This window comes from Leucopleurus acutus (assembly GCF_964270905.1).
Source record: "Leucopleurus acutus genome assembly, chromosome: 4".
Taxonomy (NCBI): domain Eukaryota; kingdom Metazoa; phylum Chordata; class Mammalia; order Artiodactyla; family Delphinidae; genus Leucopleurus; species Leucopleurus acutus.
Window position 1 is genome coordinate 33,733,033 of NC_139146.1, and position 286,058 is coordinate 34,019,090.

Sequence of the window (286,058 nt, forward strand, 5' to 3'; positions counted from 1 at the left end):
AGAGTACAAACTTTATTTTATTCACTGCTATGCTAAAACAGGACCTGCTATATGTATATGTGTGTGTGTATATATATATACATACACACACACACACACACATATATATGTATATATGCGTATATGTATATATATGTGTGTGTGTATGTATATATATATATATATATATATAGTCAAGAAATATTGAGTGAATGCATGGACGAATAGACATGTTGGTTATTTTAAAGATGCAAACGTACACAACCTTGTGGTCAAATTATTGATGGGTGTTTTCAAGTCACAATCCTTAAGACTTTTGTCAATTATGACTTTTTGTTTGATTTCTACATTTCCTGGGTCTAAAATTCCCCATGTTCTAATACATAAATCAAAATTCCAAAACTGACACTAGATGGCACTCTTTAAAAGCATTCACCATGTAACAGGAAAATGGTATATTGGAGAAAAAATTATTTTAAATTATTTAAAAATTATATTAAAAGCCTTTAAAAAGTACACATGCAACTCTTTCTTTTAAGTGTATTTGAAATATTAGTGCACCTGAATTTTAGGGTGCTAAAATTTACTAAATTTCCTTTATATTCTAAATTCCTTAGATTTCTTTTTTTATTCAAAAGCAAAATAGTTAAGTACTCTTTAATCATCTTGGTCCTCAACTTTTTTATTAAAGGGCTAATAATCCATTATAACAAAGGGATATTGTTAGTAAAGTACTGTCGTGGAAAACTTCTTGATAATGCAAGTGATCACCAGTGTTTTATACTTCTTTTGTTAAAACATAACAGATCTGCACCATGGTTTGTTACTTATTTAAAAGATTATCTAAGGGCAATTTATTTCATGTAATTTAAAAGCAACAACACTTTAACCCGTGGAAACCATTTTCTCCCTGAGCTAACTTAATTACCTTTTGGATTATTTTTTCCTCCACCTAGAGCTGATATTAAAACAAAATATTAAAGGGCATTTGTTAAAGCTCACAGGCAAAAGAAACCAACATTTTGTAGAAAATCGATAGTCTCTTTGAAGAGTTTATCCCTATATATCTATTGCTGATTAATTTACCAATCCTCTTAACTCCCTTTGTTGACAGTGAGATGCTATAAAGATCCCTAAATGTTTCCCCAATAAGCAGATTTGAAAGAAAACATAATCGATTTCCTCATTTGCCCAGCAGGCTAGGAAATAGTAATTAGAGACTAGTCCTGCTAACATTTAAAAAAAAAAAACACACACAAACAAAAAACTAAAAACAACATCATACTATTTTACAGCTTTTGATTTAGGATATGCAGAAACATTTTTTTAAAAATTAGAGTACGTGTATATTTGCCACTTCCCAAGGCACATAAGTACCTTGAGAATTAACTTTTACACATTCTAGAAACTTTTTTTGCTGTGAGCACTTAATAAATGCTAAATGTCAACAAAATAGAATAGCAATAATCTGCCCTTGGAGATATCTAAAAATTAATGAGATGCCTAAGAGAAAATGCAACGTACTGCTGATTCTTTTTAAAGTTTTTTTTTTTTTTGATGCGGACCATTTTTAAAGTCTTTATTGGATTTGTTACAATATTGCTTCTGTTTTAAGTTTTGGTTTTTTGGTTGCAAGGCATGTGGAATCTTAGCTCCCCGACCGGGGATCGAACCGGCACTCCCTGCATTGGAAGGTGAAGTCTTAACCACTGGCCCGACAGGGAAGTCCCAGTACTGTTGATTCTTAACATAATTTATTTTTTTAAATATAGATTTTTTTTCTTCCCCTTGAAGATTAAAAATGTTACTTAATGATCTTAGAGTTAAAAAAAAATTACTCTCCCTGGGCAATTTCTCCACATTAAATACTACTGTAATTTCAAAAATAAATATTAAGTATTAGCAAACCTGTACAAATTTGATATCTGGTTTTGGCTTGTACTATGTCTTTAATTTTTCAAGAAAGTAGAACACAGTTTTTGCTTAAAGTCTGCAAATACCCTCAAAAGAAACCTTCTTTTTTCTTCTTCTTCTTCTCCATTTCTACCTAGAGAATTCCTTATTTTATTACTTTTATGTCATGAGCTTTAAAAAAGGTAGGTGCTGTAGAATCATCCCCTGGGTCTCCAACACACAGAGCTGGGGGCATAGCTCTTGTTAGTCCAGACTACATTCCTGCCAAGCACAGAAGTGCTGTATGTGATTTGCTTTCTCAGCTTTGACAGGTGCCACACTGCAACTGTTCCTGTGATGGACTGAGAAAGCAGCAGACAACACCACAAACGTGAGATACTGAACAGAGCTGATGGAGTGTGCATCTCCTTCCTGGAAAGGCCAGCCTGCTTGGGAATGTTGCAGAGGGAATAAAAACAGGTAAAAAGAAAATACTTAAGCCTTGGTTTCATTATTTGGGAATCTTTAAAGATATTTTTAAACAAACGAAGTAGTCACAGGTTTAATTAGGAATTTAATCTTTTTTTCATTCTCATTCCAATTAATATATCTTGGTGTTGATAAAATGAAACATTTCACACATGAAAGGGGAAATGAGTTTTATAGGTGTTTTCTTATCTAAAACCATTTTACTACTTTACTCCTTGCATATGTATATAGAGAGAGAAAGAAAAAAATACCATAAATAAGTATGAAAATAAGCATACTTCTCTGGAAACTGGAAAAATAGTTTAAAACTTTTGTGCTCAAAATTCAAGTCTGGATCTACGGCAACTAAATATTACATAATAGATAAATAAGTTATATATTATATATAAAGACCAAAAAGTGTACAACTGCAACTAAATATTAACCAGTTGATTTTTTTTAAATAAGAAATTATCACTGGGCCTGGGATTTGATAGGAGCTTAATAAATGTTAAATGAACAAAGAATACAACTCTAAATAATATTATGTACATTTTATTGTCCACCAGCTATGTGCTAAGCACACAGAACTTTTGTGCACTACTTCAATCCTAATAATCTTTAAAAGTACATTTTACTCCCACTACATAGATAAGAACTGTACTTCAATCCGAAAGCATTATTTGAATCTATAAAGGGATCTTATTGGAAAACATTAAGGAATAGGTATTTTTCTAACATAAATAGCATTACTTTATAAACTTCATAAATTGAAGCATATTGCAATTTTTTTACAGCAACAATTTCACCAGAGTGAAAACCATCAGAAATTATGTTATTCTAAGCAACTGTCCTTGATAAAAACCTCCATGCTAAAGGCAGAGTTATTTGACAATTCTTAGCACTGCATTAAGTTTTTTGATAGTTCCTTCCTAATTCCCTTTATTGGATCTTCCTCAGACCTCTTAGTGACCTGTAGCTCAGTACTTTACCCTATTCTCAACTTACACTCACCCCTTTGATTACTGGCCTTCAAAATTTGATCATGCCACTCAGTAAGAAATAAACCTTATAATGAAAGTCATTATACACTGAATAATACCGAAACAAAAGAATCACCAAGAAATATCCTACCACATGAGATATAACTGACAGTTCAACCTGCTTTTTCTTTCTTCTTCTCCTCCAGGGTTGTGTCATTGTTTTAATGTTGGTTAGTACTCACTAAAGTGATTCCATGACCTATGGGCCACAACTTACAACGGCACTACCCGAGGTGATTTACAGTGTCATAGGGTTAAATATCATCTAAGACTCCTATACATGTATCCTACTTGACATCTTCACTTGGACATTTTTCTAAACCTGTTCCTCTTTCCTCAAGAAGCCCCCATTCTTGATAAAACAGCAATACCATTTACTTAGATGCTTGGGCCCATAATTCTGAAGTCTCACTCAACTTCTTTTTTTCTCTCTCTTACCCTATTTCTACCTTTGAAATACATGCTAAATCTAACTTCTTAGCACCCCTACCAATAACTTTAATCTAAGTCATCACTAGCTCTTACAAAGACTACTGCAAAAGCTCATTTAACTATTTTCCTCCACTCAATACAACTGTCCATTCTGCAACTACAGTCAGGGTGATCCTTTAAAAACATAAATCAGTCCATGTCCTCTGTTCACAACCATCCAATGGCTCCCCAGAGCATTTAAAATAAAATCCAAATTTCCTATCATGGTCTCTAGGGCCTGATGTGACCCTAGCTGTGTTTCTTTTTTGACCTGATCTTCTACCCCTCTTCCCTCTTGTTCACTTCCCTCCAGCCAGTTCTCCTTGCTGTTCTGGGAAGAAGCCAGCAATGTCCCCGCGCTTGAGAATTTTGGTACTTGCTATTCCCTCTGCCTAGAATGTTCTTCTCCAAGATATTCACATGGCTTGCTCCTTCATTTCACTGAGGTCTCTGAATATTAACTCAGAGCAGTCTATCCTGAGAAAAAGGACTCCCATCACTTCCTAGCCCCTTATTCTGCTTTCTTTTTCTTTACATCACTTTTTTTTTCAGCTGTTATTCTAGACGTTTATTGGAATTATTAGGTCAATTATTTGAGAAACCCATACACTCATTCAACAAATATTTACTGAGTTTGCTACTATGTGCGAGGAATATAGCACTTATTACCTCACATATCTCCAGTGCTGAAGAGTACTCAAATTTTAGTTCAAGGAATGTTTAGTTCAAGCCTTAAATTATGCTTTATACTTCCAAACTTCTCAGGGAAAATAAGGGATCTGTGTTGAATTGAAAAGATTTTCTCCAACCAAATATTCAAAAAATCTGTTTGTTACTGAGGCTGAAAGCTGGGGAGTCACAAAATGTTGGAATATAAATGTGACACCCTAAGTCCACTTGAATATTAACTGCTTATATTGTACAGAATAAATAGTTCAAAGCAGTTTACAAATACGAAAAAAATCACAAACTCCTATTTTTCTTAAAGATTCAAATTTAAATTTGAACCCATTAAAATTCCCCACTACAATCAAATGTTCAACATTATGAATATTAGAACTTAGCTTGTGTTTTATACATAACAATATTTGGTTGTAAATCTCACTACTTTCTTTCAATAATATAGATAAACAAAGAAAAGCCTGCCTCTACAGAGTCAGATAGCAGCTTATTACCTTAGATAGTAAAGTTTAAAAAAGGAAAGAAAAAACTGAGCCATTTCAGTGCTCACTACATTATGTAATGTGAGGACACATATCGTTAAGTCCTAGAGGACAAAATCCTATGATTAAAATTAGCTGCTTATCTGGGCAAGAAGTGAAAAAAAAAAAAAAAAACAGTTTAAAAAAGCGTACTGTAACCTTAGCCATAAGGGAAGTGTGTCCTCTCTGGAGAATCAGGGAATCATCTGTTGCCATAGAATCATAATGCTTGCAGCTAAGCCTGACCTCAAAATTAACAGGGATCCACAGCATGAAATGCTAACATGTTAGAAACATGGGCAAGCCTGAAATAAAATTACTGAATACCCACAGCAACCAATACCCGTGCTTATTATGAACTAAATGGTTTAAATCCTTGCTTTCCAAGTACTAATCATAACAGAATTCAGTAGGCTACTTTAAAAACTTGAAGATAAAAACAACATATGCTAAGGAACTGTGTATACTACAGATATTTTAGTTGACTGGCCTCAAAATTTGTTAAGTTTCAAAAAAAATTTTGTTAAGTTTCAAGGTCTGTTAAATTGCTGCTGTTACCCACTTGCATACTCAGTCTTTATTCTTATTTCAAATCACAGGTGATATAAAAGCTACAAAGTAAACACAGGTTAAAACAAAACTAAAAACAAACCCCCCAAGACCCTTATGGGCCTTCTACTACAGAAGTTAAAGTTTGAGCTTTGTTTAAAGCAGGCAAACATGTAACAGAAGTGTAAAAAAATAAAAGAATTGATAAAATAAATGTCAAATCTCACTGAGTTTTTCAGATTTATTTTTGAAGTTAGGACTCTTAAAACAATGCCTTCAGGTATAACTCAAACATAATTTCAATTATGTTTCAATTTCAATTTCAATCCTTTCAGTAGTGTATATTCCCCACCAGGCAGCTGAAAAGTCACATAGCTTAATGTTTGATTTATTAAATATGATAGCAAATCACTCAGTTGTATTTATAACAAAGTACTTATTTTCACAATATTTAAGTGACCATGGTTAAAGTTTAAATTGTCACCACTAGTTTTTGCCAGCTTTTGCACTTTCTCCTTTAAACAGTTTCTAGATAAGCTTAGAAAAAAGTAGTACTCTATCTTCTCTTATCAATAATTTAACAGAAGACATATTATTAAATGCTGGCATCTTCTTGATATTCAAGAACTTATGACAAGGAATGGGATCACGGCATTAGGGGATCATGACGTTAAGAATAAAGAGGGGGAGTGGGGGAATAAGTCACCTAATCCCAAACCAGGTAGAGAAAGTACTCGTATCAGTAAACGTTTTGGAAGTCAAAGCAATTTTCATGTAAGTTAAACTCTAACTTTCTATAGAAGTTTAAAACCAAAGTGAAACACTGCTTTGATGGTGTAACAGAAGCAAATGGCCCCAAATGAAGCAAGTTCATTAGAGTAACTGTTAGGTAGTATTCACATACAACTGCTTTCTCCAGTGAGGAAGGGCTGGAATAAAAAACTAAGTGGAAAAAAAAAAGTTAAAGCGCGATCCAAGAGGTCTTAAAACCACACCTAGCAGCAAATGACAAACGACCCCACAGACTGCTGCAACTGGAAGCTGCTCCATGCCCCCATCAATAGAGGAAGCCACGGGGACTGGTCCTGGAAAAACTGAGAAGGGGCCCGGACCCCTCGACCCTTCCCGCCATTCCCCACATCCTCAACCCTGTTTCCCCAGATGCTAAGAGGCGGCTTTACGGCGTCTCAGGGACTGCGGAGCCGGCGGCCCGAGCGCCCTCCTTACCTGGTCGCAGAGGCGCGGCCAGGCAGGGAGGGTGCGTGAGCGTGTGGGTGACACGGACCGCTAGCTCATTCCCGCCCCGCCCGAGCCGGGTTTCCCGAGGCCGTTTCAGAAAGTCTTCGCCCGCGGGCCACACGCAGCCAACGAAGCCGGGAAAGAAACAACGAAGATCGCGCCAGGGAAGCAGCGGCCCCCGCAATCATTCATAATCCGGCGGACCGGAAGGAGTAGGTTACGTCACTTCCTACCGTCGCACAGCCAATACGTTCCCCGGTCGACCCTGCTGCGGGAACCTTTGTTTTTCCGCTCTCGGAGCCGGCTGCTGCCGGGAGCGGTTCGTGAGGCCACCGGGAACTGACGGGGCAGCGGGGCGGAGCGGTGAGTTGTTACCAGCTCACCGGCTCCCAGTCGACTCTGGGAGGCTCAAGACTTTTGCGAGGGGCGAGGTGGGAGAGTAGTTCCGTGCGGTCTTAGTTTCCTCGCTCCCTGTGGGGACACCTCGTAATTTGCAGGCGGTCGAGTGCCCAGGATGACTGCTCACCCCTTAAGTGAGGGTAGTGCTTCCTCGGAGGTTGTGGCGGGCTGGGGCACGCGGACCGGGGGCACAGCCCCAGGGACTAGGTCCTTGGAACCCTGTCTCCGACCTTCCTCGGAAGGTTTTGGCGACTTCTCTCGACGGCTCCCTCTGTCGGCCTCTCACCTTCTCTCGAGCTCACTTGTCAAGGACCTTCCCCTGTGCTAGGCCTTGGGTGTGTTATGACTTTGATCAAAAAAGATTGGCAGTCCTTGTCTGAGTGTCTCTGGTCGCTCTTCAGATTCACTATCACTTGGTTGGTTTGGAATCAGGGTCTTTCCGCTTCCCTTATGTTTCCGGACGTATGCCTAAGGTTTCAGTGTAATCCAGGGCCAAGAACTCAGTGAGGGAATGAAAAGGGCAGCATCTTTAAAAGGTTGTTTATTAGAATGGGTTGCAAGAGCTTGCAAAGACATAAAGAGAAAAGCTTTCTAGAGCCGTTATGTGATGGCAACCCTAATATTGCACTCTGCGTGAACAGGGTCGATTTCCTTCATTTCGTTCACATGCAGATGATCAACTTTAGACTTCTTTTAAGATTCGCATATAAGGTGGGAAATGAGATCTAGAGGAAAGAATATATTTATATATGAGTACCCAATTTGGGTTGGAGAAATCACAGAAGCCCTAGAAAGTGACATTTAAACGAAACCTAGTTCATTCACTCTACAAATACTTTTGAGAATCTGTGAAGTTCCAAGCACTAGGTATATAACTGAATAAAACAAGTCCCTGCTTGCGTGGAGTTTACAGTCTAGTGGGATTAATGAATTTAAATCGGATGAAGGATTGGGAAGAGAGTATTGCAGATAGGGACATTGTACCAGTCCCCAGTCATGAAAGAGGTGTTTTTGTTTTGTATTGCTTTTCTTTTTTTGATGTTTGAGGGTTTGTGGGGCGGGGCAGTTAGGTGGGGATGGCTTAGAATTTCTTTTTTATTGCTTTTTGTGAAGAGATTTTGGACATGATTAGAGTTGTGTAGAAGAAGAGGAAAGACCTTTATACTTTGATCTCTATTAATTCCAAAGCCATTATTTTGTGGTACTTTGCAAAATAGCGAAGGGGTAGGCAAAAAAGAGAGCCTCTCCCCTTAAAGTACTCAGAGTGTTATAGAGAATATACAAATGTACAAAAAAAGAGTGTGGTTCAAGGTAGAAAGTTCCAGTACCATGAGAATGCATTTTGAGATATCCTAGGAGGACAAGATTAGTTGTATAGGGTGTAGAGAGGAACACAGTAGCTGTGAGTAAAGTTCTCATGAGAAGGAGTATTTGAACTGGGACTTGATAGCATTTGGAAATATAAAAATGGGTTATAAGCTTGTCAGAAAAAATGAGTAGAATTAGCAAGCCCAGCTAATGGCTCTGCACTACAGAAGGTCTGGGGATGAAGAATTAAAGTTTTTGTGCCAGTTACTGAATCTTTTTAAATGGTAGGCCAAGAAATTCGGCTTTATTTTAAAGGCAGTGGGAAGCCTTAATTTTTGAGGAAAAAAAATGAAAAAAGGAAGAAAGGAAAGAAGGAAGAAAAAAATGTGTTGCAGCAACATTAATATGGCAGCAGTGTTGAAGTCAAGAATAACTAGATTGTTGCTATAGTACAAAAGGCAAATAACGACCTGAATCTGAATAGTAACTGTGGAAATGAAAAACAGGAATAGATGTGAGAAACGTTGCAGAGTCAGAATTCACAGGAAAGGCCTGCAGATTGTTTAGATATAAGGAATTGGGGAGGACTCAGTGAGGCAGAGATTTAGGCCTCAGACCCGATTAATGGAGAGTGTGTCATTTATTGAAAGAAAGTGCAGGACAGGGAACTTTTGGGGGAAGATATTCATAATCTCAATTTCAATCATAACCGAATTTGACATACCATTAAGGCAACCAGGTACACATGTTTACTAAGCAGTTGGAATTGTGGGGTTTGAGCTTAATAGAGATTGGAATGGGGATAAACATGTGAAATCAAGTTGAAAACATGATATATATAAGATTACCACGGAAGAAATTGGTAGCAGAACTAAAGAAAATAGACAAGAATAGATACTTGGGCAATACCAAGAGCAATGGGGATGAAAAGATGACCCAGAGAAAGAGTAGCCAGAGATAGAAAAAGAAAACCAGGAAAGCTGAGTATTACTCGTGGAGGAGGAAGATTTTTGAAAGAGAAAGTGAATAACATGTATTCACTTGGCCAGCATTTACTGAGTGCCTGCTATCTGCCAGGCACTCTGCTACAAACAGGGATTACAGCAGTAGGTAAGGTCAGTGCTGGCCCTCATGGAACCTACGTTCTAGTGAGAAAGACAAACCCTGTTTACACAATTAACAGTGTAATAGCTATGACTTGTAAATACAGGATGTTTTAGGACCATATAACAGTAAGACTCCTTATTTTGTTAGGGGAATGTACAGAAAAAAATTGAGACGAGAAGGGTGAATAAGATGAGGCAAGGGACGCCTTCTACTAAAGAGCTGGGATAAGAAAGAGTATATGTTGAAAGATTTGAAATAAGTCATGTGGTTACAACAGAAAGTGGGAATAGCTTGAGATACTAAGTAACATTTAATGAGCAATTGTACTCTGTGCTAGATACTGTTGTAACTGCTTTACATGTATTACCAGATCATGTAGGGCATTAGAGACCTTTTTAAGAATCTTGTTCTTTAACCTTTGGACAGTAAGAAGTGAAAAGGAGTATTTTAAGCAAGTGGATGATATAAAAATATTTGGAAAGGCGCAAGAGTGATTTTGAATTTTTTCTTTTTTTTTTTCTTTGGCTGCATTGGGTCTTTGTTGTTGGCGCGGGCTTTCTCTAGTTGCAGCGAGCAGGGGCTACTCTTTGCAGTGCACGGGCTTCGCATTGCAGTGGCTTCTCTTGTTGCAGAGCGCGGGCTTCAGTAGTTGTGACACGTGGGCTCAGTAGTTGTGGCTCACGGGCTCTAGAGTGCAGGCTCGTGAGCTGTGGTGCAGGGGCTTAGTTGCTCCATGGCATGTGGGATCTTCCTGGACCAGGGCTCGAACTCATGTCCCTGCATTGGCAGGTGGATTCTTAACCAGTATGCCTCCAGGGAAGTCCCAATTGTGGGGTTCTGATTAAGCTCTTACAGTGGGCCAGATAATAGCTGCATGATGGTAGCTTGGTCTAGGGTGTGGTAATAAGGATTGAAAAAGTTAGATGAATTTGAAATATATATAAGAGGTTTGGTGATTGAATGGGAGGCAGGAGTTGAAGTGGAAGGAGTTAAAGCTGATTCTCAGGTTTCTGGCTGGAGCAATGGGATAAGTATCATTTGAGAAAGGGAAGATTAGGGGAAGAACTGCTTGAGAGAAGAGTTTATGAGTGGCTCTGTTAGGGGCATGTTGAATAGGCGGCACCAGTGAGATATCCAAGTCAAGCTGGCAGTCGAATCTTGGAAGAGATGCATGGGCTGGAGAGATAAATATATAATTACTGGCAAAAGGGTATAGGTCAAATTGTCTAGGGCAGTAATTCTGAAACGTTTAGAGTAGATCAGAACCATCTGGAAGATTTAATGCAAATTTCTGGGCCTCACTCCCAGAGTGTTTTCATTAGTAGCTATGGTTGTGGAGACCGAGAGTTTGAATTCCTAACAGGTTTCCAGATGATGCCTGTTGCTGCTGATCCAAAGGGGACATTTTGAGAAGAAGGTGTAGAGTGAAAGAAGAGACCCAGAACCTAATCTTGAGCAACTCATTTTTGATTCCTCAAGATTTTTGAGGAATCTACAAAGAAGACCAAGAAAGAAGTAGGAGGAAAAAATAGTATTTATTATACTTACCTGACTAAGGCTGTGAATACTTTGGTGAAAATATTTCCATGGTATGGTGGCACAAAGGCCAAATTGCAGGAAATGCTATATAAGCAGAAGGAGTGAAGAAAAAGTATAAAATGTAGGAGAAGTTTTGCTATAAAATGAAGAAGATAGGATAGAAGATATTTAAAGGTCAATGAAAAGATGCCAGTAGAAAGAAAGAGGCCGGGGGAGGGAGGTTTGTGAGTGGCGGAGAAGACAGAGGAATAGTTCATAGCTCAAGGTTTCAGGGGGGAGGAAAAAGATAGGTTCCAGGCATAGGTGGCATTACATGGAGAGCCACCCTCTTATTTGAAAGGTGGGAAAGAGGAAAGGATTGGAGCAGGTATATTTGTAGATGTGTCATAAAGTTGATTTAGTTCCTCTCTGACAGTTTCTGTTTTCTCTGTGAAGTAGATGAGGACATCTACTAAGATAGAGAAGCAGTTTCAAGGAAAATGGAGAAAATGTGACTGGTCTTTGCAGAAAGTGGGGAAATGAGTTGACCAGAGAAACATGATAGGATTGCTAAGTTGTGTTGAGTGCCTAGGTGGGATTAGTGACTCTGAAGATACAGAGTGTATGTATTCCTCTCAGCTGCACTTAGATTTTGGGTGCAGGCAGGGAGAAGGTAAATAGGATGGATGACTATAAAGTAGAAGAAACTGTAGAACTATGGGACAAGGATGCTTAGAGTGCTAAAAGAGAGTCTTTGAAAGGCTGGACCATAAAGGATAAAAAGGATGGAGAAAAAAGATGATTATTTAGAAGTAGGAATTTCTGTGTTACTTATATACATTTACTGTATATAACTAAGTTATATAAGCCTTAACTCCTAATGTGAGCTAAGACTTTGTTCCCACCAACACCACTATTGCCACCTTCCTAGGCCATTGACATTTTTAAAAGTGGTGATTATTATTAGTTTTCTGCATTCTTCTTTTTTTAAAGCAACATCTAGATTTGAAATTAAATCTACATTTAAAGCATTAAATTTCTGTATATATTTGTATCTATATCTACACACACCTAGGACTTTGTTTTCTAGAATTCTAATCCACAATAAGAAAGCTCTTTTACAATCTATTTTGATCATGAGTTTTAGAATATACAGGAAAGAACTATATAGAAGTAACATGATTTGGTGTAACTCCTGGAAAATATTCTTGGAAATAATAAAGGAGATAAAGTGACAAATTTACACAGTTGCTGACCTCTTTAGGACTTCAGTAGCAGGAAATAAATTTCTTTCACTATTCAGTAGTCCCCCCTTATCCATGTGGGATATGTTCCAAGACTCCCAGTGGATGCCTGAAACCATGGATAGTACCAAACCCTATATATACTGGGTTTTTTCCTATACATACATACCTGTGATAAAGTTTTATGAATAAATTAGGCACAGTAAGAGATTAACAACAATAACTAATAATAAAGTAGAATGATTATAACAACATATTATAATAAAAGTTATGTGAACATGGTCTCTCTCCTCAGGTTCTTCAACTCTGCCAGAAATGTGGCAGTGGCTTCTTCGTTGGCAGACACAGCCTCTCCAGTAATTTTTATATTTTTCAGTCTAAACCTATTCCTGAATCTGTGTAACCATCCTTTACTTGCAGTAAATGGCGTGGTGTCACTCATTTCAGGGGATCTCTTGCTGAAGTTTTTGTAGATGTTCAATGTTTTCTGGCCCAACATATTGCTGTCAGTTGGAACATATACTGTTCATGTCCTCCATCCACAAATTTAATGCCTTTTCCATTCTAACTAAGCACTTATGCACTGTGGCTATAACTTTTGCACTCTGAGGTACGACAGCAAAACTAGCACAAATTTTCCTTCTTCACAATTTCACAGATAGAAGACTCGTTCTTACCATAAATTTTAGCAACCTCAGCATATGAGCATACAGTTTTTTTCTTATTAAGTTTAAAACTTTCACTTTTTCACTTAGAGGAAGCACTTTGCAACTTCTTTGGCATATCTGAATAGCACGCATCACTACTCTGGCTCTTTGGGAGCATTAAATAAATAATAATAAGGTGACCTGAACACAAGCACTGCAATACCATGACAGTCAATCTGATAACTGAGCTGGCTAGTGACTAACAGACGGGATTCACTGGACAAATGGATGATTCACATCCCAAGCAGGATGGACTGAGCTAAGGAGCTGGCATGAGATTTCATCATAGTACTCAAAATGGCATGCAATTTAAAACTTATGAATTGTTTATTTCTGGAATTTTCTATTCAGTATTTTCCAACTGCAGGTAACTAAAATATCAGAAAGTGAAACCACAGGTAATAGGGGGACTGCTGTATGTGCGTTTGCTGGTAAGAAAGGAGAAGTAGTAGAAACTGGAGAAGGCAATAGAAAAGGGAGAGGGAAAGGAAGATAGAAAACTAAAATATAAAGGATAAAACACATAACCATGAGTGTTTTATTTTAGGCCCAACTCCTGTTTCTTCTGTTGGACAAGGAAAAGATGTTCTGTCAAGAAGGTGCCAGTAAGGAGAAAGAAGAGGGACCAAGAAAGTGGAGGTCTCTATAAATTCAAAGGATAGACGAATGGGAGTAAATCAATTTTTAAAAGAAAGAAAGATTGACTTGGTACCCTGAGGAGGCTCCTGGGTCAAAGCAGTAAAAGAGATAGAGTGATGGAAGATTGTAGTTAAAAAGGAGAATTGACTGTAGTCAAGCAGAATACTTGTGTCAAGTTTCAGGTTTCAGTGGCTGAAGATGAAGCTCCTTGAGGTTGAAGATCTAAATAAAACTAGTGCAGGATGTTGGAGAAGAACATCAATATATATGCTAAAATTACCAAAGATGATGGCAGGGGGAGAGGAAAAGATGAGCTTGGTGCAAATGTTCTGTACATAGCAGCAATGAAGATGCAGGTGTGGATTTCAAGAGAAGATGTTGATAAATGGTAATCGTGGAATATTTTTCCAAAAGCAGCGATATGGAGTATTGCTCTTTGCTCTTTGAGTAGGAACAACTCATTACTTGGGAGAAGGCTGTAAAACAGGGGATGTCTGTGTGGATGAGTGGGGATAGTAAAGGTAAAGCGATAAAAGGACTGCTCGAGAAAAAAATGGAAAATATAGGGGAATATGTTGGTAATGAGTAGGGGCTAGAAGACGACGGGCAACTAGCAATGAAGTTAATGTGGAGAGGGGGAAGGGCTGAGCTGAATGAGTGCTGGAGGGATTTTCAAGGGGAAGGTAAGTTTGTACCTTAAAGCAGCCACTATGTATATATAATAGGGAAAGGGAAACTGGAAGTTGCTAGAAAGGCTAAAGTATTGGTCTACAAAGTATTCTCATCATTCATTCCATGAGTAAAAAAATTGAGCTCACTTCCTTATATGTGTATTTAGTTGCCAATTATATGCATATACTGCTATCACTATGTATATTAATAGCTTTTTTAATAAAAGATTAAAAATAAAAAAGAAATTCTAACATTTTTTTTCTCTGTATTCCACTGTGGAGACCACTGGCTAGAGGAATATGTTAGTAATTTAGGGCAGGGGTATAAAGTCTGTTCAGTTTTATAATTGCAGGATCATATAAAAAGAACTGACTCCAAATTGGTGTTGATGACGTGATCTGTGGTCTGGTCTCCTAATCTAGGTGCTGACTCTTCTCACCTAATCTGTAATGTAAACCTTTTATCTGTGATTATGGAAATACATAACCATAAATACTTGGCTTCTAATTTTCAGCATAGAAATTTCAAGTAACGGTTTTTCTAGTATATTAAAAGGATTCTTCTAAGTTTCATTTTCAGTACCTCATAATACAGATTGTTAGCTCTCTAGCTAACCAAAAAAGTTAGGTCAGTAGAAAGACTAGGTTGTGTTCCCTTGTGCACTCAGGAGTGGCAGCTTTACTCCTTTTCATCATGGACATTTTAATGAGGAACTCTTCTCCTCAGAATGTATATGATGACCAGCCTCATGAGTAAATTTAAAACAAAAAAACCCCCACCTTTCTGTACCTATCATTATATATAGATGATGTATGTAATAATACAATCTTAGGAAGTGAGAGAGGTTGCTTCTCAATTTTTATTAAATTTTTACCAATTTATAACTGTTTGAGGTAGATTATTTTTCTTTTAGTATTGGCCTTTAGACCGCTTCTCATGGGTGATTGAGTAGAGCACAGAATTTGAGAATAATTTTGTGGCTATCAGATAAATATCTAATACCTTGTTTAAAACTTAAAAAAAAAAAAGGCTAGTGAGGTGTGTGTGTGTGTGTGTGTGTGTGTGTGTGTGTGTGTTTCCTGTGAGAGTTGGAGAAATATTAGGGGGGAAGTGGATGGGGAAGGAACAAACAAAATCTACTTTCAGGCTGAACTTTCATATGCCAAGATTCAATCTACGGCAAGTTTTTTTTTTTTTTTTTTTTGCGGTACGCCGGCCTCTCACTGCTGTGGCCTCTCCCGTTGCAGAGCACAGGCTCCGGACGCGCAGGCTCAGCGGCAATGGCTCACGGGCCCAGCCGCTCCGCGGCATGTGGGATCTTCCCGGACCGGGGCACGAACCTGTGTCCCCTGCATCGGCAGGCGGACTCTAAACCACTGCGCCACCAGGGAAGCCCTACAGCAAGTTTTAATGGCTTTATAACCCCCTGAAAATGAGAGATTACTGTGGAATTGCTGACAGATCCTTAACTCTAGCAAGTTTGTTGCATTATTATATTAACCTCCGGGATAGAAGACAATTTCAAGCCCTAGAATGTTGATCAAAGGATTGAACACAAAGTATACATTTTTATTTTAATAATTCCTTGCCTGGAGAAATATTTGAAAAGTAACACCGGAAGTAGAACAACATGATGATAGCATTGGTATTAGCTGAAAACAAAACGTTTTAATGTTTTAGAATTTCTAAGTCTTTGACGTATATCTTCACTATTTTTTCAGTTCCTTAGGACACAGAGAATATCATAGGCCCTATGGGAGATCCATATATATATATATATATATATATGGTTTGGCACTATTTCTTAGACACCTTGCTTCTCAAAAACAGGTTAATGCATGAGATACCACAATCTAAATGTGATGCAATAAGATTATCATTAGTATGTTTTCTGAGGCACTCAGAATTGGGGCTGAGGACTAAGGAGGCAAAAAAAAGATAGTTGAGGTAAAAGTTTCAGCACGGACCTTTAAAGCTTATTGCTTAATACGTCCTCTAACCATTGTCCTCCAGTGACACCCTTCCCCCAATCTTTTTCTTTTCTTTTTTTTTTTTTTTTTTTTGTGAAAATAAGGTTTGCGGGCTTCCCTGGTGGCGCAGTGGTTGAGAGTCCGCCTGCCGATGCAGGGGACACAGGTTCGTGCCCCGGTCCGGGAAGATCCCACATGCCGCGGAGCGGATGGGCCCGTGAGCCATGGCCGCTGAGCCTGCGCGTCCGGAGCCTGTGCTCCGCAACGGGAGAGGCCACAGCAGTGAAAGGCCCGCCTACCGCAAAAAAAAAAAAATAAAATAAGGTTTGAGAAGAAGAAATTTTGACATATACTAAACTTGACCTAAACACATCAAGTTCCTGTGTACTGAATTATGTGTATTATTTTAAAATGGTGTTAGGGGACTTCCCTGGTGGCGCAGTGGTTAAGAATCCGCCTGCCAATGCAGGGGTTACGGGTTCGAGCCCCCTGGTCTGGGAAGATCCCTACATGCCGCAGAGCAACTAAGCCAGCGAGCCACAACTACTGAGCCTGCAAGCCACAACTACTGAAGCCCTCGCGCCTACAGCCCATGCTCTGCAACAAAAGAAGCCACCACAATGAGAAGCCCGCGCACCACAAGGAAGAGTAGCCCCTGCTCAATGCAACTAGAGAAAGCCCGTGCGCAGCAACAAAGACCCAAGGCAGCCAGGTGTTAGGAAGGGGCTCTGTGGCAGGGAGGAGCTTATCTGGATTTAAAATTTTGCCAAGGATATGGATACAGAGAAAACTGGTAACATTCTTGCTTCAGGAGAAAAGAACTAGATAATGCCAGTTAGAGAAAGGAAGAAAATTTACTTTTATCCGTAATAACCTTTTGGACAGTTTGAATTTTGTATCAGGTGCACAGTATTACCTATTATAAACAAAAGAACAAGAAAAACTTTGACAGATAATTACCCGTTGTCTGTAAATTACTTTCCTCTTTTTTTACTTCAGGTGTTTGCAATGGCTGCTACTGTGAACTTGGAACTTGATCCCATTTTTTTGAAAGCACTAGGCTTCTTACATTCAAAGAGTAAGGATTCTGCTGAAAAGCTAAAAGCACTACTTGATGAATCTTTGGCTCGGGGCATTGATTCAAGTTACCGTCCATCTCAAAAGGTACCTACCTGGATAAAAAGCTTGGAGGAAGTTTTGTAAAGCCTGTAGTAGAACAGTGTTAACATTTAGAACGTCTCGAAACAATCTCTCTGCCAAATAATCTTTTCTTGTGGAATGAAGAAATTTATAGTGTTCTTTTCTTCCTTCAAGCTTTCAGAGAACTGTTACACTATATAGAGAAGTTAGCTGGGAGTGGGGGATATTCAGTTCTACTACTTTATTCCTATAGAAACCCACTTAAGATATATTTCAGTTTCTAATTCCTTATGATCAGAGTATTTTTTTAAGCTGTTGAATGAAACCGTAACCTGTGTTATAATTATTCTCTAATGTTTTAGGGGCGAAAAATAAAAGGACAGGGATTTTGCAATGAAGTGAATTAAATATGTATAGGATAATGTAAGGAATAAAGGAGGTATAGATGAAATGTGAGAACTGTGTAGCTCCCATAATAATAACAAAGTGACCAAGCAGCTTTATGTGAAAAGAATATACATTTTGGAACCAGACAAACCAGTTTTAAATCCCAGCTTACCTCTTACTAGTGTGGTGATAGATAACATATCTTGAACATTTACTGTGTCCTAGGTACTTTTCTCAGTGGTATATGTTTATCATTAATTTTAATTGTGGTAATTATCCTTTGAGATAGGTATTATTTATTTTTATTTTACAGTAAGGAAATTGAGGTACATAGTAACTTCATTTCACCCAGCCTCTGTTTCTTTATTATTAAAATGAGGATAATAAGAACTACCTTACAAAGTTGTGAAAATTAAAAGAGATAAAGTATGTCAGCCACCTAGTGCAGTGTCTACCTGGTACATAATAGACTTTTAGTGAATGATAGCTCTTATTAGATCTCTAATACCTAAGACATTCTTTCAAACCATTCTAAAGCTCTAGCCTTGAAACTTCGTGTCACCCAGGTCTATGAACACCTAGATACCAAACTGAGAAGGAGAGGACAGAACTACACGGCTAGCTCAGTCTAATCCAGAATCTCAAACTCAAGACAGGGCCAAGTCCCAGACTCAGTGTCCAAGTGATCAGTGATATTTTGCTCCCAGCCTTCTTTGAAAGCTACCTCTAGTATTCTCAAACCTTTTTATTGTCTTTTGAGTAGTAAAGCCATTGTGACTTCATTTCTTTCACCATTCTCATTCTGGTAGGTTCAAAGAGCTCAAGCCAACCAAATTAATAAAACTCAACAAAATATACTAACAAATTCATTCTGCTCTGAGTATGGATATAGGCCAAACAGGAAATTCCTGTTATTACTAAAGAAGCAGTATTTTGAGATTCTAAAACAGGAGGAATTTCATCTGTTAAAGTACATAAGAAGTTTGTTACAATTAAAAAGCCTCCTGCCCTTAGGTTTCTAACTGGAAATGACTTCTCATGGTCAGTTTAGAGAAAATACTCTGTTAGGGGTTTTTAAAACACAGATTCATTTAATTTTAGTCTTTAACTGGACATTTCCATCTCTAGAATTGTGTGAGAATCACCTAGAAGCAGTGGTGTGCTTATAAACATTATCAACTGGGGATAATTCCAAGGAGCTACTATATGCATAAGCTTTCTTTTAACAGCAACAGATAACAAATATATATACATATCAAAGAGTAAAAATAACAAAGATTGCAAGTTTAAAACAGAAGGGAAAGATAAGCCACAGACTGAGAGAAAAGGTTTGCAAATGATGTATCTGATAAAGGACTTGTATCCAGAATCTATGAAGATCTCTTTATACTCAATAATTTAACAAATGCTTTAGCAAAGAAGATAAATGTGTGGCAAATAAGCACTTGAAAAAAATGTTTAACACCATTAGCCATTAGGGAAATGGAAATTAAATCTACAGTGATATGCCACTACATACCTATTAAAATGTCTAAAATTAAAAAGATTAGCCATACCAAGCATTGGTGAGGATATGAGGATGTGAAGGAACTGGGACTCTCATATACTCCTGATGGAAATGTAAAATGGTATACCACTTTGGAACATGGTTTGGCAGTTTCATAAAAAGTTAAGCATAAACCTACCATGTGATCCAGACATTCCACTCCTACGTGTTTATTCTAGAGAAATGGAAGTGTATGTCCATATAAAGATTTGTACCTGAATGTTCATAATATCTGTATTCGTAATAGGCCAAACTGGAAACAACCCAAATGTCCATTAATAGGTAAATGAATAAACAAATCATGGTGTATTTGTTCAATGAGTACTATTCAGCAACAAAAGAAATGAACTTTTGCTACACTCAACAACATTGATGAATCTCAAAATAAATATTGCTGAGTGAAAGAAGCCAGAAAAAAAGAGTATATACTGCATGATTCCATTTATGAAAATTTCTAGGAAATGCAAACTAATCTATAGTTGCAGAAAGCAGATATGTGGTTGCCTGAGACTGGGTGGCTTAGTTTTTCTAGGATGTCTACCTCTAAGAGTGAAGTTTTTCTAGGATGTCTACCTCTAAGAGTGATTACAAAGGGCAACCAGGACACTTTGTGAGATGATGGATATGTTCCTTATATTGATTGTCGTGAAACCATAGAGCGAAACATATCCAGTTTTACACTTTAACTAGGTGCAGTTTGTATATCAGTTATTCCTCAATAAAGTTGTTTAAAGAAGAAGGCAACACATTGGTCGCTACATGATGTCTTAATTTTTAACTGATAGTTGTTTAGATTTATGATGTTTTTTAATAGTATATTAGATAGTCTGAATATTTAATCATGGGTATCTTTTTAATTTCACCTATAGGATGTGGAACCACCCAAAATTTCAAGCACAAAAACTGTTTCCATTAAGCAAGAGCCCAAAACATCATCCACTCTTCCTTCTGGCAATAATAATGGCAAGGTCCTAACAACTGAAAAGGTAAAGAAGGAAGGTGAAAAGAGACCTGCTGATAAAGTAAGATTTTATTTTACTCTAGTAAATCAGTCAATGAATCAATCAGTTTATAGGCCAGAAAACGTTCTGTGCTTACTTTTTGTATATAATAGTGGGTAAAAGTACATAATAACCACTCAGTAAATATATTTTGATAATTATGGATATTGGTTTTTTGAAATTAAAATTTAGAAATATTTTAAAACCATTTACTGAAGTCGTTGTCAATAAATATTTGAGCGCTAGAAGATGTACTAATTTCATGTATAACTCAAGTATTCTAGATGGAACTGTTGTTGAAAAGAAAAGATGGCGAGGAAAGAATAAAGATGTAAATGACTAAACATGAAATTTGTTACAGAATGGTGTACCTTAACAGGGTTACAGATAACAGATACAGATAACTCTTGGATTGTCTATTTTGAATGATTTCTGCACATAATTATTAGGATTTTAGCACTTAGTAAAAAATACATTTAAAAAAACTTTTACTACCCCTGCCCTTAAGGTGGGGTGTTTTCATACTTTTTTCTAAATATTGGCTATTCATAAACTATATTGCATTGTTTTTATATAAATTTAAAAGCACAGAAAACAATATAATATAGTTTATGAATAGCCAATATTTAGAAAATATATCTCTATTTTCCATATATATATCTCATATATATCTTTTAGCAACTTTTTCCACTCAGCAATGTGCTTTTGAAATTTACCTATGTTGATACATGTAGATTTGAACATTTCTTTCAGCTAACATGTGGAATATTAATTCTATAAATAAACCAGTTAATCCATTCCCCCGCTGATGAGCAGTTAGCTTATTTCTCCTTTTCCTCTATTACAGTGGGGTTTCAGTGAGCTGCTTTATACATATGTCTTTGCCCACATGGTGGTAGTTTCTATAGGATGTATACCTATAAGTGGATGTAATAGGATGGGTACATCTTCAACATTATTAGACATAGTGGATGTTTGAAGCAAGTATGGCAATGTGTTAAGCCTGAACGACTGGTAGAAGTTCATTATTTACTTCTTTTCAATATACATTAACTATCACTACTTCATTATTTAAAATTTTAAAATAGCCTTAAAAATAGCCTTAGTAGTACTATGGTTTCTCAATTCAAAGCATCCAATGGGGGGTTGGGAGGGCACTGTAAGTAAATCCACTGAACTTCCAGGATTCTTTAATGGATAAAAGCGTACAAAGAGAAATACAGATGCATGCTAAACTGTTCTGATTTATTTATTTCTACCTTGTTGGAGTCTTTTTAACATACTGATTATGAATTTATTATAAATGTTCTCCAGGTCTTTAGTGTGTACATCTCTCCCTAACTGTGTGAAAATATCTGTTGAGTGGACTTGGTCATTGCACACTGTCTATCTTATCTTGTGATAGATGTGATAGATGTCTATCACATCTCTCAGTGATTTAAAGTTTATTCTAATGTGTTACTTTCTGATTGGGTGCTTTTTATAGATGAAATCAGACATCACTGAAGGAGTTGATATTCCAAAGAAACCTAGATTGGAGAAACCAGAGACACGGTCCTCTCCCATTACTGTCCAAACCAGCAAGGATTTAGCTATGACTGACCTTTCCAGCTTTGAGGAGACCAGTGCTGATGATTTTGCCATGGAGATGGGATTGGCCTGTGTTGTTTGTAGGTTAGTTGTACCTTGCCACAGATTCTTTTGTGTCTTTGTAAAGAGCAAACAACTTAAAAAAAAAAGACCAATTGTTGGGTGTTTTTTTTATTTTGTTTTTATAATTTGGAGGTGGGTAGGAGATAAGTAGATCGATAAGTAGATGAACCTCCCATATGGCAATTTAGTGTCTTAAAAATTGTCAAAATTTTATATTCTTGACAGGCATCTTTAATCAGTTATGTTGTAGTAATATTTTCTGCGTTCTTGGCTTCTAGAGGGAAAGCAATTATTGCTTTATTTTTTAGTGAGAAAGAGTCTGTTCAGCAGACTTAATTATTTTCACCTTTCTTTTTTTTTTTTTTTTTTTTTTTTTGCGGTATGCGGGCCTCTCACTGTGTGGCCTCTCCCGTTGTGGAGCACAGGCTCCGGACGCGCAGGCTGAGCGGCCATGGCTCACGGGCCCAGCTGCTCCGCAGCATGTGGGATCTTCCCTGACCGGGGCACGAACCCGTGTCCCCTGCATTGGCAGGCGGACTCTCAACCACTGCGCCACCAGGGAAGCTCCTCATCTTTCTGTTTAAGAAGACTATGTTGCTTTTTTTTTCCTGAAGTGTTGATAGTATTTATAAAGTAAATGGTTATATATCATTTTCTAAAATACCATTAAATCTTTTCCTAAGGATAATGGAAATGAAATTAATGGATCATGTAGGTTATTCTGAGTGTTGTTTTGAAACATGGATTCATAATTATAAAAACATAGATAATTCTGCTTAGTAGAAGATGCATCTTAAAAATCAGAATAATTAGATTTTGAACTCCTTGATGTCAGGAGCTATGTCTTTAATTGTTAATGACTTTCATTGCCTAGCACAACAGAAAAAATTACCACCTTTGTTGCTGTTTTCTTCATGAAAATGTTAAATTCTGGTGCATTGGGACTGAGTGCATACCTATAAACTTTTGTGAACCTTATAGAGAATCAGTTAATGTACTTCTGAATAGGATCATTTCGTTAGAGCTTCATTGTTTTAACATATATTTGTTTATTTCAACTTTTATCTACTATAAGAGTTATCATTTTTATATAAAGAAGTAAATGGTAAAGTAATAAGGGGGAAAGGACTAGTAATTGTAACCCTCCGTAAGGAGACTTGTTATGATCAAGTCTAAGGCTGTTGCTGTTGGAATTTATACTTTTTTGATACACATATTACTGCATTCTATTTAGTTAAGACATTTATTTATTGAACACCCTATGTCTGCGCAGTAATGTGCTAGGCCCTATAGTTAATTAGGTCCAGTTTCTAACTTTAGGCAACTCAAATGTTAATGAAGAAGATAGAACAATATGTAGGCAGCAAATATAAAGGAATTTAATAGAGGTACAAAGAAGATGTTATGAGACTGTTGGAGGACTAGCCAAAGTCTACTGTGTACCTTCTGGGAGAAAGAAAAAAATTGCAATGAGAAATGACAAGGAGAATATAGCCAAATTTAGTCTTTAAGTCATCTTATACATTTCTTAATGGCTGAGCATAACCTTTAAAAGAAATGAATTGTTTGTGCAGGCTACAATGTTGGGATTCATTACTTTGCTCTTTGGCTTTTCTGGGGTTTTTACCCTCTTTAATTTATCAGACTTTACCAGAACAACCCTAAAATGGCTTTAAATTGTTGCATTCAAATAAATGTAATATTTAATGGTATACTTTCTTAGGCAAATGACAGTGGCATCTGGTAATCAATTAGTAGAATGTCAGGAATGCCATAATCTCTACCACCAAGATTGCCATAAGCCGCAGGTGACAGACAAGGAAGTGAATGACCCTCGCCTTGTGTGGTATTGTGCCCGGTGTACCAGACAAATGAAAAGAATGGTAGGAATCATTTTTCTCTATTTTAAACAATCTCTGTCAATTTTTTTGTTGATATGTGCTTTTTAAGATAAAAATTTGAACATTTATGTTATTGAAAAAAAATCTTATAAGCTGATGATTTAAATGTTTGTGTATATGTGCGATTTTTGTGTCTATGCCTAAATGGACCAGACCATGTATATGCATTTTTCTCTGCTCAGCTTTTAACTTGTTCTATTATAAAAATCAGAATTGGAGACCCACAAAATACAAATATTCCTTACTGGTATGTCAGTGTATTTATAAACATTTAGAAATACTACAAAGCACTGTGGAAAGTGGTGAGATACAAAGCCCCAGACTCTGCTGAGTCTGGTAAGGAAATATTAGAAATATCTATTCCTGAGTGAGTGTAAACCACCAAACTTACAAACTGTGTACAGAGGCAGTATTTGTATGTGCATCTCTGTCTTTCCTCCTGTGTTTCTCTCTCTGTTCCTCAGTCTTTCTTTCTCATTGTCTTCAAGTGACCATTTATCCTATATTCCCCAGTACTTTCTCAGTTTACTGCTCACAAACATAACTGTCTTTAATTTCGTACTGAAACATGTTTTCATTTGTTATATTGGATAGTTTTCTAATTTATTTAAATAGTAGATGGATGAATGTTATCATCTTCCTTTTAAAGAAATCAAGTTGTTATTTACTTCAGTGACTTGTTTGCTTCCCCCATCCTCCCTCCCCTGCCTTAGATTAGGGACTCTCTTTTTGTTTTTTTTTTTTAATTTTATTTTTTATTGAAGTATAGTTGATTTATGTTATGTTAGTTGCTGGTATACAACAAAGTGATTCAGGATATTGAATATCCCTGTGCTATACAGTAGGACCTTGTTTACTCATTCTGTATATAATAGTTTCCATATGCTAATTCCAAACTTCCAATCCATCCCTCCCCCACCTCTCCCACCTCCTTGGTAACCACAAGTCGGTTTTCTGTGAGTCTGTTTCTGTTTCATAAATAAGTTCAATTGTGTCACATTTTAGATTCCACATATGATATCATATTGTATTTGTCTTTTTCTTTCACTTAGTATGATAATCTCTAGGTCCATCCGTGTTGCCACAGATGGCATTATTTCATTCTTTTTATGGCTGAGGAATATTCCATTGTATAAATATACCACATCTTCTTTATCCATTCGTCTGTCAGTGGACATTTAGGTTGCTTCCATGTCTTGGCTATTGTAAATAGTGCTGCTGTGAACATAGTGAGTGCATGTATCATTTCAAATTGTAGTTTTCTCCAGAAGATTAGGGACTCTTGATAGAAGAGTTCTCATATTGTTAACCAAGTGAGTTTCTACATAAATTTTTCTGACCAAATATATCTTTTTAAAGTTAGAAGTACTTAGTTAAAAGTAAGAAAAAAAAAATCAAGATACCTACTTTACTTTTTAATCACTCAAATCAGAAATAGATTATGTTTTATTCCTATGAAAAGTAGTAACATTTCAGTAGCATTTATACTTTCTGTTTGTAATGGGAAATTTCTTTGACATGATACAATTGTTCTCTGCTCAGTCTGATTTTTATTTAGTTTATTACTTAAACTAGCCCCCCAGGACCTCAACCGAAGTAATTACGGGTGAGCACAACAGTGCATTCCAGTGCCTTGACACAAGTAGTCACTAAGAATTGGTAGTCAAAATAAATAATTTGTGACAGTAATCTTTCTTTAGTATAGCTTCAAAGTTTATTATTATTTTATTGTAAGTCTCTTAATAAAGTAAGTACCGTTCTCTCCTAAGTTTTTACTCCCTTATATTTTGTGACTTAGTTTACACCAGGTCTATATTTATAGTTCTAACCCTCTTCCTGGAATGAATTTTGGCAGCTGACCAGATATCCTACAGTTACTTTAAGTTCAATGTTATTAAAATTAAAATTGTTTTCTTCTCCACTCAATTTTTCCTCAGTTGCCTGAACTAGAAAACATTATCCTTGATGCCTCTCTTAATTCCACATCCCTTTGTTTACCAAAGTTGTTAATTCTACCTCTTATGTATTTCACAAATCTGTTCATTTCACTTTTGTTACCCTGTCCCACGGACCCCCTCATTTCTTGTCTATTGCTTTAGCTCCTTCAGTCCACTTTACACACTGCAGTTAGAATATTCTTCTAAAGTAATTATCTAACTTTATCTGTTTAAGTGTGCCCAGTGGCTCTCAATTACCTATATGATGAAGTTTTCCTTGTTAGGGTGGATGTATGGACCTTCTCTCTTTGACCCAACTCTACCTTTGTATCCTTCTCTCCCACCACTTCATCATATACACCCACATACTGTGGCCATGCCAGACCAAATGGTTCATTCCCTGAGTATGTGGTGAACTTTTCGTGTTCCCATATGTCCTGCTTCTCAGCTTCTCCTCATCTGGGAAACCTTTTATTCTTTATCAACTTTGCAAATTAAATGTCTAATTAATTTGTCATTAAGACCTAGTCTCATTCACTGGCAAAGCACCAGAGCAAAGCTCAGGACTGGACACATCCCACATTCTGTTGTTCTCATTTTAAGATACATAAATGGAGGAAATATAGATTTGCACCAGAAATCTGCAGTCAGTAAGTTCAGTCTGTATGTCCAAGAGTCAAGTGCTGAATAAGAGGCCATGACTAATGTCAGAACATGATTAGATACACCAAGAGTGGACCTGGAGAAATACCAAAAGATGTGATCTGAAGTGAGCCTGAAGATTAGGATCTGGTAAACACAATGTTTAGTGAGAGAAAGAAATTTGGAAATGGTGGGGATGCTAAATCCAGTCATTCTTACTATAATTGCTTTCAGTGATGTTCTCATATATATTTGCATTGGTTATTGGTCCAAGATATCTCAAGGATACCATAAATAACATCTTATATCCCCTTTCTCCTTGCACTAATTTCTTAACTAGGGCAGGTTCTGCAGTACACATTATTATAGGAAGACGGGAAGACAAGAGTTAAGAATGGTGGGTGGCAGGGTCCAAGATTATTCTTTTGTTTTGTAATTTTCTGTCTACCAGGTAATGGGTTTTGCCCCAGCACTAGGTGAAAGACTCATGACTTACTGCAGTGGTTCTCAATCTAAGGTGGTAACACACTCCTACTCAGCAGTAATAGAAATACACGGTAATTTTGATTGCTGCCATACTGGCAACTATCGCCTTGAGTGGTGAATGTCATATATTCTGCACTATGTGAGTCAGTCACCCAATGAAAAATTATAGTGCCTTTGTTGAGCAACACTGAGTCAGTGATAATATCCTAGTTCCCTAAACTAGTATTACCAGCGAAGGACAAAGGGTTTTGGGTATTTCTTACTCAGCTTCTAAGATGGCTAGGTGAAATAGAGGAAGCAGAAAAAGATCCAAACATGATCTCCTAGGCAGAGGTTCTTTCTGGGCTTCACTGTAATGAATCTTCATCTGCTAAAGCATACAAGTTAGGTGGGTCTTCAGAGTCTCACCACATCTACTGATGTGCATAGAGGGAAGTATCAGATTGAAAGCCATGGGTATGGAACCATGTATTTCTGATTTACTCTGAAGGCTACATTTCATAACGTGGTTTGCAGTAGAGGGTAAGATAATCTTTCTTGGTCGTAAGAGATATTTTTATCATAGATATCTAACAGCATCCTTAATAATACTCTTGATCTGAGTGTTGCTTTATAAGTGATGTCTGAAATTAGGTGTACTTTCATGTGGAAAGTATGTAATATAAAAAATGGGATGAATTGAGACTTAAGGCTGAAAATTATATTGTATGGCAAACCACAGCACAAGAAAGTCTAAACAGAGATAAAACAGCTGCATTCAAATTTCCAGAAATGAGAACACATTATTAATAAATTTTCTGGTATTGTCTTGCATGGCCTTATTAGGATTGTCAAGGACGATGGAATGGCAGGGAGCATCTTTACCCATCCCGTAGAGATGGGTTCTTTCAGATTCAGTTTTCTTACCTTTTGTAAATAATGATAATGAATAAATAGTAACTATTATTGTCTGCACTTAATATGTGCCAGACACTATGTAAAGGCTTACGTAATCACAATTCATTCTCATAACCCACCTTTGAAACAAGATATTATCCCCATTTTGCAAATGAAAATGAAACTTCTAGAGATTTACATATTTTACTTGAGGTAACATAGCTAGGGAAGTAGTTGAGCTGGGTTTTGATTCTAGTTCTGTTTGACTCCAAAGACTGTCCTCTCAAACACTGCACTATACTGTTTATATAGTTAATATTATCTAGCTGGAGAACACTAAAGAACAAACTGAAAAATGATTAGAGTTCACAAGAGAGTTTAGTAAAGTACCTAATATAAAATAAAGGAAAAGTCAATTTTTGGTCAAAATAAAACTGAAAATGCTTATGTGATTTTTTTTTTCTTTTTCTTTTTATCAATTTGGTTTTGTCAAAATGACATTTGATTAACCCTAATCTGGATAATTTTTAAAGTTTTGTATTATCTTTACTGTTTAGAAACTAATAAAATCTATAAAACCATTAATTAATATGATGATACAAATAATTTGTCGAAGTATCTATATTTTCAGTGTCATCACAATATTTTTTTAATGTTCATCTGTATTTCAATTCAATGAGGAGTCCTGTGATAGATTTTATTGTCTTTCTGTGCATTTAACTAAGATTTTGTAGCTAATTTAATCTTAACACTGATTTTTGCAGGCTCAAAAAACTCAGAAACCACCACAGAAACCAGCCCCCACAGTTGTTTCTGTAGCTCCTGCTGTTAAAGATCCATTGGTTAAGAAACCAGAAACTAAACTCAAGCAAGAGTTAACTTTTCTAGCATTTAAGAGATCAGAAGTCAAGGTATAGTATATTCCATTTTTATCTAAGATTGGATTTAAATTTAGTTGACTTAATAGTTACTTGGGAAAAAAAATAATGTGAAACTTTGTATACTAAATGGCCATATGTTGGAAATTAAGACCACATTAAGACTACATTACTATTAACATTAAGTAGAAAGAGAACATTTATGTAATTATTTAATCTTGAGCTCTGCTGTTTCTCTTTTTATGGTGATTAGGAGCTGTTTGTGAGCATTCCAAGATAACATTCTTTACCATTCCTATGTAGTCAGCCACTTCTCTCCAATTGGGAATTTGGTTTAAATCCTAAATACCTTTGTCCTCAGTAGCAGTAGTTTTGCTCCTCACATTACTTGTGCTGATTGGCCCCATAGCTTTCTTCTTCCTGCTTATTGGCTATTGAAGTTTTCTTCTTTGTCTTATTTTTTTCTATTATTATCATGAATTTTCCCCATGAATCGGCCCTCTCTTATACTAAGGAGCCAGATTATCTAGTGAGAGTATCACCTTTCTCATTCCTAGATTTTCATCCTTGATATCATGCTACATTATTATTAATATTCTGGCATTTTGATATCATGGAATAAAATATTTTTCTAATCTAATTTTATAACAAAAAGAATGCTTTTATTGAGTTTCACATTCCAATTTTAAGCAGAAGATGGAATTTTAAAGATGGAAGAAAAAAATGTTAGCCCCAAATTCTCAAAGGTTAACCCCAGAAAATTCTAAAGCTGTTACCTTGTCCAAGTGGCTGTAAGTAGCAAAGATCAAGAACATTGGTTTGATGATAAAGAATATGAGTATAAAATACTCTGAGAAGGATACTGATAATTTTATTTGCAGATCATTTTTAATTTAATTTACCAGGGAAGAGCTGATATCCAAGGGATATCCATTATTGATTTGTCACATAGAAACTTGGTGAGCTAGAATAGAAGTAAGAATAACTTATTGAAAGTAATTAGAGTTGCTATATTCTATACTTAAATCACTTTTAGGTAGCTTTTTATACTAACCTGTTACTACTAAAGTTTATTTTTAGGAAACCAATATGAAATTATTTTACAGCAAATAAATTAAGGCCTTGGCTGTCATGTTTGTTCTGATTAAGAAGAGGTTTTGACGTTTTTATGATAAAATATAATAAATTTTTACTATGAAAAAAATTGTTCCCATTTATATATAAAAAGCAATTTAAAAATAGCTTTCTAACTAGGATAATAGGCAAGAAAATATTTTTAGTTGAGAACAATTGTGAAATTTATTTTCTGCACTGGAATAGTAAGAAATTACTTGGTCTCCGTTGTTTGTGTTATTTTACTTTTGTGCATCCTGATAGTATTATAAGCCATCTGTCATTCAGTTGAAAAGCAATACCAGTAACAGCAAACCATTCAAATAAAATGCCATACACACAGAACTTGCTTTGTACTTCATAAGTGTTGGTCTTTTTGATTACTTCAGATGGGTTTTCTTTTGTGAAGTTTGTTGAAAGATCATTTAGCCCTATAGCAGGCAGTTTTATGTTTAATATAAAGAAAAGGAAAAAATCAGATCTTTCATCACTGAAAATTAAAAGTTTGCTACACCTGTGTCCTTTTGCTTCCTTGACTAACTTTTTTTCATTACCTATATGCATATCTCTAGGAACTTGTAATTGATGTAAAGTTTATCTTCTTTGCATAACCTTATGAGATAGTCATTGTATGATGTTACTGTAAAAATTCCTATCGGGGCTTCCCTGGTGGCACAGTGGTTGAGAGTCCGCCTACCAATGCAGGGGTCACGGGTTCGTGCTCCGGTCTGGGAAGATCCCACATGCCGTGGAGCGGCTGGGCCCGTGAGCCATGGCCGCTGAGCCTGTGCATCGGGAGCCTGTGCTCTGCAACGGGAGAGGCTGCCAACAGTGAGAGGCCCAAGTATGGCAAAAAAAAAAAAAAAAAAATCCTATCGTTTTTTGGAGTATGTGAACAATAATCTGGACCCTCCTCTGATAAAGACCTCAGAGAACTCTGTTTACATTATTTTTCACATTGGTTTAAAATGTTTAATGCAGACAGTATTGACGGCTACTTTGTAAGAACTAAAAACGTTTTTCTCAACTCATTCAGAGTTCAATTCTAAAATATAACTGAGTATATTTTAAGCACGATAACTACCATATTTTAAAGTAAGATACTATTTGTAAGACTTTACCTTTTACGTATTTAACACTTTTGTGAATCTCAAGAATATGAAGGTAGAAAAAGTGCCAATGAGAAATTCAGTCCATAATTAATTTGAACAAAGTGCATTTTTCCCTAAACGTTAAGGTGAAAAAAATTGTTCTCATATGAATAAGAACAATATTTATGTAGCGACATTGGTATCACTGTTAGCTTTTGACTGGCCAAGGAAGTTAATTAGAGAAATTGAAGTGTTATACCTTTAAGAAATACATCTGGGAGTGAGTCAGGCATACCCAAAATGTCACTATGCAGCTTATGAGGCAGTTGATTAAAAATGTTATACAGAAGCAGGGATCTCTTTGTGATAGTTTCAGTGGAAACATGGACAAATTGTGAAAATAAAGTCATGAGACCTTCTTAGTATATTTCGACCTTTAGAGTTGTACAATTCCAAGTAGTTAACATGGTGTATCTGTATATATTTTGCAATGCAGTAGCTATTTGCTCAAAATTTGCGGGGGAGTTTTAAAAATAGGTTCAAAATCTTATGTATTCACTCAATATTTATTGAGTGAATCTCTTCATCTCAGACATCTCCTACATATCCTGGGCGTGAGCATTTTTGTCCATTAAGAGTGGATTCTGTTTTTGAAATGATCCACAAGTCATTTGGAGCAAAGCCTAAAGAATTAGATGTTTTACTGAGCTAAATAGTAACCTTTCTGGGTGAAAAACAAGTTAAAGCATTAAATCTGATTTTCTGATATGGTTTGTAACCAAATCTAGGAGCAGTCCTCAAAAAGGAATTCCCATATATTTTTTTCCGCAGTGATTAGAAGAAGAATATGACATCCCATAATTTCTGCTTTATAAATGGTAGCACCCATTAGCTATGGATAGGTTTTCTTGTATGTGTTTTTTCAGATCAGTTTAGCAGAACTTAATTTTGGTGCTATGCTTTAAATTTCCCAGATCATTTTTGTATAAAACGTCTTAACCATTAAACTTGTTATATATTTAAGAATATTATATTAGGTGTTAATTACACTTGGCTCTAATATTTATATTATGTTTTTTAGGCATCCACGGTTGTTTCAGGAAATTCTTCTAGTACCAGTGTTTCCTCTTCAGCAACTAGTGGCCTAACTGGATGGGCAGCTTTTGCAGCCAAAACTTCTTCTGCTGGTCCATCCACAGCAAAATTGAGTTCAACAACCCAAAACAATAGCGGGAAACCTGCTACCTCATCAGCTAACCAGAAGCCCGTGGGTTTGACTGGTCTGGCAACATCATCCAAAGGTGGAATAGGTTCCAAAATAGGTTCCAGTAACAGCACTTCACCCACTGTACCACTGAAACCACCTCCACCTCTAACTTTGGGCAAAACTGGCCTTAGTCGCTCAGTTAGTTGTGACAATGTTAGCAAAGTAGGTCTTCCCAGTCCAAGTAGTTTGGTTCCAGGAAGCAGCAGCCAACTAAGTGGGAATGGAAATAGTGGGACATCAGGGCCTAGTGGAAGTACCACTAACAAAACCACTTCAGAATCAAGCAGCTCTCCCTCAGCATCCCTTAAAGGTCCAACTTCACAAGAATCACAACTCAATGCCATGAAGCGATTACAGATGGTCAAGAAGAAGGCTGCCCAAAAGAAACTCAAGAAGTAATGTGGCCAAGTAGGTTTTTATATCATATTACCCTAAAGATTAAAATCTTATTATTAAGACATAAACTGTAGTATACTATAATTTAATAAAAATCTTCATAATGAAATTTATTATTTCTTACCTTAAAATGCTAATTAGTAGTTAATGAAACTTGGAAATGTTTATTTTAAATCTGTTTAGCATTTTTATTTTGACAGTTTTCATAGTATGTGAAAACAATGATTAGAATGACTAATTCTCGATGAAAACTTCTGGAATCCCAGAAGACTGATAGCATATGTGAATTTTTTCTAAAAATTCATCTTCTGGCAAAGTCCCAGTAATTGATCCTGCTGAATAAGATGCCTTACAAAGAGCCAGGGATGACCCAAGTTTTCTACTCCCCGCCCTGCCATAGTCTGGATATTCATTGGCAGTCCCAGCCTCATTTCAATTGATTCTCCCTCTCCCCCCAAATATTTCATCTCCCCATTTTCAAAATTAATTTTTCATAATTGATTTCTCATATCCCTGTATTATGTTTTTACCTATTTGTCACCTCATATCAGTTATTTAGGGATTTATCTCTTCCAATAGATTGTGAACCCCCATGCCCTTTGAGTGCAATAGTTTTCTCACATTTCCCAGTTTCATCACATTGCCAGTGTAACATATGCACATAGTATATGCTTAATAAATGTTGACTTTTGATTTTTCCTGGTTACACACATTCCTGAGAATTCTTGAGGAAAACACCCATTCCAAGAGTCTTTATGGATGGATAATTTCTGATTTGTTTACATACTGATAGCATCTTCCTATACCATGAAAAAAAAAGGCGATTTTATTTTTACTGCCCAAAATATTACAGCAATTTACCTAATTTTAGTTAACTTTGTATAAAAGAAGCTCCCATATAATGATTAATTCTTGAGATTCTTTTGAAGTGTGTGTGTGTACATTAAGTCAGAAAGTATGAAGGGTCTGAGTTGTTGACTTTTTGCAAGCTAGCAAATTATCCTGCTCTTGTTTTACATACATACTCTGACAGAAGACATGAGGCTTTCTGGATCAGAGCAATAGCAAAATGTAGCAGCCATTTTTATATATTTTATACTTCATGAATACCTCATTTCATCCAGAAACTAGAAGTCCAGCAAATTCCTACATTCACTAGACTGAGCAGCCTTTTTCTTTCAGCTTTGATGTATGCAACTAACACTTCACTATAAACCTCTAATCTCAAACCCTTTCCCTTAATTCCTATATTTTCCTCATGTTATTATTCTAAAATATATTGATAAATGATTTCTGTGAATTTAAAGCTTTTTAAAGTAAACTTGGTCTTTTTTAAGGAAAGATATTTTAAACTGCTTTGTTAAATAATGGCACTAAATTATTCATGGTAAATTACGATTCGGTATTGAAATAATCCATTGCTTACAAAGTGGAGTAAACATCTATTTACATGTTTAAAATCTGCCTGCAGATGTTTTCGTTTTGAGAAACTCAGATTTCTGTGGAATAAATATCAATTTGGCATCAACTCCAAGTCCCCTTTAGTGTCAAAAGACCAAAAAAAAAATGTATATTCATCATTATTTTCTTATAGTTCAGGGCCAGTTTGGACTAAACTGGATAAAACGACAGTGTGACACAAGTTCATCTCAACAACTATAACAGTTAATATAACCTCAGTACCTACAAGAAATTGAAGCAATAATGCAGACAGTTGTACATTGGCAATTGTCACCTGTAATGGAAAATTTTATCCCATCATAGTCAAAACATCTGCTGAATAGAGTTGAAAAGAGAAGCAATTATTTTACTTTCTATAGTATTTCAGAGAAGACTTTAGAAAACTTTAGGAAGTAATTTAACTTTTATTGAGCATGGCTCTTTGTATAGATTATGTGTATAAATACATATTTAGAATCTTCACGTATGTGTAGGATGCATACATCTAGTAATGTATAACTCACTCAGTTTGGTATTTTATAGAGGTATATTTGGTATTAGAGTTTATCCTCAAGTAGCTCTTAGACCTTGATTTTACCATATCATTAAGTGAGCTACAAGGCTTTTTAACTGAGCATGTGATGAAAGGGGCCAGCTTTATATTAATAATATTTATCACTTCTTTTATTCTGTTATGTATCGTTTGTTTTTCCCATTGGATTTAAATTGTGTGACGGCAAGGATTTTGTTTGTCTTGCACACCATGGTACTCCCACTGCAGCTTTTGGCTCAGTGAATGAATAGACAGATACATAGCTGAGCCAAAAAGCAAGCTTTTAGCATTGTAAGTTCAAATCCCATTTTAGTAGAAATTTGGTCAATATCACTTCTCTGTTTTGTATATCGTGCTTTCCATTAGATTATTTAATCAGATAATTCAGTGACTTAAAGAAAACGTTAAAAGAACACTGGCTTAAAGTCAGAAGACCTGTTTTTGAATCCCAGTCCCTCCATGTATTAGCTGTGTAATCTTGGTTTCCTCCTGTATGATGATAATGAATGAGATCAAATGAAAGACCTCTAATATTCAAAGGTTAGGTGATTCTGACTCTTAACAAGGATGTGGTAGTACTGTTTATTAGTAACAGATTATAAACTGTGATGACCATAGGTTATATAGGAAATACATCATTTTATAGAAATACACTTGGTGCAATAATTATAAAAATTATATAAGCAAGTAGAGAAAGCCATACATTTTACATACCATAATATTATTTCTTTAAAGTAAGATAAGCTGTATTTAATTAACTAAGAATACATTCCCTAGATTTTTGAACAAGAACATCTTATTCTGGTATATACTAAAATGACTTATTTTCCTGAAAAATTAAAGCAAATTTTATCTGTATCTAGAGTGTAATATTGTGTGTGCAGTAACTGGCTTACAGAGACTCAGCTTGAATTCCTGGAGTAAAGATTTTTATATTGGAATAATCTTGTAGATCACAGAGAATTTAATGACTGGCTTTTTATATATGTACTATTTAGTATATATAAGAGGAGGGAGATAATTAAAAAAATTTTTTTAAATAGACTTTAAAAATAGTATCATTCCATAAGTAGTAGGATATCTCGAGAGTATAAAGTCTAGTGTCCTTCCAATCAATCAAATTTAATTCCTTCCTCATCAACTATAATGTAAACTTATATGCCTAATTTAGCTTAAATTTTGTGAGGTTTCTAGATGTATTCAGTATTGAAGGGTGCACTGAGTGCCTTAAGAAACTAGTTATGACAAACAGGATTTAAGTAAAGTGGTTTTGCCATCTTAGAATATGAAGATTTCCTCTCTTTACTCACAGAACTTTGAGAGGTTTTTGCAATTGACAAAAGTCCAAGAAGTTTATGGAAAAGTGAAGAGTTTTTAATTCCATGTTTACTAATTTTTGTAAATCATCTAAATATTCATCACAAATAGTGACAAGCATCTCTAAAAGTCCAAGTTATAGTTTAGGGAAGATATGGAATATACCAGCACTTAAAAGTATTCCATGCAATGCTGCATTTATATGATTAACAATGTGCATTTTATCTCTTCTGCACAATTCCTCCTTCATAGAATTTTTGTACTAAGACCAGATATTTTTCTAAAATATAAGGAATGTTCATATAGTGGCCTTGTGACTTTTTCACATGACTTAAGCACCCATGGTAACTTTGTATTACTGTTTTTTTTATAATTTCTAAACTTTATTATGTGTATAGTTTAAGGCATCTGTATTTAAAAATAAATACTAAATAAAACGTATATATACACCTGTTTATTTGTTTTGTGAAGAAAACTAGCCACAAAAATTTCCCCTTCATTCTTGGTAAAAATACCTATTTCAGAGAATTCTATACTATAAAATAACATTTAATTTTAAAGATATAAAGAAAGAATATATAATTATATTAGCATACCTTGCCTAAATTGTAATGATGGCACCAACAGTTTTATCTTTTTAAACTTCTTGAAGACTTATATACATCATAACTGTCTTGGGATTTTATTTCCCTTAGACCCAACAAAATAATTCCTGACCTCAAAATTACAATTACTTGATTTGAAATAACATACTTAGAAAACAAATGTATCGCATAATGTTTAAAAAAAAAAAAGCCTAAATGGCATATGAAATGTAGGTTGTATTTTTAAAATAGCAACAATGTAATGGATGTTCTGCACAATGGTGGGGGACTGCAGAAGGTGGCTTCATTACAACTCTTGCTCAGCAACTAACGGCAGCTATGATTTTAGTGGTGTGGTGTCTTGTAAGGTCAGACTGGAAGCATCAATCCTAAGACCACACAGGTAGACAAAACTTCTCATATACATCTAGTCACTTATATCAGCCAGAAAAGCAGATATGTGTTACTTTTATAATGCTTCATTTTGGGGGTGGTGGGGGGAGTTTTTAGGTCACAACTAATTTAAATTATATAAAAAATTCCCCACGGGTTGGGTATATTCATAGTTGGCACAAGTTAAAAGACAAAAAGTCCCTGTATATCCAGTCTTCTTTTGGAATCCAACTCAAAAAAATATTTTATGTATAAAACAACTATACCCCAATAAAAAAAAGTTTTAAAAATAAAAGAAATATGCCTCCTTCTGTAGTGAAGACAGCCACTGGACATTTTGCTGGCTCCAATATGGGACCTTTCCATGGGTGATATTCAAAATACTTAACAATAAGCATGGTAACATAAATTAATATATAAATCCAATATTTACATTTTTTTCTATTTTCTAAATCAATTAAATGATGTAGCATACAACTCACTAAGCAAAATAAATTGTGCAAATTATTCATCAAAAAAAATTTTATGCAGAAACAACTTATAAGTAGAACTTTATAAGTCCAGGTTTAAATTAAGAATTTTAGAAACAGTATCATAAAATATAAATTTTTCTGTCATGTAAAGCCTTATCATGAATTTCTGTGGTTATACATGTCATATGTATGCTAAAGTCAACAGCTCTCTGAGAAGCAGCATTCTTCATTTGTTTTTCGTATTCCTCAGTAATATATGTAACGATATATATTATAGAGATCAAATCTTTGAAAGTAATTTTAATCTTAAAATTTAGTGTATTAACACATTTTATATGGACAATGAAAATCCACCTTATTTTGGTGTTTAAAGGAAACCACCAAGTCAAATTTAATCTTTTTTCTGTTTCAAAGAAGCATCTTTAGTTCAATAAAATGTCTTGGGACAAAATATGCCTGAAATCTTAGGGGACAGTTCTGAGCTATTCCTAAATTAAAGTTCAGTGTTCCGGGACATTGTGTTACAGCAGATGTTATCCTCAATGCCTACCTGGTCTAAGTACTAATCAGCAACTAAAACTATTTACATCTTAGCTCAGAACATGGAACACACATTCCCCATTCATCGTCTACATGATTGAGTGATCCAAAAATATTTTCTCATTAAAGTATCATTAGTGATCACGTAGGATAGTTTTTAAACAATTATACTTTCAAAAATGTTTAAGCAAAAAATAAAAATAATAAACCTAGGTGCTTCCTTTTCTCTAGGCTTATCATGGAAGTTCCTATAGCCCTTGATTTTGAAAAACTTCTCAATACTTAAATATGGACCTAAGAGGAAAATGGTCCTCATCAATGTTCATTACTTTTATCACTATGTTCTTTGCTCATAGTAAATGTATACCATGTAGTGGTTAGGGGTGTGGACCGCAGAACCAGACCTGGGTTTGAGTTTCAGCCCTACCACTTACTAGCAGTGTGACTTGGGCTAAATAGATTACTTCACCTCTTTAGGCAACAGTTTCCTCATAATGTTGTGAGTATCAAATAAGTTACCACATATAAAGTGTTTATAACAATGTCCGGCACGTGGTATGCATTCAGTAAATGTTATCACTATTATGTTATTCAAGTTTCTTTTTTTAAGTTCGAAACTTACATTAAAGAGAGGGTCCAGGGACTTCCCTGGCGGTCCAGTGGTTAAGACTCCACGCTTCCAATGCAGGAGCGCGGGTTTGATCCCTGGTTGGGGAGCTAAGATCCCACATGCCCTGTGGTGTGCCGTGTGGCCAAAAAAAGAAAATAGAGGGTCCATATCAGACTTCTAGTTGACTGTTAATTAAGTGTACAATTTCTATTCTTGTGTCTCTTTAGTACACTCCCTGGTTCATGCATATGTGTATATAATCTATACCATATAGTACACATATATGTGTGTAAACCATGTAATGTATATGGTATATATTTGTGTGTATGTATATATGTGCATGCGTGTGCAAAAGAGAGAATATGAAAAACAAAAACATTGAAGGCAAAATATATAATACAGAAAAATAAAATACAGTAAATTGAAAAAACCTTGTCCTTAAATCCAACCTTTCATGACGATAAAGAATATATTTACCCTTTCAGAAGATCACTTTTACATAGTTGATAGTTGGAGCTTTGACTGTTTTGCTATTTGTTTGTTGTGTTTCCTTCAACATGTATTCTTCATAATACATTTTGAAATAATCTTGTTTGGAAGTACAGTCTTCCTTAAAACCTGGTATGGTATCAGTTCATGTAGTTTGGAGGTTTCTTGATTTCTAGGTCAACATTTTGTAATGTCGGTTTTATGAGGTAGTCAGTCAACAACTTGCCAGAAGATAAAAGTCAAAGGCTTATTTTCTTAAGCATAAGTCATCTTCCCAAGGTAGTTAGCTGGAACATAGCCCTTCTGCCCTTGAACTTCAGCTAACCACCACTCTTTGTTGCCACTTAGGTCACAAAATCTAAGTATATGAACTCTTTGGTATTCCTGAAGGCTGAGTTCATGGTCACTCCGTGCCTGAAAGGCATGAACTGCATAGAAAATCTAGACACAGAAGCAAATGACATTATTAGAAGCAGAGCCTAAAAATTTAGACAAACATAATAAAGACTTCCAAGCTTTTAGAAGAAATGCTGAAGTTTTCTTATTTTTCCAAAGTCACTCCCCAACTCCTTTGTTGGATTTATTTTGCTAAAGTATGGCCCAAGATGAAAATAGAGTGAAATTTCCATTCTTATTGTTCTGTTGGGAGGAGTCTAAACTGTCCATTCTTGAAGGCAATTTGGCACTTTCTATTAGATTTTTTAAATGTTAACTCTTTTTGATTCAGAAATAGCTCTAAGAGTCTCTTCTATGAAATAGAAACATTGGCACAGATTATTGCATAATAATGTTACTGCAATACCGACTTACTTATAAGGTGAAAAGTGGGAGGGAAGTTGGAATAGCACTAAAGGTTCAGCAAAAATTAAATTCTAGATACTTACATTAAGGAAATTTGTAGTCATAAAAATAGTGTTTTCTGAGACTAATAACACAGGAAAATTCTTATGATAAAGTGCTCAGCGCCCCCCCCAAAAGATACAGAATCAGATGTGCAATATGTGTCTAATATTGTTAGATGGTTTTCTTTGAGTAGTAGAATTAGAGGTGATTTTCATTTTTATTTGTTGACTCATTTTATAAACTTTTATAATGACAATGTATTAAATTTATAATTTTAAATTATTTGAGTGACCTAGAGAGACTAATAAAATATATTTCAGTCAAAAGAATTTTTCTTTAACCTCAAAAGAGTACTTCATAATTATTAGATGCATAGGAAGCCTCTAAATAAGTGATTAGTCCCTCCTCCACTAAAATCATAAGACTTAATAAAAATGTTCAGTTATGGTATAAAATTTAGCAATCAACTAACAACATTTATTCATTCATTTATTTAATTAGAAGTTATTAAGTATCTATTAATAACCAGATATTATGTTATCAGAGAACTTATAACCCAGCTAGGAAAAACAAATGCCAATAAAAAGGAGCACATGCAAAAACAAAACAAAAAACGCCCTACAAATGCAGGTGATATATATATCAGCTAATTGTGAGCTGTGTTTTGGAAGAAGTAACCTTTTACAGGTGACGAAGTTGTTAAAGGGGTGGATATGTCTTATTCAAAGGTACAGAGATGAATACATGGAAACAGTATATGGGAAAGGCAAGCAGATTAACTTTCTCAAAATTGAAGGTCAATATAAAAAGGAAATTATGAGAAATAAGGTGACTCCATTGAGCAGGAAAGAGACTGGGTAATGTGGAGGGGGGACTACAGTTGACCCCTGGACAACACCCAACTGAGTGGGTCCACTTATATGCAGATTTTTTTCAGTAAATTATTGGAAAAATCTGGGGAGATTTGCAACTATTTGAAAAAACTCACAGACGAACCACATAGTTTAGAAATATCAAAAAAATTAAGAAAAAGTAAGGTATGTCATGAATGCTTAAAATATATATAGTAACTAGTCTACCCTTACTTGCATAGGCATAAGATGAGTGATATTTAACATAAAAAATGTGTTCGTTTTCTTACTGTTTTATAACTTTGCTTTCAAAGAATTATATTACTGTTCAGTATGCCTCTTCTTCATAATTGGAGAGACTGCGTATCAGCCTATCATCACAGGTAAGTGTTTTTTTTAAAAGTAAACAATGTTTCCAATATTGTACTATGAATATGGCTATAATACTGTATGCCATAAAAATTTGATAATGATTCAGTCATTAGTGTATAGACTAGCCTACCATGAAGCAATCATATTGATTACACTAGGCTACCATAAAGCAATCCTATTGCTGCTGCTTTGTTTTCAATGCATGAATCATTATACCTGTAAATAAATATGAATTGCTTTTTCATATTATTTTTTCATTTCTGATGTCTAGTGTTAGCAATACATTTAACATCTACAGTGTCTTGTATCACATAATACAATATTGAAGTGGGTATTAAATGATTCATTTTGTAAACAGATGACATAAACTTATAGTATCTATAAATATAGTACAGTACTGTAAATGTATCCTTATGATTTTCTTAATCTTTTTTTCTAGCTTACTTTCTTGTATGTATATATAATACATAAACATACAATATATATGTTAATCAAGAATTTATATTATCAGTAAGGCTTCTGGTCAACAGTAGGCTATTAGTAGTTAGGTTTTGGAGGAGTCAAAATTTTTTGTAGATTTTCAGCTGCCCAGGGGGTCAGCACACCTCACCCCCGAGTTGTTCAAGGGTCAACTGTATAGGTACAGTGTAAGCTATTCTTTAGATCTTGAACTGTTTAGCTTTTGATGGTATTCTGATACCACTGACTTATATATCATCTCATCAACTCTAGCATGAGCTCCACCTCAGAGAGAGGAACCACATTTCAACTTTCATTGACCACATCTGGTATACAGTAGGAATTCAAATATATGTTGATTTGATTTGAAACTAAGGCTGAAGGGCTTGGATATCATACAAAAACATTCAAGAGATAATCTTGTGTCATACAAGATACATACAAGACAGATTGGTGGACATGGGTTATTTTGTAATTTTAAAACGTAAAGAGAAAACAAAAAGGGAGATGCCATAAATTCTTGAGCAATGGAGTGGTAGCAATAATGACCACCTTTTATAACTCTCATAACAGTTTACATGTCAAATGTGCTTTATCCTCAACAACCCTGTGAGCTGTGACTTAAAGAAGTAACAAGCTCATAATCATAGAGCTAGTTGGTACTGCTAGGACCATATCTTCTAACTCCAAATCCTGTGCTTGGTCCATTTCTCATAGTACTTTAGGAACCAAACTCTTGTTCTAGCAAGGATGTGCAGAGTGTATTCTTGTGGAAAGGGACTGGAATCTCTAATATGTTTTGTTGTTTAGAAAGTGAAGACATTGAATATATCCACAAGAACAGAGTGGAGGATTTGGTTTGCAAAAGCTTTCAGGAATATCATGTATCATAACACAGCTTCTGAAATAATCTTAAGAGCCCACATTAGCAGTTGCTAGCCATCTTTTGCAATTTTTATACATAATGTATATACTTTATCAGTGCAGCTATAGATTTTTTAGCAGGTCAAATTACCTGCTAATATATGATTCCTAAATATTTGTGGTGGTCTTTCAATTTGGCATATATACTCTCAAGGGCAATATAAAATCTTCCACCTACATCTATTTGGTATGAAATTATGGCAAAGCTTATATTTTAAACGCTCAATATAGATTCTCATAAAATTGTAAACTTAAAGTACAAAATTATAATATATACCTTCAATATTTTAGATGGTCATAGTCCAAAATTAATTTAGGATGAGGATTTTTCAGTTTTTATATATGTTTGTGCTTCCACTTAAGATAGATACTCAAAATGGAAGTAAGTCTGCTTTTAAAGAGACGGTAGTCGATCACGTTTGACTACAGGTTAGAAGTATTCAATCTGTTATGGATTTAAGAGCTAAAGGTTTTCTCTCTTTTTTAAAAAAATATTTTAATTGTTCTAGGCTGTTGGACTTTCAGTGTTATTATGTTTTGGTCCAGACACATTAAAATTTTGTAAATTTAAGACATAATCATCTAATCCTTTTTTTCCAAACCTTGGCATTTATGAAAATATATTTTATTAGTTGCTTCTTTGCAATCTGTAAAGCTCTGACGCATTTTATGGACAATATTTTATGACTACAACCCAGTTCTCCACAGCATTTACTCTTTTTAAATAACACTCTGTATTACTGTATTATTGACTCATACCCAATTTATTACCTACTGTTCATAACCACCAGCTCTTTCCTTGTGGTACCATTGCCAGTTCAGCATTTCCTTATGCTATATTTGTGCATTTAATTATCCTCCCTTAGTGAGCCACATTACCTATCTTCACTGAATTTCATTTTATTGATTTCATCCCAGCTCTCCAGTTAGCAACAACAAAAATCATAATGTATTTTAATCTTTCTTTCCAAAACTAAAAAGCTACAAAACCAGCATTTACAGTATTATATCATATTAGCTCAGGAAGCCAAGATAGTTATATGGCATGAAAAATGCTCATTCTTCTCTCTTACCCACCAGGAGCAAACTTTCTTGTTCTTTAGTTAACAATTCATAATTGTTATTACACAAGTAATTTTTGTAAAAAACAATTTTAAATAAAGGTAAACACAAAGAAATTTACTAATTTTTATTAATACCTTGTTTTTCTTTTATCCTTTCTTCCTTTTCTTCTTCCACTTTTCTTTCTATCTACCTACCTACCTAAAGTGGTAATAAACATGTAATTATTGTACACATAATTTTTGCAACCTGCTTTTTCACTTCAAAATATATTTTAAAATCTTTTCATGTCAATAAATAGCTCTCTAAAGCATCATTTAATGACTACTTAAATATGTTACAGCCTGCTGACTTTTGAAGCACTTTAAAAATAATGACACACTAGATATATAGCATTATCATCATAGGCAGCTGAAAAAATGTATAGAGGGACCGGACAATGAATCTAGAATTAGTGCAAAACAACTTTTTTGATGTCAAAAATTATGTTCTCAGTATTATTTATGTGAAAAAAGAAAAGAGCACTGATTCTCAGCCATTACTTCCCTCTAAAACTTGGTTTTAGCCATTATTAAACTTGGTCCTCTTCAAGAAGTACCAAAGATTATCACATTAGTCCAACATCCTGCTTGCCAAACAAGGCATCTTACATACTGTGGTAGGCAGAATTCTAAGGAGAACCCCAAAATTACCACCTCCTGCTGAACTTGTTCTGTATAATCCCCTCTGTGAATATGATGGGATTTCACTCTTGTGATTAGGGTACATTACATGGTAAAGGTAAAGGGATCTTACAACGGTGCCTAATAAGGTCCCTAATAAGTTGACTTTGAGTTAGATGAACACTATCCTAGTGGGCCTGACATAATCAGGTGAGTCCTTTAAAAGAGAGTCCAGTCACCTCTGAAGGGAAAGATTTGAAGTCAGAGAGATGCTCTCCTGCTGGCCTTGAGCAAGCCAACAGCCATGTCATGAACTGCCTATAGGGACAGCCACGTGGCAAGGATCTGAGCACAGCCTCTGAGTGTTGACAGTGGTCCTTGGTTGATAGCCAGCAAGAAAATGGAGACCTTGTTCCTACTGGAACAAGGAACTAAGTTTTGCCAACAACCATGAGCTTGGAAGACAGCCCTGGTTTTCAGAAAGAGGCACAGCCAAGCAAACGTCTAGATTTCAGTTCTCTGAGATTCCAAGCAGAGCACCCAGCTAAGCTGTTGCCTGTACTTCTGACCATGGAAACGGTGAGATAATAAATTTATGTTGTTTTAAGCTACTTAGTTTGTGACAATTTGTTATGCAGCATAGAAAACTAATACAGATCATGCCATTATTATTTGATCAGAAGAGACCTGCAATTTGGGTTGCGTTATTTCAACTCAAAGCAAAGGTATAGGGGATTCTATGTGACCGCAGATCCAAGCTGCATTTTCTAATCCAGCTATATTTGTAATAATGTTTAGATTTATATCCCTGACACCAGGGTCTGTTTTGAATTGGTTCGAAACTCAGAGGAGAAAGAAAACAAGTAGCACTTTATGGAGAGATATCATTAATATACTTTCTGTTTTGGGCAAAAGAAAATTATCTCATTACTTTTCCTCTCAGCAATGGAAACTTCTAATGGATCTAATTCTCATGATACATAATAGGTTTACTCAAAGACAGTTACTCTGCAGTAGCAACTAGTAGGCACTAGATGCAATTTTAGACTATACAGTTCATGCTGAAAGAGCCTAAGTGAGGTGCTTAATCTAAAAGTCCCTGTAAAGCCAAGTAAAAACTAGAACTCAACATCAAGGCAGCTTTAGGTCATCTTCACAAATTTGGTCCTCCAGTGTCTGTCCTAGGTCATTAAGATAACTTAGAAAGTTATCTTAGTAACCTAGAAGTTATTAAAAGCCAGCCAGGACATTTAATCAAGTATATAGATTTCACTGATAAAAATTCATTTATCAGTTGGTATTATAACATTATATTGTCTTATAGAAACTCTGCATAAACTAAGAGAGTGAATGAGTAATAGAAAAACAGGGTTTTTGAAACTTCAAGACAGAAAAGTGGTAAGAACACATAGTAATGTATAAATGAGTTTAGAATCAGTAGTGACTGGGACAAAGTACTTGCAAATTATATATCTGATAAAGAACTCTATGCAGAGTATATAAAGAATTCTTAAAACTGTATAATAAGAAGGGAAATGACCCAATTTTTTAAATGGGCAAATATTTGAAAAGACCTTTCACCAAAGGAGATGCAGGAATGGCCAATAAGAACATGAAAGATACTCAATAGCATTAGTCATTAGGGAAATGTAAATCAAAACTACAATGAGACACCACTTCCATTAAGATAGATGGCTGTGATAAAAAAGACAGACAATAAGGCAAGGATGTGGAGAAACTGCAATTCACAATCCTCATACATTGCTGTTGGGTACATACAACGGGGCAGTCACTTTGAAAAACAGCTTAGCAGTTTTTTTAAAAACTTAATCTTACCAATAAGCAGTTCCACTCCTAGGGATCTACTCAAGAAAATGAAATTCACACAAAGACAAAATGTTCATAGCAGCATTATTCATAACAGAAATTACCCCAGATGTCCATCAGTTGGTGAATGGATAAACCAAATATGCTATATTCATAGAGTAAAATACCGTTAGGCAATGAAAAGCAACAAAATACATATACATACTACAACACGGATGAATCTCAAAAAACATGCTAAGTGAAGGAAGTTGGCTGTAAAACACCACATATTGTATGATTCCATTAATACAAAAAATACAAAGAAGGCAAATCTATGGAGGAAAAAAGTGATTAAAGATTTCTTGGGGCTAAAAGTGAGAAAGAGGAGGAGTGCAAATGGGTTCAAAGGATCTTTTAGGGTGAAGGAAATGTTCTAAAGTTGGATTCAGGTAATGATTGCAAAACCCTGTCAATATACTAAAAGTCAGTGCAGTGTATACTTAAATTGCATAAATTGTATGGTATGTAAATAAGAACTTAATAAAACTTTTTTAATGTATCAGTCATGAATTGGACAGCAATCAATGTATTGTTGAAAGAAGTTGAATAAAAATAGTTTTGAAGAGCAGTATGGCAATGTATATCAAGACTTTACATATCCTTTGACACTCCAGTATTTTCAGGAACTTACCCTACAGATATACTCATATATAAGTGTATAAAAATAGATGAACAAGGATCTGGCCTGAAATATTGTTTGAAATTTTAAAAACCTCAAAATATTCTGAATGTCTATTATTATGGTAATAGTTACATAAATTATGATGTATCCAGATAATGAAATACTATGCAGAATTTTTAAGGAAGAAGGTAGATATTTAGGTACTGTTTTATCTAAGATATATTGTTAACTGAAAAAAATTATGTACCACGTATATGTTCCCACTCGTCTAAGTATAAATTCACTCATGTAAATACAATATCTGAAAAGATATACCTGCATGTTGTCTCTGAAAAGTAGGACTGAGGAGAGAATAAAGACCTTTACTATTAATTTACATATATCTTTCTACTGTTTTAACTTTCCACAAAGAACATGTATTAACCTTATTTTTAAAAAAGAAGTTAAAATTAATTAATAAAAAGCCACTAGGGGCTTCCCTGGTGGCTCAGTGGTTAAGAATCCGCCTACCAATGCAGGGGACACGGGTTCAAGCCCTGGAAGATCCCACAAGCCCATGCACCACAACTACTGAGCCTGTGCTCTAGAGTCTGCGAGGCACAACTACTGAGTCCATGTGCCATAACTACTGAAGCCCATGTGCCTAGAGCCTGTGCTCCGCAACAAGCCCCCGCAATAAGAAGCCTGCACACCACAACGAAGAGTAGCCCCTGCTCGCCACAACTAGAGAAAACCCACAGGCAGCAACGAAGACCCAATACAGATTTTTAAAAAAGGCCACTAAGGAAAAAAAAACAAGTTTAAAAAAGGAACCAGTTAGTTCGTCACCACTTGGGGATTAACATTTCTGAGGTAGCAAAAAGGAACCCTATATTATAGTTAACTTACCATTTTGGGAAAGGGTTATGCCAATAGCTTTTGCACTGGTTAAGTGAGAGAAAGGTAGCTTTTAAAAGTTTCAGTAAAAAAAAAAAAAGAAAAAAAAGTTTCAGTATATGTCAATAGTATATGTCATTATGCAAGAGATTAAAAATGACTGATTCATAGATAGCGCAATGAAGATACTGCTCTCAGAGAAACTACGGTCAGTTTTCCACATGCTGCTGATGGCGGTGATCTGTTCAGTATTGAGCTGTTTTCCTCTCATGGGGGAAGTATAAAGAGACCATCTTCACTTCACTTTAAGTAGTAACAGCTACTATTTATTCAGTGCCTACTCTGTGCTGGGTACTTTACATATAAAATTATCTCTAATATCTCTAATATCTAATATCTCTAATATCCACACATCAACTCTGCAAAGTAGGAATTATTGTCCTCTTTTCTTCATTTGAGGAAACAGGCTCAGAGAATTAAATTCCTTGCAAAAAGGTGCACAGAGAGGAAGTGCTAGAGAGAAGTGCTACAGAGAAGCTGACACTTCCACCAAGTCTCACAGTAAGATAGAACATCTTTCATGATTCCAACAGCCAAGCGTCTTTACATCAGGTTCAAATTCTTACCTGTTCATCTACCTCTTGAAAACTGTCAACATCAGTACCGTTTGTTTCAGACTTCCCACATGTTCCACTAAGAGATGAGCTACTATCACTTATGCTACCTTCTGGGGTGCCTGTGACACTGTCACTGGCTGGTCGTGAAGACACAAAGAGGCTGATGTTATCAAAATCATCATCACAGAACCTGTTCTCGGCGTCCACCTTCTGCACTTTTGCTGGATTGTAGGGTTTTAGGAAGGAGGAATACACATATCCTTTTATAACTGGATAGGAAATAGAAAGAAGAAACATGGTTATTTATAACTCTTTCCAAACAGTTGCATTTAGAGAAGGACACAGAGGCCCCCTGGGAAAATCTCAACTAGAAGAGAGGTGGAAGTTCTTTGCTTCTTATGAAAAAAACTTACTTCCTGTGTCAACAAGCCACCTGCTGGTACTCCCCAACGGATCCTTCTGTTCCATCACAGCCACCAACTCCCCTTCCAGAAGATTGATGTCATATTCTTGTGTAGCGTTGCACTTGCGCTTAGCTTGGTAGAGTTCCTCTGTACTGTACGTGGATAGAAGTTTGCAGCGGTGAGTGTCATTCTGACGTGGCACTTCCGGCTGGGAGAAGTAAGGAGAGCTTTTGGTTCAGATAGATGTATAATAAAATCCGCACAGATAAATATTGGTAGATATTTCTTCTCTGGAGATTTTTTAACTATTGAAGCCATACATTGATTAAGGATTATTTCAATGTTGAGGCAGAGATCAAGTTATTATGTGAAAGTATTTAGCTGAGTTATGCGGGGAAAGATTCTCTAGTTAGCACATGAGGGCAGTGTTGTAGAGAAAAAAGAAAATTCAGCTGAGAATACGAAGGCAGAGGTTCTAATCCTTCTTTGATGTTGAACAATTTTTTAATTCTTTGCCATGCTGTAGGCAATCACTTGTGTATTAAGCACTTGATAAATAATATTTAATTAAGTAAATTGTACATGTGCATGTATTTTTCCAGGAAATAATATCAGTAAATTAGGCAGGAGTCAAGAGGCCTGGCCCCTGTCCCAGCTCTGCCACTAAGTGACTTTGAGAAAGCCACTTCATCTCTGCAAAGTGGGATTCCTTATCGAGAAAAATGAAATGTTCGAACTGTAATGATTTTGCTCTATAAAATTCTGTTCATTCATCCAACAGATATTTATAGAGTGCCTACTTTGTGTCAGGCACGATTTAGGCACTTGTTTTGTATACATCATGTACAAAACAGGTAAAAAATCTATGACCTTATGGAGTTCATAGTATAGAGGCTAGAAATAGACAAGAAATTCTACATATAATAAGTAGGTAAACTGTAGGATATTAGAATGACATAAGTGATATGGAAAATAATATATTATGATTTGATCAAGGCAAAAAAGTGATAGTCATCATTGTTACTGAATGCTACCAAACTCACCAGAATTTGCACAGTCTTCTTCCTTTCAAAACTAAGTTTCCTCTCAATAAATGTAGCACTGTTATCCTTCGCAAAATTCAGATTTTGAACCTCTTCTAGTACTCGATTCTGAATTTCAGAGATGCTTGAAGCCAACAGTGGTACCTGTAGGTAGAAATACGACGTTCCCAGACAAATACTTAACCATATTAGGTATTGAATTTAGTAGATCTGTGATGAACAGTGAAAAATTATACCATATTCCACAGTGAAAAATTAGGGCAACATTAAAACTCCTATATCAAAACCATCTAATTTGTTGTCTCCAGAAATCCCACAAAAATGACAAGGATTTTTTTAAGTTCAAGCTTAAATAAAAGGAAACAGCAGAGAAAAAATTACAATAGCAATAAAATTTTGGGAAGAAAGACTCAGTAATTGATGGCAATAGTGCTCTCCAGTGTGGTGGGGTGGTACAGTAGGAAGGAGAAAAAGGCTAAAACAAGAAACATTGGTTAAGATCCTGTGGTGGTTAAAACAAATAAGCAAATTCTTTGATATGTTTCCCATCAAGAGGTGGAGTCAATGTTCCCTTCCCTCAAAATTGGGTGGGAATTTATGATTGCCTCAATGACTAGAATGTTGAAATAAATAGAATAAAGGAAGTGATGCTGTTTGACTTTCAAGATTAGGCTAAAAATGATCATGCAGTTTCTGCTGGTTTCTCTTGGGACACTCACCTTAGGGAGACTTTAGTTGCTATGGAAGAAGTCCAGTTGCACTGTGTCCACCATATCAGAAGACCATGTTGAAAGATGGAATGGGGAGTGGTGGGGGTGGTGGTGGGATGGGTGGGTGTCTGTGGGGCTCCAGCTATGCCAGTCCCCAGCTGTTTGAGTCTTCTGTCGTCTTCCCACCACCAATCTTAAGAGGCCTGAGAAAGTCTTTGTGACCACTTCAGCCCCAGCTATTATCTGCCTGAGACACTGAGAATGATTACCTGATCCCAGTGAACCCCAGAACTATGAGAAACAATAGTAAGAAATGACTATTGGTTGTTTCGTACCACCATGGTTGGTGTAATTTGTTATGCAGATATAGACAACTGAAATTGTTTTGAAGCAGTTGTATCCCCAGATTCTTTCTCCATTTCAGTGAATCTTGGTGATTGCTTCTTCCCTACCTTAGCAGAAGATGAAGTTTTCTTTTCTGCAAATGGTAAATCAGAGAGTATCTAGACTGGGGACAATAATGGCACAAATAATGGTGGGGGACCCATGTTAGAAAGAGGGTAGTTAAGTGAGTGGATATAGACTGGACCCAGAGACCCTGCCAACCAGGCCTAGCAGTCAACCATTACCCTTTAGGCAGAAAACTTGAAGGGACATCTCCAGAGACTCTGACCAGCCTAAGAGGAAAGACCTAATGGTGCTATCATCAGGAGTTCCCAAATGAAATTGCAGTCAAATTGCTCTACACAGTAGTGGATGCTTAGAGTTTTCAATGCCTATCTAGGTGCTCAATGCTGCCAATTCATCCTCAACTCTTTACCAGTGGTGAATGATAAAGTATATCAGACATCTAAGTCATAACTATAACAAGAAAGAAAGAACCTTATAAAAATAAAAGCAACCTGTTTTCATCTTAAGAAAGCCAAAAAGAACTTACAAAAATTACAATCATGGGAACAGAAATAAGAATAAATCAAAAGATGGGTTTGAAGATTAAGTAGGAAATTTTCTTAGGAAGTAGAGCAAAGCAATAAAGAGACAGAAAATAAGTGGAAAAAGATACAAGATTAGAGGAACAACCCAGGAATTTCAGAAAGAAAAGAGAAAGGGAAGAGAGAAAAATCATCAATGAAATGTTCAAAGTTTCTAGAAGCGGAAGACATAAATTTTCAGGTTGAAAGGATCCCACAAAGCATCTGACACACCAAGGTTCATCATCATTAAATTTTAGACTGATGAAGACAATAAGAAAATTCCATAAACTTTTAGAATGGGATAGGGTGGGGAAAGTGCATACAAAGAATCAAGAACCAAAATGCACCCAGAGTTCTCAACAGAAACAGTGGAAGCTAGAAGACAATGGAACAATGGAATGCTTTCAAATTCAGGAAGAACAACTTAAAATTTTACACCCAGACACACTATCAATTAAATATGATGATAGTATAAAGACATTTTCTGATATTTGAGGTGTCAAAATATTAACCTCCCAATTTTCCTTTCTTAAGAAACTACTCAAAAATTTGCTCCCTCAAATAAAGGCAGAAAGCAAGAAAGAAGGTCAACATGGGATAAGGAAATGTGAGATCCCACACAGAAGAGAGGTAAAGGGATTCCCCAGAATGATGATGAAGTAATCCCAGGATTACAGTTAATTATGAGATAAAAAAGATAACCAGTTCTCTGAGAGATTTCTGCAAGAAGACACAATTAATAGAATATATCACACATCTGAATGTCTTAAGAAGTGATCCAGTCAAGCTGGCAAATAAAGTTAGGCAAATGAAAATTAAGCTGATAAAAGACAAACACAATTATTAACTTTAAGGAAAACAAAAAAGCTATACATAAAAGAAAAAGTAATCATAGTGTGGTATTGCTGAACCCTAACCAGCATTCACTTTGTGTGCTGAATATCTTTTGTTTGTCTTTTCAAATTTATTCTTTTTCCATTTCCATCCTGCTCTGTGCTCTGGAAGGCTGACCAGTATAGAGTGTATCAACAGCTTCCTTGCACTCTGGTTTCCAGATGGGTTCTTGCAATGAGAAGCACCCACAGGAAATCAGAATAAGGGAGGAAAGTGAGATAAGGAAATTTATTTCCCAATAAATTTCTTTAGTATTTATTGCTTTCTGTAGTATTGACTGATAGTTACAGATCCTGTCAGGTAAACCTTTCCACTTAGCTCTCTCTGCACATTCCTATAGCTACTCCTTCCCCTTGTCCCTTTGAAGACTGGGTGTTTTAAGGCTCCTTCTTTTATTTTACTGTATATAATCTTTTAAATTACACTTCAACTTTAAAAGTTTAAAAATAGGGGACTGATAAGAGAAATGCAAATCAAAACCACATGAGATATCACTTCATACCCACTAAGATAGCCATAATAAAAAAGACAGATGTGAGGAAATTGGAACCCTCAATCATTGCTGTTGAGAATGTAAAATAGTGCAGCCACTTTGAAAAACAGACTGGCATTTATTCAAAAGGTTAACATAAAGTTACCATATGATCCAGCAATTCCACTCCTAGGTATATACCCAAGAGAAATGGAAACATACATCCACTAAGAACTTGAATGTTCATAGCAGCATTGTTCATAATAGCCAAAAAGTGGAAATAACCTAAATGTTCATCAACTGATGAATGGACAAATAAAATGTGACATATCCATACAATGTAATATTATTTGGCAATAAAAGGAATTAAGTTCTGAAACACACTGCAACATGGATGAAACTTGAAAACATTAGGCTAAGTGAAAGAAGACACTCACAAAGAACCACATGTTGTATAATTCTATTTATGCCACATGTCCAGAATAAGCATATATGTAGAGACAGAAAGTAGATTGGTGGTTGTCTGGGACTGGGGAGGTTAGGGGGAAATGTGGAGTCACTGCTAGTGGTACAGAGTTTCTTTTGGGGGTGATGACAATATTCTAAAAATTTACTGTGGTGATGGGTTTCACAACTCTTACGAATATACAAAAACCATTGAGTTGTACATTTTAAATGGGTGGAGTGTATAGTATGTGAATTATATCTCAATAAAGTTGTTACCAAAAAAATAGGAGGCTGATTACACACTATTGTACAACTATTGCAGTGGACTAATATACAGCTGTAAAAGAAATGAGGAAGCTCTCTATGTACTAACATGGATGTTAAAAGCAAGTTGCAGAATGTACTATAGTTTGCTAGTTTGTGTAGGAAATAAAAATATATATTTGCATTTACTTTTAATGGCACAAAGAAACTCTAAGTATATAAAAATGAACTAATATCAGTCGGGGTGAGAGCAGGAGTTGGAGGGGTTTGGGCACAGAATGAGTGTGGGACTGCTTACTTATTTTTAAATAGTTCTTCCTTTTGAGCCAAGTAAATGTAGCACCTCTTTATTCAACTTAATTTAATTCAGATGATAAGTTAAAAGTTAATTAAATATACAATAAAAAGTAAAGTAGGGACAATTAATTTTCCTCGAAATGTCCATTAAATATCACACGAGCTGAATGATAAGTAATACACTTGAAATGAAGGGCCAAGAAACGAAGCTGATTTTTTTAAAATTGATATTAGGTTGTATATATCTTTCTTCCTCTTCAGAAAATAATTATAAGGACTTCCCTGGTGGTCCAGTGTAAAGAATCTGCTTTACAATGCAGGGGATGTGGGTTCAATCCCTGATCAGGGAACTAAAATCCCACATGCTGCAGGGCAACTAAGCCCGCGCGCCACAACTACTGAGCTCTGCGTGCTTCAGCGAGAGAGCCCACGTGCCGCAAACTACAGACCCCACGTGCCACAACTACAGAAGAGAAAACCCGCATGCCACAAGCTAGAGAGAAGCCCATGCACCACAACAAAGAGCCCGCGCGCTGCAGCAAAAATCCTGTATGCCTCAGCGAAGATCCCGTGTGCTGCAACTAAGACCCAAGGCAGCCAAAAAATAAATAAATAAATCTTTAAAAAAAAGAAAATAGTTCTAAAATCATACCCTAACGGAAAGCTAAGATATATACATATATTTATACATATATATATATATATATATATTTTTTTTTTTTTCCACACACACATCAGGCTTCTCTTCTTTGGAGGAAAACAAAAGCAAAACAAAGACTGGTTTGACTGATATCCTATTTCTGTCTTTACGGTGAGATGGACTTATTTTTGGATCCATGTCTCAGTCATGGTTAACATTTAAAAACGGTTGAATGGGAAGAGAATACAAAATATAAGTTGATAAGCTTCAACATAGCATCAGGCAGATGGAGCTACATTGGTTCCATCGATGAGGGGAGCAAAGTGGAAAGATGTTTGGTGTTTGAAAAGGAATTTCCAAAAAGAGCTCCAAGGGTATAAGTCACAGCAAACCAGCACTAGGAAAATTGATTTTACCTTCCTGTGCAGAAGAGCGATAAGGAGCAGAATATTCTCTGACTGGCTTCAGCTAAAATAGAAGCCACACCATACACTACACTCAGGCACGCTATGAGCAGGCTGCTTTGCATGCTGTACTTTCTGACAGATTCCGTAGGCCAAGGTAGCCAAGTGCTGGTGCTGTGCTTACCGGCACCACCGTGGAATAAACCCTCTGGGCCACGAGCATCAGGTCCCTGAGGAGGGTGATGAAACTGCACAGGCAGTTCAACAGAATCTTCCGCGCGGCCTGGTTGAACACCTGGAGCTCTTCCACAAGCTGGGCATTGAGGGCCTCATATTCCCTTTTGGCCAAGTCTGACTCATCCGCCACCACCCGCTGCAGGTAGCTGTTGTAGTCCAGCAGTTTGTCATAGCGTTTCTGGATTAGCTTCTGGGGCCCTGGGAATAGGGACCGCAGGGCTGACAGGGGCGTCAGGACAAGCTTCTGCAAATGAGCTGCCTGCCAAAAGAGCAAAACAATCCCATCACAGAAGGAGGAACACCCAATACCATGTCTGGAGTTGTTATCAGTAGGCTTACCTCCTTCCTGCAGCAGCACAGAGGAAGGCAGGAAAGTATCTAGACAAGTTGAAAGAGCATGGGATCATTTTTTTTGTCTAGCTAAACCTGTTCAAGGACTTAAAACAGCAACTCTAGACTCTAACGTTGAACCTGAAGAGTGAACAGGAAGAAGAATACAAAAGTTGAAACCTGCACACCCAAACTATGCTCCACCCTTCTCTCTGCAGCCATTGGTTTTGTCAGTGGGGTCACCTCCCACAACACTTTCGCCTTCCCCTTCTTTCTAATCCCAGAGCCAACTGGAGCTTCTCCAGAACATGGGCTAGGGGGTAATCTCCACCTTTGACTACCAAGACTGCATAATTTATTCACATATCATTCCCTTTCTTTGCTACTAATAAAAGGAAGACAATTGGTCTTAGGAGAGGCTGTATCTTACTCCTCCCACATCCAATTCCCTGACTACCCTGGTGGCTGATTTTGGCAGTGGAATCCTATCCCCTATACAGATAGTCCCCCCTTATTACAGGTATTTTGTTCCTGTTATAGAAATGACCAGAGAGTTATTGCTTCCTCTTTAAATACTTTGAAGGATTAAGCTGATGCTGATTCTGTGTCCTAAATTGTTATATTTTTAGGTCTGAGTCATTGAAAATGAACATTGTATTAATGCCTAACTCCATGCCAGCAACTGAGCACCCTAGATTTAATTTCTTCTATTTCTCTTTCCTCCCCTCTATTCTGAAGTACACCAGTATCCTATGTTTGCTGACTGCCCAAATTTATCATATATGCTTGGGTGTCATGATTATGTTATGGCAATTTGGAAGTAGTTTTCTCTTTTGTACCCTGAAAGATGTTCTAGGGAATCAGCATCTGAGCAGCAGCTTGTATTAATTGAGTGACCTGTAGTAACTTTGTCTGAACTCATGGGAAATCTAGAAGAGGAGGGAAACCAGTCTCTTACTGGCACCAGCAATAGCCAACACAGATTAAATTTGATGTCTATCTTATAAAATAATCATTATATACCTGCAGACTATTTAATGAGTCCTTCAACTAAGCAAAGAATCTGTTTACTGTTCTGGGATAAATTACTGTGTTTGTGACATACTTGAATTCTACAGGTAATCTAATTACAAAATTACAATATAATTACGATATATAAGTCCTATGACCCACAGACATGAACCAGTTCATCTGTACCTGGGAATTATGGTTGGAACGAATAAGAATCAGATTTTATTCTAATATTCTGTGCTATACAAAATGTGTAGATAGGTACCTCTCATGATTAGATAAAAACAATTGCTCTGCCTTTAGATAGATTCGAGCTCTTAATATTTGACTTTTAAAAAGAGTTCAGGGGCTTCCCTGGTGGCTGCCTGCCGATGCAGGGGATACAGGTTCGTGCTCTGGTCCGAGAAGATCCCGCTTGCCGCGGAGCAGCTGGGCCCGTGAGCCATGGCCGCTGATCCTGCGCGTCCGGAGCCTGTCCTCCGCAACGGGAGAGGCCACAACAGTGAGAGGCCCGAGTACCGCAAAAAAAAAAAAAGTTCAATATACCTTACCATTAAAAGGTACTTTTATATTGAGCTTTCTGATAATTATTTTAATTTAGCATACTTTATCATCCTGTGGTTTTATGCAAGGTAGGGAAGGACACCTTCTTTTTCATTCTGTCAAGTTCTGGGGCATGCTTGATGAAGGAGAACTTATATACCATGCTCTTCCTGTGTTCAATAAATAGTTATTACCTTAACTAATGTCAGCATTAAGCTAGAGAGCAAACCCTTAAGGACTTTTCTAAAATGTGCTTACTGTAATTAAGCCCAGAAAACATATAAAGAACTAGGCACACTTCTTCTATTTAACATGTTGTAGAAACTGACTTTCTCCTTTCTCTCCCTCTCCCTCTCTCTCTCTCTCCCTCCCTCCCTCTCATCCATCTAATCTACCATTTTAGTTCAGATGTAATCATGACTTTCCATTCCTCAGTGCCAGGAACGCTAGATGCTTCTGGGTATTTTTCTATTGGAGTGGGCACTATCGCAGTATCCCTTCCCAGGATTCGGAAATACGAGATGGGGGATGTTACTGGGATTTAGAGCCTGGTAGGAAAGCTAAACATCCTCCAACACAAGGGTAACTCAATGAAGATTTGTCTGACCCCAAATGCCTATAATAACATTACAAAAAAGGCAGTTTCAAGGATCTTCAAGATGATGGAGTCTATTATATCTTTTAATAATCCTTGAAATACTACTATGAAATAATAATACCTATGGAACACAAGATACTAAATTTAAATTAGTATTACTCAGACTGGTTTGCCACCCAAATACTTTCTTGGCTCAACCTTTTTTTTTTTTTTTTTACATCTTTATTGGAGTATAATTGCTTTACATTGGTGTGTTAGTTTCTGCTTTATAACAAAGTGAATCAGTTATACATATACATATGTTCCCATATCTCTTCCCTCTTGTGTCTCCCTCCCTCCCACCTTCCCTATCCCACCCCTCTAGGTGGTCACAAAGCACCGAGCTGATCTCCCTGTGCTATGTGGCTGCTTCCCAATAGCTATCTACTTTACGTTTGGTAGTGTATATATGTCCATGCCATTCTCTCACTTTGTCACAGCTTACCCTTCCCCCTCCCCATATCCTCAAGTCCATTCTCTAGTAGGTCTGTGTCTTTATTCCTGTCTTACCACTAGGTTCTTCATGACATTTTTTTTTCTTAGATTCCATATATATGTGTTACCATACGGTATTTGTCTTTCTCTTTCTGACTTACTTGACTCTGTATGACAGACTCTAGGTCCATCCACCTCACTACAAATAACTCAATTTCATTTCTCTTTATGGCTGAGTAATATTCCATTGTATATACGTGCCACATATTCTTTATCCATTCATCTGATGATGGACACTTAGGTTGTTTCCATCTTCTGGCTATTGTAAATAGAGCTGCAATGAACATTTTGGTACATGACTCTTTTTGAATTATGGTTTTCTCAGGGTATATGCCCAGTAGTGGGATTGCTGGGTCATATAGTAGTTCTATTTGTAGTTTCTTAAGGATCCTCCATACTGTTCTCCATAGTGGCTGTACCAATTCACATTACGACCAGCAGTGCAAGAGTGTTCCCTTTTCTCCACACCATCTCCAGCACTTATTGTTTCTAGATTATTTGATGAAGGCCATTCTGACTGGTGTGAGATGATACCTCATTGTAGTTTTGATATGCATTTCTCTAATGATTAATGATGTTGAGTATTCTTTCATGTGTTTGTTGGCACTCTGTATATCTTCTTTGGAGAAATGTCTATTTAGGTCTTCTGCCCATTTTTGGATTGGGTTGTTTATTCTTTGTTATTGAGCTGCATGAGCTGCTTGTAAATTTTGGAGATTAATCCTTTGTCAGTTGCCTCATTTGCAAATATTTTCTACCATTCTGAGGGATGTCTTTTGGTCTTGTTTATAGTTTCCTTTGCTGTGCAAAAGCTTTGAAGTTTCATTAGGTCCCATTTGTTTATTTTTGTTTTTATTTCCATTTCTCTAGGAGGTGGGTCAAAAAGGATCTTGCTGTGGTTTATGTCATAGAGTGTTCTGCCTATGTTTTCCTCTAAGAGTTTGATAGTTTCTGGCCTTACATTTAGGTCTTTAATCCATTTTGGGCTTATTTTTCTGTATGGTGTTAGGGAGTGTTCTAATCTCATACTTTGACAAATACCTGTCCAGTTTTCCCAGCAACACTTATTGAAGAGGCTGTCCTTTCTCCACTGTACATTCCTGCCTCCTTTATCAAAGATAAGGTGACCATATGTGCATGGGTTTATCTCTGGGCTTTCTATCCTGTTCCATTGATCTATCTTTCTGTTTTTGTGCCAGTACCATACTGTCTTGATTACTGTAGCTTTGTAGTATAGTCTGAAGTCAGGAAACCTGATTCCTCCAGCTCCGTTTCTCTTTCTCAAGATTTCTTTGGCTATTCGGGGTCTTTTGTGTTTCCATAGAAATTGTGAAATTTTTTGTTCTAGTTCTGTGAAAAAATGCCAGTGGTAGTTTGATAGGGATTGCATTGAATCTGTAGATTGCTTTGGGTAGTAGAGTCATTTTCACAATGTTGATTCTTCCAATCCAAGAACATGGTATATCTCTCCATCTATTTGTAACATCTTTAATTTCTTTCATCAGTGTCTTATAATTTTCTGCATACAGGTCTTTTGTCTCCCTAGGTAGGTTTATTCCTAGGTATTTTATTCTTTTTGTTGCAGTGGTAAATGGGAGTGTTTTCTTGATTTCACTTTCAGATTTTTCATCATTAGTGTATAGGAATGCCAGAGATTTCTGTGCATTAATTTTGTATCCTGCTACTTTATCAAATTCATTGATTAGCTCTAGTAGTTTTCTGGTAGCATCTTTAGGATTCTCTATGTATAGTATCATGTCATCTGCAAACAGTGACAGCTTTACTTCTTCTTATCCGATTTGGATTCTTTTATTTCCTTTTCCTCTCTGATTGCTGTGGCTAAAACTTCCAAAACTATGTTGAATAAGAGTGGTGAGAGTGGGCAACCTTGTCTTGTTCCTGATCTTAGTGGAAATGCTTTCAGTTTTTCACCATTGAGGATGATGTTGGCTGTGGGTTTGTCATATATGGCCTTTATTATGTTGAGGAAAGTTCCCTCTATGCCTACTTTCTGGAGGGTTTTTATCATAAATAGGTGTTGAATTTTGTCAAAAGCTGTCTCTGCATCTACTGAGATGACCATATGGTTTTTCTCCTGCAATTTTTTAATAGGGTGTATCACATTGATTGATTTGCATATATTGAAGAATCCTTGCATTCCTGAAATAAACCCCACTTGATCATGGTGTATGATACTCTTAATGTGCTGTTGGATTCTGTTTGCTAGTATTTTGTTGAGGATTTTTGCATCCATGTTCATCAGTAATATTGGCCTGTAGTTTTCTTTCTTTGTGATATTCTTGTCTGGTTTTGTTATCAGGGTGATGGTGGCCTCGTAGAATGAGTTTGGAGTGTTCCCTCTTCTATATTGTGGAAGAGTTTGAGAAGGATACATGTTAGCTCTTCTTTAAATGTTTGATAGAATTCGCCTGTGAAGCCATCTGGTTCTGGGCTTTTGTTTGTTGGAAGATTTTTTTTTTTTTTTTTTTGCAGTACGTGGGCTGCTCACTGCTGTGGCCTCTCCCATTGCAGAGCACAGGCTCCAGACGCGCAGGATCAGTGGCCATGGCTCACAGGCCCAGCCGCTCGTGGCATGTGGGATCTTCCCGGACCGGGGCATGAACCTGCGTCCGCTGCATCGGCAGGCGGACTCTCAACCACTGTGCCACCAGGGAAGCCCCTGTTGGAAGATTTTTAATAACAGTTTCAATTTCAGTGCTTGTGATTGGTCTGTTCATATTTTCTATTTCTTCCTGATTCAGTCTTGGCAGGTTGTGCATTTCTAAGAATTTGTCCATTTCTTCCAGGTTGTTCATTTTATTGGCATAGAGTTGCTTGTAGTAATCTCTCATGATCTTCTGTATTTCTGCAGTGTCAGTTGTTACTTATCCTTTTTCATTTCTAATTCTATTGATCTGAGTCTTCTCCCTTTTTTCTTGATGAGTCTGGCTAATGGTTTATCAATTTTGTTTATCTTCTCAAAGAACCAACTTTTAGTTTTATTGATCTTTGCTATCATTTCCTTCATTTCTTTTTCATTTATTTCTGATCTGATCTTTGTGATTTCTTTCCTTCTGCTAACTTTGGGGGTTTTTTGTTCTTCTTTCTCTAATTGCTTTAGGTGCAAGGTTAGGTTGTTTATTCGAGGTGTTTCCTCTTTCTTAAGGTAGGGTTGTATTGCTATAAACTTCCCTCTTACAACTGCTTTTGTGGAATCCCATAGGTTTTGGGTTGTTGTGTCTCCACTGTCATTTGTTTCTAGGTATTTTTTGATTTCCTCTTTGATTTCTTCAGTGATCACTTTGTTTTAAATAGTGTATTGTTTAGCCTCCTTGTGTTCGTATTTTTTACAGATCTTTTCCTGTATATCTAGTCTCATAGCGTTGTGTTCAGAACAGATACTTGATACAATTTCAATTTTCTTAAATTTACCAAGGCTTGTTTTGTGACCCAAGATATGATCTATCCTGGAGAATGTTCCATGAGTACTTGAGAAAAATGTGTATTCTGTTGTCTTTGGATGGAATGTCCTATAAATATCAATTAAGTCCATCTTGTTTAATGTATCATTTAAAGCTTGTGTTTCCTTATTTATTTTCATTTTGGATAATCTGTCCAATGGTGAAAATGGGGTGTTACCGTACCCTACTATGAATTTGTTACTGTCGATTTCCCCTTTTATGGCTGTTAGTATTTGCCTTATGTATTGAGGTGCTCCTATGTTGGGTGCATAAATATTTACAATTGTTATATTTTCTTCTTGGATTGATCCCTTGATCATTATGTAGTGTCCTTCTTTGTCTCTTCTAATAGTCTTTATTTTAAAGTCTATTTTGTCTGATATGAGAATTGCTACCCCAGCTTTCTTTTGGTTTCCATTGCATGGAATATCTTTTTCCATCCCCTCAGTTTCAGTCTGTATGTGTCTCTAGGTCTGAAGTGGGTCTCTTGTAGACAGCATATATATGGGTCGTCTTTTCGTATCCATTCAGCCAGTCTGTGTCTTTTGGTGGGATCATTTAATCCTTTTACATTTAAGGTAATTATCGATATGTATGTTCCTATTACCATTTTCTTAATTGTTTTGGGTTTGTTATTGTAGGTCTTTTCCTTCTCTTGTGTTTCTTGCCTAGAGAAGATCCTTTAGCATTTGTTGTAAAGCTGGTTTGGTGGTGCTGAACTCTCTCAGCTTTTGCTTGTCTGTAAAGGTTTTAATTTCTCTATCAAATCTGAATGAGATCCTTGCTGGGTAGAATAATCTTGGTTGTAGGTTTTTCTCCTTCATCACTTTAAATATGTCCTGCTACTCCCTTCTGGCTTGCAGAGTTTCTGCTGAAAGATCAGCTGCTAACCTTATGGGGATTCCCTTGTGTGTTATTTGTTGTTTTTCCCTTGCTGCTTTTAATATGTTTTCTTTGTATTTAATTTTTGACAGTTTGATTAATATGTGTCTTGGCATGTTTCTCCTTGGATTTATCCTGTAAGGGACTCTCTGTGCTTCCTGGACTTGACTAACTATTTCCTTTCCCATATTAGGGAATTTTCAACTATAATCTCTTCAAATATTTTCTCAGTCCCTTTCTTTTTCTCTTCTTCTTCTGGAACCCCTATAATTCGAATGTTGGTTCATTTAATGTTGTCTCAGAGGTCTCTGAGACTGTCCTCAGTTCTTTTCATTCTTTTTTCTTTATTCTGCTCTGCAGTAGTTATTTCCACTATTTTATCTTCAAGGTCACTTATCCGTTCTTCTGCCTCAGTTACTCTGCTATTGACCCCTTCTAGAGTATTTTTAATTTCATTTATTGTGTTGTTCATCATTGCTTGTTTCATCTTTAGTTCTTCTAGGTTCTTGTTAAATGTTTCTTGCTTTTTCTCTATTCTATTTCTAAGATTTTGGATCATCTTTACTATCATTTTTCTGAATTCTTTTTCAGGTAGACTGCCTACTTCCTCTTCATTTATTAGGTCTGGTGGGTTTTTATCTTGCTTCTTCATTTGCTGTGTGTTTTTCTGTCTTGTCATTTGGCTTACCTTACTGTGTTTGGGGTCTACTTTTTGCAGGCTGCAGGTTTGTAGTTCCCGTTGTTTTTGGTGTTTGTCCCCAGTGGCTAAAGTTGGTTCAGTGGGTTGTGTAGGCTCCCTGGTGGAGGGGACTAGTGCCTGTGTTCTGATGTATGAGGCTGGATCTTGTCTTTCTGGTGGGCAGGTCCACGTCTGGTGGTGTGTTTTTGGGTGTCTGTGGACTTATTATGATTTTAGGCAGCCTGTCTGCTAATGGGTGGGGTTGTGTTCCTGTCTTGCTCGTTGTTTGGCATAGGGTGCACAGCACTGTAGGTTGCTGGTCGTTGAGTGAATTTGGGTGTTGATGTTGAGATGGAGATCTCTGGGAGATTTTCACCGTTTGATATTACGTGGAGCTGGGAGGTCTCTTGTGGACTAGTGTCCTGAAGTTGGCTCTCCCACCTCAGAGGCACAGCCCTGATGCCTGGCTGCAGCACCAAGAGCCTTTCATCCACATGGCTCCTCAATTTGGGATGATTTGTTGTCTCTTCAGGTATTCCACAGATACAGGTACATCAAGTAGATTGTGGAGATTTAATCTGCTGTTCATGAGGCTGCTGGGAGAGATTTCCCTTTCTCTTCTTTGTTTGCACAGTTCCCGGGGCTCAGCTTTGGATTTGAACCTATGTTTCTTCATCTCCCTTGAAGGTCTTGTTTTCTTTTTCCATAGACAGTGGCCCTTTCTCCCATCCTCATGTGTGCAGAATTTTATCTACTGAACAGAAGGAACAGCTTATCCAGAGATCCAGGCAACTTCTGGGAAATAAGACTGCCATAAATCCCCTCTTTGGGGCATGTCTATTTGTGTGTTAAGAACTTTCAGACTTTGAGCATTTTTTCCCCCGACCTGGGTTCTGAAACTGGCTGGAGTTGGAATGCAGCCCAAGCATGTTTTTAATGATTCCCAATATATGTTTTATGATTCTGTATATTTTACAGAACTCTTAGAAAACAAATATTTTACCACAGAACAGAAGATATATGACTCAAATAAAGCACTTTCTGAATAGGAAGGCCTTAATTTCCAGTGTATAATATGTTAATAAAAGTCACACCCTCAGAAAGTATCTTTGCTTCTCATGTAAAAACTCCAGAGACTCCTCTAAGAAAATCACATCTTTCTAACTTAATAAATCCCTGATACACCATATGCAGACTTAAACTAAATATTGATTTTAAAAGCTGCACAGACACTGACTACCCTAGAAACACAGTCTGCAGCCCTCTTAAATTTTGATTATAGTAAAAGCCTCACTAATCCACTTCAAAATATTTAGTGATAAAAAAATCTCCTGTTTAAATCTACTAATTTTAACATTAGTATTTGCTTTAGTGCATGTTTTATTTTTAACTGTAAAAAAGTAAATGAAAAGCAGCTTTTCTCTTAACCTTACTATTTCATTTGTATTCATCTGCGGGTATAAATAACTTACAAAGTCATCAGAGGGATTTGGGGCATTACTTGGAGCCTCTGAATAGCCCCTCTCATCCTCATCTTTGTTGTGTGAAATCTCTTGGAGCTCCATTACACTCTGCAGAGCTAAAGGCATGGCATCCTGAAACCCAAGAACAAAGTTACCAAAGGGCAATGTTCTGAAGTCAGTACAATTAAATGTATCCTAAAAGTGCACTTCATCAACGTAACTATTACCACTGAGAGAAAAAGAAAAAAAGGAAGGAAAAAATTTTATGAACACTTTGTACAATCAGGTTACCTATAACAATCTATTTCCTTACTTTTCCCCCATGTCACTTTCTCATACTGCTCCGTAGTTATGACACCCTTTTTTTTTTTTAACATCTTTATTGGAGTATAATTGCTTTACAATGGTGTGTTATTTTCTGCTGTATAACAAAGTGAATCAGCTATATGTATACATATATCCCCATATCCCCTCCCTCTTGCGTCTCCTTCCCACCCTCCCTATCCCACCCCTCTAGGTGGTCACAAAACACAGAGCTGATCTCCCCGTGCGATGCAGCTGCTTCCCACTTGCTATCTATTTCACATTTGGTAGTGTATATATGTCAATGATACCCTCTTACTTCGTCCCAGCTTACCCTTCTCCCTCCCCGTGTCCTCAAGTCTATTCTCTACGTCTGCATCTTTATTCCTGTCCTGTCCCTTGACACCCTCTTTTATTATGTGAAGTCCATCTTAAATTCCCTCTTTAGCCATTCTTCATCATTCAATTCTTACAGATCTCTTATTTTAAAAATCACTCTTGTTTTATGTCTTTAGTTTTCCTTAGTGAATTTAATCTTCTCTTTAAGAGAACATGCTCGTACTTTTTCTGAATCAATTAGTGGAAATGGAAGACTTTTCTGTAGATATTCCCAAGAGGCACTGACTCCTTGAAAAGTATATCAAGGACAGGGTTCTCACTGCCCTCTGGATGTTATAGCTATGTTTTTGTTTTCCTTTCACAGAAGGCAGTGCTTTAAGAAGAGATTAGCAAACCTGACTGCAAAATCAGGCTTTGCATCAGTTAATGAATAAGAAAAGAATGTGGCTTGTTGGTTATGTGACATAGAACCTTGTCTCCAAATCACTATGCCTGTCAACTTAATCTTCTGTTGGTGTGATAGTCTATCAAAGAATGCAAACATCTTCCAGAACAGACATCCAAAAGAAAAACTGGAAAATAGAAAGGAACAATTTTTAAACTAACTTACATGTAATTCTACTAACTTTCTATGTCTCATAGTCATGACCATTGTCAGGATGTTGTTAAGGACACTATGTCCCCTTTATGAGATCCATCAGAAGAAACTCCTGACTGGTCTTTCTACTGAATATAATTATACTGTACTCCAGCTGGTTTGTCTAAGTCAGTGATTCTCAACAAGGGCAGGAAAACCTAGGGGACTGGAAATTTGTGGAGGTGTTTTTGTCTTCTACTCTGATTGCGTGGGGATATTTGCATACTGTGTTCATAATATTTTGTTAGAACATGTTTTCCTTTATATTGATTCTTTTATGTATACCTACATACCCAAGGTTAAATTATCTATGAATTTCATTCAGAACTGTAAAGGGGGCATTACAAAACACTGGTTATAAAATAAATAGAGGTGTTTGGTTTGTCTTAGAATTGTGTGATCATATACCCCTTTTTGGGTTGGCTGCTAGGTAGCCTACAGCTAAATTTAAGATGCACATGTGGGTTTTAGGGCATTTATATTATGCACTTTTTACTTTTTAACTCCTCTAATTTTATGTTATGTCTCCTTTTGATTTTCTTTTTTCCTTCAGTGCTACTCTTAAATTTGTAAATACGTGTTTCAGGTACTGGAAAGAGATATGTTAGTATAATCAAACAAATCACATTTCTGCCTTGTCTGCCATTTTGCATTAATTAACTTATCCCTTTTATAGAGAAAACATGCTGATGGTCCAGCCCTACGTGGCAATCATATGAACAAACGTCCCACCATATGGCAATTTGGATTGGGGGAAGGATGGAAGAGGTAAGGGAACAAAGAGCAAAACACAAGTCTTTATATTAGCTTCCTTCACCAGCAGCTTGCAGCCTCCCAAATTTGATACAATAAGCATCATCATATAAATGATGAACAGTCACATTTACTCTTCATAATAACCAGAGACATCAAGACCTTTCTGTGGAAACATTGAAAACAGTTGTGTCTTACCCACCTGTACATGTTGAAGACAGAATGAAATGTTCTTCACACAGTGCCTCACAGTCTTTTCTAAAGATCTAAATAGTTTTTCTTCTCTATTAAAGGTATTGTCTTTCACCTAAAATATAGATGAAATTATTTATTTTTATAACTCAAAGGAATCTGGTATTTAAAAATATTACAAACTGTATTGGCCTAGCACATTACAAAAAACTCCTTGTTGAGATGAAAACTTTTCATGCTACGCTCTTTTTTTTTAACGTCTTTATTGGAGTATAATTGCTTTACAATGGTGTGTTAAGTTTCTGCTTTATAACAAAGTGAATCAGCTATACATATACATATATCCCCATATCTCCTCCCTCTTGAGTCTCCCTCTCACCCTCCCTATCCCACCCCTCTAGGTGGTCACAAAGCACCCAGCTGATCTCCCTGTGCTCTGCAGCTGCTTCCCACTAGCTAGCTATTTTACATTTGGTAGTGTATATATGTCCATGCCACTCTCTCACTTCATCCCAGCTTCCCCTTCCCCCTCCCCGTGTCCTCGAGTTCATTCTCTACATCTTACGCTGACTGTCTTAACACAGAACTTTCTGTGTCCAGCACGTGGCACAACTGATGTTCAAATAGTGTAACAAAACCGCATGGTGCCGCTTAATTTGCTGTTCAGTTTTCACATTGCTTCACCTATGTCACGGTAGCTGTGGGATGTAAAATTTTTCTCTGCAGTTTTTAATAGCATGTATTATGTGTGTACTCAAATGACACTGCATTTGTGGCTCTATAAAATAATTAATAAAATTAAAAATTAAATAAAAATATTTGATCTATTGATTAGAATTTATTGTTTTGCTGATATGACTCATCCCAATTTATTTCACAGTGGTTATTTAGAAAATACTCTTAGGGTCTTGGCTAAAGAAATATGATAATTCTTTAGCAACTCAAATTTGAAAGATGATGAAAAATCTTAACAAAAACCGTTCTTCTGTTAGGAAAACTGCAGAGTTAAGATAGTGATCACATGTGTTCAGTTATTTTTTTGTTATCTTACATGTATACCTACTAGCATTCAGAAAAATATGCTTTTTTATATGCTTGTGGCAATTTCTAGGAAGACACATTATTCTATCAATGATGAGAAGTATTTCTTGGTGTTCAAAAAGGCTGCAAGATATCAGAACCAGCTTTGTGTTGGCAAAATCTGTGTGAACACACACCTGTTTTGTGGAATATGTTGTGTATTCTTCAGTTTGGTACTGGCTAATAACCGTAGCTGTTCTCAGTTCCTACATTTGTTAATTTAAGGTGGTTGACCTTAGAACGGAATGCATAGAAAATGGTGACATTTTATTTTAGTAGTTTAAAACCACTTATTATTTATCTAGAAAGCTTTTCATTAAATAGGCAGCATAGTTCTTTGTAATCCACACAAAATTCATCACCCTCTGCCTTAGCATCTCTATGCTCTGACCCAGTTTGAGGCATATAACAATATGCTGGGCAGAGTTTTTAAAAAGCAGTTTTCAAGGACCAGCTATTTTACTTTGTATATCTTGGCCAAGACCCACATGATGCTAAAGTAAGAGGTTCATGATGAAAAATACCGCCTAGTTCTACTTCTTTATTGCCAAGCCTTCTCTTGTTTCTTTATTTTGTTGGAATGTGCTGCTGCCCTGCAAAATCCTGTTTATTTTTTTTTAAGGACTTGCTCAACTGTCACCCCTGCTAAAAATCCTTCCTCTAGTTCCTATTCTTTCCACTCCATAAAATTAATTGTACCCTCCTATGTGCTCTTACAACACTAATGATTTAAGTAATTTTCTCCACTGATGGATTGCAAACATTGGAGATGAAGTATTTTTTCTTAATATAATAATCACTAACATTTATTAAACACTAACTATGTTCTGGACACTTGTGCTAAAACTTGTCTTCCACTTTCTCATTTTAATTCTTATACAACCCTATGGGTTAGATGCTATGATAAATCCCATTTTAGAGATAAAGAAACAGAAGTTCCAGGAGGTGTGGCAGAGATTGTGAACATTCCTGCTATTGACCTTCTACCAATGGTGCCTGCACCTCTAGTTTAAGATGGACATGGCTGCCCTGCTAGAGACAACCCTTTCCAGACTCCCTTGCAGCTGGCTCTGCCTTTGTAACTGGGTTTGGGCAAATAAGTTGTGAGTGAAAGTGATATGTTTCATCTCTGAATCTTGGCCTTAGAACATTTCCCTTGGGACTTTGAATGAAGACATGGCAGTGACCCAGCTTCAGTGAGGCAGATGAAGACCATATATTTAGGGAACATCGCAGTGCAAAACTAGGAAAAACTGGGTTCCTGAAAGATCTTGTGCAGCACAGCCCATCTGCACTATTTTAAGAGAGAGAAATAAATGACTGTCTGACTTAAGCTGCTATGTTTTGGAATCTCTTTGTGACAGAAGCATGGCCTTTACCCTAACTAATACAGAAAGTTAAAGAAACTTACCCATGTTAATAGTTAGGTCCAGGATTCCAACCCAAACCATCTGAATTTAGAACCTCTCTGCATTTGCAATCTCTAACAGTGTCGAGTAAGAGTTCAATACATGTGTGATGAATGGAATAGAATCTTCCTCTTGGGTAATAGTTTTATACCCTAACTCCACCAAATATTTCACTTGAGCTGCTGACAAGTGCAAAATTGACTGATTTGAGATTTATCTTTTCTACAGTCCAGCCTATGCAGCTGATTTTCTGATTAACAGTGAAATGCTTCATTGCTGACAGGACATCCTCTCGAAAGATTAAGGGGAAAAATCTAATTAATATCCCTTCAGGCTACTTTAACTACAATTCACTTTTAGTTCACAATTGAAAAATATCAGAAGCTGATGATAAATACATTAAAGAAGGTAACAGCTCCTACAAGAGCCTGCCCAGAATTAAGACCTGCCTGTTGTTCCTCAGTAGTATTGTCTTGGGTCAGAAGCAACATCCCAAAGAGTAGGGGAGAATTGTCTAGACTACATTTACACATGCCCATGGAGGCTACAGTCTCTTCTTCGAATGAATTCCCAGTTCAATTTTATTACTGTAGTCTTTAGTTGAAACGTCTGGATTTTCCTTTTCCTGATCTATGGCCACACAGCATAAATGTCCCAAGCTTCCCACATTACAGTTCTACATGGAGAAGAGGAGCCTGGAGTTACCTCCTCTATGCAGTAGGCTAGTGAGCCCCTAGAAGTATATCAACAAGTAAGTACAAGAATCATACAAGCCGTGTGTTCTAAGAATAGCCATGCTGGGTATGGTATGGTACAGACAGTACAGCCACAGGAGGGAAAAGAGAGAAGCTTGGAAGCATGTATTATTCTCACAGGTCATTGCATGTCATGCAGGGCACAGGGGAATCACTAAGTTCTGGTCGTTTGGCAGAAAGTAGCAAGGGAAGAGTCAAGGCCAGAGCCTTTATTGGAGTTTCTGTGAGAAATCCCATAGAAAAGAGCTGGGGCAGGGTAAAATGTTTAGGACGTTTGAATAATTCCAGCAGGCTTTGGGCTATGGAGGTAGTCTCTGGTTGCCTGGTACCCTGGCCTTGGCAGGATTTAGGGCAGGAATATTTGGCTTCCATGTGAGAGTTAGATAAGGAGTTGGTTGGCGCTATAGACCCAGGATCGGTTGGTTTGCAAAATGAAAGAAGTGATTCCAGCTGAGTCCTTTGCCCTCTATAAGAGTGGGCTAGCCCACTCAAAGAAAGCGGCGTCTTTCTTTGGCCAGCAAGCTTTTTTAAGATGTCAAAACATCATAAAATACAGAAAGTAGAAGATACGATTAACACACCATGCATAAAGAAGTTTTTATCCATGTGGGAAGTAAGAAGTCTGCACATTAAGAGGTAAATAACAATATTTTATATACAATATAAAATAATGATGATGATGATAGCCAGTATACTGAATGCTTACACTGTGTTAAGTCCTTTCTTTATAAGCATCATTTCATTGAATCCTCACAACCACTTCATGTGTTAGGTCCTACTATATATCCCAATTTACAGATGATTACATTGAATTTAAGTTATGTGCCCAAAGACAAATATTTGTTAAGTGGCAGAAGTGAGATTCAAACCCATATCTGAATGAATTCAGAAACTTTGCTCTTAATTTCTGTGATGACTCCTGCAAATATTAACAGTGCCAAGACTGAGATACACTAAGTGTGTTAGGCATTCAGAGGAGGAAGAGGCCACTTCTAGATTAGTGGTCCGAAAGCAGCAAAGACTTAATGAAAAGCAAAAAGACCACAGCAGCCAAAGGGTAAGGTAGATAGGAAGAGCTATCTAAAAGCAGAGCTGAACCAGTTGCCTCTAGTTCAAAGTAAAAACCTTTGTTAGAGATGCTAACATAACAAAGGATGAAATCACACACGAGAAGGGGGGCAAAAGTACTATATAGTATCTTAAGAATTGTTCTGCTTACTTTTGGTTAGAAGCCCACTGTATTACCACCTCTGGGCCATGAATTACTAATTAATTAATTACTAATTAATTAATTTGAGAATTACTATCTTGTGATTCTCAAAGTGTGTTCCATTGATCACTTATTTCCAGATCAATTAGCTTAAAAATACCTGTAGTCTTTGTAAAAATACAGACGTCTAGGTTGCACCTTTGAACCAGGTAGAACCCTGGAATCTGTCTTTTAACAAGCTCCTCAGGTGATTCTTATACACATTAAAGTTGGAGAGCCTTTGTTAATCCATTCACTGTTTATTAGGGCTGAGATGAAAATGGTTCAAGCTAGACTAAACAGCTGACACCAAAGAGTTACCCAGTAATATAATGTGCACCTGGGGGTAGGGGACGAGGAAAGTGGTAACAGGTAGGAAAAGTCATGCTAAGGTATGCACCTAAACATTATTTTCATACGTGAAATAAATATAAGATGACCATCAAGGGAACTAAAAGAAATGAGGCTTTTAAGAAGGCAGAAATAAGACAGGGATGAAAGGAGGGCATTGCCTTGGGTGAGAGTATGTGCTAATTGATGGTGTCAGAACTCCTGGGGCATCCCTTGTTGATCCCTGTCCTTATGTCTTTACCTCTCCTTTGTCCTCTTCCTGAATGGAAGCACCACAGCTAAGACAGTGTCAGAACAACCCCCACTCAATATCCTGCAAAACGGAGGGGGAGAGAGAGAGGAGAGAGGGAGAAAGGAACAGCATCGAGGGCAATTACTTCGATTCTCAGTGCGTTCTAGAAACAGCTCTGATAACGATAAAACAAAATCTCACAAAAATGTCAGCAGTCGTGTTCCCCAGGAAAATGTATGTGGCCCAAGAAGAAAAATTACCTGTGATTCTCCTCTGGTCAGAATCTTTAGATGATTTGTCACTCTTTTTGATTTCTTGCTAATTGAATGAATATTTAGTTTAGACAATTTATCTTTAAGTGATTCATCCTCATCGTTCTTCTTGTATTTTAGAACTGAAACGGAAGAATGCAATAACATATCTGCACATGTGAGGCATAGAAAGTGTGTGTTCCATCCAAAGTATTCAAGATTAATATTTATATTTAAGATAACACTCTGTATGATTTTCGGACCTCTGGTACCGATGCAATGTGCTCCAGCCCCTCTGCCCAGTCACAGCTCCAGACGCCCACCCCACTGACCTTCAGAAACTGTTCTAGGACTTGAGCTCCTCAGAGCCCAAGGTTCATTTACCTCGCACATTAAAGAAATTCCTGATACTGGAAAAAACTCTTTCTTCTCAGACCATACACTTGTTACCTGGGGTCTCTAGAATGAAGCATCGAGACCTAACTAATGGAAAGACAACTGCAGCCAACATAAGAAGACCTCAGATCCATCCCAGGGTGGTCTCTCCACTAGCTGAGAGATTTGGGGTAAGCTGAGTGACCTCTCTGAGGTGTACGTTTTTATCTTTAACATGATTTTCACCTCTCATATTGTTCAAAATGTTAAATATTCTGAACATTCTGTTTTGGTAATGGTGTGGAGACAGGAGCATTCTTATACGCTGTGGACATGGATTAAATCAATATAGTTTTTGTAGAGAACAATTTGGCAGAGTCTTGTAAATGTGAAAATATTTATAGTCTATGACCAGGAAGTCTGTGTAGAAAATCTGCTTTCCATAATGAGGCATACAAACGTTTGTTTGCTATAACATTTTTTTCTAAGAACAGAATGTTGGAAACAATCTAAAAGTTTACTCATAGAGGTATGGTTTAATAAATTATGATATACTCATGAATGGGATACTGTGGAACCATGAAAAAGAAGACCATATTAACCTGAAGAATGTTCATGATATAAAATTAAGTTTTTAAAAAGCCCCAGCAAACTGTAGTACCATTTGCAAAAGGAAGGAAAGAAGGAAAAAGAAGAAAAAAATAGAAAAAAAGACATAGAAATCCTGAAGAGAACTTACTAAAATGTTAGCTATGCAAACTGGAATCATGAGAGTAGAAAAATTTTCCTCTTTAAAACTTTGAAATTTTGAGTTTAAGCAAACAGAAAAGTTAAAACATTATTACAGCTATTGTCCATCTCCCAGCTTTGTCAAATCTTAACATTTTGCCTTGTTTCCAATCTTTTTATTTAAAACAATCACATAACAATTGAAACTTCTCTGAGCCCCATCTTTGATCCCTAAAGGGATCTGTGATCCAAAGTTATGGGGTTTATTATATCCGTATCTATTTTCACGCCTTTACTTTGTAGGTATGTAGTCATAATGTGTATAGTATTATTTTCAATCCTTATTAAAATGATACCATATTGCATTCATTCTTCTGTCACTTGCTAATTTACTTTTTAAAAAACTCAACATTGTGTTTTTGAGATCCGTCTAATTGATACATGTACTTTAATTAATTTTATGTTTTCTTGGTATCATAGTATATAAAACACAGTGTATCCATTATCTGGATTAATATGCAAACCACTGTCTATTTCTTTGTTTTCTTGTTTCTTTTTTTGTTTTCCTTTTTTATCTTTTGCTATTACGAACAATGCTAGTTACTAGTATACCTCTCCACGAGCATATGAGCCAGTTTCTCAAATATCTAGAATCTGATTTTCTGTATCTTGGGTATGTGTACCTTCAATTTAATAGGTATTTTCAAATTGTTCTCCAAAGTGGTGATTCTAATTTACATTCTCACCTGCAAACTGAGATTCAGCACTTAACATTATCCACTAAAAATCTTATTGCCAATCTAGTAGGCTGGGAACACTTTGTCATTGTGATTTTAATTTGCATTTCCCTGATTATTAGTGAATCTTAGCATTTAAAAACTTACTCTTTCTGTGAATCGCTCATTTTTATTATTAAGCTTTTTTGTATTAGAATGTTTTTACTGATTTAATATCAATAATTATATATTCTAGATAGTAATCCTTTGTCTACGGGCTATCTTTTCATTTTGTTTACAGTGTCTTTCACTCTACAACTTTCACTTTTCTTTATAGTTACACTTTATTAATGCAAATATATACAATTTTTAAAATAAAACATTAGAAAATACAAACAATAAAAATAAATGAAGTGGTTGGTTCAATTAGCTCCACAGTCCTACCATTGCTTTTACTGTTTAATTGAGATTTAATGTTAGAAGTACAAAGCCAATCAAGAACTTATGGACACAAATCACACTGAGAGAGGACCCATGGTCTATCCCAATGCACTACTACATCTGAGATGATAGGAACCATCTAATTGTGCCTCCTATTTTGAAACCTACATTCTACTTTAGAGGTGAACTTTACACCTTAGCTAACAAATAGTTAACAATAATTTGTTAATTTGCGAAAGAAATATACTTTCTCCCTTCAGTGGAGCAATTAATTGCCAAAAAAATACCCATTCTTTGTGTTTCAGAACCAAATAAGCCTGATGTGTTAGCTGGGCCATCTTACCTGTATCTGCCCTTCTCACCACCCCTTTTCAGCTCTAGCTTTTCACTGCTCCCAGCTACCAGGCCATGCCTCCTTCTTACCATGCATAACGCCAAGAACAGAAGGATCATATGCTATGGGTGTCTTCAGCCCACAGTATGTCATCGGGCATGCAGTGGTCAAAAGAGGTTGACTATAGGGCTGTTCAATAAAAAGTTGTCAATCTTTTGCCTCATGATCTTATCCTGAAGCTAGCTGGCAAGGCAAAACCATCCTCTCCTCCCTAGCCTCTAACTTTAAATATCAAATGATCATTATCACTGCAACTGCTGTAACTACTGAGACATTCTGATTCTCCAAAACATGAACAGAATATTCCAACACTGGAAAACCCCCAATTGATCATATCTCCTCTTACCTAAATCCTTCCGTCTTTTAAGTTCATTGATGTTTACATTAATATCTTTCACTGCAGCAAAGGCATCCTCCAGTGCTCTAAAGTCTGGGTGAGAGGGAGGGGTGGAATTCCGGAGTTCACAGAGTAATAGGGGGTACTTCATCACTCTCTGAATTGGTTTGATCATCAAAGAGCCCATGTCCAGTAAGTTTGGTTTGCCTCTGCAATAGAGATAAATTAATACCTGTTTCACAAACATTTGTCTTATTATCTCCTTTTTATTTTTGTGATTTTAATTTTTTTTTATTATTAATCCTGAAACTGTTTTTCACCCTTTTCCCCTTCCATTTGGCTATGTTCAGTTTCTAAATGAAAGCAAGGACAATGGATGGCAAAAAGAAGCAAGGCTGAAAGATCCTACTACTAAACAAAATTTAAAAGAAAATAAGTATATTTGTTCACCTGAAAGAACGCAAAGCATGATTTCCAACCATGTTCCACTTAGTTTTTTTAATAACAGGTTTTATAATAATAGTGGGAAACAATTCTAGACTGCATTTCCCATGACAATGAATAAAAATACATTTTCCTGATGGTATTTTTGTGATTATTAAGTGAGGAGAATAAGTTCATCATTTAAAAATCTAAACATAATTTGTCCTCTTTCTTCTAGCAAATTAAGAAGTTCTATCACACTCCCCCAAAGAGATTTATAATAAATGCAACATTCTCTAGATATTGTTAATATCATCACTATCACTAATCATTGCTATTACGCAATGACTTTCCATGTGGAATTCTTCTTAGCCCACCGATCTTCAAATGGCTACAAAAAAGTGAGCAGTCACCACTGACTCTTCCTTTCGGAGCTTCTGAGATGAGACTAGAGCCATTCCAACTGGCCAAGTAGTTCACAGGAAATGAAAAAGCTACCAGCTTGGTCATGCTGTTGTCCAACCCCCTGTATTCAATTCATTCAGCCAGAAAGCAGTGATGTCTAATAGCCTCTTTATGCAAGAGGCAAATAAAGAGATACTGTAAATGGAACATGGATGAAAATTGTGTTTTGAGTCCCTTCTGATACACGGATACACTCATTTGTTTTCCTTTAGGTTTTTATCTAGAAGAGAGAGAATATAGACACTGTTTTCAAATCCTGATGGGTGGATTTTTCATTCTTCAATTACTAAGTTTCAAGTACTGTATGGGCGGACAACAGACCACATAATTGAAATGGTGAAACGGATCTAAAAAGCATTGAACAACATTAGAAAAGTTGCATCATTAGAAAAGATCTGAAGGCACCCTAGAGAGCATCTGTTTGAACTTTTCATTTGATAAGTGAGAAACTAAGGAACTTTGATTATCACATGTAAGTGCACACATGCAGACACACACACACACACCCCAGTCACTCTGTCACATGTCCCCATTTTATTTTCATTATAGCACTTAATCACTATCTGGAATCATCCTTTTCCTTTTTACCAGTTTATGTTCAATTTCTCTGTCACCACTATATCTCCAGCATGACAAATAGTATTCCCTCAATGAATATTTGTAAACCGAAGTGACAGATTTCTCATATTTTCTGTAATTTTACATTCCACATTTTTGTTTTTTTAAATTGCACAATGGGCTTCCCTGTTGGCGCAGTGGTTGAGAGTCCGTCTGCCGATGCAGGGGACACAGGTTCGTGCCCCAGTCCGGGAAGATCCCACATGCCGCGGAGCGGCTGGGCCCGTGAGCCATGGCCGCTGAGCCTGTGCATCCGGAGCCTGTGATCTGCAACGGGAGAGGCCACAACGGTGAGAGGCCCACGCATACAGCAAAAAAAAAAAAAAAAAAAAAAAAAAAAATTGCACAGTAGTCCTGAATTTTATTCATATGTTGAGAAAATGATTATACTGTAATAGAGACAAAGACTGAATCAAACCAAAAGGCAACATTTTTCAAAGGAAAATCAAAATAAATGATAAAGGCTTGTGAGGGAGTAAAGAGTTGCTTTTTTTTTTAAGTTAAAAAAATTTATTGAAGAATAGTTGATTTAGTGTTGTGCTAATTTCTGCTGTACAGCAAAGTGACTCAGTTATACATATTCTTTTCCATTATGGTTTATCACAGGACATTGAATATAGTTCCCTGTGCTAAAAAGTAGGACCTTGTTATTTATCCATCCTATATATAATAGTTTGCCTCTGCTAATCTCAAACTCCCAATCCTTCCCTTTCCCTACTCTCCTCCCCCTTGATAACCACAAGTCTGTTCTCTATGTCTGTGAGTCTGTTTCTCTTTCATAGATATGTTCATTTGTGCCGTATTTTAGATTCCACATATAAGTGATATCATATGGTAATTGTCTTTGAATTTCTGACTTACTTCACTTAGTATGATAATCTGTAATTGCATCCATGTTGCTGCAAATGGCATTATTTCGTTCTTTTTTATGGCTGAGTAATATTCCATTATATTCCATATATACCGTTTATACCATATATATTCCATGTATACCATATCTTCTTTATCTATTCGTATATTGATGGACATTTATGTTGTTTCCATGTCTTCATTATTGTAAATAGTGCTGCTATGAACATAGGGGTGCATGTATCTTTTCAAATTATAGTTTTGTCTGGATATATGCCCAGGAATGAGATTGCTGGATCACATAGTAGTTCTATTTTTAGCTTTTTGAGGAACGTCCATACTGTTTTCCATAGTGGCTGCACCAATTTACATCCTCAGTAACAGTGTAAGAGGGTTCCCTTTTCTCCACACCCTCTCCAGCATTTATTATTAGTAGACTTTTTAATGATGGCCATTCTGACTGGTGTGAGGTGGTACCTCATTGTAGTTTTGATTTGCATTTCTCTAATGATTAGTGATGTTGAGCATCTTTTCATATGTCTATGGGCCATCTGTATGTCTTCTTTGGAGAAATGTCTATTTAGGTCTTTTGCCTATTTTTTGATTGGGTTGTTTGTTTGTTGTTTTCTCTTATTGAATTGTGTGAGCTGTTTGTATATTTTAGAAATTAATCCTTTGTCAGTTGCATAATTTGTAAATATTTTCTCCCAGTCCATAGGTTGTCTTTTTGTTTTGTTTATGATTTCCTTTGCTGTGCAAAAGCTTTTAAGTTTCATTAGGTCCCATTTGTTTATTTTTGCTTTTATTTCTATTGCATTGGGAAATTGACCTAAGAAAACATTGGTATTATTTATGTCAGAGAACGTTTTGCCTATGTTCTCTTATAGGAGTTCTATGGTGTCATGTCTTATATGTAAGTCTTTAAGCCATTTTGAGTTTATTTTTGTGTATGGCATGAGGGTGTGTTCTAACTTCATTGATTTACATGCAGCTGTCCAACTTTCCCAACACCACTTGCTGAAGAGACTCTCTTTTCTCCATTGTATATTCTTGCCTCCTTTGTCAAAAAAGAGTTGCTTTGATAGACTTTATCTTGTACTTCCTACCCATTTGCACCAAATCTACTAAGGAAGGAGGAAGGGAAATAAGGAGACAGGGTGACAAAGAGGAAATGAGGGAGAGAGAGAGACAGATATTACTGGTTTCCAAGAAGACTGGGTGAAGTGATTGGGAAAAAATGTAAATCTACCATGAATACTGAAAAAATAATGACTAAAAACTGATTTTCTCACCAATGGTATATCAGTAGCCAAACCTCTGAATACGACAGACAACATCTTTCTATATCTTAAACATAAATTCTTCAACAATTTAGACACTTAAGTAGAAATAATTCCTTAAATAAGAACAAGTCAGGAATATGGAAGGTATTAACTTGATTAGAAGAAATCATTATCCTTATGAATAAGATCAGATTCCTTCTGAGTTTTCCTTTTTACTATCACCAAATATCAGTTTATTTAGTCTTATAAAAATCACTGAAAATACCATCAAAATATAGATGTAATCACACAATTCAATCAAACAAAACTCAATTTTAATAAGATAGCTTATCCGTGTGGCCTATTGTTACATACATATTGAAAAACTTCTAATTACAAAAAAAAATGCCCAGATATATTAAAGAATATACTTGTGTCTTTGAGCTGCTCTCCTTTCTTGCTTATCAGGATCCGTCAAAAAACCAACCTAGAAAACATAGGCAGAACACTCTATGACATAAATCACAGCAAGATCCTTTTTGACCCACCTCCTAGAGAAATGGAAATAAAAACAAAAATAAACAAATGGGACCTAATGAAACTTAAAAGCTTTTGCACAACAAAGGAAACCATAAACAAGACCAAAAGACAACCCTCAGAATGGGAGAAAATATTTGCAAATGAAGCAACTGACAAAGGATTAATCTTCAAAATATACAAGTAGCTCATACAGCTCAATATCAAAAAAACAACCCAATCCAAAAATGGGCAGAAGACCTAAACAGACATTTCTTCAAAGAAGATATACAGATTGCCAACAAACACATGAAAGGATACTCAACATCACTAATTATTAGAGAAATGCAAATCAAAACTACAATGAGGTATCAGCTCACACCGGTCAGAATGGCCATCATCAAAAAATCTACAAACAATAAATGCTAGAGAGGGTGTGGAGAAAAGGGAACCCTCTTGCACTGTTGGTTGGAATGTAAATTGATACAACCACTATGGAGAACAATATGGAGGTTCCTTAAAAAACTAAAAATAGAATTACCATATGACCCAGCAATCCCACTACTGTGCATATACCTTGAGAAAACCATAATTCAAAAAGAGTCAGGTACCACAATGTTCATTGCATCACAATTTACAATAGCCAGGACAGGGAAGCAACCTAAGTGTCCATCGACAGATGAATGGATAAAGAAGATGTGGCATGTATATACAATAGAATAGTACTCAGCCATAAAAAGAAATGAAATTGAGTTATTTGTAGTGAGGTGGATGGACCTAGAGTCTGTCATACAGAGTGAAGTAAGTCTGAAACAGAAAAATAAATACCGTATGCTAACACATATAAATGGAATCTAAAAAAAAAGAAAGTTCTGATGAACCTAGGGACAGGACAGGAAAAAAGACACAGACATAGAGAATGGACTTGAGGATATGGGGAGGGGGAAGGGTAAGCTGGGACAAAGTGAGAGAGTGGCATGGACATATATACACTACCGAATGTGAAATAGATAGCTAGTGGGAAGCACCTGCATGGTACAGGGAGATCAGCTCGGTGCTTTGCGACCACCTAGAGGGGTGGGATAGGGAGGGTGGGAGGGAGATGCAAGAGGCAGGGGATATGGGGATATACATATGTATATAGCTGATTCACTTTGTCATACAGCAGAAACTATCACAACACTGTAAAGCAATTATACTCCAATAAAGATATTTAAAATAAAAACAACAACAACCTAGGCCTTTTAGTTCTGTCCAGATCTTATAATCACTTCTTTTTCTATCACTCTTTGGCATCAAAGTTCTATTCTCTCCCTTTTATGTTTCAAATGACAATAATAACAATAATAAATGATGACTATTTCTCTTAAAAGCATCACAGATGCGAATATTAAAAAAGCTTTTCTCAAAAATGAGAAATCTCCCGGACACCTTTGTCTTCAGATAAGCACGGTGGACAGTTGCCCAAGTGATGAGCAATGATGTTCTGACATCTACATCACACAGACAAGCAATATGGTAGAAAAGATAGAGGGTGTGTTCCTAGATAATGACACTCCAGGCATTCAGTGCTGCAACGCTCACCCCATCCAATCCCTCCCAGTAAGAATGAGTTCTGACCACTGTGCCAGGCAGATGAATCTTATGTGTGATATAACCCAGTTCATCCAAGCAGCCAATTATCACATGCCTCCCCCGCAAAAAGTAACCAAATGCATAACAATTCCCCATACATATTGTGCTGAAAACTAAGGTAGTTATTAATTTGTAATTCTGTTTCATATTCCTCTATCTTATCATGAATACTTTGGCAAATATTTAGTACCGAAAGTAGCTACACTAATCTCATTACAAATTAGTATTGGAACATTACAAAGTTAAGTAAACACAGCTGGCTTTGTTTTAGCAGGATCCAGTTTTGCTATAAAGAGCTTTGCATCAAGTACAAGAAAACAGTTGCACAATGAAAATTAAAATGATATTTAAGCAATGTAAAAACTGATGAAAACAGAAAAAATCAGATATACTTCAACATTGAGGTATATCTATATTTCTTAATTTGAGGGAGAAAATGAAGGAAAACTAATCATGTAACTATTGATCATATTACTTTGAATTTCCTCTATTTTATGGCCACAATATCTTAAATTTAATATTTAGTTTATAGAAGCCACAAACCATCTATACTGTTATTGAATTTTTTTTCAATTTACTCTCCTTTTAAAACATCACAAGTCAACTTTAGAGGAAACTGCATATTGCTATGCAAATAATAAGCAAATAACACTTGTCATAATTTTAAAATTGCTTTGAAAACAAATATAGAACTACTAACAAATTTTAGAAACTGTAAAGGAGATGAGCAAATGGTAATTGATATAGCAGACTGGAAAGAACCAGTAATATGGAGAAGCAATTATTTAATCACTCCTCCAAAGGTTCATTAACTAGAGTCCTTGAGACCTATGGAAGTGAAGGGAGAGGGGCATGGGAATTAGAATACGAAGGACTAGTTAAAAACCTGGTTAAGAAACAGCATAATTCTTAAGGTGATACACAAATGGCACCTTGAGATCATTTGGAAGACTAAGGAAGAGCTCTTGGAAATTAAAAGGATAATAGCAGAAATAAAAACTCACAAGTATTGGAGAAAATGTTCAGGAACTTTCCAGAGAGAAGAGCAAAAATACAAAAATGGAAGAAAGTATAAGAAAATTAGAAGACCAGTCTAGGAGTTCCAATATCAAAATAATAAGAGTCCCAGAAAGAGAGAACAGAACACATGGGGAGGAAATCATCTATGAAATAATTCAAGGAACATGTGTTAGCAGGTTGAAAGAACTCACTGAGTACACAGCACAATGGATGAAACGACTCACCCTTGGAATCCAAAAAATTGCAAATTATCGGGGACAGAGTAAAGCCTACAATCCTTCAGGGAAACATACAAACTAAACAGTTAAAAACAAACAATTAGGAATCATTTTCATTTCTTGTAGCAATACTGAAAGAAACAATGGCGAATTACCTTTATATTCTGAAGATGAATGATTTTCAATTTAGAATTCTATACGAAATCAAACTATATAAATCAAGTGTGAGGGTAAAATAAAGACATTTTTGATATAAAAGTTCTTAAAATTTTCCTTCCCATGCATTCTTTGATGAATAGGGGAAACTATTGCAGGATGTCCTCTACTAAAAACAGGAAAGAGGCAAAGAGAAAGTCTAGATGATGGGAGGGGAGTTCCTAAAGGACAGTAATGCCCAGTGTCATCAGTCCAAACTCAAAAGGTCAGAAGGCTCTGGGAGAGGCTTTTACAGGGAGATGAAATTGATAGCATACAAAATTCACCTGGCTGTCTTCAAGATGACTGGCTGTGAGTTCAGCATTAATGATTAGTACAAAGAAAATTAAGGGGGGAAAAAAGGCAATAAGTAACTCCCAGAAAAACAAGTAATCCATTTATTCCAAGGTTTAGCTCTGAAATTTATTCACGTATAATAATTCAAGCACTGATTATTGTTCTAATTCAAATTACAATGTAACTCCATAGGGAGAATGGTGTGATGGGATGTGTGTGTGTGTGTGTGTGTGTGTGTGTGTGTGTGTGTAGTAGAGATCAGGTAGGGAAGAGAGAGAGATTCTTGTCTTCCATAGCGGGAAGTCAATACACAATACCTAAAAAGGAAAAGCCAAATTTTTTCGGAGTCATGAAGATAAATACCAAAATAGTCAACTAAAATGTGTGAAAATATTGTGTACGGTGAGGAGCACTTAGGGGCAGGTAGAAGAGGAGACTACTATTTTTCTTTTCTTTCTAATTAAAAGAAAATTTTTATTGGAGGATAGTTGATTTACAGTGTTGTGTTAATGTCTGCTGTACAGCAAAGTGACTCAGTTATACACATATATACATTCTTTGTTATATTATTTTCCATTATGCTTTATCCCAGAATATTGAATATAGTTCCCTGTGCTATACAGTAGACTACTGTTTTTCTTAAATCCTGTAGAACTATTTGGCTTTTTAAACAATGGGTAGATATAATTTTAACAAAAGAGGAAGTTTTTAAAGAAGGAAACATTCAAGAATATTCAAGAAAATTCTGAAAAGGAATAATACTGAGCTGAGATTAGTTATACCTGATATTAAAATATAAAGCTGCAAAAATGAAAGCAGTTTGATATGGGTACATATATGGGCAAATGGAAATCAAGCACAAAATAGAAAATAAGGAAATAAATACAAATATGTATGGAAATTATGTGGTAAATATGACATTCCTACTCAGTGGAAAAAAGGACCCATTCAATATCAGGTATTGTGATAATTAGCTTGTCATATAAAAAATAATAAAAATGGATTCTTTACACCAAAATAATTTCTAGATAGATCAAAGGTTTAAATGTTAAAAATGAAATTATACAAGATCTTGGTGAAAACACGGGATTACGGTTTAAAAACAAACTCAGGGTTTCTAAGTAAGATACAAAATCCAAAAGCTACAATAGAAAAAAGTGATAAATCTATTTTAAAATTTAGCTCTGTAAAACTGAATGGATAAAAATGAAAACAGAAGCAACTATGCGCTATGTTACAAGCCAAATGATAATCTGGAAAAATTATTCATAGTACATAAGATAGAAAAAGGATAATACACTTGCTAATTAAAGAGCCATCATCAATCTTTTAGAAAAAGATAAACATCTCGGTAAAAGTGAACAATCAATAGAAAAGATAATTCATTAGAGGTGAAATACAAATGGTTAAACACAAGATTATTTTTAGGTATAATGAAAACAATACAATGCTACTTTTGGCCTATTACATTGCCATAAGTTGTAAGGATGCAAACATTAATTTTATCTAGTGCTAGCAAGTAGTAGATAAATGGACAACTCATATATGGTAGTGGGACTATAAATTAGTTCAACTTTTCTTAAATTATCTGGCAATAAGTATCAAAAGCCCTTTGATCTAGCAATTCCACTTTTAGAAATCCATCCAAAGAAAATAATTAAACTATTATTCAAAGATCATGTATAAGAATGAACACGTAAAGTCAACCTTTGCAAGACAGACACACTTCAAGTATCTGTAAGGGTTTGGTAAACTAAATTATGGTATATACATCAGATAGAATAGTATGCAGTCATAAAGCAATGTGGATTTATGTTTACTGACATAGAGAGATACTCATGATGTATTGATAAAGAGGTAGCAAGTTGACATACAGGAAATATATAGCCGTCCTATTTTAGTCAACATGTGTCTGTGTAGAGAAAACAATTGCAGGGAAGTAAGGGACTCATGTGATGTTAAAATACTTCACTCTGGAATGTGACTACCAATTGTCTTCTGTGTCCTCATTTTGATTTTCTATGTTTTCAGTGTTTCTTCAATAATTTTAAAAATACAAAACTTAAGAAAAAATAACATAACATTTTGAGATTGATTGAAACCCTGAGATCCAAAGGTGGAAATGAAACCCTGAGATCCAAAGGTGGAAATAACTGGTCAGGCAGAGAAGCATATAGAGAAGTATAAATATTGAATATAAAACAGTGTATTTCTGGAGGTACATTCAGAATAGGTATATTTTTCTTGCTTTAGAACATGGGACTTGTATCCCATGCTTTGGGGGAGACCCTTTGGTGGAAGATTCTATGACTCTTGTCACTTTGATACTGTTTTGATGTTTTCATAAGATTATATTTCAAAGTAAACATTTTAGAAATTTTAAATGTCTTTGCCTTTCTCTGTACTTTTTAAAATGCAGATTGTGAAAAAAAGACAGTTTTCAGCTTCCATAAGTAAGACATTTTTTTGAAGCCATTTTAAAACCCACATCTCATAAATGCACGACTCTGGTTGCAACATTCTTGGCCTTAGCTACTAAAGAGCCCAACAATTACATAGCATTTGACATTGCCCTTTGCTCTTTTAGGTAGCAGTGTCTGTGCCTCCTTTCCTGAATGAGAGAAACAGGAAGGAAAATAACTCATGGCAAACGTGGGTTTGATGTTCATGCAGCCACACGCTATGACTCTTCTTCCTATTTTTGAGTTCTTGATGTATAGAATGGGTTAGAGGGGGGCATAAGCAGCCTGCTAACACCCACACAACAGGACTGCCGCAGAAGCCACTGCAATTTTTTAAGCAAGCATTTCAATACAAGGTGCTGTTTGTTTCAAGTATTCTGTATGTAGGACCCTGTGCATGCTAATGTATTAAAAGATTTGCTCACTTTCCTTCTCTGAATCTCTCTTTCTGTCTGTCTCTGTCTCTCAATCTTTGGTTATAAAGACCTAAGCTCTAGGAAAAGAAATCTAAGTATTGGGTTGGCCACAACGTTGGTTTGGGTTTCTCCGTAGCATCGTTATGTGTAGCATACATCATATGTGTAGCATACATCGTATGTGTAGAATAGACGTGTAGCATATGAAGTTCTTCTCTCATCCCCCAGCTCTGTGAATCTCCAGTCCTAGGCACAATGCCAGGGCCACAGGCTTTATAATGAGACAGCAAACCCCACCCCTCCAATACCATCAACTGTCATTGAAGAGAAGCCAGGAAAGCTCTGGTGTGTGAAAGGACCAAAAGGCCCTATTCTATTATACTCCTCTTCAAATTCAAATGGTCTTGAACAAATCTAATCATATCTGTTTATACTATAGGATATTTTTTTCCTTTTGAAAGAAAAGGCTTATAAAGTGAGAGAACTGGGTGCTTGTTTGGTATGCCAAAAACTAACTTCTCAGCTTGGCTGGGTATAAAACCTTAGTCTACAGGTCTCCTGTAGGATGCCTGATTCTTCCACCTCACCCTGGAATTCTGTCTTTCCTCAAGGTTGCTCTGCACCAAAGCATGAATGGCAGATATGTACAGCTTAAATTAATATAATTTTTATCTTGTAAATTTTGTATTTCTTGTAAAGTTTCAGGAGTTTAGAATGTACACACACACACACACACACACACACACACACACACACACACACGCACAAGCAGACTAGGAACTCAGGACTTTAGGTAGCTCCTGACCATGCTAAGGCAAACACGTGCTTTTTTAAGTCCTGGTAAATTTGACTTCATATTCAAATCAATATCATCTTTTCAATATTAGTCAGACTGGACATGCTGTTCTTCTATAAAAATGGACATCTTGCAAAGTATGTGTATGTGTGTGTTGCTTTTATAAGATAATTTCTATATTGTCCTAGTAACCAATTATTTCATCTTAATATTTCATTTTCATGCTATGTATGTGTGTGTATGATTTTTTCTCTGTAAATCAGAGTCCAAATCAGAAGAAACAGAATATTTTACTGTAATGCATAAGGAAGCTTTTCTTTTACACATTAATCTATGTAACCTTCAAAAACATTATGGTATCAATCTGAGACTTTTTAGACTAATGTTGTCCTTAGGAAGAAATATTTTGGGACACATTAAAGTGATTCCTAAACATATGTGTGATAAGCAGTTCCCAAAGAGTTCCTGGCACCAACAAACTTGTGACTTAAGTAAATTATATCCCAAGATTCTTCTAAAAAGTTTAATAAGGTACACAAAATAATAATTTAATATGTAAGATCATCTCAGACAAATTGGAAATAAATGCACCAATAATATCTAGGGTAAATGTCTTTGCAATCTTGACTTATTAAAAGCGATGAATATCATTGTAAAAACTAAAAATTCTGATTTGCACAGAAATATCCATCAGCTTTTCCCCATGATTTTAACATTTGATATCTATTATTTAAACAAAAGTACTTACTCTTGCATGTATATTTTCCTGTAAGAAAAGGAAAAAAAAAGTAAATTCATGTAAATCGAGATATTTGAGGTAATAAGCAAACATTATGTGAGTTTTAAAATTTTATTATGTAAAATAATGTAATAAGTCATTTTCATGAAGATTTTATAGAATTAGTTTTATAACATCCCTAAAACTTTATTTTAGTATGTATCCACCATATTTGTTTCACACTTTGTATAAGGTTTAAAAACTGTTGATTCAGATTATAGTTAGTAAATTTTAGTCATTTGAAAATGGATTTAAATGTTAATCTTTGTTTATATTATGAAATAAAAATCTATTAAACATAGTAATTAGGAGAAATTGAGATAAGATTACAAAGGAAAGTGTTACTGACTTGCAGAAAACTACTATCAAGTGCTTTATAATATCTGTCTATAGTGTTTTTTATATATATAGATAGCTAGATAGATGATAAACAATTCACCTATTCAATTAGATAATTCCCGTAAAAACTTTCACTCGGCATTGCTAGCTTTTGTGGCTTCCATTTTGCTCAAGCAAAACTAAAGTCCTTCCAAGGCAACGCGATCTGCCTCTACTTCCACGTCTTCTCTACCTCATTTCCCATAGTTCAGCTACTCTCCCCATCTGTGGCCACTGCGTGCCTCCTTGCTCTTTTCAAAGCGCAGGCTCCTGCCTCGAGGTCCTTGCACTTGCCTGACTGCCCTTCCTCCAGATATCTATATGGCTCCTTCCTTGTCTCCCTCAGGTCTTTGTTCAAATGCCTCTGCCCAGTGATGCTTTCCCTGACCAGCCTCTTAAACATTGTACCTGCCTCCCACTGTACTCTTGATTCTCATTCCCTGCTTTATTTCTCCCCATAACGCTTTGTCACTTTCTAACATACTATATGTTTACTTGGTTTCTTGTCTCTCTCTCCGCTCCCCGATGCCAAGGAGGGCAAGGATTTATCCTTGCTTTGTTCTCCGTTGTAGCCCCAGTACCTGAAAAACGGACTGGCACACAGTAGCACAAAACGTATTTGTCAAATTAATTAATTTAACAATAAAAAAGTGGGAATCTTTCAAGTTAAATTTCAAGAATAAAGGAGATAGGAACTTCTCTCTGAAAGTCTCATGTGGCTATAGAGAAATAAAGTAATAACCTGTATTAATAAACTGATCACCTTGACCTCTGGTTTCCAGTTTTCTGGAACACAATGAATGTTTTCAATACAAAAAAAATGTCGTGATCCCATCACATCATAGTAGATGGTCTTTTCATATTCAATGATTGAGAAAAAATTCAATAACTACCTATGCTGAATTTCATAAATTTTCATGGGTTTAATTAAAAAAAATTAATCCCAGTACTTTATATATGTGGAAAACAATGGTATACATATATGTATAGCAAGTATCCCTTCGCTCTCCAGACAGTGTATGAATGGATCCCTAGACATCTTGAAATAACTAGGTTTTGCTGAATCCAAGACCTCCCAGTTGGGAATCCAACAGAGGATTATAAATTTTTAAAAATCAGCAGGTGCTACAATTTCAAACAATTATTAACTGTTGTTTGAAGAACTCTTCTATCTCAATGAAAGAAAGTACACCACCACTACCCTCCTGCCCAGTATTTCTTTCCATTCATTTTCTTTAAGCTCACATTCTTTCCCCAATTTCTATCCCCTTCTATTAAGGAATTTCCTTTTCTTATTTTGCTCTGCAAGTCATAGATCAGAAAATTTGGGATGGAAGTTGAATAAAAATAAGAATGCAGTTTTCTATGAAAACAAACAAGTGAAAGATGCAATCACTTTGGAACCAAAACACATACTTTGAAGTTGAAAGAAAAGATTGTTCTTCTAACTCCTAGAGAAGACTATGGAAAAATTTTTTTTTCTATTCCATTTACTTCAACCAAATAAAACCTCCATATTATAACATATATTAAACACTGTGTTTAATGTAAATATAACATTTTATGAAAAGGAACCTGAGGTTTTCCAACAGTGGAATAGTGGCATTATGTTATAACATCTCCTTTTTATTTGCTTATCATTTTAAAAAATCTCCCTTTTAGGCTAAAACTTTCCAGAAGTTAACCCCAGCCAAGGACATTTCAGGAAGGACAAAGTTAACTTGGGTCCATTTACCCCTTTGGGGGGTAAAGTAATAATATATCCACCACCCCACCTTACACCCTCGTGGGGTCATTATAATTTGACTCAAAGTTAACAATAGTTTTTTCGTGACTATTCCGTTAAGGATTATCGTCTTTGTTCAAACATGATGTCATGTAATAAAGAACTGAAAGAGTTTCCAAAAGTGATTTTAATTTTTACTTGGAACACCCCACTAGAATAATATTAAGAAATATAAACTGTGGTGGACAAATTGAAATCTATTCCTTTGATGTCATGTTGCATGAGCTTTTAGCTTCCCTGCATGGAAAAGCTATAGCAGTAATATAAGCAGCCAAAGCACCCAGATGACTAGAAGTTAGAAGTTTTCCTCCTGAGGATGGTGGCCTCAGCTAGGAAGAAGAAAAATGTAGATAGATTTATAACAGCTAGACATGAAGTTAGAAATGCATCTTCCGGTTACCTACCAAAAAACTTGGAAAAGCCTCTTCATTCTTTTTCTATTACAAATAAACAAATCTTTAGGGCCTCTGAAAGGCATCAGGGATTTGGTGGTATTTATAACTAGGAAAACAGATAAAGGAGGCTGCAGACAGACTATTCTAATTATAGCTACACTTGCATTCACAGCTATTCTATTTTTCACTTTCCTCATGCAGAGCAGAAACCTTAAATAACCCCAAAGAGGCTAAGTAACTAGGCATTAGCAAATAATTTCCATAAGTTTAGAAACTGTATTAAATCAGTATTTCATGTAATCTTACAGGTCACTAATGTGACACTGTAAATACTCCTTGTTGAATAAATAAAAAACTTGCAGACTTCCAATTTATAAGCTGTAGATGCAGATGTGGGATTGTGCTTCTAGATTGTTTTAGTCTTTTCTTTCTTAAGGTTTCTAAACCCTGAAATTACTGCTTAGATTGTATCTATAGTCATGAAAACAGCCTGTGTGCTTCAGGGAAAGCAGTGAGTGGGTACCATGGGCATGATTTCTCCTTCTAAAGTAGATCTTCACTGGAGTGTGTGTCCATGATCACCCAAGGGTGCTTGTTAAAGTGCAGATTCATGGAGTGGACCCCCAGAGATCCGAATTTTTTTTGGTCTGGAGCAGAGCATAGGCAGTTGCACTTTTATTACACATCCCTGGTGGGTCCAAAGTAGGGAAACTCACACACAAAGAAACATTGCCCAAACGTTTCAAAGGGATTCAAAATTATTTTCTGGATACCAATATTATTTGCTCTTTTGAAAGATAATGGGCTTCAAAGAATAGCCAAATGTTATGAGCTCAAGTCTCTTGGTTACAGAACCAGGAAATCTCTCTACTCTCCTTTTGCAAGTTAGTCTTGAACCTCACCGTGACAGCTTCTGGTGTGTTATTTAAATTAACTCTTGTATTATTATTAAGCTTTCCAGATGGTTTTGTTTATCTGCCAACTAGAAGGTATGTTCCCAGGAGGCAAGAACTATGTTTATATATTTGAAAAAAAAAAGATATTTTCAACATTATCTAGTACCTATAATAAATATTTATTAGGCCCTCAATAAACATTTTAATTTTGGATAAAATGCAACTTCTGTTGCTTTAAAATCTGCTTTACCGTCTGAGGCACGGAGCCACTTTCTTCATGGGTACTGCTTCAAATCCAGTTGTTCCAATACCCCCCAGCAGGGTAGAAAATGGAGGCCACACCTAATATTCATTAAAAATTGGCAACTGTGCTTGGGCTCTGTTATTTAGCCACAAGGAAAAGGCAGAGCCCCAGTAATCGCTTTGACTGATTACTTGGCAAGGGAAACCAAGCCCTTGGGGTGTTCCAGACGCTCTTTGGCCTATAAACCTGTTTGAAAACCTGTTTCTCAGAATTTAAAGCTTAACTCAATTGAGGTCAGTATCATAGTAATGTCAATAATTCTCCTGCTTTCAGTTATCAGGCAGACCAGTACAATTCATCATTAACTTTATTTTCATGGAAAGGCAACTTTGGGAAAAATAGCTCTAATTAAAACTATTTTATTTTGACTTTCTTTCCCTTAAGAAATAGTCCTGTCAATATTACTTCCTTTGGATTTTGTGTTTTCCTAAAGCTTAGCACCTTCCAATGCCTGAAATGATTCCCTAATAGCAGAACAGGGCGGGATATACAATATTGGGGACACCACCAGGACAAGAATTTAAGGCTTTCAGAAAAAGATCAAATAAGCCTTTGGGTCTGAAAGTAATTTTCAGTAATTGGGATTTTATGAAGTTTCCAAATTACTTCTGCTTTAGCTGTTGTAGCGGGGTATGGTACTGAGCTACACTGCCTGATGGAATATTCTGGCACGGTTAATTTCTTTCTCTTAGGAGTCAACAGCTTAATGAATAATAAACTATTGTTCATCTCCCTCTGAACAGACAGCTCCACTTCTGGGCAGCTGTCAGAAGCATTTGCCCAAATAAATTAACTACATCCTCTCCCTGTGTGGACCTCTAGACCTGGGGCTGGGGTTAGAGTGATGATTCAAGGTTCTACTTGTTCACTTGCTATAAGATTTCTCTCTTTTATTTCTGGAAACTGAAGAAGGAAAATGGCTCAAGATAGACATTAATTAGATTAGATCTTGCCACTAGTTTAAGGTAGGAAAGGTGTTCATTCACACCCAGGATAACACTATTATTTCTTCCTTGGATAAAGCACCTGTAAATTTAGAAGATGTTACTTCTAATATATGAAACTTTATGGTTTATCTAAATTGATTTGTTAACATTGAACTAAACAGCAATAATGGAGAAATAGTGAACTGGAACTACTCATCACATATTATCTTTAAGAATCACCTGATCATATTGAGCTGCTTGTGCGCACAGTTTAAGTATGATTTATTTTTGTATTTTCAGGACCCAGATCTATGCTCATTACAGCACAGGTGCTAAATAAATGCTTGCGATTTAGTGACTTGAAATTGTTACTTTTCCGCAGCATGAAAATGGTTAAAGAACTGCAATAACTTAATGGCCAGTAGAGGGCGATAAAGTTAATTTAAAGAAATTTGTAGGGTCCAGTTTAAACCCATCTTCAGTCCCAGTTCTAGCCTGGAAAGGCTTTTCTCCAGAGTAGTCTCATTTAGCCTCCTGTTTCACTTTAATTCAGTTGTACCACATTAGACCCCCCTTTCTGCCCCCCCCCCCCCCGCAATAGAGTATATAAAAGGGAAGGATCAGACTGGTTGGTGTGTGTTGATTTATACACCATAGCTCTCTCTCTCTGCTTGGTTAATTCTTAGCTTAATCAAGACCATTTGACAATGGATAACCTTTAGAGGTGAAAAACCACAATAGAACCACTGGGTAAGATGTGGAGTAGGGAGGACATTTTGGCTTTCAGCTTCATTCGGTAGAAAACTGGAGATACAGTAAGATACTAATTCCATTTAAAAGAACTGAAATACATGTTCATATTTATGTGTATAAATAAGATCAGAAAAAAATGCAAACTATGGTTTTTAATTCATGGTTAGCAAGGAATTAATACATGGAATAGTAAGGGTTTTTATATTATTCATGCTTTCTTATATTTTTTTTCAGATTTTTTTTTTTTGGCTGTACACACAGCTTGCGGGATCTCAGTTCTCCGACCAGGGATTGAACCCGGGCCACAGGGCTGAAAGCCCGGAACCCTAACCAGTAGGCCACCAGGGAACTCCCTTTTTCAGATTTTTATAGTGAATAGATGTTTCTCCCAGATTAAAAACAATTACATTAGGTAGCACTTCCCACCAACAATTTAGAGATGAGGAAGGAAGGCATGACTAACTTTCCTGAAACTAACTTTAACAGGGCCTGACTTGTCTTTGCCAATCTGTCCTCCTTCCCCACAGCGAGTTTGGGGGATGGCAAGGGCCATTCAGAGGGTCATGGGACATCCCACTAACTTTATTATTCCTCGTGCTCCTGTGACCATGGTGACACAGGCTGTTTCACATATTACTTGACCTAGGTGGGAGCAGGCAAGTAACAACAGCTTTCAGAGGGGCTTTTCTTCTACATTTCATTTTTTGATATTGCATTTTTCTATCTCTACAGAGCCCCGTATCTTTCCCATGTTATTTTTAGTCATCCTTGCAGGGAAAAAAACCAAGTCAATCAGGGTTTCTGGCATGTCAGCTTTTCATGAAGAGAACACAAAGTAGAGCTCCCAGCAAGCCTCATAAAACATAGGATTTATGGGAGACCTTTCATCTACATCCAGTTAAAATGTTCCCTGCTAGGTGACTGAGAGTGCATGGAAATCATTTGAAAGGCCTTACTTTTTTTTTTTTTTTTTTTTTGCGGTACGCAGGCCTCTCACTGTTGTGGCCTCTCCCGTTGCGGAGCACAGGCTCCGGACGCGCAGGCTCAGCGGCCATGGCTCACGGGCCCAGCTGCTCCGCGGCATGTGGGATCTTCCCGGACCGGGGCACGAACCCGTGTCCCCTGCATTGGCAGGCAGACTCTCAACCACTGCGCCCCCAGGGAAGCCCGAAAAGGCCTTACTTTAAGGACTGAATACAGAGGCTCAAATGTTGCTTCAGCTCCTCTTCCTTTTCATAGGACTCCAGTACACTGTGCGCTTCATCGTGGTGATAGCAGTAGATTTTATAAATATCTTCCAGTGGCCCTTTAATCTGCAAGAATACTTTTCCTGATAAATGCAAAACAAAGGCAAGATGACATCAAGTCAGACCAAACTGGCACTTCACATATTTATTTTGTGACAACAGTGATTAGCGTTAAAAAGTTGGATGAGCCCCATTTTATACCTAGATTGTTGAGGGGGGACAACAACCTAGTGGATGACGCTGAGGGACCTTCTTTCCTCCCTTTTCTTCCTTTTTTTCTTTCCACCCTCCTCCTTCCCTTCTCCCTTTTTCATTCCTTCCCTCCTGTCTTTTATAAAACAAAGGATAATGAGCTTAATGGAGGTGGGCAAGAAAAGAAAGCTGGTTTTCTTAGATTATGCCCTTGGTTAGTATGCAGTGTTCTGGAGTAAACAAAGATAAACAAAGAAAAACAAAGGGCATTGCTCACTACCTGGTTCTATGCGGGTAAGTCATCACCCACTGCAATTGCCCACCCTGAGAGGAATTCAGGATGAAAAACAGGATGAGGCACTCGTCGCTTTGGATAAACAGACCCTCAGATGGTTGGGTGTATATCTCAGGAAGCCTTTCACTCACCCCAGATTCTTACATCTTCCCATACAGAGAAAAGCACTAAAATCATTAACTTGGGATATCTGTTCTTTGTGACTAGCAGTAATCCTTCAGCAAGATGTATGTTTGATTGCGTGTATTTCCTAGCCCAAAAAGTCATATATAAACTGGCTTCTCCCCCACCTCTTTGGAGTCGTTTCCTCAGAGCCACTGAGAGGTCGTCTCCTTATAGCCCTCAGTAAGTCCCTGAATAAAACTTAAACTCACAAATCTTACACTGTGGGTTTTTCTTTGACACCAGTTAAAGGCTATACTTTAGAATCAGTCTGTCTGGGTTCAGGTCAGGCTGTGCTACAGACTTGGACAGATTATGACTTGGACAAGTTAGTTTTTGCTCTCTGAGCCTGTTTCCTCATCTATAAAATGTGGACAGTAATAGATCCAATTGCACAGCGTCATCATAATATTAAAGAGGTAGGGTATGTAAAGTTCAGATTATAGTACATACGTAGTAAATGCTCAAAATGGAGCAGTTATTGTCAATTTGTTAGAGGCATGAAGAATGAAATTTTGGGTTCTAGGTAAATTATTTTTCGCTATTTATTTTACTAACATTTCCTGAGTTAGTCTGAAAGGCAAGCAGTGGATTTGAGGGAAATAAAATATTTTCTTTTATGTGATAATAGAAAGAACTGGTCATTATTCCTTTTAAAAATCAATTGCATAATACTATGAACCAGTGTTATGACCGTTCATAAAGCAACCTGGGCTAATTATGTCCAGGTATTTAAGGAATCCTTTTTGATATATGATAAAATTGGGTCTATAACTGATGACTCAAGTACATATTGGAGAATAGTTTGATTTAATCACCACTTCATCACATAAAAATGCATCCACTATCCAACCCAGAACGTGTTAAGATGATTTGGGAGACACAGAAGAAATATGTGGTAGATCTGCTCCCAAAAACATTGCCAGTTTGGGGTTGATAATGATTTGGGACTGAGCTGATTGGAAGTGATAATGGACCTGCTAATCTGGGTCTCTTATAGTAACAAGTCATTCTTCCTACAGATATAGAAGTGCACTTTATATTTTCAACAAGTTTTGCATATATTAACTGTTTAACTCCTGATACATATGAGGAGATAAGAGGTTATTTATCCATATTAAATAAGGATGGACAAATCTGACTTTAAAACAAAGAAATGATTTTTCCAAAGTCCTGTCAGGAGATGGAGAGCCAGGATTAGAGGCCATATTCTCCTCATTTTTCCCTTAGATTTTAGCCCTCCCCACATCAGAGTTCTGCTGGACCCTGGACACAGTGATGCAGTTGCCTGGAACACTGGACTCAGAATCAGAAATCACTGTCATTTAGGATTTGTGAAGTAACTTCTGGAATGACTTTTTTTTTTTAGGAGTTGTAATAAATTTGGAGATCTTTAAAGGTAGAAATTATATTTTAATTTCGCTTTCAATGAGTGATCTTTTTGCGGTACGTGGGCCTCTCACTGCTGTGGCCTCTCCCGTTGCAGAGCACAGGCTCCGGACGCGCAGGCTCAGCGGCCATGGCTCACGGGCCCAGCCGCTCCGCAGCATGTGGGATCTTCCCGGACCGGGGCACGAACCCGCGCCCCCTGCCTCGGCAGTCGGACTCCCAACCTCTGCGCCACCAGGGAAGTCCCGGGAATGACTTTTAAAAAAAATTCTTTGAGCCTCAAATCTCTCATTTGTAAAATGGAAGTAATAGTTACATTTGAGATGAATTTGAGAATTAAATGAAATGTGGACGTTAAATCTCCTGGCACTGACAAGTTCCTCTATAAATGTCACTTACTTTCTAATGCTGCTCTACTATCTCCAGAATTGTAACACTAGTACTTTTATTTTTTATTTTCTTTTGCTGTACGTGGGCCTCTCACTGTTGTGGCCTCTCCCGTTGCGGAGCACAGGCTCCGGGTGCACAGGCTCAGCGGCCATGGCTCACGGGCACAGCCGCTCCGTGGCATGTGGGATCCTCCCGGACCAGGGAACGAACCCGCGTCCCCTGCACCGGCAGGCGGACTCCCAACCACTGCGCCACCAGGGAAGCCCCTAATTTTTCATTTTTTAAAATTTATTTTTAAAGATTTTTTTTATGTGGACCATTTTTAAAGTTTTTATTGAATTTGTTACAATATTGCTTCTGTTTGGCTTTTCAGCCACAAGGCATGTGGGATCCTAGCTCCCCGACAAGGGATTGAACCCACAACCCCACATTGGAAGGCGAAGTCTTAACCACTGGACTGCCAGGGAAGCCCCATTAAATTTTTATTGGAGTATAGTTGATTTACAGTGTTGTGTAATTTTCAGGTGTACAGCTAAGTGAATCAGTTATATATATATATATATATATATATATATATCCATCCATTATTTTTCAGATTCTTTTCCCATATAGGTTATTACAGAATATTGAGTATAGTTCCCTGTGTTATACAGTAGGTCCTTGTTAGTCATCTATTTTATATATAGCAGTGTGTATGTGTTAATCCCAATCTCCTAATTTATCACTTCCCCCCACATTTCCCTTTGGTAACCATAAATTTCATTTCGCCATCTGTGAGTCTGTTTCTGTTTTGTAAGTAAGTTCATTAGTATCATTTTTTATTAGATTCCACATATAAGTGATATCATATGATATTTGTCTTTCTCTGTCTGACTTACTTCATTTAGTATGATAATCTCTAGGTCTATCCATGTTGCTGCAAATGGCATTATTTCATTCTTTTTTAAGGCTGAATAATATTCCTTTGTATATATGTACCACATCTTCTTTATCCATTCATACATTGATGGACATTTGGGTTGTTTCCATGTCTTGGCTATTGTAAGTAGTGCCACAGTGAACATTGGGGTGCATGTATCTTTTCTAATTATAGTTTTCTCTGGATATATCCCCAGGAGTGGGATTGCTAGAGCATATGGTAGTTCTATATTTAGTTTTTTAAGAAATCGTCATACTGTTCTCCATAGTGGCTGCACCAATTTACATTTCCACCAGTAGTGTATGAGAGTCCCCTTTTCTCCACACCCTCTCCAGCATTTACTGTTTGTAGACTTTTTGATGATGGCCATCCTGACCAGTGTGAGGTGATACCTCACTGTAGTTTTGATTTGCATTTCTCTAATAATTAGTGAAGTTGAGCATCTTTCATGTGCTTTTTGGCCATCTGTCTTCTTTGGAGAAATGTCTACTTACATCTTCTGCCCATTTTTTGATTGGGTTGTTTGTTTTTATGATATTGAACTCCCTGAGCTGTTTGTATATTTTGGAGATTAATCCCTTGTCAGTTGCTTCATTTGCAAATATTTTCTCCCATTCCGTGGGTTGTCTTTTTTGTTTATGGTTTCCTTTGCTGTGCAAAATCTTTTCAGTTAAATTAGGTTCCATTTGTTTATTTTTGTTTTTATTTTCATTAAAACACTGGTGTTGGGCTTCCCTGGTGGCGCAGTGGTTGAGAGTCCGCCTGCCAATGCAGGGGACGTGGGTTCATGCCCCGATCCGGGAGGATCCCACGTGCCGCGGAGTGGCTGGTCCCGTGAGCCATGGCCGCTGGGCCTGCGTGTCCGGAGCCTGTGCTCCACAACGGGAGAGGCCATGGCAGTGAGAGGCCCGCGTACTGCAAAAAAACCAACCAAACAAAAAAAACACTAGTATTTTTAAAGTATTACATTATTTTCTAATTTCCATCCAGCCAATAAAAGATGTTTCTTTCCTTTCATTTATGGGATTTCTCTGTGATTAAAGTTAGACTCTGTGTGTGTGTGTGTGTGTGTGTGTGTGTGTGTGTGTGTGTTTTGCTTGGTTGGTTTTTGTTTTAGTGCTTTTTTGGACTTGTAAGGAAACGCAGTGACTGTGAAAATTTTTGGAACTGAAGGGATAAGGGATTCTTGTTAGGTTCCTGGAATTTTACTGAATTGATCCTTCTGCCAGTGGAGGTCTTACAGATTCACTCTTCACGACAGTTAGCAACACAAATAGTAAGAAGGAGAGTAGTTACAAGAGGAGAAAATAAAATAGGACAGTGGCTAAATTTAGGGTTGGGCGTAAGAGGAGGTGAGCCTCCCAGTCACAGAGGCAGGTAGCAAACAGGAGCGAGGGCTTTGGCTGGGCAAGGGAGTCAAGGCTCAGATGAGTTCAGCAGCAAGTCAGGAAGAGAGGATCTGAATACCCGCAGCCCAACATGGGATGAAATTGTAAATATGTGTGTTCACTACAAAGCAGCTCAGAGTAGAGACAAAGGATGAAAGAGGTCTGGACAACCTCATAAATCCACAGTAGGATCAAGTCAGATAGTCAAAACACAAAGGACAAAGGCATTTATTTTGCATACAATGAAAACATTAATTGTAAATTCCCTTATATTTTCTTTAACAGAAGTGGTCTAGTTTGAAAGAATTTATAGCTCTCTCCTGAACCACAGAGTTGAATTTTTTACTCTTTTCCAAGTAAAATTCTGTTGGGCCTCTAATAACAATGATTAAAGTTAAAAGATATTTAAGCACTCTAATTGAAAGTCATTTATTCACCCAGAGGCCAAGTATAATACTGGGGGGCAGAATATTTGATTCCCCTCCCAGCCCTACCAATGTATGCTGCTTCATAATAGTGCAGATGAAGCGATACGTCTTGCAGCAAAAAAAAAAAAAAAAATTATTCTGTTTCCACGGTAACGTAACTCTCGGCTGCATTTCTTCAGTGGTGAAGGACAACTGTTCTGTCTACTGTATGTGGGTTTGAAAGAATGATTAGGATTGGAGAAGGGACTGAGCCAAGACCAGCTAAGGTAATTTCCCTTCTGGCTGCCTGTCACAAAATCACCAGAATCCTCTGAAATAAATCTAACTATCGTGTGCTTCTTTTTCAAAATTCTACAACCCAAGACTTTCTGCATTGGCTTCCCCCCAGGATAACTGCCATACAAAAGGAGGGGAAAAAAAGTGCACCTTTTCAAATGCCCTCAGTTACGTCCTTTAAAAACAGCTTCCAGGGATATTGAACACATTTTATGTCCTGGCATCTAATGTAAACTGTCACTAATATAAACATATGTGTGTTCCTCTTCTTGGCCCACCTCTACTTTACTTGCAGACCCTCATGTCCCATCCCCAAGGTGTACCATACCAAGTGATAGGCTTCTATATTATTCTGACCCAACTACAAGATGAACTTCCCCTACAGGTAAGTAAGCCAGAGTGAAACCAACAATATCCAAGGGATCTCCCTGCAGTAGGCCTTGTTTAGGAAAATGGCATAAAAGGGAGTGAAGAAATTATAGTCTTTATTTAGTTCAGCCTTATTTGATAACTATTTAATGAGTGACTATTATGCACTGAGTACTTTGGTAAGTACTGCAGACACAAAGAACCAACACTTACCTCAGGTGACTTATGGAGGCCAGTAAGGGAGAGAGAAGAGTAAATTCTCATTTCCCATGCTATGTGAAAAGTATGACAGTAGCTATAAAACACAGAGGGTGATCCATTCTGCTCTTGAGAAACTTTGAGCTCTTTCCATAACAGTCTGCCCTTGAAATAGGAGTTATGAGTGAGTGCAAAAGTACAGAGATGCATGGAGGGAGCAGGTTCTGCTCAAAAACTGCAAGTGGTCTCCGATGGCTGGCTGGTGCCACACCTGGGGGGAGGTTTCAGAAGAGGCTATATAGGTGAGTAGGGGCCAGATCATGAAAGACCTTGTGTATAATTAAGAAGCCGGAACTTTAGCCTGAAGGTGATGGAGAAGCGCTGATGGATTTTAGGCAGCAGATTAATATGATTAGATTGTATTTTAGAAAGTTTACTCTGGGGTTAATCATATGAATGATGGAATTTGGGGGAGGAGTTAGGGAGACTGGAAAAGAGAAACCAGTTGAAAGGCTTCTATAATAATGTAAGAAATAAATAATGAGGACTAAAACAGAAAGTTACGGCAGTCAAGAGAGAGTACTCTAAAATCAACTGCCTGGTTTCAGATTCTGGTTTTACCGTTTGCTGTTGTGACATTTGGGAAAATTACCTGATTTCTCTTTTCCTTAATTTCTTCATCCAAAATATGGAATAATCATAATGGTAGGGTTGTTTGCAGATTAAATGAGTTAAAATATGTAATGTAGTTATATCAGAAGGTGGCATGTGCAAATTCTCATTAGATGTTAGTTTTAACCACTAAAGCAAAAGCAGGGAGGAAGGAGAAGAGAGAGAGAAAAAAAATAAGGACATTGAACATGTGAAAGATGAAGAGGATAACTCCAGGTATATCTCAGGAATTCAGTTTCAGTAAACATGTGGATAGACAATGAGGACAAAATAGAGTGTTTTAGTGGGAAGACAAAGAGTTTAATTTTAGATGTACTGAGTTTGTCACCCATAGTATATTCGAGTGGAGGGCCCTTCATGAAATTGGATATATGAGTCTGGAATTCAGGAAAAAAAAAAGATCTGGAAGAGAGATGTAGGTATGTAAAACCTGAGTAGTAGAAACCATGAATTTGATATGGTCATGCAAGAAAGTCCATGGAGTGAGAAGAGAAGAGGGCATGAGGAACAAACGCTGGGAATACTAACACTCAGGGGAGCCTAGCAGAAAAAGAGTCTGCAGAAAAGTTTGAGAAGTTACAGCCAGAGAGAAAGGAGAAAAAACTAGGGTGGGTGTCAGCAAAGCCAAGGATAAAATAGTGAGAAATACTGCAGAGAGAGTGAACAAGTTTGTGAGTGACAGAGCCTGTTATTGTCCCCCAGTATCAGTACTCCCCCTTTTCTATAACGATGAATTTTGGGCTGCCCCAAATAAAAACTACATTTCCCAGCCTCCCTTGTAATAGTAGTGGCCATGCAATTAAAGTCCACCAATGTGATATATGGAGAAGTGTCCTATGACGATATCCAGGAAATTTCTTTATGACGTAGCTAGCTCATCCTTTACCACTTCTTCTCCATACTTTCATTTGTTCTGCTACCTGGAACTTGAATACTACCTTGTCCATGAAGGTAAGGCTGAGTGGAGCTGTGAGCCAGAAGAAGCTTATATCCCAGAGAACTTTGTGGAGCAGAGTTGCCATTCAGGCCTAAAATACATGCCTTTATTTACTTTTTTATTTTTTAAATGCCAAATCTATTTATTGAAAACCACAACAATAGAACAGAATAATTTCTAGCTAAAGGAAAGGGAAAAAAGCAAAGATGCCTGTTCTTAAGTATTAAATCTTATCTTCATGAGTTATTTATGTTGGTTTGCTTGTTTTTTAAAAATTTTATTGAAGTATAGTTGATTTACAATTTTGTTTAATTTCTGTTGTACAGAAAAGTGACTCAGTTATACATATATATTCTTTTTCATATTTTTTTCATTATGGTTTATCACAGGATATTGAATATAGTTCCCTGTGCTATACAGTAGGACTTTGTTTTTTACCCATCCTGTATATAATAGTTTGCATTTGCTAATCCCAAAGCCTTTAGACTTTTACATAATAGAGAAATAAATATCTATATTATTTAAGGTAGTAAAGTTTTGTTTTGTTTCCTGTTTATCCCAGCTGAACTTTATTCTAATCAATAGTTTTTCTCTTCTCCTGTAAAAAAAATAATATATATATATATATATTTTTTTGAGAGATACCAGTTGAAGGCCCTCCTCTTTACCATAAAATTTTATTCAAAAATTCTATGAAAATATTAAATGAACTGTTGCATATGAAGAGTATTATGAACTGAATGTTTGTTTCCCCCATAAAATTCATATGTTGAAGCTTTAACCCCAAATGTGATGGTATTTGGAGGTGGAGACTTTGGGAGGTAATTAGATATATATGGGGTCATGGGAGGGGGACCCTATGATGGGATTAGTGCAGTTTTAAGAAGAGGGAGCTTTCTGTATCTGCCATATGAGGATACAGTGAGAAGGCAACTAGCAAGAGAGCTCTCATCAGGAAACACATCTGCTGCCATCTTGATCTTGGACTTCCAGACTCCAGAACTGTAAGAAATAAATGTCTGTTGTCTATAAGCTACTCAGTCTTTGGTAATTTTTAATGGCAGTCCAAACTGACTAAGACAAAGGGTTTAAAGTAAGAAGTTACTTGTTTTAGCAAGAAAAAATATGTAATAAATTCAACTCTAAAAACCAACTACAACGATGGTAAAAGAGAATTTTAGTTAAAATCTTAAGCAGTCAAAGGGTACAAACTTCCAGTTATAAATAAGCACTAGGGATGTAATGTACAACATGATAAATATGATTAACACTGTTGTATGTTATATATAAAAGTTGTTAAGAAAGTCCTGTCAGGAATAAAGACGCAGACATAGAGAACGGACTTGAGGACACGAGGAAGGGGGAAGGGTAAGCTGGGATGAAGTGAGAGAGTGGCATGGTCATGTATACACTATCAAATGTAAAACAGATAGCTAGTGGGAAGCAGCCACATAGCACGGGGAGATCAACTCTGTGCTTTGTGACCACCTAGAGGTGTTGGATAGGGAGGGTGGGAGGGAGACGCAAGAGGGAGGAAATATGGGGATATATGTATATGTATAGCTGATTCACTTTGTTATACAGCAGAAACTAACACACCATTGTAAAGTAATTATATGCCAATAAAGATGTTAAAAAAAAAAGTCCTGAGTTCTCATCACAAGGAAAAATTTTTTTCTATTTCTTTAATTTTATATTTATATAAGATGATGGATGTTCTCTAAACCTATTGTGATACTTCACGATGTAAGTAAATCAAATCAGTATGCAGTACACCTTAAACTTATACTGTGCTATATACCAATTATGTCTCAATAAAACTGGAAGAAAATATTCTCAAGCATCAATTATGATCTAAGATCTATCCCAAAGAAACTTCTGTAGTTCTAAGTAAAACTTGATTGTCAAGACAGAGCATTCAGAACACAGAGAAGGGGGTGGGATGACTCTGAGGACAGAGGGTAGGTATGACCCACTCTGGGGAAAGAGGGTCTGAGATCTGGGCAGTGAGCCTCTGGCTGTCACCTCCCTGAGTGAGGGAATATGCCATCCCCAAGTGAAAGAGCTTTCCTGGCAGCTTTCACCCAGACTGACTAGGAGAGCTCCCCATGGTCTGCCTCTCCTCCTTGGATGGGAGCCCAGCCTTCTTGGATGGGACTAAACAAGGCAGCAGCTCAGCCAGCCAAAATGCCAGATCATGTACATGTTTTCTTCCTTTCATTCTTAGCCTCCTTCTGTTCTCCAGGGGAGGGCAACATGAGGAGGGATGTGAGAAGAAAGAGGTTGGAAGAGTAAATGCTGCTTACAGAAGCCACTATCCTTTGCCTTTAGTCTCATTTAGTTCCTGCCTCACTTGGGGATAACACTGGCTACTAAGGGGTACTCAAGGGACCCTGGTTAGGGTTATGAAATTCAAACCAAACCCAGGTGCCAAGTGGAACATGCTGCCATGGGATTAAAACAAGCATGTCTCCTGAGTATCAATTTTATGAAGATATTTGAAGAAAAATTATTTTCATGTGAAAAAATAGAATGGAAAATTTATGTGAATTCTTAAGACAAAACAAGACTCCAAATTATTTCATGCCTGTGGCTGGGGCTTTGGGTCACAACTCCACGTTCCCTGAGGCTCTCTTTTGGCTTCAGGAATCTTTCGGTAAAAAATTTTCAGACGTACTGCAGTAAGATAAATTCAGAACAATGTGTTCATTGGATTTGACATTTCTGAGGTCTCTGATGACATGCTAACAGCAATTTCAGAGAAGTGGTTTTAGGAGGGAATGGTATGAGACCAATAAGGGTAGCTTGACCATAAAAAAAAAGAGAGAGAAAGGAAGGGAGCCAAAGTGAACTGTGGGGTCCTGTCCCATGACCACTGCTGTGTCTAGTGCCAGGGAGGAAAAAGTCATAACTGTGGTGGGGTCTCTCAAAGGAGAGGCCATTCCATCACTGAGGCACTACCCACCCAGCACATTGGGAGTAGCGGGTGGCCTGGCAGCTGGGCAGGACAAACTGGGGAGCATTAGTGGGTGGTAGAGATGGACAGTGTAAAATACGTAATAAGACCTGTATTAGGAAGAGCTGGGGTCCCCTTCTGTGTCCAGAATTAGTGATGCTATTTGGAGAAAATCAGGCTCTTACCTTTTTCATCTGAACAATGAGGTGGTTGGATTGGTTGCTCTTTAAATACTAGTCCGGTGCTAACATTCAAGAGTAAAGCTGTTTATCTTGATGGTAACTCGTGGTCTCTTCAGGAACGTTTTTGAGTTCCTGGATACTTTAACTTCAGGTGGGAACCTTTATAACAACCAGCACATTAAGAAAGCATTCGGGGCTTCCCTGGTGGCACAGGCTGGGAACCCGTCTGCCAATGCAGGAGACACGGGTTCGAGCCCTGGTCCGGGAAGATCCCACATGCCGTGGAGCGGCTAGGTCCGTGCGCCACAACTACTGAGCCTGCGCTCTGGAGCCCGCGAGCCGCAACTACTGAAGCCCACGCTCCGTAACAAGAGAAGCAACCACAAAGAAGAGTGGCCCCTGCTCGCCGCAACTAGAGAAAGCCCGCGCACAGCAACCGACCCAATGCAACCAAAAATAAATAATAAATTAATAATTAAAAAAAAAGAAAGCATTGGTTCTCTGAGAGTTGAAAGTTAAAAGGTTTCCGCTGGCTAGATTGGAAAAAGGTGCAATAACTTTTCACTCCCCAAGATTTAAAACGCCGAGGACCCCGTTCTTAGGCCAACTCATGACACCCCATTTATCCACCTTAGTAAGAACATCTCTTAAGAATGCTTGCCTCTACCAGTTGCTCTACACCACCTACCAGCCTCTGGAAATGGCACGGGAAAAACCACAGGCAGACCCGGTAACAACAAGAACAACGACAATTTCTGCGATCCCTCGGCATGCCAGCCAGTGTCCTGGATACATATCACTGTCTCTGTCATTCATTTCATTCATTCAGGAAGTACTATTCTAGATGCTGGTGATACAACAGTAACAAAACTATTCTAGATGCTGGTGATACAACAGTAACAAAACAGACAAGAATACCCCCCTGCCATTGGAGCTTGTGTCTTAGAGGTGTACACCCTCTGTCTCACCCTTCTGTCATGGAGGGCTGACCATCCCCACTGGAAAAATGAACAAATGAATCAGCCTTCTGTTGCCAGTTGCTTATCCATTCTTCCATCTTCCAAACTAATACAATTTGGACCAGCAATGCACCCATTTAAAACTACTGACCTTTCCCCCAGTCTCTGGCAGTTAGAGGTGGTCGAATGTGTGTGTGTGTGTGAGAGAGAGAGAGAGAGAGAGAGAGAGAAATGGAATAATGTGTGTGTCAAATGAAATCATGAGATATAGGTAGAAGTCACTGGGAAAGATTTCTATTCCCCCAAAATGAAAAAAGCCTCAGGAGGAGGTGGTTTTGCTCTCACTACCAGCAGGAAGCACGCTTGGCAGTGGACTAACCGTCTTGAGGCCATGAAGCCAAACACCACAAGTTAAGTACTAGGAAGGAAGAAGCTGGAAGAAACTAGTAAGCAGCTGTCTCAGTCCTGGACTATTGAGTGATGGATTTCTTGTTATGTGAGAGAAAAAGTCCTCTTTTGGTTAAGTCCTTTTGGTGAAGTTCCTATTCCAGGCAGGCAAGGGCAATCCTCACAGATCCAAGTGACCTGCCCCAGCCACGGAGGTAGCGGTGGCAGAGCCAGCGTTAGGGCGCAGATCAGTCTCCCTCCAAAGGCCGAGCTCTTGCTGGGCTCTTGTGCACCCTGAAGTTCTGCATTCCTGCTAACGACTTCTCCTTCTGGCTTCCTAGCAATTGGGAAAAATGTTCAGGGAGTCGCAGGACTCTTACACTCACAAGGTTTCTTTCTTTCTTTTTATTTCTGGTCTTTACGTGTATTCTGTGCAGTGTCTGACTTTTCCCAGCTCCATTCAAATCTGACTGCACAGCTCAGCCACTGACCCCGAGGAGCCAGCTCCACATCCTAGAACTTCACTTCCTCCTCAGAGAACAGCACTATAGAACTTGTTACTAAGCCACCCTGGTTTTCTTTTTATCACAAGAAATCAGTCCTAGGAGTGCTGGGACCCAACTTGACCTCTCTCAGGAGACTGGAAGTCCAACCTTCAAATTGTATCCTGGTGACTTCCTTCTGCTGAATTTTCCTTTCCTGTGTGGATTTGTGTATACTTGACCTTGAACCCCTCACCTTTCTTTCTATCATGTTTTCTAAAGCTGACAGCTTTCCTGTTACTGCCAATATTTGGAATAAAATGCCCTGACCTTTCACTGCTGTGTCTGAGTCTCCCCGCTGCTGGCCTCATCCATTCCAGTGAGCAGGTGTGAAGCTTCCACCCCGCCCTCGCTGGTCAGCATGAAGGAGGCCAAGCCAATCGGTGTCCTGTGTAAAACACACACACACACACACACACACACACACACACGTGTGTACAATATAACAATACTAGAACAGTGATTCAGGTGAGCTACTTTGTGGCATCTCCCACATGGCATAATTGTCAGTGACTAATCTCTTTTCACAATCTCTTTTCACAAAATCACCGCTAAAGGCACAGATTCCTGCTTCAGGGACATACAAGAGACACTGCTTTAGGAGAACAAAGGACTGCCACGGAACAACAGTGCATCACCCACTCCACCTTCAAGGAACAGAAAGCTCTAAATTGTCTTTGTCTCCAAGGATAAACTCACCCTGAGGAAAAAGCATGTGAGAAACTAATTTCTGTACCTTAAGCTTCTTCCTGTTCTGGTTCTCTTCACGGTGTGTGTGAGGTAAGCAGGTAAAGTAGACTTAAACATATTCATAACTCAGTCTTTTTAAAATACTTTGAAACATTGTAACATTGTTGCAAATGCCTAGAGGAGGACACAAGCCCCATTTTATTTCTCTATCACTATGTAACAAACCACCCTAAAATTTAGTGCGTTATAACAACAACCATTTTGATTTTCTCTCATGATTCGGTGGGTTGGCTGGTATCACCTCAGTGGTTCTGCTGTGCTTGATGTTTGCTGGGGCTGCAGTCATTCAGGGCTTAACTGGCTGAACGGTCTGAGATGGCTCATTCCCTAGTCTGGTACCTTGGAAGGGACAGCTAGAAGGCTGGCTCAGCTCGTAGGCTGGGACAGAGGGACCACTTTCTCACTAGGTGGTCTCAGGTCTAATCTCTTTCCATGTGATATTCCAGCAGAGTAGCTGGATTTCTTAAATGGCAGGCTCCCCAAATCAAAAAAAGTAAAAATGTCCGGCTTTCTTAAAGCTTAGGCCCAGTCACTGGCACAGTGTTTCTTCCGCTACGTTGTATTATTTGGTGAGTGTCAGGGCCAGTCCAGAGTCATTATGGGACTAGACTACGTGGCAGCATGAATGCCAGGAGGCAGGGTCCATTGAGGGCCGTCTACTGCAATTGCTGTTCACTTTGTCAAATGTGGAGATGATACTTGGTATCTCAAATCACCCTCCGTAAGAGAAAACATGTCCCCATATTAGATAGATGAATCATCAAGATGCACACACATCGGGAACACCTAGAAACCACACATGTCCGTGAACCTGATTTGTTTGAAAAACATGATCAGGACCTCTAAAAAAATTCACATGTTATTCAATTATTACATACATAAGAAATCAAAGTTTGATAATGGATGGGTACATTTAATATTATCAGGATACTAAGTTAGTAATACCATGTGTTGGATACTAGGGGTGGGCACTGGCTATCATCATTTATACATGATTTTATTTAATCTTCATAAATGCTCTGTGGGGTACGTATTATTGCCTCAGATTTCAAGATGAGGAACTGAAGTTCAGTGAGGCTTTGTAACTTGCCTAAGATCACACGTTTAACAACCGATGAGCCAGGATGTACACTAAATCAACCTGAGACTGAAGCCTGTGAGCTCGTAGACTCTACAGTGTCATCTTACTTGTTTTGTTCTTTCTCACTATTCTATTGTTACAAAATGATCTTCAGTTTAAGTGGAAACAAGAGCCACTTCTCACACTCCCATCTCTAAAGACTTAAAACCCATTTCCTATCTAGGCAGCCTGCCTAAATCAAGATTTTAAAATCCAGTTTCTATCTTGGCATGATAGTCTAGACAATTCCCCAGAGCTCTCAGACATATGCCTCTGTGCTTAAACTTGAGCCTCGACCAAACCCCAAGGTTTTTATTGAGTAAAATTCTCCTCCTGGCTGATCTAGGTATCAGGAAAGTTTCCCCATTGGCACTAGAACTGTGAATCACAAACTCATTCGTGCCATCTAAGGACGAAAAAATGGAACACCTGTGCTTTTCATTTTGTGGCAACATGATTTTGGCAATCTTACCCCAAATCAGTTTACCTTATGAAATGTAAGATGAACGATTTAGTGATGGAAAATTGCCAGTGAACTCCATTGATACGGCTACCCTGTATGGGTCATGGATATACCTCCTTGTCACTATGCTCCAGCCACATTGAATTGCTTTCCTTTGTAAGAGCTTCCCACACTCTCCTGTCTTGAGGCCTCTGTGCCATTTGTCATTTGGGAAGTCTTTTGCTCAAATCTCCACCTTTTAAAATCTTTCAAGTCCAAGTTCAAAAGTCACCTTCCAAATCAGGTTTTTCTTCATCATCTGAGTTGAAGTAATTAATCTCTTCTCTGTGAATCCGTATTAGTTAGCTATTGCTACAGAAAAAAAAAAAAAAAATCCCCCCTCCAAAAAAACCTTAAAGGCTTAAAACAACACTGTTTATTTGCTCACGATTCTCCAGGTTGATAATTTGAGTAGAGCACAGCTGGGATGCCTTGTCTCCATGTGGTGTTAAAGGGGTTTTATTGATACGTTTGTAGTCTGTAGCATGAGGCCAGCTGGCTGAGGAGGGCCTTACTCGCGTGTCCAAGGCCTTGACTGTGTTGTTTGGGATGACTGGGTAGTTTGAGCTTTCTCTCTCCCTGAGCAGAGAGTGTCTGTCACAAGGCTGTTGTAGAACAACATTTTGCCACATTTTATTGGTCAAAGCAAGTCATGAGGCTAGGCCAGATATAAAGGGTAGGGAAATTTAAATATGCCTCCAACTTTTTCAAATACGGCCTTACTGGCTTAATTTTTTCCATAAATTTCCTACAGTCTTCCTCAATATTGCAATTTATAATTAGAAACTTGAAATTGTGAGCACCTTCAATTGCGTTTTCTCTGCAAGCCGTAATAATTTAAATGTTTTAGATTAATTTTTGCTTATAAGAAAGTTGCAAAAATAGCACCAATAGTTTCCAAATATCCTTCACTCGTCTTCCCCAGTGTTAACATCTTACATCACCATAGGACAATTGTCAGCAAAAGGAAATGAACTTGCTGTAATACTACTAACTAAACTGAACACCTTGCTTGCATTTTGACACTAATGTTCTTTTACTGTTCTAGAATCTACTCAGGCTCCCACTTGCATTTATTTGTTACTCCTCCTTAGTCTTCTGCAGTCGTTAAGAGTTCCTCAGTATTGCCTTGTCTTTAATGACCTTGGCATTTTAGAACAGTGTTGGTCAGTTATTTTGTTGAGTGTCCCTCACGTGAGTTTGCTGCTGTCTAAGGTTTTCTCATGACTGGACACAAGAGCACATATTTTGGACAAAAGTACCACAGGTATGATGTGCCCCTCTCAGTGCATTGTATCACAAGGTTCATGATGTTAATGTGTGTTATTTCCTGATACTACTGATCTTCATCACTCACTTGGTTAAGGTAGTCTTTGCCTGGTTTCTCACTGAAAAGTTACCATCTTTCCCTTTGAGGTTAAAACTTACTTAGGAGACACTTTGAAACTATGAAAATAAATTTCTCATCAAACTTTCACCCACTAAATCTAGCATCGATCAGTGGATTCTTCTGTAACAATTATGACTATATTGTTTACCTAATGGTAATTTTCTATTTTCTTCTATATTTATTCATTGAAATTTACTGTAAGGAAGAGCTTTCCTTTCTCCTCATTTATTTATATCTGTATGGACTCTCTCTTATTCTATGGGCTAAAATCCAATACTAGCATTATTTATTTGGCTGCTCAAATATATAAACCATAATACTTTTAATTGTGAAAATACTCTCCTACTAGGACAGAGACACCTAATAAGCTCAGAGAAAATTCTACTAAATGGAAGATATTACAATTCTGATTATATATCTCTCTATAGTAAAATGTATAAATATTTGAGCTTAAATATTTTCAAAGCTATTGTCTTCTTGCCTCCACTTTGATTTTTCCTTTCTTTCTTTTTACAAAATAAAGCTCATCAAATAAGTTGTTTCTATTTATGATTTTTGAATATTTTTCCAAATATTGTAAAATCTGGTACAGGATATAACTTTATCCTATTAAACAGGAGCTCTGTCTAAAGCGTCCTTACATAAGTCAAGTCTTCCAAAATACAATTTAAAAATTTCAAAATTAAATCTTTTACACAATATGAACTCTCATTGTTTAATTATTTTTTAGCAAATTCCTTGTTTTCATAGGGATAAATTTCAGTGTCTTCCCATCTGCAGTTTTGTTTTCAATAATTGCAATTATAAAGACTAAAAAGCTGAAGTTACTTTTCTGTCTGTTTGTTGAATATCTTAACTAAAGACTTCTAGCTGATTTTGAGCAAAATGCAATTTCTAAAAGCTGATTAGTGACCAACACCAAAAAAAGTGTGCATATCCTCTAAATATGATATACAGTTCACTCTAAGTTTTGTATATGTAAAACTATGTGTGGATTTTGACTACATTTGAATTAATAGAATATCACGGTGTTATTACATATGTACCACAGTCAATCCCAAGCACATTTCTGCTCCATAGATTTATCACTTTAGTAAAAGCATTCTTTTACTGTGATGCTCCACGAAAAGATGTATTCATATTATAATTTGCATTCATAAATTTAATTTTTAAAGTTATAGTAGCATTTACAATACAGTCAGAAAATTCACCTTTGACACAATAAACTTCCAAAAGCTTTTCTTTGATTCTGTGAATTGGATTAAACATTTTGACTCAGAATTGGAATTAATTGATTTTCTGTTTAATTCATCTGCTCACACTATTTTAAAACTGTCATAATTTAACTGTTTGCAAACTCTTCTGCTAATGGTGTCAACTCATTAATAGCCATTGCTCACAGGCCCAAGGAAACTTGGAATTAAAAATGAGAGAAATTAACTTAGGTTAACTGTCATTTGACACAAGTGAAGCCATGCTGCATGGAATGATATGTACTTGGGCTTAAAGATATAGGTCAGATTTCAACAAGTAGGTTCATGTTGGGAAGAAGGTTCCAAGTGGAAGTAGCAGCATGAACAAAAGCATGGACAGCAAATGCCAAATGCCAAGTACAATCGGTCCTCCATATCCACAGGTTTCCAATCCATGGATTCAACCAACCTCAGATAGAAAATATTCAGGAAAAAATATCCAGAAAGTTCCAAAAGGCAAAACTTGAATTTTCAGGCACCAGCAACTATTTATATAGCATTTACATTGTGTTAGGTACTATAAGTAATCTATAGATGATTTAAAGTATACGGGAGGTTTGCATAGATTATATGCAAATACCTCACCATTTTATATAAGGGACTTGAGTATCCGAGGATTTTGGTACCCAAGAAGGTCCTAGAACCAATCCCTGTGGATACAGAGGGACTACTGTATGTTTTAAAATAATGAGCATGGTTTTTTAAGAATAATGACTAACTTTTGATGTAGATGTTGCTACTTCTTCCACAGATTTCTGTCTTCTGATTGTCTTATGGGTCAATGATAGCATTAATGACCCCCTTGTGAATGGTATTTTGTGTGTTATATGTTGACCAACTTTCTTGAGAAATAAAAAATCAATACTTAATTTTTATTAAATGTGCATACATTAAACCCTTACTTTTGAAAGAGTTTATTGCAAAATAAGATAAGCATAACCAGACAATAAAAAGGTGATAGAGTTATATCATACAATAAATAACCAAACTGCTGTAGCAACAGCATCCACATACTCTGTAGCAGGACAGTTCAGCCTCCACTTCCCACACGTATTTCACTTGCACTTAATCTTTAATTCCCTACATGTCCCACTAAACCCATTGACTGTCACCCTTGTGGCTTCCTGCCTCCCACTGGTCATGGCATGGGCCACCCAGCATGGGTCATGACATAACTAGCTGCTGTACTGTGGACAGCAGGATTTGTAGCATCAAATACATCTCCCACCACCATCAAAACAGGAAGCAGCTAGCTGTTGCTACCTGCTCAAGCCCAAAGTCATCATTTTATCAGCCAGTACCCTGTATGCCGTACTTCTAAGGAAGATGTAAGTACTGTTGAGACTAGAAAGGTTGGGAAAGGAGAGATGGGCTCTCTTTCAGAGGTTACCATGTGAGAACTCTGGCAAATGAACCTGCCTCTTACTCTCTGCTAAGAGAGGCCATGTCAGAAATTGAAGTACGATATAGAGGTCTTACCAAATCTCTTGTGATGCAACTATTAATAATGATCCTCCTCTAAAAAGGAGAAAATCCAGGACAAATGCTAAACTGGACTGAATGCTTGAGTAGGCTAAAACCTGAATGTTCTAGGCAAATCAGGATACGTGACTCCTTAAACCTGGAATTGCTTTTGACTCCAGCAAATACAACCAACCCCTACATTTTGTTTGTGCTTTTTTCCACGTTTCTCTTGAGTCTGACCCCATTTTTTATTCTCATTTTATCCACCTCAGCCTAGATGCTTGTTATCACATGGCTAAATTATCTATAATAACATATTTACTCATTTTCTCCTTCCACCCATTCTCTTCATACCTACCATAGTTTCCTTTCTCCAAAAACTTTTGTGTCTCATTACATCCTTGCTGAAAAAATTTTTAATGGCTTCTCATTACCTGCAGAGTAATTTCCAAACTTGGATTCCAGGTATGGTCTGTCCCTATTCTATGCTTACAGATTCATTTCTCACTCCTCCCTTACATGAGTCCTTCACTCCAGCTTGACTTGGTCACTCACCATTTCTTAAACGCTTGGCACTTCCTGTCCATGGTTTTGTTCATGCTGTTACTTCTACTTAGTCTTCCCAATCTGGACCTCACTTGCTGAAATCTGACCTACACTTTAAGCCCAAGTAACACCTTTAAGAATTCTTCTCTGATTCCCCATCTAGAAGTAGTCTCTTTATCCCCTGAAGTTCTGCAGTAGTGTAGAAAATACTCTGATGATGTATTAAACAAGTGTCTTCAATTCAAGAGGCTATTTGCAAACTTTTGGAGGGAACGTGATCTCTTTCATCTTTTAATTCCTAGTAATGTCACACAACACCTTAATTATTGCACACGCTGCTGCTTGATAACTATTCACTGAGTGAATAAATAAATGAATGGCCAATGAATCCACACTAGAGTGATAATGAAGAGTCCTTCCTTTAGAAATTATTTTTGCAATTTTTTGGAAACTATATAAGTCAGCTTGGGCTATCATAACAAAATAACATAGATTGAGTGGCTTAAGCAACAGACATTTACTTATCACAGTTCTGGAGACTGGGAAGTCCAAGATCAAGGTGCCAGCAGATTCAGTTCCTGGTGAGGACTTCCTTCCGGGCTTGCAGACAGCTGCCTTCCTGAGTCCTTACATGGTGGAGAGGGAACTCTGGTATCTCTTTCTCTCTTTATAAGGACACTAATTCCATCATGGATCAACCCCCTCATGACTTCATCTAAATAAAAAGTACCTCCCTAAGGTCTCACCTCCTAATACTATCATGTCAGGTGTTAGAGCTTTAACATATGAATTTGAGGGGAACACAAACATTTAGTACATAATCATAAGAAGTGACTGAACTTAAACCTGTCAGTGGGAGAATCTTTTTGAGTGGGCTGGCCTTTGGGCATGTAAAATACTACAAATAACCAGGTTGTTTCACCTTTGTATAAGATCAGCTTTGCTTATTAAACGTTGGGTCTTCCTTAAAAATGAAACAAAATCAATTTCATGCCATTTTTATACTCTGATTCCCATTAACAAACAAATACGTAATGAGGATGAATAAAGATATAAGGTGTAAATGTGTGTTTGTGTCTCTGTGCGTCTCAAAGAAAGGATCCACATCAAACCGATAACAGTGGTTATTTAAGGGGATGTTAGTCACATTGGAGGGGTGAATTAGATGCTGTGTACTCCAGAACTGTTTTAATACTTTGTAATGAGCATATATTGAGTATTATGTGTGAAATAGAAAAATGATGACAACACATTTGAAAGAATTCTTAACCTCCGTGGCACTGTGTCTGTGATATCTTAGTTGCGGCAGCTGCCTTCAAGTTCACAACACAGTATTCCTTTTGAAACTCCCAAGAATCATCGCACATACCCAGCTATTCACTGGGTGAATAAATAAATAAATGGCCAATGAATGGAGAAAATGGAGAGAACAAAAGTTTGACCCAACACTTTTCCAGTAATTTCTTTATATTTTTTTCAAAATCTTATCAGAGTGAGAAAATACTCTATGACTGTCTAGAAACATATTTGGAAAGCAAATAATACAGAGAAAAAAGGAAAAGCATGGAAAAAGTAGTTGTTAAGTGTTTGAACGATCGTATAAACTTTCCATGCAAAAAAAATTACAATCCAAAAATCAATGGATTCCTAATCATAAGATGAATAAGAGACATTGTGACTAAAATCAGTAAAGCTATTAAAGTATTTAAATGTTTAATTCTTTAAGAATCAAGTGTTAGCCATAAAAGCAAATGAGAGAACATCTGGAAGGCCAACAGCTTGAAAGATTGAAAATTAAAAAGCAAATGGTGTGCTTAGTGCTACTGAGGGACTTCAGCAAATGGATATAAACTCATCTGAAAATAAATACAGAGTTTGTATAATTACAATGAGCCTGAAGATGGGGTTTAGCATTTATATATCTCCTGGGAAGCTTGGTGAGTCAGAAACATAAAACCAAAGCAACGGGAGGCTATTAAAATATTATTTCCTATCGTATTGGAGAACTCAAGAAGAGAATAAACATACCGATTACTTGCATGGCCGGTTCCACGTCTGTCGTGGCCTCTTCCAACAATGACAGCAGCTTGGCTGATATCTGATGAACCGATTCCATGTTGCTAAACAAGCTATCCACGTCCAGCTGATCAATCTGAAGAAACACAAACACTGAGCACCAGCTGATGGAGAGAGATGCACAGTATTTAGGATGTTTTCTCCTGCTAAACCGTAAGCGTTTTATATGCCAGCCCATGCTGTTTCCATCAACCATTTCTGTAAACATCCTTATTTGGAATTTCCAGAGGAAATGTGCAGTTTTTCATGCAAGAAGTTGGATGGTGCATCTGTTGTTACCTCCCTCTTTTTCTTTATTTTGACTAAGTTTTAATGAGTTGAGTGTACATCTACATATTCCTGTAAGAACCACAGTGTGAAGAAGATTTGGGCTCCCTAATCGGTATTTTATTAACTGCCCTCTATGAGGGTATGTACTAGTGCATATGCATTTAGAACGCCTTACTGCTTATACAGCAGAAGTCAGAACTTACTCTATGTAAGTGACTATTTTCAAAGCTGTTTTAAAACCACAGATGTTCTCAAAGTGATGACAAGTAGATTTGCTGAGTTGTTTCCTGCTTTGTTTTTTTCTGAAAGAAATGTGAATGGAAATCTTCACCAAACGTATTCTACTAATTAAAGATACATCATATTTGATAACTTGATGCATACCCTCAAAAACCAGTGTAATCATTCCTAGATCTTATAGCTGGTGTTCATAATAACTTATTCATTCACCCATCTTCACTAAATAATTCCTGAAGTCCTTCTAGGTACCAGGAATTGTAGTAGAGACCAAACCTGTCACAGGCATTGGATGATTCGTAGAGGGTTGGCCAATGATCCGAAGCCATCCAAGAAGAGTATGACGAGCTATGTGCCCAGATTTTGCTGGATCTCACTCAAAATCTTCCTCCTGAGTATAAGTCAGATCTCCTTTCATAATCAAACAGTGTCTAGTGGGTCATGAACAGCTTGGTCCAGGCTCCACTGGGTTGCCACAGGGGATATGAGCAGGTGCCTTTTATTCATGACTTATTGTGCATGAGGTCGTAGGTGGGTAACCACGTCATCAATAATCGTCATGGAGAAGCTTCAGAGATGAAAAGCAGAGGTACTGGTCCAAAACGAGGTTGGCAAAATTAGGGGTGAGAGAGAGACAGGGAGTTCAGCTAAAGATCAGAAAAAAGGAGCCAAGAAATTAAGGGAAGTTGGGCACAAGGTCTATAGGATAAGAGACAGACCTGGAAGAATTCTAGAGCTGAAGGCCAACAACTGCAGCTTCTTCTTTTTAGGCTCTCAGCTCGGTCTGTTTAGGAGTGGGGGAGTGTTGTGGTCCGAATGCTTGGAAAAGAATTTCCACACATAAGGCAAAATGCAAAGAAGATAGAATTTATTAGAGGGAAGGGTCGCTGCTGGAACAGCGGGCCGACTTCCTAGTAGTCTGGGAGAGTCCAGCCCGAACATGTGCTATTGATCACTTTTCATAGCCCGAAAACAGAAGAATGGTCCGAGGTGAAAATTTCGACTGATTGGTCGAGGCACATATACCTTCCTTCTATAGGGTTGGAGTGGGACAGGACATATGCCTTTCCTTATTTGGGACAGGTCCCGTTGCCCAGGTGGGCGTCGCCCAGGCGGGCACAGGGATTTCGTAACCATCGTCCTTTGTCCTTGAAGCACCATTGTCCTTGGAGCACCACAGGGCGGAGGCAGGCTGCTCGTTATTTTTTTATCCCGTCCTTTTTTGACATTGACCCCATTCTTGACGTCGTTCCCAATACTGGACATGGCTATCATTTTTATCGGGGTGTTCTGTTATTCAACATGGAAGCAATATGTCACATTGTACCTTGTTTAAAATTTTGTGACTGTGTCAGTTGTTTCCTATGCAATATAGTCTGGCTGGATATATGTCCTTCAACCATCTTGGGAAATTCCTCACCTTCCTGTCATCAGTCTGGTTCTCAAGAAAACTCCGAACTTTATTTGTAATCAAATTCTGTGTGATTGTATGTAGTGGGTTTATTAATAGGACTACGCAACTTTTTTGTTCAGTTTTTTAAATGTATTCTGAAATTATCTTTATATTCATACTTCATTAGTAATAATGAAATCATTATTAGCTCTTAGGGTCTTTAACCCAGTATCTCACAAAATGTTTCTTTGTTAAGCACTCATTCGAACAGGATAGGGCACACATGGCTCTTCTGCCTAAAGTCTATGGATTTTCAAGACTTCTAATTTCTGTATTAGTAAGTATGTTTAGTATTATACATACAAAATATCTAAAAGGCAGATAATAGTTATATGGCTCTTTTTGTTTATCATAATTTTAAATGGCTCAAATGCCACATATCTCTGAACACCACTGATTTAACACATTATTTTCTTTATGTATTGGGTATTAATTAAATCACAAAGGCATAACTTTGCATAGTGCAAAATAGGTTTTACAAAAGTTTTGTATGAGTCAAATTTTTCTAGATTGATTTATTTTAGATGTGCTAGTTTGATATTTTTTTAAAATCATATTTTGAAATGAATCCTTCTAAAGTATAAAATTTCATCCCTAATTTACTGGCTTTGTAAGCGAGTAGTTCATATAGTATACCCTATTATTATTTCATTTTGTTGTGGAATCTTCATTCTGAGGAACTTACAGTGCTTCATATTTATTATATCATATACAATTCCATCTTCTCTGTAAAATATGAACCAGTTTGAAGATAGGGAAACTCATGCAGAGTGAAGAGAGGTACCATGCCCCAAATTATGAAGGTCAAGACAGAGCTGGAGCTGAAAACTGACCGTTTAGTCCTGTGTCATAGTCCATTACCAGCAATAACTAATAATAGAATACTTTGCCATCTTTGTTTGGATTTTTTAGTGTGTTCCTGAGTTTTTCGCTAGGTTGTCAGTTCTACGATTTATTTCTCAAGGTCAGAATACTGTATAGTTGTCTAATTTATATTTTAAATTCATTTAGCAAGGATCTAATTCTGTATTCTATCTATAATCTTAGCGCAATGCAACAAATACTAAATAACAAAAACATAGGTTTTGATTTCTTTTCTTTCTGAAGGACAGAAAGGATTAAAACATCAGTTGGCCTGGTTTCAATCACCCGTATCACCACAGGCCCATGGGGATTCTGTGAATCATGAACTGAATTCACATTTAGTCACTGATATGCCAAGGAACAAATGTCTCATCCAAATAGGATTTTAAAACTGATAGATGATATTCTAACTATTGATGTAAATTCAAGGAAGACTTTACATACATTTATTAATTATTTACTAGAAATGGGCAATACTCAGCTTAGGTTGAGTTATATTTTAAATGAAAATAAATTCATATTTTGTAAAAAGATTTCTTTTAAGTATACATTATTCTAAGCAAAGTCAATATATAATAATTTGAAAGTACAAAACAGAAAAATTAAAGGTCAGTATTTTGGGTGACAATTTAATTCTTTGCTTCACAAAAGTATTCACAGGATATACTTCAAATCGCAAGTTCCCATTGCATTTAAATAATTGCTGATCTTACAGTTGTAGGTATACAAAACTCCCAAGGCACAAATGTCTAAGTAAAAGAAAACACACCTATAAAATTTTATCAATTCAGAGACTGTAATCATTGGTATCGAATTACTCTGTTACCACTAGCACCTTATACTCACTGTTTTCAAAAGCTTTTGTTGCATTTTCTTGCATTCACATTCCAGCCCAAGCTCTTCCCTTTGCTTACAAATGCTTTGCCCCCAAATAACTTAAAACATTCTACCTATCTGAAATGGAAAATGGTAGTTGTAGTATCTGTCCAGTAGTTTTGTCCATCTTTCTGTCCTTTCTGTTGCTTTTTTGGGAGAAGCCACAGCTCCCCACCTCTACCTGATCTGGTGGAATTGTCACTCATGGTGCCTGACCCCTCCCTACTCCCTCCAGTGGTGGGCATGTGACCTGCTGGTCACAGCAATTGGTCTAGGATGACAGGTGCCAAAGCATAGCAAATGAGAAGCTTCACTGATTTTTAAAAATGGTTGTTGGGAAACAAAAGGGCCTGGATTGTCAGCCCTAAATATGTAAATTTCTGTCTTCAACAGTCATCTTTGTAGAGAGCTTGACTGTAGTAAGGTCAACACAGAGAGGAAAGCTAAGTCTGACATCATGTGAGCTCCTGGGTCTACCTTGCCTAAAGCAAGACATCCTTATTACAGAAGGTAATAAACGGCCTTTTCTTTTTCTTTTCTTTTTTTTTTTTTTACCATAATGTATTTTATTTTATTTTATAGATCTTTATTGGAGTATAACTGCTTCACAATACTGTGCTAACCTCTGTCTCACAACAAAGGGAATCAGCCACATGCACACACAAATCCCCATATCCCCTCCCCCTTGAGCCTCCCTCCCACCCTCCCTAACCCACTCCTCTAGGTCCTCGCAAAGCACCGCGCTGATCTCCCTGTGATATGCAGCTGCTTACCACTAGCTATATATTTTACATTTGATAGTATATATATGTCAATGCTACTCTCACTTTGCCCCAGCTTCCCCCTCCCCTCCGTGTCATCAGGTTCATTCTCTATGTCTACGTCTTTATTCCTGCCCTGCCACTAGGTTCATCAGTACCTTTTTTTTTTTTTTTTTGGATTCCATATATATGTGTGAGCGTACGGTATTCATTTTTCTCCTTCTGACTTACTTCACTCTGTATGACAGACTCTAGGTCTATCCACCTCACTACAAATAACTCAGTTTCATTTCTTTTTATGGCTGAGTAATATTCCATTGTATATATGTGCCACATCTTCTTTATCCATTCATCTGTTGATGGACATTTAGGTTGCTTCCATGACCTGGCTATTGTAAATAGTGCTGCAATGAACATTGTGGTACATGTCACTTTTTGAATTATGGTTTTCTCAGGGTATATGCCCAGTAGTGGGATTGCTGGGTCATATGCTAGTTCTATTTTTAGTTTTTTAAGGAACCTCCATACTGTTCTCCATAGTGGTTGTATCAATTTACATTCCCACCAACAGTGCAGGAGGGTTCCCTTTTCACCACACCCTTTCTAGCATTTATTGTTTCTAGATTTTTTGATAATGGCCATTCTGACCGGTGTGAGGTGATACCTCATTGTAGTTTTGATTTGCATTTCTCTAATAATTAGTGATGTTAAGCATCTCTTCATGTGCCTCTTGGCCCTCTGTATGTCTTCTTTTTTTTTTTTAACATCTTTATTGGAGTATAACTGTTTTACAATGCTGTGTTAGTTTCTGCTTCATAACAAAGTGAATCAGCTCTACATATACATATATCTCCATATCTCCTCCCTCTTGCATCTCCCTCCACCCTCCCTATCCCACGCCTCTAGGTGGACACAAAGCACTGAGCTGATCTCACTGTGCTGTGTGGCTGCTTCCCACTACCTATCTATTTTACATTTGGTAGTGTATATATGTCCATGCTACTCTCTCACTTTGTCCCAGCTTATCCTCCCCCCTCCCTGTGTCCTCAAGTCCATTCTCTACGTCTGCATCTTTATTCCTGTCCTGCCCCTAGGTTCTACAGAACCATTTTTTTTTTTTTAGATTCCATATATATGTGTTAGCATATGGATTTGTCTTTCTCTCTCTGACTTACTTCACTCTGTATGACTGTCTCTAGGTCCATCCACCTCACTACAAATAACTCAATTCCATTTATTTTTATGGCTGGGTAGTATTCCATTGTATATATGTGCCACATCTTCTTTATCCATTCATCTGTCAATGGACACTTAGGTTGCTTCCATGTCCTGGCTATTGTAAATAGAACTGCAGTGAACATTGTGGTACATGACTCTTCTTGAATTATGGTTTTCTCAGGGTATATGCCCAGTAGTGGGATTGCTGGTTCGTATGGTAATTCTATTTGTAGATTTTTAAGGAACCTCCATACTGTTCTCCATATCGACTGTATCAATTTACATTCCCACTAAAAGTGCAGGAGGGTTCCCTTTTCTCCACACCCTCTCCAGCATTTATTGTGTGTAGATTTTTTGATGATAGCCATTCTGGGGCTTCCCTGGTGGTGCAGTGGTTGAGAGTCCACCTGCCGATGCAGGAGACACAGGTTTGTGCCCCAGTCTGGGAAGATCCCACATGTCACGGAGCAGCTGGGCCCGTGAGCCATGGCCACTGAGCCTCCACGTCCACAGCCTGTGCTGTGCAATGGGAGAGGCCACAACAGTGAGAGGCCCGCATACCACCAAAAAAAAAAAAAAAAAAAAAAAGCCATTCTGACTGGTGTGAGGTAATACCTCATTGTGGTTTTGATTTGCATTTCTCAAATGATTAATGATGTTGAGCATCCTCTCATGTGTTTGTTGGCAATCTGTATATCTTCTTTGGAGAAATGTCTATTTAGGTCTTCTGCCCATTTTTGGATTGGGTAGTTTGTTTTTTTCATATTGAGCTGCATGAGCTGCTTATAAATTTTTGAGATTAATCCTTTGTCAGTTGCTTCATTTGCAAATATTTTCTCCCATTCTGAGGGTTGTCTTTTTGTCTGCTTTACGGTTTCCTTTGCTGTGCAAAAGCTTTGAAGTTTCATGAGGTCCCATTTGTTTATTTTTGTTTTTATTTCCATTTCTCTAGGAGGTGGGTCAAAAAGGATCTTGCTGTGATTTATGTCATAGAGTGTTCTGTCTATATTTTCCTCCAAGAGTTTTATAGTGTCTGGCCTTACATTTAGGTCTTTAATCCATTTTGAGTTTATTTTTGTGTATGGTGTTAGGGAGTGTTCTAATTTCATTCTTTTACATGTAGCTGTCCAGTTTTCTCAGCACCACTTATTGAAGAGGCTCTCTTTTCTCCAATGTATATTTTTACCTCCTTTATCAAAAATAAGGTGACCATATGTGTGTGGGTTTATCTCTGGTATTCCTGTGCTGTTCCATTGATCTATGTTTCTGTTTTTGTGCCAGTACCATACTGTCTTGATTATTGTAACTTTGTAGTATAGTCTGAAGTCAGGGAGCCTGATTCCTCCAGCTCTGTTTTTCTTTCTCAAGATGTCCTTGGCTATTTGGGGTCTTTTGTGCTTCCATACAAATTGTGAAATTTTTTGTTCTAGTTCTGTGAAGAATGACGTTGGTGATTTGATTGGGATTGCATTGAATCTGTAGATTGCTTTGGGTAAAATTCAAGCTACTTGGAATTTTACTTGTTACCTCTAACCAACAGGGGACTAATACACTTCTCTTTATTTCTAGCCAAAATCTCATTTCCTCTAAGAAAACTTTCTTACTCCCTTGGTTGGAATGAACCTCTCCCTCTGCTATGCTTCCATGACTCTTTCTTTGATTACCCAATGCTTACATTGAAGCCTATTTTATACATATGAGTTATTTATTAATTTATCTCTCTTTATGTAAAAACTGTGAGTCCCTCCAGGACATTGTCTTTGTGAGTTATTTGAATACCCCCCTGTGTCTAATACAGTGCAAGGCTCACACGTAGCACTCAATAAAAGTTTGACAGTTTGAATTGAATTGAATCATTATAATTCAAATGATCTATTTTGTCTGTGGGAGCCATCAATAAACGTTCTTGTTCTTTACTGGGCTCTGAATAACAAATATGAGAGATCAAAAGTGGTTTAAAGAAAAAAATCAAAATCACCTAATTTCATTGTTCAGAATATCACATTAAGTGGATATTTGATAGTCTTCTGCTTAATTTTATCCACAAAAACAAACTGTTGTTCTCAGTTTGGCTGTTAGTATACCAAAGATTTGCTGACAAAGGCTCCACTTCCCCTTTTGTTTACACTTGGGAAACCCCTGTTTACTGTGTTCTGCTTAATGAGCCTTGGGACACTCATCCTAAACCTAGTCACAGACAGGAATCACCAAACATTCTTAGGTATCGCGCAGACCCCAACCACAAACACCTTTAAAAGTGGACATTGAAAATAAATTGAGAAACAAACTGTTAATAAAAAATAAGCTATTGGGCTTCCCTGGTGGTGCAGTGGTTGAGAGTCCGCCTGCCAATGCAGGGGACACGGGTTCATGCCCTGGTCTGGGAAGATCCCACATGCCGCAGAGTGGCTGGGTCCGTGAGCCATGGCCACTGAGCCTACATGTCCGGAGCCTGTGCTCCGCAGCAGGAGAGGCTACAACAGTGAGAGGCCCACGTACCACAAAAAAAAAAAAAAATCTATTTTCATAAAAGTAGTTCATGTTTATTGTACAAAATTAAAGATAGGTAGCTAAGTAAAAGAAAGAAAATACAATTGCATATTATTCTACCACACAGAAATAACCATTGATATTGTGAGGTATGTCCTCCTTAATTGTTGTTCTCTGTGTGTGTGTGTGCATCTGTACAACAGATTTATATACTTCAAATAATGTTTTAAAATTTTCATTTTTTTAACTTAGCATAACATGAACATCTTTTCATGTAATTAAATTTCCACAGTTGCAACATTTTAAATGTCAATATTATGTGGAAATACCGTAGTCTAATTAACCAGTCATTCAATATTTGAAATCTAGATAAATTGCCATTTTCACTGTTATAAGCAGCTCTCCTGGCTAAAACCTGTTCACACCTATGATTATTTACTTATGAAATTAGGAACTAAGTGTAATAGTTGAGCTAAAGTTATTAATGTTTCTTAAGGCTTTTAACAAGTCTTGGTAAATTATAGCAGTAATTGCAAAGATTTTCTTTGAATAGCCAATGGATTAAAAACCCTCAGCTGGATGTTACTACCCTGACCTCAATTTGGAAATATATTTTTAAGCTTCTAATTTGATGATCAAAATCACAGAACTTTAATGTTCCAGACATATATACAACAACTGTAGAAGAAAGAAGAAAATAAATAGCATTGCTTTTGAGGACCATGGTGATTCCCACCAACCAAACTCTTCTCTGGAAATTGTTTCTAGAAAAGACTTCAGTATTTCTATTTGGTGTGTTTTGGCAGTAAGTCTAAACTCAATTTTGGACACTTTATTAGAATTCATATAGAGGAAATCCACCTTGGATATCATCTGACTCATTCGAACAAAACCTGGGTCCCATCTATCCTTTCTATATGGCACTTGCATGCACAGCATTGTGGTGAGACCTGGATGTATTCACTAAATTAGTTTGCTCCATTATTAATGTTGAAACCTAAAAGAGCAATGATATTAAGATTTTAACTGTAACAAGTAAGGTGAGAGTGGAGGAAAGGTGAAAATGTATTAAAAAGAAAAACAAAAAAAACCAACCCCGGGCTTCCCTGGTGACGCAGTGGTTGAGAGTCTGCCTGCCGATGCAGGGGATGCGGGTTCGTGCCCCAGTCCGGGAAGATCCCACATGCCGCGGAGCAGCTAGGCCTGTGAGCCATGGCTGCTGAGCCTGCGCGTCCGGAGCCTGTGCTCCGCAACGGGAGAGGCCACAACAGTGAGAGGCCCGTGTACCACAAAAACAACAAAAACAACAACAACAAAAACAACCCTAAGAAGTGGGGACCCAATGGGTATGTTATGAGAGCGAAGAACCAGTTCTAGTTTTATTTTTTAGTGAGGCAACTGAGGAGAGGATGGCTTGTGAGACAGAAATTGCAGCAAGTGGGAAAAGAGGATGTTGGCAGAAGGCCCTGGCACCCACAGGGCTAGGATAATTATCTAATTACGATGGCATTCACTCAGACAGTTGGCTTCTAGATTACAAAGCTTTTCAGGGTAAACTAGCCATTATTTCATCAGTTTTCTCTAAACTACTGATTTGTCTGTGTGAAATTTCCTGCTGTGAAACTAGATTCTAAACTGGCTAATTGAGTCAAACTGCAAGTTGTATCAATATCACAGCTAGACAGCAAGTCTTTTAACCAATCATGCAGCTAAATGCCCAAGTAGGGGGAACCGTCAAGATGGTGGAGGAGTAAGACGTGGAGATCACCTTCCTCCCCACAAATACATCAAAAATACATCTACGTATGGAACAACTCCTACAGAACACCTACTGAACGCTGGCAGAAGACCTCAGACTTCCCAAAAGGCAAGAAACTCCCCATGTACCTGAGTAGGGCAAAAGAAAAAAGAAAGAACAGAGACAAAAGAATAGGGATGGGACCTGCACCTCTGGGAGGGAGCTGTGAAGGAGGAAAAGTTTCCACACACTAGGAAGCCCCTTCACTGGCAGAGACGGGCAGCGGGCGGCAGAGGGGAAGCTTCGGAGCCACAGAGGAGAGCACAATAACAGGGGTGTAGGGGTCAAAGCAGAGAGATTCCCGCGAAGAGGATAGGTGCCGACCAGCACTCACCAGCCTGAGGCTTGTCTGCTCACCCACCGGGGAGGGTGGAGGCTGGGAGCTGAGGCTCGGTCTTCAGAGGTCAGATCCCAGGGAGTGGACTGGGGTTGGCGGTGTGAACACAGCCTGAAGGGGGCTAGTGTGCCACAGCTAGCTGGGAGGGAGTCCGGAAAAAAGACTGGACCTGCCTAACAGGTAAGAGGCCATTGTTTCAGTGTGTGCAAAGAAAGGGGATTCCTTCCCCATCTGCCCATAGAAGGCAGAGCACTGCCTACATGAGCTCCAGAGACAGGTGTGAGCCACGGCTATCAGCTCAGACCCCAGAGACGGGCATGATACACTAACGCTGCTGCTGCAGCCACCAAGAATCCTGTGTGCAAGCACAGGTCACTATCCACACCACCCTTCCCGGGAGCCTGTGCAGCCTGCCAGTGCCACGGTCCCATGATCCAGGGACAAGTTGCCCCGGGGAACACATGGTGCACCTCAGGCTGTTGCAATGTCACATCGGCCTCTGCTGCCACAGGCTCGCCCTGCATTCCAACTATAGCTACATTACCCCTCCCTCCCTCCAGCATGAGTGATCCAGAGCTCCCTAATCATCCATTGCTTTAACCCCAGCCTGTCTGGGTGGGAACAGATGCCTGAGGGTGACCTACACGCAGAGGTGCGGTCATAGCCAAATATGAAACCCAAGAGCTGTGCGAACAAAGAAGAGAAAGGGAAATTTCTCCATGCACCCTCAGGAGCAGCGGATTAAATCCTCACAATCAACTTGGTGTACCCTGCATCTGTGGAATACCTGGATAGAAAACAAATCATCCCAAAATTAAAGTGGTGGATTTTGGGAGCAACTGTAGACTTGGGGTTTTCTGTCTGCGACTGATTGGTTTTTGATTTTTATGTTTATCTTAGTATAGTTTTAAGCGCTTGTTATCATTGGTGGATTTATTTATTGGTTTGGTTGCTCTCTTCTTATTTTTTATTATACATTAAAATTTTTAATTTATTTATTTTATTATTATTATATTTTTCTTTCTTTTTTCTTCCTTTTCTTCTGAGCCATGTGGCTCACAGGGTCTTGGTGCTCTGGCCTGGTGTCAGGCCTGAGCCTCTGAGGCAGGAGAGCCGACTTCAGGACACTGGTCCACCAGAGAACTACGGCTCAACATAATATCAGTCAGTAAGACCTCTCCCAGAGATCTCCGTCTCAACGCTAAGACCCAGCTCCACTCAACAGCCAGCAACCTACAGTGATGGACACCCTATGCCAAACAACTAGCAAGACAGGAACACAACCACACCCATTAGCAGAGAGGCTGCCTAAAATCATAATAATGTCACAGACACCCTAAAACACACCACAGGATGCAGTCTTGACCACCAGAAAGACAAGATCCAGCCTCATCCACCAGAACACAGGCACCAGTCCCCTCCACCAGAAAGCCTACACAACCCACTGAACAAACCTTATCCCCTGGGGGCAGACACACAGAACAGCCGGAACTACAAACCTGCAGCCTGTGAAAAGGAGACTCCAAACAGTAAGTTAAGCAAAATGAGAAGACAGAGAAACACACAGCAAATGAAGGAGCAAGGTAAAACCCCACCAGACCAAACAAATAAAGAGGAAATATGCAGTCTACCTGAAAAAGAATTCAGAGTAATGATAATAAAGATGACCCAAAATCTTAGAAGAAGAATGGAGAAGATACAAGAAACTTTTAACAAGGACCTAGAAGAACTAAAGAGCAAACAAACAATGATGAACAACACAATAAATTAAACGAAAAATTCCTTAGAAGGAATCAATAGAAGAATAACTGAGGCAAAAGAACAGGTAAGTGACATGGAAGATAAAATAGTGGAAATAACTGTTGCAGAGCAGAATAAAGAAAAAAGAATGAAAAGAACTGAGGACAGCCACAGAGACCTCTGGGGCAACATTAAATGCAGCAACATTCGAATTATAGGGGTCCCAGAAGAAGAAGAGAAAAAGAAAGGGACTAAGAAAATATTTGAAGAGATTATACTTGAAAACTTCCATAACATGGGAAATGAAATAGTCAATCAAGTCCACGAAGCACAGAGAGTCCCATACAGGACAAATCCAAGGAGAAACATGCAAGACACATATTAATTAAACTATCAAAAGTTAAATACAAGGAAAAAATATTAAAAGCAGTAAGGGAAAAGCAACAAATAACATGCAAGGGAATCACCATAAGGTTAACAGCTGAGTTTTCAGCAGAAACTCTGCAGGCCAGAAGGGAGTGGCAGGACATATTTAAAGCGATGAAAGGGAAAAACCTACAACCAATATTACTCTACCCAGCAAGGATCTCATTCAGATTCGACAGAGAAATTGAAACCTTTACAGACAAGCAAAAGCTAAGAGAATTCAGCACCATCAAACCAGCTTTACAGCAAATGCTAAAGGACCTTCTCTATGTAGGAAACACAAGAGAAGGAAAAGACCTACAAAAACAAACCCAAAACAATTAAGAAAATGGAGATAGGATCATACATATCGATAATTACCTTAAATGTACATGGATTAAATGTTCCAACCAAAAGACATAGACTGGTTGAATGGATACAAAAACAAGACCTGTGGCTTCCCTGGTGGCGCAGTGGTTGAGAGTCCGCCTGCTGATGCAGGGGACACGGGTTTGTGCCCCAGTCTGGGAAGATCCCACATGCCGTGGAGCGGCTAGGTCCGTGAGCCATGGCCGCTGAGCCTGCACATCTGGAGCCTGTGCTCTGCAATGGGAGAGGCCCATGTACCGCAAAAAAAAAAAAAAAAAAAAAAAAAGACCCATATATATGCTGTCTACAAGAGAGCCACTTTGACGTAGGGACACACACAGACTGAGAGTGAGGGCATGGAAAAAGATATTCCATGCAAAAGGTAATAAGATAAAGCTGGAGTAGCAATTCTCATATCAGACAAAATAGATTTAAAATAAACACTATTACAAGAGGCAAAAATGGACACTACATAATGATCAAGGGACCAGTCCAGGAAGAAGATATAAGAATTGTAAATATTTATGCACCCAACATAGGAGCACCTCAATACATAAGGCAAATGCTAACAGCCATAAAACGGGAAATCCACAATAACACAATCATAGTAGGGGACTTTAGCACCCCACTTTCACCAATGGACAGATCATCCAAAATGAAAATAAATAAGGAAACACAAGCTTTAAATGATATATTAAACAAGATGGACTTAATTGATATTTATAGGACATTCCATCCAAAAACAACAGAATACACTTTCTTCTCAAGTGCTCATGGAACATTCTCCAGGATAGATGATGTCTTGGGTCACAAATCAAGCCCTGGTAAATTTGAGAAAATTGAAATCGTATCAAGTATGTTTTCCGGCCACAATGCTGTGAGACTATATATCAATTACAGGAAAACTCTGTAAAAAATACAAACACATGGAGGCTAAACAATACACTACTAAGTAACTAAGAGATCACTGAAGAAATCAAAGAGGAAATCAAAAAATATCTAGAAACAAATGACAATGAAAACACAATGATCCAAAGCCTATGGGATGCAGCAAAAACAGTTCTAAGAGGGAAGTTTATAGCAATACAATCCTACATCATGAAACAAGAAAAATCTGAAATAAACAATCTAACTTTACATCTAAAACAATTAGAGAAAGAAGAACAAAATACCCAAAGTTAGCAGAAGGAAAGAAATCAAAAAGGTCAATCAGAAATAAATGAGAAAGAAATGAAGAAAACAATAGCAAAGATCAGTAAAACTAAAAGCTGGTCTATGAGAAAATAAATAAAATTGCTAAACCACTAGCCAGACTAGTGGTTTAGCAAGGTGAAGTAACAACTGACACTGCAGAAATACAAAGGATCATAAGAGATTACTACAAGCAACTATATTCCAACAAAATGGACAACCTGGAAGAAATGGACAAATTCTTACACAAGCACAACCTTCCAAGTCTGAACCAGGAAGAAACAGAAAATAAAAACAGACCAATCACAAGAACTGAAATTGAAACTATGATTAAAAATCTTCCAACAAACAAAAGCCCAGGACCAGATGTCTTCACAGGCTAATTCTATCAAACATTTAGAGAAGAGCGAACACCCATCCTTCTCAAACTCTTCCAAAATATAGCAGAGGGAGGAGCACTCCCAAACTCATTCTACAAGGCCACCATCACCCTGATACCAAAACCACACAAAGATGTCACAAAAAAAGAATACTACAGGCCAATAACACTGATGAACATAGATGCAAAATTCCTCAACAAAATACCAGCAAACAGAATCCAACAGCACATAAAATGGATCATACACCATGATCAAGTGGGGTTTATCCCAGGAATACAAGGATTCTTCAATATACATAAATCAATCAATGTGATACACCATATTAACAAGGATAGGATAAAAACCTAAACCTATCCTGAACGATAAAAACCACATGATAATCTCAATAGATGCAGAAAAATCTTTTGACAAAATTCAGTACGCATTTATGATAAAATCTCTCCAGAAACTTACTTATGATAAACTTATGATAAAAACTTATGATAAACATGATAAAAACTCTGAGGGAACTTATCTCAACATAATAAAGGCCATATATGACACACCCACAGGCAACATCATTCTCAATGGTGAAAAACTGAAACCATTTCCTGTAAAATCAGGAACAAGACAAGGTTGCCCCACTCTCACCACTGTTATTCAACACAGTTTTGGAAGTTTTAGCCACAGCAGTTAGAGAAGAAAAAGAAATAAAAGAAATCCAAATCAGAAAAGAAGAAGTAAAACTGTCACTGTTTGCAGATGACATGATACTATACATAGAGAATCCTAAAGATTCTACCAGCATACTACTAGAGCTAATCAATGTATTTGGTAAAGTAGCAGGATACAAAATTAATGCACAGAAATCTCTTCCATTCCTATACACTAATGATGAAAAAGCTGAAAGAGAAATTAAGGAAACTCTCCTATTTACCATTGCAACAAATAGAATAAAATATCTAGGAATAAACCTACCTAAGGACACAAAAGACCTGTATGCAGAAAATTATAAGACACTGATGAAAGAAATTAAAGATGATTGAAACAGATGGAGAGATACACCATGTTCTTGGATTGGAAGAATCAACATTGTGAAAATGATACTACCCAGAGCAATCTACAGATATAATGCAATCCCTATCAAACTACCAATGGCATTTTTCACAGAACTAGAACAAGAAATTTCACAGTACGTATGGAAACACAAAAGACCCTGAATAGCCTAAGCAATCTTGAGAAAGAAAAATGGAGCTGGAGGAATCAGGCTCCCTGACTTGAGACTATACTACAAAGTTACAGTAATTAAAACAGTATGGTACTGGCATAAAAACAGAAATATAGATCAATGGAACAGGATAGAAAGCCCAGAGATAAACCCATGCCCATTTGGTCACCTTATCTGTGATAAAGGAGGCAAGAATATACATTGGAGAAAAGAGAGCCTCTTCAATAAGTGGTGCTGAGGAAACTGGACAGCTACATGTAAAAGAATGAAATTAGAACACTCCCTACCATACACAAAAATAAACTCAAGATGGATTAAAGACCTAAATGTAAGGCCAGACACTATAAAGCTCTTGGAGGAAAATATAGGCAGAACACTCTATGACATAAATCACAGCCAGATCCTTTTTGACCCACCTCCTAGAGAAATGGAAATAAAAACAAAAATAAACAAATGGCACCTAATAAACTTAAAAGCTTTTGCGCATCAAAGGAAACCATAAATAAGATGAAAAGACAACCCTCAGAATGGGAGAAAATATTTCCATATGAAACAACTGACAAAGGATTAATCTCAAAAATTTACAAGCAGCTCATGCAACTCAATAAGAAAAAAAATGAAAAACCCAATCCAAAAATGGGCAGAAGACCTAAATGGAAATTTCTCCAAAGAAGAGATACAGATTTCCAACAAACACATGAAAGGATACTCAACATCACTAATCATTAGAGAAATGCAAATCAAAACTACAATGAGGTATCACCTCACACCAGTCAGAATGGCCATCATTCAAAAATCTATAAACAATAAATGCTGGAGAAGGTTTGGAGAAAAGTGAACCCTCTTGCACTCTTGGTGGGAATTTAAATTGATACAGCCACTATGGAGAACAGTATGGAGGTTCCTTTAAAAACTAAAAATAGAACTACCATATGACCCAGCAATCCCACTACTGGGCATATTCCCTGAGAAAACAATAATTCAAAAAGAGACATGTACCACAATGTTTATTGCAGCACTGTTTACTATAGCCAGGACATGGAAGCAACCTAAATGTCCATTGACAGATGAATGGATAAAGAAGATATGGCACATTTATACAATGGAACATTACTCAGCCATAAAAGGAAATGAAATTGATTTATTTGTATTTTGGTGGATGGACCTAGAGTCTGTCATACAGAGTAAAGTAAGTCAGACAGAGAGAATCAAATACTGTATGCTAACACATATATATGGAATCTCAAAAAAAATGGTATGTGATGAATCTAGGAGCAGGACAGGAATAAAGATGCACACATAGAGAATGGACTTGAGAACATGGGGCGGGGGAAGGGTAAGCTGGGACGAAGTGAGAGAGTGGCATGGATATATATACACTACCAATTGTAAAATAGCTAGTGGGAAGCAGCTGCATAGCACAGGGAGATTAGCTCAGTGCTTTGTGACCACCTAGAAGGGGTGGGATAGGGAGGATGGGAGGGAGACAAAAGAGTGAGGGGATATGGGGATATATGTGTATATATAGGTGATTCACTTTGTTATACAGCAGAAACTAACACAACATTGTAAAGCAATTATATTAACATTTTTTAGTAAAGATGTTAAAAAAAAAAAGGAAGGCAAGCTAACAACAACAAACAATTCCCAAGTTACCTGATACCTGCCTGGAAACGTTCCAGGCCAGAAGACATTTATGTGGACAGGCCTGTATCAGTGCAGGGATGTCCATCCCTTTACAGAAAGTAAGGCTGGGACCCTGGGACAGACTTCTCATCATGAGAAAGAGGAGGAACAGAGCCAAGAGAGGTGAGTGAAGGCCAGACCAGAGACTGTGGTCAAATCTGATAACTTCCGGAGGCCTCTTGAAAGGAAGAGGATTGAGAAGTTCATCCCAAACTTTCTTTTGACTAATAATAGAAAAGGAAGGTGCTTATATTGATATCCTTGGATAAAAGGTAGAGAGTAGACCAAGGGTCCCTGCTTTGTTTTTCTTATCTGCCTTAACTCGCAGACAGGCAGGAAAGAGTTCCTTGGTGGTGGTTGGAGGTGGTTTTCGGGCTCCCTGTCCTTTCCTACTTAGAATTTTATATGAAATTCTCAGCAGACAAATAGTACTGGTAAGAATAGCCCATCTGAATTGAAGATTCAGTAGGTTTTGTGACCCTTTAGAAATTCTTTTAGAATAAACCCTGAGTTACATTGTGGAAACACAGGAAAAAATAATTTGGAAACTGAAACAACCAATGAGATTATAAGTAAAATATGTAAATTTTTTATGCACCCAAGTCAGCCACAATATTGTATTTAAGGGCTCTGGCTGAGCACAATAACTGGGGTAAACATTTTTGTGCTTTGATCACTTGAGTATTTATTGTGTGTGTGTATTACTCATGTGTGCTTATCCTTTTTCTCCCTGCATCCTCAGACTCAGAGCTTATGAGGTATAAGAACAGACCAGCCCAAACCAACCAACAAACCAAACAAAACTGTTATCGTTTTCAACAGAACATCTATTTCCTTCACATATAATATCTGAAAAAAAAATAGTGATATTGGAAAGAACTGGCTCAACATTTACCAATTATTTTCTTTTACAATTTTATTTATTTATTTTATTTTTGGCTGCACTGGTTCTTCGTTGCTGCTCATGGGCTTTCTCTAGTTACAGTGATCAGGGGCTACTGTTTGTTGCGGTGTGCAGTCCTCTCATTGTGGTGGTTTCTCTTGTTGTGGAGCCCGGGCTCTAGGCACATGGGCTTCAGTAATTGTAGCATGTGGGCTCAGTAGTTGCAGCTCATGGGCTCCAGAGCGCAGGCTTAGCAGCTGTGGTGCACGGGCACAGCTGCTCTGCAGCATGTGGGATCTTTCCGGACCAGGGCTCGAACCCACATCCCCTGCATTGGCAGGTGGGCTCTCAACCACTGCATCACCAGGGAAGCCCTGGACTGAATTAAAAAAAAATTTGTTTTCCTCATTTACTAGTTTGGAAAATGTGTATTCTCTTTCTTTTCCTTTCTTTTTCTTTTAGTAGTAGTTTTTTTTTTATTTTAATTTTTGAGTTTTATATATTTTTTAAATACAGCAGGTTCTTATTAGTCATCAGTTTTATACACATCAGTGTATACATGTCAATCCCAATCGCCCAATTCATCACACCACCATCCCCGCCCCCCTGCAGCTTCCCCCCCTTGGTGTCCATACGTTTGTTCTCTACATCTGTGTCTCAACTTCTGCCCTGCACACTGGTTCATCTGTACTATTTTTCTAGGTTCCACATACATGCATTAATATACAATATTTGTTTTTCTCTTTCTGACTTACTTCACTCTGTATGACAGTCTCTAGAGCCATCCACGTCTCAACAAATGCCCCATTTTCGTTCCTTTTTATGGCTGAGTAATATTCCATTGTATATATGTACTACATCTTCTTTATCCATTCATCTGTCGATGGGCATTTAGGTTGCTTGCATGACCTGGCTATTGTAAATAGTGCTGCAATGAACATTGGGGTGCATGTGTATTTTTGAATTGTGGTTTTCTCTGGGTATATGCCCAGTAGTGGGATTGCTGGATCATATGGTAATTCTACTTTTAGTTTTTTAAGGAACCTCAATACTGTTCTCCATAGTGGCTGTATCAGTTTACACTCCCACCAACAGTGCAAGAGGGTTCCCTTTTCTCCACACCCTCTATAGCATTTGTTGTTTGTAGATTTTCTGATGATGCCCATTCTAACTGGTGTGAGGTGATACCTCATTGTAGTTTTGATTTGCATTTCTCTAATAATTAGTGATGTTGAGCAGCTTTTCATGTACTTCTTGGAGTGTCTTCTTTGGAGAAATATCTATTTAGGTCTTCTGCCCATCTTTGGATTGGGTTGTTCATTTTTTTAATATTGAGCTGCATGAGCTGTTTATATATTTTGGAGATTAATCCTTTGTCCATTGATTCATTTGCAAATATATTCTACCATTCTGAGGGTTGTCTATTCGTCTTGTTTATGGTTTCCTTTGCTGTGCAAAAGCTTTGAAGTTTCATTAGGTCCCATTTGTTTGTTTTTATTTCCATTACTCTAGGAGGTGGATCAAAAAAGATCTTGCTGTGATTTATGTCAAAGAGTGTTCTTCCTATGTTTTCTCTAAGAGTTTTATAGTGTCCGGCCTTAAATTTAATTCTTGAATCCATTTTGAGTTTATTTTTGTGTATGGTGTTAGGGAGTGTTCTAATTTCATTCTTTTACATGTAGCTGTCCAGTTTTTCCAGCATCACTTATGGAAGAGACTGTTTTTTCTCCATTGTATATCCTTGCCTCCTTTGTCATAGATTAGTTGACCATAGGTGCATGGGTTTATCTCTGGTTGACCATAGGTGCATGGGTTTATCTCTGGGATTTCTATCTTGTTCCATTGATCTATGTTTCTGTTTTTGTGCCAGTACCATATTGTCTTAATTAGTGTAGCTTTGTACTATAGTCTGAAGCCAGGGGGTCTGATTTCTCCAGCTCCGTTTTTTCCCTCAAGACTGCTTTGGCTATTCGGGGTCTTTTGTGTCTCCATACAAATTTTAAGATTTTTTGTTCTAGTTCTGTAAAAAATGCCATTGGTAATTTGATAGGGATTGCACTGAATCTGTAGACTGCTTTGGGTAGTATAGACATTTTCACAATATTGATTTTTCCAATCCAAGAACATGGTATATCTCTCCATCTGTTGGTATTATCTTTAACTTCTTTCATCAGTGTCTTATAGTTTTCTCCATACAGGTCTTTTGTCTCCCTAGGTAGGTTTATTCCTAGGTACTTTATTGTTTTTGTTGCAGTGGTAAATGGGAGTGTTTCCTTAAATCTCTTTCAGATTCTTCATCATTAGTGTATAGGAATGCAAGAGATTACTGTGCATTAATTTTGTATCCTGCAACTTTACCAAATTCATTGATTAGTTCTAGTAGTATTCTGGTGGCATTTTTAGGATTCTGTATTTATAGTATCATGTCATCTGCAAACAGTGATAGTTTTACTTCTTGTTTTCCAATTTTTATTCATTTTATTTCTTTCTCTTCTCTGATTGTCGTGGATAGGACTTCCAAAATTATGTTGAAAAATAGTGGTGAGAGTGGACCTCCTTGTCTTGTTCCTGATCTTAGAGGAAATGCTTTCAGTTTTTCACCATTGAGAATGATGTTTGCTGTGGGTTTCTCGTAGATGGCCTTTATTATGTTGAGGTTGGTTCCCTCTATGCCCACTTTCTGGAGAGTTTTTATCATAAATTGGTGTTGAATTTTGTCGAAAGCTGTTTCTGCATCTATTGAGATGATCATATGGTTTTTATTCTTCAAGTTGTTAATATGGTGTACAACATTGATTGATTTGCATATATTGGAGAATCCTTGCATCCCTGGAATAAATCCCACTTGATCGTGGTGTATGATCCTTTTAATGTATTGTTGGATTCTGTTTGCTAGTATTTTCTTGAGGATTGTTGCATCTATATTCATCAGTGATATTGGTCTGTAGTTTAATTTTTTTTATTATCTTTGTCTGGTTTTGGTAGCAGGGTGATGGTGGCCTCATAGATTGAGTTTGGCCATGTTCCTTCCTCTGCAATTTTTGGAAGAGTTTGAGAAGGATGGCTGTTAGCTCTTCTTTAAATGTTTGATAGAATTCACCTCTGAAGCCATCTGGTCCTGGATTTTTGTTTGTTGAAATATATATATATATATATATATATTTGCCATACGTGGGCCTCTCACTGTTGTGGCCTCTCCCATTGTGGAGCACAGGCTCCAAACATGCTGGCTCAGTGGCCATGGCTCATGGGCCCAGCCACTTCGCGGCATGTGGGATCCTCCTGTCCCGGGGCACGAACCCATGTCCCCTGCATCGGCAGGTGGACTCTCAACAACTGCGCCACCAGGGAAGCCCTGTTGGAAGATTTTTAATCACAGTTTCAATTTCATTACTTGTGATTGGTCTGTTCATGTTTTCTGTTTCTTCCTGGTTCAGTCTTGGAAGGTTATACCTTTCTAAGAATTTGTCCATTTCTTCCAGGTTGTCCATTTTATTAGTGTAGAGTTGCTTGTAGTAGTCTCTTAGGATACTTTGTATTTCTGTGGTGTCTGTTGTAACTTCTCCTTTTTCCTTTCTAATTTTATTGATTTGAGTCCTCTCCCTCTTTTTCTTGATGAGTCTGGCTAAAGGTTTATCAATTTTGTTTATCTTCTGAAAGAACTAGCTTTTAGTTTTATTGATCTTGGCTATTGTTTTCTTTGTTTCTATTTCATTTATTTCTGCTCTGATCTTTATGATTTCTTTCCTTCTACTAACTTTGGCTTTTGTTTGTTCTTCTTTCTCTAGTTTCTTTAGGCATAAGGTTAGATTGTTTATTTGAGATCTTTCTTGTTTCTTGAGGTAAGATTTTATTGTTACAAACTTCCTTCTTAGAGCTGCTTTTGCTGCATCCCATAGGTTTTGGTTCATCATGTTTTTGTTGTCATTTGTCTCTGGGTATTTTTTGATTTCCTCCTTGATTTCTTAAGATCTCTTGGTTATTTAGTAATGTATAGTTTAGCCTCCATGTGTTTGTGGTTTTTATCCCTGTAATTGATTTTTAATCTCATAGCATTGTGGTCGGAAAAGATGCTTGATATAATTTTAGTTTTCTTAAATTTACCAACGTTTGATTTATTACCCAAGATGTGATCTATCCTGGAGAAAGTTCTGTGCGCACTTGAGAAGAAAGTGTAATCTGTTGTTTTTGGATGGAATGTCCTATAAATATCAATTCAATCTATCTGTCATTTAAAGCTTTTGTTTCCTTACTTATTTTCATTTTGGATCATCTGTCCATTGGTGTAAGTGAGGTGTTAACGTTCCCCACTATTACTGTGTTACTGTCTATTTCCTCTTTCACAGCTGTTAGCAGTAGCCTTATGTATTGTGGTGTTTCTATGTTGGGTGCATATATATTTATAATTGTTATTTCTCCTTGTTGGATTGATCCCTTGATCATTATGTAGTGTCCTTCCTTGTCTCTTGTAACATTCTTTATTATAAAGTCTATTTTATCTGATATGAGTATTGCTACTCCAGCTTTCTTTTGATTTCCATTTGCATGGAATAGCTTTTTCCATCCCCTCACTTTCAGTCTGTATGTGTCCCTAGGTCTGAAGTGGGTCTCTTTTAGACAGCATATATATGGGTCTTGTTTTTGTATCCATTCAGCAAGCCTGTGTCTTTTGGTTGGAGCATTTAATCCATTCACGTTTAAGGTAATTATCAATATGTATGTTCCTATGACCATTTTCTTAATTGTTTTAGGTTTGTTTTTGTAGGTCCTTTTCTTCTCTTGTATTTCCCACTTAGAGAAGTTCCTTTAGCATTTGTTGTAGAGCTGGTTTGGTGGTGCTGAATTCTTTTAGCTTTTGCTTGTCTGTAAAGCTTTTGATTTCTCCATCGAATCTGAATGAGATCCTTACCAGGTAGAGTAATCTTGGTTGTACGTTCTTCCCTTTCATCACTTTAAGTATATCATGCCACTCCCTTGTGGCTTGTAGAGTTTCTGCTGAGAAATCAGCTGTTAACCTTATGGGAGTTCCCTTGTATGTCATTTGTCATTTTTCCCTTGCTGCTTTCAATAATTTTTCTTTGTCTTTAATTTTTGCCAATTTGATTACTATGTGTCTCAGTGTGCTTCTCCTTGGGTTTATCCTGTATGGGACTCGCTGCACTTCCTAGATTTGGGTGGCTATTTCCTTTCCCATGTTAGGGTAGTTTTTGACTATAATCTCTTCACATATTTTCTCTGGCCCTTTCTCTGTCTCTCCTCCTTCTGGGACCCCTATAATGTGAATGTTGTTGCGTTTAATGTTGTCCCAGAGGTCTCTTAGGCTGTCTTCATTTCTTTTCATTCTTTTTTATTTATTCTGTTCCACAGCAGTGAATTCCTCCATTCTGTCTTCCAGGTCACTTATTCGTTCTTCTGCCTCAGTTATTCTGCTATTGATTCCTTCTAGTGTAGCTTTCATTTCAGTTATTGTATTGCTCATCTCTGTTCATTTGTTCTTTAATTCTTCTAGGTCTTTGTTAAACATTTTTTGCATCTTCTCGATCTTTGCCTCCAGCCTTTTGCCGAGGTCCTGGATCATCTTCACTAGCATTATTCTGAATTCTTTTTCTGGCAGGTTGCCTATCTCCACTTCATTTAGTTGTTTTCCTGGGGTTTTATCTTGTTCCTTCATCTGGTACATAGCCCTCTTCCTTTTCATCTTGTCTATCTTTCTGTGAATGTGGTTTTTGTTCCACAGGCTGCAGGATTGTAGTTCTTCTTGCTTCTGCTGTCTGCCCTCTTGTGGATGAGGCTATCTAAGGGGATTGTGTAAGTTTTTCAACATTTACCAATTATTTTTCCACTTAATAACACAGTTGCAAAGTTCTAATTTTCAATAGCACAACCAAAGACTAGGAGTGCCCCCTCAAGCAGTGTCTAACAGGAATTGGTAGATGAATACCCTGCACATGGGACAACCCTCAGGTGTGTTCTGTATAGCATCCTCCACCTCCCAGTGGGTTATGAGCCCCAGGTGGCCACAAAGGTAATCTGCTCACAAATATACCCTATCTTGTCTTCCTTTCCTTCTTTGTCCCATTTCCCCATTCCTTTAATGCTGTTCCAGGGGTCATCTCCCCAATAAATGACTTGCTCTAAAATCCTTCTATCTGGATCTTTTTCTGAGGGAACCCAATGTAAGACAGAGTGAGGTAGCCAAGGAATATTTTCCTGAGTAAAGGCTTGAAGGAGGTGAAGGAGCAAGCCATGACATAACCTTGGGGAAGAACACTCAAGTCAAAAAAAAAAAAAAAAGAAAAAAAACCCAGCAAGAGCACAGGCTTGAAACAGTTGGTGCTCCTGGTTTGTTTAAGGTACACTGAGAAGGCCAGAATGTGGAAAAGGGTGAGGTCAGAGAGAATGAGGGACCAGCTCATGTAGGACCACACAGGTCACATAAAAATGTTAGGTTTTGATCAGAGTGAGATGAGAAGCAATTTTGGTTGATTTTGAGTAGAAGAGGGATGTTATCTGACGGACATTTTAAAAAGAATCACTCTGGAGGCTTGGTTGTGACAAGGATGGAGAAGAGAGATGGGTCAGGAGGCAGGTATAATAATCTAGGTGGTTATTGATGGGTTTTTGAATCAGAATGGAAGTAAAGGAAGAGGTGAGAAGTGTCCTGATTCTGGATAAATTTTGAAGGCAGAGCTAATAGAATATGCTGACAGATTCGATAGAGGGGTTGAGAGAAAAAGTCAAGAATGACTCCAGAGTTTTTCCCAAGCAACTGTAAGAATGGAGCTGAAACATAAGTGTCCATGACAGATGAATGGATAAAGAAGATGTGGCACATATATACAATGGAATATTACTCAGTCATAAAAAGAAATGAAATTGAGTTATTTGTAGTGAGGTGGATGGACCTAGTGAAGGTAGGTGTAGGAAGTCAAAAAGAGAAAAAAAAATACTGTATGCTAACACATATATATGGAATCTAAAAAAAAAATGGTCATGGAGAACCTAGGGGCAAGATGGGAATAAAGACACAGACCTACTAGAGAATGGACTTGAGGACATGGGGAGTGGGAGGGGTAAGCTGGGACGAAGTGAGAGAGTGGCATGGACATATATATACTACCAAATGTGGAATGGATGGCTGGTGGGAAGAAGCTGCATAGCACAGGGAGATCAGCTCAGTGCTTTGTGACCACCTGGAGGGGTGGGATAGGGAGAGTGGTAGGGAGGGAGATGCCAGAGGGAGGAAATATGGGGATATATGTATATATATAACTGATTCACTTTGTTATAAAGCAGAGACTAACACACCATTGTAAAGCAATTATACTCCAATAAAGATGTTAAAAAAAAAATAGAGCTGAGGTGAGAAAGCCTGCAAGGGGAACAAATTTTAAAGGGAAAAGTAGGAACTCTGTTTTAACATGTTAAATTTGAGATGCCTTGTAGACAATTACATAGAGGTTTGAGTGGGGAGCTGGATACAAGCAAAGAAAGCCTTCAGGGAAAATGTCCAGGCTGGAGGTACAAATTTGTCAACCATCAGCATGTAGATGGGATTTAAAGGCATGAAACCAGATCAGACCTTCAACAGAGTGAAGGGAGACAAAAGAAAGAAGAGGACCACAGACTGAGCCCTGAGCTATTTCAGTGTTTACAGGTTAGGATCAACGAGCAAAGAGATGGAGGAGGAGCCATTTGAATACTAGGGGCCAAACTGGGTTTATGTGCAGTTCCAGGACACAGAAAGAGAAAGCTTTTCTGTCAAATGCTGGTAACAGGTCTGAGAAAGGAGAGCCTCCTTCTGCTAATGTCTACAGCAATTATTTGCTGCATAAGTAATTAGCATAACTAATCACAAACTCCCTTCTGTCGTGATCATTTCTAGCAACACCTTGAAATGTATCTTTGATTGTTACTCGGCTTTCTATGTGTTTATGAGTCATTTTCTTGACCATATTATAAACTCTTCTAGGGCAGGACCATGATATAAATTTCTATGATTTCCATGCAGAATTTAATAAAGGGCCTTGCACTTGACAAACATTTAATCTTTTAATTTGCATATTCAACTAAAATATTACATTCTCCATGAAATATTGCGTACTTAATCTATCTGGAAGTGATTTGTCCCTTCTGTGAACTCCAACCGCATTTATTGTCTGTACTTAATCAATTGTTGCTTTGCATTACAAGTTATCTTTTCATAGCTATGGGTCTTGTCACCTCTAACTAGGGATTTTTAGTCTTTTAAGGGCAAAGGATGAGTCCCACATGTCTTTGTGTACACCAAATGGCATATAATTAATTATTAATTAACTCATGTAATCAATGACTTCTCTGTATCTAAAGAGCCCTAAATAAGTGCTTATTAATAAATATGTGTTTCCCCGATATATGCTTCCTTTCTTACCTAGTATTTATTCTTTGGAGTCCAGGATTCATGGCCCTGTACTGAAATGCACAGCAATGTTCATCTATGCTTAGTTCATCTATGTGTAAAGTTGCCCCACATCTCTGGCATTTCATTAGAGAGGTTTATAGCACCATTATAATAATCACAGCTACTGAAATTTTGTTGCTTATTTTTACAGATAAAGGCAGACTAAAATAGTGGTTTATGCATCTCAGTTCTGAGAAGTGAGATGATGAGCACCATCTTGTTACCCAGGCTAAAGGGATGACTTTCCTAGATATTAAAACAGATTTGTGTATCACATCTCTCTTTTTCAATTTTGAGCTTTCCAACCCCTGCACTGAAATGGAAAATGCATTCATTTATCTCCTAACTTGGCCCAGCATTTTTTGACCTGGACTATAGATTATAAAAATTAAAGAAAAATAGAGTCGTCCTGAAATGGAGATTATAAGGTGCTTACAAATGTAACAACATGGGGGAGAGTTTCCATCATAAAATTGTAATTCAAGGATTTTTAAAAATCCCTTATTTTTTGAGCTGAGGCCTTCTGAACAAGCAAAGATAAGAGATTTTCTTACCTATAAAAAGAAGCTTCACATACTAGAATATTGATGTATCACTTCCATACCCAACTTAATCTCAATCCAATCTGATAGCAAACTGTCTTCCAAGATGACAAAGCAGAAAGGTCCCTCCCAGGGAAAATCAGAACATGAACAGTGATGACTCAATGTCAGTTACATCTTGTATATTAACACAGTGACATTGTGCTTGGCAGCACCATTTACTGATGTGATTTTTATTTTTAAACTTAATGTTCCACAACTATAGACTTTTCCAACCTGATTGACAAACTTTTTAAAAAGTAAGGAAAATTTCATTGAGTTTGCTTTTTTTTTTACTTTTCTAATGTAACATCAATTATTTGACCTTATAATGGAGGAACAATGGCTCAGACTATGTAATAAATGTAGAGATTCCACGAAGAAAGTGAAAATGAAGTCTTTGATCTTAAAAAACATGGAGTTCTAACCTGGCCGTATAGATCATGGGATTCTTCATTGTGATGTGATCATAGTAACCATGAAATTCAGTATTTTTAGAGGATTGAAGAATATATGTATCAATGTTTCAAGAAGATTTCCAGCAAGAGTATAGTATTTTAAAGTCAGCACATTAGCTCAGAAAAGTCAGTACAAAGCAGAATCAGAAATTCAAGTGCATTTTTGAGTCATTACTCCCAGCATCTCAATTATACTTAGCAGGAATTGCTTTGATTTTTTCCAGACTTTTATTTAATATAGCAACTAAAATAAAGTGCTGTGCTTTCTGACTTTCTGGGCAGCATTTGTTTTCATATTATCAGCCTGGCTTTTATCTCTGCACTCATTCTGTGAAGTCCTGTTACTGAGAAGTTTGACCACAGGAGCTACTGGACTCTGCAGGGGAAAGGGCTAGATTGAGAAGGAGGTGGAAGTGGAGAGAGGGACTTAGTTGGTTTTTTCCTCCATTTGTTTTACGATCCAGAAAGATTTCTGGTATTCTAAGCATAGCACGAGAAAGAGCCAAGATACTTGGGAGATTATTTTATACTACAAAGTTTCTTGTAAACAACTTAATGTGTATCCTTATACTAAAAATGTAGTCTCTTCCTCCCTGAAATCACAATAAAAAGATAATTAATTGGAAAGTTTGGCAGAATAAAAAAGGTAGAGTCATAGGAAATGTTTTCATTCTTGCATATAAAATTTTACATGTATATTTAAAAGTTAAATATAGTTAAGGAGAGAAAGGAAGAGAGAAAGAAAAAATAAGGGCATTATAATTTTAAATTAAAATTTTTATTTTGAAATAATTGTAAATTCACATGCAGTTGTAAAAAATAAAAATTAGAGGGATCCTATGTTCCCTTTACAAGTTCCTCCAACTGTAATATCTTGCAAGACTATGTGTGCATTGAATTTTGATATGATATTATAGAACATATTATGAATGGAGTATGGTGATTGCTTGCATAAATAAGACATGTCTGTGAGAAATCAACATCTTGATTCCACTTAGTTCACAGCAATTTCATGGAGGAGACAGAGTTGATTTTAAGAAGTTATGCTTAGTGAACTAAGGTGGAATATATTTGAGGCCTAGAATACAATCTGAAAATTTTGGAAGTTAACAGAGACAAAAAGAGTAGCTGGGTGAGTCTATGAGACGAGAACTATCCTAATACCAAAACCAGGCAATGACATTACAAGAAAAGAAAACTATGGACCAGTATCTCTAATGAATAGAGATGCAAAAATCATCAACAAAATATTAGCATATTAAATTTAAAAATGTATAAAAAGAATTATACACTATGACCAAGTGGGATTTATCCCAGGTATGCAGTGACAGGTCAACATTCAAAAAACAATTAATGTAATCCATCACATCAGATTAAAAAAAGAAAAAAATCACATGATCATATGATAGATACAGAAAAAGCATTTGACAAAATCCAACGCCTATTCATGATAAAAAATATTCTCAATAAACTAGGAATAGAGAGGTATTTCCTCAACTTGACAAAGAATATCTACAAAAAACCTACAGCTAACTTAAGGGTGAGAAACCTGAAGCATATTTGCTAAGGTCAGGTACAGGGCAAGGCTGTTCCCTCTCATCACTCATTTTCAACATTGTACTGGAAGTTCTAGCTAATGCAATAAGACAAAGGAAATAAAAGGTATACAGATTAGGAAGAAAGACATAAAACTGTCTTTGCTCATAGATGACACTATTTTCTATGTAGAAAATACAAAACTATCAACAAAAAAACTCCTGGAACTACTAAGTGATTATTGCAAGGTCGCAGTTTACAGGGTTAATAGAAAAAAGTTAATTGCTTTCCATACCAGCAATGAACAAGTGGAATTTGAAATTACTAACACAACACCATTTACATTAGCATCCCCCAAAATGAAATATTTAGATATAAATCTAGCAAAATATGTACAAGACCTATCTAAGGAAAGCTCAAAACTCTAATGAGCAAAATCAAAGAAGAACTAAATAAATGGAAAGATATTCCATGTCCATGGATAGCAAGACTCGATATTGTCAAGATGTCAGTTCCTCCCAACTTGATCTATAGATTCAATGCAATCCTAATCAAAATCCCAGCAGTTCTTTTGTGGATATTGATAAACTGATTCTAAAGTTTATATAGTTTATATGAAGAGACAAAAGACCCAGAATAGCCAACACAATATTGAAAGAGAAGAACAAAGTTGGAATACTGATAATACCTGACTTCAAGCCTTACCATTAAGCTACAGTAATCAAGACAGTATGGTATTGGGAAAGGGACAAATAGATTAATAGAAGAGCTCAGAAGTAGATCCACACAAGTATAGTTAACTTACCTTTAACAGTGGAATAAAGGAAGTACAATGGAGCAAAGATAGTTTTCTCAACAAATGGTGCTGGGACAACTGGACATCCATGTGTAAAAAAATGGATCTAGATACAGACTTTACACCCTTCACAAAATTAACTCAAAACGGATCACAGAACTAAATGTAAAATTATTAAGAAAAAAACCTAGAAGATAACATAGGAAAAAACCTAGATGACCTTGAGTATGGCAATGACTTTTTAGGTACATCAACAAAAGCATGATCCATGAAAGAAATAATTGATAAGTTGGACTTCATTAAAATGAAAACTTCTGCTCCATGCAAGACAATATCAAGAGAAAGAGAAGACAAGCCACAGAATGGGAAAAATATTCTCAAAGACACATCTGGCAAAAGATTGTTAAATATACAAAGAACTCTTAAAACTCAATAATAGAAAAACAAACGACCCAATTAAAAAATAGGCCAAAGATATTAATGGACATCTCACCAGAGAAGATATATGGATGACAAATAAACATATGAAAAGATGCTCCACATCATATGTCACTGGGGAAATGCAAATTAAAGCAATGAGACACCATTACACACCTATCAGAATGGCCAAAATCCAGAACACTGACAACACCAAATGCTGGTGAGGATGTGATGCAACAGAAACTCTCATTCATTGCTGGCAGGAATGCAAAATATTACAGCCACTTTGGAAGACAATTTGGTGGTTTCTTACAAAGCTAAACATATTACCATATGATCCAGCAATCATGCTTCTTGGTTTTCACCCAAGTGGAATGAAAACTTATGTCCACACAAAACCTGCACATTGTTGTTTGTAGCAGCTTTATTCATAATTGTGAAAGCTTGGGAGCAACCATGATGCCCTTCAGTAGGTGAATGGATAAATAAACTGTGGTCCATCCAGACAATGGAATACTGTTCAGCCCTAAAAGGAAATGAGCTATCAAGCCATAAAAAGACAAGAAAGAACCATAAATGCACATTACTAAGTGAAAGAAGTCAATCTGAAAAGACTACATACTGTGTGATTCCAACTATATGACATTCTGGGAATAAGAGAGGATTTTTAGGGCAGTAAAAATACCCTCCACGATACCATAATGACGTGTCATTATACATTTGTCAAAACCTATAGACAACACAAAAATGAACCATCGTGTGAACTCTGGACTTTGGGTGATAACAATGTGTCAATGTAGGTTCATCAGTTGTAACGAAACTAACACTCTGGTGGGGGATGTTGATAATGGGGGAGGTTATACCTGTGTGAGGCCAAGGAGTATATGGAACATCTCCCCTCAACTTTGCTGTGAATCTAAAAGTGCTCTAAGTCTTAAAAAAAAAAGAGTAGCTGGGTACAGTAATAGAAAAAACAGGAGGGCAAAAATTGCATGGTTGCCTATTAAGCAAAAGTGAATGACTATTATTTCTGACAACAGTAAAAGTCTTTTAGTGAAGGTGACAGCTAGAGAAGACAATTTTGACAGGAGTCCTATGACACTTAAAGATTTATGACAATAGATATTTGCTCACCTAGGATTTCCTCTATTTGTTATGCAGGCAAAGTTTTAGTAAATAGCTTTGAGAAACCTAATTTATCTACCTATCTATCTATAAATGAAAGCTGGGTATATTTTAATAATTACTAGATAAAATACTTCTGCCTTGGTTCTTTTATCTTGTATTTCAGTGAATTATCATGACTGTAATTCTGTTCTTTGTTCAGTGAGATTGGCAAAGTTTCATTTCACTTCATTATCTGAATTCCTCTTTTGGAGAAGTGGGTGTCTGAGAGCTGGGCTGGGGAGGGGATTAAGGTGGCGATTCAGACAGCACTAAGAGTAATCTCAGAGAGTGCATCCAAGGAGCAAAACTAAAATTGTGAGACAAGCAGGCTGTCCAAAGGGTCTGCTGCCCAGCCTCTGTGCTTTGTATAACTCCTGGGAGCAGCTTTCAGGTAGAAAGGCAGCCAGGCCCTGGATATTGAGGTAGAACCCAGATTTGAGGGGTCAAGACAGACACCAGGAATGTCCAACCAGGAACCTCAGATGAAAAGGCAGAAAATGGAAGCCTGAGAAATTCCCAGAACATGTGCTGAAGCTAGAGTCCCCTTTATATAAGACAGCAATGGACTCATTCTGGTGAGTAGGGAGCCGTTTAAAATACAGCAAACTCCTAAGGAAAATAAAAATCATTCACTAAACTAAAATGTAGTAACTGTAGCTTAAAATTCATAGGACATCAATTGGGCCATGGCCATCTTTCTGTTATATACAGATTTTCATGACATTATTTGAACAGTATTTTTATTATCATTATGTACTTACATCCTCCTTCTCCCTGTCCCCCTTCAGAGATACTTTGATCTGCTCCATGTTCTCTCCTCACACATAAGCTTCTCTATCAGGGTTGATATCATAGTTTAAGCTATAGCAACTTCACTCAAGTAGGGGACAGGAGCAGGAAACTGATTCCCTGGGCCCTGTGGTCCCTTCCCTCCCTTGCCCCTTTGAAAAAAAAAAAAAGGACAAGTTAAAGTTTTGTCCTCTCTAATTCCCTGTCTTTCATGTTCTCCTATTCCAGGCCTCCCCTCACCCACTTTGGACACTGAGGGAGAGGGTTTTGGTAGGATGTCAATACGGTGTACTATAGGTCACATATATCACACAGAACAGTTGCCATCATGACACATAGACTTGCATGATAATACTTGTGGGCACCATTTTCCATCAAGGGGCTCTGCATACAGAGAGAACTTGATATTGTTCTCCTCAAATTTATGGGCCCTCAATAAAGAAAATAAAGTATTTTCCATTTAAATTACTTTTTGTTATTTATGGCTTAAAATAAAACATGTAAATATATTTCTCAGGGGGAAGAGGTTCCATAAGGGTATTTATGGTATGATTACAATTTCACAAAATATTTGGGTATATCTGTATATACCTAGACAATAAACCAAAATATTTATAGTGCTTATTTCTAAGTGGTAAAGCTATAGGTGATTATTTTCTTCTATATATTTTTTCTAATGAAAATTACTTACAAAATTGCTGCCGTAAAGGGTATCCAATTTTTTTTTTTTTTTTTTTTTTTTTTTTTTGCGGTACGCGGGACTCTCACTGTTGTGGTGTCTCCCGTTGCGGAGCACAGGCTCCGGACGCGCAGGCTCAGCGGCCATGGCTCGCCTAGCCGCTCTGCGGCATGTGGGATCTTCCCGGACCGGGGCACAAACCCGTGTTCCCTGCATCGGCAGGCGGACTCTCAACCACTGCGCCACCAGGGAAGCCCAAGGGTATCCAAATTTTAACAGAAAATTCCAATTGAGCTCTTGTCAGTACAAAATTATTTGCCCTTTTTTCAGAAAACACAAAATGTCAAGTATAATTCACACAATTAGATCAAATATGAGTGAATCCAAAATAAATACATATAACTTTCTTATTACATAGATGAAAATTGACTAAATGTGTATTCAAATATATATACATAAATAGAATACCCTTAGAGGGGTAAAAAGAAGCTGGTAATGGTGTTTGCCTCTAGAAAAGGAAACTAAATAGCTATAAGATGTTATCGTGTCCTTGAGATCTTTGGTATTTTTGTATTATGTGAATTTTACAAATAAAACAATAATTAAAAACTAAGAAAAGTAAAAACATGTATTTAAATTTCTCTATTATTTTCAATCACTTTTTGGTCCTTTCCTTACACATAAAATCATTTTCCATGGTTAGGTTAATTTACTCTGGTTTTGATTTAGTTTGACTTACTGCCGAAAATGTAGAGTCTCTTCTATAGCCCTATTTGGATAATAAATAATAGGACCAGTTTCCCACCAAATGTCTCAACACTGAATGTTGTGGATAATTTTTGCCTTCTTTGCAAAACCTCTCACAATGCTGTCACTAAAGAAGATGTAACTGCTGGATTTGACCTTGCTTTCAGTTAGGTGAAGTTTTGTTTATAGAAAAGCCTTGAAATTAAGATCAAGTTTTATAACTACAATTATCACAAAACAGGTGTTGGTCAAGCGCTGGGTCCAGACATTCATTTGTACCCTGATTCATTCATGCAAGTTCACTCAGAGCAGTGCTTTTCTCAGTTTTCAACTTCCTTCTTCCTGTATTCACTTTTGTAAACTGACTTGTTTCTTCTGGGACTGAAAAGACATGGATCAGTTGCGTAGAAAGAAGACATGGAGGAAATACAACGCAGAAAAGACAGTCTTCTCAACAAGAGAAAAGACATCCATCAGATGACATCCCAAAGTCCCTTCCAGCCTAGCCTGTACATGTAAAATATTTAATTATGTTGCCTTTGGTTTAGCTAAGCACGGTTTGCAGACCATTTCCATGGTAACATGAAAACTGTATGTGTTAATTTCTAAATTTTGACACTAACTGATGACAGGTGGCTTGTGTGCAAAGCCCATGGTACTGAAATGCTTAGGAGGGAAGGAGGACATGAAAAACCTAATGAACAATGAAAAGGTGGTAAAGTTAATGAACTGGTGGCATAAATTAACTACCTCAGCACGCATATAAATGTTTATAAGAATCATCTGAATTCCTGAGCATTTATTTACTTAACCAAAGCTTCAAAGCATTAAGAAGTGGGGAAAAGGTTGATCAGACATGAGACCTTAGAAACCTCCCACTGACTGCTATTACAACATTAGTGGAGAGGACATACAGATTACTGAACTGAAGTTAAATTCCACAAGGAAGGCAGAGAGCACTGAAAGATAACTACACAAAGGGAAGTGCCAGATGTGAAAAATCAAGAAGCTATAAGCAATCTCAATAGCATAATAAAGGAAATCTGAGTTAGAGTTACGAGAACGGTAATTCAAAGTATTGAGAGCCAAAGTTACACATGCCCAATAAATAAACGACATGTCACCATAATGGAAACATTTTATTTTACATGGTCTGAAACACCAATTCTTAGAATTGCTCCTAAGAGTTACATAGGAAGCAAAAATTAAGAAAGACAACAAAAGTGAAAACACAAAAAAATTGGAGAGCATACACGAGAGTATAGCTCAGCAACGGCATGTATATTGGTGAGACCAGTTTAACGCACCAGTGTAGTAGATGGTGTAAAATTGAGAACCTTTTCATTCTGAATAAACATCTTATTCCATTTGGTACAAAAATGGATTATGAATTCAAAGGGAGGTATTTTCTTATATATGTAGTCTTTTTTATATTGATCATTAACTCATCACAGGGACACAATTTTGGTAAATTGTGCTTATTTTGAAACATGTCTTAATCACCTTTGCTTTTATACATATTAAACACTTCATATTCAACTTAGAAAGAAATAAAGATAGAGAATATAGATGACTCTTTTAGGATCAAGAGAGAGTTTGTGTTTTTGTTTTTTAAGATAGACAATGATGAGAAAGATCCAATAGGGAGAGTAGAATCAATTATGCAGGACAGAAAAAGGACACTGTCAGGACTAAAATTCTGGAGTAAGCTTGAGGGGGTAGAATCCTGCATTAGTAGAGAAGTTTTCTGGCCAGGTTATATGGGTAGAGATGCAGGTAGTTTGGTAGACTTGCTGATGGAAGTGTGTGAACCTTCTTACTGTGTCTATTTTCTCAATGAAATGATGGAAAAGTGTGTTAGCTGAGAGTTCAAAGAAAAGAGGGAGTGTTTGAGATGCGAGGAGCAAGAAAAAGATGTGAAAGAATACTTTCAGAGACATTACTGGGGGGCCCACTTGAAGGAAATGGTCATGAATTTTAAGAGATTGGTTTAGCTGCATGGATAAAGGTAGAAAGTAGGCAGAAAATGGAACTTCATGGAGGGCAGGTGTTTTCAGGCAAGTAAATGGAAAGAGAGCGAAAAGGGAATTGAGTTCATCTGCAAGGAGTGATTTTTAAAATGAAGGACCCATGGGAACTAAACCAGGTGTGGGCTTGATGAACATGTGAAAAGGCAGTGATGAGCTCAGTAGGGTGGAAGTCCTGGCGGCATCAGGAAATTGTCGGCTATAGCAGCGGGAGTGAGCTGAAAGAGAGGACATGGGGGCTAGAGAACGGTAAGCCTGGAATTCTGATTCTGAGGGTGTGAAGTTATTGATAATGACGGTTGTAGGATGTGGCCCTGGAACAAGTGGCTGAGTTGGGGTTGAGGAAAGATCGCTGGATATAAACCAGTCAAATAACTGAGTGAGAGGCTAGGAGGCTGCGTGGATCGTTTCCCTGAATGTTGAAATTACCAAAAATGGATGGCAAAATTAGGTAGAGAGAGAGAGAAGTTATGGAGACATGGAGCTAGGTTTAAATTTTTTCAAAGATAGGAGTGTCTGGTTAGGACTGTACGGTAAGGGAGGGTAGATAGTGGTAGAGTCTAAAGCCACGTGCATTTAAAATCAATATTTGAATAATTATGAATAATAATTATTCAAATAATTCTAGATCTCTATTCTGGATATCTGCCAGAATAGAGGTTGCATCAGTGCAGCTAGTTTATATTAAATGAAAAACACACCAAAAATATTTTTATATATTTAGCAATGAAACTTGAGAGCAAATTGTTATCATGACCATGAATGTTATTCCTACTTTTACAGAATTACTAAGAAATTTCCAGATTCAGAAAGTTGCCTTCTAACTTGAGAACTGCAAGAGGATTAAATCAGAATACTAATGAAGTGTTTGGAACAGGACCCAACAAATAGTAAGTACCTAATAAAAAGTCATGAGGGAAGAAAACTAAAGATGACTCCCTAGGAGGAAATATGCCAAGCCTGCTTTGCCACTTTTCTTTATACATTGTCCTAAACCAAACAAAGAAAAAAAAACCTTTTATATCAAAGGTCACCTTGATCTACACTGGTTTTCCCTGATTTGTAGACCAGACACTTTTTCTATTATTTCTGAGAAGAGTCTTGTGCTAAGAAATATAAACTTTGCTTCTGGATGTTGTAAGTACTGGGGGAAAGATTGAATAATTGATGCTGGAACTATTGACTCACCATATTTTTATAATCATGGGGTACATGTCACGATGCCAAACCCAGAATCCACAAAGTTGGATATATCCGACCACTTAAACATGGCAAAAACAAACGAATAAACCATAGAGAAGGTTTTGACTTTTTAACCTTAATCAAGGTTAGAAGGCAAAGGACAAACTGAGAAAATTAGCTTCAACATGCGGGGTTGAAAAAGAATATCCCTAATGTAAAAAGAGGTTTTATAAAACAATAAGAAAAAGACAAGCCATAACTTTTTTAAAGGGCAGACATGGATATGAATAGGGATTAAATGAATAGAAATGGCTGATGAATATATAAGAAGATATTTGTCAGAAGAAATCGAAGGCACCTGGTCTTCATTGTTGTTTGTAAAACCAATAATGCTCAGCTTTAAAGAGGCTGCAGAGAAGCACCCTCTCAAGCAATATTAATGGGAATGAAAATTAGAACAGTATCAAGTTTTTGGTTGTCAGTTGGCAATCTTTATCAAAATCCTAAATATGCATATCCTTTGACCTAGCAATTCCACTTCTAAGAATTTATTCTATGCAGATAAGGTGACGGTACCCAAAATATGTGTGTCTCTGCATCAGTAACAGTAGAAAACCATTGCAAAGTGTTAGAGGCCATGAAAAGATACAACCAAGAGACTGCTGAATGAAACAAGTATGTTACAAAGTAGCATGTGTGGTTCTGATTACATTTATGTAAAAATATATATGTGTGTGTTGATATGTAAGTATCCAAACTGATGTCTGAAAGGATGTTCCCAACCATGTGAATAGCGATTATCTTTGAGTAGTGGAATTTCTGATCATTTTTACTTTATGTTTTTGTTTATGGTTTATGGTTTTTTATATTGTTTGAATTGTATATGAGGACCACTTACCGCTCTAGTGACCATATATATATACACACACAAACATCCTTGTATCTTTACTCTAATTGCCTGAAAGAAATTCCCTGAAAAGGCCTTGATTAAAAAGGAGGAGATTAACTTACAAACACCTCAAGTTTTGTCTGAGGACAGTCCTATCAAAGAGAAATTCTTTATCTTACATTCAGGTTAATTTCTGTGTTGAATTTTACTTAGTTAATAGTCATAAGTTTAATTGAGCTCTCAATGTAGGGGAGAAAAAAAACCCCACATTTTTCTCTTCTGAAACCTTGACTTCTTTGGATCAAATTAAGTGCGTTGTTCCTAAACTGCTAAAAACGCATTGCTCACATTTTGTTAGCAGTTCCACAGGAATCCAAGAAAGAACACATTGAAATTTCAAAATGGCAAAAACTGAGTTTCCTTTCCCCCATAGTTCAGAATACAGTTTCCTTGACTCTGGGTGTCCCTGTGTTGACAGAAGTCTGAGTCTGAGGATGCCTCTGCTAGCTCACACCCAGGGCCTCAGGGGAGGAGGCCCATCACTCCACCGTCGCTGTGGCAGAGGGTACCCTGATGCACTTGAGTGCTGATTTCATGGTGCTGGTGATCCTGTTTAGGATATGGGTGGCGGCACGGGGGACCCTCAAAGTTGCATTTACCTGTTTGTTTCTCAAGGGCTGAACCACTTCTCGAATGCACAGGTCTAGATCATTGAGATAGTCTTTTTCTGTCTGTATCAGCTCCTTGATGATTTTTGAACGCTTTGCCATCATTCCCTGATGTTCCTTCTCCTGAGTTAGGGTCTCAGCCGTGGAACACCCAGCCTGTGAGGTCATCTTTTCTGTTAAATGAAAACATGTACGTGTGAGGCATTCTGTTGAGATTTCTGGTTCCTTCATTACAAACAACGCCACTGCAGGATTATGGTTAGCAAGGGAAAAGGCTTAGAGTGTCTTCACGTGTGTTCTTGGGAAGTGATGTGTGGAAGTTTCCCTTAAGGTTGGAATCCTATGAAACTATGAGAAGGAAGAGGTGTGAGAATGAATACTTCTAACAGGTCAGTTAAAAAATATTTGACATAGGGCTTTCCTGGTGGCGCAGTGGTTGAGTGTCCACCTGCCGATGCAGGGGACGCGGGTTCGTGCCCCAGTCTGGGAAGATCCCACATGCCGCAGAGCGGCTGGGCCCGTGAGCCATGGCCGCTGAGCCTGCGCGTCCGGAGCCTGTGCTCCGCAACGGGAGAGGCCACAACAGTGAGAGGCCCGCGTACCGCAAAAAAAAAAAGTGACATGTCTAGTCTTTAAAATATCCCATTGCTACTATATTAGGTTATAAACCTGGTCTTCAGCTAGAGATAAAATGCATAAAATCATAGTTCAGAATTTCTTTTGGACACATTTAAGTCAAGGGAAGATTTTTAATTAGTAAGTGGAACACCTTCCAATTTTGTCTCTATTATTAAAAATAATTGCCCCTAAAAAAAAAAATAATAATAATTGCCCCTCATTCTCAGTGGGTGGTACACAAATCTCCATGAAAACAATTGTACATGATTGAGATTCGTCTTTCAGTTCACAGTTAGAATCTCTGATGAGTGAGGCAGTGGTAGGTTAAACAAATTTCAACTAAGATTTTTCACAGCTCATCTTCAATGGGATGCATATCTTGTTATTTCAGAATACTTGAGCTGCCAAACGGAAATTTCTAATTAAAAAAATCACAGTGCTGAGGAGATGTTGAGATAAATGGGAAGCCTCACATGTAGCCAAGGTTTTATATAAAGTAAAATGTAAGAAAACTAAATATCTTCAAGGATGAGCTTCCCCATGGTGATGTAAAATTTTGGAAGCCACAACTAGGTCACAGGATGAAATCAGAGCAGTGACAGATAGTGGGGCAGTGTGTATGTGTGTGTGTAAATAGATTTGCTTCAAGCCTGATGTCATCACAAACTTAATTTTCATTGTAGTCTCTAGTTGCAGAAGTAATTTTATTTCCTTTAAAACTAATATGATTCTAGTAACTGATGTGTAAGACATCTCTAATGCTGACACTACTTCCTAAGGATGTAGAGCTTTACAAAAGGGCTTAGAAAGACTCTGTATGGGGGAAAAAGTGCACAGATCACACTTATGGAAGTGGAAAGAAAGAGAGGATGTTCTCTTGGCTGACCCCAGAGCTAAGACAACTGGAGAAATACTATCATAGCAGAGTTAATGGTTCAATGTAAAGAGACTGCCCCTAGAATGTGAAGAGACACTAAGAATAGTGAGCATTCCTCTGTCCCTGGCCCAGTCATTTCAGGAGTCCCGACAGAGGCTTCATAATCAAACCTCGGGAAGCATACTGTGGTGGTAATTCCAGCATTAGTTTGGAAGGTGCACTAGATTGGCCTTTGGACAATCCTGACTTGCAGGTGAATATGCTTCTGAGTCATTTGCCTGGAAACTATTCTTCCTTCATCAGGAAAGAAGAAGGATTTGACCAATAGCACTTAACAGCACATGGTTTTACAAGGCTTAGGCCATTCAGTGCCAGAGAAATAATCTACATAAGTTATTGAAGAAGAGAATCATGTAAGGAGCCTTCATATCCTGATCTGTGTTATGAGAATTTGGGGGTTCTTCCTAATTTATGATACTTTTATTGGAAGGTATAAGAAGCCTGTCTCTCAGCACCCCAAATTCGACAGGAAGAGTTACAATTAGGCGTCACTATTATGAACTCTTCTGGATATAAAAGAGAAAGGCAGGTCACTGGAGAGGAGAGATGCAGTGAACAGGTTGTATTCACAAGTGGACCTTGTGACCTTTGGGAGCCTACCTTTGTCTGCTCCTTCTAAAAGGTTGGGGGCTGGAAGTCAGAGGGCAGAGAGGGGAGTGACGGGGCTTCTCTTCTCCTGGGATATATAAAACAGCTCACAGACAGAAACTTCAAACCAGTATGGATAGTATTCAATTATTATTTAATATTACCTCAAAAATAAAAGGGGCACTGCTGAAAAAATGTTCTAACCGATGTCTGCTTTTCCAAGTTCTAAACATTTTGTGCCTTACAAATAAGGGGGGCCTAGCAAGGAGAAGGGAGTCTTTCCTGATCTTTGGCCAAGAAATATTCCAAAAATACATTCTCAGGTTCTTTTTAGTTCTCAATTCCAGGACTCAATTACTACATCAATTTAACTTATTTTACAGATTTCTCCAGTTGCTGCACTTTAAATGTACAATATCCGATTTTATTAATTAAAAATTAGATTTTCCAATCCTGCTCAATATCTTGTTAGGAATCAAGTTAGGGGGTCAGAGGGGTGGAAATAAAATGTCAGTCAAGATATTCAACTTCAGAAACTTCTCCCTTCAGGGATAAAAACCTGCTTAGAGAATTCAGAGTGGAGCAATCTTGAGAGCTACCTTTGTTTGTTCTTTTGACTCAAATTTATTGTGGGAACAAAGACTTCCGGTCATTTTCCGATTGTTTCCGGAAAACAGTCATTTTCCCATCCCGTCTCTAAACACGGGTTCTGTTCGCATTTCTTAAACCAACAAACTCTCTGCAATGCATTGTGGGCACAAGCTTTGTTTTTATAAGATCCTTCTCAACCTTTAAAACGTTTACATTTCAGTTATACTACGTTTTTACACATAAAACTACTTGTAACACACGAATATGACCAATATAGATCACCCAAATCAGCAGTCAGCCATAATAATCTTTTATTTCTAGATAAAGCAACAGAGGAGCTAAGTATTTGGAAAAAAGGAAAAATAAATCTTTAGGAATGACTATTTTCCAGTAGTTAGCATAAACTAAAAGACTGTTCAAAACTAAAGGGAAATGGAGGCTAAAAGGACATTTAGATACTTTTAACTGAAATATGCTACTGTGAATGAAAACGGTACCACGTAAGTGACCTCCCCTTGCCCAACCTCTTTCTTTTACCCTCGAGCTTTATTTTTCCAGCAGTGATGATAAATTTTCACTATTCTAGCTACAGATTTCATGAGTAACATATGTGGAAATTCCTGGCCAAGAAAGTTTATGTAAAAGGAGTTTGCTGCAGTTTGGGGAAAGGATAACCAGACTTAAGATCACCTCTGCCACTGTTCACAGAGAGAACTTGGTGGATTAAAAAAAAAAAGTACTTATTCTCACAGAGCCTCAGTTTCCTCATCTGTAAACTAGGAATGAAAACCATCACAGGGTTATCATAAAGACTGAATTAGATGAGCAACGGTATGTGGAAGCTCCTTAAGGTCTTTAAAACCACATAAATGTTAGTTATTTCTACAGACATGGGAATGACAGGGTTCTTTCTCTCAGCTCTTGAACTTTTCCGCCCCTTAGGGCAAACAGTTATCTCATTATTTTATAGTTATCAACTTGTCAAGAAAATTGCATGACTCCAAAGTGGGTGGACAGCTATGTTCAGATAGGAGAGGAAGAGAAGGAAAAATAGGGGCATCGCCCATGGAGGAAATTCAGAATAGAGCTGGTGATTGGAATCCTGGGTAGCTCTCCTGGGCTGGGAGTATGTGTGGGGAGAACCCTGGTCTTCTAGAGAGATGAAAAAGCACCTGAAGGTAAGGGCATGGCTGGGGAGGACTGATGACAATCTTCACTGACAGCCCACGTTTTGCTTAGAGTTGATGTGCACTCTTTCTGCTTTGCTGTTGTTGCTAGTGCTGCTGCTGTTTTGGGGTGGGTTTTAAGGAGAGGTAATTGATTTAATTCTATCAAGTTATAAAATTATATATATATTTCAAGGTTAAGTGCCTAGACTTTGCACCACACTTCCTGGATTCAAACTCCACCTCTAACATTAGGTATGTGACCTTGAACAAGGTATTTAACTCTTTGTGCATCCATTTCCTCATCTGTAAATTAAGGGTAATATTAGTAAAACCTTATAAAGTGATTGTGAAGATAAAATTAGTTAATGTTTGTTAAACACAACAGTGCTTGGAAGAATAGTAGATATTGTGTAAATGTTTGCTATTATTATTAGATGCAATTCCTGTTTATTAGCTGTAATATAATTTTCACTGTATTTTTAGCTGCATTCCAGTTTAGTGTATAACCTTCCCAAAATATTTTCATGCACATATATATATACATATAGCAGTTAATTGTTTTTCTTTTTAACAACATATACTCATATACACGTTCCTCTACAACTTGCTTTTTCAACTTTAGCATTATATGGTGGTAATTTTGTTTGGTAAGCGTGTATATATATACATATATCTTTATTCTTTACAATAGCAATATAGTTGTCAGACACTGCTATTTGCCTGTCCAATATCTATTCTCCCATTTGTCTTTTATAAATTGAACCCTGAATAGATAAAAATGCTTACTTCTTAGATTCTTTTTAAAACTATGTCTCATTTATGGCAAAAGAGAGATGTAAGCAAAAATCTGAGAGGGGTTTCAGGAGTCTGTAAAAAGGCAAACTTGGTTGGGATGCCCCTCCTTCCATCCTTCACCCCTTATGTTTCTTGCCTCTTTTTTATTGCCCGGAATGTGGATGTGAATCCTGAAGGTGCAGCAGCCATGCTGGAAACATGAAGTACTAACCACAAAGATTAAGACCTATACACAATGGATGGCAGTATATGGAAAGATGTAAAGAGCCTCCTTACTCCTAGACTTCTTGAATGAGACACATAAATTTCCATGTGTTAAGCCACATTTTTCTGTTGTTTTTAGGAAAGTTTATTAGTATATGACAGAGATTTTGGTATGTAGAAATTTAAGTGCTGCAAATAATGCAAGCTGTAATGTGAAAGTGGCCTAGTGGGGGAGGAAGGATACCAGGAAGACATTTGTAGTCTGGAGAGTTGGTGATCATTACCATCCAGTGGCAAAATATTTGGTAAATCTATATTACCGCATACTAAGGCATATAATTAGAGGAAATGGTAGAAAAAATCAAAATGTTGGCATGCTCTGATTCTTCCTTGGCACGTTCAGCAAAAGCATACAAATGAGATATGAACTCAGACCATGGCTAGGCAACCTATAAGGAGAGATAAAAGAAAACACCTAAAAAAGATATTCTGCTGGTGGCCTGTAATTTAAACAGGCTGAAAGCCCCAAAATTGGATTGAAAATGCCAACCTCAAAGGGAAGCCCAAGAGATAGCTTTAGCAGGAGATAAGACTGGTGCCTCAGGGCTTCCTCTTCCTTGAAGAGTTTTCTGTCATTCCGGAGAGGGAAAGCACACCAGCCTGGATAAATTTGAGTGGTGTCTGAAAGACTACCAGTGGCCATCAGGCTAAGGGCTTTCTATTAACATCAAATCCCACCTTGCTTGAGCCTCAGCTGTGAGTCTGATTCATGGATATCTGCTAATGTCCTGTTGCCTGTCTTCATGGAGAAACTTCTGGGCTTCAGAAAATATCTCTGGATATCAGTCGCCTTCATACCTAGACGTTACTGGTCCTGACTTCCCTTTCCACTATTGATACACTTTCTCCTGGTTTCTATAATCTGGATTCTTGCTCACTGTAGTAGGCAGAAAATGGACCCCCAAGGATGTCTACACCTTAATCCTTGCAACCTGTGACTATGTGGCCTCACACGGCAAAGGAGACTTTGCTGATGTGATTAAGGTCACAGACTTTGGGATGGGGAGATTATCCTGATGGACCCAATCTAATCACATTAGCCCTTAAAAGCAGAAGAGAACACAAGGAGAGGTGAAGACTGAGAGGGACCTGACCCACCAGTGCTGGTTTTGTAGATGGAGGAAGAGGGGCTAAGGGCTAAGGAATGCGGGTGGCCCTTAGAAGCTGAGAACACCCTTTGGTTGATGGCCAGCAAGGAAATAGGTACCAACAACCTAAAGAGTGAGGAAAGGCTTCCCCCCTCAAACCTCCAGAAAGGAGCACAGCTCTACTGACCCCTTACTTTCAGCTGTGAGACTCTAAGCAGAGACTCGGCCACTCTGGACTTCCGACCGACAGAAACTGAGATAATACATATGTGTTAGTTTAAACAACTAAATTTGTGGTGATTTGTTACACAGGCAATAGGAAACCAATATCCCCACATAATCTAATCCCTGAAAGATCACGGTCATTGTTCAGACTGGTCGTCTTAAGAACTTGAACTACATGTAAGTTTCCTCCCACCTTTCAGTGTTCCTTAAGGAATCTTCCCAAGCTACTAGTCCAAGATTGCCTGTGCCACAATAGTTTGAGTTTCAGTAGTGAAATAAACATGAGATTGTCAGTTAGACTTTTTCTTTCAATATAGTTTTTTTCATCTTTGTCTAACATCTTGGTTTCCAGTACAGGCCAGAAGAATCACACTTGGAGGATAGGTACAAGATTGTACAAAATTTTCAGTTAGAGAGACATCAATAATAAACCAGATAGTCCTTGTGTTCTAATGCATTATTGTCTTGAATTCAGTTTAATAGTTTCCCTAAGCAGCCACACAATAGCTCAAGTGGTAGTTCCAGCTGTGGCAGTGGCTCTGAAGGTCATGGAAGTGACAACAGCAAAGAGAAGAAATAAATGACTATAGAAGAAAGGCACAGGTATATTTCACCTGTGAAAGGCACAGGTATATTTCACCAGTCAAGCTGGGATTCATTTTTCAATATTTGTGTATATTTCACAAATCATGAAAAATGAATCCCAGCTTGACTGGTAGAGATTCAGAGACATTTAAAAATACCAGATAAAACATTTAAAAATATTTTAAATGAATGAATAAGGCTTCAAAAATGTGTAAAAAATTCTCTGAGGGCTGGAGTAAACTTTAAGTGCAGTCCAAGGAATTAAGTGAAGTTAAAACCACCAAATACCCTGGAGACATCTACAGACACTGGTGTCCTAAGAGGATGAGAACTTCGTGTGTCCACAACGAGGAGACAGGACACGGTGGAGATGAGATCTGGGCTAGGTTTCTGAGCAGTGGGGAACCTGATTAGAGAAATAGCATAAAGCCAGGAACAGAAAGGAAACACACTCAGGAAAAGGTGAACTAGTTCAGTACAAATAATGCTCCAAAGGGAGAGACATCAGTAAAAATTGTCTCAGCCATACCTCTGGGTGATGATAAAAGAAAAAAAAGGGGGCAGGAGCGAAGGTTCCCTAATAATTCAGGGACAATAATTGGCTCTCATATGGGTTTGGGGCCTGGATTCATTGAACATTTCACAAATGATTATTAAGGGCCTACTATGAGCCTGAAAGTGTTCTAGGAGCTGAGGATACAGCAGTTTAAAAAATATTGAAAAAAAATCCCTTTTCTCATGGAGATTAAATTTTAGTGGGGAAAGAAGAATATAAATAAGTTATTTAGTATACTAAAGGTAATAATTGGTATGGTAAAAAAAACACAGCAATGAGGGCCTCTAGGAAATGCCCAAAAGGTATGCAATTTTAAATAAGATGGTGGGGAAATTTTCTAATTAAGCAAACACTTGAAAGGAGACAGAGAGTCATGCAGGTGTCTGGGGTACATAGTTTTCCTCAGAGGAACAAGCCAGTGGAAAGCTTTAAGGTGAGAGTGTGCATGCCCTGTTCAAGGATCAGGAAGGAGGCTGGTGTGACTGAGGTGGGTAGATAGCTGGGAGGGAGTAGGAGAGATTAGAGGAGAGGGCAGCTTTGCAAGTATTTTAAACATTTAAACATCTTTGTAGTGATGCAGAAAAGGTAAAGGCATTGGAGTAATTTAGATGTTTTTCAATTAAGATTGCATGTTAACATTTCAAGAACAATCATCACAATAATAGAAATAGTATGTAAATTTTCAAAACCAGTAGAGGCAAAAATGTAATGAGGAAAAAAGTAATTCAAAAGAAGAAAAGAGAAAGACAAATATAAGGTACATCCATATATATGAGCAATTATAATAAATCAAATAGCCAGATTATCAAGCTGGATTTAAAATTAAGAAAACCAGCTACAGCTATGCGCTGTTTACAAGACAGAAAACATAAGCACATAGAAAGTTTGAACGTAAAAAGTAAAAAATAATACTGAGCAAATACTAATGAAGAGAAAGATGGTAAAGCTATCTTTATACCAGACAAAATAAACTTGAAGACAAAATAAACTTGGAGGCACTCCATAATGATTAAATGTTCATCAGAATGATATGAAAATTTTAATTTTGTGTGTACTGAATAATGTGGTTTCAAAACATATGATATAAAAAGTGAGAGTTGTAAGCAGAATTTGACAAACTTTCCATAATCATGGTATTATAAACATAGTTCAATGACAGGCCAGTGAGGATGGAAAAATGTGTGCTCAAGAATTGGAGATTTCACATTCTTTTTAAGGACAAACATAACCTTTATGAAAATACACCATATTGTAGACCATAAAATTTCAAAGAATCAGTACATAAGAATCACAACTACAACACAATTAATTTACAAGTAAACAACAAAAATAAAACTTAAGCTCATTTGTTTAGGAATGTTAAAAAAAACCCTGCTAAATAACTAGTGGAAAATAGAAGAAATCACAAAAGCAAGTAGAAGATATTTATTCTGAAAGATAAGAAAAATATTACATGTGGAATGTCAGTTAAACATTGCTTATGGAAAATGTATAGCTTTAAGTTTATATATAAGAAAGGAAACAAGACTGAAAATTAATGATTTAAGTAAAGAAGTAAAACAAGGGAAAATATATAAGCTAAAAGAGAACAAAAGAAAGGAAATTAAGAACAAACTTTTCATGAAATTGAATAGTTCTTCAACTCAGGCTTCAAAAAATTCCCACAGATATATTGCAAGGAACATGAGATCACAAAAAAAAATTCCTAAAATATACAAGGAAACGAGGTATCATGAGTCAGATACAGGAAAAAAGACACAATTTTACCCAGAAAGCCTTAAAATATTGGAATTATTAGAGATACTTAAAAAGTGTATTTAGTAGGTCTATAAAAACAGAGTGGTTTGAACTTATAATCAAGAAACAAGAGAAAAACTATGGAGAACAGTATGGAGGTTCCTTAAAAAACTAAAAATAGAACTACCATATGACTCAGCAATCCCACTACTGGGCCTATACCCTGAGAAAACCATAATTCAAAAAGAGTCATGTACCACAATGTTCATTGCAGCTCTATTTACAATAGCCAGGACATGGAACCAACCTAAGTGTCCATGGACAGATGAATGGATAAAGAAGGTGTGGCACATATGTACGATGGAATATTACTCAGCCATAAAAAGAAACAAAATTGAGATATTTGTAGTGAGGTGGATGGACCTAGAGTCTGTCATACAGAGTGAAGTAAGTCAGAAAGAGAATAACAAATACCGTATGCTAACACATATATATGGAATCTAAAAAAAAAAAAAAGGTTCTGAAGAGCCTATGGGCAGGACAGGAATAAAGACGCAGACGTAGAGAATGGACTTGAGGATACAGGGAGGGGGAAGGGTAAGCTGGGACAAAGTGAGAGAGTGGCATGGACATATATACACTACCAAATGTGAAATAGATAGCTAGTGGGAAGCAGCTGCATAGCACGGGGAGATCAGCTCGGTGCTTTGTGATCACCTAGAGGGGTGGGATAGGGAGGGTGGGAGGGAGACGGAAGAGGGAGGGGACATGGGGATATATGTATACATATGGCTGATTCACTTTGTTATACAGCAGAAACTAACACAACATTGTAAAGCAATTATACTCCAATAAAGGTGTTAAAAAAAACCAAAAAAAACAAGAGGCTATAAAAATGATGAAGTAGGGCTTCCCTGGTGGCGCAGTGGTTGAGGGTCCGCCTGCAGATGCAGGGGACGCGGGTTCGTGCCCCGGTCCGGGAAGATCCCACATGCCACGGAGTGACTGGTCCCATGAGCCATGGCCGCTGAGCCTGCGCGTCCGGAGCCTGTGCTCCGCAACGGGAGAGACCACAACAGTGAGAGGCCCGCGTACCGCAAAAAAAAAAAAAAAAAAAAAATGATGAAGTAGATTTTAAAAGAATGAAATAAAACTTTGAAAAGTAAAACTCATAATAATTAAAATTTAAAAGCTTAATGGACTACAAAACCCAGTGAAAGGATAAGACAGTAAATTAGACAAAGCTGAAGAAATTAATGGAACCAAGCCAAAGAAATTATACACAATGCAACAGAGTGAAGTGAAGAGATATAAAATACGCAGCATAGGTTGGGAGGCAATGAGAACTGGATGAGGTCTAACAAATGCTTAACTGGAGATCCACAGGGTATGACAGAGAATGTAAGGAAGAGGAAATATTCGACGTGCCAATTACCAAAGACTTCAGAAATTGTGGAAGACAGTAAGCCACAGAATCAGAGATTTTAATGAATTCCAAACATGATAGATAAAATTAGAAAACCACACCTAGACACAGCATTTTGAAACTTTGAAACAATAAGAATAACTAGATCTTAAGAGCATGCAGTAAGAAAAGACAAATTACCTACAAACGGTTAACAATCAGACTAATAGCTGCCCTTACAACGACACTGACACAAGCCAGAACACAGTAAAATATGCCTTTAGAGACCTAAGAGAAAATAGCTGTCACCTTAGCCTAGCAAAACTTTCTCAAAAATAATGGTAAAATAAACACATTTTAGAAAAACAAGATCTTAGTTTACCACCAAAAGAGCCTCATAAAAAGTAATTCTAAAAGATGTACCTTACTCAGAGGGCAAATGGTCCCAAATGGAAGATTGAAATGCTAAAAGGAATAAGATGGAAACGAAGAGGGAAAGATAAATCATATGGAATATTAATCCAGGAAGAAGGACACCTGAACAGGTAGAGAAAAATAAGCATGTGTTAGAACAATAACCAATAAAATTAACAAAATTTTCTAGTCTTTCTAGTTCTGAAATATTTAATTGCCTTTTACACTTTACGTGTCGTAAAAAGGAGCACACCTAAACATATTATAAAGAAATTTCTAAATTCCAAGGATAAAGAGAAACTCTTACAAGCTTCCTGAAAGAAAAATTTCAGGTGAGACTAGGACTTGAATTAACTTTCTTATGTGCAACACTGGATGCTAGATGACATTGGAATCATGTATAAAGAATTCCGATAGAAAAAGATTTTGATCTTGGCCCCCTTGTTATTTATAATTTAGGTTAAAAGACCACTGCTTTCAAGTACAGGAGAATTTGGCAGATAGCCACCCTTGTAATCTCTCTGAAAACATTACTTTATTAAGAGTGCCAGTTAAATGGAAATAGGACCCAAACATCTCAGTATAGCAGAAAACAAAATATATAAGAAAAGAGGTTTCTTGTAGAGACTCACTCTCTCCAAACTCCCAATGAAAACATTCATCAAGTAACAGGATCCTGCTAGAAAGTTTAGAAATATTCGTGCTTTGAGGCTAAGAGCTCTCTGGAGAGAGCAGAGATGGATAAATACTCACTATTGCGTCTAGAGAAAAAACAAAGGTTTAGAGGAGCTTAGAGCAAAGACCGGAGACAAACAGCTCCTTCTGCTGCCCAAGAGGGTCCTATGTAAGTCAAGGAAGGGAAACTAAGATGAGCAATTAGAGCTGGTATCTTATCAAGGCAGAACTAATGCAAGAGATAAAAGAGAACATCAGTAAGTATGAATGTAATGAGACTGAAACAGATGCAAATAGAACAGACACACACACAAGACTGTCTGGGTCTATTAAATGTTTTTTCTCAAAATTTATTATAGTAAATTTAAAAAGAAAAAGAGTTTCAATGTCAGAAGCAAGTCATCTTTCAAAATTCAAAATGGTTTGGATTTGGAGTGCAAGACAATTTAAACAAAATGGACCTCTTTAAAAAAAAAGCCTTATGGGAGTTAAAAAAAACTCATAAAAAGGAAAGCTTATAAAAATGAGGAGCTGCAGTATAAACAGCATAACTGAATACATCTTTGTTCCAAATATTATACTGGTGATGGAATGACCTTCATAGTCAATTATAACCTTGTATCTCACTGGCGCTTGGCCTATACATCATGTGCAGTGCACATAACTAATGCACTTTAGCTTGGCTTCTTTCTGTCATGTCCCACATGTGCACTGCATTAAATTTCCTGGCAAAAATGTTATTTCAAGGTCATGTGTATAATAAAATGTTCTCTTGGTGTCACAACAATATTATTTCTCCACTGACAGTATCATTAGAATGATTTCTACACTGATTAATACTCACCTGGCAATTCAAATAGAAACATATGTTGTAGATAAAAATAAGTCACCCACACCTTCTCCCTCATAAAATATAAAGACTAAAGTGACTTCTTGGTGGAAGTCAATACAAAACATCAAAATATTTCTGAAGAACCAGGAGCTAATCTGAAGACTGTGATTCTCATTTCAATCATTTTAATAATAATGTTTTCCTCTTATACAAAAATGTTCTTTTTTCTCTTATTTTTTTATTGTGGTAAATATATGAAACATAAAATTTACCATGTTAACTATTTGTAAGTGTGTAGTTCAGCAGCGTTAAGTACATTCAGATTGTTGTGTAACCATCACCACCATCCATCTCCAGAAATTTGTCATCTTCTCTAATGGAAACTCCATATGCATTAAACAATAACCCCCCATCTCCTCCTTCCCCCGGCCTCTGGCAACCACCATTTTACTTTTTGTTTCTATGAATTTGGCTACTCTAGGTACCTCATATAAGCAGAATCAGAATATTTGTTTTTTGATGAATTTTTTTTTTCACTTAGCATCATGTCTTCAAGTTCATCCATGTTATAGTAGATGTCAGAATTTCCTTCCTTTTTAAGGACGAATAATGTTCCATTGTATGTATAGACCACACTTTATTTATAGAAGTATATATTCTTAAAAAATAATTTTGATATTAAAGCATTATACACTATGACTGCAGTTATACTAATTATATTGTGATAGCCTACGAGAGCAAGTTATCAAGCATCTATGATGTACCAACTTAAAAATATATACATTATCTACAGTCTTCCTCGTAACACTAGAAGTGGGATACCACACTAATTTTACAGATGAGGAAACTGAACAGAGTGAACGTGAGTAAAAGTTATCCAGTGGCTCACAGAGTATGGAGAAGTGATGGGATTCAAACCAGACATGCTTAGCTCTGAAGCCTGGGCTCTCTTCCCTCCTCAGCCTGTCTACTTATGCTATGATCAGGGTACATTGTGTTGTATGTAGTGGAATTGTGCTAGACAGGCAAACATACAGTTCAATTCTGACCCTGCCATCCACTAGCTGTGTGACCTTGGCCAAGTCATTTGGACTCACTAAATTGCCTCATCTGTAGAGGGGGAATAAGAACAATCGTGATAGTAATGATAATAAAACCTAACATTTTGAGTACGGTCAGCCCTCTGTACCTGCAGGTTCTGCGCCCAAGGATTCAACCAATTAAGGATTGAAAATGTTTTTCTTAAAAACATTCCAGAAAGTTTCAGAAAGCAAAACTTGAACTTGCTGCATGCCCCGCAACTATTTACATGGCATTAACAATGTATGAGTAATCTAGAGATGATTTAATGTATACAGGAGGTTGTGTAAATACTATGCCATTTTATATAAGTGACCTGAGCATCTGTGGAGTTTGGTATCCACATGGGTCCTGGAACCAAATCCCCATGGATACCAAGGGATGACTGTTCTCACTTTGCGCTAAATACTGAGCCTGTCTGTATTAGCTCTTCAATCCTCACAAAAAACACTACATAGATTTTTTTATTCCCTTCCTTTTATTTGCATGTGAAGAAGTGAAACATGGGTTAAGATTAAGGCCTAAGGTCACACCACAGTAAGTGGATTCAAACCAGAAACTGAGTCAGTCTGGCTCCTACACCTGCATTTTAACTATTACTCGCTGCTAGGAGGTTGTAAGAATCCAGATAAAGCAGGCCAATTGCTGAACTCAGTGTCTGACTCACAGAAACCTCTAAAAAAATGTTAAGTCGGGCTTCCCTGGTGGCGCAGTGGTTGAGAGTCTGCCTGCCAATGCAGGGGACACGGGTTCGAGCCCTGGTCTGGGAGGATCCCACATGCCGCGGAGCAACTAAGCCTGTGCGCCACAGCTACTGAGCCTGTGCGCCACAGCTACTGAGCCTGCGCGTCTGGAGCCTGCGTGTCTGGAGCCTATGCTCCGCAACAAGAGAGGCCGTGACAGCGAGAGGCCCGCGCACCGCGATGAAGAGTGACCCCCGCTCTCCGCAACTAGAGAAAGCCCTCGCACAGAAACGAAGACCCAACACAGCCAAAAATAAATAAATAAATTTATTTAAAAAAAATGTAAGTCATTATTTTCATGACCATGATTTACTTGCCATTTTTCTATATCTGGTTCTGAATGGCAGCATCTGCTTTTCCTCCTTTTTTTTCCCTCTTGGAAATGTTCCAAGGGTGGGAGGAGAGATTGAGCATCCTTCAGGAAACTATTCTTCTGGGCTCTGGACCTGCTCTAGAAAAAAAAAGCACAAAACAGCAAGGGCTTCTACAAAGTGGGTTCAATACCAGGCCTAATGTTCATTCTCCTTATTCAGGCTGAATTCAAATTCAAATCTGAATACAAATTCCTTGTATGTTGTTTGACATAATAAAAACCCTTGAATTTTTAAAAAAAATCTGATTCTTTCTCATTTACCCTGAAGCTAAGTCACCAGCACAAATAAGTTTCTGAGAAATTCACTGAAAATGTTGTGCTTCTCAAGAAAGTTGAAAAAGCAAGGTAACTAAAATAAGATACATGTCCTGCTAACATACACAGTTTATTATTACTTTTAACATTCTAGGTCTTTATTTATTTGGATTAAAGTCCCTAGCTGCTATTATTCATCAATAGCTACCAATAAATAATCATGGATTTTGATTTCCATTATGACATTGAAATCTCACTTATCTCTTAATAAAGGAGATTTGGAACTAATATTTTCATATACTGAGCTTAAGGTTTTACTTAATGCCTTGATTACCAACACCTGCCCTCATACCCACTCCTCACCCCTATGACCAGATTATGCAGGCACACCTACACCATTCAACACTCATTTATTGAGGAGCTCGCTCACAGAGTCATTTAACTGTGGAGAATACAAGGATAATACAGTGCAAGAACCTGACCCTAATTCATAATTTTGTCACAACCATACATATGTTCATTATTAAATAAGAGTAAGAAAAATCAGAATTTGAAGGTGAGCAATTTTATGAATTCCATAGTTTTTAAAGAAATCTTGTATCTAATTTAATATCAATTTCTTAAATTATACATTGGTTTTGAGTTGGGACTATTCTTTATGTTGGATATATAATAGTGAATAAAATAACAGTCCTTTCTGTCAAGAAGTGTACAATCTAGATGTAAAGATAGGGTATTAAAGTAGCAGGATAAATCCTTCCCTAAGACGTACCAACTGATGCCTGTGCACTTATTCACTTAATGATCAAATTGCATCTTCTCCAAGAAGTAGCTGTGTTCAACAGCAAACCTCATTATGTCAGTTGTACTTCTTATTGTAATTACATTAATTTAATTTAAACTTACATAAACTGATGACCTGTGAGTGTAAAAGAGTATGTGTGTTTCCATGAAAACTGCTTTAATGCTTTGAAATGATTTGATAAAAAGTTGCCAGAACACTGCTGCTCTATTAGGAGTTGAATGAGACAACTGTAAAAGAGGAGAAAAGTATTTAGAAAGATTCTGCAAACAAATCACTTTGCAATTTAAAATATCAGTCAATATTTAAAAACTGATGTACAAATATAATTACAATAAACCATGACCTATATGCTACGCAGAGTGCAGCCTAGAGGTCAGGCCTACTGGAGAAGACCCACCTGAATGAAATCTGAAAGGGAGTAGCACTGGTGAAGAGAGAAGCTCAGGGGTCCTGAGCAGAGGCAGCAGCGTGTCCAAAGGCTTGGTGGCAAAGAAAGATTTGCAAAAAGCTTAGCATGATGAAAATACAAATGTTAAAGAATGCGGTAAGGAGATGAGTCTAGAGAAATGATCAGGAGACAGATCTTGAAGGCCTTGTTAAGGAATCTGGAATTTTTAAGAAGAATGGGAAATCAGGGAGCCATTTTTTCATTTGTTTTTTAAACATTTTATTGGAGTATAATTGCTTTACAATGGTGTGTTAGTTCCTGCTTTATAACAAAGGGAATCAGCTATACATATACATATATCCCCATATCTCCACGTGAGTGACATGATCAAATTCTCTTCACAAGATCACTTTGGCCTCAGTAGAACCAGGTTTCGAGGAAGAGGGTAGAGAGCAAGGATTAAGGCAAGGAGGCAGGAAAGTGGCCATGAACCCAGAGGGTCTAGTTGCTAGGGGAGAGATAGAGGCAATTAAGCTTTGTCTAGTTGCCAATAGGACAGAGAGAACTGAACAGATCAAGAGAAATCTAGGAGATGAAACTAACATGAACTGGTGAGCAATCAGTGTAGGGGTAAAGGAGAAGAAAAGTCAAAGTTGACTCTCAGATTTCTCACTATTAATGGGACAGTGGTGTCATTTAAAGAAATAGGGAACAATGGAGAAAGAACACACAAGGGAGATAAGGTGATAAAGTCTATCCAATTCTATCTCATTATATAGAGAAGGAAGCTAATTTCTAGAGAAGGTAAGTATTTTACCTTAAATAACAGAGTCAGAAATTGAGTTCAGATTTTCTGACCGTCACCCCTGCCGTCCAATCCCCTTTGAACCCATATAGTGCAAACACACACCTATAATTCTACCTAGGGTTTTATTTCAAATAGATCATTACCAAACCCCCAATATGGTTAAACATGTTCTTTTGTCCCCCTCCATGCTGTATGTCACATCTGCCCCCATAAACCTCAAAACCCTTGGCTTCGCATTGCATTGAACTCTACAGATTTAGTTTCACACAGTAAAATCTTTTATCAGTTTCAGTGGAAATCTGATCCACAGAAAGATGAATGAAACTGGCCTTCTGTGAAATAGGTTAAAAATAATTGCATGTCAGGCAGGTTTTGGAGAGGAGCCAATATTAAGTATTAAGTGAAAATATGGAGGAGCAGTCTCTCCACTGCTCTGAATTTGAAAGCTCAAACATTGGGGCAGGGAAATATTTTATCCTCATTCGAAGGGCATGTGATTTATTTCCTCTGACTGCTAATTGCTATGGACAGTAGAGAAGTGGATTTCAAAAGGGAACTCAACAAAACTTACCTGTCTTGAAAAATGCTTAAGTGGCATTGGTTTGAATTTATAGGCTCCTTTGGTGATCAGCATAGGGCAGCCAAAACAATTAGAAGCTAAATAAATGGGTACTTTCTGGAAATGTCTTTATTTAAAGTCTTTAGCAGGAGAACACAAGTAAAAGAGGACAAATTTTAAGCCCTGAATAGAAACGGAACTTTACTTGGGAAAGTCCTCTCTGTATTTAATTTTTCTGCTGTAATGGTTCTGTTGCTGAGAAGGAAAACTTTTGACTGGATGAGATATACTGATTTTATCCATTTGTTTGTTCATTCAACAAATATTTATTTAGTGCCCATTGTGCCAGGCACTGTTTTAGATCAGTGGTTTTCAATCCCAAATTTTACCTCCCCCCTGCCGCCTGCCTGGGATGTTTGATAATGTTTGGAGTCATTTATGGTTGTCACAATTAGGGGATGAGGGTGCTATTGGCATCTAGTGGGTAGAGGTGAGGGATGCTGCTGATATTCTACAATGCAAAGGACAACACCCTGCAACAAAGAATTACCTAGCCCAAAATGTAAGTAGTGCAAATGTTGAGAAATCGTTTTGTAGGTAATGTCAATACAGCAATGAAAAAACTGAGAGAAACATCATCTCTTATGGAACATTTTAGTGATGGAAGAGAAACAAAAAAGCAATTAATGAAGAAATATATAGCATGCCAGAACGTGGTAAGGCACTATGAAAGAAAATAAACCAGCTGGTGGGTAGTGGTTATTCCGGCATAGAGAGAAGTCAGAAAAAGCCTCACTAATAAGGGGACTTTTGAGCAGAACCCTGGAAAGAAGGAAATGAGGTCTGGGAGTGGGGACTAATCCCATCTTGCCTTTTTAAAAAACTATATGTGTGCTAAGCATGCATGAATTGGGGATAAAGATAATTTTAAGGTAATTTGTGGACAAATCATGGGTGTCATTGCTTTTTTCCTCTCTTTTCATTGCTAAAATCTTTATGCTGGTTTAGATATAGAGTACACCATTCTCCAATTTGTAAATATTTTAGACAAATGAGAAGGTTGCCTTTCTTCACAACCAATTGAAACAGACTCTTTTAATTCAACTTAATTATTGCAGGCCACAGGTTCCAAGCAGAATATACAAAGCAGTGATCAGTGCAACATTATATATGTATACAGGCATACCTCAGTGATATTGCAGGTTCAGTTCCAGACCACTGCAGTAAAGGTAGTCATGAATTTTTTCATTTCCCAGTGCATATAAAAGTTATGTTTATGTTATGCTATAGTCTCTTATGTGTGCAATAGCATTATGTCTAAGAAAAGTACATATCATAATTTTAAAATACTTTATTGCTAAAAAATGCTGATCATCATCTGAGCCTTCAGTGGGTCATAATCTCTTTGCTGTGGATGGTCTTGCCTTGATGTTGGTAGCTGCTGACAGATCAGGGTGGTGGTTGCTGAAGACTGGAATTTTAAAACATTCCTTTTTTAAAATTTATTTTTTATTGGACTATAGTTGATTTACAATGTCGTGCTAGTTTCAGGTGTACAGCAAACTCATTCAGTTATACATACATATGTATATCTACTTTTTCAGATTCTTTTCCCTTATAGGTTATTACAAAATATTGAGTATGCTGTGCTATACAGCAGGTCCTTGTTGGTTATCTATTTTAAGTATAGTAGTGTGGATACGTCGATCCCAAACTCCCAATTTATTCCCCCACCCCCTTTCCCCTTTGGTAACCATAAGTTTGTTTTCTACGTCTGTGAGTCTATTTCTGTTTTGTAAATAAGTTCTTTTGTATCACTTTTTTATATTCCACATATAAGCATATCATATGATATTTATCTTTCTCTGTCGACTTACTTCACTTAGTATAATATAATAATCTCTAGGTCCATCCACGTTGTTGCAAATGGCATTATTTCATTCTTTTTATGGCTGAGTAATATTCCATTATATATGTATGTACCACATCTTTATCCATTCATCTGTCAATGGACATTTAGGTTGCTTCCATGTGTTGGCTATTGTAACTAGCGCTGCTATGAATATAGGGGTGCCTGTATCTTTTCAAACTAGACTTTTGTCCAGATATATGCCCAGGAGTGGGATTGTTGGATCATATGGTAGCTATATATTTACTTGTTTTAAGGAACCTCCATACTGTTCTCCATAGTGGCTGTATCAATTTACATTCCCACCAAGAGTGCAAGAGGGTTCTCTTTTCTCCACACCCTCTCCAGCATTTATTTGTGTGTGTGTGTGTGTGTGTGTGTCTTTTTTTTTTTTCCAGCATTTATTGCTTGTAGACTTTTTGATTATGGCCATTCTGGCTGGTGAGAGGTGATACCTCATTGTAGTTTTGACTTGGATTTCTCTAATAATTAGTGATTTTGAACATCTTTTCATGTGCTTTTTAGCTTTCTGTTTGTCTTCTTAGGAGAAATGTCTATATAGATCTTTTGCCCTTTTTTGATTGGGTTGTTTGGTTTTTTTGCTATTGAGACGCATGAGCTGTTTGTATATTTTGGAGATTAATCCCTTGTTGGTTGCTTCATTTGCAAATGTTTTCTCCCATTCTGAGGGTTGTCTTTTCATTTTGTTTATGATTTCCTTTGCTGTGAAAAAGCTTTTCAGTTTCATTAGGTCCCATTTGTTTATTTTTATTTTCATTACTCTAGGAGGTGGATCCAAAAAGATCTTCCTGCAATTACGTCAAGGAGTGTTCTGCCTATGCTTTCCTCTAAGAGTTTTATAGTATCCTGTCTTACATTTAGGTCTTTAATCCATTTTGAGTTTATTTTTGTGTGTGGTATTAGGGTGTGTTCTAATTTCATTCTTTTACATGTAGCTGTCCAGTTCTCCCAGCACCACTTACTGAAGAGACTGTCTTTTCTCCATTGTATGGTCTTGCCTCCTTTGTCATAGATAAATTGACCATGGATGCATGGGTTTATTTCTGGGCTTTCTATCCTCTTCCATTGGTCTATATTTCTGTTTTGTGCCAGGACCATACTGTTTTGATGACTAGTAGCTTTGTAGAATAGTCTGAAGTCAGGGATCATGATTCCTCCAGCTCTGTTTTTCTTTCTCAGGATTGCTTTTGTTATTCAGGGTCTTTTGTGTTTCCATACAAATTGAAAAATTTTTTGTTCTAGTTCTGCGAAAAATGCCATTGGTTATTTGATAGGGATTGCATTGAATCTGTAGATTGCCTTGGGTAGTGTAGTTATTTTGACAATATTGGTTCTTCCAATCCAAGAACATGGTATATCTTTCCATTTGTATGTGTCATCTTCGATTTCTTTCATCAGCATCTTATAGTTTTCAGAGTACAGGTCTTTTGACTCCTTGGGTAGGTTTATTCCTAGGTATTTTATTCTTCTTGATGAGATGGTAAATGGGATTGTTTCCTTAATTTCTATTTCTCATCTTATGTTGTTGATGTATAGAAATGTAAGAGATTTCCATGTATTAATTTTGTAACCTGCAACTTTACCGAATTCACTGATGAGTTCTAGTAGCTTTCTGGTAGCATCTTCAGGATTTTCTGTGTATCGTATCATGTCATCTGCAAGCAGTGACAGTTTAACTTCTTCTTTTCCAATTTGGATTCCTTTCATTTCTTTTTCTTCTCTGATTGCCGCTGTCAGGACTCCCAAAACTATGTTGAATAAAAGTGTTGAGAGTGGGCATCCTTGTCTTGTTTCTGATCTTAGAGGAAGTGCTGTCAGCTTTTCACCATTGAGTATGATGTTAGCTGTGGGTTTGTCATATATGGCCTTTATTATGTTGAAGTAGGTTTCCTTTATGCCCACTTTCTCAAGAGTTTTTGTCATAAATTGGTGTTGAATTTTGTCAAAAGCTTTTTCTGCATCTATTGAGGTGATCATATGGTTTTTATTCTTCAATTTGTTGATGTGGTGTATCACACTGATTGATTTGCGTATATTGAAAAATCCTTGCACTCTGGGATAAATCCCACTTGGTCATGGTCTGTGATCCTTTCAATGTATTGTTGAATTCAGTTTGCTAGAATTTTGCTGAGGATTTTTGTGTCTATGTTCATCAGAGATATAGGCCTGTAATTTTCTTTTTTTGTAGTATCTTTGTCTGGTTTTGGTAACAGGGTGATGGTGGCCTCATAGAATGAGTTTGGGGGTATTCCTTCCTCTGCAATTTTTTGGAATAGTTTCAGAGGATAGGTGTCAACTTGTCTCTAAATGTTTGATAGAATTCGCCTGTGAAGCCATCTGGTCCTGGACTTCTGTTTGTTGGGAGTTTTTAAATCACAGTCTCAATTTCAGTACTTGTGATAGGTCTGTTCATATTTTCTATTTCTTCCTGGTTCAGTCTGGGAGATAGTGCCTTTCTAAGATTTTGTCCATTTCTTCTAGGTTGTCCTTTTTATTGGCATATAGTCACTTGTAGTAGTCTCGTATGATCCTTTGTATCTCTGCGGTGTCATTTGTAACTTCTCCTTTTTCATTTCTAATTTTATTGATTTGAGTCCACTCCCTTTTTTCTTGATGAGTCTTGTTAAAGGTTTATCAATTTTACTTATCTTTTCAAAGAACCAGCTTTTAGTTTCATTGACCTTTTCTATTGTTTCCTTCATTTTCATTTATTTCTGATCTGATCTTTATGATTTCTTTCCTTCTACTAACTTTGGGTTTTGCTTGCTCTCTTTCTCTAGTTGCTTTAGGGATAAAGTTAGATTGTTTGTTTGAGATTTTTCTTGTTTCCTGAGGTAAGATTGTATTGCTATAAACTTCCCTCTTAGAACTGCTTTTGCTACGTCCCATAGGTTTTGGATTGTTGTGTTTTCATTTTCATTTGTCTCTAGGTATTTTTTAAAATTTCCTCTTTGACTTTTTCAGTGATCCATTGGTTGTTTAGTAACATATTATTTAGCCTCCACATATTTGTTTTTTTTGCAGGTTTTTTCCTTGTAGTTGATTTCTAATCTCATGGCATTGTGGTCAGAAAAGTTACTTGATGTGATTTCGGTTTCCTTAAATTTATCAAGGGTTGCTTTATAAACCAACATGTGATCCATCATGGAGAATGTTCTGTGTGCACTTAAGAAGAATATGTATTCTGCTGCTTTTGGATGGAATGCTCTATAAATATCAATAAGACTATCTGGTCTAATGTGTAATTTCAGGCCTGTGTTTCCTTATTCATTTTCTGTCTGGATCAGCTGTCCGTTGATGTAAGTGGGGTGTTAAAGTCCCTCACTATTATAGTGTTACTGTCAATTTCTCCTTTTATGGCTGTTAGCATTTGCCTTATATATTGAGGTGCTCCTATGTTAGGTGCATATATATTTACAATTGTTACATCTTTTTCTTGGGTTGATTCCCTTGATCATTATGTAGTGTCCTTCTTTGTCTCTTGTAATAGTCCTTATTTTAGAGTCTATTTTGTCTGATATGAGTATTGCTACTCCAGCTTTCTTTTGATTTCCATTGCATGGAATACTTTTTCAATCCTCTCACTTTCAGTCTCTGTTTGTCCCTAGATCTGAAGTGGGTCTCTTGTAGACAGCATATATACAGATCTTGTTTTTGTATCCATTTAGCCAGTCTATGTCTTGGTTGGAACATTTAATCCTTTTACATTTAAGGTAATTATCAATATGTATGTTCTTATTGCCATTTTGTTAATTGTTTTGGATTTGGTTTTATAGGTCTTTTTTTCTTCCCTTCCTCTTTTGTTCTCTTCTCTTGTGATTTGATGACTATTTTTAGTGCTGTGTTTGGATTGTTTTTCTTTTTTGTGTGTGTATCTATTGTAAATTTTGGTTTGTGGTTACCACGAGGTTTTGATATAGCAGTCTATATTTATATACAAGATTGTTTAGTTTGCTGGTCTCTTAATTTCAAATGCATTTCCAATATCCTGCATTTGTACTCTCCTCTTCTCACAGTTGCTGGTTTTGATGTCATACTTGTGTGTGGATGATTTCCTGCCTTTACTGTATGACTGCCTTTACTGGTGAGTTTTCTCATTTGTAATTTTTTTGCTTCTAGTTGTGGCCATTTCTTTTCCATCTAGATAAATTCCTTTAGCATTTGGTATAAAGCTGGTTTGGTGCTGCTGAATTCTCTTAGCCTTTGCTTGTGTAAATTTTGATTTCTCTGTCGAATCTGAATGAGAGCCTTGCTCGTAGAGTATTTTTGGTTGTAGGTTATTCCCTTTCATCACTTGAAATATATCATGCCACTCCCTTCTGGCCTGAAGAGTTTCTGCTGAAAAATCAGCTGATAACATTATGGGGATTCCCTTGTATGTTATTTGTTGCTTTTCCTTTGCTGCTTTTAAAGTTTTCTCTTTGTCTTTAATTTTTGCCAGTTTGATTAACATGTGTCTTGGTATATTCCTTCTTGGGTTTATCCTATATGGGACTCTCTGCACTCGCTGGACTTGAGAGAGTGTTTCCTTTCCCATGTTAGGGAAGTTTCTGGCTATTATCTCTTCAAATATTTTCTCAGGCCCTTTCTCTTTCCCTCTCTCTTCTTCTTCTTGGACCTCTATAATGTGAATGTTGGTGTGTTTAATGTTGTCCCAGAGGTCTCAGACTGTCCTCATCTCTTTTCATTCTTTTTTCATTATTCTGTTCCATAGTAGTGATTTCCACCAATCTGTCTTCCAGCTCACTTATTCGTTCTTCTGCCTCATTTATTCTGCTATCGATTCTTTCTAGTGCATTTTTCATTTCAGGTATTGTATTGTTCATCTCTGTTTGTTTGTTCTTTAAATCTTCTAGCTCTTTATAAAACATTTCTTATATCCTCTTGGTCTGTGCTTCCATTCTTTTTGCAAGATTTTGGATCATCATTACTCTGAACTCTTTTTCAGGTGGATTGCCTGTCTCTACTTCACTTAGTTGTTCTTCTGGGATTTTATCTTGTTCCTTCATCTGGAGCATATTTCTCTGCTGTCTCACTTTGTCTGTCTTTCTGTGTTTGTGGTCTCCATTCTTCAGGCTGCAGGATTGTAATTCTTCTTGGTTCTGGTGTCTGCCCCCTGGTGGGTGAGGTTGGTGTGGGGATTTGTGCAGGCTCCTGGTGGGAGGGACTGGTACCTGCTCACTGGTGGGTGGAGCTGAATCTTGTCCCTCTGGTGGGCAGAGCTGTGTCAAGCAGTGTGTTTATTGGCAGCTGTTAATTCAGGAAGACTTTAGGTAACCTGTCTGCTGATGGGTGGGGCTGTGTTCCCACCCTGTTGGTTGTTTGGCCTGAAGTATCCCAGCACTGGAGCCTGCAGGCTGTTGGGTGGGGCCAGGTCTTGGTGCCAAAAAGGCAACCTCCAGGACAGCTCATGTCAATGAGTATTCCCTGGGGTATCTGCCACCAGTCCTTGCCCTCACAGTGAGCCACAGTTGAACCCTGTCTCCCCAGGAGACCCTCCAAGACCCACAGGTAGGTCTGGCCCAGGATCCTATGGAGTCACTGCTTTGCCCTTGGTCCCAGTGCACGTGAAAGCTTGTGTGCGCCCTCCAAGGATAGAGCCTCTGCTTCCCCCAGTTCTGTGGAATGCCTACACTTAAGCCCTGTTGGCCTTGAAAGCCAAATGTTCTGGGGGCTCCTCTTCCCAATGCCAGACCCCCAGGCTGGGGAGCCTGACGTGGTGCTCAGAACTCTCACTCCTGTGGGGGAACCTCTGTGATGTAATTATTTTCCAGTTTGTGGGTCACCCACTCAGCATTTATGGGATTTGATTAAATTGTGAAAGTGCCCCTGCTACCATCTCACTGTGGCTTCCTCTTTGTCTCTGTGTGTAAAATATCATTTTTAGTAGGTTCAAGTCTCTTTTGTTGATGGTTGTTCAGCAGTTAGTTATGATTTTGGTGTTTTCATGAGAGGAGGTGAGCTCATATCCTTCTACTCTGCCATCTTACTGCTCCAGAAGCCTGAGGGTCAGTGTGATATAATGGCAAGCATACTCTATTTGAAGCTTGGGACCAAGTCTAGGCTTCCTTTTTACTTTCCCTCTGGCCCCGGGTAAGTCATTTAATTTCTCTGGGTCTTCCTCCAGTCTTAAAATATCACTGACTCTAAACAAAGAACTTTGGGTTGTGCATGCCCAAGCATGGCCACACAGCCTGGGCCTCCTCTTTGCTCCCCAAGGAGCAGTCACTACCTGCTCTGAAGGAAACTGCTACCAGGCCTGGCAATTTCTTAAAAATAAGACAATGATGAAGGTTGCCACATTGTTTGACACTTCCTTTCATGAAAGATTTCACTTTAGCATGCAAGGCTGTTTGATAGCATTTTACCCACTGTAGAATTTCTTTCAAAATTGGAGTTAATCTCTGCAACCCTGCCACTGCTTTATCAACTAAGCATTTGTAATGTTCTAAATCCTTTATGCTAATTTCAACAATCTTCGCAGCATCTTCATCAAGAGTAGTTTCTATGTCAATAAACCACTCTCTTTGCTCCTTCATAAGAAGCATCTCTTCATCTGTTGAAGTTTTATCATGAGATTGAAGCGATTTAGTCGCATCTTCAACCTCAACTTCTAATTCTAGTTATCTTGCTATTTCTACCACCTCTGTAGTTCCTTCCTCTGCTAACGTCTTAAACCCCTCAAAGTCATCCATGAGGGTTGGAATTAACTCCTTCCAAAATCCTGTTAGTGTTGATATTTTGACTTCCTCCCATGAATCACAAATGTTCTTACTGGCATCTAGAATGGTGAATCCTTTCCAGAAGGTTTTCCATTTACTTTGCCCAAATCCATCAGAGGAATTGCTATTGATGGCAGCTATAGCCTTATGAAATGTATTTCTTAAATAATAAGACTTGAAAGTCAAAATTATACCTTGATCCATGTGCTGCAGAATGAAAGTCATGTTAGCAGGCATGAAAACAACATCAATCTCATTGTACACCTCCATCTGACCTCTTGGGTGACCAGGTGCCTTGTCATATTTTGAAAGAAATGTTTTTTCTGAGCAATAGTTCTCAACAGTGGGATTAAAATATTCAGTAAACCATGTTGTAAACAAATGTGCTGTCATCCAGGTTTTGCTGTTCCATTTATAGAACATAGGAAGAGTAAACTGAGCATCATTCTTAGAGATCCTAGGATTTTTGGAATGGTAAATGAACATTGGTTTCAACTTAAAGCTACCAGGTACATTAGCCCCTAACAAGAAAGTCAGCCTGTCCTTTGAAGCTTTGAAGCCAGGCATTGACTTCTCCTCTCTAGCTATGAAAGTCTTAGATGGCATCTTCTTCCAATAGAAGGCTGTTTCATCTGCATTGAAAATCTGTTGTTTAGTGTAGCCACCTTCATTAATTATCTTAGCTAGATCTTCTAGATAACTTGCTTCAGCTTCTACCTCAGCACTTGCTGCTTCACCTTGCACTTTTCCTTAAACCTCATTAACCAAGCGCTGTTAGTTTCCAACTTTTCTTCTTCAGCTTCCTCACCTCTCTCAGCATTCACAGAATTGAAGAGAGTTAGGGCCTTGCTCTTTCTTTCTTTTTTTTTTTTTTTTTGCGGTACGCAGGCCTCTCACTGTTGTGGCCTCTCCCGTTGCAGAGCACAGGCTCCGGACGCGCAGGCTCAGCGGCTGTGGCTCGCGGGCCTAGCCGCTCTGCGGCATGTGGGATCTTCCCGGACCCGGGCACGAACCCGTGTCCCCTGCATCGGCAGGCGGACTCTCAACCACTGCGCCACCAGGGAAGCCCTGGCCTGCTCTTGATTAGGCTTTGGCTTAAGGGAATGTTGTGGCTGTTTTGATCTTCTATCCAAACCACTACAACTTTCTCCATCTCAGCATTAAGGCTGTTTCACTTGCTTGCCATTCATGTGTTTACTGGAGTAGCACTTTTAATTTCCTTCAAAAACTTTTCCTTTGCATTCAAAACTTGGCTAACTGCTTGGTGTAAGAGGCCTAGTTTTTTTTGATACACCTTCTTCACCAAGCGTAATCATTTCTAGTTTTTGATTTAACGTGAGAGATGTGTGACTCTTCCTTTCACTTGAACACTTAGAGGCCATTGTAGGGTTATTAACTGGCCTAAATTCAACATCCTTGTGTCTCAGGGATTAGGGAAGCCTGAGGAGAGGGAAAGAGACAGGGGAACAGGCTGTCGATGGAGCAGTGAGAAAATACACAACATTTATAGATTGCTTGCCACCTTATATAGGTGCAGTTCCTGGCACTCTAAACAATTACAATAGTAACATCACAGCTCACCATAACAAATGAATAATGAAAAAGTATTATAATTTACTTTGTGAGAATTGCCAAAATGTGATACAGAGACACGAAGTCAGCAAATGCTATTGGAAAAAATGGCGCCAATAGACTAGCTTGACACAAGGTTGCCACAAAAGTTCAATTTGTAGGGGCCTCCCTGGTGGTGCAGTGGTTAAGAGTCCGCCTGCCGATGCAGGGGACACGGGTTCGTGCCCCGGTCCGGGATGATGCCACATGCCACGGAGCGGCTGGGCCCGTGAGCCATGGCCGCTGAGCTTGCGCATCCGGAGCCTGTGCTCCCCAACGGGAGAGGCCACAACAGTAAGAGGCCCGCGTATCGCAAAAAAAAAAAAAAAAAAAAAAAAAAAGGAGGAAATCACTCAGAATCTTCACTTAGCCCAGAATGAAAATAATTTAATTTCTTTACCTAAATCTCGTTATAAAAATGTAAGATTACATTTCAGGAGATAACATATACATCCTCCAGCATGAGGTAAGTCTGATTTTTGTGTGCCCTTGCTAATGAGAACAGAATTGTAAAGGGTGACCAAGAAAACACAATATGAAGAAGATAAATATGCGGTATGATAAAAATTAATAAATAATTCCGTCATCTGAGCTAGATCCATAACCAGGACCTGTGACCCTGAAGTCAGTGATGTGATTTGGACCTGGCTTCCAGGGAGCCCACCATGGGGAAGGGCCTCCTGTAACCATTCTGGATGTTCACTGCACAACTGCCACACCATCCATTTATTGTTCATTCATTCATTCATTTACCCACTCATTTACATAACAAACAGGATTATTAAGTACAGGCCATCCTTTCCCTAGCTGCTGACGATACCAATGCTCCTATCCTCAAGTTCAACCAAATGTAAGAGACGTTGGCATGTGAATAACGAATATGAGAAATGTATACAGGATGGGACACTCAAATATATTTTGGGTGTAACAACAGAACGATAGAGTTGAAAAGGTAAATAGGGGGTTATAAAACAACCAAGATGAGGGAGAACACTCCAGGCTGAGGAAACAGCAGGTGTCAAGGCAAGACAATCCGAAGTAAAACTGTCCCTCAGGCCAGACATGGAAAGATAGAGTCATGGTGTGAGAGACCTTATACCCATTTTAATGTTATAACATGGGGTCTCCAACTTATTAATTTTTTTATCATGGTAAAATGTGCAGAACATAAAATTTACCATGTTAACTATCTTTCAGTGCACAATTCAGCTTTAAGTACATTCACATTGTTGTGCAACCATCACCACCATCCATCTCCAGAACTTTTTCATCTTCCCAAACTGAAACTCTGGACCCGTTAAACACTAACTCCCTACTCTCCTTTCCCCCAAGCCTCTGGCAACCACCATTCTACTTTTTGTCTCTATGTATTTGACTATTCCAGGTACCTCTTTTAAGTGGAATCATATAATACTTGTACTTTTGTATCTGGCTTATTTCACTTAGCATCATGTCTTCAAGATTCATCCTGTTGTAGCATGTGTCAAAATTTCATCCCAAACTGTTTTGTTCATGGGTCATTTAAACTGTTTTGAGGACGTACCTCCAATGCATGGGTAGTATTAATGTATCACATACATGATAAAGAATACACAAAATAGATATTTTCAAAGGATAAGACTAAAAGATTAACTTATTTTTTTCTTTCATAATGAGTTTTCTTGAAACCCCTCTCTGGGCTGCCTGTCCCTCTGTTTGGACACTACTGATAGAGAACATGGAAAAGCATTGCGGAATATTAAGCAGAGGAGCAATATAGTTTGACACTATGACCCAGCTTTCCATCAGACATTCTCCTCCTGCTGTGTGCTCTATAGTTAGTGAGGAGGGGCAGGTTTCAAAGACTAGATAATTCAAATCATTAGGTTTGTATTTTTAGAGTGGAATATTCTAGTGAATCTAAGTGTACCTCTCATTCATTGTAATTGCATATCGTTCTAACTTCATTCCACATAAAACATTTTGTTGAAAAACATAAAATAACACAGCTACTGGAAAGCACTTACCGGTCACTGTTGATTTTAAGATTGCAGGTGAATGTGCTGGTAGAATTTAAGGGTATCTTGATGTTTGGGAGTATTGTTCAAAATTGTATCAAAGTCAGCCTATTCCTTAAAAACAAACCACAAAAGAGGTACTACTAAAATCTGGGGTTAGAACAACAGAGATTGCATAGTGGTTGAAAAAGCATGGACCTTGGAGTCAAGTAGACCTCAGTATAACTCTGACGTTACCGCTTACTAGTTGCGTAACGCTGGGCAAGTGTCTACACCTCTTGTAACCTTAATTTTATTATCTATAAATATTTGACAATAACTTCTTAGCAAAGTTGTTAAGAAATGATGTAATGTACCCACATGCCTAGTACAGATGCTAGCTGTATTGGTGTCATCTTTTTCAGCTATGAACCCCAGACAGGAAAACCAATTTTATTACCTTGTTCCATGCACTAGGACATGTTTAATCCCTCTTTCTGGAATGCCCTCTTCCTCCCAGAAAAAATACAAACTGGATTTCAAGATTCAGATTTCAGTGTCTCTTATTTTGACATTTTAGACGTCCAATTAAGCTCTTTCTCATCACAATCCCTATATTGATTTACTTGTGTCTCTAATATATTAATAACCACTAATTTCGGGTCAGTGCTGTGATGAGCTGACCAGTTCCCCTTCAGGAAAAAAAGGACTTCTTGCCCCACTGCTGGGAGTGTCACCAGCAGACAGCTCCTTTTCAGGAATTATCTCAGATGAGAGCACCTCTCAGGTCATGCTCCCTTTCCAAGATGGCCCCATCCAGTAACCTGAAGGGTGATGATATAAGGGCCCAGGTTCTTCACAGCACTGTGACAAGTCCAAAGGATCATCTCATCTTCAGAACTTGCCTTACAGTTGGCTAAGGCTTTCACTGAGACCAGATCACAGCTCAAGCTCTCTCTCTTTCTCCCTATCTTCTGCCTGTCCCTTCTCTTGCCCAGGTGGTGATCATAAGAACATTCCCTAATAAACCTCCTGCACCCAAATTTCCACCTCAGAATCTGCAACTCAGGAACCCAAACTGCAGCCTTACCTCAGGCACTTATTGCTACAATCATTGGTTCACTGCCTGTCTCACTCCATAGGCTGGGTTCACTCTGGTTACTTTTATATTCTCATGATCTAGTTGGTATTAACCACGTATTAACTTGTTGGATAAATGCTTGTTGGATAAATTCATTAAAACTGAGATTTCATTTTCTTTGGCCAAAGAATTCTATTTTCTTCTTTAAGTTTATTTATTTATGTTCTCCATTTTTACAGAAAAAGAAGTTAGAGGAGTTAACTCAAAAATTGACTCCAATTAAATAGTGGGGAAATGGGAATGACAGAATTGTAAAAGCCAATATACCAATGATACAGATCAATATAGTTATAATGAGTCATGGAATCGTTTTAAATCATTGAGTAAGTAGTCTTTGAGCTGAGCATCTACCATATACCAGGCACTGCTTAAGTGTTAAAATAAGACTCTCTACTCCCAAGGAAAATTATGTTCAAGTGGAAGAGAGGGGCAAAATAGAACAGAAAAGCATAATTCCAGAGAGCAACAGGTAGTATGAAGGTCACTGAAAGGCATTAGAAAATACCATCCCAAAATACACCTCTCTGGCATGTTGATTACTTTGAACTGAAGGCAATTGAGAAGCAGCGGGTTCAGGAAGAGCTCTCTGCCCTCCCTGTGTCAGGAAGAGGAGAGAATTCTTATCACTGGAGATGGGGAGTTGACATCAAGATGAGTCTGTACAAACAGATCTTACTGAAATAACCCTTATATTCCATTAGTTTCCACCATATGTTTCCTGTTCACTTCCCCACAGTTTAATACCCTTAGCTCAAAACCCCTTTTCCTTTGTCTTGCCACATTTCCACAAGTTATCACTCTTTGTTAAAATGATATATAAGCCCCTGGGTCTAACTGCTTTGGGATTCTTGCTTCTTTCTATGAAACCCTCTGTGCCATGTACAAATAGTAACATCAAATAAAATGTGCATGCTTTTTCTCCTGTTATTCTGTCTTTTGTAGGTTCTACTCACATGTCCCAGCCACAGAACCTAAGAGGAGAAAGGGAAAGTCTTTCCTCTTCTACACCGCTGTAGGTAGAATGGTCAGGAAGGACTCTCCCAGAAGGTGAGCAGAGATCTCAGTGATGAGAATCCATACTTGCAGATATTTGGAGGAAAAAATTTGGGGGTGGGAGGGAAGTAGCTAATAAAAGGAGAGGCATTAGGTACAAAACTGACTCTAAGTTGCAGGCAGCTAAATATATACACTAAATTGCTTGTTTTTATCTGGAAAGGGGGCATATTCTAATTCTTAAGAAGAGCCAAAGTTTTTCCTTGAATAAAACTGCATGGCACTGAGAGAAGTAAACAATGTCTTCATCAACTATTTCACAACAAAGACAGAAGCAGAAATCTGTGCCAACTTTTATAGTGACACTGGAGACCTAACATTGAAAAGCATTCAGGAAAGACAATTTCTGTGAGGGGTACAATGGCTCAGCGTGCTTAGAGCAGCAGCTAGATGACGTGACCTTTAGGTTTTCTTCTTTACCTAAGAGCTGGATGTCAGACAGTCAAGATTATATTTGCTCTCAAGGGCCTCAGTCCAGGTATCACAGAGTGTTCATTTCTTCTCTGACTCATTAATCAAGAAAAAAATTGTTCAGAACAACCTGGGACAAAGGCTTTAATCATAACACTCTATTTTCCTGCTGCATTTAAGACTCACAATTTAGGCTGACTTCATAGAATTCTATTGAAATATCTCCTACCTAGGTAAAGAACTACTTGTTTCCAGTATATAATTCCATTCTTTTCATTTGCAAATGTATACACCATCATCACCACCACTCACTGCTATAAAATAGGGTTTTCAGTTTTGTGGATGCATGTTAAGTTTTATTGAGATACCAATAAATGAAACAGGCATAAAATTAAGGAAATAGTGTCAAGATATCCAAGGAAGTGGGAAATGGAGATGATTAAGCTATTACAACAGGGCAGGTTTGCTTAACCTAACTTTGTAATTTTGTTTCCTGACAATTAAATCAAAAGATAGCATTTATTAAACAGCAACAACACACCAGCAGAGGCATGTCACAATAATGCCAGAGAAAGAACATGAATTCCAAAGTAAAAAATTTAGCAGGTCGAGTTTTATCATAGTAGCAGAGGAATGTCATCACATCACAAAACATGTACTGCAACCCTCAAAGTGCTTTGACTTCTCATTAATAATATACCCTACAGATTAAATACCTACTAAGTCAATGAATGAGTTGCATTTAATTTTGCAGATATTTAAAGCACCTATGATCAAATCCAAGCTCTACCACCTGAAGGAGTTCAGGACATGCCACCCCCAAATTTGTTACTTCGGTACATTGATCATTTTGAGCTGAAAGCACTTGAAAAGCAGCAAATGCAGGGAGAGGCTTTCTCTGCACTCCCTTATTTGCCTAGAGACAGATCTTCCAAAAGGAGCTCAACTGTCAACCAGGGGACGCTGACTCCTCTCACAGGACAGGAGACTAGAAGTGACATCACAGCCAGACAGACTTTGTCACCAACTATTACGTATCCCTGTGGTTCTTCTAAGGGCCCATTCATCTTTCCTAAAATTATTTACTCTCCCCTAAGTGGCCTACATTTCTCCTCTCCTTCCCCTATTAAGATAGTATATAAGCTCTCTAATCCTAACCTTTTTTGAGTTATTCACTTCTGTTTTCCTGTGATGCTCACGGGCATGAAACATTCAAAATGAATACCCTCGTATACTTTTTCTCCTGTTAAGCTGCCTATTGTTTGTTTAGCTCATAGGCCCAGCTATTGAATGTAGGAGGGTAGAGGGAAAGTCATTTCTCCTTTATATACCTATTTTTTCAACTATAAAACCCCAACTGAAAAGGTGTTGGGATCAAATAACAATGTGTGAAAGCCCCTGGCTAACACGGCTTCTGGCGGATGACAGTCACGATGTCTTTCCTTCCCTCCGCTTCCCTTCCTTTCCTCTTTCCACAACCTAGTATAATAAGAAAGCTATATCCTGAATGTAGATAACAGTCATAAGTAGCCTCCTTTTTGGGCCTGGAGCAAGTGTATAAACGGAGGCTGCATACCTTATCTACATATTTAAAAGTTGTAAGTCAAGCTGGCAAACTGTTAAATAAAATATGTTATATCCTTCCATCTTGAATAAATATACCGTCATAACAATCTGGAAGGCCAAGTTCAAGATTAGATTTCTCAGGTCCTTCAGAATTTCATGCCAAAATTTAGCAGGAGGCCCTGGGCACAATCCTTCTCCCCAGTCATGAGGCCTGTATCTCTACCCTTCCCTCTACCAGCTCCTCCACCCACAAAGGGCCTGGTAGGTATGGTGTGAACACCCCAGCGTGATCGAGCTCCAGACACACCTCCAAAACCGACTGGCCCTGGAGCCAAAGGGTGTGCCCACCAGCAACCATAGTCTGTCCTAAGGAGAAAGGGATTGGGAAGAGGTCCCATCAGGCCTTGGTGGCAGTGATTAGGACCAGTTGAACAGAAAATTCCATGGTCCCAGATGCCCTGAACTTAGTCTAGAAATGAGGTTAAGGATCCCAGGCAGCCAGGAACCTTGGCCCCAAGGACTCCTCACCTGCTTGGTGGAGAGGGGGCCACAGGGGGGCGCTCTAAAGCTCCACCTGAAGCCAAGTCTTGCCTGGTGCTCAGGGTGATACTGCTGACAAGTTTAGCAATTCTTGCAATAATCCACCATCACCAGGAAATCAGTACCCGCAAAAACACTGAAGTTAATATGATTAGGGTATCAAGAAAAAGTAATTCTATAAAAAGGCCGTTTTCCCTTTTCCTGTATCAACAGAAACAAAGATGAATGTAGCTTGAGTACTTTTCTCTCACTCATCTTTTCCCCAACTATATCACTATTTTAAGGTTCGTTTCTATCTGTGCTTAGCACATCTGAATTTTCTCTCTCCCTCTTCCTCTCCTTCCTTTCTTCCATTAGCTCATCCCTCCCACTTGATGTCTCATCTTGTGTTTTGATAAACCCATCATTTTTATGGACAAAAAATAGAATTAGAAGCTGTGTTTGCTACTTTAAAAAAGTTATATCTAGAGGTACATCAGTTAAATATGGAAGGAATAAATTTTCCCATCACAATGTGGTAGTAGTGGAATAGCTCAAACTTTCTTGATTTCTGGGACTCACTTTATTTGATCCAATGTGTCCTCTAAAAACTGCAAAGTACCTTTACTGGAAAAGAAAGAAAATAAAATATCATGCTTCTTTTGGGTTTCTATGCATGCAACGAGAGATCAGTTACTTAGCTTTAACAGTGCGTTACACTGTTAACAGTCACATTACTGATCCAAGTACTTCCCATTTCACTAAAGGCAGGTAAAGGGGAAGGAGTTACTTTTACAGTACTCAAAGAACAGGCAGGAACAAAAAGGACTCATAGCACCAGGAGAGAACCATGCACGAACAGCTGGACAATTACTTTTATTCCACCCTTCATTACCCCTTGAACAAAAATCACCAAATTTTCCAGTGTTAACAGCTCATCCTCCTCACTTACAGGTTAGTTTGTATTCTTAAAAATCATTACAAATTGGGCTTCCCTGGTGGCGCAATGGTTGAGAGTCTGCCTGCCGATGCAGGGGACACGGGTTTGTGCCCCGGTCCGGGAAGATCCCACATGCTGCGGAGCGGCTGGGCCCGTGAGCTATAGCTGCTGAGCCTGCGCGTCCGGAGCCTGTGCTCCGCAACGCGAGAGGCCACAACAGTGGGAGGCCTGAGCACCGAAAAAAAGAAATATTACAAATTAACTGTTCCCATAATCTGACCAAGTCTAACTTAGTCTTTGAGCCATTTGTCCTCATACTGCAAAATATCTTATTCCGTATAAAGTCCATGCAGGAGAGTGGCTCATTTATTGTCACCATAGTGAGAACATTTCAGGATTTCATAAAAACAACCAATCAATCCTTTTATAATGAAAATGATATGATAGCCTTTGCGAAAAAGAAAACATCGCAGACCTAACATGAATTGGAGATGTGATTTTTTTGTTGTGTTATCTGCAGTTGTGAGGACATTTAACCCACCCACTCTCACTCTTTCACCTGATACTAGCAAAAATATGCACTGGCCAAAAAATTAACCAGAAGCTTAGCGTGGCCACAGAGGATAAAAGTAACTGACCAACTATCTTAGTCGATTTGGGCTGCTGTTACAAAAATACCATAAATGGGGTGGCTTAAACAACAAACATTTGTTTTTCACAGTTTTTGCAGTTGAGAAGTCCAAGATCAAAGTTCAAGGTGCTGGTAAGGACCCCCTTCCTAGTGGACAGATGTCGGACTTTTCAAATCCTCACATGGCAGGGAGCAGAGAGGGAAGGAACAAGATCTCTCGTGTTTTATGAGGGCACTAATCCTATTCATGTGTGCTGGCTATGATTCCAAGGGCAAAGATGGAACAGTTAACGAGAAAGATAGGGTGACTTTCATGGACTGGTGGGGGTTGGCGTGAGAGATGGGAGGGGAAATGTGTAGATAATAGACAATAAATAAGGAAACAAACAACATAATTTCAGACAGAGATAAGCCCAGTGAAGATGTTAAAATACGCTTCTCTCCCCATTCTGCACCTCCACCCCATCCCCACTTATCTTCTCTGAATGACAATGTTTTCTGACAACCTCTCCGCCCAATCCTGAATAGACCATTTCCTCCTTCTGCGGATGCCCTGATCCCATGTCTACCTCTCGCCTGCACCTTTATTGTATTTGTTTACCTGTCTTATCTTTCCCTATGAGATTTCAGGCCCCTTTGGAGTAAAGGTCAGACACTTTTTCTTAATGATTTTGTAGTTGTTATTCCTGGCACATATTCTGATTTTTGCTCATCGTATAACATATTCAATAAACGCCAATTAACTGAACGAACCTGTTGAAGGAATAAGGATGCCACTAACTGTAGCTAGCATTGAACTATTATTGTGCAACTTGAGGCTTAGTAGGAATGACTACATTGATGTGATCACAATCTTTTACAAAGATTTTATGATAATCTCATTAGAATCATGTTCTATTGTTTAATTTAGTAGCTCTCACCCCCTGTACCATTTAAAAAATATTACAGCTTAGGATTCACACTACTAAAGCGACATCGGTCAGAAATTGAATGAAACGGATAAACTGTATAGTTAAGAGGTGAGCCCAGGGACACCGAAGAACGATGTAACATTTCCCAGAATCCTAGAGAACTTGCTTCCAGAGACAGAACAGTAAATTGTATGACTCAGCAACACAGCACTGAAGGACAACCAACTAAATAATTTGAGGCTGCATTCCAGTATTGGAAAGCACACTGTGACCTCACAATGGCTTTGCTTCGGGGCCATCTGTCTGAGGGCTCTAACTAGCTCAGGTCTTTATTCAGTGCCTCCCAGGGAACTGCCAGTTCCAAGGTAGGCAGAGGAAAAACTCTTGGCATTGCAATAATAAAGAACCTCTTAAGGTGATTTAGGACTCATCTGCATGATAAAGGGTAGAGTACAGATGAGAGAGTGCAAACCACAGAACTGATTGCTTCCAACATTAATGAAAAAATGTCTTCTATTGTTGCCAAACCAGTTACAGAAGAATCATACTAAAAGCTCTATTAGGCATTAGGTATCAGCCTTGGACTTTATTAAGAGTTACATCTTTAAAATGTTACTTATCAGGAGGTCAGCCTATCTTTACAGCTCTGATGTGCTCCTCTACCCTCCCTGATGATTTTTCTCCAGCACAGTCAGGTCCAGGACCATAGATTAACTCCTACGTCTTTCCTTCCACCTTCAGAGACAGGATCCAACAGAGCACAGGAAAACCACAAATCCAGCGGAGTACATAAGAAGGCTGAAGTCTTCTGCAAAGTAACCAACAAATATCTACTGTATTCTGTGGCCACAGACTTATTTTTTTTTTTAAGCTAAGTTTAGGAAGAGAATAGCAAAAAGTATTCCCATTTTTATTTTACTAATGGAAAATCTGGATCAAAAAGATGCTGAATTAGTGAACCTCGGAAAGAAGAAACATGTTATTAGGGAAAAAGCAGTAGGCTTTTCCTGAATTCCTTATTTGTGGTCTCTTCATCAAAAGACAGAAAAGAGTTGAAACAGATTAGTAGATTAGTAAATTTGGGCTAACACAAGGCAAGTCCTGTTCTAACATTATGGTACCCATCATTCCTAAAATTAAAAATAGCTACTATTTATGGAGCACATGCCATGTGTCAGCCAATATTCTAGGTGTTTCATGTACTTATCTAATTTCATTCTCCCAATAACACTGTGTGGTAAGTATCATTATCCTATTTTCACAGATAGAGAAACAGAAGCTCAGAAATTTTAAGTGATTTGCTCAGTCTTATAGGTAGTAAACTGAAGAGCCAGGATTGGAAACCAAATATACGTGACTTTAAAATTTGCATTTTTTCCAGTTTATACATGGCCTTGAGAAAATTAATTTCAAAGCTCAAATAGTACCCCTTCCCCATTAAAAAATAAACAACCATCTTTAAGGACAAGACTTGACTTTGCATTTTAATCCTGAGCTATCAGGATTTTTTAAAAGCATTAACTCATAGTAGGAAGCTTTAAAGATTTAATTTAAATGCATTTAACTTACTTAATTTAATTAATTTGCATCACTAAGTCCACGCACATTTTTTGAGGAAAGAGATCTTCTAATTACAAGCTTGTCTCATTGGTCGCTCTAGCCTCATTGTAGTTTTTCAATCCGGAATGACAGCTCATGGTAGGATTATGAGAGCTTAAACACAGTGTGCCTCAAAGTGGGAGAGACAGGTTCTGGGGGATCACATAACAGGTACTGCAGTGGCTACTTAAAACGTCGCACGGCATCCACATCAAAATGATGTTTACTAGACCAAATGACCTTTGAGAGAAAGGGAGAAGTAAAAGAGAGGGTGGATGGGAAGGGAGAGCAATTCAGGGCCTGAAACAGGACATGTTATATTAACTGTGCCAATTATCTTATGACCATCACAAAATAACTGAAGTTATTTCCTCAGCGGTCATTCAATCTAAGCGTGCTAAACGTCTCTTACCATATTTGCATGTTATTCGATTCACTCTAAAGGAATGAACACCTATGTGATTTTCAAGAAATCCTATTATACTATCCGATGACTATAACATCCCTTATTTTCCCAGACATAATTGTAGTTTCAGGCCCCTATTTAATATAACCACAATCACAGTTCAGTACAATTACCTAGATAGATCTCCTGGTGTGACATCTCACACCTGTCTATTGAGATAAACTATCTTTTGTAGGTTTCTAAATCATTTGCTTTCTAGTGCTTCCCACGTCTTAAATTGGGTGCAGGAGGGAGAAGAAAAGAGGGATGTAGCAGGAAAAAAAAGACATGACAATATTAAGAATAATTCAGAATTGGCTTTTTTGGTTGTTTTTTTTTGTTGTTTTTTTTTTGTGTTTTTTTTTCCGGTACACGGGCCTCTCACTGTTGTGGCCTCTCCCGTTGTGGAGCACAGGCTCCGGACGCGCAGGCTCAGCGGCCATGGCTCACGGGCCCAGCCGCTCCGCGGCATGTGGGATCCTCGTGGACCGGGGCACGAACCCGTGTCCCCTGCATCAGCAGGTGGACTCCCAAACACTGCGCCACCAGGGAAGCCCCAGAACTGGCTTTTAAACTATGGAAGGACATAATAAATTTCTCCTACAACTTGTGAATTACTTTCATTTTCTTATTTTCTTACTTTCCTCCTTATAGAGGAAGGTAATGTTTGATTTTCTCCTCTGCCTTAATTACTTCCTTTGCAAGTGCAAGAGTAAGAGGAAAAGAGCTGGGAGTGCAGGAACCAAGGCCATGGGTTTCTTGTAGGTTACCTTGTAATTTCTGGTTGTACTCGGTCCTGTGAGACTGGCTCCTCGTCAAGGTACCAGAGTAGTCCCCAGGAACACTGCTCTCAACCACAGGGTCAGTCTTCCTTCTCTCCAGCATATAGAACCTGGGCCTCGGGAAGGGCAGACTCTTTTTCCTGGTGCCCATAGTTTCTTTCCCGGGGGCTTCTTTGGGCTCCATGGGAGGCAGAGACCAGCTCTAGCGGCCAGCGGGCAATGGCTGGCTGCTAAGGGGCCTCAGGGTAAATGTTAAAGCCGCCAGCCTGAGGAGCTTAACTGCCCCCTTCTAACCAACCGGCTTCACTCCAGGGTTACCTAGCTGTGACTGCCCTCCACGGAGTCCCAGGGCTCCACCCCTATGAGGTCATTCTTTTTAATAACTAGAATCCAACAGGGGAAGCTGCCACCTGTTACCTGAGAGACCTGCCGAACCGAGCTAGGCAAAGCAGGAACTGCGCTGCAACATGCTGCTGAAGCAAACAAACATCCCATTGTGTGGGCCGAGGGCTGGGAGTCCGGGGAAAGGAAAGCGAACAAGGTGAGGCGGGAGGAGGGGAAGCGCGCGTGTGTGTACCCAGCGGCTTATGTGTTCAGTGTGGGCCGCTGGGTGTGTACAGGTGCGCTGGGACACTGCGTTGCGGTTCTGCTGCCCCGAGCCAGAAGGGGCTCGGGGGTGACTCTCAGCTAGAGTCACCCACACATGACCGCGGAGCTAGTGTGGAGCCATGAGAATTTGCATTTGCATCACAACACTGGGGACAGGATCGTTTTTTAAGGATTACTGTGCGCCCTCAAAGTCGTGCTTCCGCCTTTAAACACCGAACATTCAGAGATTATTTGCTTAAAACGTACTTGCCAAACCCTGATCCGCATTCCTGAGGAAACAAGGGTTTGCACTGGAGAGGGGTTCGGCTGCAGGAGCCAGAGGAGGGAAAGGTCTAGAGCCTTTCCGATTTCTTGCTCTCCACGTGCTGCCCTAGCCTGAAATTAGTCTTTTCAGTCCCAACCCCGTCCTTCTGGGTCCTGATCCTTGGGAAAATAAGCACTGGGCCAGGGTGTGATTTCTGTAAGATCTTTTCCCGACGCTCTCGCAGATGGAGTGTCCGAGAAAGGCAGCTCACCTTAGGAAAATAAGAGGAGGGAAAATGTTTGAAACTGAGAAGAAACACTAGACAGTGGAAAGGCCTGGGGGGCGGGGAGGAGGGTAGAAAGGCAAATAGTGATGGGCCTTTCATTAGTTTTTTTGAAGTTGTTTTTCCTCATATTTACTGAGATTTCTCAAGGGGAAAATTCTCAGAAGCTCTGGGAATATGCCAAGTGTTTTGTATGCCCTTGTTAAAGAAAAGAGAGACCCTGAGGAGGAAAATAGATTCTTTTTTATTGCAGTGGGACTGCCAAAATCTAGCTTTGTGCTGTCCACTCTGAATCATGGTTAACTCTTGTTAGACAAGGTTTATAAATGAGGGAAAAACCATTTTTCCAACTCAGGATGTGTGGGCTGAATACAATTTGCATAATTATCTTAGAAGATAAATGACAAATCTTCACCCACTATAGAGACATCTATATATAGCTTGGCATATTGAATGGCTTGTATTTAATATAATTGATAGTCTCTTTTTTTTAACAAGCCCTCCCAAATACATTTAATAAATGCTTTTCAAGGCACATTCTCTGTGAAGATGTAAAATCAGCTTTTTTGATTCACATTAAAAATGTCTCAATTGTATTCTAATATTATATATACATATATGTATATGATATGTTTGTGTGTATTTGCCTGGTTAATAACAGACATATACTCTTAAATATAGTACTACTGCAAAATTGTGCAATTAAAAATACAGGACTTATGGGAAATATGGGGTTATGGTTAGAGCACTCCAAAACTTTGTCAGTGATCCATTTTTTAAAAAAAGATAAAAAACTAAAAAAAATGGTAGCACAGTTTTACATGTGATAACTGGTTAAGAAATACAGAAATATTACAATAAATGTGGCATTTTGTGTTGAAGAAGCACTGACTTTGCTTGTGGAAGTGGGTATTAGAAGGGTTACAGCTTCTGAGTCATAATAAAATGATGGAAGCAGTGATATTTGAAATCAGATGGAAATGTACGTCACCAGATGTGGATGGGTGTGGCTAGTCCCACAGGCCATGAACTGAAGTCACTGGTAATCTTGAGGGGTGTTCACGTGTGAGTTTTGTGTCCTCCCTGTAGTTCAGGGCACCTGGGTACAGTTTTCTGCATTCACCTAGTGTTTCAAGTAGACGAAATCACACATAAGCAAATGTGAAATTGTGTTATGCTCAAAAAAATTTTGTTTTGTTGGAACAAAATTATGTTTTCAAAACAAGCATTATAGCAGAACTGACTGTAGTAGCTTTATTATATTTTAGAAACTTTATCAATTGAGAAGATACATAATATAGCTACCATGAATTCAGTAGTAAATATATTTTTCAATTTATTCACAATAGTTTCTATGTTAACTTTAAAAATAATAGGTAAATTCTTTCAAAACCACCTTTTAATCAGTCAGTGAATGGCGCAGACCTCGTTAGTTGTTTTCTCAGTATTCATTCCTACCACCTCCCACTCCATGCCATTCGTGGCCAACAGACCCTTATTTTGTTCAGGGTAACATTAGGCTTGGCCAATCATAATGATAATTTTGTGTCCATTTTCTAGTCTCTGTTGTCACTAGAGGTGGCCATGTAATCCTAGTCCTGGCAAGTGAGACCTCAGTGGTGGTCTGCTAGAATGAGGGTAGGAGCTGGTTCTGGGAAAGCATTTGCTTCTCTAATAAAAGGTGTAGAAACAGCTGGCTTCAACCTTCCCCGTTTGTCCAAACTTGATCACAGGTGTAATGCATGGAGCAGTTGCAGCCACCTGTGTCCATAAGAAAAGACGGGAGAACCATAGGCTCTGATAACATTGAGCTACTGAACCAATATTAGTGGCCATCCACCTTTAGAGTTTCTGTTAAGAGGATAAAAAAGGACCTCCCGTCCTAAAGCCATTGTTAGTTGGAGTTCTTGTCAGTATGTTTCTAAGGAATTCAACAGAGAGTGCTTGATATAAAATGAATTCACAGTTCTTTTGCTTATGTATTTGACACTGTTCAAGCCAATGTGTTTAGAATCACCAGCATAAAACATGGTTTACCTTTGCTGCCAATAAAAACAGCTGGGTTAAAAAGATTTTGGGTGTTTTGTCACTGAGGCATTTTCTAGAATATGAATGAGACTGGAGGAAAAAAGGCTTCTAATTTGTCTGTTTTATATTTTATGACAGAGGTACAAAAGTATTTCCATACAAGGATTTTATATTACTTAATAAAATATTGATATTAAAACTCTTAAATTAATTTTACTGGGAGTAAAGAGCAAGCAGTTCATGGCTCATTATTTAAAAAAATACTAGGTAGTGAATCCAAGACTCAGTTTTAATTTTGGCTAAATCAGCTTCATGACACTACAAGTGACCTAGTTTCTCTCAGTCCCAACTTCTTCATCTGCAAAAGTTAATAATGAGTTAGCCATTAGTGCTATTCACTGAATATATTCACAGAGTGCTGCACTGCCCTGCACCCTTTCAACTTAGGTGTGGCTGTGTAACTTGCTTTAGCCAAAGAAACTGATTAGAAGTGATGTGTGACCTAAATGAGGAGGAAATCCAAAAAAGAGGGAATATATGTATACGTATAGCTGATTCATTTTGCTGTGCAGTAGAAACTAACACAACATTGTAAAGCAACTGTACTCCAATAAAAATTTTTTTTTATTGTGTTACTTCTGGAAAAGTGTTAAGAACAGGTGTGTGATTTGCTACAGCTTTCTTTCCCTTGTCCATGGTGGCTGGCAAGATTCCAGGCAGTGGATGAGTCCTGGAAGAAGGATGATTTGGAGCAGAGCCCCAGTCACCCCACAATGGTTGTGTAGTTTGAGCATGAAAGAATTCTTTGCTCCTTTAAGCTACTGAGACTTGGGGCTGTATTTTTCTTTTTTTACTACTTCAACATAAACCTAGACTATCCTTATTGATGTAGGGTGTAGAGCAAATGATACATAAATCTTCTTGTCTGACGTTATACGATTTCCAGATTCTAAGATCCAGTGCTATTAGGTTGTAAAACTCCTAATTCCAAAACAGAAATCACATCTCTTGAATATAGTCATAAATAAATTGGACTGGAGGAAGAGTTTAAGTTAGGAACTTATTATAGGAGTACAGGCAAGAAATGCTTGGACTAGGGTAGTGGTGGTAGGGATGGAGAAATGCTAATGGATTCAAATACATCTTAAAAGTTGAGCTGACAAAACTTGTATATAGTTGATTGAGGCTAATGAGTAAGAAGAGGAATGAAGGGTGAATTCCAGGTTTTAATAGTGACTAATTGAGAGGATATTGGTGCTATATGCTAAAACAGGAAGAAAGAAGGACAAGGGGAAGAGGAAGTTTGGTGGGGTTGTCAAGAATTCCATGTAAGAATAGACTAAGTTTAAGATGGCTGTAAGGTATTCAAGAGAAATGTCAGGTAGACTTTGGATTTGTAAATTTGGTGTCACTATTTAGATCTTAGATTAAAAATTGGGAGTCATCATAATATATATAATATTTAAAACCATGCATTGATGAGACCATTTAGGAAGAAAATATACCCAGAAGAGAAAGACCAAAATCAAGCCCTGAAGAACTCTAAGTTTGAAGGTAGGGTTGGAGGAAACCCAGCAAAGTAGGCAGAATAGCCATTGAGGTGGGAAAAAAAACAGGAGAATGTTGCATCACAGAAGTCTGGAAGCAAGTTTTTCCAAAATGAAGGAGTAGTCAGTCTGCTGAAAGGCCAAATCAAATGAAAATAGAAAATGACTCTTTGAATTTGGCACAATGTTGGTCATTTACAAACTTTTCAAAAGCAGTTTCAGTAATGGGGTAGAGGTATAAGTCACAATGGAAGGGACTCCATGAAAGGAGGTAAGGAAGTTGAAATACGTGGGAATAACACTTCTGAAGAAGTTTGCAATAATTTGTTATTATTAGGTAACTACTATATATAAGGATTATACCTAGGTAAAATAGTGAGAAAGGAAGAATCATATCCATATTTACAAAATTGGAAACAGGTTCAGAGAAGTTGAATAATTTTCCCAAGATGACACAACTCATAAATAATGGAGTAAAGACTCAAATTCAGGCCTTTCTTTCTGTTGCTGTATTTTTGCGGTATGCGGGTCTCTCACTGTTGTGGCCTCTCCCGTTGCGGAGCACAGGCTCTGGACGTGCAGGCTCAGCGGCCATGGCTCACGGGCCTAGCCACTCCGCGGCATGTAGGATCTTCCCGGACAGGGGCACGAACCCGTGTCCCCTGCATCGGCAGGCGGACTCGGAACCACTGCGCCACCAGGGAAGCCCCAGGCCTTTCTTTTATAGCAAAGCCTGAGGTCTTAGCCACGTTGCTACATGTAAAGCGCCAGCAAACTGCCTGACACACAGCAAGTACGCACATGCGCTTTTCAGCATTAGAAGCATCTAGGAACAATTCTCATTACCTATCCTTATTCCTTGGGATGAATCTGAGGGATCTGAAATCTTATCTACATCTCAAGTGATTTTCACGCACAGTTAAACTTGGACAATTCCTGCAAGCATTCTCCTTGTCTCCAGCGTCTCTCTACTCCAATTCATCTTGCCCAATACCTCTTGAATTTCCTTTCTAAACCATAAATCAGATCAAGTCGTTCTTCAGATTAAAAAGCTTGATGGATGGTTTCCCACCACATGTAGAAGGAAATCCAAACATTCTCTAGGCTTCAATCAGACTGTCTAGTTTCATTTCTGATTACTTACTATTCTAGTTATTGATTGCTGAATAACAAATCACCCCCAAAACAATTGCTTAAGGCAATGATTGTCATTGTGTTAGCACTCACAATTTCTGTGGGTCAGGAATTAAGGGAAGGCTTAGCCAAGCAGTTCTGGCTCAGGTCTCTCACGTCCTTGTAGTTAGATGTTGGCAGGAGGTGAAATAGCAGGCCGTCAGAACAGCTGCGGGTTGACCAGGCAGACTTCTCTTCTCATATGGTTTCAGAGCCTCTTTGATCTCTCCACGTGGCTAGTTTGGGCTTCCTTTCCAGCATGGCAGCCTTAGGGAAGTCAGATTGCTGACACTGTGGTTCAGGGCTGCAAAGGGGAGAGTGTCCACCCTTAAGACATATCCTATGAAGTCACATAGTGTCACTTCCGACCTAGTCTCAGAGCCTACCCAGGTTCAAGGAGAGGGAACACAGACCCTACCTTCTCAATGGGAGGAGTATCAAAGTCACGTTATGAGAAAAGCTTACAGAAGGGGAGAAAGTGCTGTGGCTGTCTTTGGAAAATGCAATCTGACTCATATATACCCATCACATTCGCCATATTCTAGTCTCTTTTAGGATTGATTTTATTCAAGCTGTTTCTTTTACTTGGAATAGCTCTCCCCATCCTGTGAAGTCCTACTCATCCTTCAAGCCCCAGCTTAAATGTCCCCTCTTCTGTGACATTTCCCTTCTGTCCCCTGAGAAGAGTCACTCACACCTGCCTCTGGAATCACGTAGTGGCACACCTCTATCATAGCAGAGGGGGCTGTGTATATTCTGTGATTTGTTAGATTATGAGCTCTTCAAGCTATTTGCCTTTGAAATCTCATGACTAGCAATACGAGATCAATGGATGTTTGTTGCCGTGGGGGTCAGGAATAGCAGCTTAAGGTCTTGTGCAACCTGCTAATTCATGGGGACAGGCTTAGCTGTGAGTCACAGTATTTTTTTGTTCTCTGTCTGATTAGTACTTTCTTTCCCAGAAAAGGAGGATATAGATCTGGAAACAAAGGAGAAGATAAGGGAATATTAATTCCTCAAAGATGAGGTCATTAATGCATTTGTGAGATGACCATAATGCCAGTTTTGAGAGCTCCCTATTCAACTATAAATTGTTCACAGTGACCCGGTTATCTTGTAGGTGTGTTTTTATACCCACCTCTATGCTTCCTGAAAGCAATACTTTCTGTCAATGCACTGACCAAGCAGCAGCATAATGATCCTGTCAGCAAACAATGGATGGGAGCTGAGGTTTGGAAGGAGGTAAACCTTCTAATGTTTTTATCCTTTTGACTGAAGTAATTTTAGCAATGATATATGATCACAGTTGGGCCTTTGTCTCAGCTGTAATGAATCATCTATTACAAGATTTTCGAGGTTGTCAGGGGGGAAATCTATCTTGGGAAAAGGAAGAATCTTTGCAAGTGCCTGAGATAGCCTGGTTATGACCAAACCCAGCTGCATAAGCAAGAAAAAGTGTCAGTGGAACCTTTGAAAACCATCTATATAATGATGGCAGAATCTAAGTCAGAGCAGTGGGTTCGATTTCCCACAGTCTATGCTCTTCAGACTACATCTAACAGTTATTCCAGCAGAAGAGCAACTTGGGTCAAAACAATCGATACACGAGATGAGCTGTTCTCATTTTCCAGGGAGAATCCAGAAGACTTTTTTGTTTTGCCCCCTCTCTCCAATTTCTCCCATCTTTATTCCCTAAAATCTGGGCTTAATTGGTGTTAACTAGCTTCTAAGTATGAGATGGTACTATAGAGACTTTTAATTTTAGTTGTAAGCAGCCAGCTTTCTGTTTCTTTATTGTAAATATGAATAATTCAGAAACCATTTATTGAAAAATAAAATCTTGATATTATAGTTGAATATTGAAATTTACTGTCATGGCACCATGTTTCCTATGCAGGACTATAGGCTGCAGATTCATAATACATGGCCATTAAATGATCGTAGAGATGCAACTTAAAAGAAATGATCTTTTGTTCTTCTACCTCCAAGGCATTTTCTTTTTTATTTCACTTGTTTTTCATTTGTGCAGAAACCTGTTTGTTTTAAAAGCTCAGTATATTGACTCCAGGCAGCTGCTTGTGCTTTCTCAGTTCGGAGGTGAAAAGCAGTAGTGGTAGATAGCTAGGAGAAAGAGAGTATTTTTAATAAATGTAGCAAAGACTCACATAAATCAGTTAAGCTAAGAAGCATTTTTTATGGATTAAGTGACTTCTAAAAGCACATTGGCCACTGAACCATCCAGAAACATTAGCCTCATGAATTCTGAAATTTCTCCATGACTCTTCCAGTTTCTCTCTTGCCATGGGATAAACCATTCAGCCTCCCTGACTACGTTTCTTCAGCTTTCAAGGCTGAGATTCAGATCAGACTGCATTTTATGGATCTGTATTGCTATTCCTTCAGAGAATATTATTAAATTCAAAATTATAGTATCCATAGCAACATAACTAGGTCAGTTTGCACTTGGAGTAACAAATAACAGCAGAGCTTCCATATCCTTTTCCAACCAGCCTCTGGGCTTGCAAAACTTTGTTAGGCTGCTGAAAGTAAGTGACTTTGCGGGAAAAGGGCCTACTAGCACCTGGGAGAGTTATTTTCTTATTTGTGATCCACACACTCAGAAAACTTCATGCCAATTAGACAATGTGTATATGATTTTACTTCACTCAACCAATATGATTCTTTGAAAAATGAGTTTTAGTTGTGAAGCTTTATTTCTTTTAGAATATTGTGATTAATGTCTAATAAAAACAACACCTGCAGAATTCTTGTAAAAAGAATTGGAGTGACATGGGGGTATCTTCTTTCCACTTTGGTCACAGCTAATGTTTTACCCCAAAGCTACTGTTTTCTTATTAAACCGAGAAATAGTCATTGTTCCTTCCCATTCACCATGCAAATATTTTGATCTAACAGTATATATAACGTGATATATTTTTATGAAAGAAAGCAATTATATTTATGTACATATAATTACACATTTGGAAAAATCTGGACAGATACATACACAGACAGTGGACCTGGAAGGGAGAAGAGGGGAATTTTCCCTTTTCACTTGAAACATTTAAGCATGTCTGTGTTGGACATATTTTTAAAATTTTATTGAAGTATAGTTGATTTACAATGTTGTGTTAATTTCTGCTGTACAGCAAAGTGATTCAGTTATACATATATATACATTCTTTTTCATATTCTTTTCCATTATGGTTTGTCACAGGATATTGAATATCGTTCCCTGTGCTAGAAAATAGGACCTTGTTGTTTATCCATCCTATATATAATAGTTTGCATCTGCTAATCCCAACTCCCAGTCCTTCCCTCCCCCACACCCCTCCCCCTTGGCAACCACAAGTCTGTTCTCTATGTCTGTGAGTCTGTTTCTGTGTTTTAGATAGGTTCATTTGTGTCTTATTTTAGATTCCACATATAAGTGATATCATATGGTATTTGTCTTTCTGACTTACTTCTCTCAATATGATAATTCCTAGGTCCATCCATGTTGCTGCAAATGGCATTAGTTTGCTCTTTTTTATGGCTGTGTTGGACATTTTTAAACAACCTACTAGTTACTAAGTCCTTTATAGCACTGAATTCTTCAAGTCACCCTCACTATCAAAATACTATCTTCTTTCAAATCAATAAGCTGACAACAATACCAAGACTAGCTACTATTTATAGAGCACCTATTATGTGCATGTTATTTGCATACTGTAACTCATGCACCCCTCAAAACAGTCCTCAAATATTGTCATTCTTGTTACACAGATGCAGACCTGAGACTGAAGGAAGTTACATAACTTCACTCTAGAACATCTGGTAGAGGGCAGTAATGAGATTCTAGCCCAGAAGCGTCAGGCTCTCAAACCTGTGCCTTTCCCATCAAAGTACATTTATCTTCATAAAAAGAGAACTCTCCACCTTTTCTGTAGTCTCTGGGTGGGTGATTCCAAAAGAAAAATAATGCCTGATTGCCAGAACCAGTGAATATTGAATAGATTTTCAGCTTTAACCTACATATTTCATATCTTAGGAAACTGATAACCAAAAACCTTAAGTGATTGTGAAAGTTCATCTAGTCGATTAGTCGCAAACCCAGAACTAGAATGGAGTCTCTTGATGCCAAAACCGTTTTTTCCCCTTCCTACAACCTGTTGTTAATCCAGACACAATTTCTCCTCTAATTCACAGTTGTGAACTGTGGTTTATTTGCCTTGACTCTTGAAGACAAATGGCTCATTTTGTGGGCATTCTTTGCACAGATATTTCCTTCCTCCTTTCCTTGTCACAATATATATGTAGATTAGGAGTAACCCAGAGACAAACTTAAGAACAAATATGCCATTTGATTTTAAATGTGCTAAATGTTGCCCTAATATTAGTATGAAAAATGTATTAAAAAATGTGCAGACCACTTTGGGGTGGGATTATAAGGCTGGAAATCAGAATAGTAAAGAAACAAAAATTTTTTAAAATGCAAGTGGCTTGAGAAAATAGAAGGCACTTTCAGAAGGCAATAATAAGAGAGTTTAGTGAGACCATAAAAGGCAAAAAGGGAGAAATGGCTCAGAAACTCTGAAATGGGACTGTGTACACCGCAAGAGGGAAATCTGTGCAGGGAAATTCAATAAGAAGACTATTCAACAGGATATTTAATCCAATCTTGGGCAGACCATGGGATAGCTGCTTTAACCTATTACCAAGGAAAGAAGCTTCATGGAGACAGAAGGAATCTTGACTCCTCTGGCAGGTTATAAGAGAAACATTGAGTATATAATTATGGCAAGATGTGGGACTGTGTGTGTATCGAGAGGAACAGGAGGAAGGTGAGGATGCTCAGGAGTAGATAGAAAGATGGGTGTGACAATTCATGGGATGATTTAGAAAAAGTCACAAGAAGTAGTAACTGTAAACTTGCAGCAAGGTCAATTAACCAACAGGTATCTATGTACTTTATCTTATCAATTTTACTGAGGCTCATTTTGATTTTAGTTTCAAGAAATTATTTATGTCATTTAAATAATTTATTCTGAAGGTAAATTAAGATGAAAGGTGAAGTCACAAAATCAGTGTCTCTGAATACTTACCAAGTGCCTCCTTCCTGTCTCCACCCAAAGTGGAGATAGGCGAGATACCCAATTTTATACAAGTTCTATTAACTGTTTTTTGCCTGCTTGCAAAAATAAATGTTGTTTAGTAAATGTGTGTGTGTGTGTGTGTGTGTGTGTGTGTGTGTGTATGTGTATGTCTGAGAGAGAGAGAGGGAGAAAGGGAGAGAATTTGGTGTAAGATCTGTTTTCATTATAAACCGTTCCACTTCTGGTTATTGGTAACTATAGAAACTGAGAAAGAGCCTAATAGTTTTAGATGATTAAATTTCCTTTAAGGTATATATATATATATATTTATTTATTTATTAATTTGCGCTACGCGGGCCTCTCACTGTTGTGGCCTCTCCCATTGCGGAGCACAGGCTCCGGATGCGCAGGCTCAGCGGCCATGGCTCACGGGCCCAGCCGCTCCGCGGCATGTGGGATCTTCCCAGACCGGGGCATGAACCCGTGTCCCCTGCATCGACAGGCGGACTCTCAACCACTGCGCCACCAGGGAAGCCTTAAGGTATATTTTTAAAATTATTTGAACTGTTAAAGTAAACACACAAAACGGGGTACATCTAATTTTACCAGTGAATATGTGTATAACCCTCATATAAGACATTTCCAGAAGTGTATTGTTATATTAAATTCAAATCAGTACCTTTCTTTTAGTCAGTAAAAAGCTTGTCTTAAATATAAATGCTGAGTTACCAAGTTTCATTTCATATTAAAATATAGACTTTAATTTTAGGAATTCCCTTCTTTGGGATGATTTATTTCTCAGAGTACAGTCACCAAGGTCTTATTTCTTCCCTTTAATAATGTAGAAGAAGGCACTGTTTTAATTGTAAATGGAATAGAGAAGAAAATAGGTATCAAACTGGTAGCTTCTCTCTTCATCTTGTGACTTGAAGACAGGTACTCTACATATTTATCCACAAAAAGGACAATAAATAGACTTACATATAAACTCAAAGGAAAAATAAATATTTTCTGAAATACCATCTGATTTGAGTCCTGAACAAAAGCAACGATAGGTATTAGGACAATTATGAAAGCTTGAGATAGAGAGAATAGAAATGAAAGCTTTTCATTCCTGAAAGTTGGTATCTCAGTTATCTTACTACATGAAAGCATTGTAATCAAAAAAACAAAAACAAAAATCTATCAGTAAAGAACAGCTTTCAAAGCTCTCATCCTTTTTGTCAGTCTAAACATTCCAGATAAAAGAAAGAAGATGTCTTCACTATAGCTTCAGGACCCCCTAGAAAATAATGGCTTCAAGTTGGCACCTGAACTGCAGTTTCTTAGACCAGAGTATAGAATTTATTTATTATGGTGTGGAGTGGAGGTTAGGGTAAGTTTTTTTCCCAAATAAAAATTCCTGTGCACACAATATATAAAACAAATAGACGAGTAGAATGGATCTCTAGGGCAGGCTAAAGTTTTGTTTTGTTTTGTTTTTTTAATTGGTGGAAAAGATTCCATTGTTGCAGAATCCAGGAGCACATTCTCAGAACCCGGTGTATCATATTCAGAACTGTCCCATATCGAGTAAGTTCAGTTTAGATGGTTTGACGATGTTAAATCTTTTAGCTCAAATCTAACTGCTTGAGAAAAATCACAAGAGCTTTTAAACTTGCCAGAGAATGTTAATGTCTTACCTTTTCTGTTTAGTACATTACACACCAAAGAGTGAGAAAAGATATTCTGTAAGCATGTAATAGAATAAAAGAATCAAAACATAAATGGAGGGATTTATGCTTCTTTCTATATTAGATGGCAAACATGCTATGGAAATGTATTGCTAGTTAAGATTTATTGAGCGTTTGCTATGTGCAAGGTACTAAGTGCTTCTCAAGGATTGTGGCACTTAATTCTCACAAGGACCTCATGAGGTAGGTACAATGACTCTTGTTTTACAAAGAGGGATACTAAAGTTAAGGAGTTTAAGTAATTTCCCAACATTATAAACAGTAAGTAATGGAGTCAGAATTCAAACTCAGGTATAAGTTTCTAACCATTATGCCACATACGCATAACATTATTGAAAAAGAACTTATCTTTTAAAGAAATTACATTCTAATTGTTTTGGCCTAACTAACTTCTCATAATTATACCTCCCTCAACACCTGTGTGACACTGACACATAATTAATGACAAAGAAATACAGTTAGTACTATGATTTTCAACAAATCAATACACCACATCTTCACTGATCACATATTTTCATCTGTGAAAGAAGAGAATAGCTTTTAAAATGTTAGAACTTTACTTTTAAAATCAGAACAGGAGCTAACAAAGACAAATTTTGATAGCCCATTTCTAGGCAACATTACTGACAGAGCAAAGGTCACCTTGATGTATAAGTGCTAATCTGTATCTGACTGCTAAACTGTAGTACACCTCATTACAAATTTGTAATGAGGTGGATAGACCTAGAGTCTGTCATACAGAGTGAAGTAAGTCAGAAAGAGAGAGACAAATACCGTATACTAACACATATATATGGAATTTAAGGGAAAAAAAATGTCATGAAAAACCTAGGGGTGAAACAGGAATAAAGACACAGACTTACTAGAGAATGGACTTGAGGCTATGGGGGGGGGAAGGGTAAACGGTGACAAAGCGATAAAGAGGCATGGACATATATACACTACCAAACGTAAGGTAGATAGCTAGTGGAAAGCAGCCGCATAGCACAGGGAGATCAGCTCGGTGTTTTGTGACCGCCTGGAGGGGTGGGATAGGGAGGGTGGGAGGGAGGGAGATGCAAGCGGGAAGAGATATGGGAACATATGTATATATATAACTGATTCATTTTGTTGTGAAGCTGAAACTAACATACCATTGTAAAGCAGTTATACTCCAATAAAGATGTTAAAAAACATAAAAAATAAACTGTAGTACAAGAGTAGGATACAAAAAAAATACTCCTTAAACCAATAATAACTCAATCTTAATTATCCACCACAGAATTCTTTTAAAGTTATGTCTTAAAGTTCATCTAAAGGTGAACATGTTTAATTCAAATTATGTGCTATGTTTTTAAAAGTTGTTTATTCAAAACTGAAGGCAGAAAAGTATTTGAAATTTTGATTGCAAGCAGAAGTGCTTGAATCTGTATAAGAGTTTCCCTTAGTTTTTTCAAACGTTTATCCAATAGATTAAAATCCAACATCATGGCTCTCCTTTATGAGACAAGCAGGCATTCTTCGTATTTAGCTTTGACTTTTCATTTAGAAACCAAAAATTAGAGTTGAAATTCTGTAAGTCCATTAAACTATTAAGGGATATTTTTATTCTCCAACCCCTGCAGCTGAAATTTACTGTGGTTACAAAATGAGACATGGTTACAAAATGGTTACGAAATGAGACATGGTTTCTTATGGTTACAAAATGAGACATGTTCATTATAGACAGTATTGAAAATATGGGAAGAAATAATAAAAATTAACTGCAATTCTGGAACCTAGAAAAAATACTGTTTTTTCACGTATAGTATATGCTTCTGGTGATTTCTCTCTATATATAATTCTATACAAATATGAAACCATACTTTCTAGATTTTTGTAACCATTTCAGTTAAGAATATATATCTCTCTATGTCACATATTAATATGTGTAATTTACATAACTAGGTGTCTCAAGCTAGAATTTAGGTATTCCCATTTTTCTTTATTATAAATGATATGACATTAAACATCCCTGCACATAAATCTTTGAGTGCATGCTCTTCTTTTTTCTTTCCACAGATTAGAGATATTTTTCATAAAATTAAAATATGATTCCAGAAAAACTAATCCATTAACTCAATGATATTTTATAAATTATTTATATTTATAGTTCCAGGGCATCCTTCTGAGCATTTTGAGAAGTTTTATATACATTAAAACTTACTTCCTATTGTTTGATGGGTCAGTTTTTTTAAAATGACAGGATTGAAAGAAAGTGGCAAGAAAGTTTAGTGAATGAGAGGACAGAGAAAGAAAAAAAGGGGAAAAATTCTTTTGTGTTTCATTCTTTTACTTACTGTTTCCTTTTTCTAGAATACTTGTCCCTGCCTTGTCTATCTAAATAAACTTTATACAGCCTCCTAAATTTACTTGCAACTGTAACATCATCTCCCATGTGTATGTAGCAGTTCTATGTGTGAGTTCTCTTAACCACTTTTTACAAATCCTGGTTCTTTCCTTTATGTATATTATAATATGTTTGACATCACTGGCAATAATATTTTGTAGCTCAGACTTGTCCTCCAGAAGGGACTCAAAGGTGAGGCCTGTATTCTATTCATTTCTGTATCTCTGGTGACTAAAAGACAGCTAGTATATAAAAATTACTTTATAAATGTTTATAGAATGAATGAATAAGTGAATGGCAAAGTCTACCATTTCCACAAAGAAGTTATATTTACTGGTCTGGGAAAAGGGGAAAAGGTTAGGAGAATTTATTGCCTAGACTCCTGGACTTTGAGTCCCTGAAGGGAAGGAAGGAAGGAAGGAAGGAAGGAAGGAAGGAAGGAAGGAAGGAAGGAAGGAAGAAAGGAAGAAAGAAAGAAAGAAAGAAAGAAAGAAGAAGAAGGGAGGGAGGGAGGAAGGAAGGAGGAGGGAGGGAAGGAGGGAAGGAAGGAGAGAGGGAGGGGAGGGAAGAGAGGGAGGGAGGGAGGAAGAAAAAGAGGGAGTTCTATACCTGCAGTCACAAAAGCAGACTACAATGGCTCTCATTGTGTGTGTCCAGGGACCTGATATACTATATTCTCAGTTAAGCAGACATAATACAAACCTCAACAATACAGACAAAATTCATCATATTAGCAAATGTATGGAGGTTTTAAACCTAGGTAAAAAATTGTTTATCTGGGTCGTTTGGACAAATTTGTTTCCCTTTAATCTTCTCACAAAGAAAACAAAGACCAGCAAATACTAGCAGCCAAAAGCTACCCTATATCTGCCTTTGTGTGCCTGCCAAGCTTTAGAGTGGTCCCTTGATTGCAGAAAACAATGCATTGTATGATATTTAGAGATTAGTATTAGAAGGCTCATTAATGCTTTCTTGTGGAAACAGCTGTTTGGTGGGTTTGTGTTTGCAGAGGAACTTGTATTAATAAAGCTATGTTAATATAGATTTCCATAATACTTTTCTTTTTAATTTATTTATTGGCTGCATTGGGTCTTTGTTGCTGCGTTTGGGCTTTCTCTAGCTGTGGCAAGTGGGGTTTACTCTTCGTTGTGGTGCACAGGCTTCTCATTGTGGTGGCTTCTCTTGTTGCGGAGCATGGGCTCTAGAGCGCAGGATCAGTAGCTGTGGCACACGGGCTTAGTTGCTTCGCGGCATGTGGGATCTTCCTGGACCAGGGATTGAACCCACATCCCCTGCATCGGCAGGCGGATTCTTAACCACTGCACCAACAGGAAAGCCCCTCCCTAATACTTTTTAATGAGTTTGCTATTTGTTTTTATAGACAACTAGACAAATCATGTCTGAAACAAAGGGTCGGTTCATATTGTCCCTTCAGTCACCAAAATACTTTGCCAAACTTTCCATGTAAGTTGTAGATCAGTGTGATTTCCTCTCAATTTTAGGCAGAGGGGCATGGGAATTCAACAGAGGTAACAAGCCTCCCTTTCTCTTCTCCTTCAAATCCAAAACACCACACCATCCTGAAGCAATGAAAATCTCTATTAAAAACACACAGATACACACACAATCTTAAACAATGCTATAAACAAACTGAGAAGGCATGAAAAGGGGGGGAAGTATTGATTTAAATCCAGGATGATTTTTGCATACCATGTTATCCTGCTCTTTGCTTTGTGCTTCATGCATGTCTGTATTATTTGAATTTGTTATAAGGAACATATATATTATATTTACAATAAAAACAAAGACTCAGAAATACAAAAATAAAAACATAAGACAAATGAGAAGCTGGGAGAAAATTAATTACAAAAATGAAAACGACGAGGAGGAACCAAGATGGCAGAGTAGAAGGACGTGCTCTCACTCCCTCTTGCGAGAACACCAGAATCACAACTAGCTGCTGGACAGTCATCGACAGGAAGACACTGGAACTCACCAAAAAAGATACCCCACATCCAAAGACAAAGGAGAAGCCACAATGAGACGGTATGAGGGGAGCAATCACAATAAAATCAAATCCCATAACTGGTGGGTGGGTGACTCACAGACTGGCGAACCCTTATACCACAGAAGTCCACCCACTGGAGTGAAGGTTCTGAGCCCCACGTCAGGCTTCCCAACCTGGGGGTCCGGCAAGGGGAGGAGGAATTCCTAGAGAATCAGATTTTGAAGCCTAGTGGGAATTGATTGCAGGGTTTTGACAGGACTGGGGGAAACAGAGACTCCACTCTTGGAGGGCACACACAAAGTAGTGTGCGCATTGGGACCCAGAGGAAAGAGCAGTGACCCGAGGGGAGACTGAACCAGACCTACCTCCTAGTGTTGGAGGGTCTCCTACAGAGACAGTGGCTGTGGCTCACTGTGGGGACAAGGACACTGGCAACAGAAGTTCTGGGAAGTACTCCTTGGCATGAGCCCTCCCAGAGTCCGCCACTAGCCCCACCAAAGAGCCCAGGTAGGCTCCAGAGTTGGGTTGCCTCAGGCCAAAAATTCAACAGGGAGGGAGCACAGCCCCACCCATCAACAGTCAAGTGGATTAAAGTTTTACTGAGCTCTGTCCACCAGAGCAACAGTCAGCTCTACCCACCACCAGTCCCTCCCATCAAGCCTCTTAGATAGCCTCATCCACCAGAGGGCAGACAGCAGAAGCAAGGAGAACTACAATCCTGCAGCCTGTGGAACAAAAACCACATTCACAGAAAGATAGATAAGATGAAAAGGCAGAGGACTATGTAACAGATGAAGGAACAAGATAAAACCCCAGAAAAACAACTAAATGAAGTGGAGATAGGCAACCTTCCAGAAAAAGATTTCAGAATAATGATAGTGAAGATAATCCAGGACCTTAGAAAAAGAATGGAAGCAAAGATCGAGAAGATGCAAGAAATGTTTAACAAAGATCTAGAAGAATTAAAAAACAAACAGAGATGAACAACACAATAAATGAAATGAAAACTGCACTAGAAGGAATCAATAGCAGAATAACTGAGGCAGAAGAACGGATAAGTGACCTGGAACACAGAATGGTGGAATTCACTGCTGTGGAATAGACTAAAGAAAAAAGAATGAAAAGAAATGAAGACAGCCTAAGATACCTCTGGGACAACATTAAACACAACAACATTAGCATTATAGGGGTCCCAGAAGGAGAAGAGAGAGAGAGAAAGGACCAGAGAAAATATTTGAAGAGATTATAGTCGAAAACTTCCCTAACATGGGAAAAGAAATATCCACCCAAGTCCAGGAAGTGCAGCAAGTCCCATACAAGATAAAACCAAGAAGAAACACACTGAGACACATAGTAATCAAATTGGCAAAAATTAAAGACAATGAAAAATTATTGAAAGCAGCAAGGGAAAAACGACAAATAACATAAAAGGGAACTCCCATAAGGTGAACATCTGATTTCTCAGTAGAGACTCTACAAGCCAGAATTGAGTGGCGTGATATACTTAAAGTGATGGAAAGGAAGAACCCACAACCAAGATTACTCTACCTGGCAAGGATCTCATTCAGAATCGATGGAGAAATCAAGGGCTTTACAGACAAGCAAAAGCTAAGAGAATTCAGCTCCACCAAACCAGCTCTACAACAAATGCTAAAGGAACTTCTCTAAGTGGGAAACACAAGAGAAGAAAAGGACCTACAAAAATAAACCCAAAATAATTAAGAAAATGGTCATAGGAACATACATATCAATAATTACTTTAAACGTGCATGGATTAAATGCTCCAACCAAAAGACACAGGCTCACTGAATGGATACAAAAACAAGACCCATATATATGCTGTCTGCAAGAGACCCACTTCAGACCTAAGGACACATACAGACTGAAAGTGAGGGGATGGAAAAAGATATTCCATGCAAATAGAAATCAAAAGAAAGCTGCAGTAGCTATACTCATAACAGATAAAAATAGACTTTAAATAAAGAATGTTACAAGAGACAAGGAAGGACACTACATAATGATCAAGGGATCAATCCAAGAAGAAGATATAACAATCATAAATATATATGCACCCAACATAGGAGCACCGCAATACATAAGGCAACTGCTAACAGCTGTAAAAGAGGAAATCAACACTAACACAATAATAGTGGGGGACTTTAACACCTCACTTACACCAACGGACAGATCATCCAAACAGAACACTAATAAGGAGACACAAGCTTTAAATGACACAATAGACCAGATAGATTTAATTGATATTTATAGGACATTCCATCCAAAAGCAGCAGATTACACTTTCTTCTCAAGTGCGCACGGAACATTCTGCAGGATAGATCATATCTTGGGTCACAAATCAAGCCTCAATAAATTTAAGAAAATTGAAATCATATAAAGCATCTTTTCTGACCACAACACTCTGAGATTAGAAATGAATTACATGGAGAAAAACGTAAAAAACACAAACACATGGAGGCTAAACAATATGTTACTAAATAACCAAGAGATCACTGAAAAAATCAAAGAGTAAATAAAAAAATACCTAGAGAAAAATGACAATGAAAACACGATGATCCAAAACATATGGGATACAGCAAAAGCAGTTCTAAGAGGGAAGTTTATAGCTATACAAGCCTACCTCAAAAAACAAGAAAAATCTTAAGTAAGCAATCTAACCTTAAACCTAAAGGAACTAGAGAAAGAAGAACAAACAAAACCCAAAGTTAGCAGAGGAAAGAAATCATAAAGATCAGAGCAGAAATAAATGAAATAGAAACAAAGAAAACAGTAGCAAAGATCAATAAAACTAAAAGCTATTTCTTTGAGAAGATAAACAAAATTGATAAACCATTAGCCAGAGTCATCAAGAAAAAGAGGGAGAGGACTCAAATCAATAAAATTAGAAACGAAAAAGGAGAAGGTACAACAGACACCGCAGAAATAATCACATCCTAAGAGACTACTACAAGCAACTCTATGCCAATAAATTGGACAACCTGGAAGAAATGGACAAATTCTTAGAAAGGTATAACCTTCCAAGACTGAACCAGGAAGAAATAGAAAATATGTACAGACCAATCACAAGTAATGAAATTGAAACTGTGATTAAAAATATTCCAACAAACAAAAGCCCAGGACCAGATGGCTTCACAGGTGAATTCTATCAAATATTTAGAGAAGAGCTAACACCCATCCTTCTCAAACTCTTCCAAAAAATTGCAGAGGAAGGAACACTCCCAAACTCATTCTAGGAGGCCACCATCACCCTGATACCAAAACCAGACGAAGATACAAAGATACTACAAAAAAAGAAAATTACAGACGAATAGCACTGATGAATACGGATTCAAGAATCCTCAACAAAATACTAGCAAACAGAATCCAACAACACATTAAAAGGGTCATACACCACAATCAAATGGGATTTATCCAGGGATGCAAGGATTCTTTAATATACACAAATCAATTAGTGTGATACACCATATTAACAAATGGAAAAATAAAAACCATATGATCATCTCAATAGATGCAGAAAAAGCTTTTGACAAAATTCAACATCCATTTATGATAAAAACTCTGCAGAAAGTGGGCATAGTGGGAACCTACCTCAACATAATAAAGGCTGTATACGACAGACCCATAGCAAACATCATTCTCAATGGTGTAAAACTGAAAGCATTTCCTCTAAGATCAGGAACAAGACAAGGATGTCCACTCTCACCACTATTATTCAACATAGTTTTGGAAGTCCTAGCCATGGCAATCAGAGAAGAAAAAGAAATAAAAGGCATACAAATTGGAAAAGAAGAAGTAAAACTGTCACTCTTTGCAGATGACTTGATACTCTACATAGAAATCCTAAAAATGCCACCAGAAAACTACTAGAGCTAATCAATGAATTTGGTAAAGTTGCAAGATACAAAATTAATGCACAGAAATCTCTTGCATTCCTATACACTAATGATGAAAAATCTGAAAGAGAAATTATGGAAACACTCCCATTTACCATTGCAACAAAAAGAATAAAATACCTAGGAATAAACCTACCTAAAGAGACAAAAGACCTTTATGCAGAAAACTATAAGACACTGATGAAAGAAATTAAAGATGATACCAACGGATGGAGAGATATACCATGTTTTTGTATTGGAAGAATCAATATTGTGAAAATGTCTATACTACCCAAAGCAATCTATAGATTCAGTGCAATCCCTATCAAATTACCAATGGCATTCTTTACAGAACTAGAATAAAAAATCTTAAAATTTTTATGGAGACACAAAAGACCCTGAATAGCCAAAGCAGTCTTGAGAGAAATAAAGGGAGCTGGAGGAATCAGACTCCCTAGCTTCAGACTATAGTACAAAGCTACACTAATCAAGACAATATGGTACTGGCACAAAAACAGAAACATAGATCAATGGAACAAGATAGAAATCCCAGAGATAAACCCATGCACCTATGGTCAACTAATCTATGACAAAGTAGGCTAAGATATACAATGGAGAAAAAATAGTCTTTTCAATTAGTTGTGCTGGGAAAACTGGACAGCTACATGTAAAAGAATGAAATTAGAACACTCCCTAACACCATACACAAAAATAAACTCAAAATGGATTAGAGACCTAAATGTAAGACCGGGCACTATAAAACTCTTAGAGGAAAACATAAGAAGAACACTCTTTGACGGAAATCACAGCAAGATCTTTTTTGATCCACCTCCTAGAGTAATGGAAATAAAAACAAAAGTAAAGAAATGGGACCTAATGAAACTTCAAAGCTTTTGCACAGCAAAGGAAACCATAAACAAGACAAATAGACAACCCTCAGAGTGGGAGAATATATTTTCAAATGAATCTACGGACAAAGGATTAATCTCCAAAATATATAAACAGCTCATGCAGCTCAATATTAAAGAAACAAACAACCCATTCCAAAAATGGGCAGAAGACCTAAATAGACATTTCTGCAAAGAAGACATACAGATGGCCAAGAAGCACATGAAAATCTTCTCAATATCACTAATTATTAGAGAAATGCAAATCAAAACTACAATGAGGTACCACCTCACACCAGTTAGAATGGGCATCATCAGCAAAATCTACAAACAACAAATGCAGGAGAGGGTGTGGAGAAAAGGGAACCCTCTTGCAGTTTTGGTAGGCATGTAAATTGATACAACCACTATGGAGAACAGTAGGGAGGTTCCTTAAAAACTAAAAATAGAATTACCATATGACCCAGCAATCCCACTCCTGGGCATATACCCAGAGAAAACCATAATTCAAAAAGACACATGCACCCCAATGTTCATTGCAGCACTATTTACAGTAGCCAGGTCATGGAAGCAACCTAAATGCCTATCAACAGACGAATGGATCAAAAAGATGTGGTACATATATATAATGGAATATTACTCAGCCATAAAAAGGAACGAAATTGAGTTATTTGTTGAGATGTGGATGGATCTAGACTGTCATACAGAGTGAAGTAAATCAGAAAGAGAAAAAGAAATATCGTACATTAACGCATGTATGTGGAACCTAGAAAAATGGTACAGATGAACCAGTTTGCATGGCAGAAGTTGAGACACAAATGTAGAGAACAAACGTCTGGACACCAAAGTGGGAAAACCACGGTGGGTTGGGGATGGGCGTGCTGAATTGGGTGATTGGGATTGACATGTATACACTGACGTGTATAAAATTGATGACTAATAAGAACCTGCAGTATAAAAAAGGAAATAAACAAAACCAACTAATACTAAACTTTCTTTGGGTTATTTGTATGGAAATATGTTAATATAAATGTTTCCGACATTACATGAGATTTCTAAAAATCTTATACGTTCTGGTATAATGCTGTAAGTCATAACTGTAGTTATTACTTTACAATGTATATCTCAGAAATAACTAAATTTCCTTGCCAGTTGCATTATTGTGAACTTTCATCAAATCTTTAACCGTGGTCATTTTTAAGTCTTTTGTCATTTACAGACAGTTCTGGGTGTACTCTGATGCTTTTGCAAAAATGTTCCTATAAACGTGTTTCATCTTCAATGAATTCATGGAAAAGACTTTGACAAGTACAGGTTTCTGGTAACTGGCTATACTGCTGAACTGAATGAATAAGCATTTTCAGAACTCTAATGGAAAACTGATGAATTCATAAAAGTGCTAACAAAAGATCAAGATGAAGAAAAAAATTAATTACATGGGACTGAGTGAACTGATGAGGATGATTATAATTTTTGTGACTTTCTGTTTGAATAAAAAAAATCCCACAAGGACTCAGAGGCAAAAAATATACAAATCAATTTTCACTGCAAAGTAAAGGAGCTGTTACAGTGGAGGATTACTGGAGTGAATGTCAATATTATGACATAGTATGAGTGTGTTTCGTGTTTGGTAATTGCAACCATTGTTGCTTTTGTTGTGGTCATCCATTTACAATGCTTGGTGTCAGTTTATTTATCTCTTGTAAAAATAAAATACAGTGTGTGGGTGTGAAAAAAATGAGAAAGAATTAAGATCATTAATAATACTCTAATGGAAAGAATTCAAGCAAATTGATAAGAAGGACACTAGCACCTCAATAATAAAATATGGGCAAAGGTCATGAACAGACATCTCACAGAAAAGGAAATGCAAATTGTCATTCTGCTACAACTGTGCTCTCTTTAATCTGTCCTCCCAATGAACAGCAGAGTAATTTTTCTAAAACAGGATCATGTTTATTCGCTTGCTGAAGTTTTTTCTCCATTTTCTGTGAGATTATTTTAAGTATTTTTCAACTTTTGTAAGAAGAAGGGAGTTATACTATCACAAATTGAGAGAATGTTCATTAGAAAGCAGTCTGTGATTGGTGAAGATTGAACATCATTTTCGGAAGAGTAGAGTGACATGAGCCCAATTTCAGGGGCTTATAGAGAGAATTGTGGGAAATGACTGCAGGATAAACATTGTCCATACATTCAAGAAGCTTGTCAAGGAAAGGGAGTGAAACATGACAATAGCTAGGAGGGGAAATGGTTAACCTATCCATGTGTGGAACAGATACTGACTGTTGATCTTGTTTTGACTTCTTACCTTCCTGTTTGTTTGTTTCTGTGCTTTTGTAGAGGGATCATCTATGTAAAATTTGAGAAGTACAGATAAGTGTAAGGAGATAGAAAAGACATCATCCCAAGGCCCCACCACGCAGAAACAGTAGTAATATTTTAGAGAATTCCTTTTCAACACCATTTATAGGATACCTTTGTTTTTTTAATATGTATGAAATATTACATTTCTCTATAAATTTGAGGTAATATAAGGCCTCTTTTCATTTTGTGCTATTTATATCCCTTTTCATCCAAACTGGTGGTGTATCTGCAATGCAATTCTCCTAAAATTTTTTTGTCTCCCATGAATCTCATTGAAATTTGGCTCATTAGACAAAAGCGACACACAAATCTTTTTGAGATAAACCTTTTTCTACCTTAAGCTTCTGCTAAGATTGCCTAAGAACAATACTATGTGCTTCTTAAAAGCCTATTGTTCAACAGAAATATTCCCCTTAGACTTTTCTGAGGTTTTACCAAAAGACTTTACATTCACACCCTTAATTTTTATAATTAATTAATTAATTAATTAATTAATTGGCTGTGTGTGTTGGGTCTTTACTGCTGTGCACGGGCTTTCTTTAGTTGCAGCAAGCGGAGGTTACTCTTCATTGCAGTGCATGTGCTTCTCATTGCGGCGGCTTCTCTTGTTGCGGATCAGGGGATCTAGGTGCGTTGGCTTCAGTAGTTGTGGCATGCAGGCTCAGTAGTTGTAGCTCATGGGCTCTAGAGCGCAGGCTCAATAGTTGGGGAGCAGGGGCTTAGTTTCTCTGCAGCCACCCCCTCAATTTTATCTTTAGAATGTGTTTTACTGAGACTGATTTGGATTTGATATTTGCCCAGAAGCTATTTCCTAATTTTGGCATCATTTTAAAAATCATAGTTATCATTATACATCTATTATCACTATATATATCCATTAATATTCTATCATATACATATTTTCTATACACATATATATGTAAAATCATTAGTGCTAAAAAATATCCAGTTTCCCATGTCATCAGTATTTCATAAACAACATTTTGATTGACTTTTTTTATCTTATATGCTGATTTTCATCTAATCATTCCCCAGTATACTGTTTCCAAGTTTTGTATTTATAAGCCACAAGTTGAACAACTTGGACATAGATTTTTTTTCCAAATATCAAGCTTTTCCCTTAGAATTGTTCTTAAATGTAGAATAACTAGATCAAAGGGTATTAATACTTTCATTATTTGTTAAATATCACAATACTACTTTCCAAGGACATTGAATTATTTTTCACCTATGCTTTCTTTCTTACTTCAGCCTTATTACTTATATGTCATCCGTTTTTTTTTCCCTCAAAAATCTTCTACTTTCGGCCTTTCTTTGGTTGTTTATTTTTCTGGTTCTTTTTTTTTTTTTTAATTGTGATAAGAATACTGTTTCTCTGGTTATTCATATTCTCTGTGTTGCTCTTCTTTTTAACTAAAAAGTCAGTCACCACTTCCTTTATTCCAATAAATATGTATCAGGAGGGAGCCAATATTATGCCTTGGTCTCTTCTATTTCCTCCAATGTAGGAAATACAATAGGTACTTTTGGGGGTTTTTTGGTTTGTGTTTAATGGCATAAACACACTTTAGTTTATAGGCATTGTCATTCTACTAAATTGGTTTTGTTTTCATGGAGTGAGATTATTTTCAATATGCCATAATATATGTCCACATAGGGTCACCTTGAGAATGTAACATTTCAAGCTTTAGTCATATTATTTCTTTTTTACATTCACCATTTCTACACTACTGCCAAAAGCTTTCTCAGCATTTGCTTTGATTTCAGTGCATTTCTGACTGCTTTTGCAGAGATCTGGGAGTTTTAGATGTAGCTGAGCCCTACCTGTTACCAACTCATCCACTGCGATGTCATGAGAGCACTAGTGTGTCGGCCCAAATCAGGAAGATATGTTCAGTGGTGGTTCAGGCATCCATGTAGCCAATCTGTTGGAAGGTCAGGAGCTGGAAAAGTCAATAATAACAAAAACAACTCTTCTTTAGTTGAGGCTAATAGATTGGTAAATTTTAAATGCTTCAGTGAAACCTGATAAAGTGACTGGTCTATATTTAGGTGTCCTTAGTATGTTAAAATTTGCAAATAACAAAGCATAATAGATTTAGACATTGAGCATCAATGACTGTAAACATCACAAAAAGAGACAAACAGGAAATATGTCTTCCTGATGGAAGAAAACAATTTGTCACACACAAAAAAATTTAACATAAATCTTGTTCAATTTTTAGGAAATATTGATGACAGAGAAAAATATTGAATTACACCAGCAATCAGGAAAATAAGGGCTTGATTTATTTAACAAAAGAATTATAAGAAAACACAAATTGGAGACGAAACCTAAAAAGTTAAAGAGACTTAGAGGATATATTAACTAATGCAATGTTGTAACCTTATTTGGATCTTGATTCAAAAGAACTGTTAAAAAATTATGATGGGGCTTCCATGGTGGCGCAGTGGTTGAGAGTCCGCCTGCCGATGCAGGGGACACGGGTTCGAGCCCTGGTCTGGGAAGATCCCACATGCCGCGGAGCGACTAGGCCCATGAGCCACAACTACTGAGCCTACGCATCTGGAGCCTGTGCTCCGCAACAAGAGAGGCCACGACAGTGAGAGGCTCGCGCACCGCGATGAAGAGTGGCCCCCGCTTGCCACAACTAGAGAAAGCCCTCGCACAGAAATGAAAACTCAACACAGCCAAAAATAAAAAAAATAAATAAATAAATTAAAAGAAGGCTCAACATTTGAAAAAAAAATACCACTACTGTTCTAAAATAAAATTATTTAAAAAAAATTATGATGTATATGAGATGGCTGAAAATCTGACCACTGACTAGATATTTGATGATTTTAGGGACTTATTATTAGTTTTGTTTTGGTTTGCTGTGATAATAGTATTGTGAGTATGCTAAAACAAAACAGTCCTTAACTTTTAGAGATACATACTTAGATATTTACAGATAAAATATGATGTTAGGCATTTGCTTCAAAATAATATGAGGGAAGGGAATGAGTAAAGGTATAGATTAGACAAGACTGATCTTGAATTGATAATTGTTGAGGCTCAGTGATGTGAATGTGGAAAATTGCTCAGAAGAATTATGTAAATAAGATTGAAAAGAATCTCACCATTGAAACTCAAGCAGAATTTGCATTTCTCTTGAGAAAAAAGTGAGATCTTTCAAGTTTGGTGGAGAGAAGGAACTCCAGAATGAATGTGACTGGCTCAATGGTGTTTCAAGAGTGAGAGTAAAATAAAGATTATCTAGGTGCATGACAGCTACTGCAAGGTGTACTTCATGAAGAAAAGTATAATCTAGAGGGAAGGAGAGGCATATAAAAATTTTCCAGCAATGAAATAAGCAAAGTATTTATAAATATAATTAAAAATTTATTGTAAAATATGATAATTATTTTGTGTTTAAAATGGTCAATGACAAAATGGTGCTATAACGATAAGGAATTAGGAGTGTTGAGTGGGTAATTGAAGTATATTAAAGTCCTCTTTTTCAGAAGGAGAATAGAAATAATGAATAACTAGAATGTATTGGAAAATTGATATTTGAGTTTCTTAGTTAAAAATCTAAGGGTGAATTTTCTGGGAAGATGGCGGAAGAGTAAGACGCGGAGATCACCTTCCTCCCCACAGATACACCAGAAATACATCTACACGTGGAACAACTCCTACAGAACACCTACTGAAGGCTGGCAGAAGACCTCAGACCTCCCAAAAGGCAAGAAACTCCCCACGTACATGGGTAGGGCAAAAGAAAAAACAGAGACAAAAGAATAGGGACGGCACCTGCACCAGTGGGAGGGAGCTGTGAAGGAGGAAAAGTTACCACACACTAGGAAGCCCCTTCGCGGGCGGAGACTGCGGGAGGCGGAGGGGGGAGCTTCGGAGCCGCGGAGGAGAGTGCAGCAACGGGTGCGGAGGGCAAAGCGGGGAGATTCCCGCACAGAGGATCGGTGCCGACCGGCAGTCACCAGCCCGAGAGGCTTGTCTGCTCACCCGCCGGGGCGGGCGGGGCTGCGAGCTGAGGCCGGAGCGCAGGGAGAGGACTGGGGTTGGCGGCTTGAACATAGCCTGAAGGGGTTAGTGCACCACAGCTAGCCGGGAGGGAGTCCGGGGAAAACCCTGCACCTGCTGAAGAGGCAGGAGACTTTTCCTTCCCTCTTTGTTTCCTGGGGCGTGAGGAGAGGGGTTTAAGAACGCTGCTTAAAGGAACTCCAGAGACGGGCGCGAGCCGCGGCTAAAAGCGCGAACCCCAGAGACGGGCGCGAGCCGTGGCTAAAAGCGCGAACCCCAGAGACGGGCGCGAGCCGCGGCTGAAAGCGCGGAATCCAGAGACGGGCGCGAGCCGCGGCTGAAAGCGCGGAATCCAGAGACGGGCGCAAGCCGCGGCTAAAAGCGCGGACCCCAGAGGCGGGCGGGAGACGTTAAGGCTGCTGCTGCCGCCACCGAGCGGCCTGTGTGCGAGCACAGGTCACTCTCCACACCCCTCTTCCGCGGAGCCTGTGCAGCCCGCCACTGCCAGGTTCCCGGGATCCAGGGACAACTTCCCCGGGACAGCGCACAGCGCGCCTCAGGCTGGTGCAAAGTCACGCCGGCCTTTGCCACCGCAGGCCCGCCCCGCACTCTGTGCCCCTCCGTCCCCGCCGGCCTGAGTGCGCCAGAGCCCCCAATCAGCGGCTCTTATAACCCCATCCTGTCTGAGCAAAAAACAGACGCCCTCCAGCGATCTACACGCAGTGGCAGGGCCAAATCCAAAGCTTAGCCCTGGGAGCTGTGAGAACAAAGAAGAGAAAGGGAAATCTCTCCCAGCAGCCTCAGAAGCAACGGATTAAAGCTCCACAATCAACTTGATATACCCTGCATCTATGGAATACCTGAATAGACAACCAATCATCCCAAATTAAGGAAGTGGACTTTAGGAGCAAGATCTATGATTTTTTCCCCTTTCCTCTTTTTGTGAATGTGTATGTGTGTGCTTCTGTGTGAGATCTTGTCTGCATAGTCTTGCTTCCACCATTTGTCCTAGGGTTCTATCCGTCCATGTTTTTTATTTTAATTTTTTTCCTTAATAATTAATTTTAATAACAATATTATACTTTACCTTCGTTCTTTCTTTCCGTCCTTCCTTCCCTCCTTTAGACAACGAATCATCCCAAATTGAGGAGGTGGTCTCTGACAGCAAGATTTAGGATTTTTCCCCATTTACCTCTTTTAGTGAGGGTGTATGTATATGCTTCTGTGTAAGATTTTGTCTGTATAGCTTTGCTTCCAACATTTGTCCTAAGGTTCTTTCCGTCCCTTTTTTTTTTCTAAATAAGAATTTTTTAATTCAATAACTTTATTATACTTTATTTTATTTTTACTGTATCTTCTTTCTTTCTGTCTTTTTTCCTTCTTTCCCTCCTTCCCTTCCTCCCTCCCTCCCTCCCTCCTTTCTTTCCTTCTTGCCTTCTTTCCTTCTTTGCTTCTTTCTTTCTTTCTTCCTTCCTTCCTACCCTCCTTTCCTTCTTTCTTTCCTCATACTTCTACTAATTCCCTCTACTTTTTCTCCCTTTTATCCTGAGCCGTGTGGATGAAAAGCTTTTGGTGCTCCAGCCAGGAGGCAGGGCTCTGCCTCTGAGGTAGGAGAGCCAACTTCAGGACGCTGATCAACAAGAGACCTCCCAGCTCCACATAATATCAAATGGCGAAAATCTCCCAGAGACCTCCATCTTAACACCAGCACCCAGCTTCACTCAACGACCAGCAAGCCACAGTGCTGGAAAACCTATGCCAAACAACTAGCAAAACAGGTACACAACCCCACCCATTAGCAGAGAGGCTGCCTAAAATCATAATAAGGCCACAGACACCCCCAAACACACCACCAGACGTGAACCTGCCCACTAGAGAGACAAGATCCAGCCTCATCCACCACAACACAGGCACTAGTCCCCTCCACCAGGAAGCCTACACAACCCACTGAACCAACCTTAGCCACTGGAGACAGACATCAAAAACAAGAGGAACTACGAACCTGCAGCCTGCAAAAAGGAGACCCCAAACACAGTAAGATAAGCAAAATGAGAAGACAGAAAAACACACAGCAGATAAAGGAGCAAGATAAAAATGCACCAGACCTAACAAATGAAGAGGAAATAGGCAGTCTACCTGAAAGAGAATTCAGAATAATGATAGTAAGGTTGATCCAAAATCTTGGAGATAGAATGGACAATAGATTGGACAAAATGCAAGAATCAGTTAACAAGGACCTAGAAGAACTAAAGATGAAACAAGCAACGATGAACAACACAATAAATGAAATTAAAAGTACTCTAGATGGGATCAATAGCAGAATAACTGAGGCAGAAGAACGGATAAGTGACCTGGAAGATAAAATAGTAGAAATAACTACTGCAGAGCAGAATAAAGAAAAAAGAATGAAAAGAACTGAGGACAGTCTCAGAGACCTCTGGGACAACATTAAACGCCCCAACATTCGAATTATAGGGGTTCCAGAAGAAGAAGAGAAAAAGAAAGGGACTGAGAAAATATTTGAAGAGATTATAGTTGAAAACTTCCCTAACATGGGAAAGGAAATAGTTAATCAAGTCCAGGAAGCACAGAGAGTCCCATACAAGATAAATACAAGGAGAAATACGCCAAGACACATATTAATCAAACTGTCAAAAATTAAATACAAAGAAAGCATATTAAAAGCAGCAAGGGAAAAACAACAAATAACACATAAGGGAATCCCCATAAGGTTAACAGCTGATCTCTCAGCAGAAACCCTACAAGCCAGAAGGGAGTGGCAGGACATACTGAAAGTGATGAAGGAGAAAAACATGCAGCCAAGACTACTCTACCCAGCAAGGATCTCATTCAGATTTGATGGAGAAATTAAAACCTTTACAGACAAGCAAAAGCTGAGAGAGTTCAGCACCACCAAACCAGCTTTACAACAAATGCTAAAGGATCTTTTCTAGGCAAGAAACACAAGAGAAGGAAAAGACCTATAATAACGAACCCAAAACAATTTAGAAAATGGGAATAGGAACATACATATCGATAATTACCTTAAATGTAAATGGACTAAATGCTCCCACCAAAAGACACAGATTAGCTGAATGGATACAAAAACAAGACCCTTATATATGCTGTCTACAAGAGACCCACTTCAGACCTAGAGACACATACAGACTGAAAGTAAGGGGATGGAAAAAGATATTCCATGCAAATGGAAGCCAAAAGAAAGCTGGAGTAGCAATTCTCATATCAGACAAAATAGACTTTAAAATAAGGACTATTAAAAGAGACAAAGAAGGACACTACATAATGATCAAGGGATCAATCCAAGAAGAAGATATAACAATTGTAAATATTTATGCACCCAACATAGGAGCACCTCAATACATAAGGCAAATACTAACAGCCATAAAAGGGGAAATCGACAGTAACACATTCATAGTAGGGGACTTAAACACCCACTTTCACCCATGGACAGATCATCCAAAATGAAAATAAATAAGGAAACACAAGCTTTAAATGATACATTAAACAAGATGGACTTAATTGATATTTATAGGACACTCCATCCAAAAACAACAGAATACACATTTTTCTCAAGTGCTCATGGAACATTCTCCAAGATAGATCATATCTTAGGTCACAAATCAAGCCTTGGTAAATTTAAGAAAATTGAAATTGTATCAAGTATCTTTTCTGACCACAACGCCATGAGACTAGATATCAATTACAGGAAAAGATCTGTAAAAAATACAAACACATGGAGGCTAAACAATACACTACTTAATAATGAAGATATCACTGAAGAAATCAAAGAGGAAATCAAAAAATACCTAGAAACAAATGACAATGGAGACACAACGACCCAAAACCTGTGGGATGCAGCAAAAGCAGTTCTAAGGGGGAAGTTTATAGCAATACAAGCCCACCTTAAGAAGCAGGAAACATCTCGAATAAACAACCTAACCTTGCACCTCAAGCAATTAGAGAAACAAGAACAAAAAAACCCCAAAGCTAGCAGAAGGAAAGAAATCATAAAAATCAGATCAGAAATAAATGAAAAAGAAATGAAGGAAACAATAGCAAAGATCAATAAAACTAAAAGCTGGTTCTTTGAGAAGATAAACAAAATAGATAAACCACTAGCCAGACTCATCAAGAAAAAAAGGGAGAAGACTCAAATCAATAGAATTAGAAATGAAAAAGGAGAGGTAACAACTGACACTGCAGAGATAAAAGAGATCATGAGAGATTACTACAAGCAACTCTATGCCAATAAAATGGACAATCTGGAAGAAATGGACAAATTCTTAGAAATGCACAACCTGCCAAGACTGAATCAGGAAGAAATAGAAAATATGAACAGACCAATCACAAGCACTGAAATTGAAACTGTGATTAAAAATCTTCCAACAAAGAAAAGCCCAGGACCAGATGGCTTCACAGGCGAATTCTATCAAACATTTAGAGAAGAGCTAACACCTATCCTTCTCAAACTCTTCCAAAATATAGCAGAGGGAGGACCACTCCCAAACTCCTTCTACGAGGCCACCATCACCTTGATACCAAAACCAGACAAGGATGTCACAAAGAAAGAAAACTACAGGCCAATATCACTGATGAACATAGATGCAAAAATCCTCAACAAAATACTAGCAAACAGAATCCAACAGCACATTAAAAGGATCATACACCATGATCAAGTGGGGTTTATTCCAGGAATGCAAGGATTCTTCAATATACGCAAATCTATCAATGTGATAAACCATATTAACAAATTGAAGGAGAAAAACCATATGATCATCTCAATAGATGCAGAGAAAGCTTTTGACAAAATTCAACACCCATTTATGATAAAAACCCTGCAGAAAGTAGGCATAGAAGGAACTTTCCTCAACATAATAAAGTCCATATATGACAAGCCCACAGCAAACATCATCCTCAATGGTGAAAAACTGAAAGCATTTCCACTAAGATCAGGAACAAGACAAGGTTGCCCACTCTCACCACTATTATTCAACATTGTTTTGGAAGATTTAGCCACAGCAATCAGAGAAGAAAAGGAAATAAAAGGAATCCAAATCGGAAAAGAAGAAGTAAAGCTGTCACTGTTTGCAGATGACATGATCCTATACATAGAGAACCCTAAAGATGCTACCAGAAAACTACTAGAGCTAATCAATGAATTTGGTAAAGTGGCAGGATACAAAATTAATGCACAGAAATCTCTGGCATTCCTATATACTAATGATGAAAAATCTGAAAGTGAAATCAAGAAAACACTCCCATTTACCATTGCAACAAAAAGAATAAAATATCTAGGAATAAACCTACCTAAGGAGACAAAAGACCTGTATGCAGAAAATTATAAGACACTGATGAAAGAAATTAAAGATGATACAAATAGATGGAGAGATATACCATGTTCTTGGATTGGAAGAATCAACATTGTGAAAATGACTCTACTACCCAAAGCAATCTATAGATTCAATGCAATCCCTATCAAACTACCACTGGCATTTTTCACAGAACTAGAACAAAAAATTTCACAATTTGTATGGAAACACAAAAGACCCCGAATAGCCAAAGCAATCTTGAGAACGAAAGATGGAACTGGAGGAATCAGGCTCCCTGACTTCAGACTATACTACAAAGCTACAGTTATCAAGACGGTATGGTACTGGCACAAAAACAGAAAGATAGATCAATGGAACAGGATAGAAAGCCCAGAGATAAACCCATGCACATATGGACACCTTATCTTTGATAAAGGTGGCAGTAATGTACAATGGAGAAAGGACAGCCTCTTCAATAAGTGGTGCTGGGAAAACTGGACAGGTACATGTAAAAGTATGAGATTAGATCACTCCCTAACACCATACACAAAAATAAGCTCAAAATGGATTAAAGACCTAAATGTAAGGCCAGAAACTATCAAACTCTTAGAGGAAAACATAGGCAGAACACTCTATGACATAAATCACAGCAAGATCCTTTCTGACCCACCTCCTAGAGTAATGGAAATAAAAACAAAAATAAACAAATGGGACCTAATGAAACTTCAAAGCTTTTGCACAGCAAAGGAAACCATAAACAGGACCAAAAGACAACCCTCAGAATGGGAGAAAATATTTGCAAATGAAGCAACCGACAAAGGATTAATCTCCAAAATTTACAAGCAGCTCATGCAGCTCAATAACAAGAAAACAAACAACCCAATCCAAAAATGGGCAGAAGACCTAAATAGACATTTCTCCAAAGAAGATATACAGACTGCCAACAAACACATGAAAGAATGCTCAACATCATTAATCATTAGAGAAATGCAAATCAAAACTACAATGAGATATCATCTCACACCAGTCAGAATGGCCATCATCAAAAAATCTAGAAACAATAAATGCTGGAGAGGTTGTGGAGAAAAGGGAACACTCTTGCACTGCTGGTGGGAATGTGAATTGGTTCAGCCACTATGGAGAACAGTATGGAGGTTCCTTAAAAAACTACAAATAGAACTACCATATGACCCAGCAATCCCACTACTGGGCATATACCCTGAGAAAACCAAAATTCAAAAAGAGTCATGTACCAAAATGTTCATTGCAGCTCTATTTACAATAGCCCAGAGATGGAAACAACCTAAGTGCCCGTCATCGGTGAATGGATAAAGAAGATGTGGCACATATATACAATGGAATATTACTCAGCCATAAAAAGAAACGAAATTGAGCTATTTGTAATGAGGTGGATAGACCTAGAGTCTGTCATACAGAGTGAAGTAAGTCAGAAAGAAAAAGACAAATACCGTATGCTAACACATATATATGGAATTTAAGAAAAAAAATGTCAAGAAGAACCTAGGGGTAAAGCAGGAATAAAGATGCAGACCTCCTAGAGAACGGACTTGAGGTTATGGGGAGGGGGAAGGGTGAGCTGTGACAGGGCGAGAGAGAGTCATGGGCATATACACACTAACAAACGTAGTAAGGTAGATAGCTAGTGGGAAGCAGCCGCATGGCACAGGGATATTGGCTCGGTGCTTTGTGACAGCCTGGAGGGGTGGGATAGGGAGGGTGGGAGGGAGGGAGACGCAACAGGGAAGACATATGGGAACATATGTTTATGTATGACTGATTCACTTTGTTATAAAGCAGAAACTAACACACCATTGTAAAGCAATTATACCCCAATAAAGATGTTAAAAAAAAAAAAGGATACATGCACCCCAATGTTCATTGCAGTACTGTTTACAATAGCCAAGACATGGAAGCAATATAAATGCCTATCAACAGAGGAATGGATAAAGAAGATGTGGTACATATATAGTATGGAATATTACTCAGCCATAAAATAAGAACAAAATAATGCCATTTGCACCAACATGGGTGGACCTAGAGGTTGTCATACTGGATGAAGTAAGTCAGACACAGAAAGACAAGTATCATATGATACTGATTATATGTGGAATCTTATAAAAAGGGTGCAAATGAACTTATTTACAAAACAGAAGTAGAGTCACAGATGTAGAAAATAAACTTATGGTTACCAGGGAATAAGGGAGGGGAGGGAAAAATTGGGTGTTTGGGATTGATATATACACACTACTGTGTATAAAATAGGTAACTAATAAGGACCTACTGTATAGCACAGGGAACTCTACTCAATACTTTGTAATGGTGTACATGGGAAAAGAATCTAAAAAAGAGTGGATATATATGTATAACTGATTCACTTTGCTGTACACCTGAAACTAACAGAACATTGTAAATCAACTGTACTCCAATAAAATTTCTTTTAAAAAAAAATCTAAGGGTAATTGCTATAAGAACATAATTAAATCTATATATTTGGAACCAACAGAGTAGGAAAAAATGAAAGATTAAAAAAACTTTATTAATGTAATGGAAGACAAGGGAAATTTTTTTAAATGAAACAAAGAATAAATATAGTAAACAGAACAATAAAATAAGATAATGGATAAAATCCCAAGTATATCAGTACTCAAAAGGTACTAAAATGAAAATTTACCTATTAAGAGATAGAGATTATTACCTAGTTACTAGAAAAAAATTGGTACGAGCTCCTTATAGGATGCCCACTTGGAAAACCACCACCACAACAAAGAATTGTTGATTATGGAGGAACGGGGAAATATACACATCAGCCAAATTATAATCAAAGGGTAGATAATGAACCTCTTTTTGGTAATTTGCAGTTTAGATAACGTGTAAAATCTTCTGCTACAAAATATCTAGAAATGATAGATAAAATATGATAAACAATATTTTAAATATATATCTCAGTTTACAAGAAAGAGAAATACTCAAGACCTTAAATAAAAAAGAATAAGGAATAAAATGTGACATATGTGGTTGTCTCTAGAAAGGTCGCCAATCTCAGTAACCAAAAACCAAAGAACTTGAGTTTCAATCAGGTGAAAATCTTAAATTCAAGAAAGGAGAGTTGGTATGAAAATTTGAAACCCCATCTCTACTCCACTGTCTTACATAGAGCTGGAACTAGAAGAGCCACACCCATTGGCAAAGAAAGACAACGGAAAAGCTTATGTGTCTTGGCCTGGACTCTGAATTAGAGTTTTCAAAGTCTCCTTTAAGAAATTGACATCTCAGTTTAACCTCAAGGAAACTTGGGGTTAAAATTTACTCCCAAACTGAGAAATTAAGATAAAAGGTGGATCCAGGTGGCAATACCCTTGGATGACCAAACAGGAGCAAATGTAAGACCTCTCTGGGAGTTCATAATTCCAGTAGTCTCCACACAGGACCGCCACAGAGATACCCTACTTAAGATGAAATCAGTCTTTTCACTGATCTTTCGAGTTCTGATCCATTGATCCCATCACCTTTCCACAATCCCATACCCCCTAGATATCCCAATCATTCCTCTCCTTACCCAGCTTAAATCATGGACAGGCATTACATTTAGGCATATATTGTCAACTCCATTGCCTCTGTCTACCTTTATGTTATTCACTAGGCGGTCCAATCCACCTGTCTTCTCTGCACTTGCACATTAAAGCTGAACATGGCTGAGAATAATACTGAAACACTGACTGATTCCTACTTTAAGTTAATAACCAGAGCCTCCAGTGACCTAGTACTGCCAAGGAATCTTACTATACATCCTATTCTGTTCTCCATTCTTCCACTCTCCTACTCCAATATTCTGTACCTTCTCTCTTCGAAAACCCTCGGTACCTTCTCTCCCATCCTCTCAGATGATGACCTTGCTTCCTACTTCTCTGGAAGAGTTGTGACAGTCAGAAAAATAATTTCCACAAACTTCCATCACCCTATCTACTCATACTTGTCAGATTATCAGCCTTCCTTCTCTAGCTGTAGATGAAAAGTTTGTGCCTTGATCTCAGACTAACCCTTTGAATTATGCATTAGACACCATCCCCTCCTGATTAAATACATCACTTCAATACTTTTCCTTTCCCTCTCCCATACCTTCAGTTTTCCACTCTTCACGGTGACTTTGAGGAGCAAATTTGGTATCTCTCCTATCTTAAAACACACACACACACACACACACACGAAAAGATCTCTTGACTCTATTTTTCCCTCCAGATCCTGACCGCTTTTTCCTGCACATTTTTTACAACTGAGCTCCTAGAAAAAGTTGTCTTTACTCACCTGTTCCAATTCCTCTCTTATCATCCGGCTTTTGCTCCAACTGCTCCATCATAACTGCTCTTATGGTTACTTGTGGTCCCCCATAACTAAATCTAAGAGTCAGTTTTCAATCCTCATCCTACGTTACCTAACTACAATATTTGATACAGCTGGGCATTCCCACCTCCTGGAAACACTCTCCACTTGATCCCAGATTCCACTCTCTCCTGATTCCTTTCTTATCTCTCTGGTTTCTCCTGTTCTTCTCTTTTGCTAATTCCTCTTCTTCTACAGTCAACCTTAACATGGTAGTACCGCAGGGGTCAGCCTTTAGACTTCTCTTCTCTGTTTATACACACTCCCATGGGGAGCTCATCTAATCCCTGGCTTGATATTGTCTATATGCCATGACTACCAATTTTAAATCCCTAGCCTGCACCTCTCCTGTGAACTCCACACTTATATTTTGAATTGCTCATTTGAAATCTCCGCTTGGATGTCTAACATACATCTCAAACTTAACATATCCATTACTGAACTCCTTTCTCCTCCACCCTCAAACATATTCTATATAGTTACTTAATGGAAATTCCATTTTTTAAGTTGTCAGGCTCAAAACTTCAAAGGCATTACTGACACCTCTTTTCTCTCATACCTCACATCTAGTACTTTAGGGAATCTTAATGGCTCTACCTTTAATATAATCTTTATTTGATCAATTCTTATCACCTCTGCTGTTTCTACTTTGGTTCAAGTCATCATCATAATTAGGTAACAGTAATAGTCTCCTAAATGTCCTCCATGCTTCCACTGTCAAACCCTTTAATCTATTTTCAAATAATATTCAAAGTCGATATTCTTACTAAGGCTTACAAAGCCCTACATGATCTGCCTACCCATTACACCCACTCCATTCTCTGGCCTCTCCTACTACTTTCCCCAAACTCTCTTTTCTACAGTAACACTGGCCTCCTTGCTGTTCCACGGAGATGCCAGTCATGCTTCCCCATGAGGGCTGGAAGAGCTCTTCTGGAGAGCCATGTGGCTCACTTTCTCACCTCTTTTAAGTCTCTGCTCAAATACCATCTTTTAAATGAAGCCAAATGTGTCAGCTCATTTATTTTGCAACCACTCCCACTATCACTGTGGACCTACCAAATCCACTTGCCCTGCTCTATATTTTTTCCATATGACTTATCATCTTATAAAATATAATAAAATTTACCCTATTTATTATGTTGTGATTCCTACCACTAGAATGTAGACTCCATTGAGAACAGAAAATTTAATCTGTTTTCCCCACTGATATACTCTCAGCACCAAGCAAAAGATCTGCCACTTATAAATAAGAACTCAGTTAGTATTTGTTGATAGAATAAATAAACCTAAAATTACAAAACATTTGGGGATTTTAAGTTATAGAATAGTTGAATAGCAACTACAAAGTAAAGCATGTTTAAACTGATTAAAGACACAAAATAAGGGGGAAAAACAAATGCAAAGAATAAGAAAAATGATATAGTGCTATCAATATCAGACATAATAGCATTTTTTAACATCTTTATTGGAGTATAATTGCTTTACAATGGTGTGTTAGTTTCTGCTTTATAACAAAGTGAATCAGCTATACATATACAAATATCCCCACATCTCCTCCCTCTTGCATCTTCCTCCCACCCTCCCTATCCCACCCCTCTAGCTGGTCACAAAGCACCGAGCTGATCTCCCTGTGCTATGTGGCTGCTTCCCACTAGCTATCTATTTTACATTTGGTAGTGTATATATGTCCATGCCACTCTCTCACTTCATCCCAGCTTACCCTTCCACCTCCCCATGTCCTCAAGTCTATTTTCTATGTCTGCGTCTTTATTCTTGTCCTGGCCCTAGGTTCTTCAGAACCACTTTTTATCATTTAAATATAAATAGAAAAAAATACTACCTTAAAAAAACAGTCCAAAAAGAAGATCATACTACATGAATTTGTATGCACCAAACAATATAGTTTTGAACAATTAAAAACAAAAATGCGCAGAATCGTAGGAAGGAATTAACAATTACACAATTGCAGAAAAATTTTTATAAATTTCTGTTAGAAAAAAATTGATAAAGGAGATGAAAAAGTTAATTAAGATATGGAAGAGCCAAACAACAAAATTATCAGGTTTTATCTAATTTTAGTATATTCTCTACATATTATGAACTATTTATAATATATAGTATTCTCATATATTTATTTATGCTATTTAAATTATGTATTAAATATATTATTGATATTATTAATAGATTATACAATAATGTATTATATTACAGTATTATATTACAACTAGAATATATAAATATGCTATTTCTATATATTTACCTATATAGAAAAATGTGCAGTCAACAAGTAGCATACATAAATCATTTTTTAAATGATCACATACAAAACTATAAATTTTTTCGAAAAGTTGATAAGATACATACCATACTCTCCAATTTCAATGCAATTAAATATTTTTAAAGTTAAAAACCCTTCTCAATTTTGGAAACTGAAATATGAAAACTTAAAAACAATCTATATAAATGTGTATGGGGTAAAGAAAAAATGAAAATTGCAAAATAGAACTGATTGAAAATATGATGTCAGACCTTATGGAGTACAACTAAACTATTTCTAAGGATGAAATGTATAACCTTAACTACATTTCTTTGAAAAATATGAGAAACATTTAAGATAAATTAGTTAAGCATTCAAATCAAGAAGGTATAAAAACAGCAACAGAGTAAACATAATTAGAAAGAAATCATTTTTAAAAATATAAGAACAAGAATTATTGAATAATAGATAAACCTTTAAAAAGTTGATCAACAAAACCAATAGTTTTTTAAAAGATTAATAAAAATAATTTGCTACAGCTAATCAAAAGAATAAAGAAGATACAAATAAATACTTTCAGAAAAATTGAAATGAATAGATTTTTTAGAGTCACAAGAGAGTACATTGAACAAATTTATGCTAATACATTTGAAAATGTTCAAATTTCATTTTTTCTAGAAAATATAAATGATAAGAATTGACTCAAAAAGAAATTAAAAGTATACATACCAATGGCCATTAAAATTAAATCAGTAGTCAGAAAATCTCTTACCCAAAACTGAAACTAGGCAAAGATGATCATAGAAGTGATTTTTACCAAATTTTTGAGAAAAAAAAGATGTTCTATAGCTCATTTAAAAAACTTTTAAAGAGTAGAAAAAGAAGGAAAATTACCTTGTTACAAAAACTGGCTAAGGACAGTACCAGAAAAGAAGATAATGGAGCAATCTCATTTATGAATATAAATGCAAAAATTCCTAAATAAAATATTAAGAAATAAATGTCAACAGATATAACCAAATAATAATATATCATGACCAAGTAGAGTTTTCTGAAGAATAAAATGATATTTAAGCATCAGAGTTTATCAATATAATCCACCTCATTAACACACAAAAAGGAGAAAAACCAAAATAATCATTTTAATAGAGATGCTGAAAAATATTTACTGGGCTAAATTGGGTACTCATTTATGCTAAAATATTTTAGAAAACTAGAATAAAAGAGAACTTCTTTAACTTGTTAAAAAGATATTTACCAAAAAAACCACACACTATAATTAATGGTGAAACTTTATAAACATTTCCTTTATTTATTTATTTTTGGCTATGTTGGGTCTTCGTTGCTGTGTGTGGGCTTTCTCTAGTTGCAGCGAGCGGGGGCTACTCTTCGTTGAGGTGGGCGGACTTCTCATTGCAGTGGCTTCTCTTGCTGTGCAGCACGGGCTCTAGGCACACGGGCTTCAGCAGTTGTGGCTTGTGGGCTCTAGAGCGCAGGCTCAGTAGTTGTGGTGCACGGGCTTAGTTGCTCCGCGGCATGTGGGATCTTCCCAGACCAGGGCTCGAACCCGTGTCTCCTGCGTTGGCAGGAGGATTCTTAACCACTGCGCCACTAGGGAAGTCCAAGCATTTCCTTTAAAATCAGGAATGACAGAAAAATTATTAAAAATTTAGAAACAGGCAAAAGAGAATAGTACATATTCCTTCAATGCAGTGCTGAGTTTGCATCTTTGATTTTTCTATTGTCTGTGCTGTTTTACAGCTGTGTAGATGCAAAGGTTAACTTGTAGCTATTTGTCTGGTACAGGTGAAAGTAATGTCTGTCCAGTATAATGGAATCCTAAAGTATAGTTTATTGCTCTGTAGGATGTTAACCAGTTCTGGACCTAACCCAGCAATCTTATCCTAAATTTCTTTTATTAAATGAACTCTGAAGTATTCTTTGGACCAGTTTTAATATATTCCTGGTTCCCTTATTAATTAATGAGTTAAATAAAATCCTTGACATACATCCATTTTACATTTGCATGACAGCTATGATTTACCCTTTTGACAAATACACTTGAACAAGAAGAAGTCAAGGATGGCTGTAATTACTGCTTCTATTCATCATATACTAGAAGACCTAAATAAGCAACTAGTAAAATAAATAATATGTCTGAGTATTAGAACAGAAGATTAAAAAAATGCTGTGATTTTCAGATATGGTTGTCTATATAGACAATCCAAAAGAATTCAAAGGACAACTATTAAAGCAAATATGTGAATTTAACTAGCTTGCTGAAGACAGAAAAGCTAATAGTCTTCCTATACGTTTAGCAACATTCATTATAAAATTTAACCTGAAAAGATACAAATTACAAAAGCAACAACAGCCAAAAATGTACCTAGGAATAAACTTAATAGAAGGTGTGCAAGATCCCTTTGGAGAAAATTCCAGAATATTATCGAAAGATATGATAGAAGACCTAACAATTATATTATGCCAATAAATATGAATGGTCAAATCAGAAAGCTGCCTATTCTGTGAATTACTCTGTAAGTTAAATTAAGTTTCATTAAAATTCTGTAGAATAATTTTTGTGGAAATTGATTTTAATATTTATAGGGAATAATAAAGCACCCAGAATAGCCAAGACAATTTTGAGGACTTGTCTTATCGGATATCAAGAGGATATCATAAAATTTAAAAGACAATGTGACATTGGCTCAGAGACAAGTAAACAGATTATTGGAATAAAATAGGAATTCCAGAAACAGATGGAAGCATATAAGGAATTTGGTATGTCATAGAGGAAGCATTACAAATCAAGGAGAAAAGTGTTAGTGTAATTGGTTTATTATATGAAAAAAATAATTTCCCTAATTTACACCTTAAGAAAAAAATAAATTTCAGATGGGTTAAATATTTAAACGTGAAAAACAGCACTTTAAAATTAGTTTTGTTTGTTTGTTTGTTTTTTGTTTATTTTATTTTTTTTTTTGCGGTACGCGGGCCTCTCACTGCTGTGGCCTCTCCCGTTGCAGAGCACAGGCTCCAGACGCACAGGCTCAGTGGCCATGGCTCACGGGCCCAGCCACTCCGCGGCACGTGGGATCTTCCCAGACTGGGGCACGAACCCGTGTCCCCTGCATCGGCAGGTGGACTCTCAACCACTGCGCCACCAGGGAAGCCCTATTGTGTTTTTTAAAAATGAGAAAATATTTATTACATTGGGGTAGGGAAGGAATTTTAAACTAAAACCAAAAAAAGGAAAAAAACTGCTCTACAATGAAGAACATCTAAATAGTAAAATTTACCATAAACATACCTGAAAGATAATTGTCAGACAAGGAAAGACATACATGACATAAAAAATGAAGGATTAGTATCAAACATATATGATAAATTATTACATATAAAGAAGAAAAAAAAATTTTAAATCCACCCCCCCAACCCAGAGTTGGCAATAGGCAATGGATTTGAGCAGATGAGTCGTTGAAGTGTAAGAAAGCATACTGATGATTAAATACATAAAACGATCATAATGTCAATAGTAATCTGGGCAAAAATATTAAAATGATAATAAAGAATCATTTCACATCCAACAGATTAGCAGAAAGGTAAAACTTCTAATAATTCCAAGTGTTAACAATGATGTGGATGAATGATTACTCTTTTAGATTATTGGTGAAAGTACAAATTGGTACAACTACTTTGGAAAATAATTTTATAATACATAAAAATTTGAAAGTTTGCAGCCATTTTGGAAAGAAGGGAGTTTGGCAATATCCAGTACACTTGAAAATGTGCATACCCTGTGACTATCAATTTCTTGTTTAGGCCTGTTATCATAGAAGAGCTCTCAGAGAAGACATAAACAAAGATGTTCACTGAAGTATCATTTAATAATGAAAACTGGAACCAATGCAAATCTCCACTAATAGGTGACTGCATAAATAAGATGTATCTTCCTTTGATGAAAAACTATGCAGCAGTTAAAATGAATGAGCTATCTATATGGATTAACACTGGTAAATGTCAAGAACACATATGCTGAGTGTCAAAAAATAGGTTGTCTAATATTATATATAGTATAATGTTTTTGCATAAATTTTTAAAACTATACAAAAGAATATTATCCTAAAAACTTGGTCTGCCTAACATGGCAGGTAATGATAATTTTTTTGGATAAAAAGAGAGAAAAATTAGGGAATATGCACTACAAATATACATGGATTTATGTGGTTTTCTGTATTGTTTATTATAAAAAAGAATCAATGAATGAAGAAAAACAGTGCATAGTAAGTGGAAGAAATCAACTAATATAAGGTCCCTTGACAGCATAATTACTTCTTACACATTCAGCAAATACCTGAGGCGTCTAAACCCTACTGGCACTATACTGACTGAGTATAAATTGGTATACAAGATAGATACAATTGCTGCTTAAAATTTAAAAAGGATACAGACTAGTGAATTGATAATCACAATACCACAAGAAAAGTGCAGACATAGAGAAGTACATAGTACTAATGCAGGTATGTGAGAGGACCACTGTGCTGGTCAAGGTGTCTTTGGGTGTAAGTAACAGAAAAAAGCTTACACAATTACAGGGATGTATTGGTTTAAATAACTGGTAAGTTTAAAGATAGATCAGCATAGGTTTGCATCAGCAACTAAAAAACATCATCCAAGAACACGTTTCCCTTCTTCAATTCTACAATTCCCCAGGGGTCAGCTCAGCTTCACTCTACTGTTGGCTCCCTCTTGTGGTGCCACATGGTTACCAAATACTCCAAGTTCAGTTCAATGTTTCTCCAGTTCATGACCAGGGAGAGAAACAGAAGGCTTTTTTTTTTTTTTAATTGGAGTATAATTGCTTTACAATGGTGTGTTAGTTTCTGCTTTATAACAAAGTGAATCAGTTATACATATATATATGTTCCCATATCTCTTCTCTTGCGTCTCCCTCCCTCCCACCCTCCCTATCCCGCCCCTCTAGGTGGTCACAAAGCACGGAGCTGATCTCCCTGTGCTATGCGGCTGCTTCCCACTAGCTATCTATTTTACGTTTGGTAGTGTATATATGTCCATGTCACTCTCTCACTTTGTCACAGCTTACCCTTCTCCCTCCCCATATCATCAAGTCCATTCAGAGAGGGTGTGGAGAAAAGGGAACCCTCTTGCACTGTTGGTGGGAATGTAAATTGATACAGCCACTATGGAGAACAGTATGGAGGTTCCTTAAAAAACTAAAAATAGAACTACCATACGACCCAGCAATCCCACTACTGGGCATATACCCTGAGAAAACCGTAATTCAAAAAGAAAAAAATATATATATATGGTTATGATAAAAAAAAAAAAGAGTCATGTACCATGTTCATTGCAGCTCTATTTACAATAGCCAGGACATGGAAGCAACCTAAGTGTCCATCATTGGATGAATGGATAAAGAAGATGTGGCACATATAATACAATGGAATATTACTCAGCCATAAAAAGAAACGAAATTGAGCTATTTGTAATGAGGTGGATGGACCTAGAGTCTGTCATACAGAGTGAAGTAAGTCAGAAAGAGAAAAAAAATACCGTATGCTAACACATATATATGGAATCTAAGAAAAAAAAAAAGGTCATGAAGAACATAGGGGTAAGATGGGAATAAAGACACAGACCTACTACAGAAGGCTTTTTGTAAGAAATGAGGAAGCTTCTTTCTTTAGAAGCCTCCAGAAATCACTTTATCACAGCGCCTGTGAACTGCTGTATTCCCAGCACTGGGTAAAGTGGAGGCCCTTGATTAAAATTGTTCAATTGACCTGAATCTCCACAGATAATAAATTCACAAAACACTTAGCAGGATATTAAAAAACCCAATATTTGTTAAGAACAAAATACTTTTATATTCATAAATATTAGCAAATATATGCTAATTTATTCATATGTTTTCTAAATTGGCACCTTTTTTTTATAGAAGTATTGTCTATTTCTCCAATGATACTTTTTAAGTATTTCTCTATTTTGAAAGTTATAATCACAAATTACATATTCTGCTATTATGTTACTTGGATTTTTATAGTGATTTACTAGAGAATAAATGTGTAAGCAAGATTCTTTTAAAATATGAACTTACAATGAAAAATGAAAAGAATAAGATGCTAAGGGGAAATATGGTTAAATAATTTTATAACTCAGTTGATAAAATTCTACCTAGGTCTGACATAAAAATCAAAAATTATAAAAGAGATAAATTTAACTACCTAGAAATTAAAATCTGTGTATAAAAAATAACCTAAAGAAGGTAGATATAGAAGCAATGAATTGGGAATTAATATTTTAACATAGGGACTTCCCTGGTGGTCCAGTGGTAAAGAATCCACCTTACAATGCAGGGGATGCAGGTTCGATCCCTGGTCAGGGAATTAAGATCCCACATACCACGGGGCAACTAAGCCCTTGTGCCGCAACTACTGAGCTCACGCGCATCAACTAGAGCCCACATGCCGCAAACTACAGAGCCCACACGCCCTGGAGCCCATGCACCACAACTAGAGAGAGAAAACCTGCATGCCACAGCTAAGAGAAGCCCGCGCACCACAACAAAAAAAAGTTCCTGCATGACTCAACGAAGATCCTGCATAGGCAGCCAAAAATAAATTAAATAAATAGTAATTAATTAAAAAAATATTTTAACATATGTGATTGACAGGTTAATTGCCATAAATTACAAGGAATTCTACAAATCAATACCAAGTAATCAAACAAAATAAGGAAAAGGCAAAACTCATTTTAAAAAAATCCAAAGAAAAAGTGCAAACAACCACCAAACATATGAAAAGAAGTTCCAGCTGACTACTAATGAAAGAAATGTGAATTCAAACAATGAGATATTTTTCTTGGAAAAAGATTAAAAGATTAAAATCAGTGATGATCTTAATGATGGACCATTTTAGGAGATGGGAGTGTAAGTTAGTATAACTTTATCAAAAGAAATTTGAAACAATCTATTTATTTATTTTTAACATCTTTATTGGGGTATAATTGCTTTACAATGGTGTATTAGTTTCTGTTTTATAACAAAGTGAATCAGTTATACATATACATATGTTCCCATATCGCTTCCCTCTTGCGTCTCCCTCCCTCCCACCCTCCCTATCACACCCCTCCAGGCGGTCACAAAGCACCAAGCCGATATCCCTGTGCCATGCAGCTGCTTCCCACTAGCTATCTACCTTACGTTTGTTAGTGTGTATATGTCCATGACTCTCGCCGTGTCACAGCTCACCCTTCCCCCTCCCCATATCCTCAAGTCCGTTCTCCAGTAGATCTGTGTCTTTATTCCTGTCTTACCCCTAGGTTCTTCATGACATTTTTTTTCTTCTTAAATTCCATATATATGTTAGCATACGGTACTTGTCTTTTTCTTTCTGACTTACTTCACTCTGTATGACAGACTCTAGGTCTATCCACCTCACTACAAATAGCTCAATTTCATTTCCTTTTATGGCTGAGTAATTTCCATTGTATATATGTGCCACATCTTCTTTATCCATTCATCCGATGATGGGCACTTAGGTTGTTTCCATCTCCTGGCTATTGTAAATAGAGCTGCGATGAACATTTTGGTACATGACTCTTTTTGAATTTTGGTTTTCTCAGGGTATATGCCCAGTAGTGGGATTGCTGGGTCATATGGTAGTTCTATTTGTAGTTTTTTAAGGAACCTCCATACTGTTCTCCATAGTGGCTGAACCAATTCACATTCCCACCAGCAGTGCAAGAGTGTTCCCTTTTCTCCACAACCTCTCCAGCATTTATTGTTTCTAGATTTTTTGATGATGGCCATTCTGACTGGTGTGAGATGATATCTCATTGTAGTTTTGATTTGCATTTCTCTAATGATTAATGATGTTGAGCATTCTTTCATGTGTTTGTTGGCAGTCTGTATATCTTCTTTGGAGAAATGTCTATTTACGTCTTCTTCCCATTTTTGGATTCGGTTGTTTGTACTTTTGTTTTTGAGCTGCATGAGCTGCTTGTAAATTTTGGAGATTAATCCTTTGTCAGTTGCTTCATTTGCAAATATTTTCTCCCATTCTGAGGGTTGTCTTTTGGTCTTGTTTATGGTTTCCTTTGCTGTGCAAAAGCTTTGAAGTTTCATTACGTCCCATTTGTTTATTTTTGTTTTTATTTCCATTACTCTAGGAGGTGGGTCAGAAAGGATCTTGCTGTGATTTATGTCATAGAGTGTGCTGCCTATGTTTTCCTCCAAGAGTTTGATACTTTCTTGCCTTACATTTAGGTCTTTAATCCATTTTGAGCTTATTTTTGTGTATGGTGTTAGGGAGTGACCTAATCTCATACTTTTATATGTATCTGTCCAGTTTTCCCAACACCAATTATTGAAGAGGCTGTCCTTTCTCCACTGTACATTCCTGCCACCTTTATCAAAGATAAGGTGTCCATATGTGCGTGGGTTTATCTCTGGGCTTTCTATACTCTTCCATTGATCTATCTTTCTGTTTTTGTGCCAGTACCATACTGTCTTGATTACTGTAGCTTTGTAGTATAATTTGAAGTCAGGGAGCCTGATTCTTCCAGCTCCGTTTTTCGTTCTCAAGATTGCTTTCACTATTCCGGGCTTTTGTGTTTCCATGCAAATTGTGAAATTTTTTGTTCTAGTTCTGTGAAAATTGCCAGTGGTAGTTTGATAGGGATTGCATTGAATCTGTAGATTGCTTTGGGTAGTAGAGTCATTTTCACAATGTTGATTCTTCCAATCCAAGAACATGGTATATCTCTCCATCTATTTGTATCATCTTTAATTTCTTTCATCAGTGCCTTATAATATTCTGCATACAGGTCTTTTGTCTCCTTAGGTAGGTTTATTCCTAGATATTTTTTTCTTTTTTGTTGCAATGGTAAATGGGAGTGTTTTCTTGATTTCACTTTCAGATTTTTCATCATTAGTGTATAGGAATGCCAGAGATTTCTGTGCATTAATTTTGTATCCTGCAACTTTACCAAACTCATTGATTAGCTCTAGTAGTTTTCTGGTAGCATCTTTAGGATTCTCTATGTATAGTATCATGTCATCTGCAAACAGTGACAGTTTTACTTCTTCTTTTCCGATTTGGATTCCTTTTATTTCCTTTTCTTCTCTGATTGCTGTGGCCTAAACTTCCAAAACTATGTTGAATAAGAGTGGTGAGAGTGGGCAACCTTGTCTTGTTCCTGATCTTAGTGGAAATGCTTTCAGTTTTTCACCATTGAGGATGATGTTGGCTGTGGGTTTGTCATATATGGCCTTTATTATGTTGAGGAAAGTTCCCTCTATGCCTACTTTCTGCAGGGTTTTTATCATAAATGGGTGTTGAATTTTGTCAAAAGCTTTCTCTGCATCTATTGAGATGATCATATGGTTTTTCTCCTTCAATTTGTTAATATGGTTTATCACATTGATTGATTTGCATATAGTGAAGAATCCTTGCATTCCTGGAATAAACCCCACTTGATCATGGTGTATGATCCTTTTAATGTGCTGTTGGATTCTGTTTGCTAGTATTTTGTTGAGGATTTTTGCATCTATGTTCATCAGTGATATTGGCCTGTAGTTTTCTTTCTTTGTGACATCCTTGTCTAGTTTTGGTATCAAGGTTGATGGTGGCCTCGTAGAATGAATTTGGGAGTGTTCCTCCCTCTGCTATATTTTGGAAGAGTTTTAGAAGGATAGATTTTAGGTCTTCTCTAAATGTTTGATAGAATTCTCCTGTGAAGCCATCTGGTCCTAGGCTTTTGTTTGTTGGAAGATTTTTAATCACAGTTTCAATTTCAGTGCTTGTGATTGGTCTGTTCATATTTTCTATTTCTTCCTGATTCAGTCTTGGCAGGTTGTACATTTCTAAGAATTTGTCCATTTCTTCCAGGTTGCCCATTCTTTTGGCATAGAGTTGCTTGTAGTAATCTCTCATGATCTTTTTTATTTCTGCAGTGTCAGTTGTTACTTCTCCTTTTTCATTTCTAATTCTATTGATTTGAGTCTTCTCCCTTTTTTTTCTTGATGAGTCTGGCTAATGGTTTATCAATTTTGTTTATCTTCTCAAAGAACCAGCCTTTAGTTTTATTGATCTTTGCTATCATTTCCTTCATTTCTTTTTCATTTATTTCTGATCTGATTTTTATGATTTCTTTCCTTCTGCTAACTTTGGGGTTTTTTTGTTCTTCTTTCTCTAATTGCTTGAGGTGCAAGGTTAGGTTTTTTATTCGAGATGTTTCCTGCTTCTTAAGGTGGGCTTGTATTGCTATAAACTTCCCTCTTAGAACTGCTTTTGCTGCATCCCATAGGTTTTGGGTCATTGTGTCTCCATTGTCATTTGTTTCTATGTATTTTTTTATTTCCTCTTTGATTTCTTCAGTGATCACTTCGTTATTAAGTAGTGTATTGTTTAGCCTCCATGTGTTTGTATTTTTTACAGATCTTTTCCTGTAATTGATATCTAGTCTCATGGCGTTGTGGTCGGAAAAGATACTTGATACAATTTCAATTTTCTTAAATTTACCAAGGCTTGATTTGTGACCCAAGATATGATGTATCCTGGAGAATGTTCCATGAGCACTTGAGAAAAATGTGTATCCTGTTGTTTTTGGATGGAGCGTCCTATAAATATCAAGTAAATCCATCTTGTTTAATGTATCATTTAAAACTTGTGTTTCCTTTATTTTCATGTTGGATGATCTGTCCATTGGTGAAAGTGGCGTGTTAAAGTCCCCTACTATGAATGTGTTACTGTTGATTTCCCCTTTTATGGCTGTTAGTATTTGCCTTATGTATTGAGGTGCTCTTATGTTGGGTGCATAAATATTTACAATTGTTATATCTTCATCTTGAATCAATCCCTTGATCATTATGTACTGTCCTTCTTTGTCTCTTGTAATAGCCTTTATTTTAAAGTCTATTTTGTCTGATATGAGAATTGCTACTCCAGCTTTCTTCTGGTTTCCATTTGCATGGAATATCTTTTTCCATCCCCTTACTTTCAGTCTGTATGTGTCTCTAGGTCTGAAGTGGGTCTCTTGCAGACCACATATATATTGGTCTTGTTTTTCTATCTATTTAGCCAATCTGTGTCTTTTGGTGGGAGCATTTAATCCATTTACATTTAAGGTAATTATCAATATGTATGTTCCTATTCCCATTTTCTAAATTGTTTTGGTTTCATTATTGTAGGTCTTTTCCTTCTTTTGTGTTTCTTGCCTAGAGAAGTTCCTTTAGCATTTGTTGTAAAGCTGGTTTGGTGGTGCTGAATTCTCTCAGCTTTTGCTTGTCTGTAAAGGTTTTAATTTCCCCATCAAATCTGAATGAGATCCTTGCTTGTTAGAGTAATCTTGGTTGCAGGTTTTTCTCCTTCCTCACTTTAAATATGTCCTGCCACTCCCTTCTGGCTTGCAAAGTTTCTGCTGAAAGATCAGCTGTTAACCTTATGGGGATTCCCTTGTGTGTTATTTGTTGTTTTTCCCTTGCTGCTTTTAATATGCTTCTTTGTATTTAATTTTTGACAGTTTGATTAATATGTGTCTTTGCGTGTTTCTCCTTGGATTTATCCTGTATGGGACTCTGTGCTTCCTGGACTTGATTAACTCTTTCCTTTCCCATATTAGGGAAGTTTTCAACTATAATCTCTTCAAATATTTTTTCAGTCCCTTTCTTTTTCTCTTCTTCTTCTGGAACCCCTATAATTCGAATGTTGGTGCATTTATTGTTGTCCCAGAGGTCTCTGAGACTGTCCTCAGTTCTTTTCATTCTTTTTTCTTTATTCTGCTCTGCAGTAGTTATTTCCACTATTTTATCTTCCAGGTCACTTATCCGTTCTTCTGACTCAGTTACTCTGCTATTGATCCCATCTAGAGTATTTTTAATTTCATTTATTGTGTTGTTCATCGTTGCTTGTTTCATCTTTAGTTCTTCTAGGTCCTTGTTAAATGTTTCTTGCATTTTGTCTATTCTATTTCCAAGATTTTGGATCATCTTTACTATCATTATTCTGAATTCTTTTTCAGGTAGACTACGAATTTCCTCTTCATTTGTTAGGTCTGGTCGGTTTTTATCTCACTCTTTCATCTGCTGTGTGTTTTTCTGTCTTCTCATTTTGCTTATCTTATGGTGTTTGGGGTCTCCTTTTTGCTGGCTGCAGGTTCGTAGTTCCTGTTGTTTTTGGTGTCTGTCCCCAGTGGCTCAGTTTGGTTCAGTGGGTTGTGTAGGCTTCCTGGTGGAGGGGACTAGTGCCTGTGTTCTGCTGGATGAAGCTGGATCTTGTCTTTCTGGTGGGCAGGTCCACATCTGGTGGTGTGTTTTGGGATGTCTGTGGACTTATTATGATTTTAGGCAGTCTCTCTGCTAATGGGTGGGGTTGTGTTCCTGTTTTGCTAGTTGTTTGACATAGGGTGTCCAGCACTGTAGCTTGCTGGTCGTTGAGTGAAGCTCTGTGTTGGTGTTGAGATGGAGGTCTCTGGGAGATTTTCGCCATTTGATATTATGTGGAGCTGGGAGGTCTCTTGTTGACCAGTGTCCTGAAGTTGGCTCTCCCGCCTCAGAGGCAGAGCACTGACTCGTGGCTGGAGCACCAAGAGCCTTTCATCCACCCAGCTCAGAATAAAAGGGAGAAAATGTAGAGAGAAAGAATTAGTAGAAGTAGGAAGAAAGAAAGAAAGAAAGAAAGAATGGAAGGAAGGAAGAAAGAAAGAAGAAAAGAAGGAAAGAAATAAAGCAAGAAAAAGAAAGAAAGGAGGGAGGGAGGGAGGGAGGGACGGTGGGAGGAAGGAAGGAAGGAATTAAGGAGGGAAGGAAGGAAAAAAGAAAGAAAGAAGATGAAGTAAAATAAAATAAAGTAAAATATAATAAAGTTATTAAATTAAAAATAATTATTAAGAAAAAAATTTTTAAAAAAACGGATGGATAGAACCTTAGGACAAATGGTGGAAGCAAAGCTATACAGACAAAATCTCATACAGAAGCATACGCACACTCACTCACAAAAAGAGGAAAAGGGGAAAAAAATCATAAATCTTGCTCTCAAAGTCCACCTCCTCAATTTGGGATGATCTGTTGTCTAAAGGAGGGAAGGAAGGAAAGAAAGAAAGAGAGAAAGAAGATAAAGTCAAATAAAATAAAGTTATTAAAATTAATTATTAAGAAAAAAATAAAACATGGACGGATAGAACCCTAGGACAAATGGTGGAAGGAAAGCTATATGGACAAAATCTCACACAGAAGCATACACATACACACTCACAAAAAGAGGAAAAGGGGAAAAAATCATAAATCTTGCTCTCAAAGTTCACCTCCTCAATTTGGGATGATTTGTTGTCTATTCATGTATTCCACAGATGCAGGGTACATCAAGATGATTGTGGAGCTTTAATCCGCTGCTTCTGCGGCTGCTGGGAGAGATTTCCCTTTCTCTTCTTTGTTCGCACGGAACCCAGGGCTCAGCTTTGGATTTGGCCCCGCCTCTGCGTGTAGGGCGCCGGAGGGCGTCTATTCTTCACTCAGACAGAACGGGGTTAAAGGAGCCGCTGATTCGGGGGCTGTGGCTCACTCAGGCCAGGGGGAGGGAGGGGCATGGAGTGCGGGGTGAGCCTGCGGCGGCAGAGGCCGGTGGGACGTTGCACCAGCCTGAGGCTCACTGTGCGTTCTCCCTGGGAAGTTGTCCCTGGATCCCGGGAACCTGGCAGTTGCGGGCTGCACAGGCTCCCCGGAAGGGAGGTGTGGATAGTGACCTGTGCTCGCACACAGGCTTCTTGGTGGCGGCAGCAGCAGCCTTAGCGTCTCCTGCCTGTCTCTGGAGTCTGTGCTTTTAGCCACGGCTCGCGCCCGTCTCTGGAGCTCCTTTAAGCAGCGATCTTAATCCCCTCTCCTCGCGCACCAGGAAACAAAGAGGGAAGAAAACGTCTCTTGCCTCTTCGGCAGTTCCAGACCTTTTCCCGGACTTCCTCCCGGGTAGCCGTGGCGCAGTAACCCCCTGCAGGCTGTGTTCACGCCACCAACCCCAGTCCTCTCTCTGTGCTCCGACCAAATCCCGAGCCTCAGCTCCCAGCCCCGCCCGCCCCGGTGGGTGAGCAGACAAGCCTCTCGGGCTGGTGAGTGCCAGTCGGCACCGACCCTCTGTGTGGGAATCACCCCGCTTTGCCCTCCGCACCCCGGTTACTGCGCTACTCCTCTGCGGCTCCGAAGCTCCCCCGCTCCGCCACCCACAGTCTCCACCTGCGAAGGGGCTTCCTAGTGTGTGGAAACCTTTCCTCCTTCACAGCTCCCTCCCACTGGTGCAGGTCCCTTCACTATCCTTTTGTCTCTGTTTCTTCTTTTTTTCTTTTTCCCTACCCAGGTACGTGGGGAGTTTCTTGCCTTTTGGGAGGTCTGAGGTCTTCTGCCAGCGTTCAGTAGGTGTTCTGTAGGAGTTGTTCCACATGTAGATGTATTTCCACGTGTAGATGTATTTCTGGTGTATCTGTGGGGAGGAAGGTGATCTCCGCGTCTTACTCTTCCGCCATCTTCCCCTCGTCCCTGTTTGCTAGCATTTTACACACAGTAGAATTTCTTTCAATATTGTAGTCAATCCTCTGAAATCCCTGGTGCTGATTTATCAACTAAGTTTACGTAGTGTTCTAAATCGTTTCTTATCATTTCAACAATCTTCACAGCATCTTTACCAGGAGTAGGGTCCATCTGAAGAAGCCATTTTTTTTGCTCATGTGTAAGAAACAACACCTCATCTGTTCAAGTTTTATCATGAGATTGTAGCAATTTAGTCACATTTTCAGGCTCCAGTTCTATTTCTCTTGACGTTTCCACCACATCTGCAGTTCCTTCCTCCCTGAAAGTCTTGAACCCCTCAAAGTCATCCATGAAGGTTAGCATCAACTTCTTCCAAACTCCTGTTAGTGTTGATATTTTGACCTCTTCCCATGAATCATGAACGTTCTTAATGGCATCTAGAATAATGAATCCTTTCCAAAAGGTTTTTAATTTACGTTGTCCAGATCCATCAGAGGAGTTTCTATCTATGTCAGCTACAGCCTTATGAAATGTATTTCCTAAATAATAAGACTTAAAAGTTGAAATTACTCCATGATCCATGGACTGCAGAATGGATGTTGTGTTAGCAGGCATGAAAACAACCTTAATCTCATTGTACATCTCCATCAGAGTTTTTGGGTGACCAAGTACATTGTCAATGAGCAGTAACGATGAGCCCCAAAACAATTATAATAGTAACATCAAAGATCACTGATCACAAATCACCAAAAAAATACAATAATAATGAAAAAGTTGGAAGTATTGCAAGAATTACCAAAATATGACAAAGAGACAAGAAGTAAGCACATGCTGTTGGAAAAATGGTGCTGATAGACTTGGTTGACGCAGTGTTGCCACAAACCTTCGATTTGTAGAGAACACAGTATCTACAAAGAGCAGTAAGGTGAATCATAATAAAATGAGGTATCCCTGTAATAGTAAATGATAAGAAAATCTTTGTTAAACTAAAATCTGTGGGTATTACACTTAGATTGCCTGTGATTGTTCAAAAGTAGGAAAAAATGTGGGGATACATTGTGATGTATTGCTCAAGTTGGTACTTAGATTGTAACCATATAATACTTATATCTTACAGTAAAGACCTACAGTCAAGAACAAATCACAACTATACAGCAATTTTCAGTAATTGAAAGGTCAGAATCTTTCATTTCATTTCAAAGTCAGAGCCCAAAACACCAAGACTGATAATTCCTGAAATTATTCTTTGGAATTCCAAGAGAAATACTATGTTTACATACTGTACATACAATAATTTACTAAAGTTAGTAATTTCCACTCTTTGTTCTCATAAGAGGTTAGGCTGAGCAAAGAGTCACCAATTTTATTATTTTATTGAATAGAAATTTAAAAAATGGAAATTGTTGCAGCAATTGCTGCTGTTATGAATTAAGCCAGCTCTTATTTTTAACAGACATTCTAGATTTCTGAGACACCTTCCTAATCTGGATACATCATACTCTCTCCCTGTCTTCTCTATCATAGCAGCTTTTGTTAACGAAGCAAACTTGGGTCCACTTGCCCAATGCACAGCAAAGCCAATCTACTGATACCAGATTTCAGTGAAGGAAAGTATAGCATTAATTGCAAGGCAACCAATGTGAGGCCAAGGAAGGAGAATGGGCAGCTCACGCTCAAAGGATCCAAACTCCTGGATGGCTTTCAGAGAAGGGTTTTTAAAGGCAAGGTGAGGGAGAGGGTCGCAGGGTGACAGATCAACCCATGCACATTATTCATATTGGTTGATGGTGAGGTAACCCAGTAGTAGCTCAGGAGTCAACATCAACAACCTTCTGGTTCCAACCAGTCTGGGGTCTGTGTGCTGGTGTTTAGCATGCAGTTAATTTCTTCCACCTGGCAGGGGTTTCAGTATCTGCAAAACAACTCAAGGTTAGGGTTCAGGATATTCTCTATAGCCCTTGAGGGGAAACGAAAGGTCCTTGACTTTGTTTTATGGCTAAACTATTATTATTTTGTCTTGCTTGACTATTTTCCTTTGTTTCTCCATTTTCTCACTTCTCTGATTAAATTTGCTCTTTGGAACTCAGGGAAGGCCTAGGATGCTGAAGACTTTTTACAAACAAGAGGCAGGGGACACCAGTGAGAGGTGTCTGTCCCTGGGAAGACCCCTCAGGGTCCTGCTCGTTTTCACGTCTCATAGTGGAAACACAAGATAGTGTTTGGGAGTGGTAGAAAATGAGACCAGAGGGGCAAGGCTGGACCAAGTCTTGAGGCTGAAGGATCTAACCATGCTGAGGAGCTTGGACTTTATAGTGAGAGTTTATGTTTTGGAAAAGAAAAGGAGGAGAAGAAAAAGAAGAGAAGGGGAAGAAGAGAAAAGGGATTCTTGTTTGTCTGATAATGCATTCTAAGTGCTATACAATTTCTCTTCCTCTTTTGGCTGCCAAACTTCTCAAATGAGTCCTCTATACTGAGACCTATATAATAGGATGTCAAAGTAGGATAGTTGCTATTTTCTCAGCTTAGGTGAGGCTCTAAACTTGAGAACAAAATGTTTTATTATCCACAAATTATAAAAAGAGGTGACTAGAAAGAGACAGCCTAAAAATTAATCAGGTAAATTCATCCTTAGCCTACATTGAATATACTTTAAGGAGAGGCTTGAAAATTAATAGAAATGGGTGAGTAGAACTTCCTTAGTGAGAGAATCATGAGAGAATGAATATACAAATGAACAGTGACTAGATCATATATGTCAAAAGAACTCTCACCCACATCCTCTGCAGCAACCAGCCGGGAAAGCCAAACTACAACCTCTGTAGAAATCAGCCAGAACAGTTAGGACTTGATCTGTGACTGCCAGCTTCCTAATTTTTGACCTTACTTCCAACTCAGAACCAGCCAGAAAAAAAAAAAGCCAAATATGCTCCTCAAACCCATCATATAAGTTGCTCCGCTTCTAGTTAGAGCTCCTCTGACTTCCCCACACCAACAATCTCCAATCAGAGCAAACCTGAAGGCATTCCTCTCTCTATACTCTGGAGCTTTCCTACTCCCCTGCCTGCCTTTGATTCTCTGCTAAATGCAAGTGCTGGTGATGACTTCCTTATTACAAAGGCTCTGAACAAATAGCCTCAGTTCTCATTAAGGTGGTCTTTATTTATTTTCAGAGTGCTACGACATTTCTCCTCCCCTCTGCCTGGGCGACAGGACAGTGGCACTTCCCCCTTACCGATAGCCAAAGACTCAGGGTCCAATATGCTATTCATTTCCAGCAAATGTCTAAAGGGGAGGTTGGTTGAAGGGACCTGTGATGGCTGAAGAAAAACGGCACAGCTATGATGGCACAATTTGGTAGGGCAGGGATGTATGCAAATATCACATAGACCAAGTGTGGATCACTTAGGCTATCTTGAAAAGGACCCTCCCAAGATGACTTCCTGGGAAAGTGAGTTGACCCCAACAGAAGGTCTCTTAAAAACCCACAAAAGCACCCAGTGAGAGAAACCATCAACTTTTTGGTGGACCAATGGCAAAAACCATACAAGCGAAATAACAGTTGCTGTCTTTATTTCTTTTCCCTCCAACAATACCATATTTAGAAAATCCGTGGGTAGAATAGTGAGTAGGAGAGGAAGTAATGAAATTTTCTTTTACCCTCAAATTTGATTATTTCAAATAGTATTTTTATTGGAATATTATTTCTTTATGCCAACACTTATTTTTGTTTTGCTGATGCTTCTGAAAGAGTTGCTGAGAAAACTACCCTGCATCTCCTCTGCCGTGGGCCATGACACTCTTCTTGGCTAAATTATGAGTAAAGAAGTTTTCTATAAAATATTAAAAGCTTAATATTAGAGATAAATTTGACCAATCTGCTTTCTCCCATTGTGTTGTTCTAATGCAATTAAACAATGCATTGTGAATTTGCTTTGAGGAGACCACAAATTAACTTGCAATTTTGAACAAAGCCCTGTGATTGCTCCTCAGGCCACTGTTATACCCACCCATTAACCTCTACTGACTCCAGAAGAGAGAGGAGAAAAAAACAAAAACAAAATCAAAACAAAAAACTTCACTGGCGTTCCATCAGGAACTTTAGATCAGGGAGCCCTACAGTGCTTCTCATCTCACTGACCTGACATCACCACCCCAAAGACGGGCCTCTCTGCACTTCTTCCTGAATTCATCCCCCCATTCTTGTCTTTCCAACCACTCAGTGGGCTGTGAATAAGAGCCGTGGTAAAGAGTAGGAAATGCTGGCAGTGAGGGGAGGGGTTTCTATTTTCCATAGAGTAATCAGGGGTGGCCTCGCTGGAAAGGTGATAATTGAACAGAAAACTTCAAGAATTCAGAGAATAAGCCATGTGGATGGGGGCGGGGTGGGGAGATGATAACATTTAAGTCAGAGCAAGTGCGAAGGATATGAGGACATGGGCTTGAGGATTCTAGCAATAGCAACGGACAAACATCACTGGAATGAAGTAAGTGAGACAGGAATTATGAAGAAAAAGAGCTAATGAAGTAAGAGGTAGTGTGTATGTGTATATGGGGGTGGTAGGATTGTATCATGTAGGGCTTTGTAGGGCATTGCGAGAACTTTGGCTTTTATTCTGTGTGAGATGAGAAGCCAGTGGAGGATGTTGAACAGAGGAGTGATTTCTCTTCTCTTGTTCAAAGAGAAAGGATGACTCTTGCTGTTCTCCTGATAGAGGAGTAGTGGTAGGTAAGGACTGATGAAAAGGAGACTATTATAACAATAGAGCAAGAACTGGGTGGTGGCTGGTTCCGGGTAGGTAGTGACAAGGAGTTGAATTATGCATATATGTTGATACAAGCAGTAGGATTTGCTGGAGGATTGAATATGGGGAATGGGAGGGAAAAAAAGGAATCAAAGATGATTCCAAAGTATTGTCTTAGGCAACTGGTGGGCCACTTACTGAGAAAGAACTGAGAACACGTGGGGGGTGAAGTAGGAGTCGGTAGTTGGCAGTCCATATGGGGGTAGAAACAAAGAGCTAACATTCACAATAAGGAGGTAGACACTGCCCAAAGGTTCAGGAAGGATCCATAGGGTACACGCTTTTAAGCTATGCTTTAATATATGGATGAGGTTTTCACAGAGGAGAAAGAAAGAAGAGTATCCTGTTTCTTAAGCCAGAAGAGCCATGGGAAAGCATGGGCCATTATTTGGAATCGTGATCATTGTGGTTTGGTTGCAACATATGATACACGTAGGAAATTGCAGAGATAGTTTTGAGAAAGTGGGATGGAGCAAGATGGTGATGGCCTTGCATGCTTAGTTTAGGAGTTTGGACTTGACTTGCTAGGCAACTGGGATATGCTGCAGAATTTTAAGCAAAGGAGGGAAATTATAATATTAATCTCCACTTGAAGATGTCAGTGGAATGTGGGATGGATTGGGGGGGACAGGTAAGGGAATGGAGTTGAAAGCAGGAAAGTAATGAAGCCGTTGTGATGGACAGTTTCTATTTGCCCTTCCAGGTTCACTCTCTATCCTTCTTCAACCTGCATTGTGCCCCTGGAGTCTGACTGTTACAGACTATTTATATAGGTTACCTTTACCCTCTAATTTATGATTAATTTGTCCAATAGGAAACACAGCAGGAGAAAAGAGCGCAGGTGTAGAGTGAGGCCAGAGTGACTGTTATCCTGAGTCACTCACTCCCTGCCATGCGTGTCTGCTTGAAGACACAGCTCCTGTCAGGAGGCCCTATTCTACAGCAACCTGGGGTCCAAAAACTGCTCTCTTCCTTTTTAAAAATTTTTTTATTGAAATATAGTTGATTTACAATGTTGTGTTAGTTTCAGGTGTACAGAAAAGTGATTCAGTTATACATACATATGTACAAATATACTGTTCTTTTTCAGATTCTTTTGCATTATAGATTATTATAAGATATTGAATATCATTCCCTGTGCTATACAGTAGGACCTTGTTGGTCATCTATTTTATTTTTGGTGATGTGTATATTTTAATCCCCAACTCCTAATTTATCCCTCCCCCCCACACCTTTCCCCTTTGGTAACCATAAGGTTGTTTTCTAAGTCTGTGAGTCTATTTCTGTTTTGTAAATAAGTTCATATGTGTCATTTTTTAAGATTCCACATATGATATTTGTCTTTCTCTGTCTGACTTACTTCACTCAGTATGATAATCTCTAGGTCCATCCATGCTGCTGCAAATGGCATTATTTCATTCTTCTTTATGGCTGAGTAATATTCTGTTGTGTATATATACCACCTCTTCTTTATCCATTCATCTGTCTGTGGCTCTCTTCCTTGACTCCTTAGGCCTAGAGACCAAACAGGTTTCTTTGCAGTTGGTAAATGTGTTATAATGTTCCTTAACCCTGCTCACACTCTTGTAAAAAGTCCTTTCACCAAACTGTCCTTAGTAACCCTATTCAAGCCTGCCATTCATTTGCCACTAAAACTGTATCTGTGTGCCACAGAAAAAACTCCAATCATGGTATTTAAAACTTGGTATTTTACTTTTTTAAAAAATGACATCCAGGGCTAGTGTGGTACTTTTGTGGTCATGCTGTATCTTAGATTGTATAATTCTTCACCACGCTAACACTGGGTACTACATGGCTGTGGGAACACTGCCCATCACTCCCACTCTACATCCTACAGGCAGCAGGAAGGAGAAAAAAAGGGGTCCACTTCCCAACAACATCAAGAAGTCTTACAGGAAGTCTCCTTCAATGCTTTTGTTTCCATCTCTTTGGCCAAACTTCATCACGTGGCTCTGCCTACCTACAAGTGAGACCGGGAAATGATTTTTCTAGCTGGGCATGTTGCAGCTTTGAATAAATTTGGAGTTTTGTCATTAAGAAAGAAGTAGAAAATGGTATTGTATAGGTAATTACAAGCCTCAATTCTGGTTAAATAATCCAAAAAATTGAATAGGTAACAAGGGCTAGAGAATGTGTTGAGGGAAAGGTGAAGTAATGATGGATACTGTGAAAGATGTACAAGATATTAATGTTGGAATGGCCCTGATTAACATCCTCTTTATTTGACAATATTTTACTTAAGCCCTTTGATCTAATAAAATATTATTTATCTGAATATACAACTCTCTAAAATCTTCTTGTTGACGCCTTTTATAGAGTATAACCAAGAAAAAAGAAATGGACTTAAGTCTGAAGAGAAATGACTAGAAAACAAAAGAATATTGGCAATTTCCATTTCTACAACTTTGGTAATGTTAAATGATTCTGGAGCCATACCAAAGGATACAATGGCAGAATTTCCATTGACCTAAATAACCTCCTGAAAATAAAGTGGTCACAAAATTAAAACTGTTGAATTATGATCATCACACACATACTTTTTGCAAAGCATGCCACTCAAAAGGAGCAAAGTTCAGTGTTACTGATAAACATGAACAACTGTTGATGTGTTAAAGGTCTAAACCTGTGGGACATAAGCTTCCTTGATGAGCTGAATCTTAGGAAAAGTAATAACTTAATTTTGTCTCTCAAACTTTAATTAACACACAACATGTTCCAGCATCTTATGTTTTTTTTTATTAGTCTGTAGAAAGTACAGAAGAACTATATTTCTTCTCTCTCTGAGAGTTTATATTCCTTGAGATATGAAACTGTACCTCTGAAAGCTGTGTGCATTTTATGTACAATATACTTGCAGATATTTGCAACACATTTTTCTTTCCAAAGCCCTCATGGCTGAGTTAGTCACTAACAGAACGTTGCTCTGAATGTCATTATATAGAAAACAATTCCCACCTTTAAATACATTGTAATTTATGCAGTTGTTCTTGATTTCCAAACTAAGAAACAAATTTAGAACTATGTGAAAAATGTAAACTGAATTTTTCATTGAAATATATATGTTAACACCATCATGGTGACCATCTTTTTGAATGAAGTGATAAACATATATTCTGATTTAGTCCAGCAAGCGCTAGATTTGGTATTGGGAATCTTACATCTGTTCTTCCCAAGGAAACCCACTGTCTCTTAATTTTTTATCACCATTAACTTGTAATTTGCTAAATATAAACTAGTCAAATTGTGCTTCATTTGTAAAAAAATAATTAGCATTCTAGGGTGGGGGGAAGGGACAGTTAGGGAGTTTGGGATTGACATGTACCCACTGCTATATTTAAGATGGATAACCAGCAAGGATCTACCATATAGCACAGGGAGCTCTGCTCAATGTTATGTGGCACACTGGATGCGAGGGGAGTTTGGGGGAGAATAGATACATATGTATGCATGGCTGAGTCATTTTGCTGTGCACCTGAAACTATCACAACATTGATAATTGGCTATACTCCAATATAAAAGAGTTTAAAAAAATTAACATTCTAGTTTGTCTTCCCTTTGCTATCCATCATGCTCTGTGGAGCCATTAGAAAATATACATTTATGAAACAGGTCATGGCTTGTAAACCTAGAATTCTGTTTGTAATTCAATTCCCTCTCCACAGTTTACCTTGTGTTATTTATTTAACCAATATTTACCAGATTCAAAATTTTTTAAGACGTTTCCTAACTAGCCATGTCAGTCTCTGTGCTAGGAGCTAGGTGTTTAACCTTGAGCTTTATGTATTGATTAGCGCTCTATAAATTTGGTGGTTGATTATATGTCTTTTGATGCCCAGGAGTTTTGTCTATGGAGAGGAACAACCCAAAGTATTTTTACTTAATTTGATTTTCAGCTTACTAAATTCATAATTTTACTTACTAGACTCGTATATTCATATTGATGGTAAATTTGGTTAACTAAGTTTACTTTAAAAAGATAAACATCAATTCCATATTAAGCATGACTGAACAGCTTAAACAGAAAATAGAATATGTATAAATACAAGAATTATACAACTTATTATTACATATACCTTTACATGTATTCTAAAATAGTAACATTATAAGGTTGGTTAACATCTCCAATATTCCCAATATTTTTACTCTATTTAATTTGATATCTGCCTAAGGTTTTAGTAATACTATGTTTAAATAGTGTTTCCAGGGGTGATAAATCTTTCCTGATTAAAAAAAGAAAAAAGACTTTTCCTAACTAGCTATGGTCACAGGATCTAGGTTATCAATCAGTTGATTATTGGATGGAGATTTTGGATATAGAATTTAGCTGTTTCTCTCAAGCAGATTAAAAATCAAGATAATTACTATCAGGCTATTTCCTTTTATGGTTAAGTTTTGCAACCATTTGTCTTTTAATAAATGATGTATTTTGAAAGTTAGTAATTTCATCTATGTCTTGTCATCATAATATATTGACCTGGTCTGTTAGCATTATTACAACATTTTTTATTCCTTAACTAGGATCTTCTTATCATTTGTAGAACCACATAACAGTTTCATCTCTTAAGAGATGCAAGAACAGGAACGTACATTTCTCTTTAAGACATTTTGCTAATTCAAATACTTTTGAACACTCCTACTTTGTTATAATGTGCTTGTTACTGTTAGAACCATTTTCTACTTGATATTACATGTGGCTATGAGGGTTGATTAGTTCTCCCTGTTATTGATACAATACCTTTTATGGACCATGTAAAAAGTGTCAAACTCTTTGCTAAAGTGATTGTACCATTTTACATTTCCTGCAGCAATGTATGAGAATTTAACTCACATCCTCTCCAATACTTAAAGTTGTCAGACTTTTTAATTTTAGCCATTTACTGGGTATTGTAGTGGTACTTAATTGTGGTTTTCATTTGCATTTTCCTGATGACTAATGACATTAAGCATCTTTTCATGTGTTCATTAGTTATTTGTATATCTTCTTTTTTAAAGTATTTGTCCATGTTTATTGGGTTGTTCAATTTACTATTAATAAGTTGCAAATGTTCTTTATTTCAAATTCACATCTTGTCAAATACATGTAACATGAATATATTCTTCACTCTGTGGCTTACCTTTTCATTCTCTTGACAGTGTTTATCAAAGAGCCAACATTTTTTTTGTGTGAACACCAATTAATCAATTTTTGTGACTCATGACATCCCAGAGTAAACAACATTTGTTCCTATGTTTTCTACTAAAATTTTAAGTTTTATTTCTTAAGTTTAAGTGTATGTTTAAGTCTAATTTTGACATTTGGTATGAAGTAAGGGTCCAGGCTCTTTTTTTTTTCATATGTATATCCAACTGTTTGGGCACCATTTTTTAAAAGACTGTTCTTTCCCCATTCAATTACCTTAATACCTTTGTTGAAAACCAAATTGTCATATATATGTGGGTCTATTTCTGAACTTTCCATTCTGTTCCATTGATCTGTGTGTCTATTCTTTCACCAATAGCTCACCCTTGGTTAACTTTTTTTATAATAAATCTTAGTCCTCTAACTTTGTTCTTTTACAAAATTACTTGATTATTCTAGGTCCTTTGCATTTCCATACAGATTTTATAATCAGTGTGTCAGTTGCTGCCAAAACAACATGTTGGGATTTGATTTGGATTAGTTTAATCTATAAATTAATCTAGATACTGGGAGAATTGCCATTTTAACAGTGTTGGATCTTCCAACAAATGAACATCATATATTCCTCCATTTATTCAGATCTTTTAAAATTTGTCTCTGCAATGTTCTGTAGTTTTCAGTAAACATATATGCAAGCACATATTTTGTTATATTTATTCCCTAAAAATTTCATGGTTTTTGATATTATTGTAATAGAAATATTTTATGATTTATATTTCCAATTGTTTGTTGTCAATATATAGAAATGTAATTGATTTATTTCATGTTAGCTCTGATTTGGGGACCTTGCTAAAGTCACTCATTAGCAAGTAATTTTTTTTTTAGATTCTTTAAGATTTTGTATGTATATGATCAGTTTTCTAATAAATAGAGTTTTTATTTCTTTCTTTGCAATCTCTGTGGTCTTGCTTAATGCACTGGCTAGGATCTCCAGTAAATGTTGAAAAGGAGTAGAGAGGGACTTCCCTGGTGGTCCAGTGGTTAAGACTCTGTGCTCCCAATGCAGGGGGCCCCGGGGGTCAATCCCTGGTCAGAGAACTAGATCCCGCATGCCACAACTAAAGATCCCACGAGCCACAACTAAGACCTGGTGCAGCCAAATAAATAAATAAAATTTTTTTTTAAAAAGAAAGAAAAGGAGTAGAGAAAGTGGAGACATTCTTGTCATGTTCCTGATCTTCAAGGGAAAGTGTTGAATCTTCATTGATGCCCTTTATCAGGTTGAGAAAGTTTCCTCAGCTCAGTGAGATCTCTGCTTTGCTTGCGATCCCCCTATCAGTACAACCAAGTGGAATGTCTTCAGGCAAAAAGCCAGGTAATTGTAGGGCTCATCTCATTTGTTTATCTTTTATATCAGAGATAATAGTTCCACTGTTCCTGTTATCCCATGTCTGAAAACACTTTTTCTTATATTTTATCCAGTTTTCTAGTTATTTATTGTGGGCTGGCAAATCTGGTCTGGGTTATTACATTATGGTCCCATATTCAGAGGAAATAGATAAACATCCATATATTAATACTCTCTGTTTATTTAAATCAATAAAATTAAAAACAGCTCTGTATATCATAATTTTTGTTGTGACTTTTATTATACACTTCAATTAATTTTTTAATTTTTTTGTTTTTTAAATTTTTTATAGAAGTATAGTTGATTTACAATATTATATTAGTTTTGGATATACAGCATAGTGATTCAATATTTTTATAGATTATATACCATTTAAAGTTATAAAATAATGACTATATTTCCCTATGCTATACAGTATAAGTATATCCTTGTTGCTTATCTATTTTATACATAGTCGTTTGTATCTCTTAGTCCCCTACCCCTATCTGGACCCTCCCTTCCTTCTCTCTCCCCACTTGTATCCACTAGATTGTTTTCTATATTTGTGAGTCTGTTTCTGTTTTGTTATATGCATTAATTTGTTTTACTTTTAGATTCCACATATAAGTGATAACATACAGTATTTGTCTTTCTCTGTCTGACTTATTTCACTAAGCAAAATATGCTCTAGGTCCATCCACGTTGTTGCAAATGACAGAATTTCATTCTTTTTAATGGCTGAGTAATATTCCATTACGTGTGTGTGTGTGTGTGTGTGTGTGTGTGTGTGTGTGTAGCACATCTTCTTTATCCACAAATCTGTTGATGGACACTTGTGTTGCTTCTATGTCTTGGCTATTGTAAACTATGCTGCTATGAACATTGGGGTTCATGTATCTTTTTGCATTAGTGTTTTCAATTTTTTTTCCAGATATATAGCCAGGAATGGAATTTCTAGATAATATGGTAGTTTTAGTTTTTTGAGGAATCTCCGTACTGTTTTCCATAGTGGCTGCACCAGTTTACATTCCCACCAACTATATACAAGGGTTCCTTTTTTCTATATCCTCGTCAACATTTGTTATTTGTAGACTTTTATGATGGCCATTCTGACTCGTGGGAGGTGATATCTCATTGTGGTTTTGATTTGCATTTCTCTAATAATTAGTGATGTTGAGCATCCTTTCATGAGCCTGCACTTCAATTAATTTTTAACTTTTGAATATCTATTCAGTTTATCTATTATAAATTGAAGGCTTTTGAGTAACTCAATCTCTTCAGTTAAAAATAATACTACAATGCATAGAACAACCCCTTTGTAAACACAAAGAATTAAATTCCAGGAAGTTCTGGGTTATCCTACTGATGGGCTGACTAAGCTTCAGTAACACTGGAGAAAGTCCTCAGAAAGAAAAGCCAAGAGACCAGAATCCTGAGATAGAAAGCTGTTAGTTTATAGGAAAAGCGTCCCATATAGCTTGTTAGCCCAATGGTTCTGTCTCAATAGCTTCCTCTAAAGTCGAACTTCCATACAGCTTGGGACTGTGTCTTCTTCTTGTCTGGATTTCAGCAGATCTAAGCACAGTGCTTTACACACTGTAGTGCCCAGTACTTTTTACTGAATGAAATTGCAAAACTTTATAATGCATAGTAAAGCATCATTTTACAAGAAAACAAATTTTAAATGAATTGCATAATCAAATTTTCCCTTTTGGTAATTTAGATCATGAAAATTAATATTTTCAGTCAGTCATCCATATAACATTTACTGGGCACTTCCTATAGGGCAATAGATATTTGTCCATTATGACAGAAGTTGCCTTAAAGTATCTATTCTCCCCTTCTTTTTGGCAATAGAACCCTGTAATTTTTGCTTGCACCTTGTTATTTAGCTAAAAGACTGTATTTCAGTCTCCTTTGCATCTAGGTATGTTAATTTGACTTAGTTCTGGCCTATAAAATCTCAGCAGAGATTCTGTGGAAATTCTAGGAAGTCTCCTTAAAAGAGAGAGCATGTACCATTCTTCCTTTTATTCCCCAGTCTTCTTCCTGTCTTTGATGCAGAAGCTCTCCTAGCAATTTTAAGCCATTAAGACAAGGGTCATATCCTGAGGATGGTAGAGTCATGCACAGGAAAGAGCCTAATGACCACAGAGAATCACTAAACGATTAGTGTGAATTGCCTGACTCTAGACTGCATTTACTGAAGAAAGTAAAATTCACTTTTGATTAAGCCATTGTTATTTGAGTTTTTCTATTATATGCATATGAATCAAATTGCAGCCAATTCAATTTGAAAAAAATATTTGAATATTCTACCTTTGCTGATCTTTTATGAGACTGTATTAATCTGATTTTTCACTGTGATAGTACTGTATAACAGATAGCCCTCAATATCTCAGTGACTTAAAACAGCAAAGACTTTTCTTGCTTATGAGTTGGCATGTGGGCTGCTATTCATCTGATCTTGGACATGACGATGTTTGGCTGGGCTTGCCTGGACTCTAGACCCCAGCTGTGCTCCACATGCTGTCATCATCTGGGTCCAGTGGCTGCCTATTTCTAACGATGCAATGGCAGAAGTGCAAGAGGATAAACCAAATCAGGCAAACACATTTAAAGTTTAAGCTAATATTTTATTGGCAAGTCACATAGCCAAGCTCAACGTCAATGTGATGGAAGAATATACTTCCACCTACTCTACTGAGAGGAATTACAATGACACCTGGTCATGTTGTGTGGATGAATAACTTTTCAACAGGAGAGAGTAAAGAATCTGTTATGGAGAACTTGGAAAAATTATAGAGATCTTAGAAAGGTTACTTTGACCTCTCTGTGTCTCAGTTTTTTCATTTGTGAAACAAAGTGTCAGGTTAGATGACCTATACCCTTTAGTTTTAAAGGTTTGTGGCCATAATTCTAGATCATCTTGTTTTCTTCCTGGTTCTTGGGAGACAGAGATATACCAAAGCATAATACTAAAGAAGACTTTTTATTTAAGTATAGATTAGGGTTATTGAACTTTAATATAAATGAAGGAACATAAAGCAGATATCAGCAGGTATATCAGGGATTTTTCTCCGTGAAATATTTCGTTCTCTTCATCTCATCCTACCCTTAAAATAATAAAGGGCCGGGCTTCCCTGGTGGCGCAGTGGTTGAGAGTCCGCCTGCCGATGCAGGGGACACGGGTTTGTGCCCCGGTCCGGGAAGATCCCACGTGCCGCGGAGCGGCTGGGCCCGTGAGCCATGGCCGCTGAGCCTGCGCGTCCAGAGCCTGTGCTCTGCAACAGGAGAGGCCACAACAGTGAGAGGCCCACATACCACAAAAATAATAATAATAATAAAGGGCACAGTCCATATAAATGTTCAGATTCAGATGGTAAAGTTTTGTTATCAGAAGGTCATTAACATCACGTATCTTGATGACCATATCTGGCTTGAGGGTATGGATATGCTGAGAATCTTCTAAATTAGGACCAGGAGTGGAAGTCCATAGGGAGGAGGAATCATAACCTTTCTATGTTTTCTTTTTTGCTCACTGCCCAATACAGAAGACTCTTTTCCTTTTTGAAATGACTGTTTAAAGAGTACTTAGTTCAGTTAAATCGTAACAATAAGCTGGAAAGAATTGATGACATCTGAGCACAAATTAGCCCCAAAGTCATTCCCCAATGATTATGAATATTTTTTCTAATATTTAATATTCTACTTTAACAGAAATTCTTAATGCCAAGAGCACAGACACTTAGGTCAGTGAACAACCTAAACTTTTAAGCAAATTTATATATATTGTGCACTTGGTGGGGGAAAGGGTCTATAGCTTTCATCAGATTCTGAAATGGGTCTGTGACTCAAAAAGGACTGACCCCCATTGACACTAAAACAAGCCATAGACACCCCTGATTTCTCTCCTTTGGGCTTCTTTCTGGCATTAAGAATCATATATGGTCTTAAAATATTAAATTCATTCATCGCTAAAGTTTTGTTGAGTCTGCTATGTGTCAGACTGTTCAAAGCACCAAGAATCTGGTGCCTAAATGTCTCCTCTGGGGATAGCAAGCCTTACAGCAAAGCGGCTGGTTTCAGTAACATGGGGAGATGCTGAAAGTTGCATGTCAAGTTTTTGATCTCCCATCAACAGAAAGGAGAAAATAGCATTATAAATGTGCAAAAAGTTGAGAGACTCCTGCAGGGAAACACAAGACAAGGTTTTATGGAACATTGTTTGGAAAAATCAGTCTCATTTGGAGCAACAGTATTAATCACTTGTGAACTCTGGCTACTTACTCAGCCCTAAGTAGTCAGAATGAAGAGATCTGATTTTTATAAATATTGGTGGCTCCCCCTCCCTGCCTCTAGAAGTCTTCTGATTAGCAGAAATCAATGAGGGAGATAACATTCCTGGCTTTCAGACGGCAAAATCAAAGCAGAGCTGTTGGAAGGCACCGACCAGTTCATATTTGTGGAACTACATTTGATACAGACGTAATTCTATCCCTACCTCTCTCCACCTCCCTCATCCTCTACCCCCTTCTACAAAATAAGTCCACATCCCCACAAGCAGAGTTGCAGAGACTGGGGACAAATAATTTCCTTTATCCTTGGTCAGTAGGCTCCTCAGACAGGCTTGGGGCTCTGGAAAGAGAATATAAACATTTATTTTCTTCCCACAGACATTCCTGGCTGAGAAACAAAAATCAAAAGATTGCCCAGATCTCTGAGGAGAAAAATGCATATCTGTTAGTTTTGTTTTGGGTGATGATTGGTGTCTTGGTGCTTTTGGGCTGCCGTAGCAAAATACCACAGACTGGGTGGCTTATAAACAACCGATATTTATCTCTCACAGTTCTGGAGGCTGGAAGTCCAAGATCAAGGCGCAGCAGGGTTGGGTTCTGGTGACAGCCCTCTTCCTGGTTCATAGCCAGTGCCTTCTCACTGTGTCCTCACATGGTGGGAGGGGATAGGGAGCTCTCTGGAGTCTTTTTTTATTAGGACATTAATCCCATTCATGAGGGCTCCACACGCATGACCTAATCACCTCCCAAAGCCCCCACTTCCTAATATCATCACATCAGGCATTAGGATTTCAACATATGAATTTAGGGGAGACACAAAAATTCAGATCACAGTGAACAAAAACTTTTGGAAGAGTGCACATCATCTTGAGAACTCTTCCAAGAAATTAAAGTCCCTCAACAATGAAGTGGTGAAAGGGCTGAAATGAAGAATGACTTCAACATTATTAAGGGGAAAACCTCAGAAGGCAAATCATTCTCCTCGTCTGAAACAAGTTGCTGATTACAGACAGAGGACCTTAGGATTCATGTTAGATTAGACAGTGCAGGTGGTCAGATATATGAGTGCGGTCCCTGACTTCACTAAGGCTAATAGGTGTGACAGGGGAAAAAATGTGGGGTTCTGAACACTCTGAACCTTGACACTGCTTGTTTGACTCAATGACAGCCACTTGCTTTCTAGGAAGTCAGGACTCGATTGCAAGTGACAGAAATGTAACTAAAGCTAGAGTAATAAAGAGGGTGTGTTGGCAGGGTACTGATGAAGCTCCCAAAGCCAATATAAGATGAACAACCACCTCTTGGAAAGTCGGGGATTAGAGGAGCTCTAGGAATTTCAATAACTGGAACAAAGGGCTCCATCTGTGCCTCTCGCTGTTTCTGCTGCTCATGTTTGCAGACATGTTTCTTCATATTGTGGAGTGGTGGGGTATGACCCTGGACTCGCATATTTATTACTTACTGCTCCAGTTTTTTTTTTTTTTTTTTTTTTTTTGCGGAACACGGGCCTCTCACTGTTGCGGCCTCTCCCGTTGCGGAGCACAGGCTCCGGATGCGCAGGCTCAGCGGCCATGGCTCACGGGCCCAGCCGCTCCACGGCACGTGGGATCTTCCCGGACCGGGGATCGAACCCGTGTCCCCTGCATCGGCAGGCGGACTCCCAACCAGTGCGCCACCAGGGAAGCCCACTGCTCCAGTTTTAACAATGTCAGGGAAGGACTCTGACTGGCCTGCTTGAGTCATGAGCCCATGTTTGGCTTCTTGTAACCCTGGAGACAAGATCACATAACTTGCATTGGACCATATGCTAGAGTGAGAGGGGGGACAGAAGAATCAGTCCCCCAGAGAAAAGGAGCATCAGACACTGACGACTGGGAAGATCATTGTGAACCAGATAATCACCCCAATTAGTGTCTACTCCATCTATTTCCTGAAGATCCTCTATAAGTTTCTCTGACTGGAAGAAACTTACCGTTCCATGCTGACATAATTCTAATAGGAAGGAAGGGCAGAAAAATCTTTCAAGGTTCTAAATGAACAGCTGAAGATATAATCCCTACAAAAACTGAGTTTCAGACTATCCCCAAATTGGCTCTCAGAGAAAAGTCCTATCCAACTCATAGTGAAAGGAGAAGGGCAGAAAAGTTGGGTCCTGGGTCACCAAAGTTCTGAATATTACATTATCTTCTCTTCACCCACCTCTTGGAGAGAACTAGACAAGGTGACCAAGATTTCCTCAGGGGAAGGTGATATTTAAAAACTGCTTGTTATTTATAACATCTGTTTTTCTAAGAGGGGATAGGAGTGAAGTCTGATAATTTGAGGACCTTTTGTTTACTTGCTACTGTTTGGAGTATAGAAGTTTATCACTTGGAAATTTTCCCCACAATTTTTTAAGTTGGAAAAAGGGCAAGTTTCTTTCTTTAATTTTTTTTCTGAGTATGTTATGTAGAAAGATACATCTTCTAGTATATGATCTGTTTTATTGCAATATGTATAATTTACCTTCTAAGTCATGTGTACAGAGAGCTTAGTGTGATTTATTTAAGTAGAATAGACACAAGACACTATTTGCTAATTTCATTTGTTTCTGTGATAAAAGGTATGTCAGGTCTGTATTAGTCAGGGTTCTCCAGAGACACAGAACCAATAGGATACAGATATATATATATATATATATATATATAGATAGATAGATAGATTTTTTTTATGAGGGACTGGCTCATATGATTATGGAGGCTAAGAAGTCTCGTGATCTGCTATCTGCAAGCTGGTGGTGTGGTTCCAGTCTCAACCCAAAGACCTGAGAATTCTGATGCTGATGGCTTAAGCCCCAGTCAGAATCGGAAGGCCCATCCAAAGGCAGGAGAAGATAAAGTCCCAGCTCAAACAGAGAAAGCGTATTCACCCTTCCTCTGCCTTTTTGTTCTATTCAGGTCTTCAGCAGATTTGTTGATGCCCACCTGCACTGGTGAGACCATCCTCTTTACCCAGTCTACTGATTCAAATGTTAATCTCTTCCCAAAGTGCCTTCACAGACATACGGAGAAATAATGTTTTACCAGCTATCTGGTCATCCCTTAGCCCTAGTCAAGTTGATATATAAAAGTTACTATCACAAGGCCTGTAAAGGGAATTTTAGCCAACGGTGTCTCAGAAAAAAAGAAAAATCCCAAGGTTTCACTGACTTGTTCAAATCATACATTATCATGAAAGGTCTATTAATGTGCTATATAACACTTGAGCGGAAGGTGAATGCCAGTAGAAACTAATATTAGGCTGCTTTGCAATCATGGGTTATAAATTAGGCATATGGATATTAGACAATGTACTCAGTGATGATTATTGACAACATTGAATCATTCAAAAGATGCTAATATATGTTCTGCTTTTACCATAAACTAGCCACTGTGCCAAATGATTTGCACATAAAGTAGCCATCGAAGGAATTCTTTTACCACTACTCCCACCTTTTCTGGGTCTAGTGCCTCTTTCTAATGGAATCTACTTTTCTCTTGTACATACTGCCATGTAGTATGTACAAGAGCTGCCGTCTTACAGACCATGCCCATTGGCCACAGTTGGTTTGTTCAAGGTAAGTCACCTGACTCAAGAACATCCAATTAAAGCCCATCACTGAGAATTCTGAATTTAGGAGCAGAGAGAATATGGCAGTGGGGAGCACAAAATCTCAAACTCAGGAGCAATTAGCAGCCATGGTTCTGTTTTCCAGAGAAGCTGGTAAGGAAGGAGAAAACTGGTATGTCAAGAAAAATGGGCAGAAAATTTGGGTAAAGAGCAAGAGTCCTCGACTTATTCAAAGACATGAGCTTCAATTGTTTTCAAGGACCAGCTGTGTCCTTGTGGCTCAGTTGTTCAATATTTCCTTCTACTGTATGAGATATCTTGTCAACTAATTTCCATTTTTGCTTAGATTAGTTTGAGTTGTAGTCCTGTTACTTGTAACAAAAGCATGGAACTAACACTGTGGATTATCTCATTTAATTCTCTCCATAATCCTATGTGGTAGGTCCTATTATTCCCTTTTTATAGATGAGGAAACTGAGTTTAGAGAGGTTTAAATCTTGCCCAGGTTAAGCAGCTTGTGAACAGCATAGACAGGAGTCACACCCCAGGTAACTCCAGACACACTTTCTGAAACACAGGATTAGTGAATTATGGCTGTAAGATAGGAAGGCTGATTTTTCAAAAAAAAATTAGACCTTATACATAATAGTACATATTTTTCTTTTTTGCTTGTCTTGAGAGGATATATATTTTCCAAAAAAAGGTTGGTGTATCAATTAACCACTCCTGCAAAACAAATCACCCCAAAACTCTATGGTTTAAAACAACAATAATCAATTTTCCACGCTTCTGCTGGTAGACAGATATACTCTGTCTGGAGAACCACAGAAACATGTGAGAGAAGGCATGGATACAGGGAGGGATAAAGAATTTGGAGCAGTTCATGCAATCTACCATGCAGACAGTTATCACAACTGTTTTGGATTTTCCAAATGATAGTGTTCTGGTTAATTATTACTCTGGATTAGGAACTGAGAAAAGGTTTCTCATGCAGTTGCAGTCAGATGATGGCTAGGGTTGGAACAGAGGGAGTGTTGAAGCCGATGGTGGCTGGCTGGGTATCTTGCTCTCATGGCCTGACCATGTAGTCTTACTATAAGACTTAGTTTGAGTTCCTTACTGCATGGTGGCCTCAGGGCACATGGACTGCTTACTTTAAAAGCAAGACTTTAAGAGCAGATATTCTAGCTCATAGCCTTGGAAGGCAATGTAACTTTACTTCTGCCACTGTATTCTATTAGCTACAAGTGCATCACAGCTTGTCTGGATTCAAAGGAAGGATAATTCTCTATTTCAACTTCACTTCTTGACAGGGCAGTAGCAAGCTTCTAGAGCATGTGAGGTAACAGATATTGTTGGTGATTTTATATTTTGGAATATATCATCTACCACAGGCATTATGATATAGCAGAAAATTGGACTTGTGCTGTAGTTCTGGTTTGGCACTTATTAGCCATGTAACTTTAGACATATACTCTGATCTTCCAGTGTTGGCCAATAGTAAACATCACATAATATTTATCAAATGAATGAATGAATGACTTCTTCAGCATTCAGTTTCTTCCCCTATTTGGGATTAGTAATACCTAAAGAAAGTCATAAAGAATAAATGAGAAGAGAGACTTGAAGATGTTTTGAAAATTTGAAAGGACAACTGTCTATGGGTATTCTTGTCTTTTGTCTTCAGTGCCTATGACATTCTCTTTGGAATATTCTCAATAATGACAAATTTTTGTCCTCTGAATAATTTGGCTTTTGAAAAGAGTCATTTGAAGCAGGGAAAGGACTTATGATTTCACTGAGTAATAGCATTTTGGGGTCTAAAATGAGATACCATCGTGATATGATAAGACTGATATTTTCAAAGTAGCTGGTAACCTGGTCTGAATGACTTTTCTAAGAAAAGATTACTGTAAGTGTTTTAAGCAAAGGCAGGGGAATTGAAATAACCATATGATGGCTGCAAATAAGGGAAAATGTTCATTTGAATGTTTGTTTTAAAATAGGATTAGGGCTTCCCTGGTGGAGCAGTGGTTGAGAGTCCGCCTGCCGACGCAGGGCACATGGGTTCGTGCCCCGGTCTGGGAAAATCCCACATGCCGCGGAGCGGCTGGGCCCGTGAGCCATGGCCGCTGAGCCTGCGTGTCCGGAGCCTGTGCTCCACAACGGGAGAGGCCACAACAGTGAGAGGCCCACGTACCGCAAATAATAATAATAATAATAAAATAATAATAATAAAAAAAATAAAAAAATAAAAATAAGATTAAAAGTTTATCATCATCACTCTTTTCCAGTGTCTGAGGAAAGACTCAAGCTTCCTTTCTCAGATGGGGAAATTTGAATTTTACTGGTGATCAGTTTTAAAAAAAAAGCCAATAGGAATTAAGTGAAATAATTGTATTTGCAGGTAAGGACCAGCTGTAGATTTCCAAAAGTTACATAAAAAGCACCTTAGTTCAGTCACCTCTATATTCATCTTCTTAAGGTTAAATTACCTTGCTATTCTTACTTATATGTGCTTTTTTCTTTTTGTAATCTTGGTGATAATGAATGGGAAGTTATTTTTAAGTATTACTTCTAAAGGTTTTTTTTTTTTTTACTTATAAAAAGCAAATTGTTTCTCAGTCACTAAAGCAAAAATAATTAATAAGAAGGAAAATTATTTCAGCAAATAGGGCTAATCAGTTACCAGCAGTTTTTTTCTTAAAGACATATGGTAGTAGTTGGCTTTCTCTAGGGAAACCTTATTTATCCATGATTAAAGTGGATAGCACTGTGCCATTAAAGTCAGCCAAGAAAAGTCTGAGCAGACTACTTAGGTAATTTTGATATTACTTTCACTTAGAGTAAAGTTTAAAAAAAAATGTTCTAAGAGAGAGAAAATGTAAAAGAAAAAGATTTTAAAATAAAATTATATATAATAAATATTATTCTATATGTTATATATATTTTATAATAGTATAGATATATTTTATAAGCATACATAATAAAATTAGGTGAAAGCTTTTAAAAGTATATATACTAGGATCATGCACTGGATTAACAGTCTAGCTGATTGCGTACGGTCCTAAAAAGATCACCAAAGAACATTGCATGCTCATTTCTTCTCAAACCTGAAAGGTGGTGAACAGCTATCAGAGATTTTTTGGTGGCTTATAGTCTTCCTGACTTTATGGGAAAGACCTCCATTTAAGTTCAGTTACCCACTCCCCTTTGCCCTCTTTCAGATGAGGCCAAACTCAGTACTAAACAGTTCAGACAGCCCACAGGCCATTTTTGACTGAGCCACTGGCTGGTCCAGAAGACAAGGAGGATATTTTTGACATTAGCCTGAAAGAAAGTTATAAGCCCTGATTGGTCTTATTTGAGAAGGGTTGGGGAACACAGGACCCACGAATGGCTCTGATAAATGATGCTGGTTTCCATAGCATGAATAGGATGTATAATTGCTGCTGCCTTGTTCCAGGTCCTTAGTACAGATGCTAAACTCAAGTAGATCTCTCCTTGAGGGACTTCTAATGTGAGACACAGATGGGGCTGCAGAGAGTAATTTATTCCACAAAATTTATAACTCTGATTGTCTTTTAATTTAATGAAGTCATTCTTCTTTGTGTTAGAGGTATTAGTATTTATCTTGTTTGCAATGGAAAAGTCCCTTATCTTAAAGAATACAATATTGTCTCTATGAGAAGAAAAATTTTTTGAAGTAGCTTAGAAGGCAAGTCAAGAAAGATACAAAAAACTAGCTTCAGAAGTATATTCCTCAACCACAAAGTCTGTTCAATTGTGCTGCATCACACCAAGCACCACTGAGCAGATGTTACACAACTTCGATATTTTGTAACAAAAGAGATACTTTTCCAATAACAGGAAAATAACTGAAACCTGCTTAAACATAGCAGCAGATATTGGTTTTCCTAATTAAAAGTTAAAGAGATATAACATTTAGTTTTTAAAAAAAGTACACAATCATTTTAATTTTTTATTAATTGGTGCTCAAAGATATAGATCACTACTGTTTTATGGCCTCCAAATTATAGCCCCACTCATTTTCCTAACTTTTTTTCCCATGTTACATTTTGCCTCATTCTTCCTCAGCTGCATAGTTCTTAGTTCCTTTCTTCCCCTCCATGTCCAGTCATCTTTGTCCTTCTTTCTCTCAGACTCTCCTGTCTTTCTGTGTGCTGGATTTGTTCTTTCTCCTCCACTCTGGAAATCTTTTCCTATTTCAGCTTCTCTACCTTTCCTAGAGGAAAGGACCACAGGAGAGCCTTGTGTTTTCCACCATTTTTGCTGCCATTCCCACTGTTCCCGTTGTTTCTTGCTTGGATTCTTCCGTTGGCCTCCTAATCAGACCCCTAGATGCTATACTTGCACCCCTCTAGTTGATTGGCCACACTCCAACCAAGGTGATAGCTATAAAACAAATTGAATCACGGCATCTCCTGCTTAAAACACCTCATTGGGTTCCCACTGTATTTAAGATAAATTCCAAAATCTTTAAAATGACCCATAAGGCTCTTCATGATCTGTTTACTACTCTCCTCTGTTACCCGCTGTGATCCATCCAGTGTGGGCTGCTTTTTGTCCTATCTTTCTCCCTTGCTTTCTTTCTGCCTAATTTTTTTTTCTTGGAAGGGGAGGGAGTCAGAGTGATGGTTATTCTTAATGTCTTAGGCTTATTAAAAAAAGAGAGAGAGAAAGAGAGAGATACTGTCCACATAGGGGTTGGATGAAGCTCTGAAAATTGTTAGCTATTGGAGGGCTCAGAAAACGCTTACTATAGTGGGAGGCATTACTTTTGCTGCAAGATCATCTAAAGCCTTTTAAAAATACTAAAATAATACATGCTATTGTAACAAAAACGACTACTACTACTGCTACTCAGAAATAAGCTTCAGAGATGTCTTTCCAGATCTTTCTCTGCATTTATTAACGTATACATAAACACAGGTAAGTTATTTCTTGGACAAAGAAACAAAATTATAACTTCTCACCCCAAAATAGCTGAACCTCAGGATAGAAGGCTAGAAATTGAGATATATTTATGATGAACCCCTATAAAATTTTCTGCTTGCTTTTCCTGTGGACTGTAGAGACAGTTAAATGAATCAGTCCATTTAACAGTTTAATTTTCCTCTTCCCCCTGCCCCAACCTAGTGTGGAAATTCACCTTGGTTACTGCAAACTCTGATACACTATCTAACAGGGATGCTCCTTCACTGAGGAAGGTGTATCACGTTGAGAGGGACCATTGTTCAGGAATCCCGGGGTAAGCAGCAGTGTAACTAACCACACCTTCATCTACTATGGGTATTATCATCATTAAACTCTTGACAATGCAATGCACAACCAAACAAAAAGGATTCTCATTCTAGTTTGCATTTTCCTTGTTACTAACAATGGCTGAGCATGTTTTTATACATTTGTTGATAACTTGTGATTTTTCTGTGAATTGCCTACTTTTGTCTTCTACTCTATTGATTATTGGGTTGTCTTTTATTGATTTGTAAAAGCTTGTTATAACATTGAATATTGTGATGGATGTGGAGATGTCCGCCCCCCCCCCAGACCCCCCCTTCAAGGAGGGGTTTGTTGCCTCAGCTGCAGAAAGTACTATTGGCAGAGAGCCTTCAGCTGTCAGGTCCTTCAGGGATGGCGTCAGCTGCAAAGCCACCTAGCTCAAAGTCACACTCTCACCATAGTAGCTTACACCCAAAGATTGACGTGATGGATGGAAGGTTATAAAGGTCCAGCCATTCTGGCCCACTAGGAGACAATCCTGACAGGCCAGTTTACCTCTAGATCTCCCTGTGTGGTCAACCAGAGCTGTTTGGGTCTGTGTTGCAACTGGACTTTTCCCTTGGCCCAATCCTGAATCCTTCCCCTGCCTTCACAGGGATTGATCTTAAGGGTACTTCCTAATAAATACTATGTCTCAGGTTCTACTTCCTGGAGAATCTATCCTGCCAAAAATATATATTTCATATATTGTGACAAATGTTTTCTCAGAAAATGTTTTTCAGACAAATGTTGCCTCAGGACCTTTGCACATTCTCTTCCCTACGTCACTTTACCCTTGGCTCTCTCCTACTTACCCTTTAGGTACCAACTAAAATGTCACATCCTTACCAAGTCCTTCCCTCATCTTCAACCTAAATCAAGTCTCCCTATTATTTTCTGTCATAGCTTCCTATATTTTCCTTCATAGCACTTATCTCAGCTTTTAATCCTATTAATAGGCTTATGTGATTATTTGTTTATGCCCGAATTCTTCACCAGACTCTAAACACCATAAGGGCAATGATTTTCCTAGTTTTTCCATTCTTCATCCAGTTACTATCATAGTTCCTGACACATGGTACATCTTTAGTAAATATTAGTTAATGAATGAAGGAGGGAGAGAAAGGACGAGTTCTCTTTCTAAAAACATTATTTTCAAACAAGGAAAAATCCACAGCTACTGAGTTTCTAATACAAGAATCATCAACTGAAATCATGAAACTATTCTGCATTCTTTTATTAGGCCATGAATTCTTTTGTGGTGTGAGCATGAGGTTTGATGTAAATCCTGTCCATATTTTCTTGCAATAGGTAACTTTAAATTTATTTCAAGGAATTGCCTTTGGAACCCAGGGTTCTTTTGAATCCAATCAGAAAACCGTTATTCCATATAATTAGAATAGCATAAAAGAGGAAAAAAATAAAGAAGTTCTATGATTAAGCCATTTAAAACAAAATTAATTCCCACTGCTCAAGGCCTAAAGGGAAAATCTAGAAAGAGGACAGAGAAAATGGGTTGTCTCATTAGATTTTGTTCAGGACCTATTATTACTAATTTAGTAGCTCACCCTTGAATTGCATTAGAGTATTACTATGATTACTAGATTTATAATATTACAAGGGATTTATAATGTGTCATTTGGAACTGAAATTTCTCATGATTATTTTAGCCTAGAAGCAGTGATAATACTTAATCAAGCAAAACTTTCTATTTCTTCATGCCATTTAACAATGCGTAGTTAAATCACATGTGATTCTTGTATGATGGATAAATTTTATTACATCCAATTTAGTAAATAGCCAGAAAGACTGAAAGTTTAATACCGATGTATTCTGCACATCACTGGGACTTGGTTAAAAACAACTTGATTGTCTTCTACTCTATTTTTAAGAGGTGTATGGGCCTCAGGACATGGACTTATTTTCACATATATATGATCATTCAGAAAAGAATTTCTACATGTTAACAACAGCAACTTTTTTTTTTTCAGACAAAGGGGAATAAAACTAATTTCTCATCTTTCAACCAATTATGTCTCTACTTCCTGGGTGAGTCTGCTTCTTGGGCCATTTGTTTCATCAAAACTTGGATCAATATCTTTTGTAAAATAGGAAAGAAAAACGTTAAAAAAAATGAGGACAGACAGATGTCTCATCTGCTCGTCAGTCATGACAGTTTTAAAGAGGAATCCAATATAACAACATACTGTTTTTTCTTTGTCCTCTATTCTTCTATCCAGCTCTTCTTAACCACTTCTACCAAATTACTCCTAAGGGCAAAGGGGAGAGAATATATGCCCCTTCCCTTTACTAGATATTTACCACCAGCAATTCTGAGGTAGAATTTAGGGGGTCAGTGAACTTGGATTTTTCAAAAAAGATTATGTCTTTATTTTCACTTACTTCAATTAAAATTTAGCATTTATGAATGTAGGCAACAAACCCTATAGTAGTGTTAGTATTATATATGATTTTTGCTTCCAATAGAAATGGTATATAATTGTTATATTATTTTTCGGATATCGCAGGTATCTCTAAATATCATTTATATCTGTCACTACTTCAAAATTAGGGTAGTTATTAGATCTATTTCACTTAATGCTTCTGTGAAGAAGCATGTATCTTATTAGATCACGATGTTTTTTCTAAAATATTTTTGTAAATACATTTCAGTGTAATTGGTTTTCTTTGTAGCTATGCATTTTATTTTATGCATTTACAAACATAATTTTGAGACAAGTTTCATAGGCCTCATAGGTGGCTAGTGGGATCCATTGAACAAAAATGGTCAGGCACCCCTAAAGCATTTATTTTCAAACCTATTAGACCTAACTTTTCCCTTTTTTAAAAATTGAGGTAAAATTGACACAATATACATTTAACCATTTTAAAGTGTACAGTTCAGTGGCATCTCATGCAGACAAAATATTGTGCAACCATCACCTCTTTCGTTTCGAAATATTTTCATCACTACAGAAGAACACCACTTACCCTTTGAGTAATCACTCCCCATTCCTCCCTCCCCCAATCTCCTGACAACCACTAATCTTTTTCTATCTCTAAGGATTTGCCTACTCTGGATATATCATATAAAAGGAATCATACAACACAAGACCTTTTGTGTCTGATGTCTTTCACTTAGCATCAATGCTTTTGATGTCCAACTCGTAGAATATTTCAGAACTTCATTCCTTTTTATGGCTGAATAATATCCATTTGTATGTATATACCACAACTTGTTTATCCAACTCAACAACAAAAAGACAAATAACTTATTCAAACAATGGGTAATGGACTTGAATAGACATTTTTCCAGAGATCTACAAATGGCCAAAAAAAAAAAAACACAACCCACAGGAAAAGATGTTCAACTTCATGGTCATTAAAGAAATACAAATAAAACCCACAATGAGATACCACTACACACCCACTAGGATGGCTCTAATAATTTTTTTAAAAAATAGGAAATAATTATGACAAGGATGTAGAAAAATAGGAATCCCTGTACATTGCCGGTGGGAATGTAAAACGGTGCAATTGTTATGGAAAACAGCTTGGTGATTCCTCAAAAAGTTAAATATAGAATTGCCATATGACCCAGGAGAAATGAAAACATGCCTACACAGAAACTTACATAGGAATGTTTGCAGCAGTGTTATCTGTAATAGCCAAGAGATGGAAATAATCTAAATGTCTATCAATGGGTGAATGGATAAACTTAACTTCCCTTTTAATAAGAAATCTTTTGTAACAGCATCTCTACTTTCTTGAAATGAAATTGATAGATAATAAAACTTATTACACTGATAATATTCAAAAAATAAATGTAATGCCTATCATATAAAAGACATAAAAGAAAAGTAGTTTGTAATAAAATTATGCATATTTCAATATGCAAATACTCAGGTACCAGTACTTGAGACTTACTAAGTAGTCCTATGTTTGCATCCACATATAGACTCACTGTGAATTAGGAGTTATAAGTGCAGACTGATACAGTATTAGAGATTTGAATATCACAAACATATTAAAACAATGCAAAAAGCACTTTGTGTTATATACAAAATGACCTTAGTTTTTAGACAGAGATAATTTTGGATAAAAAAAAAACAGATTTGCAGATTTTGCACCTACTTGAATGTCTGATGGGAGATTTGAGAGCGATGAAGGACATAAGACAATACTTTCTTGGGTAGGCCTATCTAAGTGTTGTAGGATGGTCAGCACCCCTGGGCCCTATACACTAAATGGCAGTAATGCTCCTCAATCTTTGTGACATCAGAAACCACCCTGACAATTTCAAAAGTGCCTCCTTGGGGGCAGTACTACCCCTTTGAGAACATGTGACCCAAAGTTTACTCCTTGAATCTTGAAGTTTCTCTGAAGATTCATGTTTTATCCTTAAAATTGAACGCATATCTGCATTCTATGATACAGTATAAGTGTGCCTGTTTAAATATATACGTAACTCTCATGTATCTGAACTGCATGGAAGCCAGTCTCAGTATATTTCGTCTTCCTTAAAACACTAACTTAACTCTGAAAGTGTTAATGAGTCATATAGACGTCCCTGTATCCTTCAAAGGAAGTCTCAGGAAAGAGTTACACTTCACCACATATGGCAAAACTTCTTTAAAATCCGTTTTAAGACTCTCTCCTCTTTTCACAAAGTCCCTCTGTCTCCCCAGACATCTATCCTTCAGCTTTTCCAGCCAGGCTGGCTTCAGATCTTTTCACAATTCTCTCTAAATGTTTCACCTTAACATGATCCACCAAACAGAACAAATATTAGACAATAAAAGCCAGTGACCAAGTTTCCTGGTCCCTCCCTCCAAATGGACACAGACTCTGCAAGGAAGTTATGATCATATTTGTCTTTTTGTCTCTTTACAGTAGAACAAGGAGTTCTGGCATTTGAGTTTTTGTTTTAAAGGCTTCTGGGCTTTAGGAAGGGACCTACGGGAACACATGGGCCCTCGGATCTGCTCTCTGCAGCCCTGGCCCCGGCTTCCTCCTAAAGTGGCCCTGATCCTGATTGTGCAAACCGTTGTGGTGTTGACAGCCCCAGTGCCTTCCTCCAAGTAGCTGCTTAGCAATTGCTTTACAACAAATTGATTTGTTCTCAGGGACTCTTCTGAGAGTGTAGAGTTAGGAAAAGAACCGTGAAACAGTGTCACTTTAGAAAATAAAACTTACTATTTGCGTTTAGGCATCCTGAGGTCTAAACCACCAAAACTGAGGTTCAGAGACCCACGCTTTGCTCTTGGTCAGGTGGTTAGATGTGTCACACAAGATGGAAATCTCTTTTTCACTTCAACCAAATATATAGGATACTTTCTTTATTCAAGATACCCAGAGCTATGTCCTAATATTTAGATGTCTACAGCTACTATCTCCACTTTTTCATATTCTTCCCTCATCTCACTCCAAACGGCTTCCTCCACCTTCACAGGGTTATCAATGACCTCCTTGTCAAATATAACAGTCAATTCTCATAACAAATCAGAATGAGAGAATCCAGAAGAGAGAATTAAATAAGACACTTTTTAATTAGAAATTAAAACTTTTAAAGAAAATCAAATATTTCAGTTGTTTCATCTGGAAAAGTTCAAGCAAGAAGAGTAATAATTTTATGTTGTACACCTGAAACAATACCTCAATACATTTTTAAATTAAAAATAGATTGAAAAATAAAAAGAGAAGAGTAGCAATTTTACAAGAAGTGGCAAAAAAGTTCACTTATGATCTTTGCAAAAACTAAGTGAAAGAGTTTTAATTAGAAGAGAAGCCATTTTTAAAATAATAAACTACGGTAATAAAAATTAACTAATAAATGAAATGTTAATAAGCACAATGAATACACAAATTCATGAAAAATATAATTCTAACTTAAAATTCTGGCTCTTGCAAGAGAAGACAAACATCTTTATGTAAATTATGTCAATTAATTTATAGTAATTAAGTCACAGTTACAAGATCTGATCCAATTCAAACTAGTTAACCTCTCTCTGTTCCATGGCTACAAACAACATCCTCTGGTTATTAATGTTAACAAGATAGACAAGATTTTTAACAATTGGTGGAAACAAGCTTTTACTCACAAAAATCTGAAAGCAGAAATCTTACCAAGATGACTCTATAGTCATCATGCAACTTTATTTAGAGAGGATAGTACTTACATCTACCTAGGCAGTGGTCAGGATTTTGATCAACACCAATGTCTGGAGGTAAGTGATACAGGGCTTTCCTATATGAGGGAGCCACCTTATTTCTATCCTGTTGCTCTGATGTATTCAATCTCCATTGCTGAGGTAACCTTCACAGTTCAAAGTGACTGCTACAGCTCCAAGCATGGCATCTTCAATCTACCTAGCAAGAAAGAAGAAATAAAAGAAGGATGTATCCTTCTCTTAACAACACATCCCAGAAATTGCATACACCACATATACTTGTGTCCCATTGAGCAGCACTTAGTTGACTGTCCATAACTAACTATAAACTGGCAGTCTTTTTTCAGGGTGGTCATAAGCCCAGATGAAAATTAGGAACCATACTACTACAGAAAAAATGGAAACTGAATATTGGAGAATAACCAGCAGTCTGCCATAAATGTCATTTTCTTTTCCTATATCCAACTTCCCTGGAAATGTCGGTGAAAGGTTTACATATTTCTACTCCAGTTGTGAACAAGGTTCACATTCTTGAGCACCTGAGTTCTTTCAGCATCTCCAATTATTTCATGACAGTTAAAATTAGGAGACTGGTCTACCCAAGTTCCCAAAAAGATCTCTAGGAGATATCATCACTAGTTAGTTAGACTTCCTCCTTAGATCGTAGATCCTAAGATGTTTTTGTCAACAGTAGTGGCTTTGTAATGTGTCAACCTGATTAGGCTACAAACTATAAGGCAGACTCTCCCATAAAAAAGAGAGAAATTTCTTTTGTGCATATACCATGATGGTTGTATCATTTTATTGTTTCCTGACGTAGAAAAAAAGCTTAATTGTTCTTTTAACCTTTGAAATTCAGATGTTTCAACAAGACAAAATCCTAATAAGATAAAGTTGTGGGCTAATTTCTAATGATCTATGTATTCTTAGAATGAGACCAAACATTCCAGGTGTCTGATTCTTACGCATATTATTGCTCCATAGCATTAAACACAATGACTTTCTTCTTTAAAAAAAAAAAATTGAGGTATAGTTGATGTACAATATTATATAATTTTCAGTTGTATAGCATAGTGATTCACAATCTTTAAAGGATATAGTCCATTTGTAGTTATTATGAACTATTGGCTATATTCCCTGTGTTGTACAATACATCCTTGTAGCTTATTTATTTTATACATAGTAGTTTGCATCGCCTAATCCCCTACCCCTATCATGCCCTTCCCGCCTTCCCCCTTCCTGCTGGTAACGACAAATTTGTTTTCTAGATCTGTGAGTTTCTTTTTTGCTATATTCACTAGTTTGTTGTATATTTTAGACTCCACGTATAAGTGATATCATACAGTATTTGTCTTTCTCTGTCTGACTTATTTCACTTAGCGTAATGCCCTCCAAGTCCATCCATGTTGTTGCAAATGGCAAAATGTCATTCTTTTTTATGGCTGAGTAGTGTTAAACGATGGCTTTCTTTAGAAAATGATGAAGAGAAGAATTTTCCCCAGAGAATTCTTCCTCAAATTAACACCATAAAGTTTCCTAATACTTGTAGTTACCCATTGGGAGAATCCAGCATATAGTTCTAAGGGCCCTCTTGCCAATGGCTTTCCTTAACTCTGGCAACAGATTTATTCATAACTGCCAACAAGTTATGTGCATCCTGATTTGAGAAAACCGGCAAACATATTAAGCATTTTTAGAATACGCAATGTTTACTCAAAATGAAATATTGACACGTTATTTCGTAAATTACATTTTAGAGTGTTACCTAGTTTATCTTGCATTCAGAAAAGTAAGTAAGGAATTTTATTAAATAAGTTTTCACTTATTGTTAATCATTTAAATCCTCATCTTTCATTCCCTACAATTTACTGAAGTATTGAAGAATCAGAATTAAGAGTGTGTTATAGCAATAAGAAGAAATAATAGGTAAACCAGGTTAAAGTTCTTTAAAGATTTTCAATGTGCATTTCTGAAGGTAATATTTATTACACAATATTTAATTATTTCTAATTTAGCCCAATGATGGGCTTGCATCATTGACATCCCCTGCTATTGTCAGGCAGCAAGTCTCAATTCTAGGAGTTTACAAGTTGGAGAGTAAAGACAAATACACACGAAACCATTAAATAACATTTCCAGAGTTTATATTGGTAAAACACACCAGAGGTTCTTGAATAGAGGATTGATTCTATAAACTGATGGTTTAGGAAAACGTTTAGAATAGCACGCAGGAGGAACCAGAATAGGAAGTAAAAGACAAGGTGTGTCTAGATATTGACAATGACGCAAATATCAGGTGATAAGGACCCAGATGTTGGTCCTGGCAGTGGATATAGAAAGGAATGTTGGATTCAAAAAAATTTACAAAATTTGATGCCTGATCGGAAGTAATGGAATAATGAGAGAAGAGTCAAAAAAAATCACTCAGTTTTCTCTACAGAAGAACAACAACAGCAACAAAAGAAAACAACATGTGATGTTATTCTCAGATAAAAGGAAAGAAAAGTGGGAGATTAACTTGGAGATAAAATGATAAATTTGCCTTGGGACATGTTGAGTTTGAAACAGTGCAGACAGCTCTTATTGAAGACGGAATTCTTTTCACTGGTTGGATTCTCTGAAGAGCAGACTTTGAGATCAAGTGTGGTATGTACAGTGTTTACTAGGTTGCACCCTTGGGACTGGTACGTGGAAGTGAAGGCAAGAAAGTGATACTGGGTAGAGGGAGAAGTTGAGCTGTGATGCAGGCCCAGCAACAAGTTCAGCTGACCCTGCAGGACACCCTAGAGCATAAAAGGCCAGTTAGATTCGCCCAGTGTAGGGTCAAAATCATCGACCTTTATAACCCCAATGATTGGATGGGCTTCCCTGGAGAGGGGCATGACTTGGACAAAGCAGCTAAGGCTGTTCCTGGAGAGGCTGACAGCCAAAGCAAATAGTCCTTCATTAAAGGGGGCCCATCCCAGTAACTCCCACAATTACAAAACTGTGGTGGAGATGAGAGTTGGAGCTAAAGCAAAGTTAGTTAATTAGTGAATCCAGTTCTGTTTCTGCTTCTAACATTGGTAAACGTAACACAAAATCTACCATGGTTGTAGTTGTCATTTTCTGAAATGCTGGATTATCCTAGCAGGAAATAAAAGAATTTTAGAATTGTGGAGTAGTCATTCATGTGTTGACTTTTATAAAAGCACATATGTCTCTAAAATGAATGATTATCCTTACCTACAACATAATAAATAAGCAAATTTAAAAACTGCTAATTACCGTTGCTCATGCTTGCTAGCCAATAGCTAGCTTCGGGGGCTAGGCCGTGAAATACAGCAGTAGTCAATAAAAGGAATGAGAATTTTAAAACAATTCTGAACATTTCCTAACTTATCTGTTTAGGGACACATAGACTGTGATATTTCACTGGTTTTTGAATACTTTATCTAAAGGGGTAACTTTAAAAATATTTTTATGTTACCAAATGTTTAAATTTTTGTCATATTAATGACAAATAAATGTTCACAAATATTTCTAAATATTATCTAGAGTTCATGTTCATCCACTATTTGTCAGCCACACTTTTTCCTTCTAAATACATGTCAAAGTTCTGTATCATTTCTCACTTAAATACTATTATTCTATTGAGAAACAAGGTTATCACCATGACAACACAGAAACTTTGTGGAGCAGAGCTGCCATACTTATCTAGTATACATACCTTTGGATCTTTACATGAGAGAGAAATAAGCATCTATTTTATTTAAGCCACTAATACTCTTGTTTCGGTTTTTGTTTTCTGGTTCTCCCAGCTGAACTTTATTCTAATCTTAATTTTTTCTTCTTGCATAAGAAAATATTTTAGGGTAAGTTTTGACTAACTTAAGGCCCCCTCTTTACTACCTATACAATTTTATTCAAAAATGCTGTAAAAATGTTACATGACCTATCATTATGATGTATTTAAAGTAAGTTATTTGTACTTGAAAGAAAAAAAATGTAATATGTTCAACTCTAAAAACTGACTAAGATAATACTAAAAGGGAAGTTAAGTTGAAATCTTAAGCAGACTGGCAGAAAATCTTTGCAAAACACACATCTAATATATGACTGGTATCTAAAATATGCAAAGAACTCTAAAACCTCAACAATAAGAAAATAAGCAACTCCATTAAAAAATGTGGAAAAGATCTGAACAGATGCCTGACCAAAGATATACAGATGGCAAATAAGCATATGAAAAGATGTTCAAAGTTCATATGTCATTAGGGTATTGCAAATTAAAACAACAATGAGATACCACTGCACACTTATGAGAATGGCTAAAATTCAAAGCACAGACAGCAACAAATTCTTCAAGAATGGAAAGCAACAGGAACTCTCATGAATTGCTGATGGGAGTGGAAAATGCTAAAGCCACTTTGGAAGACAGTTTGGTGGTTTCTTATAAGACTAAACTACTATTACCATATGATTCAGCAATCATGCTTCTTGGTACTTACCAAATGAATGAAAAACATGTCCACACAAAAACCTGCACATGGATGTTTATAGCAACTTTATTCAAAATTTCCAAAACTGAGAAGCAACCAAGATGTCCTTTAGTAGGTGAATGAACAAATAAATGGACTATTACTCAGTGCTCAAATGGAAAAGAGCCATCAAGGCATGAAAAGACATGGAGGAAGCTTAATTGCATATTACTAAGTGAAAGAAGTCAATCTGAAAGGCTACATACTGTATATTCCAACTATATGAATTCAGGAAAAGATAAAACGGTGGCGAGAGTAAAAAGATGAGTGGTTGCCTTGGTTTGGGGATGGGGGAGGATTGAATAGGATACCAGTCCTTTATTAGATGTGTGTTTTGCAAAGATTTTCTACCAGTCTACTTAAGATTTCTAAATAGAATAATAGTATTTAAGTGAGAAATGATACAGAACTTTGACATGTATTTAGAAGGAAAAAGTGTGGCTGACAAATAGTGGATGAACATGAACTCTAGATAATATTTAGAAATATTTGTGAACATTTATTTGTCATTAATATGACAAAAATTTAAACATTTGGTAACATAAAAATATTTTTAAAGTTACCCCTTTAGATAAAGTATTCAAAAACCAGTGAAATATCACAGTCTATGTGTCCCTAAACAGATAAGTTAGGAAATGTTCAGAATTGTTTTAAAATTCTCATTCCTTTTATTGACTACTGCTGTATTTCACGGCCTAGCCCCCGAAGCTAGCTATTGGCTAGCAAGCATGAGCAACGGTAATTAGCAGTTTTTAAATTTGCTTATTTATTATGTTGTAGGTAAGGATAATCATTCATTTTAGAGACATATGTGCTTTTATAAAAGTCAACACATGAATGACTACTCCACAATTCTAAAATTCTTTTATTTCCTGCTAGGATAATCCAGCATTTCAGAAAATGACAACTACAACCATGGTAGATTTTGTGTTACGTTTACCAATGTTAGAAGCAGAAACAGAACTGGATTCACTAATTAACTAACTTTGCTTTAGCTCCAACTCTCATCTCCACCACAGTTTTGTAATTGTGGGAGTTACTGGGATGGGCCCCCTTTAATGAAGGACTATTTGCTTTGGCTGTCAGCCTCTCCAGGAACAGCCTTAGCTGCTTTGTCCAAGTCATGCCCCTCTCCAGGGAAGCCCATCCAATCATTGGGGTTATAAAGGTCGATGATTTTGACCCTACACTGGGCGAATCTAACTGGCCTTTTATGCTCTAGGGTGTCCTGCAGGGTCAGCTGAACTTGTTGCTGGGCCTGCATCACAGCTCAACTTCTCCCTCTACCCAGTATCACTTTCTTGCCTTCACTTCCACGTACCAGTCCCAAGGGTGCAACCTAGTAAACACTGTACATACCACACTTGATCTCAAAGTCTGCTCTTCAGAGAATCCAACCAGTGAAAAGAATTCCGTCTTCAATAAGAGCTGTCTGCACTGTTTCAAACTCAACATGTCCCAAGGCAAATTTATCATTTTATCTCCAAGTTAATCTCCCACTTTTCTTTCCTTTTATCTGAGAATAACATCACATGTTGTTTTCTTTTGTTGCTGTTGTTGTTCTTCTGTAGAGAAAACTGAGTGATTTTTTTTGACTCTTCTCTCATTATTCCATTACTTCCGATCAGGCATCAAATTTTGTAAATTTTTTTGAATCCAACATTCCTTTCTATATCCACTGCCAGGACCAACATCTGGGTCCTTATCACCTGATATTTGCGTCATTGTCAATATCTAGACACACCTTGTCTTTTACTTCCTATTCTGGTTCCTCCTGCGTGCTATTCTAAACGTTTTCCTAAACCATCAGTTTATAGAATCAATCCTCTATTCAAGAACCTCTGGTGTGTTTTACCAATATAAACTCTGGAAATGTTATTTAATGGTTTCGTGTGTATTTGTCTTTACTCTCCAACTTGTAAACTCCTAGAATTGAGACTTGCTGCCTGACAATAGCAGGGGATGTCAATGATGCAAGCCCATCATTGGGCTAAATTAGAAATAATTAAATATTGTGTAATAAATATTACCTTCAGAAATGCACATTGAAAATCTTTAAAGAACTTTAACCTGGTTTACCTATTATTTCTTCTTATTGCTATAACACACTCTTAATTCTGATTCTTCAATACTTCAGTAAATTGTAGGGAATGAAAGATGAGGATTTAAATGATTAACAATAAGTGAAAACTTATTTAATAAAATTCCTTACTTACTTTTCTGAATGCAAGATAAACTAGGTAACACTCTAAAATGTAATTTACGAAATAACGTGTCAATATTTCATTTTGAGTAAACATTGCGTATTCTAAAAATGCTTAATATGTTTGCCGGTTTTCTCAAATCAGGATGCACAT

General features: G+C 37.5%; 2 protein-coding genes across 2 annotated transcripts; one reads left to right on the forward strand and one right to left on the reverse strand.

Moving 5' to 3' along the window:
* Positions 1-7,122: 7,122 nt before the first annotated feature.
* INTS12 (integrator complex subunit 12) lies at positions 7,123-32,725 on the forward strand (the record flags this gene model as incomplete). Its single annotated transcript, XM_082838109.1, has 7 exons — positions 7,123-7,207; positions 17,408-17,572; positions 20,351-20,503; positions 21,969-22,156; positions 23,859-24,018; positions 28,742-28,888; positions 32,141-32,725. Exons 2-7 carry the CDS (start codon positions 17,417-17,419, stop codon positions 32,723-32,725), a joined length of 1,389 nt encoding a protein of 462 aa, XP_082694235.1. The 5' UTR covers positions 7,123-7,207; positions 17,408-17,416.
* A 6,651-nt stretch (positions 32,726-39,376) lies between these two features.
* ARHGEF38 (Rho guanine nucleotide exchange factor 38) lies at positions 39,377-193,943 on the reverse strand (the record flags this gene model as incomplete). The annotated part of the gene is made up of 14 exons (XM_082838419.1): positions 193,742-193,943; positions 154,018-154,199; positions 115,435-115,558; positions 93,676-93,823; positions 87,026-87,043; positions 75,115-75,314; positions 72,123-72,256; positions 66,797-66,901; positions 64,572-64,694; positions 55,009-55,320; positions 49,723-49,866; positions 48,689-48,887; positions 48,285-48,544; positions 39,377-39,562 (listed from the first exon to the last, which is right to left on the reverse strand). The coding sequence occupies exons 1-14, from the start codon at positions 193,935-193,937 to the stop codon at positions 39,377-39,379; spliced, it is 2,331 nt and encodes a 776-aa protein (XP_082694545.1). The 5' UTR covers positions 193,938-193,943.
* Positions 193,944-286,058: the final 92,115 nt, after the last annotated feature.